General features: G+C 40.4%; 2 protein-coding genes across 12 annotated transcripts; one reads left to right on the plus strand and one right to left on the minus strand.

Moving 5' to 3' along the window:
- Window positions 1–16,773: 16,773 nt before the first annotated feature.
- On the minus strand, window positions 16,774–18,833 carry LOC116485166 (oxysterol-binding protein-related protein 9-like). Its single transcript, XM_032753747.2, is given in 3 exon segments — window positions 16,774–17,793; window positions 17,796–17,976; window positions 17,978–18,833. Coding segments are annotated over 3 exon segments (2,010 nt in total). The 5' UTR covers window positions 18,794–18,833; the 3' UTR covers window positions 16,774–16,780.
- Window positions 18,834–122,568: 103,735 nt separating this feature from the next.
- TRIM9 (tripartite motif containing 9) lies at window positions 122,569–237,905 on the plus strand. Of its 11 annotated transcripts, none has more exons than XM_032134865.2 (13): window positions 122,571–123,559; window positions 187,834–187,929; window positions 190,260–190,382; window positions 203,056–203,166; window positions 204,319–204,472; window positions 212,721–212,878; window positions 215,420–215,558; window positions 227,477–227,665; window positions 230,226–230,267; window positions 230,682–230,705; window positions 231,544–231,847; window positions 234,104–234,266; window positions 236,312–237,905. In XM_032134865.2, exons 1-13 carry the CDS (start codon window positions 122,738–122,740, stop codon window positions 236,372–236,374), a joined length of 2,388 nt encoding a protein of 795 aa, XP_031990756.1. In that variant the 5' UTR covers window positions 122,571–122,737; the 3' UTR covers window positions 236,375–237,905. The 11 variants fall into 11 exon arrangements, with proteins under 11 accessions (XP_058285771.1, XP_031990756.1, XP_031990757.1 ...); XM_032134866.2 differs by having other exon boundaries at window positions 231,544–231,793; XM_058429783.1 differs by having other exon boundaries at window positions 212,733–212,878.
- Window positions 237,906–257,796: the final 19,891 nt, after the last annotated feature.

The raw sequence follows: 257,796 nt of genomic DNA on the forward strand, positions 1-257,796 counted from the left end.
GTCCTTTATAGACTCTAAAATTTAAAGAGAATTATCCATTGGATTTTTATGCATATGACTTTTGCCACAATCCTCATTGACCTTCCTAGTGCTCTTTGTGATCAAGAGTTCAGGAATCTATAACCAGCTCTTTTATTTATGCTACTGGTACTAACTTATCTAAATATGAAATCTTGTACCATCAGATAATTGTAGATAAAGAAATGAAATTCAGAGATAAATGTTTTCTTTTAATGATCTGGTCCCTTAAAATAAAAAAAAAATAAACATTTTATCTCAAGATTTTGCTGCCCAAATCATCTTAAATAGGTTATGGATTGGCATTAATCCATCCTCTGGGACAACTGGGTTGCTTTTTAGGTTAAAGGTGGTTCAGCACCTGGCTCATGAGTGGCCCTCTGCAGCAGTAAGTTAATTGTCTATGCAGCCCCTGGTATTGTCCCAGCTGCAAAGCAGATGGTGCAGTGAGCAGAGGGCAGCTGTATTGGTCCTGCCCCCTGGTTTCATTGCTTACAGGCCACAAATCTCTCTGTCTCCTTCCTTCCCTTTCTCTCCTTGCACGTATATTTACTTCCATTTATTTGCTACTGTGGGCTCAAAAATATTCCTTTTCATCCCTGCCTTCCCAACCACCAACAGAAACCTGAAATATAAATTCTGTTCTTGTGTAATATAAGATAATAGAATTATTTCCACACATAGTTGAAAAAAAAAGCTCTTTGAGTTTAAGGAAAAGGGCTGGGCTAGGAGTCTCCTGAAGAACAGGTGTTGTAGTATGTTTGAATCCTGGGCCATCTGCTAGGTTGTGAGAACCTGCTGGGTACAGCTGGCTGCCTGACACATCAGGGTGTCACTGATTAATACATTACATGAAATGTATTAACACCATAGTTATAGGAAATAGTGCCCCAGTATGATGTGTAGCTGAAATTTTAAAGGTAGATCTGTAACCTGTTACACTTTTTGTGAAACGTAAAGTGTGTCAAAATGAGACTTAGAGTGTGTCATATTTGGGAGCTTATGCTTTCCATTCACTTAGACAACCTGTTATTTCTCTTTTATGCTCTGAAGATCCAATGATACTAATCTTTCAAAATGTCAGATTTCCTCTCCATGAAATATAATGCAAACAAATAATATTCTACTCAAAAGCACATCTCCCTAAGATCAGACTATCTCTTTAGTAAAAGATTTTTCCATTCTAACCTGAAAATTTTTATAGTATTACCAGCATTAAATTCCATTTCGTGAAGGTAGTATATATCCAAAATGCATTACTTTGTCTTGACTTCCTTTGAATATGTTACTGTCTTCTGGAAGTTCTTGTTCATATTTTTGAGGGCAGTAGGTGTAGACAGCCATTATCTACTTTTTTGAACTATGTTTTGTGTTATCTGAGTGATCTGTCTACTAGTCTTACATCTTTCAGACAAGCTCCAAATTAATAGTAGTGCTCCCCATCTTAAAATACAGCTGACAGAAACTGAAGGAAACACTTTACAAGTACCAAAGGGAAATGTTGTATGTGGATTATAAGTTTCCTTCCCAGAGGGAACATATTATCTAGACACTGGAAGTCGGCTGGGAAATATAAACTGAGCAGCAGATACAAGCGGATCTATAATAAATTGATAGCTCTTGGTAATCTTCAGTGAAACTAGAAATCTCTTCTCCATGAAGGAAGTCTTATATGAAAACAGTGTATCATCTTCTGTGTTTTCCTTTGTCAGACTTTTCCAATTCTCATAGGAATTAAACAGATGAATTGCAATAACGTGCTAATAGTCCTAGAGACTAGACTCATTATTGATAACATTGTTGATTTGTGAACATTTATTGCAACTTCCGTCTCAAAACTCAAGTCATAGTCTGGGGCTTTCCTCTCAAAAAAGGGCACAAGAGCTGGAATCAGACCCTTGGTGGTTCTGGCAAGTTGGGAAGGATATTTTATTAATCTCTTCAAATGCTTCCTGGCTCTAGTTTGGTCAGTCTGAACGTTAAGACAGAATCAGTCCAGACCTTCAGGCAGCAGCAGTTGGGATAGAAGAAGAGGAGGGAAAGGAGAAGAAGGGAGGGAGCAGCCACATTCCGCGGGAAGAGCCCTTCCCAGAACCAGAGGGAAGGGGAGTTCTTACAGACGTGCCCCAGGGGAGGCCTCATCTACAAAAAGCCTACATGAGGGATGTTGGCACATTAGTGACTCTCCAGGTAAATAGAACCCCAACCCCTAAGCTAAACACCTGTTCCTCTTCATGAAATGCCACAATCTGTCAGCAAATAAGTTGGGCTTCCTCTTGAGCAATAGCCTATGACGATAATCAACATTCAAGATAATTATCATTCATAAGAAGTAAAATAACGTTTTAAGGATTTGTTACTCACTCCTTTGTTAAGGCACATGATTCAACAGAAATTCTGGTTCCTCCTGATGAAACGCAGGGATTATTAAAATTAGATAAACTAAAAATAGTTCTTAAAAAAAACTGAAGATGTTGCATACATGTTACCAAAAAGAACAGAAATCTGAGTTGTGTTCAGAGGAGGTATCTTTTACAAAAGCAGGGAGAGATGTAAAAATAGAAATTTGAGCAGTGGCTCACAGACAATTTTATATCATTTGGATTTGAGAAGAAATTGTGCCATCATATCTATCCATAAAAAAGAACATATCCTCCCTGAATGGGAGAATGGGCAAAAGTGATTTATGAGGTACTTTTGAAGAAAACATGCCTTCTGGGAAACAAATGAGAGATAATCAATGGAACAGCTCTAAACAGTGAATATTAAAATTCAGGAAAGAAAATCTGGACCAATATAAATTGAAACGTGAGTGTGAGATGAATAGGTGAGGAAACTTAGGGTCGATACTTATATCAGGCTCTTTGTACTCAAATGACCATAACCAAGTAAGTTGTGGCTTTTTTATTTTTCCAACGTAGATAAATTATAGCTGTCCCTGACTTGAATTTGAAGCAATTTTGTCTTTGTATGTGTTCAGTGTATTTAACAACAAACAATAAAAATCTCAAAGAAAAAAATTATCCACCAAAAGGAGGTCTCTTAGCCACCTAGAACCTTCAAGTTTAGAAAAATTGAGGCATCTGAACTTTCAAGTTTAGAAAAATTGAGGCATGTGAATTCATCTTTAAGTACATGGTAGTTTTAATTACTCCAGAAGATGGGTTTTAGGAGTAAGGAGGTGCTATATACTAGTGGTAACTTCTGAGCTATCACAAGAGATGGGTGTATCTAATATTGCATCAGATATTGAACATAGGAAATGCTGAGCCCATCACCATTTTTATGAGTAGGGCTATGAAATAACAAGAAAAATATATATTTGGTCACTACCCCCAGTTCCTGGCACAGAGCTCCTAAAGCCTTGTAATTTCCTGAGCAATAGTGGTGCTAGGTACATCTTTTACTCAAATATTTGGTCTTTGTCCCTGGTTCCTGACACAGAGCTCCTAATCCCTTGGAATTTCCTGGGTGATAAGGGTGTCTTTTGTTCTAAGGAAGTGACTTTTTATGGTCTCCTGGATGGGGGCCGTCCACCAGAGAAACCAAGCCTGATTAGAAGCTTGGAACTTTCTGTCCCCCTTCCCATCCTTCAGAGAGGGAAGAGGGCTGGAGACTGAGTGAATCGATCATGCCTATGTGATGAAGCCTTCATAAAAATCCCTAAATTACAGAGATCAGAGAGCTTCCTGGTTGCTGAAAAGGTGGAGGTGCCTAGAGGATGGCACATCCAAAGCGAGCATGAAAACTCCATGCCTTTTCCTTCATACCTTGCCTTATGCATCTCTTTCATCTGGCTGTTCATTTGTACCCTTTGTAATGTCCTTGATAATAAGCCAGTAAATGTAAGTAAACCATTTCCCTGAGTTCTGTGAGCTGCTCTAGCAAATTCATTGAACCCAAGAAGCAGGCCATGGGAACCCTAATTAGAGCCAGCTAGTCAGAAGTTTCAGGGACCCAGACTTAGGATTGTCATCTGAAGAGGGGACAGTCCTGTGGGACTGAGCCCTTAACCTGAGGGATCTGACTGTAACTCCAGGTAGCTAGTGTCAGAATGAATTGTACACCTAGGTGGTGTCCACTGGACAATTTCTTGGTAAGAGGGGAAAAAGCCACACAACTGGTTTTAGAAGTGAAGTATTGAGAGCATGTTGTGTGGTGAGTATGAGAGCAGGAAAAACAGTTGGCTTTTTTTTTTTCTGTCTAAAACAAGGCCCCTGGTGGCATATTTCCTGGGTAGAGTGGAGATGCAAGCCTTTGTCACTTCCCCCTCACCTCCTCTTGCCACAGCCTTCTTGCCTGCCACAGCTAGCCGCCCATGTGGTCTCTGGCACAGCATATGTTCACATGATATTAAAAGCAGTCGAGAGTAATGAGGAATTAGTTCTGGTGGGGGATGGAACCGGTCTGCTCTTCACCACAAGATCTGCCCCTACTCCTGACCTGCCTGTGGCGTGGCTCCTTCCAGACCAGAGCAGCAGGTGGGCTCTGGCCTCCCTGCCCTCTGATGTGCATTCTGGTTGCTGGAACATATTTATTCGAGGCAGAGGGGCACACTGTTCCTACCATGGCTTTAGAAGGTCATGTTTCCCCCCATTTTTACAAGAGAGGGCTGCTGAGTCAAGCACTATTGAAACCGAAGAACGCGCACAGCTAACAGCTGACCACCAGTATGCTTACTATCCCTCAGAGTCCAGAATTTCTGATTTTTTAAAAAAGTACACTCTATTCAAAGTGATTTAGCCAAGAAAAATGAGTATTTCTTTCTCGATATGGAAAAAGAGTTTTAGACTTCAAATGTGATAAATGCGTGGACTGGCTCAATCATTAATTTTTCTTAAATGACAAAGGAAATTTATACAGATTAAACTTTAATTTTCCATTGGCATGTCTTTCTGTTTGAGATTTTTATAAAGAAATGAGATTTCTTTTTCTATTTTATATTTATAAAACATAAAATTTTAGATTTTTAATATTAAAGCTTTCCAAAATTTCCTAATACAAATGGTTCCATTGTAATATGCAATAGTTTCTTCCCCATTCTGCCCTCTGCCTCACAAGGCCTGTGGGGATCTACCAGCCATTTGAAATTTAGCTTTGAAAAGCCTTTTGAGCTCTCCCACCCTTCATTGCACCAGGGATAATTAATATATGAGTTGGTAAGTTCTACGTTCACCCACTTGCTGTTTTTATTTGGTCTTTCTTCTGATATAGTATGGTATTTATTGTTAAGGGTAATATTCCCTCTGGAAATAATAAATAAACAGCCAGAAATTATTAGCCACAGGGGTAATTGGATTACAAATAGGAAGCCTTGGAGATCTAAAACCTGCCACAGGGAACAAACTCCCAGGAGACTCCTCCGTCTGCTTTATTTCCTTCTGTTTCCCCTGTAGATTGTGCTTTGCTTCAGTCAGGAGAGTCCTGCATTGCCTCCTGTGGTATATGGAGGGGTAAGAAAAGTCCAGGCTAATCTCGAGGAGAAGGACAAGATGGCTGACTAGATGCAGCCAGTAAACCCCTCTTCCATCCACAGAAAACAAAATGTTGAATAAACCATCATATTTTGAACAGATCTTTTGAGAGAAAACACTGAAGATTCATAGAGCGGCAATGCAGACACCAAGGTTGAAGAATAGGGAAGCTGAGAAGCCTACACGGAATAGCCAAATGCCAGGACTGGCTCCCAGAACTGAACGGGTCCTAAGGAAGGGGTTAGCGAAGGACCTCTGGGGCACCACACTCCCACTATGGAACTCTGGGATTTTAGCTCCAAGAGATCCCATGAACCCCACAGACATTTGAATTGGCAAGGGGACTGCCTGGAGAGTAGGCAGAGGCAGAGCTCCAACACGCACAACATGCAACATGAAACCAACAAAGGTTTCAAATACGGGGTAGCTGTAGCAAAACAGCCACAGGCACCCATCCCCCAGGGCTCTCCATCTTTCTCTGAGAGGCTCTAGCCCCTGCTAACTGCTGGGCTGGGAGAGAGGAGGATTGCCTTTCGCGTGGGACCAAGGCATATCTGATCTGCCTGCCCCCTTGTCTGCTGGCCGCCCCCCTGTAAGCAGGCACACAAAGCACAGCCCCTAGTGCTCTGCCTGAGTGTTTTGCCAGTGGCCTGGGAGTATTTTGGCACCCCCAGCACAACTGATGCTCGACCTCAAGGGGCCAGAAGACAAAGCTATGGGCCTGGTCCCAACCCTGCAGGGTTTAGCACATGCCCAGGGGTATCAAGCTGACATCTGTGGTCTGAGTTCAAGTGGGGGAGGAGCCCCCACTCTCAGAATACTGAGAAGAGTGAGGCACAGGTTCATGAGCCAGCATGGGAGCTAGGCATCTTTCCCTTTGCAAGACCAGTCTGGGAGGGTTGTAGCCTGTTGACCAGCTACAGCTTCTGCCCAAGGGAGCCCCACAGTCTACCACAGAAGTCTCGGGGTTTGCAAATCTAGCTGAGTGGGCTTGCTCCTGAGGCAGACACTGGAGGGAGATCTGCTCAAGGCAGTGTGAACTGGGAGGGCCCCACAGCTGTTGCTGGGCAAAAAACCCCTGAGCCGTGGGCACCACACTAGCTACACACCCAGCACCACCACCCTGCCCAGAGATCTGCCACCCTTGACCCACTGCATCACCAGACCACCCACAGACATACCCCACAACCTGCTATGACTCTGCCAGGCACAGAGGAACAGCAGGTCCCCAGGGAGTTGCAGGCTTTCTGGTGACCTAACCTTTGGCTGAGGCCACCCCCAAGGGAGGGGGAAGTGTAGCCTGCCACAGCCTCCTTTGGGGCTATGGAAATGTGGGTGCAGCACCAGTGATTGGAAGGTACTTGCCCAAGGCCCTGAAAGGGACTTGGTGAGGAGGTTATCTCTTGTCACCTCCTGTTGTCTCCCTCTCCCCAGAGCACTGCTGTGAAGGCACTGAAATATAAAAGAAACTCATGGTTGAGTAAAAACCACCTGTCTGCCAGCATGCCCTCCTAAGTGCCATCTCTAGGTTCACAGCCTGAATTACACCACCAAAGAAAAATTTCTTCAGCACACATCTGCAAAACCCAGTGTAGGAAACTAGCCACAACTGAGGAATACATACAGAGCTTCGGCCCTTTGAAATCCCCTAGAACTGAAGCCAATTGACTATACATAGTACACGCCACAGTCAAACCCTCAAGGAAAGAAAAGAATATAACACAAAAAGCCCCATCCAAATGACAGCAACTTCAAAAAGATAAAGAAACATCAACCCTCAGATGAGAGGGAATCAGTGCAAGAACTACAGCAGTTAAAAAATTCAGAGTGTTTCCTTACCTCCAAAGGATTGTATTAGCTTCCCAGCAATGGATCCTAACCCAGTTGAAATTTCTGAGTGACAAACAGAATTCAGAAGCTAGGTGGCAAGGAAGCTCAATGAGATTCAAGAGAAAGCTGAAACTCAATCCAAGGAAGCCAGTAAACCTATCCAAGAGTGGAAAGAACCAAACTGAGAAAGAACCAAACTGAACTTCTGCAATTGAAAAATTCACTATAGGAATTTCAAAATACAATTGGAAGCCTTAACAACCGACTAGACCAAGCTGAGGAAAGAATTTCAGAGCTCAAAGGTTGGTCCTTTGAATCAACCCAGTCAGACAAAAATAAAGAAAAAATAACTTTAAAAATTGAACAAAACCTCTGAGAAATATGGGATTATGTAAAGAGACTAAACCTACAATTTATTGGCATTCCTGAGGAGAGAGAGTAAGCAATGTGGAAAACGTATTTGAGGGTATATTCCATGAAGATTCCCCCAATCTCACTAGAGATCAACATGCATATTCAATAAATTGTGAGACCCCTGCAAGATACTATCCAAAATGACTGTCCCCAAGACATATAGTCATCAGATATTCCGAGGTCAAAGCAAAAGAAAAAAATCTTAAAGGCAGACAGAGAAAAGGGTTAGATCACTTACAAAGGGAACCCCAGGGAACAGGGGACTTCCCCAGTCTCACTAGTGATCAACATGCAAATTCAATAAATTCAGAGAACCCCTGCAAGATACTATCCAAGATGACTATCCCCAAGACACATAGTTATCAGATGTTCCAAGGTCAAAGCAAAAGAAAAAAATCTTAAAGGCAGACAGAGAAAAGGGTTAGATCACTTACAAAGGGAATGCAGGGAACAGGGGACTTCTCAACAGAAACCTTACAAGCCAGAAGAGATGGGGAGCCTATTTTCAACACCCTTAGAGAAAAGCAATTACAACCAAGAATTTCATACCACACCAAACTAAGCTTAATAAGTGAAAGAGAAAATCTTTTCCGTACAAGCACATACAAAGGGAGTTCATTACCATAAGTCCAATCTTACAGGATATCCTTAAGGGAGTTCTAAACATAGAAATGGAAGAATGATGCCTGCTACCACAAAAGCACACTTAAGTACATAGTCCAAAGGCCCTATAAAGCAGCTACACAATCGAGACTATAAAGTAACGAGCTAAAAATGTCATGACAGGAGCAAAATCTCACATGTCAACATTAAACTTGAAAGTAAATGATCTAAATGCTCCACTTAAAAGGCACAGAGTTACAAGTTGGATTAAAAAAATGGCTGCTGTCTTTAAGAGACCCATCTCACATGTAATGACACCCATAGGTTCAAAGTAAAGAATGGAGAAAGATCTATTGTACAAATGAAATTCAGAGAAGAGCAGGAGGTACTATTCTTATATCAGATAAAACAGACTTTAAACCAACAACAGTAAAAAAGGACAAAGAAGGACATTACATAATGATAAAGGATTCAATCCAATAAGAAGACTTAACTATTCTGAATGTATTTGCAGCCAACATTGGAGCACCCAGATTCTTAAATCAAGTACTCCTAGACCTATGAAAAGACTTAGCCACATAAAAATAGTGGGGGACTTCGACACTCCACTGACAGCATTAGACAGGTCAAGGCAGAAAACTAACAAGGAAATTCTGGATTTGGCACTTAACCAATTGGACCAAATAGATATCTACAGAATACTCCACCCAACAACCACAGAATATACATTCTTCTCATTGGCATATGGAACATACTCTAGATCAACCACATGCTCAGCTGTAAAGCAAGTCTCGATAAATTCAAAAACATCAAAATCACACCAAACATACTGTCAGACCACAGTGGAATAAAAATAGAAATCAATACCAGGAAGATCTCTCAAAATCACAATTACACAGAAATTAAACAACTTGCTCCTGAGTAACTTTTGGGTACACAATGAAATTAAAGCAGAAATCAAAAAATTCTTTGAAATGAGTAAAAACAGAGACACAGCCCAGTGCGGTAGCTCATGCCTGTAATTCCAGCACTTTGGGAGGCCAAGGTAGGCAGATCACTTGAGGTCAGGAGTTCAAGAGCAGTCTGGCCAACATGGTGAAGCCCTGTCTCTACTAATAACAGAAAAATTGGCTGAGCGTGATGGTGCACACCTGTAGTCCCAGCCACTTGGGAGTCTAAGGCAGGAGAATCGCTTGAACCCGGGAGGCAAAGGTTGCAGTGAGCTGAGATCGTGCTGTTGCATTCCAGCCTTGGTGACAGAGTGAAACTCTGTCGCAAAAAAAAGAAAAAAGAAAAAAACAGAGACACAACATACCAAAAGCTCTGGGATGTAGCAAAGCAGTGTTACGAGGAAAGTTTATAGTGCTAAACACCCACATCAAGAAGTTAGAAAGATCTCAAACTGAACATTTATACACTGTTAGCAGGAAGGTAAATTAGTTAATACCCTGTGGAAAGCAGTTTGGAGATTTCTCAAATAACTTAGAACTACCATTCAACCCCAGCAATCTTATTACTGGATATATATCCAAAAGAAAATAGATTGTTCTACCAAAAGGACACATTTACCTGTATATTCATCGCAGCACTATTCACAGTAGTAAAGCATGGAACCAACCAACCTAGGTACTCATGAATGGTAGATTGGATACAGAAAAAATGTGGTGTATATATGAAATACTACACAGCCATAAAAAATAATGAAATCAATGTCCTTTGCAGCAACATGGGTGCAGCTGGAGGCCATTATCCTAAGTTAACTAACACAGGAACAGAAAACCAAATACCAAATGTTCTCACTTATAAGTGGGAGCTAAACATTGGGTACTCATGGATATAAAGATAGGAGCAGTAGACATTGGGGACTACTAGAGTGGAGAGGGAGGGTGGCAAGGGTGGAAAACCACCTATTGGGTACTGTGCTCACTACCTGGGAAATGGGTTCAATTGTACCCCAAATCTCAGCATCACACAATATACCCTTGTAACGAACCTGTACATGCACTCCCTAAATCTAAAAAGTTGAGAAAAGAAAATAAAAATCCAGCAAGTTTCAAGTTCAATCAGAAAACTACCAAGTAGTCGTGGTTGTGAGTCTCATACATTGTCCAATTTTACCAAAATAATTATTGAAAGAACCTATACGCTATAAAGCTATTAGAAAGAGGTGCTAAATGATTACAGGAAAAATTCAAATAAGACATATAAAGAATTTCAAAAAGGCAAGACTGATTACTTAGTGGAACTTGATGTTGAACAAGGTCCTGAGATAGATATTTAATATTAGGGCTTTTTGTACATTTATTAAACATATGATAGTATATTTGTTGGTTGGTAGTAGCCATTTGACTACAGGCAGAACTCCAGATTGGATGATGGGTTATTGGATCAAGAATGTTTCCTATAGAGCCTGTGGTAATCTAAGAAATATCTCTGATCTGTCTTTTAAAAAAACAGTAAAAGAAAAAAACAGTAAAACATGCTTGTGTTTTTCAAGAAACATTGTAAGAATAAAGCATTTGGACACTGATATATCTACATGTTTTAGCTTCATTGACTGCTGGAATGAGTTGAACAATGGATGTTTTTTAGACTGTTTTTCAAACATAATAGATTCAAAAAGAAAAAAATAACCTTTTCCCCCCATAGGCAAGAATATCTTGCATTCTTCTGACTTAAATTTATTCCAGTCTGTTTTCTGTTCATTTACTCTATTCATTTGCCAAAAGATTATTTCCTATTATGCCATAAAGTATGAAGTGAATGGATGAATAATGAAGATAACTAATAATTATACTCTGTAATATCTATAGTAGAATTTTTTAAGTCACAGATTTAAAATCCCCTGTGAGATAAATATTCCTTCTTTCTACTCTGTGTTCTAACATAGAAAAAGCTAAGATTGTGAAGCTAAATTGCTACCTGAATCATGACTGGTGGCATTTTGAAAAGGAAATGCCAAACTACTTTAAGAAGATTTCAAATGACAGAAGAACCGAGGGGGGAGTCTTTACTAAAATTGGAGTAAAAAGAAATTCTTGTCACTAAGAGATTGACGTTTTCGTTCTTCCCCTAATTATTTCAGTCAGAAATGTCTTCCATTATATACTGCCTTAGTCAGCCCAGCTATCACTGCTCTGGGATCGAACAGTGAATCCCTCCTACTCTTTTTTGCACACAGTCATCCATATATTATTAATTATATTCACATCATCCTTCCCATTGCCTGTATTCTGCCCTATGAAAGAATTCAAGGTGAGCACTGTTCGCATTTCAGTCTGTTACCTTCAGGAAAGGAAATTCACAGCATTATCTCCTCAATATTAACGAGCTTTATACTAGGAGAACCATAGTAAGTTTGTCCCAGGATAGAATCAGATGTTTAAAGTTGTCCTAATGTAATAGCGCTATGTTCTAATATTCAGCTTTGGTGACATCTAGTCCATTCTTTTCCCAAGCCTAGCCATTTGGTATGTTTTCAGATTCATAGATTCATGAGAAGTTGCAATCTTGTTTAATCAAAATACTCCAGAGTGTATCAACAGGACACTTATAAACTAATATTTCTCAAAATACTCATGGTGAAGGGCAGTCTCTTAAAATTTTCTGTCACAGCCCAGTAGATTTTATAAAATACAGTGGAAATGAATTATTAGAAGGTGATACTGGATATCAGGAAAATAAAATTGCTATGAAAAATGTCTAAGAGGTTACTCTAGATTTCTGTACTTACCTTGTCACAGACCAGTTCCAGTCCATAGACCCTGCCTTGCATAGCAATGTTCTAAAACATCCTTTTTACTTTTCTCCAGTCTTTTGTCAGGTGAGAAAATCATTATTGTATTATACCAAGAGCAAAGAGCAGGGAGCGGTCTCTATGGGCAGAGGCAATAAGAAGTTATATTGTCTGTAGAGAATTTTAAAACAATCATGTAATTGACTAAAAATCAGTCTACTTTTTATCAGCGTTCTCCAGCAATTCCTAACAATGTCAATGATAAAATGCTTCTCCTCTCAAAGATCTTCTGCACATAGAGCCTACTGTTTGCACTTTAATCAATTGTGTTGCTGTACCCCATATAGTCTAGTTTCTTCACTCTCTCTCTCTCTCTCTTTTTTTTTTTTTTAGAGACGAAGTTTCCCTCTTGTTACCCAGGCTGGAGTGCAATGGCGTGATCTCAGCTCACCGCAACCTCTGCCTCCCAGGTTCAAACGATTCTCCTGCCTCAGCCTCCTGAGTAGCTGGGATTTTAGTAGAGACAGGGATTCTCCATATTGGTCAGGCTGGTCTCAAACTCCCGACCTCAGGTGATCCACCCACCTCAGCCTCCCAAAGTGCTGAGATTACAGGCATGAGCCACCGTGCCCAGCCTTCTTCACACTCTCTTTTATCAAATAGGATATACTACTGTATTAAGAGTTTGACCAATTCAGAAAATAATGGAAGACTTTTTCTTGCCTGTTCAGACATTATATTTCTTCAGAGTACTTCTGCTTTTAACAATAGTGCCGTCATTGCTAATTAATGTTTGGTTTATGAAATCAACTGAGGCTGGATCTTTTTTCTCCATGTTCAGTCTTAATTAGTACCTCGGTATCATAAATTTCTATTTGGAGAAATTTTTTTATTTCCCCTAAATGTACTATAGGATTTTCATCTCTTCTGAAATCTACCCATTGTTGAATTAGTCTTCCAGTTGGTCTAAGTAAACTTGAAAATTGTTTTTTGCCTCCCAGAGATGGCAATGGCATAGCCTTAGACTAGATCCTGTAAGAGGGTTTGGGGCATGTGTGTTATTAGTGAATATTCTTCAGGAAAAAAACTTGTAAGGGATGAGAGAGGCAGAATAGGGAAGGGGAAGGAACTGAGCATGGTTATGGTCTCTAGTAAAGTCTAGCATTGGCCTGATCCACTGGAGTGTGTGTGTGTGTGTGTGTGTGTGTGTGTGTGTGTTGGAAGGGATGCTCTAGGGCATAAATCACAGTGCAGAGCTGTCCTTCCTGTGACAGACCGTCATTGTCCACCCTTGGGAGGGGAGCATAAAACCTCCCAAACATCCTAGGCCTGGGACTTGGAGGTGGAAGATGCAAGTGGTGCTTGCAGAGACACTATAGGTAGGAAAGGCAAACCCATACCTGCATTATGCATCAATCCTGATCAGGATGAATCATTGACTGTTTTCGAGTTGGAGGTGTCTAATGGAATCACCTTGCTAGGTGACCTTGTGCATAGGTCCGGTATAGGTCATCTGGGTGGAACACCAGCAGCATCTACAACAGTCTGTACTGTGCAGTGTGCAGATCCACTGGCTTTTCACATTTAACCCACTCCATCTAGATACAGCTTCTCCAGGATTCTAGTTAGTCACAATATCTGGGGAAACTTCCAAGAGGAAGGTCAGGGGAAGAAAGTAGATTTCTGCTGTGGCAATTTGTCCCAAGCTATAATCAATACTCATTATCACCATCCTTCACAACCTTTTCTAGATTCCCCTCATCCTTGGCTAGTACTTCTTCTAGTCTAGTTGGCTTGTTAGCGGGGAGGGGGGTGACCCTGATCCACATCACTGAGGTGCTGGGCCCCAGCTTACTGTGCCTTATCAGTATATGGTTGCACTTGCCCATTTGCAGTTGAAACTGGGCATAGGAGAACCAGGGGATGCCTCACTAGATTACCTGAGCACCAAGTATATTCCTTGCACTCCCATTTTGCGTCAGGCTTACCTCCCCATAATAACCAGAGTGAACTACATCTGGCAGCATGGGCACTCCTTTGTGTACCTGCTAGTCTACTGGCACATGGAGCCTTAAATAACTAGGTGGCAGCCACAGCAATAAGTGTAGTGGGTATCTTGATGTACCCCTGTTGGAAATGTTCTCTTGATGAAGACCAGGACTTCTTGACCCAAAAGCTGGGAGAATAGGAAGCACAAAGTCCCCAAGTAGATCATTGGTAATGATGGAGAGAAGTGCTACTCCTATTTATACCCCTTGGTCCCTCAGCCCAGGTAGTCTACTTGCTTGGGACACAGTACCTTAAACTGGCTATTGAAGCTGTCTACACATCCTGAAGGATAGTACCCCTCTCACAAGTTTTCTACCTACTACCTGGCACGTGAGCTGTACCTTTAAGTGTCCTTTCCAGAGCTCTATCAAGCTGGCATCTTCTGTATGATGAGGAATGCAGTAGGACCAGTGGATCTCATGTTCAGGCGCCCTTTACCACACCTTCCTTTGGGGTGGGGGAAGCGGGGAGGGAAAGCATTAGGAGATATACCTAATGTAAATGACAAGTTAATGGGTGCAGCACACCAACATGGCACATGTATACATATGTAACAAACCTGCACGTTGTGCACACGTACCCTAGAACTTAAAGTATAATTTTAAAAAAAGGAAAAAAAAGGTTTTGCATATTCCAAGGTGGTGTTTTTTAGATCCTATGTCAAGATATCAGACAATTGGTGAGTTTTCAGTTAGTGGTGCTTGCAGAAACACTGCAGGTAGGAAAAGCAAACCCATACCTGCATTATGCATCAATCCTGATCAGGATGAGTCATTGACTTTTTTCGAGTAGGAGGTGTCTGATGGAATCACCTTGCTATCAGGTGCTTGGTGCGTCTCCTCAAGGGATAGTACCATGTCAGGGGATTAGTTTTTATTTCTCTGCTGGAAGGTCAGACATTCAGTGACAGGAAAGGCTTTATCTACTACTGGGCCTAGATGTAGTATCCATCTCAGCTTATGACTACCCTGTTCTTGAGCAAGTTGGGTAAGTACTGGGGTGGCTGGTGACAGAAGCTGGCTGATATCTACTGGCCAAGTCATCCTGTCCATGTGGTTATTAATGCTTCTTCTACAGTGGGTGCTGTCTGGTGGACAAAGATCTCACACTTCATTCCCACTCTAATAGATCCATTCACATACCTCCTTCCCAGAACATTTTTGTTCCCATGCCCTCTCAATGGCCCGAACTAGGGTATATATATGTTCTCATTTTCACGTATATTTCTATATTCATCTATATTTATTGAAATTCATGAGTTCACATCAATATCTTTGATCCCAGTCCGACACCATGAGCACCACTGTGCTCATTCAAGTTTTTTCCCTTTTCATATTTATATCTCCCATCTCCAACAGTGAGAAACCTGTCTCCCTGTCTCCCATTATCCTTTTTTTTTTTTTTTTTTTGATAAGGTCTCTCTTTGTCCCCCAGGCTGGAGTGCAGTGGCACAGTCTCGGCTCACTGCAGCCTCCGCCTCCTGAGTTCAAGCGATTCTCCTGCCTCAGCCTCCCGAGTAGCTGGGATTACAGGTGTGCACCACCACACCCGGTGAATTTTTGTATTTTTAGTAGGGACAGGATTTCACTGTGTTGGCGAGGCTGGTCTCAGACTCCTGACCTCAAGTGATCTGCTTGCCTCAGCCTCCCCAAGTGCTGGGATTACAGGTGTGAGCCACCGCACCTAGCCCCATTCTCCTTAATGCATTTATTTACTTGATCAGTTTCCCTGTATGTAGCATTTCACATTGCTGCTATTGTCCCCTATCTTTTGTGGATATCCACCTGACTCCACTTGGGCTATAATATCCCACCCCAGTTCTTCTTTCCAAATGGATGCTCTCCTCATGCTGCTAAGGTTCTGATACCTTATGCCAGGTCTGCTCTCCTGCATGGATGTCTTCCTCACTCTATTCACATTTTGGCACCACTCAGAGGGAAGTAGGGGCCTCACACAGTCCCTGAACCTAAGCCACATGGTCCATGCCATCTTTACTACAGCTCAACAGGGGGACATTGTCACAGGTAATGAGATTGTATTACCTTGTTTTCCATTTGTTATTTTTTTTCCAGGATTAGATACAATTTAATAATGGTTCAATTCCAGAATAAAAGTTATTGTAGGTAAGACCATGAAATTTCCTTACACTTGATTTTAAATACATTGCGCTAATTTTCTAAAACTCAGAGGAACCCATATTTACAGTAGGCAGAATATTTATGAAAAAATCTGGCATCAGGTATATTTATATATATGTATGTGTATGTGTATATGTGTGTGTGTGTGTATATGTATCCCGAGATTATATGAACTAAGAAACAGGTTGTATATCTTAACAGCAGTACTAGAGTACAGAGTTTCAGACTTGGATTTATAAATGCTTTCAACGTATGGTGTTTGGAAAAGAAGAAGACGTCATCTGGTTTTCAAAACCTGAAGTTTTTCTCGGGACTGAAGTCAAAATCATAACCACCACAGAGGGAAAAGGGAAGCTTTTCCCCTTAATTGTTCATCTGCATCAGAAACTCCAGTGTCCCTGAGATAGGAACCACTGTAATTAGAAGGGAATGAACAGGTTTCTCCCAAAGGAAGATTGTTTGTTGCTGAATTATGCCTGCTGCCCTGATCATTAGGTATAAACTTTGCATCTTCCAACCTAATGCTTGGCAGCACCAAGACGTTTCAGTAATGGTTCATCATAAACCCAGCATTCTCCATCTTCATGAAATAACCTTCTCTCCCACTGAATTTCCTTCTCCTTCCTTTCTCGGGCTTCTGCTCTTTGTCTTTCTTCAAGCCTGTGCTTTGCTTCAGCTGCTGCATCAATGTCTCTGATTTTTAAGTTGAAAGTGATATCCTTCCAAAGGCTGCGGGATTCGTACTCATTCTGATCTTCCAACTTCTTCACTTTCTCCTTGCTTATAGGCAACTTCTTGGTATCTACAAAGACTGTATTTTCCCCTGTTGCATATTTTGCATACATCACACCATTCCATTCCCCTTCAATTGAGCAAAAAGACTTCTTATCATTTGGAGAAAAAACCTCAGCAGTAATTCTGTGCTTCTTGCCCCCATAGAAAGGTTTAGTGTGGAAGATGATATTTGCACTATAGCCTGTTTTGGAACAATTAATATTGCATTCTCCTCCTAATTCCACCCAGGGCACTGTGAGGATAGACCTTCCATAGCCATTGGGGAATGTGAGAATGTAATGTTCATCATAGTCCAGACATGAGACACAGCCCTGCCCTATGTTGTGCACCCCAATTGACATCCCAAGGAATTTTGATTTGGTCCAGATATGAGCATTGAATTGTATCTTCTTGTTAAAACACTCATCATAAAAGGCTGAAATGGGTGGATGATGGGAAACCTGCTTAGCCACGAATGTTACACTGTTTTTGGAAACCCAGGGAACTGGTCCTTCTGAAACTAGTTCTGTGTTCTCTTCAGTATCATTTGGTAACGTCCAATGACACTGAAAAATCTTTCCCAAAATGGGATTGTATGGCTTTTTGGCAACTGATCCTTTCCTTCCCGCATGAAAGGCTGAGAGGTACCATTTCACAACCTGAACCATTCGATCCTTGGGATCCTTCTGGTCACTAATGCTCACAAACAGGTCCGGATGTGCAAAAAAGTCTGCGTACATTTCTAAAAGAGATCTTTCAAGATAAACGTTGGAAGAACTACCTTAGTAAGATCCATTCCAAGTCTAACCTGTGACAAGAGATGCATGGTAACGCTCTTGTGCTCCTCCACAGACCCTGCCTCCACATCATCATCTCTGTCATCATGTGAATCGAGAAGGTCAGCATCACTTGTTTCATTGGACATGGAAGAATTAAGTGATATCTGTGATATCTGGGCATTTCAGACTATTTACCAAGCTGCTGTGTGTCAGGACCGAGGCAGATCCAGAAGGATCTATTAAGCGCTTTGGGGATGAGCCACTTTGATGGAATTCATCAGCATCATAAAATTCTTCTTCACTGCTGGAGTAAGAGAACTCTGGGACTGTATTTGGAGACAAGTTCACATGGCTTGGAGAAGTGAGACTACTACTTGGTGGTGAATGGCCACTGCCCGTACTATTTGGTGTAGGAGTCTGATGATGTCCCAAGGTAGCCAACACAGGTCCAACTGGTAGGGAAGATGGACGCTGCTCTGACTTACGCAACTGAACAGGTTCTGGAGGTAACACAGTCTGGGAAGGCATTGTGCTGATCACAGGTTCCAAAGGACTAGGTTGATATATTGCATCTACAGGATTAATAGTACTGTTGGCAATCTGCAGCAACACAATGCAGTGTTTAATTGATTCTACCATGCTATTTGTTGTCTCTTTGAGAGTTTCAATTTTCTTTCTCTGTTCATCTTCTTTGCAGTTTTGAAGCTTGTCATCAAAAAGCTTTAATTGTTCAATCAAGATTTGTAGGTAAGCATCAGCTTCTGTAAGTTTCTTATCAAAATCTTGGACACTAGGAACAAATGCTGAATCCAAACCTCTGAGTCTAACACATCCTCTGTGAGAGCCTCTCATTATTTTGTCCTTGGACGTGTAGTAGGAGAGCAGTCCTGCATTGTAGTCCAGCACGAACCAACGGTACTGCCAGCCTTTCATCACGTTAGTCCATTTGCTCAGTGGCCCTTCTGTGATGGATGCCATCTTGAGAGCTGCCAATGACCTCCATTTGTTATTTCTTTTTTTTCTTTCATGTATAGCTCTCTCTAGAATTATCCACGACAGGGACAGGCCAAGAGGAAAGAATGATTGGGAGGGCAGAATTTGAGAATTACCACACTATTAATTATTATGTCCCTAATATTAAGCCCAAGTGATAAAGATGTAATGAAAAATAAAGAAACACAGAACTGTCATTGTTGTGTGCCAGTATATGAGACATATTAAATTCTCATTATAACAAACACCACACAGAACTCCTTGAGTACATATCAAAATATTCAGCTTAATAAATCACATACAAGTTAATCACAAGGGCTGTATATGATGGATGAAAACTGCCTTTAGTAGTAGTTTTTAATTTCTATTCTATAACTTACTATGATAATAATTGCACTCTTCACTTTATTAAGTAATTTTTTAGTATAAATATGTCCCATGTAATATCTGGGATATAGTTTTGGTAAAAAAAATTTGTTGCTTATCTGAAATTACAATTTAGTAGGGTATCCTGTATTTTTATCTGCTAAATATGGCAACCATAGGTAAGAAGAGAAGCCAAAAAAAATCATCCGCTTATTTTTCTAAAGCCATGGAACAATCCCAACCACTTTACCCAGAAAAGAGAATGTAACCCAGATAGAAACAACTGGTACTGAGCTGAGGGTTCTTCCTAATTTTATGAGGACCAAAATTAACTGATAAGAGATGAGAGAAACAGATTAGGGAAGTGTCTCAACCCTAGGAGAAAAAAGAGGGAGAGAAAGAGGGAGAAACCAAGAAGACAGAAGAGAAGAAAATACAAGGAAGAGAAAAGAGAGCAAGAAAGGGAGAAGGCAGAGGAAGAGAGAAAGAAGCCAAGAGTAGAAGGAAGATACAGCCACATAGGAGAGGACACAGCCATTTTCACCAGCTCAGCAGGAGCAGAATGGAGCCAAAGCCCATCAGAAGGAAACCATGTGGCCATGCCAGCTCCAGCTCCAAAGCAAAAATATCTTCAATCTCAAGAACCATGATCAGATGCTTATCAGAAGAAGACTCTAGTAAACTTAACATCCTGTCTTCAAAGAAAGAGCATTGGATAATCATTTATATCTGCGTTTCATATTCAAGCCATAGGCCCAGAGTGATTTTTTTTGTTAAGGAAAAAAGCTTCTGCAGTATCCCCTGTATTTATCTTCTCTGAAATAAGCTTCTGTAGATACGTAACAAACATCTTTTCTTATTCATGGCTTTAGGAAACTATTGCAATAAAATGTACCAGAGTAGAGTAATAACACCCCAAAAAAGGAAATCAGAGATTTTGATACCACATTATCACAAATATATACTAGAACTTAATTTTCCTACATAGCAGAAGCATTAGACATCTCATTTATGTTATAATAGTAACAATAAATAAGCATGTAACTCCAGCTAGGGAGTTCAAGCAAATGAGGAAACTGAAGACAATCACAGAAACTTTAGAAAACATCTGATCCAAATAGTTCTCTTAGCAGATAAAGAGACTAACTACTAGGTCAGATCTTATGTAGGTCAAGTGTTAGGAGGCTTGAGTCAGTTAGGAAACCATGGTTGCAGACCCTCACCGTTTACTCTAGCGTGATTTCCAACCAGCAGCATCTTCTTTTTTCCGAGGACAAGAACTCTTGCTGCTGGAACCCACTTTGTGAAGTCAGCAGGCCTGCTCCCCCAGGAGCAGCCCTCAAGTCCTCCCTCACTCTTTAGCTGGGACAACTCTGAGGAGTGGGATCTATGCTGGCTCCCAAAGGTCCTCCAGTGGCAGTGGGATTGAGCTCAGCCTCCCACATCGATAGCTGGTGTGGTAACACACCCTGTATTGGCTACCTAACTCTTCTTGGTCTCATTTCCTCACTCTCTTTTATCAGTGCTCCTTTCACCTCCCAAATAAACTACCTGCACTTGAATAGCCTGCCACTGGGGAACCCAAACGAACTCAGTCAGATTTCTAGAAGTTTGCTGTATCTACAAAGTTCTGACTAATGTAGTATATTATTAGAATGCAGTTTGTTAATAAATCTCATTTTGTTATACTTTTGTAATATTGTGCATTATAACAATTTCACTTTTTTTTCCAATGAGCTTTTATAGATAGTACCTTAACTCAGGATTCTTTCATTCATATATATATGTGTGTGTGTGTGTGTGTGTGTGTGTGTGTGTGTGTGTGTGTGTATATATATATATATATTTTTTTTTTTTTCCCTGAGACAGTCTCACTCTGTTGCCCAGGCTGGAATGCAGTGGTACATGATCTCGGCTCACGGCAGCCTCTACCTCCCGGGTTCCAGTGATTCTCCTGCCTCAGCCTCCTGAGTAGCTGGGATTACAGGCACCCACCACCAGGGCTGGCTAACTTTTGTATTAGTAGTAGAGACAGGGTTTCACTGTGTTGGCCAGACTGGTCTCAAACTCCTGACCTCAAGTGATCCGCCCACCTCGGCCTCCCGAAGTGCTGGGATTACAGGCATGAGCCACCACGTCTGGCCCATTTATATATTTTTTAGATGAATTTGTGCATTAGTAAAATATCAACTGATAAGAAAAGTGAAACTTTACTATTAGTAGATAGCTATCACTAGGCCCTTAAGGAAAAACAAGAAGAAAAACAAAACTACTTTTGAAAAAAAAAAAAAGTGAGGCAAGGCAGACATGGAAGAGCCTAAAGTCCATTTAAGGACTCTGGCATAATTGAAGTTGCTAATTACTTCTTATAGCAGCTAAATGGGCTAGGTTACCTTTGCCTGTGTCCTACTAAATCACTGCATAAAAACTGCTCTAGAATTGGAAAGTTCTGAGGGTTGTTTGAACTCTAAAAATTTCTTAGTAGCTACAGTATTCAGGCACTCCACTTCTTGGTCAAGAGGAGGGGATTTAGAAATGTTAGGAGGAAAAAGACACTTTATTCAAGCCCCTATGGGGTAGATGATTAATATATTTTTGGCTGCCTTACACCTTGGAATGCCCTTCCTATGTGAAGAATTACCTATTTTGTGAGTCCTGGCCTTCCCATGACAGAAGCCAGGACTCTTTCCCACCTCCTATGCAACCAGGCACCAGCAAGTGACTGAGGTCCCCCCAATCAAGCACACTTATGCAACATCTCATTGCACAACCTGGTGACCCACGTAAGTTGGTGCTACATAGATACCCCAAGTTTATTTGCTATTTATACATAGATATTGTTTTATGCAAGTTTCACAATTATATAAGAATAATGAGGCCCTAACCAATCTTATCCCTGAGAACTTACATTTATTCAGCCTCCTTGAAGGTCAAGAGGTATCCTTTCCTTCCCAGGCTTCCTTTGTCATCTTACCGACACTGAGGTGAACTATCAGCGGAATAGGGGGGTGCGTGGTGGTGGTATTGTCTATCTAGAGTTGGGGATTAGGGAGGGAGGCGACCATGAGAAAAGGGGTCTGAGTCTCACTGAAAGACTATCTATGAGGTCCATCTGGGCAGGAAGGAATGAGGGCAAAAGAACTAAAGGGCTTTATGTCCTCCAGGGATATAAAGAACAGGTGAGGGGCACTGAAGACTGGGAAGGATAGAGGGGTGGGAGGTGGTAGTCACAGCAGGGAATTCCGGACTTAACACAAGTCTGTCTCAACCCTTTCCTTGATGGTATGTATATATCTATTTTTTTTCTTTCATTTTAATTGTTAATGAGATCTAGGTATCACTTCCTTGGGGGAAGTAAGTTCTTTCATGTTAGCAGCCCATATCACTTCACTATATTCTGCTTACAAAGGGGTTTATTCATTTAATGGTTTATTTGCTCAGATTGACTCTTAATACCTGTACAGGTAGTTTTTCCAGGCTTGCTTGCATATGGCTCTGAGGTAACATTTGATTGACAGCTCTGCTGTACAACCAATAGTGGGAGACCTGTAGGATTACAAGGGAAGGGAAGAAGAGAACTAGGGTTTATTGAGCACCCACTATACATTTGACATTTTGAGCATATAACTTTCTTTACTTCTAATAACTCATGAGAGTTTATTATACCAGTTTTTAGAAATGAGAAATCTGAAGTTCAAAGAGATTATATAACTTATCCAAGATCAGTGATTTAGCAAGTCTACGCCCTTGCCACTCTACTTGGTGGACACACCCATGAGGATGCTGCCATTCAGACTGAATTGAACTTCCTCTATAAAATTCCAGGGATGTCAAAGGTAACCTCATGTAACCAGATCAAATAAAATAATGTATGCATTTACTACAGTGCCTGGCACATAGTAGCTGTTGAATCACACACATGACCCTGCTTGGGAAACACGTAAGAATTTTCTCTGTGTAACCATGAAAAGATAAAGCTTTAATGGTGTTTGCTTTTGCACTGAAGCCGAAGATCTATGAAACTGACTTGTCTGCTTGATCAGGCTCCCCAAACTGTGAGTGGATACCCTAGGCCCATTGCTCCATTTTGGTATCAAGTAAAGAATTATCATATTAAGTAAAAAAAAAAATAAAAAATAAATGACATCTACCTGGAAGAAGTATAAATTAAAAAAACAGGCCAGGTGTGGTGGCTCATGCCTGTAATCTCAGCACTTTGGGAGGCTGAGGCAGGCAGATCACCTTAGGTCAGGAGTTCGAGACCAGCCTGGCCAACATGGTGAAACCCCGTCTCTACTAAAAATACAAAATTTAGCCGGGCATGGTGGCCCATGCCGGTAATCCCAGCTACTTGGGAGGCTGAGGCAGGAGAATTGCTGGAACCTGGGAGGCAGAGGCTGCGGTGAGCAGAGATCACTGCATTCCAGCCAAATAATATAACAATTGACTTTTCTTTGTTGCCCCAGAAGGTAAACAAGGGCAAATAAGTGGAAGTTACAGAAAGGCAGACTCCAACAATATTTAGAGAGATATTCTAGTTGTCACATGTTCCCAAAAAAAGTGAAGGTCACTGAACATGTCTAGGCTGATCAGGGAGCCATCTGGCCAAAGTGGAATGTGACAGGATCCTGTGCTGGGCTGAATATTGGACTACAATAATCTGATCTAGTGTCCTTGCCAAATTTCTGTGGCTTTTTTGTAGGCTGGGGAGAACAGTTCTATTTACTTCCTGGGTAATTTCAGGACATCTCAACCTTGGAATTTGTATGAATTTTGCTTGATGGAAGATGGTTTTCCTCTTTAAAAGCCACTTTTCCCACTTGTCTTTCCCTGCACCTTTGAGGGAGGAACCGTGTTGAGCATCTGCTCCCAGATTTATGTCCTGTCCTCCAGCTATGAAGAACACCCCCGTTCCTGTGGGGGTGGGAGGCTTGGCTCTCCTTTTAGAAATTCCCTTCTGTGCTGCGCTAATCACACCCTCAGTACATTTCACATCTTATTTTTAGGAACAAAGTATAAAGAATCCCAGCACCAACAGCAGTTTCTGTGGCAACCTGCATCGCCCCCCTTGCTTGTCCAGCTGTGCAGAATTAAATTCTAAAAGAGGCCATTTTACATCATGTAAAGGAGATCCACAGTGAAGGTTCTCTTTAAATGAAGGTGTTCTTCTAAGTTAAGAGGGAACTAGATGGGAATTAGGTTGGTGGGTGGGTGGTTGAATAAAAGAAATGGAACCTTTACTTAGAACTCAAACTCTTATAAAATCCCAGGTGTGCACAGGCATGCCCTAGTTGCCCTGATTTTTTTCCACAGGACATCATTTCAGAAACAAAAATAGCATTTAGACCAATGAAAACTAGGTTTGAATATTTATATCAGAAGAGTTTGTTGATAAGTTCCCTCTCAACCCCTTCCTTCATGGGGTCTTCCTGCATAACCTTCTAGGCTAGACCATATTACAAATTGACATGCTTCTCACCTTCTTTTTAATAGCTCTTTCAAGCTACTATGCCATCTACCAGGAGGAGCTCACCAAATTCCCTCTCCCTAGCACAGCCAACACAGGGATTGTCTTCCTGGGCCAGGCCTAAAGGTGGGCCTATAAAAGCAACTCTGTAAGAGTGTGATTTGGTGGACACCAACAGACTATGAAAATCATCTCCCCAAGGCCTTTTCATGTCTCAGTTATCATTGTAACCACTGCTTTGGGATAATGTCATTTGCTTCCATATGATTCTAGAAAATTGTGAATATGCTTCTGCAAGGAGTAATATTTTAGAATCAAATCTACATTTATTTTTGTTTGCTTCTAAGAAAACATGAGGTAGCCCATATTTTAAAAGATCTTTACCCTTAGACCATTAGTATAGACACCACAGAAAGAGTTAAATATGCCCTAAACCCAGACTAATATTATTACTATGCTTAAACATTAATTGAGCTCTAAGTTTCATGAAGCTGGCCAAATAAAATTATTATTAGAATTTATTATACAATTATCACCTATTAAAAGAAAACACATCAGTTTGTCTATACCTACTATACCTACTTGGTAATTTTGCCTAAGGCCAGTCCTAGGAAAGAGAGATTTTTCCAGTACTAAATTCAAAAGAGATTATTATATGTAGGTAACAAAAGAATACACTTTTGTTCAACAGTCAGGAAAAGATGAAAATTATTCTTCACATGGCCAGTTATTATATTAACTTTTGAGAAACCTGAAGTTATAACCTCAAAATAACACACAGTGAAGCCACCAGTGTAATTCATTAAAACATTTAATAGTCAAAATACATTAACTCAATCTACTTAAGCAGATTAGCTCCAGGAATGTTTTGGAGGAAAAAAGGCTCTAAGGGAATGTGACATAAAAAGCTAGATTTTGACAGTAACAAGTGGCAATGATTGTCAACCTATGAGGTCTGTATTACAGATTCATTAGAGAAACAGAGCCAATAGGATACACGCACACATGGATGGATAGGTAGGTAGGTAGGTAGATAGATAGATAGATAGATAGATAGATAGATAGATAGATAGATAATTTATTATGGGAATTGACTTACATGATTATTGAGGCCAAGATGTGTCACATGATCTGTCTGCAAGCTAGAGAAGTAGGAATCTGGTGATGTAATTCAGTCCAAGTCTAAGCCCTAAGAACCTGGGCTGGGATTGGGGTGTGGGGTGCTAATGTAAGTCCTGGAGTCTGAAAACCCTAGAACCTCTAACATCTGTGGGTAGGAGAAGATGGATGTCTCAGCTCAAGAAGAGAGAAGTAATTTACCCTTCATCTGCTTTTTTGTTCTCTTTGGGCCCTTGGTAGATTGGATGACGCCCACTCACATTGGTGAGGGCATTTTCTTTACTCAGTCTACTGGTTCAAATGCTAATCTTTTCCAAAAACACCCTCACAGGCACACCAAGAAATAATTCTACCAGCTATTTGGACATCCCTTAGCCCAGTCAAGCTGATACATACACTAACCATCACAGCAGTGGTCCCCAACCTTTTTGGCACCAGGGACCAGTTTCATGGAAGATAATTTATCCACAGACTGTGGGGAGGGAGATGGTTTCAAGATGATTCAAGTACATTACATTTATTGTGCACTTTATTTCTATTATTATTACATTGTAATATATAATGACATAATTATACAACTCACCATAATGTAGAATCAGTTGGAGCCCTGAGCTTGTTTTCTTGCAACTAGATGGTCTTATCTGGGGGTTATGAGAGACAGTGATAGATCATCAGGCATTGGATTCTCATAAGGAGCGTGCAACCTAGATCCCTCACATGTGCAGTTCACAATAGGCTTTGCACTCCTATGAGAATCTAATGCCACTGCTGATGTGACAGGAGGCGGAGCTCAGGCAGTAATGTGAGTGATGGGGAGAGGTTGTAAATACAAATAAAGCCTTGCTTGCTTGCCCACCACTTGCCTCCTACTGTGTGGCCCAGTTCCTAAAAGGCCATGGACCAATACCAGTCCATGGCCCAGGGGTTGGGGACCCCTGCATTATAGGATCATAAAATATGGTGGGAGTGAGGCTGAGAATTGAGCATGAGGAACTGATTTTTTTAAAGAAGAGAGAAGGGTAACTACAGAAACAGTAGAAGGACGCCTGAAAATAGGAAGTGAGAGGTGTCAAAGACAAACTATACCTACTTGGTAATTTTGCCTAAGGCCAGTCCTAGAACATGCAACTCTTTGATGACCAGATTTGGCAGTTACCAGCAAAGGGACAACCACAACTCCAGTGACTTTCATATGGTTCTATTATGCATGAAACACATTTGTGGTGGTAAAATGTCTCTGAAAGTGGTAAATGAAAACTGTGGTCTCAAAATTGCCTCTCTAGGACAAGAAAATTTGTCCCCAAACTTCTAACCATTCTTTCTTTCATTGGAAGTTTAAAAATAGAGTGTTTTTGTTTTGGTTTGGTTTCAGAAAGCCATTAGAAGTCCAGAAACAAATATGTGAAAACTGAGTTCAAGTCACTTCCATACTGCAATGTTGCAATTTTTCATTAGTGTATTACTCAGGCAGTATGTGTTGGGTTGCAGAAAATATTAGACCTGTTTCAAAAAACCAGCACAAATTAAACACTAATTTTAAGGGACACACCAAAAAAATGAGTTTTTAAAAAACTCAGCCTAAATTTTCTCTTTACCCCTAAATTTTGGTAATACTCAGATATCAGCAAAATGGATTTAGCCGATATCAGCAAAAAACCTTAGTGTGGTTTGGCTGTATGTCCCCACCCAAATCTCATCTTGAATTATAATCCCCACATGTTGAGGAAGATACCTGGTGGGAGGCGATTGCATCATGGGGCCGATTTCCCCCATGCTGTTCTTGTGATAGTGAGTGAGTTCTCAAGAGATCTGGTGGTTTAAAAGTGTTTGGCAGTTCCCCTCCTTGCTCTTTCTCTCCTGCCACCATGCACCTTGCTTCCCCTTTACCTTCTGCCATGATTATAAGTTTCTTGAGACCTCTCCAGTCATGCAGAACTGTGAGTCAATTAAACCTCCCTTCTTTATAAATTGCCCAGTCTCAGGTAGTTCTTTTTAGCAATGTGGGAACAAACTAATACAGACGTTTATTTTCTGTTGTTTTGCTTTCAAAGGCAGTTGATTTTAGGACCAGAAATGAACTCATAGTCTCTAGGGTCCACTCCAATATAAGTATTGTAATAACTGTAGAACCAAATTTGATGACCAATAGTTGGCATACCATTTTGCATAGTATTTGTCTATATTAGTGCATTAGGGGAAAGTGGTAAGGGGAGAAAGGAGGGTAGTTTATCCTTGAATTTTTTCCTCTTTATTAGATGTAAATTCATCAAAAGGCAGAGGATACATTACTATCCATCCTGGAATCCAGAGTACCTAAAACAATACCTTACATACAGGTGACAGGAAATATTTACTTAATGAACTGTTAATAAGACCAGTTACTCGAAGTATAGCCTATAACATCCCAGAAAAAAAAAAAATCTGGCTCTGGATCAACCCTGGTTCTAGATTTAAAGAGTGTTAATTGGTTGGGCAAGATGGCTCTCATCTGTAATCCCAGAGCTTTAGGAGGCCAAAGTGGGAGAACCACTTGAGGTCAGGAGTTTGAGATCAGCCTAGGCAACATAGTGAGACCCTGTCTCTACAAAAAATTATTTAAAAATTAGCCAGGTGTGGTGCATGTATCTATACTTTTAGTTACTTGGGAGGCTGAGATGGGAGGATCACTTGAGCCTAGGAGTTTGAGGTTATAATGAGCTATGATTGCACCACAGAGTGAGACCCTGCCTCTAAAAAAATTTTTTTAATAATAATAATTTTTAAAGAGTGGTACTCTGTTCACAATTTTGGAAGTGAAAAGAAATATTTCTAATTCCATGGGGATATGAGAAGAGAGTCAATGTATCATTTCTGCATCTTCATCCCCCTCATTGTGCCTGCCCAGCACTTGCTCAGCTCATGTCAGCCTTCTCTTAGTAGGCTCTGTAGATAATTAAAGAATTTGTGTAGTCTTGTGGAAAAGTAGTTGAGGCTGAGGTGCATGACATCATAACAGGTGCTGGCAATGAGAGACAGTCCACCAAATACCGCAGAAAGAGGGTATGACCAAGACTGGAGTGAATAATAAAAATATAGTAGGCTCCCTTGGGCTGCACACAAACAGAATACACCCAGAGAAGCCCAAAGACTAAAGATCTCTTCACTGTTTCTGTCCTTGGGTAACCCTAAAGGATGAGTGTGTCTCCTTTACCCACAACTGGAATCATAGGCCCTTCTCTGTATTTCTCCAGTAGTAAGACTTTCATAAGATACTTGGGCATACAGTTAATTTTTGTTTAACAAATGTAAGAGTACCGTAGACACCATATACTAATTAGGTGATTTCCAAGCACTTCATCTCATTCAATTGAACTTGGCCTGTGTTCTTTGGTAGATGATATAGTTTGAATATATGTCCCCACCAAATCTCATGTTGAATTGCAATCCCCAGTGTTGGTAGCAGGGCCTGGTGGGAGGTGTTTGGGTCTTAAGGGTGGATTCTTTACAGCTTAGTGCTGTCCTTACGATAGTGAGTGTGTTCTCGTGAGATCCTGTCGTTTAAAGGTGTGTGGCACCTCCCCGCAACTCTCTGTCTTGCTCCCCTTCTCGCCATGTGAGACACTGGGTCCTGCTTTGCTTTCCACCATGATTGAAAGCTTCCTGAGGCCTCACTAGAAGCCCAGCAGATGCCTGTGCCATGCTTCCTGTACAGCCTGCAGAACTGTGAGCCAACTAAGCCTCTTTTCTTTATGAATTAGCCAAAGAAACTTCTTTTCTTTATAAATTATCCTGTCTCAGGTATTTCTTTCTTTATTTTTTATTTTTTTCAAGAGGCAGAGTCTCACTATTTTGCCCAGGCTCGTCTTGAACTTCTGGGCATGGGTCAGCACACCAGGCAAGGTATTTCTTTATAGCAACACAAAACAGCCCAAGAACACCAGAACAACACAAGAACAGTAGAATTGGATTATTCATTCATTCATTAATTCAGTTAGTTGGTTAGTTAGTAGAGATACGGTCTCAGTATGTTTCCTAGGATGGTCTTGAATTCCTGGGCTCAAGCAACCCCCCTGCCTCAGTCTCCCAAAGCATTGGGATTACAGGCGTGAGCCAGGACATCCAGCCAGAATTGACTTTTATGTCACTCTTGCCTCTCCTTTAGCCACCCTTCCCTAAGAATACTTCACCAAGAGTCCCTAGGATCATTCAAGGAGCAAGTCTGGCTTTTCTCAGTCTCTCGTTTTTTGGCAGAAATGATTACTGATTCTTTTTGTCAGCTTACTAACAGTTACCTAGAATTTTGCACACAGAATTTCTTGAAAGTAAAGTTCCTCCTTTTCTAGGGAAATTCTACTCACACCAAATCCCTTCTGTTGTTGCCCCTCCAAAGTTCTTATTCTTTATCTAAACATGACAAATTTCCTAACAATTCCAGGCTTGCCTCATTGTCTTACCTGAATAATGCTAACATATTGATGGGGGAATTTAGTCCACTCACATTTATTTCAATTACTGATATATTTAGTCATATTCCTGACTTTTTATTTTAAATTCCGCGGTGGCTCAAGCCTGTAATCCCAGCACTTTGGGGGGCCGAGGTGGGCGGATCACGAGGTCAGGAGATTGAGACCATCCTGGCTAACATGGTGAAACCCCATCTCTACTAAAAATACAAAAAATTAGCCGGGCGTATTGGCGGGTACCTGTAGTCCCAGCCACTCGGGAGGCTGAGCCAGGAGAATGGCGTGAAGCTTTCAGTGAGCCGAGATCGCGCCACTGTACTCCAGCCTGGGGGACAGAGCAAGACTCCATCTCAAAAAAAATAAAATAAAATAAAATTCCCCCCATTTTTTATTATTTCCTATTTGCTGTTGTTTCTCTCTCTTTTCTTTTACTGGATGAACCATTTTTTCTTTTTCTTTCTCTCTATAGCAGCGATGTCTTTTCTATTGTGGGCCAGATAATAAAGATTTTAGGCTTTGTGGGTCATACAGTCACTGTCATACACCTCAACTCTGATATTATAGTGGGAAAACAGCCAATACATAAGTGAATGAACATAGCTGTGCTTCAGTAAAACTTTGCTTACAAAAGCAAGCATTGGCGAGATTTGACCTATGGCTATAATCTACCAACCATTGCTATACAGGACTAGAAGACTTACATCCTTCATTTTTAACAAACATATCTTGTATTTATTAGAATATGCATTCGACTTCAATAACAGATAATCTAATACTATGACTTTACAAAAATAGGTTTTTTAAATTGTGTGTGAGTGGTCAGGGTTGCTATGGCAGCACAATGGTCCTGGAACCCAGGATCCTTTCTTCCTGGTCCTGGTCACTAAGGTACTGCCTTCACCTGTATCTACATCTTCAGTCAGTGAAAAGGAGGAAGGGGAAATGGAGAGCATGCCCCTTCTCTTTAGAGGCACACCCTGGAAGATGCACACATCATTTCTGTATCCATCCCTACAGGTAGAAGTTAGTCATAGGCCACACTTGGCTTAGAAGGGATCCTGGAATATATAGACAAATTTGAAGGCCGTGTACCCAGTTACAAATCATATGACTATAGAATGGGGAGGATAGATAGTTGTGGGTATCTAGCGGTCTCTGCTACAACTAAAACTTTGATTTTCTGATTTTCTGTAAGAATTAATCAGAATCTATGACCTCTCATCCAAACAAAACTGTTTTGTTTTGTTTATATTAACACATTTAAAATCTAGTTCCATTTGTACTGCTTTTATCTCTCCATCACACCCCTTATTTCAGAGATGTGACTGCCTTATTGATGGCCATTTTCTAAGGTCTGACCTCCCAGCTTTCAGATTAGTAATCCTGCCTTTTTCCCTCCTTTTTTATGGAGAAAGAAAAAACAGAATATTAGAGAGTCTTAACGTTTTTGTTTTGAAAGAATTGGGTTTAAATTATGGTGGTTTACATAGAGTTTTGTGTTTAGTGGTGTACAACATGAAATGAAATGTTTGCTAATGTGATGTGACACTAAATGAAGGACCAGCCCTCCACAGACAACATGCATCAGTGAATTAATTCCCTGCAGTGGTAACTGTTCTCAGAACCTCAGTCATCATTCCCCTTTATGAATAATTTTCCATTCGTACGTAAGGGTGCCTGACAGTTTGTTTACATGCATATTGGGAATAAATGCCAAAATTATTTGGCTTGGCATCAAAAACTGCCTCTATTTTTATTGTCTGCAGTGCTCTGATTCAGTGCATTTTAGTAAGTTTTTAAACAATACATGAATTTGAGTCAGAGGAACTAGAGGAAAGGCTGGGATGACACACACTTATTATAGGATATAAAGGGATGAGACATCATCTATTGTTTGCCATGCCAACAACTCTTAAATTAGTGCCCTTTCTCCTACAGCACTGAATTGCTCTCATTACAACTGGGCACAAGCAACTTGGCATAATTTGACGTGTTCCTTTAAGAGGTTTTAAGTTTGAAGTCATGCTTGAGTTATTCTCTAAGTTTTGTCTCACCCAGATTTTATCAGCTTTCATTAGGATCTGAGTTTTTGGAAAGCTTCTTCTCTACATGGCCATTAGATGTTTGTAGTTGGTTGTATGGGAATATATCTTGACCTAGGCAAAGGCGAACAAAAAATGCAATGTTGTTTCTGTAGAGGCTGGAATAATCTCCTTTACTGCATGCTTGTCCTCCTGCTCTCCGGCGTACAATATTGAACCAAAAATGAACTTTTTAAAATCTCTATTTTTCATTATTAAATTAAACTAAAATTTTACAGCATTGGAGTATATTAAAATTTTTTTCTTAAGTGAAGAAGTAATTTGAACTCTCTCATTTAAGTCTTATTTAGTATCCCCTGTGTCAGTGGAAAACCAGTATAATTTAAGTTGCCTGCAGCTTCTTCCTGTTGTTAGTGGTAGAGTTTGCAGTGCAAGTTACTGAAACTGAAAAACTACCACCCTGGGGTTCATCACCTATTTCTGTGTGCTAAAGTGGAAACTAGAATCCATTCTGTAGGCAAGTCCTTGTTAGGTTTTACATTGAAGATAAATGGAAAGCAAATGACCCCACATTAATTTTGGGAAAGCCCTGAACCACCGAAATAATACAAATATAGATGATTCAGACCAAGATGTTTTCATTCAGTTTAGTAATAGGAATTTGCTATGTTTTTAGCAAGACTTTGTCCTTGAAGAAGTGTCTTTTCTCCAAATATATATGTGGACTAAATTGAATATTGACCCAAAGGGGTAATTATTTAAGACTGAATAACTCAGACTTTGTTTAACATGTTGCCCATTTCTTATCATGATTGCCTTGCAGTAGAGGGAATGAGGCATCAAACCACACTGAATTTTCCCCCTGTCAGTCATGTTTGGGTGGAAAAAAGGTGGACTCTGTACCGAAAGAAGGAGAATTCTTTCTCTCTCTGAATGGCTGAGAGGGATGGAGAACTAGACTCTTGGGAGAAAGAGCATGGGATATCCTATTGGTGGGACATTAAACAGGTATCTGTATATGATAACCTATAGGGAAACTGTGGAGGAGTGTGGTCCATTTGCCCTATTTAACGTTTTTATCTCAGAATTTCCCAAACTTATTCAAATGAGGAACCCCTTCATTGTGTGACACATGTTAATATGCCACAGAATACCCTTCTGAAGAATACACCATGGGGAGTGATGTCAGCCAGACCTCCTCCTAGCATGCATCAGAGTCACCTGGGTGGATTGTTAAAACTCACATTGCTGGCCTCATCCCCAGAGTGCCACTTTCAGTAGGTCTGAGGTGGGCTTGTGGATTTGCATTTCCAACACGTTCCTGGGAGCATGCTGCTGCTGCTAGGTCCAGGAATCACACTTGACTTGAGAATGAATCACAGACTGAAATAGTCTGGTTCCTCATTTGTCTTTCTAGAGTAACACAAATCAAATCAAGAAGTAGTCGTGAGCTTATACCGCGAGCAGAGCATACAGGGTCTGTTCTGTCCCAGAAACACAAAGCTATCCTAATAAAGTGGATCCCAGAGGCAAAATTTAAAAATATAGTCACCCCTCAGAGCAAGATAATTTAAAAAAATAAATAAGAATATATGATATTATCCAGGCTCCCTGGTTGTTTTGACCACTTAATAATTCAAGAATGTTTTTGTTTCTAGTGTAAAATAATTGGGAGAAGATGGGGTTTTACTCATTAATATTAGCTCTAGTGAATTTTCTGAAGTCTTGCAACCTGAAGAGCCTTTTACGCATGTTGGGTTATGTTATCCCAGTAGTTCAACATCTAGTCAATTAAATCTGAAAAAACCTAGTTAGTCATTAAATGATTTGGCATGTATAATAATAAACAACTGGTTTTGTTGATTGCTTTGACTGAATTGATTAAATTCCTCAGAGAAATAGTAGAAACACTTCAGTTTGTATGGCAGCTTTACATTTTTTGCTTTCCAGTAATTATAGTTTCTGTTGAGCCAATATTTTCAAAGGAAGTATTGTGAAATGTCCTGAATTGATATCCCTCATTTACAATATATTATTATCTTCATTACATTTACCTGAAATAGGGTATTAGCAAAAACAAAAGTACGTTAGAGTAGATGAGTTACCTGTCCCCAGCCAAAGTTCATCTAGAGAGATTAAATATGCACACAATAACTATTTCTGTATCTGTGAGGTGATTTTAAAGTGAGATATATTATCAGCTCACAAATTCAAATATGCTTCATTCCAAGTTATTCTAGGCATTGCCTCTTGGCACTGCAGCATATGGCAATGAACTTGAAGAAAATGTCAAGGTCACTCATTCTGTGTTTCAAAGGCTTATGGAAGTACCCATCTATCTGTCTTCTTGTAATGTGCATCTTATGACTATGATAACCTTGAACTTGTGCCACTCATATATCCTAATGTAATGGACATAATTTATTGTGGCCCTACTGAATGACCTTCTGAATGCACCACCATCATTTGTACCAAGGGGACAATTCCCATGGCTGCCTTGAGCCAGTGACTGACCACAATGGAGACACACACACAATTCCATTCCTGTGAGACACAGTGTTCTTGATATGGTTTGAATGTGCTGTCCCCTCCAAAATTAATGTTGAAACCTAATCACCAAGATGATAGTATTGGAAGATGGGACCTCTGACGATTAGATCATGAGGGACTCTTCCCTTGTGATTGGATTAGGGCCATATAAAAAGGGCTTGTGAAGTGGGTTTGCTCCCTTTTGCTCTTCTGCCATGTGAGGACATAGCAAGAAGGTCCTTACCAGAGATCAGAGGCTGGTGCCTTAATCTTGGTCTTCCCATCTTCCAGAACCATGAGGAAATAAATTTCCTTTTTTTTATAAATTACCCAATCTCAGATGTTCTGTTATAGCAGCACAAATGGACTATGTCTGTCTTTCAGTGGGTACTTTGGTTTAAGAACTGCCCAATGGCCTTTCTGCCACAGGGGTCAGACTTTTATTTCTGTCTGAAGGCACTTTCTGCCCACTCCTGCTCTCTCCATTTATTGTCTGCCTGCATTACCTCAATAAATATCTTTCACATCTAATCTTGACACCTGCATCTCAAAAGATTCAAACTAACACAATGACCGTGATTTTTATAGCAGCACAAGAAACAAAATTAAAATGACCTTTAGTTTATAAATAAATTTTAAGTAACAGGAAAATAATGCTGGTCATAAAGTAAAGAAAAAAAGAAAAAAGGAAAATTTGAAAGTTTAATAGCTTTCTTGTCAGAGACACAAATTAAATACAGTTGATGTTTTCTGATGTTATATCATTTGTACTTGACATGTCAAAAATCCAAGGTAGCACATTGCTATCATTGAGTCTGGCTTGTCCTGATAATGCATCTCCCCCTATTCAAAGATTGATAGAGAGTCATTGAAAACTGTCTTTCACGTAAAAATTTATAGCATTTGATTACTCTTACTAGTATATTTTAGGTTATCTTACTTGCTTCTTTTTCCTGTAGGAAAATCATTATGGTAACTGTGTGAATGTTATTTTAAAAATAAAAATCACCACCAAGTTTCAGCACTCAAAGATACATAATTATCACAGTTACCATTTCAGTAAGCATACTGAAAACAGTATGCTTCTGTCTGTTTTCTCCTATGTGTATATATATATTTACACAGTTAAGGTAATATGACATATACAAATTTGGTATTCTGCTTTCCCTATGGCATTAAGATTTTTTAGTAGAGCACTTTATATGATTGCACACTATTCTATTGTATAATTATCCCATTATTTACTTAACTATTACTTTATTGTCTACATTTAGATCATTTCTAGCTATTGTAGACAGCCCATAATGAATATATATATATACATATATATTATATATATATATATATATATTTTTTTTTAGATAGAGTCTTGCTCTGTCACCCAGGCTGGAGTACAATGGCGCAATCTCGGCTCACTGCAACCTCTGACTCCTGGGTTCAAGAAATCCTGCTGGCTCAGCCTGTCGAGTAGCTGGGGTTACAGTTGTGCACCATCAAGCCTGGCTGATATTTTGTATTTTTAGTACCGACAGGGTTTCATCATGTTGGCCAGGCTGGTCTCAAACTCCTGACCTCAAGTAATCTGCCCACCTTGGCCTCCCAAAATGCTGGGATTACAGGCGTGAGCCACCTTGCCTGGCCTGAATATTCCTATATATAAAACTTTACTCTTCATTTTATAACTTTTTCCTTTATATAGGTCCTTAGATTAGAAGTGCTTCCTGGCTTCCTGATAAGTCTGCAGTTTGAAAAGAATCAACAGGCTCACTCCCCACATCCACATAGCATGTTGTTAGAAAGACACAGACTTAGGAGTCAGAAGACTCACTATTCCACTAACTACCTGTGTGCATTAAGCAAGCCTCTTTATGACAGTGTCCACAAGTGCACAATCAGAGGGCTGAATCAGATAATCCCTATCATCCTGTCCATGTTTAATATTCTTGGATTTGCATAGCAGACCTATCTCCTACCCAGTGCCATCATTTTTATAGACCCTTAGGGCTATATAGACATAAGGAATACCACTGGTAATGGATCTAGGATATTACTATGCTTTATGCCCCAAAGAACACTCAACATTATATTGGAATGTGGTTGGTTCTGTGACTCTGCACCTCATATAACTTATTGTCTGTGTGTTTTTAAATTACTGTTGGCTCCTAAGTGCTGTGAAGTATAGCACTTATATTATAGCCGTGTGAACCTGCTCACTGAGCCTTCTAATATTAACTCAAAGCAAAATGACTGTGTTCTCTGCATGTACATCTGGCTCAATCGTCGTAAAACGACTCTATTAAGTGTTTCTCCATGCATGTCCTTGTGCCAGGAATTGAATTACAAAGCCATTATTTTTTGATGTCAAGGAATTTCCAACTGAAGAGCCACATGCTTTGTGGAGAGGTGTAAAGGACAAAGAGGGATCTGAGGAATTCTGAATTTAAAGAGGCTGGAGTTGGTGCAATATCATGCTCCTCAGAGAGAAGACCTATGAAGAAAATGGGATTTGGAAGCTTTTCAAATGAAGTAGCAAGGCTTAGAGTCTACCAGAGAAAGAACATTTCAAGATCTGGGACCTAAATATATGAAAATTTCTCCCTGATAAAAGGGGGAAAAAGAACCAGCTAATGTTTCACAGAATGAAAATAGTGCTACAGAATAAGCATGACAATAACTTAGGAAAGGTGGGTCTTATCAAAGGACAGTACAAACATTTAATGGGAGTTAGTGTGGAGAATTAAGGCTAAGCACTTAGATGTGCTAAGATGCTTACATGAGAAAATGCAATTACTGCCAGTTGCACTAGATCTCTAATTAGGTCCCCCTTATTGCTTTTAATAACAGTCACTCCTTATGAAATACTGTAGTTCTGGCTATTTGCTCACACATATTGTAAGCTGTACCTGGCTTTGCCATCAAGTACTCCATCAGAACTTTGGGGAAATATGGGGAAAATTCAGCCTCTCCTCTAAATGGATTTGAAGTACAGGGAGTGGGTTGTAGAGTTTTGAAAATGTTGATATTAATCAGTTAATGCTTGGCTAGAATATGTTTTCTGAATGAACATATCTTTATAGACTAATGGGTATTCAGCATACCATGCTATCCAGACATGAATTTTAGTAACTTGAAATTCTAGTTCAGAAGAGCCTTAGTTTGGGCTCTCCTGAGAGCAAAACCTAGACAAGGACTGAGGTAAGGTAGTTAAATTGGGAGGAGATCCCAGGGAACAGGAGTGAGGTCACTAAGAGTGTGAGACAGAACAGGAGAAAGGCCAGTGTAGGGTGACTTGTTACTGCTGTGGACATCAGGGACTCAGTCCCACCACAGACCCTTAAAAGAACTGTGGAGAATGTGCCTCAGAATGTTCCACTGAAGAACAGAGAAATTGGGGAGATTATTAGCTAACTTGTTACTCATTCATTGAAGAGTGAAGTTAGCCCCTGTATCAATCAGGGTTCTCCAGAGAAACAGAACCAACAGAGGGGGAAAAATTACATGTGTGTGTATCTGTGTGTGTTTATGTGTTGTTTGTGTGTGTTGTGTGTGTTCTTAGTTCATTTGTATTGCCATAAAGGAATATCTGAGGCTGGGTAATTTATAAGAAAAGAGTTTTATTTGGCTCATGGTTCTGCATGCTGTAGAACTAGCATGCCACTGACATCTGCTTCTGGGGAGAGACTCAGGAAGCTTCCAGTCATGGTGGGAAGTAAAGAGGTAGAAAGTGTGTCACATGGTGAGAAAGGGAGCAAGAGAAGGAAGGAGATGCCAGGCTCTTTAACAATCAGTTCTCTTGGGAACTAATAGAGGGAGAACTCATTCATTACCATGAGGACAGCAGCAAGCTATTTATGAGGGATCCGCCCTCATGACCCAAATACTTCACACCAGGTTCTACCTCCAACATTAGGGATCTTTTTTTTTTCCGAGATGGAGTCTCACTCTGTCGCCCAGGCTGGAGTGCAGTGGCTCAATCTCTGCTCACTGCAAGCTCCGCCTGCTGGGTTCACACCATTGGTCTCGATCTCCTGACCTCGTGATCCGCCCACCTCGGCCTCCCAAAGTGCTGGGATTACAGGCGTGAGCCACCATGCCTGGCCAGGGATCAAATTTTAACATGATTTAAAGGGGACAAATATTCAAATAATATATATATACACACACACACACACACACATATATAGTTTGTATATAAATATATATACACATATATATAGTTTGTATATAGTGTATATAAATATATATACACATATGTATAGTTTGTATATAAGTGTATATATGTATATACACACACACGCATTCTTTTAAAAGGAGGTTTATTATGGGAATTGGCTCACACAATTATAGAGGCTGAGAAGTCCCATGATCTGCGGTCTGTAAGCTAGAGAACCAAGAAAGCTGATAGCATAATGTAATTGAAGCCTGAAGGCTTGAGAACCAGGCACTCCAATGTCCAAGGACAGGAGAAGATGCCTCAACTCAAGGAGAAACAGGGAGAATTCAACCTTCCTCTGTCTTTTTCTTCTATCTGGGCTCTCAGTGGGTTTGATGATGCCCACCTACATTGGTGGGTGTGGATCTTTTTACTCAGTCTACTGGTTCAAATGCTCTATTTTTTCTGGAAATACCCTCCCAGACACACCTAGAAATAATGTTTATCCAGCTATCTGGGCATCCCTTAGACCAGTCAAATTGAGACATAATATTAACCATCACAGTCCCCTGAGACATTAAGCTCCCCATGCTTCTAGATTTCATCTATGCAGGATGAGCAGATTTTGTCCTAAGGCAAAAATACTGAGTCCGTGCTGGAATCAGATGGGCTAAAGGGGCATGGTCCTTAAGCCTACAGGAGACAGCCACCATTGACTACTCAGTGATGTCAATGCCTCCCTCACTGGGGCATTCTTTGTGGTCTTAGTAAAAGGACTGTCTTCTGGACCTTCCTGGGGATCATAGGTATTTGTTAAGTTCTCTGATATCATGTAATAAACCAATTCTGATGTGCCCTTTTACTCTTTTCTCCATGCTTTGTCTCCTTTACTGTAAATTTTCATTTCCAAGCACCAAAGAACCTGGCCAGCAACCTATTAAATGTTCTTGCCAGGGAGTTAAATCCTGAGTCATGGGAGGGTGCTCCCAGGTCAATAAATGCCCCTCTATACAACTTTACATTCCACCTTACTCTGTCCAACACTGTCAAGATCCAGTCCCACATATGTTCTCAGGTTCCTGCCAGTACATATTGGTAAGATCCTGCAGTTCTTTCAGAAGAAAACTGGCTGCTCCTGCAGCAGGGACTGCTTGGGCTGTGCTGAGGGGATTCTAATTGTTAATCCAGTGGTAATGATAAAAGGTGGGGGTCGATCTGGAAAAGGACAAGCATCATCTTACATCTCAGGTCTTCGCGTCATCTATTGGCAAAGAGGGCTACTCTTCTTTCGCAAGGTAGACGAGTTTGCTTCTCCCAACTCGGGAGAACATAGGGCTTGTGGTACTGTGTATGGGAGGCTCTTTGTAGAGAAATAAAGCATTTGCAGCATCAAACAGCTGTGAATCTAGGGTCTTTTTCACAATAAAGAAGGCCTCATTCTCTTGCCCCCAGCAAACCTCAGGTGGTAGCAGCAGAAAGTTGTCAAAGAAAAGCAGCAACAGCACCTTTCCAACGGAGCTATCTAATTAGGACTCAATCTAGAATGTTTGCTCTATGTGGAACTTGAAAAGAAATAGCTTCTAGCTGAGTTCAACTATGTGTTAGGATAGGATAAGTACTAGGATAGGCCAATATGGATATGATGAATGAATGAACAGGGAGCCACAGGCACTCATCAAAAAAGAATCCAGAAACATATTTGTACACCCATATTCATAGCAGCAGCATTATTCACAGCAGGCAAGAGGTAGAAATAACACAAATATTCATTGATGGATGAATGGATAAACAAAATATGATGTATACATATAATGGAATATTATTCAGCCTTAAAAAGGAAGGAAATGATCCAGTAATCCCAATTCTGAGTATATATCCCAAAGAATTGAAAGCAGGTGCTTGAAGAGATATTTGTACAACCATGTTCATAGCAGCACTATTCACAGTAGTCAAGAATTAGAAGCAACCTAAATGTCTATCAACAGATGAATGGATAAACAAAATGTGGTATGTATATACAATGGAATATTATTCAGCTTTCAAAAGAAAGGACATCTTGTCACATGCTATGACATAGATTAAACTTGCTAAATGAAATACATTAGTCACAAATGACGAAGACTGTACGATTCCACTTATAGCAAGTATCTAAAGTAGTCAAATTCATAAGAACAGAAAGTAGAATGGTGGTTATTGGGCTGGACAAAGAAGGAAAATAAGAGTTGTTTAGTAGATATAGAGTTTAAGTTTTGCTAAATGGAAAGCTTCTAGATATCTGTTTCCCAACAATGTAAGTACACTTAACACTACTGAAATGTACATCCCAAAAATGGTAACGATGGTAAAATTTATGTTGTTTTTTACCACAATAAAAAGAAATTCTGATACATGCCACCACATGTATGACCTTAACGACATGCTAAGTGAAAAAAGCCAGTCATAAAAAGACAAATACTTTATGATTCCTCTTATATGAGTTATCTAGAGTAGTCAATTCACAGAGATAGAAAGGAGAATGATGGTTGCAGGGGGCTAGAGGGAGGTGGGACTCAGGAGTTACTGTTTAATGGGTACAGAGTTTTAGTTGTGGAAGGTGAAAAAGTTCTGGAGATATATGGTGGCGATAGTTGCACAACAGTGTAAATGTACTTAATGCCACTGAGCCGTATCTTTTTAAATGGTTAAAATGGAAAATTTTATGTGACATATATTTTACCATAATAATAAAAACCCAGAGATAAGACAAGCATTTTCTTTTGGACAGAAAAATATCCCACTCACAAATCAGAACCCCTTCTTTCAGTCATTCATGGCATAAAACAAGATGGATTTCCCCCAAGTTTATATTCTGAAGCACCCCAGAGCAGGCTTCTTCTCTAATGAGTCTTTTCTCCTTGAAGAAGATTAAAAAAAAAAAAAGACAGGAGTATAAGTTAGATTTTCATGCCATTGCATCTTTTCAAACTCTGCCTGCTCTATGTTTGGTATCATTTACTGAATGCCTCTAGTGAACGGGGTGATCTATAAACCTCACAATCACTCCTATCGTATGTCTTTTTTTTTAACCAATTAATAAACTGAGACTCAGAGAAGTTTTATCATTTCCTATGTCCTTAAAGTTACTAATAAGATAGAAGCAGCACTTGGACCAAGCTGTGCCTGATTTGAGAATCACTATACCACCCTCTCTTTTATTAGATAACCACTTGCAATGCTCTTTGCTGGCCAGACTTCCACCAAGAAGGGACATGGTTCAGGCACATGCAAGTTTAGTTCATTTCAACAAAAGTGACAGGATGCTGGTCACTGTCCTGGAAACTGGAATGTGGTGTGTGACCTTACAGTACATATTTCCATAGATTTTATAAAATGCCCTTCTGATTGTGACGAGGAACCTAAGTACACAAAATATTTCTTTTTCTTTAAAGGAGCCAGCTTGAAGGTGCTGCCACTTTGAGTAATATAATAAATTTTAAAATCTGTGATACCCACAGTAATACTCAGAGAGATAGAAAAAGGGAAAAGAGGAAAAGGTCTTCTTTACATAGAAATGAAAGCTATTAAGATAGAAGAAATGATTTAATTAGAAAATCATTTTACAACATTTATAGAATAATCGATTTAGGTAAGGATTAGAAAAAGATACTAAACCCATTGGGTGAAAGTTTGAAAAATAAGGTAGTTACATTATCTGAAATTATCATCACATAGATTCTTTTTTAATTAAAAAAGAAAAAGAGGTTTACAATAACTATATCAGGCAGACACACCTTAATCAAGGGATCAAACTGTTTCTCACTAATAAAAGAACAAATTGATATTCTCTGCCTTCTCCTTATATACTACAAGAGGGAAATACACAATATCACCTAGGTAGTATTCTTGTCAAAATGTTTAATTTTAATGTAATCATAAGGGCCAATCTAGAATTGTGGCACATTCTGAAAGACAACAGCTCATGCTCCTCAAAATGTGTCAGAGAAGATAAAAGGTGTGTGGTAGGGAGGGGTGGATACTATTCTAAATTAAAGAGAAATAAAAGGGTGTAACAATCAAATGTAATGCATAAGCCTGGATTTAATCTTGGATTTAAAAAATACATGTAAAGGCCATTTTGGGGATAATGAAGATGTAAATATTGATCTTTAAATATAGATGGTTATATTATCAGATGATGTTAAATTTCTTATAAATGATAAGGCTGAAATTTCAGTAAGAACATCATTTGGGATGAAGTGTCATGATGTTTGCAAGTTATTTTTCAAACGATTTAGAAATATATATTTTTACATATTGTATATAACATATAGAGATTATATTCATAGATAAATATAAATAAATGCATAGAGACAGAGAGACAAGTAGAGACAGAGAAGGCCTAGAGACAATGACCAACCTAGAAGGAAGGGCATCCCTAGTACCCAAATTGTGGTCTTAAAATACTATTTCTCACTAAAGGAAACCAGAGCTTCTAGAAGACATGGCAGATTCCAGGTCTGAGGCCGAAAGTGATAAAATGAGCCTGAAATATATTATGTACCAAGTACCAAAGAAGTTATCAAAGACTACTAGGGTCACATTAAAAAGGCTCAGGAGCCAACTTATGCTCTTGTTGGCCAAAGATGGACCTTGTTGGCCAAAGATGGATCTTGTTGACCAAAGATGGAGCTCAATGGTAATAGTAATTTTAGTAGTAATTTTGATGGATAGTAGCTAATCAAATATGTTTAAATCTATGGGCTCATATGATATACCTACAAAAGAACTGATTACCTTCAGAATGTTACAGTGTACCAATTCATTGATTCCTTCAGGAAATACCAGAGGACAGAGGGACAGAATTGCATCCTGAGTTGTGCAATCAGCAAAATCCAGACTGTGAGAAACTCTATAGGTCCAAGAACCCAGATAAAATATGAGGAAAAGGGCCAGGTGTGGTGGCTCACGCCTGTAATCCCAGCACTTTGGGAGGCCGAGGTGGGTGGATCACAAGGTCAGGAGTTCAAGACCAGCCTGGCCAAGAGTTCACCCCATCTCTACTAAAAATAAAAAAATTAGCCAGGTGTGTAATCCCAGCTACTCAGGAGGCTGAGGCAGAGAATTGCTTGAACCCAGGAGGTGGAGGTTGCAGTGAGCCGAGATCGCACCACTGCACTCCAGCCTGTGCGACAGAGCGAGACTCCGTCTCAAAAAAAAAAAATACATCTATATATATGTATGAGGAAAAGAAGTGGATGATCAGATTAAAACTTAAAATACATCTTTTTTCTTAAATGAGCAAGACTAAAACCATAATATTCTGGGATGCACAATTGGATGATAAAAGTATTTTTAAAGCAGGAATTACTATAAAGGTCATTGGAGAAAGAAAGTAAAAATCATCATTGGGATAGGTGCACATGAGAAGGGCTTCTGAAGGAAAAGCAATGTTTTGTTTTTTGATATGGGTGGTCATTATAAAGGTATTCGCCTTTATAAAAATTCATTATCATACATTTGTTTAAGTAAACTGAAACTTCAGGGCCAGGTGCCAGATATAATATCCCTGAATACCAAATATCTCAGTGCCTCTTTAAGATCAGACTGGCAAAATAAAACATGCTCTGATTTCTCTTCAGAGAGCTGGCTTCTCTTTGGAGCCATGAAGCACAGGCTACGTTGGCTGCAGTGAGAGTGCCATCCAGACCTGATGCCCCAATAGGTGCACTTTAAAGGACAGAACCTTCCATTCCATTATGCAGAGTTTAAAGTCCAGACCGTAAAATTTGTCTCTAAAATGCCCCCTTCACTTATTCAACAGCTGCTTAATCTCAAGTTAGTACCCAAAGTAAAACATAATGTTATGGGGGTTTTTCAAGGCTTCACTGCCTCAATTTCATGCCGGCATCAGCACCATATGCCTACTGGTGTGGCACATTGAGAAGAAAATGTTTCTATGACCATGCTGCTGATTTTAAAAATAACATATCTAATGAACCAGCTGTGATTAGACAAAAAAAGCATTAAGAATCATTTCTGCAGTTTATTTCATCCTAAACAGTTCTCAAACATTATTTTTTTCAAAACTGTAATACAGATATCATACAGATGGCCCATTTAATAGGTTCTATTTTAAACAGGCCAACTGGGAGATTATTGTTTTTATCAAAATGTAGGAAAAATAGTTTATTCCAGGTCAAAGGGGCAGAACTGAAAATAAATTATGATTTTGACAAAAAGGCTTACATTTTACCAGGCAATATTGTCAGTTCATGGAGGTACAGTGATTTGTCCCCCGGAACTTAAAAGCAAGAGAAATGAGAGTTAAACCATGAAATCAATGGATAACAATCAGAGCTGAGAATGCAAATCTATTTAGAGAAAGAACAGCTGTTGGGTCAGCAAGATGGACAATACAATAATAAATATAATACCTAAAGAATGTGTTCATCCAAAGTATGTGAGGATGTGTGTGAGGGAGCAAAGTTGGTCCATCATAAAAACATAGAAACATAGGAAAATGAGTGTCACTAAGGAAGTGTTGGCTGTGTGCATTTAAACATTGTTTAGGGGACAAGGAGCTTTAAAGGCTGCTCACAGTATTATAGCAAGACCTTTTTTTTTCTTTTTTATCCTGTGAGCCATAGGCATCAAGCTATTGGAAACTCAAGGCAAAAGTTACAAACTGGAGCACTGTACACCTAACCTAGTTCACAGATGGATTTGTCTGACTCCTGTAGGTTTTCTTTTAATAATAAATTAACTGGTGTTAGCTAAGAAGACTGGCAAAGAAGTCAAAGGAAATAGCATTTATTTGGGAAACAAAGCATTGTACACTGAATCAGGGCAGCCCTGAACAATGTCTCATAAAGCAAGAACAGGAGAGGTATTTAAACAGGCGATTTTCACTAAAAGTTGTTTTCAGAGGCACAGAAATACTAAATCCCAAATCTGTTTTGATTGGTTAGCCAGTGTACTCCCAGCTGAGAGATGTTGAAGGCCAGTGTTAATCTGAGTCTATTGGAACATCTTGTGGTTTGACCTTTAGCAAGTATGAGTGCAATCCTCTCACAATCTGCCAACTGCACTTTAGAAAGCCTTAGCCTTAGTTACTTCATTTTCTTTCACATTTCCTCCTTTTAATCAAGTATTTCTACAGAAAGCATTGCAGATCAGTTGGCAAGTTTAATTTTGTTCTTTGTCATTGGGATAACCTGTCCCAGGAATCATGTCTCACCCTGGGAGAGATTCACATTCTAAGGGAGTGTAAGGCTACAATGAGCCACATCTGAGTAACAAGGAGATTTTGAGAGAGCTCTCAAGACTTCTTAGGTCCCCCCAAAAAGCTGTCAGGTTGGCTGTCTTTTCTGAATTATAGGCTTAATTGATCATGTTGAGCTTCTAAACAACTATTACTTTGTTTAAACTTTTATTTCTAAGTAAACCTGGGTAAGAAGTAACATAAGTAACTTAAATATTACAATAGCAACAATAACCACAATAATGAGTAACAAAAGTTGAAGACTGAAATTTATCCACTTTTAACTTTAGAAGGTAGTCAACTGAAGAGATAAAAAAGCCACACACTTTAATGGTGGGTATTCTAGCTAATTAATTAACATGTGCACAAAACTTTCCAATTTGGTTTCTACTTTGTTAGAAGTATTTATCCAGGTGTAACAGAAGATATTGGCTACAATCTAAACACCTCCTTGCTCAGCCAAGATATAATTCAGTGTAACTCTGTTGTGCAAGGGATTAAAAGGCAAAAACCAAGAGTATAGAGACAGCAACAAATAAGAGGCCAAATATTTCAGGGAGCTTAATAATACAGAGGTCTGGTCCAGGTGTCTTGGGTAAGCAGTCAACTTCAGCTGTCATCTGCTTCACTTTGGGTCAGTTTTAGCTTCAAATCTCCGATTGTTTCTGAATTCCAGCAGGGGTAGCAGCTTTCTTTAAATGAGGAACATGAATCTAAGAGTCAATGCCTTTCAGTTTGACAGTGCAGGAATTGGTAAGGAGTACCTGATATGGCCCTTCCCATCATGGTTGAAGGAAATTATTTTATAAATATCTCTTTTAATAGACAAATCACCAGGCTGAAGGGTATGATGTCTGGTGCCTTTGTCTCCTGGGAGTTTACTATGGAAATGTCGTTCTACCAATATTACCAATTAAGGCTTATGTCTATAGCCTTAATTATTCCCTTACAACATTGGAGAATGCCTCATTTAATCAACTTAACATTGAAAGCAGAGTGGGCTAAATGCATCAGCCATGCCATCATAATTTTAAAAGGTGACAACTTTCCAAAAGGTGCAGACCTTAGATTTAATAGGACCAGAGGAAGTACCACTGGCCAAGACAACCTCAGTGCTTCCACAAATTTTACCAGCTGAGGTTTGATAATGCTATTTGTTCCTTCAACCAATCCTGAAGATTGGAACTGGTAGGTACAATGAAAGTGTTGTAATATGGACCAGAGTTCACAGATTTGTTTTGTGACATGGCTGGTGAAGTAAGCTCCTCAGTCACTGTGTAACTCTGAAGGTATGCCCTATGGAGGAATAATCTTTTCTAATAGTCTTGAAATGGCTGAGGCAGTGGTGCATTGGCAAGGGAATGCTTCTACCCAGTAGGAAGACATACAAATCATAACAAAAACACATTGGCCGGCCGGACGCGGTGGCTCACGCCTGTAATTCCAGCACTTTGGGAGGCCAAGACAGGTGGATCACGAGGTCAGGAGATCGAGACCATCCTGGCTAACACTGTGAAACCCTGTCTCTACTAAAAATACAAAAAATTAGCTGGGCGTGGTGGCAGGCACCTGTAGTCCCAGCTACTTGGGAGGCTGAGGCAGGAGAATGGTGTGAACCTGGGAGGCAGAGCTTGCAGTGAGCGAAGATTGCGCCACTGCACTCCAGCCTGGGCAAGAGAGTAAGACTCTGTCTCCAAAAAAAAAAAAAATCAAAGAAAACAAACATATTGGCTGGGCATGGTGGCTCACACCTGTAATCCCAGCACTTTGGGCAAGGTGGGTGGATCATGAGGTCAGGAGATTGAGACCATCCTGGCTAACATGGTGAAACCCCGTCTGTACAAAAAAATACAAAAAATTAGCTGGGCGTGGTGGCGGATGCCTGTAGTCCCAGCTACTTGGGAGGCTGAGGCAGGAGAATGGCATGAACCTGGGAGGCAGAGCTTGCAGTGAGCCCAGATCGTGCCACTGCACTCCAGCCTGGGCGACACAGCAAGACTGTTCTAAAAAAAAAAAAAACCTATTTAGAATCTTCAGAGAGAGGTGGCTGGATGCAGTCTATTTGCTAAACCTCAAAGGGTCCATTAGGCATGCCAAAATGACCTGGAACTGTCTGACTTGTCTTTCCATGGTTGAATTTTGGACAAACAATACAAGACAGTTGTGCCCTTTTGGCTGTCATTGTAATATTTCCCCACCAATACTGTGTTAGAAAACTTACAAGTTTATCAGTTGCCCAATGAATCATCTAATGTATCATTTTGAGTGGGGATTTTTTTTTCATTGATTCTGGTAATACCACTTTATTATTGAGACCATACCACATAAATTTTATGCTGGGCAAAAATTGCAACCATTACGAGTTCAATAAAATTTTTCATTTTAGCTTTATCAGAATCCAATTTTGAGTGCCCAGAAATTTTGATGATGGCCAAGGAAGAGGGAAGTTGAATTGAATCTAATAAATTATTGATAAAAATTTCATTTAAAATTTTGTTTCCTTTGGAGATTAAAAATGCTGTTTCCAAAGCATGCTAAAATCATGAACAACCACAAAGGCATAATGGCTATCAGAGTAAATATCTGCAGTTTTATCTTTCACCAGAATACAAGCCCTGGTTAAGGCATAAAGTTTTGCTTGCTGGGCCAAACTAGTCATTTGCAGTGGGACTGCTTCAACTACTTCAGTATAAGGTGATAGTAGCATATTCAGCGAGGTATTTTTCTTCATTGTCTGTCATAAATGATCTATCTTAAACCATGAAAGTTTTGCATTTGGTATAAGGGCTTCTTGTAAATCAACTCTAGGTTTTAGTAGTTGGTCAGTTAGATTTAGATAGTCATGTGGTGTCTTATCATCAGGTAGGGGAAGGAAGGTTGCTGGATTAATATTATTGCGTGACACAGAATAATACAAAGAGAAATCCAGAGCAAGATCTCATAAGTAGTGAGTCTGCTTGCAGAAAGATGTTAAGTATGATGAGAGTTGAGTAATGCTTCTACATCATGAGGAACATAGATAGTAAGAAGAGAGCCCATGACTAGCTCTTCCATAGATTTAGTTAAAACCATGATGGCTTAGATAGCTCTCATGCAGGGAGGAAGCCCCTTATCTATTAAAAGTAACTGCTGGTTCTAATAGCCAGCGGGTCTGTATTGATCTCCATGTTTCTGGGTAAGAACGTCCAACTCATTTCCTTGTCTTAGTGAAAGTTGTCAAAATCAAAATAGAGTCACTTGTATTAAAACTCTGAAAAATGGGCCGGGCGCGGTGGCTCACGCTTGTAATCCCAGCACTTTGCGAGGCCGAGGCGGGCGGATCACGAGGTCAGGAGATCGAGACCACCGTGAAACCCTGTCTCTACCAAAAACACAAAAAATTAGCCGGGCGTGGTGGCGGGCGCCTGTAGTCCCAGCTACTAGGAGAGGCTGAGGCAGGAGAATGGTGTGAACCCGGGAGGCGGAGCTTGCAGTCAGCCGAGATTGAGCCACTGCACTCCAGCCTGGGTGACAGAGCGAGACTCCGTCCCAAAAAAAAAAAAAAACTCTGAAAAATGAAGCTGGGGAAGGCCATGAAAGGAAAGTACTCATGCACTAATGCTTCATAACAAGAACTGTCACAAAAGACTGCAAAATCTACAACATTACACAAAGGTTATTGCAAGCTTACACACAAAAATACTTCTGCAAGCACATCTGCCCAGCAACTGCCTGTCCACCTTTGGAAGATGCCACCCTTGCTATTGATCCTTATAGCCAAGGATTCTTGTTTCAAAACAATTTATGTAATTCTTCTCATTTTGCGTTTAAAAAGTCCCCTCACCCCCACCTCCTTAAATATGTACATAGTTTACTATGCATACATAATCTCATTGCAATGCCCATTCTCAAATAAGTATAATTTTCTTCTAAAGAGCCTCTCTCTGTTATTTCGGTTGACATCATTTAGTGTTCAGAAGCGGGGCCAAGGTAAGCTCACTTTGTACAAATCAGTGGCCCCTGTAATCCAGTGCACTGCTTACTGAGCCCTCTGCATTCTCTGCTTCCATGAAGTTGCCTTTTCTGCCCCTGTGAATCTTCTCTCAGATTCTCAGACTCCTTCTTTTTGGTGAGTTCTTTTGACTTTATTCAGGACCTGATTTGGTTTTAAGGTTGCCTTCTTAAATAAAGGACCATGCCTTCCTCTTGGCACTGTAAAGGTTTTTTCTGAAAGCCCTTTCTTGTCACTTGTAGAGACAAGTGCCCTTCTGGTTTCTGCAGAATTTACATTCCATCTGTGAGGCATGTCTTTCTGGCAAATTCATTTTTGATTCTTTCTGTGCATGTAGTTTAATATTGTGTTTGGTCTATATGTCTGGATTAAAGTTTTTGTGAGCAGTCTTATTTTTGTTTCATTTTTGTTTGGTTACTTGCATCTGTAAATGATTTGCTCTTTTACTATGTTTTCCCTTGCTTGTTTCTGACAGATGTCTGCTGAAAGAGGGTAGGGGAAAAGCATTCTAAATGATGGGCACATGATGGCTGGCTAAAAGCCACTAGGATGGTTTTCACCATCTAAGACACTGGTCCAAACTTTTGACATTCTCTGATAGGATTTATAGGATTTTCATTGTTCTTAAGAGATTAATAAGAAATGGAATGGGATTTTCAAACATTAAGGCATGCCAAGCTTTCTGGGACACCTCATGACTTTTCTTCAGGCAAATTTTTAAATCAGTGGCCATTATGGAGATCATTTGAACTCCCCAAGCCTGTTTTTCTTAGAATTGGATTAGAAACTTTAATTTTAGAGCTAACGTGTAGAGCTTAGTTCTCTATTTTTTTTTTCTACCGACTTTGAATCTGATGATTTTTCTGCTAGTATCAAGATATGCTATGGCATTCCAGGCAAGATAGAAAAATAAAATCTTAAAGGATTTTCAAATTAATGGCTTTATAATTTACAGAAACTCCCTGGTAACCAACATCCTAGAAACCTGAGTCATTCTTTTGGAAATGACTAACAGTTGGTTAGGGTGATAGAACAGCTAATTGAAGGATTGGTAATGTAAAAGAAAATAACTTGATAAATGTTTATAAAAGTTAGGCTGTGAGAACAACACATCAAAATCTTGTGCTTAGAGCAATAATATCTTTGTCCAGCATAAAAACTACCTTGCCTGTCATGCAGAAGCCAGAAAAAGCCAAAAAGAAAAACTGCAAATAGCTTTCTAAAATGCTTCCACGCCTTCATTGACTAATCAAGCAAACCAACTCAGCAAACAAAATATAAATTCATAACTAAAATTCAAGACTACTTGGGGCTTTTGTTTTCTTTTATACAGTTCAGCCAGAGCTAGACAAAATGTAAACATTTGAAAATTTAACCCTTAATCTCATTTAAAACTAAAGGGGAGTGGGGAGGGTAAAATATATATATATTTTTAATCAAACTACTTTATCCAACATTTTAGTCCACAGCCTTCATAATATTACCTATCAGAGCAAGTAAAGTTTAGCCATGTAAAGGGATCCCATTTTGTCAAAAACACAAGTTGCATCCAACTCTCCTTTTATACTAATGAATTTATATTACCATGTTGTACTGTATCATGACTAAAATTCTAAAAGGAAAACTATATAATCTTTGTGTGTACATGTGTTTAGCTGTGTTTACTTACACATATGTATATGTATTATGTTGTATGACGTGTCTATATGGTAGAATCTGGTATAGTCAGCCAGAAATCCCTTTACAGAATTCTATTCAGATTGGCTTAAATAAGTGAGTCCTCATATAAATTGCTAAAATATATTATAATTAACCCAAATGCATTTTAATTCATGTGACTTATGTAAATCTTTGATAAATAATCAGGTTTTAAATGTGTTGATAAAATAAAAATAGAAATGTCTTCAGAATTGTCAGCATACATTTTCACCTAGGTTTACTGGTAAGATCATATTTGTCTCTGCTGGATGTTTTAAGGTCTTAAAACTATAAACCCAACCTAAAAACAGAATGACCTTTGTGTGAGTCTTTGATAAGACTAATTTAATATTGTTGGTATAATGAACACAGCTGTATTTTCTGAGTTATCAGCAAGATACCTATATATTTAATTTTAAGGTTCTTACTTAGGTGATTCACCTAACAGTTACATGCTGTAAAAATGGTTAACTAGGAAATAACTTCAAATCATGACTAGCTTTATCTAATAGCTCAATTTTCATAATCTAGGTATAATTATTAAAAATGAATAAATTAGATAACTGTACATGGGATAAATGTTTATAAATAAACTTTTCACATAATTTGAAATCCTAAAATTATGTGAGATTAAATTAAGTAATATATCATTAAATGTATGGATCATTAAATGTATGGATAACTTTCAAATAAGATAAAATACTGAAACAAATTGCTGGACATAAATGTAAGTTCGTTCTTGGCCTCTTGAATTTCATAGAGAAACTAAATGTATTTTGGCCTATTAATACACATCAAAATTATGTGAAACATGTTTCTAAAAATTATTAAATGGTTCTTATCTATAAATTACTGATATGTAATAGACAGTTCAGAACTGCTTACTTCCTAAGTTTTTGCTAGAAATTAAGGTAACTAAGAATTAAAAGTTCTAATTAGTGTATATAATTCTGTGTACAAAATATGTTCCCAAAATAAGATATGTTTTTGGTAAGAAAAATTGTAAGAAAGGCATAAAAGGGCCAGGCGCGGTGGCTCATGCTTGTAATCCCAGCACTTTGGGAGACCGAGGCGGGCGGATCGCGAGGTCAGGAGATCGAGACCACGGTGAAACCCCGTCTCTACTAAAAATACAAAAAAAATTAGCCGGGCGTGGTGGCGGGCGCCTGTAGTCCCAGCTACTCGGAGAGGCTGAGGCAGGAGAATGGTGTCAACCCGGGAGGCGGAGCTTGCAGTGAGCCGAGATTGCGCCACTGCACTCCAGCCTGGGTGACAGAGCGAGACTCCGTCTCAAAAAAAAAAAAAAAAAAAGAAAGGCATAAAAATGTGTTCTGTATTGAGAAGTATAATGTTCTCTAAATTCAGACATTATTTAAGGTTGTTTCAAAAAAGTAAATTTAGAAAGTATCTTAGTATCATTTTCTATTGCTTATAACAGAATACTTGAAACTGGGTAATTAATAAAGAAAATAAGTTTACTCCCAAGAAGCCCAAAGTCAAGGAGTCACATCTGGTCAGTATCTTCTTGCTGGTAGGGACCCTCTGGAAAGTCCCAAAGCAGTGCCAGATAGCACATGGTGAGGGGGCTAAGCATGCTCAGTTCTCTCTTATAAAGCCACTAGTCCACTCCCATGATTAACCCGTGAATCCATGAATGGATGAAGAGCCCTCATGACTCAATCACCTCTCAAAGGCCCCACCTCTCAATAGTAACACATAGGGGATTAAGTTTTAACATGAGTTTTGGAGGGCACAAACATTCAAACTACAGCAGGAAGAAAGAGAGAAGCAAGTTAGAAAGGAATCAGTAAGTAGGAAGGAGCATTGCAAAGAAAGTTATTAAGTATGCACATGTATTTTTGATGAGGAAGGTTAAAAAGAAAATAGTTTTCAAAATGATGAGGAAAAGGAAAGTAATTTTTTTCTCCTAAAGTAAGATGACTGATTATTTAAGAAAAAGGAAGTAGGCAGGGCACGGTGGCTCACGCCTGTAATCCCAGCACTTTGGGAGGCCAAGACGGGTGGATCATGAGGTCAGGAGATCAAGACCATCCTGGCTAACATGGTGAAACCCCGTCTCTACTAAAAATACAAAAAATTAGCCGGGCATGGTGGTGGGCACCTATAGTCCCAGCTATTGGAGAGGCTGAGGCAGGAGAATCGTGTGAACCCAGGAGGTGGAGCTTGCAGTGAGCCGAGATTGCCCCACAGCACTCCAGCCTAGGAGACAGCGAGACTCTGTCTCATTTAAAAGAAAAAAAGAAAGAGGAAGTATAGGACAAGGCAGAAGGCCTAAGTAGGTTGTGGAAGGTCTGAGTAAGCCATGAAAGGCTTGTGAAGCATGAATTTGTGAAAGAAGTTTTGTGCATGATCAAGTTAGCTATAATTAGAAGGGAATTATTTATATCTTTCTAAAGATTGATCTTTGAGGCTGGGTGGAGATTACACACCTGTAATCCTAGCACTCTGGAAGCCTGAGGTAGGAGAATCACTTGAGCCCAGGAGTTCAAGACCAACCTGTACAAGATTGTTTGACCCCATCTTTACAAAAACATTAAAAAATTAGCTCAGTGTGGTGTTATATGCCTGTAGTCCCAGATATTTGGGAGGCTGAGGTGAAAGGATCACTTTCGCCTCAGGCCTGAGAGGTGGAGGTTGCAGTGAGTCAAGATAATGCCACTGTACTCCAGCCTAGGCAACAGAGCGAGAACTTATCTCAAAAAAAAAAAAAAAAAAGATTGAGCTTTGATATTAAAAATATACTGATATAAAACTAAAATGTGGTTCTCCATGTTACAAGAAGGTTTCCTTGAAGAATTGATCTGTTCTTGGTAAAATTTGCAAGAGGTTTTGATTTAATTCTGAAATCTGTTTCTTTACATTTTCAATCATCTGAACTGAGATTTACAATTTAGAGCAATGTTTTCCTCCAGTATAACTTGATTGTATACTCTTGGCTTTTCCTGATGTGTCCAAATTGTTCCATGTAACCAGGAAATTTCCCACGCTCTTACTAAAAGCCATGTGTTTTCCTGCTCAGGGTACTAGTTTTCTTGTTTACATTCCTCTATAATATGGGGTACACTCATAGCCTTGAGCACATATTCTTCCTGTGTTTGATTAAATTCAAGTACTTTCTCATCAGGTTCAACCTCCAGATTAGCTAAATGGGCTTTCCATTAGGAAAAACCATCACATTGCAGGGGGCTTTCTTTACCTTTTTGGTAACTGGTCTAAGAAACAAAAATTTTACGTTTTATCAAGATAATTTCCTGTGTTTCATGTTGTCTTTATTAGTTTTGTGATTACTTAGGAAAACTGAGTTTTGAAAGGGTTAAGGGGCTTTGTTTTGTTTTGTTTTTACATCTATGTAACTTTCTGTATTACTTTTGAAGTCTTTGATTACCACTCTGGTCAAATAAGCGACTATTATTTCACAGTGACCTGTGTTCCTATTTTGATCAAGTGTTTTGAATCTTTTGATATCCTTGCTAGGCTTCCCAAGGATCAAGTTCTAAGTTAAGTCTTTTTCGACTTTGAACTAACTTTGGGATGTTCCAGAGGCCCCAGAACTTCTTAAAGGCTCATAAAAGTGAGATATTGGGCCGGGCACAGTGGCTCACGCAGGCTTGTAATCCCAGCACTTTGGGAGGCCAAAGCAGACAGATCACTTGAGGCCAGGAGTTCGAGACCAGCCTGGCCAACATGGTGAAACCCTGTCTGTACTGAAAATACAAAAATTAGCCGAGCTTGGTGACTTATGCCAGTAATCCCAGCTAGTTGGGAGGCTGAGGCAGAACCCAGGAGGCAGAGGTTGCCGTGAGCCAACATCGCACCACTGCTCTCTAGCCTGGGTGACAGAGCAAGATTGTGTCAAAAAAAAAAAGAGATATTGTACTAAATAAGGCTTATTTGGGATGTTGAATTATATTGAAAGCCTTGTCAAATGATCAGTGATGCTAGATCTTTGTTCAGTTACATTTATAGGTATATTATTTCAAAAATTATATAGATTCATAGAAATCTAATGGTATCAGTCATAATTTCAGTTGTTATGTTAAAATGTTGTATACCACAGAAATAACCAAATTTCCATATCAATTGCTGATTATAATACACTTTTATCAAATTTTTAACCATGGCTATTCTAAGTCTCTGTCCTTGACAGTATCGATTCTTCTCTAAAAGCACTTTCAATCGGATTCACGGAAAAGGCTCTAACAAGTATTCTTAAATATAGGTTTCCAGTAACTTTAAGATCAGTGGACTAAAACAAATTTCCAGAACTCTGATGAAGAAACTGATGAATTTATAAAGCTGCTAATCAGGATCAAGCAAAACAAAAATTACATGAGATTGAATAACTGATAAACATAATGTTTTATGACTTTTATTTGAGACATTGTTGTTCTTTACTAAGTGTTTTTCAGGCTTAAGAAAACTTTTTATGTTAAACTATCTACAGTTTATAGTAATTTGGTAAAGTATACTCATATGAACAAAAGTGTAAGCATTTACTTCTTCTCCTACTTGATCCCTCCAAAGTCTGGATACTATTCATGAGTATTCTTATTTTTATGGTAACACAACTGTCTGTGTAATTTCAACAAAAGTCTCCCCCCTACCATTGGAAACATTGCTTATCTTACCCAGGTTTTTACTGGAATGTCATACTTGAGAATGTACATAGGATGCCTGGCTTCAAGGGTTCTCAGCCTTACGGTGAGTGAGTAAAAATGGTCACTTTCTGACAGGCTCAGGAACCTCAAGACAGTAGGTAAAATATGAAGTCTGCTTTGGTTTGTCTTGTTAGCCTTTAGACGTTTTTAAATCTAAAATTCTTATGTAATGAATTGCTAGTCCTGCTGCACTTGTGAAATAATCAGACCAAAATTGGTGAGACTAAACTTATTTTACAAACAAATTTTCCTCACTCTATTATCTCCGGTAGAAATCAAAAAGACTGTGGAGAGAAAAGTTCTATGTTTCCCCAAAAAGCTACAATATACCCATTATTAAATTGTAGCCCTCTGTATTGCTTTTTTCATTATCTACCTGTAGGTTAGACTGGATCCTGAATTCTTCTATGTTCCTCCAATCCAACTTTCTTCCATAATATCACTAACAATGGAAATGTCCTCTCTTCCTGGAGTCCTATAGGCTGAGACTAGATAATTTTTAAGAAACAAATCTCATCTGATACATGGGCCACATAGAAGGTTCAAACTACCCAATGCCATTAACTAGGGACCCAATGCCATAACCAGAGACATGCAAACCAGAACAAGAAGTTGATGGCTTTCTGCCATAACAGCTTTTCCTAAGACATTGGAACAAGACACCATATTATAATGAGACTCTTTCCCCTTTTAATGGTAAAAGGTAGGACTTTTTCCACTTGGCAGGAAAACAGTGTAATTGAAATTTCTCACTCAGTAGCTTCTACTGGACATTTGACAGACCTTGACCTAAGAGATCCTTTAGTCCACCTAGTGGGTAACTTTGGCAATATCCCTAATATGACTGTTGCTCACTCTGTGCTTTAATTCAACCCAGTCATGGGATACTGGATGATAAAATTGTTCTATATTATCTGTTTGTTAAATAAGAAAATGTCTATGATACTGCTAATATTACATGCTGTACCTGGATAAATTCCTCTGGAGAAGTTGTGACCCACATATGCAAAATAAGAAAACAGGTCATATAATTACAACAGGTCTCACCTAGTTACCCACGGTTATTTGATTTATTCATCCAATTACCTTTAAACCAAGGTTCGTGGCTAAAAACCACTATGCAAACTGAGATTTTCATATTATTAGTAATTTTACATTATGTTTTCTTTTTTAAGAAAATCTGTTTGTGTTAAGTCCATTTGCATTGCTATAAAGGAATACCAGAGGCTGAGTAATTTATGAAGAAAAGAGATTTAATTGGCTCAGTTCTACAGGCTGTGCAAGCATGGCTTCAGCATCTGCTTCTGGTGAGGGCCTCATGAAGTTTACAATCATGGCAGAAAGTGAAGGGGAGCCAGCATGTCACATGCTGAGAGAGGGAACAAGAGAGTGAGGAGGAGGTTCCAGGCTCTTTTAAACAACCAGAAATCATGTGAACTCACAGAGTAAGACTCAGTACTCTGAGGATGGCACCAAGCTGTCCATGAGGGATCCACCCCCACGTTTCAAATACCTGCCATCATACTCCACCTCCAACATTAGGGATTACATTTCAACAGGAGATTTGGAGGGGACAAAATATCCAAACCATAACACTGTTACTTGTTAAATTCCTGCAGAAGTACAGCTCCTAACAGAATAATGTTGGACCAGCAATTTGAGATGATAGCCAGTGCCTACAGAAGAGACAAAATTGAGCTTAACAATGGACTCTAGGTAGAATGAGCCTGAAAGCCACTCCCTGCAAACCTACCTTGTTGCTCAAATGTGGCTAAAAGGATTTTGATATTGACTCCATGTTACCAGTCACTCCCTCTGATGTAGGTCCAGACCAACAAACTGAGACTGATGTATTCCAGCACCAAAGGATAATGGAAATCTAACTACAGAATGATTCATCAGTGATGCTTTTGGGAAAAGATCTCGATCTAAAGGGGAAATGTAAAATGTAAAACCACAATCAAAATAGAGTAACTTGTGTTAAAACTCTGACAAATGAAGTCAGGGAAGGCCATGAAGAGCTCACATGCATGAATGCTTGATAACAAGAACTATCATAAAAGACTCTACAAAAACTACAACCTTGTTTTCTTCCCTCCAAATCTCATCTCATTGTGTGTGCAATTTCACACACAGAAAATTACTTCTGCGAGGATATCTACTCAGCAACTGCTTGTCCAGCCTTGGACTAATGCCACTCTGGTTACTGATCCTTGTAGCCAAGGACTGTTGTTTCAAAACGATTTTTATAACTCTACTCATTTTGCCTTTAAAAACTTCTCCTTGCCCCAGGGTATAGTTTACTATAGCTTGTATTTTCGTTGCAATGACCATTCTCAAATAAATATCATTTTCTCTTAAAGAGTCTCTGTCTGTTATTTAGGTTGACATCTTTCATGCACAAAAAGACAGAATAAGAGCTGGTAATTGAGGTGCCCTAGGCAGGAGAACTTAGGAGTTCTTTTAATTGATAGAATGCTATACAACATTCTCTTCACAGTCTGAGAGATCTAGTTTGTCAAATTTTAAATGGGCATATAAGGGCTGACCTATCAAGGAAAAATTAAGCATCTAGTTTCAACAGTACCTGCTAGGCCCCAAAACTCTTGTAAATTGTATATTAGTCTGAGGTTGAGGAAAGTTTAAAATACCCTTTAGTCTGTCGGGGTCTAAGAGAAATTCTTGATATCCAAGAGAATGTCTTTGATCTTAAAAATCCTAAATATTTAACATGAGCCTGGAATCTGTTCTGTAGAAACTTTATGGTCTTTGTCTGCTAGAAGGTTAAGGAATGAACACTATCATGTTCATAAGCCTCCTTAGAAGGGAAACAACATCATCAACATACTGCAAGAGAGTCAAACTTGAGGGAAAGACATGTCTGTTAAATCTGCCATCAGTCTCTGTGAAAAAAAAAAAGAGAGGCTTTCAGTATATTCTTAGGGCATTATTTTCCGGGTATGTTGTTGTTCTTCACACATGAAGGCGAATAAAAGGAAGGGTTTGGGTCATAATCCCAAAAGACAATCCCAAATGTCATAATCCAGAATGTTGAAATATTGAAAGATCAAAATCCCAAAAATATAATTATGGAAGAAATAAATTTAAAAATTTTTTAAAATACATTTACGTACTTTTTTTTTTTATACTTTAGGTTTTAGGGTACATGTGCACAATGTGCAGGTTTGTTACATATGTATCCATGTGCCATGTTGGTTGGCTGCACCCATTAACTCATCATTTAGCATTAGGTATATCTCCTAATGCTGTCCCTCCCCCCTCCCCCCACCCCACAACAGTCCCCAGAGTGTGATGTTCCCCTTCCTGTGTCCATGAGTTCTCATTGTTCAATTCCCACCTATGAGTGAGAACATGCGGTGTTTGGTTTTTTGTCCTTGCGATAGTTTACTGAGAATGATGTTTTCCAGCTTCATCCATGTCCCTACAAAGGACATGAACTCATCATTTTTTATGGCTGCATAGTATTCCATGGTGTATATGTGCCACCTTTTCTTAATCCAGTCTATCGTTGTTGGACATTTGGGTTGGTTCCAAGTCTTTCCTATTGTGAATAGTGCTGCAATAAACATACATGTGCATGTGTTTTTATAGCAGCATGATTTATAGTCCTTTGGGTATATACCCAGTAATGGGATGGCTGGGTCAAATGATATTTCTAGTTCTAGATCCCTGAGGAATCGCCACACTGACTTCCACAATGGTTGAACTAGTTTACAGTCCCACCAACAGTGTAAAAGTTTTCCTATTTCTCCACATCCTCTCCAGCACCTGTTGTTTCCTGATTTTTTAATGATGGCCATTCTAACTGGTGTGAGATGGTATCCCATTGTGGTTTTGATTTGCATTTCTCTGATGGCCAGTGATAATGAGCATTTTTTCATGTGGTTTTGGCTGCATAAATGTCTTCTTTTGAGAAGTGTCTGTTCATGTCCTTCACCCACTTTTTGATGGGGTTGTTTGTTTTTTTCTTGTAAATTTGTCTGAGTTCATTGTAGATTCTGGATATTAGCCCTTTGTCAGATGAGTAGGTTGCAAAATTTTTCTCCCATTCTGTAGGTTGCCTGTTCACTCTGATGGTAGTTTCTTTTGCTGTGCAGAAGTTCTTTAGTTTAATTAGATCCCATTTGTCAATTTTGGCTTTTGTTGCCATTGCTTTCGGTGTTCTAGACACGAAGTCCTTGCCCATGCCTATGTCCTGAATGGTATTGCCTAGGTTTTCTTCTAGGGTTTTTATGGTTTTAAGTCTAACATGTAAGTCTTTAATCCATCTTGAATTAATTTTTGTATAAGGTGTAAGGAAGGGATCCAGTTTCAGCTTTCTACATATGGCTAGCCAGTTTTCCCAGCACCATTTATTAAATAGGGAATCCTTTCCCCATTGCTTGTTTTTGTCAGGTTTGTCAAAGATCAGATAGTTGTAGATATGCGGCATTATTTCTAAGGGCTCCGTTTTGTTCCGTTGATCCATGTCTCTGTTGTGGCACCAGTACCATGCTGTTTTGGTTACTGTAGCCTTGTAGTATAGTTTGAAGTCAGATAGCGTGATGCCTCCAGCTTTGTTCTTTTGGCTTAGGATTGACTTGGTGATGTGGGCTCTTTTTTGGTTCCATATGAACTTTAAAGTAGTTTTTTCCAATTCTGTGAAGAAAGTCATTGGTAGCTTGATGAGGATGGCATTGAATCTATAAATTACCTTGGGCAGTATCGCCATTTTCATGATATTGATTCTTCCAACCCATGAGCATGGAATGTTCTTCCATTTGTTTGTATACTCTTTTATTTCATTGAGCAGTGGTTTGTAGTTCTCCTTGAAGAGGTCCTTCACATCCCTTGTAAGTTGGATTCCTAGGTATTTTATTCTCTTTGAAGCAATTGTGAATGGGAGTTCACTCATGATTTGGCTCTCTGTTTGTCTGTGATTGGTGTACAAGAATGCTTGTGATTTTTATATGTTGATTTTGTATCCTGAGACTTTCCTGAAGTTGCTAATCAGCTTAAGGAGATTTGGGGCTGCATTTCAACTTTGGTGAATCTGACAATTATGTGTCTTGGAGTTGCTCTTCTCGAGGAGTATCTTTGTGGTATTCTCTGTATTTCCTGAATCTGAATGTTGGCCTGCCTTGCTAGATTGGGGAAGTTCTCCTGGATAATATCTTGCAGAGTGTTTTCCAAATTGGTTCCATTCTCCCCATCATTTTCAGGTCCACCAATCAGATGTAGGTTTGGTCTTTTCACATAGTCCCAAATTTCTTGGAGGCTTTGTTCGTTTCTTTTTATTCTTTTTTCTCTAAACTTCCCTTCTCGCTTCATTTCATTCATTTCATCTTCCATCACTGATACCCTTTCTTCCAGTTGATCGCATTGGCTACCGAGGCTTCTGCAATCTTCGCGTAGTTCTCAAAACTTGGCTTTCAGCTCCATCAGTTCCTTTAAGCCCTTCTCTTCATTGGTTATTCTAGTTATCCATTCGTCTAATTTTTTTTTCAAAGTTTTTAACTCCTTTGCTATTGTTTTGAATTTCCTCCCGTAGCTCGGAGTAGTTTGATCATCTGAAGCCTTCTTCTCTCAACTCATCAAAGTCATTCTCCATCCAGCTTTGTTCCGTTGCTGGTGAGGAACTGCGTTCCTTTGGAGAAGGAGAGGTGCTCTGCTTTTTAGAGTTTCCAGTTTTTCTGCTCTGTTTTTTCCCCATCTTTGTGTTTTTATCTACTTTTGGTCTTTGATGATGGTGACGTACAGATGGGTTTTTGGTGTGGATGTCCTTTCTGTTTGTTAGTTTTCCTTCTACCAGACAGGACCTTCAGCTGCAGGTCTGTTGGAGTTTGCTAGAGGTCCACTCCAGACCCTGTTTGGCTGGGTATCAGCAGTGGTGGCTGCAGAACAGCAGATTTTCGTGAGACCACAAATTCAGCTGTCTGATAGTTCCTCTGGAAGTTTTGTCTCGGAGTACCTGGCCGAGTGAGGTGTCAGTCTGTCCCTTCTGGGGGGTGCCTCCCAGTTAGGCTGCTCGGGGGTCAGGGACCCACTTTAGGAGGCAGTCTGTCTGTTCTCAGATCTGCAGCTGCGTGCTGGGAGAACCACTACTCTCTTCAAAGCTGTCAGACAGGGACATTTAAGTCTGCAGAGGTTCCTGCTGACTTTTTGTTTGTCTGTGCCCTGCCCCCAGAGGTGGAGCCTACAGAGGCAGGCAGGCCTCCTTGAGTTGTGGTGGGCTCCACCCAGTTCGAGCTTGCTGGCTGCTTTGTTTACCTAAGCAAGCCTGGGCAATGGCGGGTGGCTCTCCCCCAGCCTCGCTGCCACCTTGCAGTTTGATCTCAGACTGCTGTGCTAGCAATCAGCGAGACTCCGTGGGCATAGGACCCTCCGAGCCAGGTGTGGGACACAATCTCCTGGTGTGCCGTTTTCCAAGCCCGTTGGAAAAGCACAGTATTAGGGTGGGACTGACCCGATTTTCCAGGTGCCGTCTGTTACCCCTTTCTTTGACTAGGAAAGGGAACTCCCTGACCCCTTGTGCTTCCAGAGTAAGGCAATGCCTCGCCCTGCTTCAGCTTGTGCACAGTGTGCTGCACCGACTGTCCTGCACCCACTATTTGGCACTCCCTAGTGAGATGAACCCGGTACCTCAAACGGAAATGCAGAAATCACCCATCTTCTGTGTCGCTCATGCTGGGAGCTGTAGACCAGAGCTTTTCCTTTTCGGCCATCTTGGCTCCACCCTATGTACTTTTTAAACTAGATTTTTTTTTTAATTTTCTTTTCTTTTCTTTTATTATTTTTTTTTTTTGAGATGGAGTCTCACTCTGTTGCCCAGGCTGGAGTACAGTGGTGTGTTCTCATGCAAGCTCCGCCTCCCGGGTTCATGCCATTCTCCTGCCTCAGCCTCCTGAGTAGCTGGGACTACAGGCACCTGCCACCACACCCAGCTAATTTTTAGTATTTTTAGTACAAACAGGGTTTCACCGTGTTAGCCAGGATGGTCTCCATCTCCTGACCTCGTGATTCACCTGCCTCAGCCTCCCAAAGTGCTGGGATTACAGGCGTGAGCCACCATGCCTGGCCTTAATTTTCTATTTTTGTGGGTAAATAGTAGGTGTATATATTTATGGGGTACATGAGATGTTTTGATACAAGCATGCAATGTGAAATAAGCACATCATGGAGAATGGGGCATCCAAAAGGGGGTTTATTTGAGAAACATAAAAACATGGCAGAACACTTCATAGGCTAGTTCACACAATAAAATGGCAATCATATAATAATATACTTATTTTCCAAGCATGAACAGGTACACTAACAACAATTGCATGGGTATAATAGTTACGAGCACATGAACCATATTCATTGAAAAATAGATCAAAAGGCAAAATGTATAAATGCATATCACTATGGTTGGTAACTGTGTGCACTCAATTTTATAACTGTAGTCATCTGAAATACTGTGATGAAACAATCTAAGCTTTTTGATGAGATCAATCAGAAACTAAGATTGTTGTCCAGAGAGTCAAGATCAAGAAATTTAACCTTTCACAAATGCAAGTGTACCAAAAGGATATCTCTTCATTTATTGAGGAAGTTTCAACATTTCTGTATACATGCACAACATTGTGATAATGCACGTTTATGGAGTCAAATTTGCAAAAATTGAATAAAACAAATTAGAATGCTCTAAAAGTCTTTATACCATGTATATTTCCAGTATTAAAAATGATGTGAAGATGAAATATATAGCATAACAAATTGGCACTATATGAGAAGGGTCAGAAGTTGCACATGTTTGAATAATTTGACAGGGGAAATTTCTTATAATTTTCCCTGTGTTTGTATGTCTTCTATGATCTTCAAAACACTTGCTGCACTTGTATTTGGAGACTGGTTGTACAAATTTGAAAGTCTGGTTATTGCATGGCTATTACAACTAAATGACTTTCTGATTTTGCAGCACCAATAATAATTAGCTTTTAAACTTTATCTTTCACCATGAAGTAGACCCATACGCTAAACTTATCATAGCTTTTTGGCAAGGGAACAATTTCACAGATTTCTTGCATACACAGTAAGAAGGAATGATATTTGTTTCCCCAACATCAAATTTGTATTAATCAGTGTTCTTCAGAAAGAGAGAACCAATAGGATATGTATATATAGACATATGAGAGGAGATTTATTAGGAGAATTGGCTCATGCAATTATGGTAGCTGAAAAGTCCCACAACAGACTATCTGAAAGCTGGAGACCCTGGAATGCCATTAGTGTGGCTCAGTCCAAGTCCAAAGGCCTCAGAACTAGGGAAGCTGATGGTATAACTCAGTCCAAGGCCAAAAGCCTCAAGACCTAAGGGGCTACTGGTGTAAATCCTAGAACCTGGAATTCTGATGTGCAAGGCAGCAGAAAAAAAGGCTGTCCTAGCTTTCAGAGAGAGAGAGAGAGAGAGAGACCAATTCGCCTTCTGTATTTGTTCTCACTGAGCCCCCAGTCAATTGGATGGTGCCCATCAACACTGGAGACAGATTTTCCCCACCTAGTCCACTCACACTCAAACACTCATCTCTGCTGGAAATACCCTCACAGACACATCCAAAATAATGCTTTACTAGGTTTCTAGGTATTCATTAATCCAGTCAAGTTGACACTTAAAATTAAGTCCACAAGTCTACCCCTTGTCAGCTTGGCACCCATATGTATCTCCTTAAACCATACCTAATTTCCAAATAAAGACAATAACAAGGTAATAGTTTCACCTAATGTGACACAATTAACATAATGTGTACAACCAGAAAAGGACTAATATCTTCCCAGAATTTGGCTTTCAAGATTTCAACATTCAGGATTTTAATCTTCTTGGCAGGATCTTATACATTCAGGATTTTAAACTTTAGGGATTTTGATCTTTCAGAATGTCAACATTCAGGCTATGGCATTTGAGATTGTGTCTTTCAGAATTATGATCAGCACACACAAGAATGCTAAAGGAAAAAAAGCACTACAAAGATCTATCACTGTGAAAAAACTAACCATCTGTGGGGATGAAAGTCCAGCCAGGAGGGTATGCAGGTTTGGAACAATATGGTGTCAAGGAATGACATTGTTATTAATGGCTCTTAGGTTTTGTACAAATCTTCATCCTCATCTATGAGGTTTCTTTACAGGAAGGATAGAACTATTACAGGACTAGTACAAGGCATTATAAGATTATTGGCTTTACTTTCTTTTATAATTGGTTTAATTCTTGCAAGAGCTTCAAGGCCTAGAGAGTATTATCTGATTAGTTGGGGGGTTCTTTGGGTCCATTTGAATCTTTAATGGGGGAGCCAAATGGATTCATCCAATGTTTGTTATTGATTTAGCCCAAAGTTCCTCAGGAAACTCTTTTGAAAAACTCAGCATCTTCATTATTTAAGTTAAGGGCAGAAATTCCCCATGATGTTGAAGAATTCTTACTGTTGTTAGTAAAAGCAGGGGTTAGGTCAGGCACAGTGGCTCATGCCTGTAATCCCATCATTTTGGGAAGCCAAGGCAGGAGGATCACTTGGGGCCAGGAGTTCAAGACCAGCCTGGGCAACATAGCAAGCCCCCATCTCTACAAAAATTTAAAAATTAGACAGGTGTAACAGTGCATGCCTCTTGACCCAGCTACTCAGGAGGCTGAGGTGGGAGGATTGCTTAAGCCCAGGAGTTTGAGGCTGCAGTGAGCAATGATCATGCCAATGCACTCCAGCCTGGACAACAGAGTGAGATGTTGTCTCTAAAAACATTAAATTAAATTAAATTAAATTAAATTAAATTAAATTAAATTAAATTAAATTAAATTAAATTAAATTAAATTAAATTAAATTAAATTAAATTAAATTAATTTAAATTAAATTAAATTAAATTAAATTAATAAATAAAGAGGGGGGTTGAGTGGATTTCAAAAATTATCTCCCCCTTTTCAGAAAAGAAAATGGCAGCATGAAACTTTCTAAGTCCCTTCCAAGTAAGTGAATTGTGGCTGAGGGAACTAGTGTAAAATAATGACTGTCCCAGAGAGGATCCAATTGAAAAAGCAAGGGTAAAGATTTGTAAAGTGTTAATGGTCATTAGAAACTCCCACCATTTGAATTTTTTCAGTACTCAGTACTCAAGGAAGGAGCTGCTTGAGGCTGGTGGGAGTAAGCACAGAGAAGGTTGCTCCAGTGTCAAAAAGGACGGTGGGAACCTCCTTTCCAATCATTAGGTAAGTTTCATCCAAATGATAAAGAGCAAGATCTGAAAGATCACCTTGTTTCCTGGGAGTACCCTCAGTCCTTAAGGGACATAGAGGCCAGCTTATTAAGGGTTTGTTCAACAGGTTTTAATTGTACATATTTTTTCCCAATGTCCAGGCTTTTTGTAACAGTGACAGACCCCTTTAAGGTTTGATTTTCTGGTGTTAGACTGCTATCTTTTATTATGAAGGTAGAAAGTTGCTAAAGCTGTAGCATCATTATCTTATTTGCCTCACATTATTGATCTTAGAAATTGTTTGGGATAATTGGTTGTCCAGGTTAACTAAATCAGAGGTGGGCATTGTTTCCAACTAAACCAACCCTGTTTAACTAGAATTGCAAGATCTTCATCTCAGCCATTTATGAACATAGAATTAAAAGCCAGTTTGGTAGATTCAGCATCCAAGGGGAGCATTCAGATTTTCTTGAAAACTATTTCAAGTCTATTGTAATAGTCATGTACTGCCTCACCTTCCTTTTGGGTGTAGGCCCGACTCGTGTTACAGTCTATTGGTTTAGGGAATACTTAAAACAATGGCTTGGTGTAAAGTTTTGATTCTTTCATGGGCTTTTTCCTTATCAGGAGGTATACTGCATTGGAGGTCTGTTAGAGGATTGTTCCAGCCTGCTTTTGCTATTCAATGTTGTGCCTGACTTTCTTCAACAAGCATATGTATTAATTGATAAAGGTCAGATAAACTAGGTTCATAAGTATGGATAACAATTTGAAATTCTTTAGCAGATTTATGAGGATCCTCAGAAGCCTTGGGAAACTCTTTAGCCATATCCCTAAGTTTGACTTTTGTCCAGGGTATACAAGAAGTATTTGTGAGTGCCTTCATTATGTGGATGGAGATTTAAATGATGAATTTGAACAGGTTTAACATAAACAAGGGAATCAAGAGAAGCTTCAGTGTCAAAAAATAGAAAGGAAGTTCAACAAGTCCAGTATATAGAGAAAGAAGTCAGGGAATGAGAGTTGAAGGAAGAAATCTGAGCCTCGAAGACATTTTCTTTCTTTTTAAATTTTATATTAGCCTCTGTGAGTTTAGAGACTGTGTTTTGGAGAGAGGCAATTTTTAGAGTTCTGAATGTGTTTGGACACCTCTAAATGTCAATTAAAATATGCACCCCATTCAGATTGTTTTGTTTTAGAACATTGGTCTTCTAATTTAGTTAGGAGATAATCTAGTTTTGATATATCAAAGGAATTGTACTTTGGCTGTTGTAATTTTAAAGCATCTTTTGTATAGAAGCTCCAGTATTCTAGATAAATGCAGGTGCAGGGCTCATAATTTTTTTTAACATAAAACCAGCAGGAGTTCCAGAAGGGGAACAATCATTACAAGGTTTAGAATTAAAGAATCCCATACTTATAACAATAATAATAATACTCACTAATAGGAAAACGTAAACATTGGCAAACTCTTGATAAACAAGGAAAACTCTTGATAAACAAGGAAAACTCTTGCACAGGCTAAAAGTCTTTGTGGGCACAGATGGAACAACCATTCTCAGATTCCCAAATAAAGACATTGACCAAAACCAAAGGGAAGGAGGCCAGAGCCTGAGAGGACTCATGAGCAAGGGGGCCTGTGATCCGAGGAAGCAGAGAGTACAAGTGGCTCTTTGTTGTGTGGACTTTACCGTACTTTAAAGAACACTGGTCCGTGGACCACTGGGTAAGATCACTTCAGGTCCCACTTCTGGCATTAGCTAAAAAAAAAAAAAAATTAAAAAAAAGATCAACATGAGGTCCAAATAAATAACATTTATTTGGGAAACCAAGAATTGCAATTCTGGTACACTGAATCAGGGCAGCCTCCAATAGTGTCCTGTAAGGCAAATGCAGGAGAGGTTTTCTATAGGGGATTTCCATGAAAAGTTGTTTCCACAGGCAATTCATTGGCTAGGCAGAAATCCTAAATTGCAAACCAGTTCTGATTGGTTAGTTAATGAAGGCACTCCCAACTGATGGATGTTGAAAGCCAGTGGATACTGATTTTGGTTGTTTATTTAAATCTACTAGAACATTTTGTGGTTTGACCTTTGTGAAAGGATTGCACAATCTGCCTCCACTTTGGAAAACCGTAGCCTTGGTTTTTTTATTTTCTTTCACACTGGACATTTTTTGTTTGTTTGTTTGTTTTTGAGACATTCTTGCTCTGTCACCCAGGCTGGAGTGCAGTGGCACAGTCTCAGCTCACTGCAGCCTCCGCCTCCCAGTTTCAAGCAATTCTCATGCCTCAGCCTCCCAATCCCATCCCTCAGCTGGGATTACAGGTGTGTGCCACCATGGCCAGCCAGCTAATTTTCCTTTTCTTTTTTTTTTTTTTGTATTTTTAGTAGAGACAGGGTTTCACCATGTTGGCCAGGCTGGTCTCCAACTCCTGACCTTAAGTGATCCGCCCGCCTTGGCCTCCCAAACTGCTGGGATTACAGGTGTGAGCCATGGTGCCCAGCCACACAGGAAATGTTTTTTAAATGAAAACGTTTTATGTCAGATTCCTCATTTATTACTTTACTTGAAAAAACTCTTATTCCCATGTAGCAACAATCAGAATTAATAAGAGTTGTCCTTTGCAAGCTGCTCTCTGCCTGTCCAAAGCCCTCAGAGGGTACCTTCACCCACTTATCCTACTTGTCTGACTCCTGGGAGCATCTATTGGCCTCCTCAGGCCTGATACCTTCAGCCACTCAGCTGCTCTCACTTCCCGTATCCTGAGTCCATGTTCATCATACAGCCTTCTAGGGCTGGCCTGACTTCTTTTCTTGGTCTTCTACAGCGAGAGAATGTGCTAGTCATGTTGATGTGAGGACTCTTGCCGATGTAACAGTTTTATGTGCCATGAAACTGTACAAACAAACTGGCAATTTGATTTTACTGATCAGTCTCTAGTAAGTCAGCCTTCAAGAGATGGATTCATTCTTGGTGTGTGCACAAAACCAAGCACTGGTCTTCAAGGCTGAGAGTCAAAACAGCAATGTAGTTGCTGCTAAATTCACAGTGATTGTCCTCCCTGGTAAAATGACTTGGGACTGAACTGCCAAATGTCACCATATGAAATCCTCTACAAACTGAACTTTTCTAAACTGTATTTCTGTATTCAGAAGGTATTTCATGCACTGATTTTGTTTTATAAATCACATTTGCTTTACAACATTATAGTTTTATATGTAGGGGTGTGTGTGTGTGTGTGTGTGTGTGTGTGTGTGTGTGTGTGTTTAAAAATCAGAAAATGAGAAATTAAGTTGGTAGAAGAGCATATAAAAATTTCAGGTCAAAAATAAAATTATTGGCCGGGCATGATGGCTCATGCCTATAATCCCAGCACTTTGGGAGGCCAAGGTGGGTGGATTGCCTGAGGTCAGGAGTTTGAGACTAGCCTGGCCAACATAGTGAAACCCTGTCTCTACTAAAAATACAAAAAGATTAGCTGGGCCTGGTGGTGTGCACCTGTAATCTCAGCTACTCAGGAGGCCAAGGCAGGAGAATCGCTTGAACCGGGGAGGTGGAGGTTACAGTGAGCCAAGATTGCACCATTGCACTCCCCAGTCTGGGTGACAGAGCAAGACTCCATCTAAAAAAAAATTAAAATAAAATAAAATAAAATAATCTTTGTCTTTGTAGTCTCCCCTTCCTGCAGAGGGCTGGTATATGTTTTTGGTTGCTTAATTCTTTCTGTTGGTATAACATTTCATGGCTCTTCATAAATTGTAAAAAAAAAAAATTGCCTTTTCTAATTATCTGATTCTTATCTTCTCCATTTTATTAATGTCATTGCCTCTGCACTCACCCACTAGCCTCCTTTATTTTATAATTTAGCAAATGTCCACCTACATATTGCACCTTAATTGTGTCATCTGCCAAAAAGCAAGTTGATTGGGAAAGAAAATCTTAAAAACACTTCCTACACATTCACACATTGCAGAGGCCTTACATCACAGGCATTTGGGAGTCCCAGTGTGTCTGGAAGAACTTTAGGACAATTCATGCAGAAGACAACTTAGGAAAAGATGAACGCTGAAAGATTCTCTTTAGCACAAGTATTGCAGTGCTGACTCATGTAACAGCTCAGAAATGTTTAAGATCTTCCAACTCTTGCCCCACTGCAGCCATAAACATAAATATCTCATTCATTCATTCATTCATTCATTCAAAAATTGGTTATCAAGCATCTACTACAGACATGTGGCAAAAGATACACCTAAAGCCATTGGAAAGCAAAGTTTTCCTAAACTCAGAGTCAATGATGACGATGATGATGATGATGATGATGATGATGATGATGATGATGATGATAGTAAACAAAGACATTTTTTGTTTTTGCAATGACATAAGTGATCTCTGCTGTTTTGTTTCTTGTGTTCCAGAATAGAACCGTTTGGCAGCTTACAAGAATTTCCAGAAACTACCAGGTAGATCTATACTTATGATTTGTGTTTTTCTTCTATAAAGAAGTATCTTTGGATGTCAAATTAAAGATTGCTACAGAATGCAGGCTGAAAGCTGACAGCTAATTAGAGAATATTTCTGAATACTGCTTCCAATTAATTTTAAAAACACATCAGAATGTCAGAAATTTATTTTCTAACCCTGTCTTCCCTATATCATTCCTATGTCAGCATCACTTATGGTTAAAACATCTTAAAATGAAAAGTAAATGTGAATTATATTGATAAATAACAAATTAATAGATCTCCAAAGTGTGTCTTTTAAATCACATTTGTAATTGATTAATAAATCAGTCACAAATAAAAGGATCCTAATTTAGCAACTTCTGAGGCGTTTAATTTCTAAAAAAAATGGAATACTTCCTGCCGGGCGCAGTGGCTCACGCTTATAATCCCAGCACTTTGGGAGGCCGAGACAGGCGGATCACGAGGTCAGGAGATGGAGACCATGGTGAAACCCTGTCTCTACTAAAAATACAAAAAATTAGCCGGGAGCAGTGGCGGGCGCCTGCAGTCCCAGCTACTCGGAGAGGCTGAGGCAGGAGAATGGCGTGAACCTGGGAGGCGGAGCTTGCAGTGAGCCGAGATTGCGCCACTGCACTCCAGCCTGGGCAACAGAGCGAGACTCCGTCTCAAAAAAAAAAAAAAAAGGAATACTTCCAAGGCTGATATTTCAATAACTAAAATACAAAAGGCACATTTCATCTTCAACAACAGAAAGAAGTGTTTGGGTCAATTCTTCATCAAGGGTACAAACTTTAAGTTTATTTTTGTTCTTGCTTTCTGAGAATCAAAGAGAATAATAGAAGAATAGAAATAGAACCACATTTTTAAAGGACAAAAAATTGACGTTTTAATTATAGAATTGACAATCCAGCTCCAGTCACACGCACTCGCATTGGCATAGGAATGGGTTTTATCCCAAAAGAGTGATGTACTTTGTACTTTTAGTGAATAATTAGAATTCAGATTGAGATGAGACTATCATATATATATATATCATATACATATATATCATATACATATATATATACATATATATCATATACATATATATATATATGAATGATTTTTTTTTGAGGCAGGGTCTTTCACTCTGTCTCCCAGGCTGGAGTACAATGATGTGATCATAGCTCACTGCAGCCTTGAACTCCTGTACTCAAGCAGTCCTCCCACCTCAGCTGCCCAAGTAGCTGGGATTACAGGCACATGCCACCACACACTTGGCTAGAGATATAATTTTAAGTAAACATTAGTGTATGTAAGATCCACTCCCTTTTGTCCTAAAATAGATCAGCTCAACTAAAAACTTATTCCTTTTTCTGTAAACTCTGTCAGCAACAAGCTAAGGAATTTAGTAACCTGAACAGGTGTTCTGGAGGCCATGTGAGATATATTGTTAAAACTGCACGGAGTTACCATTAACTTTTAAATAATAAGAGACACTGCACTATTTTATAATAAAAAGTGACAAAACAATGACTGTGAGTTTCATATGAGAATCCCGTGATTAATTTTGAAACTGCCTTAGTAATCTACAGGTAGACTTAAAGATGTGAAACCAATGAGGACATTTGACAGGAGTGGACTTGATATGGTATTTTATTATAGAAGGGGAAAAAATCAAGCTGAATGCCAAGTATCATGGATTCTGTAAGGAACCACAGCATGACCTGCTGGAAGATAGCGTACATATTTACCCGCACTGCTCAAAGCCGCTACCAAGCTGCTCCAATTGTGAACAACAGAAGGCAGATGATACCCCACTGCCTGATATTTGCTTTGAAAGGCAAGGACTGCAATGAGTCCATCCCACTCCAGAACCACAGGCTTCAGAACTGGATACTTGGGATATATGTGACCTTAGCCAGTTTCCATAACCTGAGTCTTACCTATAACATTACTAAATTATTATCTGTCAAAATAGAATAAAAATTCTTATCCCACAACAACACAGGATTGTTGTAGGCACAAATGAGATCATATCCTTAGCAGTGTGCCTGGTAGATATTAAGTGCCCAATAAATGAGAGGAGTTAGAGTGACTCCCCTACCCTCCACTGCTGCTGGAAGCAAAGGAAAGAGCTGCCCCTTCTAGATGCTGCTTTGTCTTTGCCTCACAAATGTCAGCAAAGTAGAATTACAGAAGCTTCTTCTGGTTTCTTTCTAGAGGATGAAAGTTATACATTTAACGACATAATGTATGTGAGTCCCCCTTGTTGACATTGATGAGATGCCAAGAGAGGTTGTTTTCCTGAGCAGGACTGATGGAGGGGAATACGTGTATCCACTTCTGTGTGGGGGCCATCCAGTGTAATTTATAATACCACTATAAACCAAAGATAAATTTCCAACCCCCCCAACTTAACTGACTGTGAATGGACCCCTTCCTCTTGACCAAAGGGACCCAAGGAAACCTGAAAAACTAGTTTATGCCATAATGAGAAGGAAAGGGGGTCTCCTCCTTTTGGAATTCAGGCACAACTAACCAGCATTAACATTCAAAACATATCTTCAGACTGACAAAGCAGACTCTTTGTAGCAATAAGATACCAAGTTCCAATCTGCCTCTAGGAAATGAAAATATATTACCCCAAAATATGTTTCTTTGCATATTCTGAAATGGCCCTGTAAAGCCATCTTTTGTAGGGGAAAATTTGCATCTGTAAAGAATCTCTAATAACATAACTAGAGCTTTCCCCTTCTAGCCTCTCCCAGTCCTGAAGAGGTTAACTGAGAGTCTACCACCTTTTAAAAGTCTAAGTAGGGCACATTTGCCATCTGTTATTTTTAAGGGCAGCCACCTATGAGACTTCACCTACATAATAAAAACCTTGGTTTCCACAACCCCTTTTCTTAACCCAGACACTCCTTTCTATTGATTCCAGATCTTTAGATAATAACTTAACTGTTTCAAGCAATCGCCAATCAGAAAATCTTTGAATGCTCCCATGACCTGTAAGCACTACCTCCTGCACCTCCTCCCTTTGAGTTGTGCTGCCTTTCCAGACTGAACCAATATACACCTCACATGTGTTGTTTGATATCGTATGTCTCCCTAAAACATATAAAACCAAGCTGTAACCCAACCTCCTCTCAGGACCTCTTGAGACTGTGCCTCAGGCCATGTCACTCATATTTGGCTCAGAATAAATCTCTTTAAATATTTTACAGAGTTAGGCTTTTTTCATCAATACCACTGTGCCCATAGGAAACACAGGTGAAAACCATTTTCCTTATTATGAGTGGGGTTAAACTTTCCCCACCCCGGCCAGGTGCAGTGGCTCACACCTGTAATCCCAGCACTTTGGGAGGCCGAGGTGGGTGGATCACTTGAGGCCGGGAATTCGACACCAGCCTGGCCAACATGATGAAAGCCAGTCTCTACTAAACTACCAAAAATTAGCTGGGCATGGTGGCAAGCACCTGTAGTCCCAGCTACTCGGGCAGGCTGAGGCACGAGAATCGCTTGAACCTGGGAGGGGAAGGTTGCAGTGAGCCAAATGGCACCACTGCACCCCAGCCTGGGAGACAAAGTGAGACTCCCATCTCCAAAAAAAAAACACTTTCCCCACCCCATGAGACTTCATCTACATAATAAAATGACCCCACGGTCATTTCCCAACTGAAGTCATTGCTCGTATATTACCTCCTCAATGAGGCCTCATTTGACCGCCATCTTGAAAACAGCAACCAGTCTCCTCATCCTGATGGTTTCCTTACGTTTTCTGTTTGTTTCTTCCTGAGACCCGCTGATCTAATGGAAAATATTATTTTCAAATTTATTATATTTATTGTATATCATCTGTCTCTTCCAGCTAGAATGTAATCTTTTGGGGTCAGGGAGCTTTGTTTTGTGCCTGGAACAATTGGTAATTGGTTGAATGAACAAATACATAAATAGATTTATTCATATTTGTATATGCACAGAGAAACTCTGGAAACCTTGAGAAAATAATAACATTTGTTGATAGCGTAGGGAAAACTGGAGAGGTGGTCTGTGTGAATTGGAGACAAGAGTGGGAAGAAGATTTCAATTCTTAATTTTTGAACCATGTGAATGATTATATATATATCTCAGACATGACTGGTTCTGAAGTCACCAGCCATCCTTGACAGGCCTGATTTCTTTCTCTCCACTCTTTATAAAGAGACCTCTCTCCCTTCTCTTTTCCCTGCACCTCCTTAATTTCTCCGTCAAGCCTCAAAATAGCAAATGCTCTTCCTGCTACATATGCGCATGCATCTATACATATCTTTTCTGTGTCAATATATGTTTTAAGAAAAGTGTGAAATTAAACTTCAATTTCAAAACAGATATTCTACTCAAATACAGACTGTAATAAAAACATCTTTAATAAAGGCTTACTGAACAACAGCAACAACAAAAAGTTGAATTCAAAGAAGAAGGCCAACCAGGGAAAACCATGGTGACTTTAGAGGGTTTGATGAATTGGTAAATGATGGCAGCTTCTTTAAAGGGCATTACCTTCATTCCCAGGGACCACATGATGAAAGGTCCATTATGGATTAGGTGAAGTGACCTCTGGGCTGGGAACAGGGACTCTGGGAAGTCCTTGCTGAGCATTCGCTGAGGCCAGGATGTCTGTGCCTCTGGGCTCCCTCCTCTTCCATTCTGATCAAAGGACTCATTGGTGTTATGGCATTTGAGGCAAATGCCTCAGATTGGCTGAGAGAACACAAACAAGCAGATCTACAACGTGGTGCAAAGAAAACAGAAGGGGCACGTGCATTGAGATGTGTTAAATATTATGAATTCATTTACATAGTCACCAGAGGAAGAACGTGATCTAAAGTCAAGATGAAGCCAAGAGCCTTTCCTTCAAAGCTCTAGCATATTGGAATATAACTAAAATTTAAAAATATATATGCTTTATTCTTCCCTTCCAGCCTCTTTTTCTTCTCCCTCCCATGTTTTCCAGCCAGTTTTAGCCAAGTGAATTATTATTCTAGCCAAATTCCTCTAGGAAGGAAAGAATAAACTCAATTCATCTTCATTTCTCTCCTCTGACAAAATGGGTAAGACAGTGATGATATCAATCTTTTACTGGATTTTGCTCACAGGGATTTAATGAATATTTGTTAATATACTGTGATAAGCAATGCAAAAATATGAAGGCCAGCAGAGTGATAATGGCCATGAATTACAAATTCCTAAGCCTTTATTATGCAGAAAACTAATTTGTTCTTACTACGTTGAGATCTGACCAGCCACAGACCCAGTACCTTTTATGTAGTTCTATGAATTTTCATTATGTAAATAATTAAAATGTGAGGAAAAGAGTCATTTTAAATATAAGGATTTACTTCTAATTTCTCACAAAATTATCTCTGTTTATAAAGAAGAGCTAGTGAACAGTAGTTCTCCAGCATGGAAAATTGTCAGAATCCCATAACTCGATCTAAAAATGTCTTGTATTAAAACAAAGCCTAAAAACGTCCTTAAATAGATTTGTTAGCTTGTCTATTTAATCCACTAACCTAGACAATTAGGTTAATGCAACTGGAAATTGAAAGCAAAATTTTCTATATTGTTGCCTGATACTCTTCAGTGTTGGTGGTTGCTTCTATCCTGAAGCATTGTAAGACACCACTGCTTGAGAGCCTCCCTCTGAAAACAAGACTGTCACATAACACCAGAGCAGCAAGTAGTTGCACATCATTCAGTTCTTTGGTTTGCCCCCTACTTACTCACCACCATGACTGTAATTATTTTTCCACTGTAGGAGTCACACAATGGAAGAGGAACAGTTCCCGTCACATCTCCAGGTTACATAATCACCCAGCCCGAAGGGAACAACCCAGATCCTCTGAGCAGCACCCACAGAGAGAGGGTTCAGACCCAACATAGTAACTTTGCCCTAAGCAGCAAAAAGAGGATAGAATTCCCCTATGACACCCATAAACTGCAATGCAGTCTTTGTAGTTGCAACTGAGCTTTCCTAGAGTGCTCAACAGAAGTCACACCCCAGTGGTCAAGTGCTGAAGGAAGGACCAAGACAGCATCAAAGTCCTAGCAGTTGCCATGGCAACAGCAATAGGGCAATGAAAGGTTTCCAGAAGCAAGTCTGTCTCAAGAGTTTATAATGCAACCATATGCTGTCTCTGTCTAACACATGCCAAACGAAGACAGATTCAGTCTGTTTTCTGACTCCCTCCATCAGTTTGCATTAACTGGTGAAATTCTGGAGAGGCAAGTCAGATGAGGCAGTTCCCAGACCTGGGTCTTCAAGTTACTGTAACAAAGAAGGCTTAGGCCCTTTCTTTCTAGCTTGTGCAGGAAATGCAGGCATAAGCCATCACTGATGTATGTTTAGCTCAGTTGGCTAAAATTTCTGGTTGTACTGTAACCTTTACCAGCCTCTAAGTGCAAAGTGGCTGATCTAATCACAAAACAGATTCAATCATTATTGTACAACTTGGAAATACTAAGAGCTAATCCAGATGCCACAAGGGAATGTTCCTTCTTTGACTCTGAATTTGTTTTAGAAAAAGCAACAAGAGGACATTTCTTTTTCTCTTGATTCCTGTGATGGTGTATTTTATGTGTCAATTTGAGCAGGCCACAGGTTACCCAGATTAGACATTGTTTCTGGATGTGTGGCAAAGGTGTTTCTGGCTGAAGTTAGCATTTGAATTGAGTCTATTGTTGGACTCAGCAGAGTAGTTTGCCTTCCTTAATGTGAGTGGGCATCACCCAATCCATTGAGGGCCTGAATAGAACAAAAGGTGGAAGGAGGGAGAATTCACCCTTTTATTCCTACCTCACTGCTTGAGCTGGTAAATCTAACCTCTTCTGCCCTAGGATTGCTCCCATGGTCAGCTCCCCAGTTCTCAGGCATTTGGACTCAGGCTGAATTACATCACTGGCTTTATTCAGTCTCCAGCTGGCAGATGGCAGATCATGGGATTTAACCTCCATAATCACAAGTGCCACTTCCTCCAATAAATGTCCGGTGTGTGTGTGTGTGTGTGTGAGAGTGTGTGTGTGTGTGTGTGTGTGTGTGTATCTCCTATTCTCCTGTTCGAGGTTCATCCTTGTTGTAGTATGTGTTAGAATCTTAGACCTTTCTAAAGCTGAATAATATTCTATTATATGGATATACCACATTTTGTTTATTCATTCTTCTGTTGATGGACATTTGAATTGTTTCCATCTTTTGGTGAATGTGAATAATGCTGCTGTGAACATTGGTGTACAAGTATCCGTTTGAGCACCTGCTTTCAATTCTATTGTGTATATATCCAGGAATAGAATTATTGGGTCATGTGGTAATTCTATTTAACTTTTTGAGGAGCCATCAAACTTTCCTCCACCGTGGCTGCACGATATTTTACATTCCTGCCAAGTCCTCCAGCACTCCCTCTTTTAAAACTTATTTCTTCTTAAAAAAAAAAAAAGGGATGCATATGCAGAACATGCAGGTTTACATAGGTATACATGTGCCATGGTGTTTTGCTGCACCTATTGACCCATCCTCTATGTTCACTCCCCTTAACCCCCACCCCCCAACAGGCCCTGGTGTGTGTTGTTCCCTGTGTCCATATGTTCTCAATGTTCAACTCCCACTTATGAGTGAGAACATGTGATGTTTGGTTTTCTGTTCCTGCATTAGTTTGCTGCTGCTGATGGCTTCCAGCTTCATCCATGTCCCTGCAAAGGACATGATCTCATTCCTTTTCGTGGCTGCATAGTATTCCATGGTGTATATGTACCACATTTTCTCTATCCAGTCTATCATTGATGGGCATTTGGGTTGATTCCATGTCTTTGCTATTGTAAATAGTGCTGCAATAAACATACACGTGCATGCATTTTTATAGTAGAATGATTTATCATCTTTTGGGTATATATCCAGTAATGGCATTGCTGGGTCAAACGGTATTTCTGGTTCTAGATCCTTGAGGAATCACCATACTGTCTTCCACAGTGGTTGAACTAATTTACATTCCCACCAACAGTGTAAAAGCATTCTTATTTCTCCACAGCCTCGCCAGCATCTATTGTTTCCTGACTTTTTAATAATTGCCATTCTGACTGGCATGAAATGGTATCTCATTGTGGTTTTGATTTGCATTTCTCTGATGATCAGTGATGTTGAGTTTTTTTTTCCCATATGTTTGTTGGCTGCATAAATGTCTTCTTTTGAGAAGTGTCTTGATATCTTTTGCCCACTTTTTGATGGGGTTGTTTTTTTCTTGTAAATATGTTTAAGTTCCTTGTAGATTCTGGATATTAGCCCTTTGCCAGATGGAACAAATTGCAAAAATTTTCTCTCATTCTGTAGGTTGCCTGTTCACTCTGATGACAGTTTCTTTTGCTGTGGAGAAGCTCTTTAGTTTAATTACATCCCAGTTGTCAATTTTGGCCTTTGTTGCAATTGCTTTTGGTGTTTTTGTCATGAAGTCGTTGCCCATGCCTATGTCCTGAATGGTATTGCCTAGGTGTTCTTCTAGGGTCCTTATGGTTTTTGGATTTACATTTAAGTCTTTAATCCATCTTGAGTTAATTTTTGTATAACGTGTAAGGAAGGGGTCAGTTTCAGTTTTCTGCATATGGCTAGCCAGTTTTTCCAGCACTATTTACTGAATAGGAGATCCTTTCCCCATTCCTTGTTTTCATCACGTTTGTCAAAGATCAGATGATTGCAGATGTGTGGTGTTATTTCTGAGGTCTCTGTTCTGCTCCATTGGTCTACATGTCTGTTTTGGTACCAGTACCATGCTGTTTTGGTTACTGTAGCCTTGTAGTATGGTTTGAAGTCAGGTAGTGTGATGCTTCCAGCTTTGTTCTTTTGGCTTAGTATTGTCTTGGATATATGGGGTCTTCTTTGATTCCATATGAAATTTAAAATTGTTTTTTCTAATTCTGTGAAGAATGTCAGTGGTAGTTTGATGGCAGTAGCATTGAATATATAAATTACTTTGGGCAGTATGGCCGTTTTCACAATGTTGATTTTTCCTATCCATGAGGATGGAATATTTTTCCATTTGTTTGTGCCCGCTCTTATTTCCTTGAGCAGTGGTTTGTAGTTCTCCTTGAAGAAGTCCTTCACATCTTTTGTTAACTGTATTCCTAGGTATTTTATTCTCTTTGTAGCAATTGTGAATGGGACTTCATTAATGATTTGGCTCTGTGCTTGTCGATTGTTGGTGTAAAGGAATGCTTGTGATTTTTGCACATTGACTTTGTATCCTGAGACTTTTGAAGTTGCTTATCAGTTAAAGAAGTTTTGGGGCTGAGATGATGGGGTTTTCTAAATATAAAATCGTGTCGTCTGCAAACAGAGACAATTTGATTTCCTCTCTTCCTATTTGAATATGCTTTATTTCTTTCTCTTGCCTGATTTCCTGGCCAGAAATTCTAATACTATGTCGAATAGGAGTGGTGAGAGGAGAGCATCCTTCTCTTGTACCGGTTTTCAAAGGGAATGCTTCCAGCTTTTCCCCATTCAATATGAGAGTGGCTATGGGTTTGTCATAAATAGCTCTTATTATTTTGAGATATGTTCCATCAATACCTAGTTTACTGAGAGTTTTTAACATGAAGTGATGTTGAATTTTATCAAAGGCCTTTTCTGTATCTATTAGATAATCATATGGTTTTGTCTTTGCTTCCGTTTATGTGATGGATTACATTTATTGATTTGCATATGTTGAACCAGCCTTGCATCCCAAGGATGAAGCCAACTAGATCATGGTGGATAAGTTTTTTGATGTGCTACTGGATTTGGTTTGCCAGTATTTTATTGAGAATTTTTGCATCTATGTTCATCAGGGATATTGGCCTGAAGTTTTCTTTTTTGTGTGTGTCTCTTCCTGGTTTTGGTATCAGGATGATGCTGGTTTCATAAAATGAGTTAGAGAGGAGTCCCTCCTTTTTAATTGTTTGGAATAGTTTCAGAAGGAATGGTACCAGCTCCTCTTTGTATTTCTGGTAGAATTCAGCTGTGAATCCATCTGGTCCTGGGCTGTTTGTTTGTTTGTTTGTTTGTTTGTTTGTTTTGGTTGGTAGGCTATTAATTGCTGCCTCAAATTCAGAGCTTGTTATTGGTCTATTCAGGGATTCAACTTCTTCTTGATTTAGTCTTGGTAGGGTATATGCATCCAGGAATTTATCCATTTCTTCTAGATTTTCTAGTTTATTTGCATAGAGATGTTTATAGTATTCTCTGATGGTAGTTTGTATTTCTGTGGAGTCAGTGGTGATATCCTCTTTATCATCTTTTATTGTGTCTATTTGATTCTTCTCTCTCTTCTTCTTTATTAGTTTAGCTAGCAGTCTATCTGTTTTGTTAATTTTTTTAAAAAACCTGCTCCTGGATTCATATAATTTTTGGAGGGTTTTTCATGTCTCTCTCTCATTCAATTCTTCTCTGATCTTAGTTATTTCTTGTCTTCTGCTAGCTTTTGGATTAGTTTGCTCTTGCCTCTCTAGCTCTTTTAATTATGATGTTAAAGTGTCAATGTGAGATCTTTCTAGCTTTCCGAGGTAGGCATTTAGTGCTATAAATTTTCCTCTTAACACTGCTTTAGCTGTGTCTCAGGGATTCTGCTGTGTTGTCTCTTTGTTCTCATTGGTTTCAAAGAACTTCTTGATTTCTGCCTTAATTTCATTATTTGCACAGGAGTCATTCAGGAGGAGGTCATTCAATTTCCATGAAATTGTGTGCTTTTGAGTGAGTTTCTTAATCTTGAGTTCAAATTTGATTGCATTGTAGTCTGAGACACTGTTATGATTTCAGTTATTTTCCATTTATTGAGGAGTATTTTACTTCCAGTTGTATGGTCAATTTTAGAATAAGTGCCATGAGCACTGAGAAGAATGTATATTCTGTTGATTTGGGGTAGAGAGTTCTGTAGACGTCTACCAGGTACACTTCATCCAGAGCTGAGTTCAAATCCTGAATATCCTTGTTAATTTTCTGTCTCGTTGATCTGTCTAATACTGATTGGGGTGTTAAAGTCTCCCACCATCATTGTGTGGGAGTCTGTCTCTTTGTAGGTCTCTAAGAACTTGTTTTATTGGGTGCCCCTGTATTGGGTGCATATATATTTATAATAGTTAGCTCTTCTTGAATTGTTCCTTTTACCATTATGTAATGCCCTTCTTTATCCTTTTTGATCTTTTTTGGTTTAAAGTCTGTTTTGTCAGAGCCTAAGATTGCAAACCCCGCTTTTTTTTTTTTTTTGAGATGGAGTCTTGCTCTATCACCCAGGCTGGAGTGCAGTGGCACGAACTTAGCTCACTGCAACCTCTGCCTCCCGGTTCAAGAGATTCTCCTGCCTTGGCTTCCCTAGTAGCTGGGATTACAGGCGCCCACCACCATGCCCAGATAATTTTTGTATTTTTAGTAGAGACAGGGTTTCACATATTGGCCAGCCTGGTCACGAGCCAAACTCCTGACCTCTGGTGATCTGCCCCCCTCAGACTCCCAAGGTGCTGGGATTACAGGTGTGAGCCACCATGCCTGGCCACCGCTGCTTTTTTTTTTTGCTTTCCATTTGCTTGGTAAATTTTCCTCCACCCTTTTGGAGCCTGTGTGTGTCTTTGCAAATAAGTTGGGTCTCCTGAATATAGCACATCGATGGGTCTTGACTCCTTATCCAGTTTGCCAGTCTGTGTCTTGTAATTGGGGCATTTAGTCCATTTACATTTGAGGTTAGTATTGTTATGTGTGAATTTGATCCTGTCATCATGATGCCATTTGGTTATTTTGCACACTAGTTGATGGAGTTTCTTCATAGTGTCATAGGTCTTTATATTTTGTTGTGTTTTTGCAGTGGCTAGTACCAGTTTTTCCTTTCCATATTTAGTGCTTCTTTCGGGAGCTCTTGCAGGGCAGGCCTGGTGGTAATGAAATCCCTCAGCATTTGCTTGTCTGTAAATGATTTTATTTCTCCTTTGCTTATGAAGCTTAGTTTGTCTGGATATGAAATTCTGGGTTGAAAATTATTTTAAGGGCCGGGCGCGGTGGCTCACGCTTGTAATCCCAGCACTTTGGGAGGCCGAGGCGGGTGGATCACGAGGTCAGGAGATCGAGACCACGGTGAAACCCCGTCTCTACTAAAAATGCAAAAAAAATTAGCCAGGCGTGGTGGCGGGCACCTGTAGTCCCAGCTACTAGGAGAGGCTGAGGCAGGAGAATGGCGTGAACCCGGGAGGCGGAGCTTGCAGTGAGCCGAGATTGCGCCACTGCACTCCAGCCTGGGCGACAGAGCGAGACTCCGTCTCAAAAAAAAAAAAAAAAAAGAAAAAAAAAGAAAAAAAGAAAATTATTTTAAGAATCTTGAATATTGGCCCACACTCTCTTCTGGCTTACAGAGTTTTTGCTGAGAGGTCTACTGTTAGTCTGATGGGCTTCCCTTTCTAGGTGACCTGGTCTTTCTCTCTGGCTGCCCTTAACATTTTTTCCTTCATTTCAACCTTGGAGAATCTGATAATTATGTGTCTTGGGGTTGATCTTCTCATGGATTATCTTAATGGTGTTCTCTGTATTTCCTGAATTTGCATGTTGGCCTGTCTTGCTAGGTTGGAGAAGTTCTCCTGGATAATATCCTGAAGTGTGTTTTCCAGCTTGTTTCCATTCTCCCCATCTCCTTTGGTACTCCAGTCAATCATAGGTTTGGTCTTTTTATGAAGTCCCATATTTCTTAAAGGCTTTGCTCATTCCTTTTCATTCTTTCTTCTCTATTCTTGTCTGCATGTCTTATTTCAGTAAGGTGGTCTTAAAACTCTGATATCCTTTCTTCTACTTGGTCAATTCAGCTGTTGATGCTTGTGTATGCTTCACGATGTTCTTGTGCTATGTTTTTCAGCTCCACTGGGTCATTTATGTTCCTCTCTAAACTCGTTATTCTAGTTAGCAATTCCTCTAACCTTTTATCAAGGTTCTTAGCTTCTTTGCATTGGGTTAGAACATGCTTCTTTAGCTCATTGTAGTTTTTTACTATTCATCTTCTGAAGCTTTCTTCTGTCAATTCGTCCATCTGATCCTCCGTCCAGTTCTGTGCCCTTAATGGAGAGACATTGCGATCATTTGGAGGAGAAGAGACACTCTGGCCTTTTGGGTTTTTAGCATTTTTTTTGTTGATTATTTCTCATCTTTGTGAGTTTGTCTAGTTTCAGTCTTTGAGGCTGCTGACCCTTGGATGGGGTTTTTGTGGGGGTCTTTTTGTTGTTTTTGTTGTTGTTGATGATGCTATTGTTGTTGCTTTCTGCTTGTATTTCTTTCAATAGTCCTGTCCCTCTTCTGTAGGGCTGCTGCTGTGTGCTAGGAGTTCACTTCAAGCCCTATTAATCTGATTTGCTCTGTGCCTGGAGATGTCATTCAAGGAGGCTGGAGAGCAGCAAACATGGGTACCTGATCCTTCTTCTGGGACCTCTGACCTTGAAGGACACCAACCTGATACCACTAGGATTGCTCCTGTATATGGTGTCTGACAACCCATGTTGGAGGGTCTCACCCAGTTGGGTGGCATGGGGAGCAGGACTCATTTAACAAAGCACTTTGTCCCTTGGTGGAGAGGGTATGTTTTGCTGGAGGGAAACCCATTTATCTGGGCTACCCAGATTCCTCAGAACTACCAGGGGGAAGGCTAAGTCTGCTGGTCTGCAGAGACTGTGGCCACCCTTCCCCCTACAGACTCAGGCCCAGGGAGATCTGAATTCTGTCCCTGAGCCTCTGGCTGGAGTTATTGGAGATCCTACAGGGAAGCCCCACCAACTAAGGAAGAGGCTTGTAGTAGAGACAGGGTTTCACCATGTTGACCAGGCTGGTGTGATACTCCTAACCTCAAGTGCTCTGCCCGCCTTGGACTCCGAAAGTGCTGGATTGCAGGCATAAGCCACCACTCGCGGCCCAAGTTCCCCCTTTTAATGCCTTTGAGAAGGTATAACCTGTGTCACTTTCTCAGATTTCAAGGTCCAGGGGTAGATTGCCAATAAACCCAATTCTGGGAGTCAGTGTCAGTACACTTCCCTGATATCACCCTGAAATCCTGATAAGTTAAAGTCAATAAACATTAGTTGAGCACCTGGTATGAGTCAGGCAACATGCCAGGCATTAGAGATACAAAGAGCTCATAGGCTGGTGAGGTGGACAGACATTTAAATGCAAAAATATAGTATAATGAATCCAATAGTAGAAGGATGTGCAAAGCAATAAAAGGGCAGGGAAAGCTTTGCAAGAGGAATGGATTGAGGTGGGTTTTGAATGATGAACAGGAGTTTGCCAGGTGGGAATAAGGAAAATAGCACAAGAAGGGAAAAGTAAGTGCAAAGCACATCCAGGGGAACATCGCACTCTCAGGGAACTGAGCATGGTTCATTGTGGCCATAGCTTACTGCCTGGTTTCTGGCCTATTGGCACCCCCTCAGAAACTCTGTGGAGAGGGCAGGAAGACATGCATGTGTGTAAGCATGTGTTCATCTATGCACTTGAATCTGAGGGTAGGAAGTGATGGCATTTCACAAGGCAGTGTCTGGAATCTTGTGAATTATGGTCAAATGCAGGAGCCTAGTGATGCTGTGTTAGGAAGGGGATTGCAGGGTGACACCTGACTCCTTGAGGCATTGAGATGATTGTTAATAAAAAAAATTATAAGACACCTGGGGGTAGAAAATATGTCCCATTTAGGACTTTAAAAAAATCAACTTTTGATTGATCCAATTTCAGCAATATGGCAGACTGAGAAACATGAAAACCCTCCAACTGCAATGCTTAGAAAGGATTTATAGTTTCTTTTGCTGTGCAGAAGCTCTTTAGTTTAATTAGATCCCATTTGTCAATTTTGGCTTTTGTTGCCATTGCTTTTGGTGTTTTAGACATGAAGTCCTTGCCTATGCCTATGTCCTGAATGGTATTGCCTAGGTTTTCTTGTAGGATTTTAATGGTTTTAGGTCTAACATTTAAGTCTTTAATCCATCTTGAATTAATTTTTGTATAAGGTGTAAGGAAGGGATCCAGTTTCAGCTTTCTACATATGGCTAGCCAGTTTTCCCAGCACCATTTATTAAATAGGGAATCCTTTCCCCATTGCTTGTTTTTGTCAGGTTTGTCAAAGATCAGATAGTTGTAGATATGCGGCATTATTTCTAAGGGCTCTGTTCTGTTCTGTTGATCTATGTCTCTGTTGTGGTACCAGTACCATGCTGTTTTGGTTACTGTAGCCTTGTAGTATAGTTTGAAGTCAGATAGCGTGATGCCTCCAGCTTTGTTCTTTTGGCTTAGGATTGACTTGGTGATGCGGGCTCTTTTTTGGTTCCATATGAACTTTAAAGTAGTTTTTTCCAATTCTGTGAAGAAAGTCATTGGTAGCTTGATGGGGATGGCATTGAGTCTATAAATTACCTTGGGCAGTATGGCCATTTTCACGATATTGATTCTTCCTATCCATGAGCATGGAATGTTCTTCCATTTGTTTGTATCCTCTTTTATTTCATTGAGCAGTGGTTTGTAGTTCTCCTTGAAGAGGTCCTTCACGTCCCTTGTAAGTTGGATTCCTAGGTATTTTATTCTCTTTGAAGCAATTGTGAATGGGAGTTCACTCACGATTTGGCTCTCTGTTTGTCTGTGATTGGTGTTCAAGAATGCTTGTGATTTTTGTACATTGATTTTGTATCCTGAGACTTTTCTGAAGTTGCTAATCAGCTTAAGGAGATTTGGGGCTGAGACGATGGGTTTTTCTAGATATACAATCATGTCATCTGCAAACAGGGACAATTTGACTTCCTCTTTTCCTAATTGAATACCCTTTATTTCCTTCTCCTGCCTGATTGCCCTGGCCAGAACTTCCAGCACTATGTTGAATAGGAGTGGTGAGAGAGCAAAAGAAACTACCATCAGAGTGAACAGGCAACCTACAGAATGGGAGAAAATTTTTGCAACCTACTCATCTGACAAAGGGCTAATATCCAGAATCTACAATGAACTCCAACAAATTTACAAGAAAAAAACAAACAACCCCATCAAAAAGTGGGCGAAGGACATGAACAGACACTTCTCAAAAGAAGACATTTATGCAGCCAAAAAACACATGAAAAAATGCTCATCATCACTGGCCATCAGAGAAATGCAAATCAAAACCACAATGAGATACCATCTCACACCAGTTAGAATGGCCATCATTAAAAAGTCAGGAAACAACAGGTGCTGAAGAGGATGTGGAGAAATAGGAACACTTTTACACTGTTGGTGGTACTGTAAACTAGTTCAACCATTGTGGAAGTCAGTGCGGCGATTCCTCAGGGATCTAGAACTAGAAATACCATTTGACCCAGCCATCCCATTACTGGGTATATACCCAAAGGACTATAAATCATGCTGCTATAAAGACACATGCACACGTATGTTTGTTGCAGCACTATTCACAATAGCAAAGACTTGGAACCAACCCAAATGTCCAACAACGATAGACTGAATTAAGAAAATGTGGCACATATACACCATGGAATACTATGCAGCCATAAAAAATGATGAGTTCATGTCCTTTGTAGGGACATGGATGAAACTGGAAAACATCATTCTCAGTAAACTATCGCAAGGACAAAAAACCAAACACCGCATGTTCTCACTCATAGGTGGGAATTGAACAATGAGAACTCATGGACACAGGAAGGGGAACATCACACTCCGGGGACTGTTGTGGGTTGGGGGGAGGGGGGAGAGACAGCATTAGGAGATACACCTAATGCTAAATGACGAGTTAATGGGTGCAGCAAACCAACACGGCACATGGATACATATGTAACAAACCTGCACATTGTGCCCATGTACCCTAAAACCTAAAGTATAATAATAAAAAAAAAAAAGAGTAGTTTTCAGAATAACGATTCCCAAAGCCAGTCTATGGAAAAAAGCAACATTCCCAAGTAACTTTTTATGATATTTAGGATACCAACGAATGGTTTGTGAGTATGGCCTGTTTATTTTTAACAAAGCAACAAAAAATGCCTGAATCTGCATCATTTATTTGCTACGATAAATAGTCCACCTTAGCACTGAACACCATCAGTTGAACAAGAAACTAGAATCCTCTGGAGCAAGTTGACTGAAGCTCAAATTGCTTTCTTTAGGTCTGACCTGGTTCTACTAGGGTCATTACCAGTATTCAAAACATGCACTCACTTCCTCTGGCAATTATACTGCATATCAAAGGAGCTTCCTCTAAGAAGTTGAAAAATTCTATTCGTTTCACTTGCCCAAGGCCATATATGGAATTTTTTCTTATTTGGCAATGTTTCCCACCAAAATTGAAAAAGGCTATAATGACAGCCAAAAATCATGTCTCTTAATGGCAGAATGTCACTATTAAATATATATATATTTTTGCCTTCCTAGTCTCCTCTGTCTCAATTTTTTTAATAGGTTTTTTTTTAAACTTGTCTGGGGAGGACATGGCAAGACTGTTGTTTCTTTTATAATAAAACTGCATTTATGTTGTGGTTCTTCAAGTTGCTGAGAAACTGCTCCTTCTATATCTGCTAAAGAGAGGTACAACTTAAAGAAAGGAAAATATAGACTAATTTAGTACTAACCGTGAACCAAGTGCTTTATGTATGTTAGCTGACTACTCTGTAATTGAGGTATTATCATTCCTGTTTTATAGTCAAGAAAATCAAGGGGCTTTGAGAGAAAGAGAGAGAGTTTTGTGTGTGTGTGTGTTTTTTAAAGAGAAAGGGTCTCATTATGTTGTCCAGGCTGGCCTGAACTCCTGGGCTCAAGCCATCCTCTTGCCTTGGCTTCCCAAAGTGCTGGGATTAAAGGCGTGAGCTACCAGGCTTGCCCTCTCTTAAAGATAGTAAATTACTTGCCCAAGGCCATGTATGGAATCAGAATTTGACGCCACATGGAATCTGACTTCAAAGCCAGTGATCTGTTCACTTCTTCTTTCTCAGTTGGATTTTAATGAAACCTACTGGAATGACACTTATAAATTCACCAAGATTCAACTAATTTAATTTCCGGAGCTAGGATTATTTCCTCATCCTTTTAATTTAATCTACAACTTTCTTATGTTTCACTCTTTTTAGTTGTCAAAAATGTAAGTAATACAATTAAAATACAGTCCCCTGTGGCAAAAACCAAAGTTCCCTTGACTCACAGGCAAGAAAGACAAACTCTTTGCGCATACTCAGAGGAAGCATCATGCTTTAAATTCCTGGCTGTCTCATCAAGTAAGCCTATGTTCAAATCCTCCAAGGGCTTGTTTGAGGACTAAACAAGGTCACGTATGTAGTAAGCACCTAATTAACAAACTCTAAATGGTAACTTAATTTAATGAATGTTTCCAGAGTGGCAAACAAAGCTGACCCATTCCTGCCCCCATTAGAGATGCTGGTTCATAGAAGGGGAGAAAGGGAATAAAAAGTGAAGGGGAGGGGAAGAGGGAAAAGGGGAAGGTTCTCAGGGCCATGGAGCAAAACGTAGCTGAGAGCACACAGAGACTAAACCTTCCGCTTTACAAAGTCAAGGGCTGTGGCTTTGCATTATATCCAAGGCTTGTAAAGCTTTCTTCTCCTGTTAGAGAACCTTCCAATTCCCACTTGAGAGGGAAACAATCAAGCTTGACAGATAACAAGCGGTTCTGTGATGACAACAATGCTCAGACATCAAGCCTGTTGACAGAACAAGTTGACAAGTTCAGATCCTCTATGCAGGATTGCAAATTCTCAAATGCGTTTTGCCGCCTTCGAGTGTAGACAGATGTATTTGGAAAAAATGATTTTATTGCAAATTGGATTTCTCATGTGTTGCCGAGCACCCCCTGCAGTTTTGACAGGTGCAAGAGAGGCGGTGGAGGTAGGTTTTCAAATCTAGCCATGATGCCTCCCCAAACTGTGTGAGGGCGATGATCAGCAGGGTGTGCCGATTCAATTCCCATTGGCATTTGTTCCATCAGGATATAAGTGACGAGCTCTGCCTGGAAGAAGCCTTTCTAAACACACACCACCTGCGTCTTTGATCCTTGATGGTAAAGTTCTTTAGGGAGCTTAATGTGAGCAAGCACTGTTCTAAGTGCTCTATGTGTAGTAAAGCACTGTATCTTTACATAGCCCGTGAGGTAGCCACTGTATCATCCCCATTTCCCAAATGAGGAAACAGAGACACAGAGTCGTTAAGGAACTTGCCCATGGTCATGCTTGCAAGTGGTTGAGCCACGTTTTTAACCTAAGCAGAGAGTGCTAGGGTCCACATGACATGCAGGGTCTTGTATGGACAGCAGAGATGCTGGAATCCAGTCTTGGCTCTGCCACTTCCTCATAACAAGGGCTGCATTCACTGAGTGGATGCTGTGGTCCCAGCTCTGTGCTAGGCATCTTTAATAGACTTCTCATTCAATACAACAGTGGAGAAAGTGAATACCATTATTATCCTTTAAAATGGGGAAACTGAGCCTGAGGGTAAAAAACTTACCCAAGTTTGTAAAACTAATTCAGTCTGTCTGACCCCAGAGCTCTTGCTCTTAACTACTACAGTGCCTGCTCTTGGCCTTTACTAGTTGTTTTGTGTATTTTACCTCTCTAAGCTTCAGTTTCTTCATCTGGGAAATGGGGATAATATCAATAACTATCTCAAAAGACCATTGTGCAAGTGAGACAAAGAAAGGCATATGAAGATGATCTATGATGCTCTGTGCAAATCTTAGTTACTTATTATTTTTTCTGAATTGCTCTAGCTTTGTTCCTTAGCTCTTTCAAATATCTATCCCCAGCGAAATACAAGTTTCTCAAGGGTAGAAACAATGATTTATCTGCTTTTTATTTACCTTTCATAGAATTTGGCACTTTTTGGGTGTGCTTGATAAATGTTTATTAAATAAGTATAGATATGTGAGACAGCAATGCTAGAGGTTTTGTCTCAGGAGGAAGCTTTGTTGGGCCACTTTGCAAAGGTTAATTCGGGCTTTTAGCTAATAGTTGTCCTATTTATACTGTAATAACCATGAAATGTATACACATTATTTTCATTTAAAATATTACATAAACTAATGAAAATCAATCTCAAATCAATGTCAGAAAAAACTCCAAGAAAAAAAAAAGTGTCATGGCACGATACCCCTTATTCTGAGGTGTCCTCCTCACAACACCTGTCCCAAAGGATCTTGTGATTAGAACAAGTAGAGTCCACTCTGCGGGAAATATATGATGATTGTATCAAAACTCATGAAAATGATTTTACTTTTTCTTGAGTTTTCTAACCTATTCCTAGTGTTCAAAGATAAACTCTCTAGATTGTGTTAATGAAAGGATTCTCCCTAATACTAGTTTGTTTGATGTGTGACTATTATGTATATTATCAACAGATATTCTCTACAAGACATGCTGTAAGTTCATATTCTTCCCTAAGCAAATTAATTCTTCAAAATGCTGAAGGTTTGGGCATGTGTGTAGCTCCTCACTGACTTATTGACATAAACATTTAGAGGGCGGAGAGAGAAAAGAAAAACAGAAGGAAGGTCACTTTATTCTATTTTCCCCACCAAGTAGTTTGTGCAGGGGCACTGAAATTCGACAATCACTGAAACATGGCCGTGCTTTTTAGTCTTCAAATAACAGTGAGAGAATGGCCAATAACTGAGCCTTTTCCTGCAAACATGACAAGGTCCTAATGTGTCAGGGTCTTTGCATTTGCTCCTCCTTCTCTCTGTCCCATATTTTCCCCACACTGCCGCCTTCTCACCTTTCAGATCCCTTTCTCAGAGAGCTCTTCATCCCTGGCTAAAGTAGTTCTTCTCACATGGCCCCATCCAGTAACCCTCTTTGAGCAACTCTGCAACATTTATCTAGGCCTGAAGTGATCTCATTTGTTTATGTGTTTATTGTCTGCCTTTTTCAACTTGAGCATAAGCTCCTTAAGAACAGGGAACCCTATTGTGCTCGCTGCATTCCAGATGCTCGGCACAGTGTAGATGCTCAGTAAGTATCTGTGGACTCAATTATGAGAAGACAAGCCTGCCAGCTCCAAGTTAGGAAGGCTGTATTGAGGGTACATCTAAGGAAGTTCCCCTTCTGGGTCCTTGGTGATGCCCTGCAGTCTCACAGTGATACCAGCACTGTAGCCTTGCCTGCAGCAGCCTCAGCTCAAATCCTAATTCACATATTCAGTGCATTTTTCCAAGAATCTATATGATGACTGCCCTGCTCTGAAGCTTACTAGACAGATAACCTTGAGCTGCTTATTTAAACCCACTGTGCCCAAGTTTGTTTATCCTTGCAATAGAGATATATAACACTTATCCTGGAGAGTTGTGAACATTCACTGAAATAATGCAGGTACCAGGCTTGGCCCAGTGCCTGGCACAGGGTAAGCTCACTATAAATTGCAGCTTTGAATTTATTACTGATGAAAGATCATTTATATTTGTGCCACTAGTCCCTCTCCCATGGTAGACCTCACTAATTGATTATGGCATTTTTTTCTTTAAAAAAAAAAATGGCCTCACAAACTTCTCGACACCGCCCTTACCTAGACAGTCACTACCCATCAATCATTTGGAGTTGGTGTGCAAACTGAAACGTACTAGCCCTTCCTGACTCAGAAGGCACTTAACAGGCTGTCAAACAGGATTATTCACATTGAGCTGAGTGTCCAAAAGTAAACTGGTAGTTAATTTTGCCTCTAGACAAGTGGCAAATTCAGCAGTATGCCCCATGGACAAACTCACTGGCATAGGAAGAGAAAAAGTAATGGGAGAGTCTGGCTCTTGATAGATGAGGGTAGAAGGAAGGCCCTGCTTTCGTCATTAGCTTTGGCTCCCAAAAGGTTATAGAAATAACACTTGGAGGGCAGGATGTGAGCAGTGCTCTGGTTTACTTTCTGATATACTCCTTTAGATGAAATAGCTATGATGGAAATTGGGAGTTCACGAGGAAAAACCATCCCTGATGTTGATTGGCTTCCTGTGAATTCTTATTAAACATTCCAGATACCCACTAATGATTTCTGGATTCCAATCTATATTAACAGGTCTATAATTTTTAATAATATTTTTAAATGATAGAGAATCTAGCAGATTATTACTTTCTTTTTTTTTTTTTTGGTCCTATTTCAGAAGTTACAATGGGATTTGTTCAGGACCTTTTCCAAGAGATGAGGAACCTGCCAGCTTGGTTGGAGAGCAATGATGCTTTCAGAACAAAAATGAGAAGAAGCTAGAAAGATTAAATATAGAAACAAAATTAGAAAATGATGCTGTGTTTAATTTAATTGCAGAAGTTTGGTCCTAGCCAAAACAGCAAATTAGGAGATGCTGTCCTTCTAGTTTCTGTCCTTGTTCCCACTTTTGGTGGCTTTTCTTCATTCCCTAAAGGACCCAGAGCCCCCAAGTTTCTCCATAAGTTTCACCATCCAAATCTTCCTGCAGGAAATTAGTTGGGGAAAAACTAATTTATACCAGAATGGAAATGTCTAGCTGACTTGATATTTCCTCTTAATGGTAATACACAGACTTCATGGTTTAAGGACTTTTATGGGTTGAACTGTGTTCCCCCCAAATTCATATGTTGAAGCCCTAACCTTCTGTACTGCAGAATGTGACTGTATTTGGGAATAAAGTCTTTAAAGAGATAATTAAGTTTAAATGAATTCATTAGGGTGGGCCCTGATCCAAAATGAGTGGTGTCATCATAAGAAGAGTAGATCAGGACATACACAGGCACAGAAGAAAGCTCATGTGAAGACACAGGGAGAAGATGGCCATGTACAAGCCAAGGAGAGAGGCCTCAGAAAAAAACCCACCCTGCCGATACTTTGATCTTGAACTTCTAGTCTCTAGGACTGCAAGGAAATAAGTTTCTGTTGTTCAAGAACCCAGTTTTCGGTACTTTGTTATGGCAGCCTTAGCCAACTAAAACAAGTCGTTAAACTTAGCATTAGAATCCCAACTCTTCCATTTAGTGACTGTGAGATCTCAGGCAGTTAACTATCTGAACTTCAGTTTCCTGAACAATAAACGGAAACAATAATGTCTACCTCATGAGGAGGCTGTGAGGATTAAATGAGGCAATGCACGTTATTGGTTAGCACAGCGCCTGCATTGTACCTGGCACTTAGCTCTTCATAAAGTACCATCATTACTACTGCTATTACTATTATGTTAGCATTTTAACTGGATACAAGTGGATGAAATCAGTACTTCTGTACCGTCACTTATCTTCACACGGTAGAAACTAAAAGATATTTATTAACAAATTACTGTTATGAACAAATTCGCTGATGGCTTTTTACTCCTAAGGGGCCCTTAGTTCCTATACAGGTGCTATTAAAAGCTACAGATATGGCCTTGGTATCCAGAATGTAGACAAGAAAGAATACTGAAAGAATAGAAGCGAAGCCCATCATACAATAAAAGAGGCAGAGAATAGTCTAATCTGTGAGAAAATGCCTGCACCAACAAAAGAATTTTAAACTTATCGAGCTATGAATGATTATAATTTAAAAATAGCTTATTAAACCATTCACACTAATAAGGAAGTAGTTTGTTTCTAATTAATTTTCTAGGAAAGGCTGTTAAACATAGGTTCTCAGGTAAATGTCTTTTTTTTTTTTTTTTTTGAGACGGAGTCTCACTCTGTCGCCCAGGCTGGAGTGCAGTGGCGCAATCTCGGCTCACTGCAAGCTCCGCCTCCCGGGTTCACGCCATTCTCCTGCCTCAGCCTCTCCGAGTAGCTGGGACTACAGGCGCCCGCCACCACGCCCGGCTAATTTTTTGCATTTTTAGTAGAGACGGGGTTTCACCGTGGTCTCGATCTCCTGACCTCGTGATCCGCCCGCCTCGGCCTCCCAAAGTGCTGGGATTACAAGCGTGAGCCACCGCGCCCGGCCGGTAAATGTCTTAACTTGGAGAAAAGGTGTCTAATAATTATGGCTTCAGGTCAGCTACATTAAATTTCAAATAAACACTTTGAATTTGATATTTAAATTACTTTTACTAATAAATCATTTCTCTAGCAATGAAAACTTTCAATTTGGGAAGGGAATACATCACTAAAACTTACACTATTTCTCCTATCCCACTGTTTGACAAAAATATTATGAAGTGGATTACTCAAAGCTAATAACCCAGTAGGTATTATACACAGTCATTATAAATATATTATAAATATGTCATGTTCCCTTTTTTCACACCCCGCCCCCGGCCCCTCCCCAGGAAGCAGGAACAGAACAGCTTTGGCCTCTGGGCTCTGGAATTTTAGAAGTGAGTACATTAACATCCACTGCATGTTTTAAGATTTTTCTCATGGTTTTATCAACAAATGGACATAAAGCTGAGGTTGAACCAGCCAGGCACACAACATAAAAATATAAAACTGGAGACAGCTTTCCTTCTGAGTCACATCGCTGATGTGCACAGACAGCCTATACCTGGCCATTCCTTCCCAGCGGCAATGAGCTGTCCCTTCTTTGTCTCTCCCAACTCTGGCAAGCGATGTCTCCATTCATTAATCTTGAGTCCAGTCCATAATGTTACCCATTCTGTAGCTGTACATTCTATTCTGCACATGTTGTCCCTCTTGCCAGGCCCTTACCTCCACTCTCTAGTACTCAGAGCCCACCATGCCTCCTCTTCTCAAGATCTCCTCCTTGCCTATATCCTTTGTAATACAGCTGCTAGCATGGTGCCACAGATCAAAGAATCTTGAGCAAAGAGGCTTAGAGGAGGGGAAAACTGGCTCCTATTCTCCTATCAGGCCTCTAGGAGTTTCTAGAGCATAGCTATTAAGAGTATATCATTAGGCCTAGCACGGTGGCTCATTCCTCTAATCCCAGCACTTTGGGAGGCTGAGGCAGGAGGATTGCTTGATTCTAGGAGTTAAAGACCAGCCTGGGCAACATAGCTAGACCCCATCTTTACAAAAATTAGTAAAATTAGTGGGTCTGGTGGCACGTGCCTATAGTCATGCTGCATACCAGCCTGGGCTACAGAGCAAGACCATCTCTCTTAAAAAAAAGTTATCATTAGCCTGATAATTCAACATCTCCCCAAATCTAGAATCGACCCAATGATGAATTTAATGAATATGCATTAAAATCTTTGGAGATGTAGTCTAACAAAAAAAAATTAGACAAAGGTTTGATTTTTCTAGACTTATTTTGTAATTAATGACCTCTTCAAAAAGAACATAAGATAATTGCCTTTGAAGAGAAATTCTCTGTAGTAAATGGTTATTTACATGAGACTTGCAGAAAACCACTTCTCAACATCTGCATCCAAACAGGAATGACCACCGTGACATGTTCCCTTAGCTTCCACTGGACATCATCCCATCGTCCAGCAGGAGAGAGTAAAGGCTGATGTGTAGTTTTTACAAATGATATAACTAAATCTTAGTTGAATATATATTTTTGCTGACGAAATCTCTGAACCCAGCAAAGATGTCAGTATTTGTTTTCCGATTTTCATAACTAATGACAAATCAATTAGTTCATTCAGCTGAGCCTCTTGACATTTACATCTCATGGTAAATCATGGGAGTGGAAGACAGGACCACACTTGGTTACTTTGTATTACATCCTTCAATCTCCAAGAAGCTTTCCTGACTGTTAAGATGACCTCACTCACTAGGCTCCTTAGCTAATCACAGGTAAACTTGGTTTGCAAGTGTACACCCATAGTCTTTGATGCAGTGATTCCCAGCATCACTGAGATGAGTATACTGTCTCTCCTTTCATCACATGTAATTTTTCAGTCAATTTTATCAACAAATCAGTGTTTTTCTTTTTAAAATTATTTTAATCTGTACTGATAAAAGAAGACAAAAGCTGATAATGTTTTAATCCTCCCAGTTTTTTTTCTAGTGGTTCACATAAGAATTTGGATTAATACTACTGGCTTGCTAGCTTCCATGAATGTTCTGTGATGTCACTTGCAGAACCAGATAAAATCTTCATATGCTCTCACGAACAGATCTATACATGGTATATGCAAAAGAACATACTAGACCATATATTTATGATTAGCTTAATCACAGAATTCCCCAAGAATAGTAAATAAAAGAATAAAAGCAGAGATTAAAAATGAAATTAAAAGCAGCAAATAGAAAAAGCAGCATTGTTCCTTATAAGCATTTAGTAGATACTTATTAACCGACTAAGAGACAAAGAAGATTCCAAAATGTAACTCAGGTCTACACTGTCAGCGGCCACAGTCACTGACAAATCGCAGATACTCATAATGTGAGGCGTCATCAGTCCCTGCAGCAGGTGATGGGGAAACTTGCATGGGGGTAAGTGTCATTTAAAAGGGAAAGGATTTTGTCCTTAGCAGTGGTGATATCAATAAATCAGCTTTCTTTTGTTTAGTGAAAAATCACCTGACTAAAGAAATTCTCACCTATTGTTTGGTGGAAAACTGTACCTGTTCATTGTTAACTACAATGCACAAATTTCCAGTTGAGATGGTCAGTGTTCTGTTCCATAATGTATTGGGTCTTTGTCCTTATAAGTAGAAGAAAATTTTAAACAAAGTTTAGCCCCAGTCTGTACTGTCTTTGAAAAATATTGTAAAACTGAATAAGCCAGACTTTAGGAAATGTACTATCAACTATCTGGACTGTCCAAAATCTCTGACTGATGTGGACTCACTCCTAAAAGGAGTGGATATTTCCCGTCAATCTCTGGGGAGAAGAAAGGACACACTCCTACCAATCATCTCTGAATGGGAATGGAGGTGGGTCTTGCAATGAGGCAGGACTTTTCTCTTTCTCTATGGTCAGAGGTTATACTGGCTATCTAAGATATGACAGTGGTTGGCGATTTTATTTATTTATTTATTTATTTATTTATTCAAAGAGGAAATGCTTTTATTGGTCATTGCCAATTTTGTTTTCGTTTTTGTTTTTTAATTTTACTTTAAGTTCCGGGATACATGTGCAGAATGTGCAGGTTTCTTACATAGGTATATGTGTGCCATGGTGTTCTGCACCTATCAACCCATCACCTAGATTTTAAGCCCCACATGCGTTAGGTATTTTTCCTAATGCTCTCCCTCTCCTTGCCCCCCATCCCCTGACAAGACTCGGTGTGTGATGTTCCCCTCCCTGTGTCCATGTGTTCTCATTGTTCAACTCCCACTTATGAGTGAGAACATGCAGTGTTTGGTTTTCTGTTCCTGTGTTAGTTTGCTGAGAATAATGGCTTCCAGATTCATCCATGTCCCTGCAAAAGACATGACCTCATTCTTTTTTGTGGCTGCATAGTATTCCATGGTGTATATGTGCCACACTTTCTTTAGCCAGTCTGTCATTCATGGGCATTTGGGTTGGTTCCAAGTCTTTGTCATTGTAAATAGTGCTGCAGTAAACATAAAACATACGTGTGCATGTGTCTTTATTGTAGAATGATCTATAATCTTTTGGGTATATAACCAGTAATGGGATTGCTGGGTCAAATGGTATTTCTGGTGGAGATTTTTTTTTTTTTTTAGTTTGAGCCAACCTCTACCACTTAGAGGCCTATTTAGTTATGAGCCTAAGAGTAACCACTTTGCATATCATAGCTAAGCTAGTCTCAAAAGCCAAGTGACCGGCATGAGGCAGTGCACTATCTTCTTTGTCATTTGCAAATCCTATTCTGAATCTAAAAACAGAATGAAATTTCTGAAATGAAATAAGAAATGAAATTTCTTATTCACCTTTGTATCCCTAGCATCTAGCATAGTTCTTGGCACACATTTTGTTGGATTGAATTTTTTTAATATTCAGGGTGTCACGCTATCACTTAGGCTGGCATGTAGTGGCATGATCATAGCTTACTGCAACCTCAAACTCTTGGGCTCAAGCGATTGTCCAGTCTCAGCCTTCTAAGTAGGTGGGATTACAGGTGTATGCCACCATGCCCAGCTAATTTTTCTTTTCTTTTCTTTTCTTTTCTTTTTTTTTTTTTTAGAGAAAACCTCTCACTGTGTTGCCCATGCTGGTCTCAAATTCCTGGCCTCAAGTGATCCTCCCTTCTCAGCCTCTCAAAGCACTGGGATTATAGACATGAGCAACCATTCTGGCCTGGATTGAATTTTTATAAAATTCTATGGAATTATCAGTATAGGAAATTTACCTGTATTGAATAAAGAAAGCTAGCCTTTGTGTGACTTAGATTTCCAACTTGAGCTATATCTATGGACAAGGTCTTGTTCAACTATTCTGTTTTCACTTTGTAAACTGAATTTGTTGGTCAAGTCATTGAAAACAGGTGAACCCATTAGTGTTCCCAGATAAACACCAAGGAGCACATCACTGCATCATCCCACCCTTCATTCCATGCCCTGTCTCCATTTCACACAGGGCAGGCTTCAGCTGAGCTAGCAAAAAGCATCAAAGCTGGCCGGGCGCGGTGGCTCATGCCTGTAATCCCAGCACTTTGGGAGGCCAAGTCAGGCAGATCATGAGGTCAGGAGTTTGAGACCAGCCTGACCAACATGGTGAAACCCCGTCTCTACTAAAAATACAAAAATTAGCCAGGCATGGTGGTGCAAGCCTGTAATCCCAGCTGCTTGGGAGGCTGAGGCAGGAGAATCGCTTGATATCAGGAGGCAGAGGTTGCAGTAAGCCGAGATCACACCACTGCACTCCAGCCTGGGTGACAGAGCAAGACTCTGTCTCAAAAAAAAAAAAAAAAAAAAAAGCGTCAAAGCCAATACTGGTTTGTTTTCCCAAGCCATGTTGTAAAAACATCATGTTCTTAGCTCTAGAGATACTAAATCAGATACTGAATGTTATGGTTTGGATATTTGTCTCCTCCAAATCTCATGTTGAAATGTGATCCCCAATGCTGGAGGTGGAGCCTGGCGGGAGGTATTTTGGTCATGGGAATGGATTCCTCACAAATGGCTTAGTGCCCTCCCCACGGTAATGAGTTCTCACTCTATTAGCTCATGTGAGAGCTGGTTGTTAAAGGAGCCTGGCTCCTCCTCCCCTGTCTCTTGCTCCTCCTCATGCCTCTCTTGCTCTCACTGTCACCATGTGATGTGTCTGCTTCCCCTTTGCCTTCTGCCATGACTGGAAGCTTCCTGAGGCCCTCACCAGGAGCAGATGCTGGTGCCACACTTCCTGTACACCCTGCAGAAGAATAAGCCAAAGTAAACCTCTTTTCTTTATAAATAACCCAGTCTCCGATATTCCTTTATAGCAATGCAAACAGACTAACACAATAGTCATAAAAACAAAAAAGGAATTAATTGTTGAAATATATAGTTAAGTGTAATCTTTATCTGAGGATGGAAAGAAAGTCATGTCTTTAGAAACTTGGTATGTGAAATGAAATGTGTTGAATGCTTTCCCCAGTAATTTTCTTGTTTAATTCCTCAATACGAATCTTTGAATTGGGGATATTTCCCATCTTATTAATAATAAAATGAGGGTTCATAAAGCACCATTAATTCACTCAACAAATATTTATGAAGTACTTGTTAAGTTCCTGGCACTGTTCTAGTTACTGGGAATATAGCAGCAAATGAAACAAAATCCTCATGAAATTTATACCTATGTTCATATGGCTAGTTAGTGGATTTACATCCAGATCTACCAGATATCAGTATTCATGCTTTTTTCACTACACGTGGCAACTGGAATGGAGGATCTCAAAGAAGACTGCAATATTTGAGTAACCTGAATAGATGCTATCTAGCCCCGCCTCAGCTGCCCTCTTCACCAAAAGAGAATAGTATCAAAAAAGTGAAAATACTTTAGTTCTTGATTCTAAATTGTCTTTTTAAACAATGAATGTATATTGTTTTAGTCATTAAAAAGCATACTGTTAAAGATCATTTTTTCCTGTTTATTTTTGTTGTTGTTTTTGTGTTTTTTTGTTTTGTTTTGTTTTTGTATTTTTGTGGTTGGTTTGTGTTTGAGACAGGATCTTGCTCTGTCACCCAGGCTGGAGTGCAGTGGTGGATCACAGTTCACTGTAGCCCCAACCTCCTGAGCTCAGGTGATCCTCTTGCCTCAGCCTCCCAAGTAGCTAGGACCACAAGCATGTGCCACCTATACTTAGACAATTTTATTATTATAGACAAATTTATTCTTTATAGAGATGGAGTCTCCCTATGTTTTCCAGGCTGATCTTGAACTCCTGGCCTCAGGTGATCCTCCTGCCTTGGCCTCCCAAAGTGCTGAAAGTACAGGTGTGAGCCACTGCATCCAGCCCCTTTTCCCTCTTTAGATCCTGGAGAATATCAGATTTTCACTAGTTAGCAAGGAGTTACTCTAAGTCTGTCAGAGGATGCTAAAACTCACGGACATGTTTCTGCCCTGAAGTCCAGCTGCTTCTACCATCCCTATGATCTCATGCCATATATGACCAAAATAATAACTCAGGGCTGATGCCCCTTTACTACATTACATGGTCAAAAGCCCCAAGCTGTAGTTTCTCTGCTTACTGCATGCCCTACTAATCATTTTTCCCTTCCTCAGCTCCTTCTTTTGAATCCTACCCATGAAGACTTCCAAACCTCCTCCACATGTGCTGCTTTCCCTCTTCTGACCCCCACCACACTCTGGACCCCCTTCCTGGCACTCGTGGTCTTATACTCTGATCATAAATGGCTTGTCTTATACTCTGTAATAAAGCAATTCTGACAGGGCAGGGATGGCTTCATTATATATCTCATAATTAAAAAGTGAGCAATAAGTATTTTTAAATTGAATTGTGTTATTTTAAAAAATTGAGGCCATAATTATCTTTACTTGGGTGTTTTGAACTGCTCTTTTAGAGAACCAGCTATTTTCAAAACCACAAAGAAACTTGCATAAAAGCCCCAAGTTGCGGTTAATTTGAATCTGTAAGAATATAAAAGAAGATGTTAGTTTGACCCATAAGTATTTATTACCTATACTGTGCAAGGAGTTATTCAAGGAGAATTGAGGGTCACAGTGAAGAACCAAATGTACAGCCAAATTTGTGAGGTGGTATAAAATAATTCAGCAGTGAATTAATTAAGAGGTGATTGTCAGCAACTCGAAGAGATTTAAATTGTGGATTTGAGGCAAGAAAATGATCATTCTCATTCAGGTTCTCATCAGAAGTAAAATTAGAAAGTTAGTAAAATTTAAAAAACTAGGAGTTCCAAAACCAGCAATGAAATGAAACTATCCAAAACTCTACATAAAGGCATTCTAGTATAATGTTAATTAGTGGCATCATGGAAGAGAAATATGGAACAGTAAATATTAGCCATCTCATAAAATTTGGCATTTCATTTTACTGTATAACTACCCTATAAATATTGCTGAAGCTGAGAAAATGTTACATAGTAGAATGCCACTTCTAAAAAATATGACAACAAAAATTATCTTACAAATTTGATTTGCCTACTCCACTGTCGTCTGCATGAACCTGAACACACTATGTAACTTGTCAGAGCCTCCATTTCTTTAATGTCACTTACTGCCAAGATAGTGAGGACCAAATGAGATCCAATACGTAAGTGTTAGTGAAAAATTAGGTACCATACCAAAAGTATTTTAATTTTTTTATCTGCTTGCATTATCAAGCTAATATTTTATTACATTAAACTTGGGTTTTATTTTTAACCATAAATAGATATTCACTGCTTGACAAATTGAATACAAATTTATAGCAAAGAACAGAAAGTAATAATAAAACGGCTAGTAATACTATAGCCATATTTTAGCAATTTTCCTCTCCTGAATGAGCTTGAACTCTATTTTATCCTATTTAGATGTCACTTAAGCAAGTAAATCTGACTATTTATCTGTGCAAGAATGTACCCAAGATGTTTCAAGCACTAAGTGGACCCCAGAGCCCATCCGCATTCTCATCAGGCTGGAGGAAAAATAATCTGAACATTTTTTCCGTGGAGACTACAGAGCAGATTCTCTTTCTCCTCTTCCTTCTCCTCCTCCTTCTCCTCTTCCTCTTCCTCCTTATTTTCAGAAATACAATGTGCGTACTAAAGTCAGAGATTGACAAAGCTTCAAGGGACCTGAGGAACCATCTAGATACTCTTAAGACTTGGAAACTTTAGACCCAAAAGCTACAGGACTCACACAAAATTATACAGCTCATATGATTATGAGAAATCTAGTTGTAGAAGCACAATCGGTACTTTCCCTGTTTAAGGAACGGTCAAGTTGAAAGAATCAGTCCATTCAAGATCTTTAGGCTCATGCCTGTAATCCTAGCATTTTGGGAGGCCAAGGCAAGAAGATGACTTGAGCCTAGGAGTTTGAGACCAGCCTGGGCAACATGAGGATACCTTGTCTCTACAAAAAATACAAAGAATTAGCTAGGCCTGGTGTCAAATGCCTGTAGTCTTAGCTATGTGGGAGGCTGAGGTGGGATCCCTTGAGCCTAGGAGGTTGAGGCTGCAGTGAGCCGGCATTGTGCCACTGCACTCCAGCCTGGGTGACAGAGCAAGACCTCCAGCTCAAAAATAAATAAATAAATAAATAAATAAATAAATAAATAAATAAATAAATCTTAATATTCAAGTCCGAGATATTTATAAATTCTCTTACCTTATTCTTTCTCTCATTAACTTTTTTTTACCATTAAAAAATAATAATTTTAGGCCAGGCACAGTGGCTCATGTCTGTAATCCCAGCACTTTGGGAGGCCGAGGTGGGCGGATCACGAGTTCAGGAGATTGAGACCATCCTGGCTAACATGGTGAAACCTTGTCTCTACTAAAAATACAAAAAATGAGCCAGGCGTGGTGGCGGGCGCCTGTAGTCCCACCTACTCGGGAGGCTGAGGCACGAGAATAGCCTGAACCTGGGAGGCAGAGGTTGCAGTAAGCCGAGATCATGCCACTGCACTCCAGCCTGGCGACAGAGTGAGACTCCGTTTAAAAAAAAAAAAAAAAAAATTTAGTCTTGCTTTTCTGCTAGCTCAGTGTAGTGGAAAGAGAACCGGACTACATGTCAAAAGTCCTGGCTTGGACCTGGCTCTGCTTATTACTATGTAACCTTAGAGAAGTCATGAGAGTTTTGCACCTGTAAAACTAAGATGCCTGCATTGATTACCTCCCACACTGTAACAGGTTAGATAATGAATACGAATATTTTCTATATATTTTAGAGTCCTGAATGAACACAGGCACTCTTGTTATATATCCTGTGATGTCCAGAAATGTTTTTAAAGTTTAAAATGGAAAATTATATTATACATGCTAGAAATACAATAAACTGAATTCTATTTAAAAATGGAAGGGTGGGCCGGGTGCGGTGGCTCACGCCTATGATCCCAACACTTTGGGAGGCCGAGGCAGGCAGATCACAAGGTCAGGTGTTCGAGACCAGCCTGGCCAATATGGTGAAACCCCCGTCTCTACTAAAAATACAAAAATTAGCCAGGCGTGGTGGCGGGCGCCTGTAGTCCCAGCTACGGGAGGCTGAGGCAGGAGAATAGCTTGAATCTGGGAGGCGGAGCTTGCAGTGAACCCAGATCGCACCACTGCACTCCGGCCTGGGTGACAGAGCGAGACTCTGTCTCGGGAAAAAAAAAAAAAGAAGAAGAAGAAGAAGGGTGATATCAGCCAGATGGTGGAATAGGAGGCTCCAGTTGTAACTCCCTTGTTAAGAGACTTAACAAGAATTCACAGTCCAAAATCTCTTTATAGGAACTCCAGGAACTGGTTAAGAAGTCAGAGTACCCCAGGTGAGCACAAAGCTGAGAACAGCTGCATTGAAATGAAGGTAAGCCATTGCCTTCTACCTTCAATTACCCCTTACCCAATTTGACATAGCCCAGCACAGTTGGGAGAAAGTGTCCAATTTGTGGTTTCTCCTCAGGAGAGAAAGAGAAGATGGGAGTGGAACATGCATACAATGTTCCAGCTTTTCAGAAGTTGGTCAAGGGACTGGTTTCTTTCTTGCCTAACTTAGTCCTGATGAAACCTGCATACTCTGGATACCTAGAAGCTCAGAGAATAAAATAGAACTCAGAGAATAAAAGTGGCTTCCTTTGCTGCAGCATGAGAGAATCTGCAGCACCACAGTCAGAAGCCAGCACAGCTCAGTGCTATCAGGAGATGATACTCAGTTCTTGGCTTGAAAGAGAAGGGCGCAATGTGCTTCTAATTTTCCAGCTTGCAGAGGATGTGGGGGCTGCCTAAGGGACTGGTTTCTGTCTCACCTGGCTCAGAGTGATGAAAGAAATAGCATACTTTGGATGCCTGGGAGCTACAGAGTGCAAAGGAGAGCTTAGCAACTTGTTGCAGCACCAATAACCTTCAGTACAACAGACAGGCACCAAAGATAAGAAGAGACTACAAGCTCCTGAAAAAGAAATTCACAAACCTCTCTAACTGGGAAATTACATGCACAAGGCTAGAGAAGACACATCTCCAGAAAAAGATTGAGAGGCCCTCAGAATTCTGATCCAGGCTGATTGGTGATGATCTCCCCTTCTCTTGAAGCTACTCAACAAAGGTAAAGAGAAGTAGCTGGTTTTTTAAATTCCCAAGTCTCAAGAATAAGAAAAAAAAAATCACAAGCAGCCAGGCATAGTGGCTCACGCCTGTAATCCCAGCACTTTGGGAGGCTGAGGTGGGCAGAGCACTTGAGGTCAGAAGTTTGAGACCAGCCTGGCCCATATGATGAAACCCTATCTCTACTAAAAATACAAAAATTAGCCAAGTGTGGTGGCAGGTGCCTTTAATCCCAGCTACTCAGGAGGCTGAGGCAGGAGAATTGTTTGAACCTGGGAGGTGGAGGGTGCAGTGAGCCGAGATCATGCCACAGCACTCCAGCCTGGGTGATAGAGCAAGACTCTGTCTCAAAAAAAAAGAAAAAGAAAAAAAAAAAAACACAAGCATATGAAGAAACAGGGAAACATGGCCCAAATAAAGGAACTAAATTAATGTCCAGAAACTGACCATAGGGAAGTAGAGATCTATAAATTATGTGACAAAGAATTCAAAATAGCCATATTAAATAAGATCAGTGAGCTTAAACAGAACACAGACAATTGAATGAAATCAGGTAAACAATGTATGAACAAAATGAAAATATCAACAAAGAGGTATAAACTTTCAGAGAGAGAAAGAGAGAGAGAATGAATGAAACTGAAATTTTGGAGCAGAAGAGTATAATAACTAAGTTGAAAAACATCACTACACCAGTCTAACGGCAGGCTTGTTCAAGCAGAAGAAATTATCAGTGTAAAGGCAGGTTATTTGAAATTACTGAATTAAAAGAGTAAAAAAAAAAAAGAATATAAGATGTTTTATGTAAGCCTATAGTAACCACAAAGAAAATACATACAGAAGATACGCAAAAGAAAAAGAAATTAAAATACATCACTACAAAACAATCAATGAAACAAAAAAGAAAACAGCAAGAAAGGAAAAGGAGAAAATAATTACAACTCAGAAAAGTATTAACAAAATGGCAATAGTATGTTCTCTCCTATCAATAATTACTTGAAATGTAAATGTATTAAACTTCTCAATCAAAAGACATAGAGTGGCTAAATGAATATAAATCAAGACTCAACTATACGTTGCCTACACGAGACCCATTTTAGACTTAAGGACACACATAGGCTAATAGTGAATGGAAGGAAAAATATATTCAATGAAAGTCATAAACCAAAAAAAGCAGGCTGGCTATCCTTATATGACACAAAATAGACTTTAAGTCAAAAACTCACAATATACAAAGAAACATTTATTCACAATATTTATTCACAAACTCGCAATAAACAAAAATATTTTTGTAAGGATAAAAAGGTCAGTTCTCACAGCATTAGAGCACCAAAATACACAATGCAAACACTGGGAGTTCTAAAGGGACAAATAGCAATACAATAGTAGTAGGGGACTTCAATAACTCCACTATCAATGACGAATAGAACACTAGAAAGAATATCAGTTAGAAAATAGTGGATTTAACATTATAGACCAAATAGACCTAATGGATATACAGAACTACGCACACAACAGCAGCAGCATACTCATTCTTTTTAAGCACATACAGAACATTTCCCAGGAGAAATCATGTGTTAAATCACAAAAGAAATCTTAAATTTTGGAAGATTGAAATCATACCAAGTATGTTTTCCAACTACCGTATCTAGTTTCATCAAACTAGAAATAATAGCAAAAGGAAAACTGAAAGTTTCATGAATAGCTTGAAATTAAACAACATACTCCTGAACAACAAATGAGTCAAAGAACAAATCACAAAGAAAATTAGAATATAATTTTAGACAAATGAAACTAAAAATACAACATGCCAAAACTTACTGGATGCAACAAAGCTGTACTAAGAGGAAAATTAGTAGCAGAAAAATCCTACATTAAAAAAGAAAAATGATCTCAAATCAAAAGCCTAACATTACACCTCAAAGAACTAGAAAAAGAAGAGCAAACTAAACCCAAAGTTAGCAGAGGGAAAGAAATAATAAATATTAGAACATATATAGGCAATATAGATAACAGAAAAAACAATACAAAAATCAATAAAACTAAGAGTTGGATTTTTGAAACAAGATTTACAATATTGACAAGACCTTAGCTAGACAAACTTTATATGCATTAATCCCAGCTTTTCCTAACAAATCTAAGAAAATGAAACCATATGTTTATCCTCATCTTATAAAAGGATAAATTGAGGCCTAGGGAAGCAAGGCAAGTTAGCCAGGGCCTCATACAACTCATAAAAGGAAAAACTAAGGCCGGGCGCGATGGCTCACACCTGTAATCCCAGCACTTTGGGAGGCTGAGGTGGGTGGATCACCTGAGGTCAGGAGTTCTAGACCAGCCTGCCCAACACGGCAAAACCCCGTCTCAAGCATGGTGATGGGTGCCTGTAATCCCAACTACTCAGGAGGCTGAGGCAGGAGAATGGCTTGAACCCAGGAGGTGGAGGTTGCAGTGAGCCAAGATCGTGCCACTGCATTCCAGCTTAGGCAACAAGAGCAAAACTCTGTCTCAAAAAAAAAAAAAAAAAAAAAAGGAAAGCTAAGACTGCAACCCAGGTTTGTCTGACCGTAAACCCTGTCCTCTGAATCACTGTATTATCTTCTACTGCAAGTAGATCTGTAACCAAAATGTCATGTAGTTGTAATAATATAGTATGTATAGTATGTAGCCTTTTTAGACTGGCTATGTTTGCTTAACAATATGTATTTAAGGTTCTTTCATATCTTCTTGTGGCTTGATAGTTCGTTTTTTTTAATCAGTAAATAGTATTTATTGTATGAATGCACCACAATATGTTTATCCATTTACCTAATGAACAATAGCTAGGTTTGGAAATTTTAATAAAGTTGCTATAAACATTTATGCTGTGGTCTAAATGTTTATCTCCCCCCTCCATTCATATGTTGAAACCCTAACCTCCAAGGTGATGGTATTAGGAGGTGAAGCGTTTGGGAGATGAGTAGATCATGAAGAAGGAGCCCTCATGAATGGGATTAGTGCCCTTATAAAAGAAACCCCAGAGCCGGGCACGGTGGCTCATGCCTGTAATCCCAGCACTTTGGGAGGCCGAGGTGGGTAGATCACCAGGTCAGGAGTTCAAGACCAGACTGGCCAACATAGTGAAATCCCGTCTCTACTAAAAATACAAAAATTAGCCAGGCATGGTGGTACATGCCTGTAGTCCCAGCTACTCAGGAGGCTGAGGCAGGAAAATCGCTTGAACCTGGGAGGCGGAGGTTGTGGTGAGCCAGGATTGCGCCACTGCACTCCAGCCTGGGCAACAGAGCGAGACTCTGTCTCAAAAAAAAAAAAAAAAAGAGACCCCAGAGACCTTATTTACCCCTTCTACCATGTGAGAACACAGCTAGAACATGTTGTGAGCCAGAAAGCAGACTCTCACCAGTCACCAAATCTGCTGGCACCCTGATCTTGGACTTTGACTTCAAGAACTGTGAGAAATGAATTTTTCTTGTTTATAAGCTACCCAGTTTATGATATTTGATTACAGCAGCCCAAAATAGACAAGAACAATTTATGTGCAGCTTTTTGTGTGGATATAAGTTTTCAACTCATTTGAGTAAATATCGAGGAGCATAATTGCTAGACCAGCAATTGGAGTTGTCAATGTTTGGGATTTTAACCATTCTAATAGGTGTGTAGTGGTACCTCACTGTTGTTTTAATTTGCAATTTCTTAATGACATATATTGCTAAGCATATGAAAATATATTATTTATTTTTGGTGGTATTTCCATTAAGATCTTTTGCCCATTTTTAATTTTTTTCTAATTTTTTAGTTTTAAGAGTCCCTTCTGTATTTTTGGATGTAAGATCTTTATTGGATATGAGTTTTACCAATATTTCCTCCCAGTCTGTGGTTTGTCTTTTCATTCTCATAACAGTGTCTTTCAAAGAGCAAAAATTTTTAATTTTAATAAAGTCCAGCTTATCAATTTTTTTCCATGGGTCATGCTTTTGGTGTTATATGTAAAAACTCACCACCAAAGCTAAGGTCACCAAGATTTTCTCCTACATTTTCCTCTAGAAATTTTAGAGTTCTGCATTTTATACTTAGATCTATGATCCATTTTGAGTTAACTCATGTGAAAGGTGTAAAGTCTGTCTGTATTCATTATTTTGCATCGAATATCTAGCTGTTCCATCATAAATTACTGAAAAGACTGTCCTTTCTTCATTGAACTGACTTCGCTCCTTTGTAAAAAAAAAATCTGTTGATTCTATTTGTGTGGGTCTATTTTTAGACCCTCTATTCTTTTCCATTGATTGACTTGTCTATTCATTGCCAATACTACATGGTCTTGATTACTGTAGCTTGGTAGCAGGTCTTGAAGTCGGTAGTGTCAGTTCTCTAACTTTGTTCTTCTTCAGCATTTTGTTGACTATTCTGTGTTGACTTTCCATATAAACCTTAGAATCCATTTGTTGATATCCACAAAATGACTTCTGAGATTTTGGTCGTGATTGCATTGAATCTATAGATCAAGCTGGAAAGAACAAATATCTTAATGATACTGAGTCATCCTATCCATGAACATGGAACATTTATCCATTTACTTCAATATTTTTGACTACTTTCATCAAAGGTTTTTGGTTTTCCTCATATAGATCTTATGTATATTTTGTTAGATTTATACATACTTCTCCTCCTCCTCCTTCCTCTTCTTCCTTTTTCTTTTCTTTTTTTTTTTTTTTTTTTAAGACAGGGTTTCACTGTCACCCAGGCTGGAATGCAGTGGTGCAATCTCAGCTCACTGCAACCTCTGCCTCCTGGGCTCAAGCCAACCTCCCACCTTTGCCTCTCGTGTAGCTGGGACTACACACCACCACATGTAGCTAACTTTTTGTATTTTTGTAGAGACAGGGTTTCGCCATGTTGCCCAGGCTAGTCTTGAAGTCCTGGACTCAAGTGATCTGCCCACTTCAGCCTCCCAAAGTGCTGGGACTATAGGTGTGTACTACCTTGCCTGGCCGCCACCACCTCCTCCTCCTTCTGTTCCTTCTCCTTCTTTTCTTTTCTTTCTCCTTCCTTCCTTGCTCTTTTTCTTTTTTTCCTCCTCCTTTTCCCTCTCCTTCTCCTTCTTCCTTCTTTCTTCTTCTTCCTTCTTTCTTCTTCTTCCTTCTCCTTGTTTTCTTTTTCCTCTTTTTTTGCTGCTAATGTAAATGGTGGTGTGTTTTTTATTTCAACCTCCAATTGTTCAGTTGTTTATTGCCAGTGTATGGGAAAGCAATTGACTTTTGTATATTAACCTTGTACCCTGCAATGTTACCGTAATCAACTACTCATTCCAAGAGTTTGTTATTGATGATAACTAAATTTTTATAGACCAACCATAAATGTATGAATTATATATTAATTTGTGTCTTCAATCATGCCAAGGGTAAAGCCTGACTAATGGACTCTGATAGGCACAATCCTTGACTCCATGCTATAAAGATCTCTAAAGCACAGATCCCTGAGGCCAAGACAGATGTAAACAAAATTAGTCAAAAGAAGCACAGGAATGTATATATCAGAGTGAGTAGAATGAAGAGTACCAAATTACAAATGACCGTTTAGGCTTCTATCAGATCAAAAGAAAATGGAAGAAATTGGCACTCTGAAAAATATAATCAAAGCATAGTGGTGGTATCATCATAAAAGCAAAATAAGTAATACAAAAGGCAGACTGGACAGAACATCACTAAAAATAGATGAAGAAATGACAACTCCATGGGATGAAGCTTCTCTTCATGGCCTATTTATGCACACAGTCAATGGTTTATTGGTTTGGATTTCTCCAAGAAGTATACCCTGAGTCATGAATTAAAGTGTAAACATTTCATCTGAGGATAATCCTAAATAAGACCATTAAGGAAGCGAAATAAGAAAAACTGAGAAGGTGGCTAATAAAGAGTGAGTTTTCAAGCCACTGTGGGCAACTAGTGACACTTGGGGCAAGCCACTTTGAGTTCATGGCAGACATGAGTTCATTGTTCTGGAAGACAATGTGGAACATATCTCAAAAATATCTCACTCAAGAGACAAAAAACCTAGGTATTTATCCACCCAAACCATCACCTATCCAGTATAATTGATTTGTGATATAGTTTGGATGTTGTCCTCTCTAAATCTCATGTTGAATTGTAATCCCCAGTGTTGGAGGTGGGGCCTGGTGGGAGGTGACTGGGACATGGGAGCAGCTTTCTCATGAATGGCTTAGCACCATCTTCTTGGTGATAAGTGAGTTAACGTGAGATCTGGTTGTTTAAAAGTGTATGGCACCTTCCCCTTCCCTCTCTCTTACTCCAGCTCTGGCCACATGATGTGCCTGCTCCATTTCACCTTCTACCATGAGTGAAAGCTCCCTGATGCCTCCTTGGAAGCTGAGCAGATGTTGACATTATGCTTATAGAGCCTGCAAAACCATAAGCCAATTAAACCCCTTCTCTTTATAAATTACCTAGTCTCAGATATTTCTTTATAGCAGTATAAGAATGGCCTAATACAGTTGGGCTACTTCCAACAGGATTAACTCTCTGGATCTTCTGACTTGACCAGTGTGTGGGCTGAGCTTGCTCTCTTACTTAGGAAAATCCCTCCAAGACTCATAGGATTTTGCACTAAGTGGCCTTCAGTGTGAAGAAGTACATGCTAAGAAAATCTGGACAAGGCACCAATAGCATCTGGTACAATGGAGATCTGAATATGTTAAGTGGTTAAAATATGACTAGCTAAGTAATTTGATTTTGATGTTTCGATTGCAAGGAAAAAAGGCAAACTTAAGCTAACCAAGAAACGTAAGGTTATTGTAAAGATACCAATAGATTCATGGGCACACAAGTACAGAAACCAAGGTAATGCCAGGCCTAATGGGAAATGAAACTAATAAACCATTAAGAAGCAATGTAGCTACCGTGTCTTCTACAAGGGACACACTCATGACTTGTCTCTGCCTATTTCTTCCCTTCATCTCTGTTGATGAAAAGAGTCAAACTCTGTAAAATATTTGAAGGGATTTATTCTGAGCCAAATATGAGTGACCGTGGCCCGTGACACAGCTCTCAGGACGTCCTGAGAACATGTGCCCAAGGTGGTCAGGGCACAGCTTGGTTTTATACATTTTAGGAAGGCATGAGACATCAATCAAATACATTGGTCTGATTCAGAAAGGTGGGACAACTCAAAGTGGGGGGCTTCCAGGCTATAAGTAAATTTAAACATTTTCTGGTTGACAATTGGTTGAGTTTATCTGAAGACCTGGGATCAATAGAAAGGAAATATTCCATATTTCCATAAAGGATTGTGGAGACCAAGTTTTATTGTGCAGAGGAAGCTCTCAGATAGCAGACTTCAGAGACAGCAGGTTGTAAAATGTTTCTTATCAGACTTAAAAGGGTGTCTGGCTCTTAGTTGATTATCTCCTGGATCTGGAAAGGAAGGAAGGAAAACAAAGGGGAAAGAGGATTCTCTATAGAATGTGGATTTTTCCCACAAAGAGACTTTGCAGGGCAATTTCATGGTATGGCAAGGAAGTATAGTTTGGGGTAAAACATTTTTATTTTCTTCCTTGTTATGCCAAAGTCAGATTGGAAAGTAAGTCATGATATACAGGGTTAAATAAAACTCATCTGATGAGAATTTATGGTTTGTAGGGCATGATTCCCCAGACTCCTTAGATAGGAATTTGGGCAAGATAAAAAAAATCAGCGCCTAGTCCTCATCTCTTTACTGCTGTGTTAGTCAGGTTAGGCTACGCTATGTTACACTAATACTGATCCCTCATACCTTCACAACCAAAGTTAATTTCTCCTCTGTTGTTCTCCAGGCAGTGACTCAATGATTCTGATAACTTTCCATGTGGAGATTCAGCTGTCCAAGCAGCTTTGATCTTGTGGTGACACAAAATCTCAGTACATTCTCCATAACATTGTGCAGGAACTATTTTCTGATTTGGTTTAAAAGTAACACTTATCATTTCAGCACACATTTCTTTGGCCAGAACTAGTCACAAGGTCTTACCTAATAACAAAGAGTATGGATGTATAGTCTCCCATATGTCCAGGAAGGAAAAGACACCGAGATACTGCTAAGCACTACTAATTCTACCACACCTTGAAACATTAGCTTCAATATAACCACATTGGCTAATTTGGCTTCCGGTACCTCATTACCTTTTTGCCTAGCCCTCCAACTAACATACTCAGTCTTTCAATTTCCCAATTTCAAAATCCTAAGAGTAGAATTCCTATACTCAGTGTCTTCTAGCATTACCCAAAGCAGTAACCATTAAATTTAAAAGAAATTGTGGTGTGAATAACTTCTGACTTAATACAGAAGAGCCTGGGGAAACATTTACTAACCACCTAGAGAAAAGAGATTTTACCAAAAAATGTATTTTTCTGGCAAACTATCTTCATCTTAAAGGCAGAGAAAAATATTTAAAAACTTACAGAACGTAGAGAAACTCACCAGGAAGACAGATCCAGAGAACAATATAGGGAACAATGGCATTGAGACTGTATTGGGAGGCTTAAGACGAAAGTAGCTATGATTTCTAAGAAGGACAGAGCAAATGATATGAATCAGATTAACACTGTAATAGCATACATAAAGTAGAATTCCAAAATAAAAGATTAGAAACATAAGAGGGGTTTCAGAATTCCATTGTGTAACCATGAAGATTAGATAGAAGAATGGGGATCCCAAAGTAGAAGTGCTCACAGTCCTTCAGAAATTAATTCAAAAATCTATTAAAAATTATGTATTAGATGTTTTTCAACTTATAACATATTTATCACATATACTTGTTATAAAAAGCAAAATAACCCAGTCCAATGATGTAGAAAGCCAATCATCTCCCTTTATACTGCGTCCCCAACCCCAACTCCATAGCAGTGCTAACAACATAGTATTGTGCACCGTCTTTCTCCTTGTTCATACGTGTAAATTCAAGTGAATGTATTTGTATCTAGGGGTGGATGGGTTGGTTGGTGGCTTCTTAACAAAAGAGAATCATAATACACACATTAGCCTGCAACTTGGTCTTTTTCATTGGATAGGATATTAGAATAACCACATATATCAGTATCTATAAATCTAGGTATTTTTCTTTTAAAATAGACGTGTGTGTGTGTGTGTGTGTGTGTGTGTGTGTGTGTGTGTGAGAGAGAGAGAGAGAGAGAAAGAGAGGGGGACATACAGTCACTCACAAACTTAGTTTACATAAGTAAAATATCCCATATGCTGGGGAAGTAAAATTGGTACCTTTTTAACGGCTTATACTCCACCCCCTCCATCTCCACCTATAATTCACCCCGATTTTTCCAGGTAACCATGGTTTACAACCTGGTGAGCATGCTTTAGTAAGTTTCCACATCTTCATATAATCATATGTAAACATATGTACATAGAGGTGTTTTAAGGAGGGGCACTGTCAGCCTGACAAAAGTGAAATTATCTTATATACCCTCCTATGTATCTTAGTTTTCCCAATAACAATATTTGATGGAAATCCCTCTAAATCAAATGCTAATGAATTCACTATTTTTAATGGATTTATCATAGTCCATGGCATGGATGCAATATAATCTATTCAACGATGACACGATCACTGGAAGTTGATTTATTTTTCTAGTTTGGGGACAATATAAACATCTTTCTACAAGTATTCTTACATATTGAGTTTTATATAATGTAGTTTTCTAGCAATGGGATTGGTGAGTTGAAAAGTGGGTATATTTCTTACTTTAATGCTGTTTCCATACAGCTTATTTAGAATCTTTTTTTTTTTTTTTTTTTTTGAGACGGAGTCTCGCTCTGTCGCCCAGGCTGGAGTGCAGTGGCGCAATCTCGGCTCACTGCAAGCTCCGCCTCTTGGGTTCACGCCATTCTCCTGCCTCAGCCTCTACATACAATTAATTGATTATAGATGTGTGAGTCTATCTCTGGATTCTATTCTTTTTCATTGATCTATATGTCAATCCTTAAGTCACTAACACAATACCTTAATTACTACAGCTTCATAATAAGTTTTAAAATCAGTTAGTATGACTCTTTCAAGTATTATCTTTTTTTCAAAACAGTTTTAGCTGTTCTAGCTTCTTTGCATATTCATGTACATTTTAGAATCAATTTATCAATTTCCACCAAAAAACAAACCTTCTGAAATTTTTACTGGGAGCATATTGAATCTATATAGATCAATTTGGAGGAAATTACCATTTTAGCCATATTCAGTCTAAGTATATATTTCAATTTAGTGAATATAGCATATTTTTCTGCTTATTGAAGGAGAGGTGGGGGGCCTGTGTGGGTGAGAGGCAAGGAGGAGGGCTGACCCCCCTGTCTCCATCCCATATGAAGAGGAAGGCGTGAGCTGCAGCCCCTCTCACATTCCACTTTCACTTCCATCTGTTTTGCTTCCAATATGGAGCTGCCTTGGACTGGCAGGTGGCCCCTGACCATCCTTGAGGCCCAACCTGTCAGGAGTGGGGAGGGCAGCTTGTTTGCTACAGCTGTCTCCGGGGCACATGTGGGACTCCCCAGTCTAGGAATGCTTCATGCCCCTACCTCAGGGTCCCCTTGGGAGAAGATTCACACTGCTGGGATGGGGACCCCACAGGGGCCCGGATGTATATCTTTCCATTTTTTGAATATAGTATATCTTTTCACTTATTGAGGTCATCTTTAATTTATCTCTGGAATGCTTTATAGTTTTCAGTGCCTCGATCTTGCACATATTTTGTGGAGTTAATTTTCTTAATGTAAATGGTACAGTTTCAATATCAACTGCTCATTGTGCATGGTTAGTACACAGAGATACAGTTGATTTTTGTACATTCAGTGAGTTCTCTTCATTCTGGCTGAAGGGAATATGAATGATTCCTGGTTCTGTGTGTGCTCTTAGAATTGTTTGTATTACAATTCCAATAAATGCTCTTTCTTCAGAAGTTGTTACTGTCCAATCTGGTGGAGGTTCACCCTATAAATGCACATATTGTGTTTAGTCAAAAGTCCAAGCAAATCCCCACACAGATACCTGAAACTCTGTTTTTCTCTTCACTCTCTGCAAATTCTAGCTCTCTTGGCCTTCCCAAAATTATCTGTCTCTTCAACTAGGGGAGACTGGTGAGCTTCGTTTGGGTTCCTCTTCTGTGTTCCAAAGCCTGGAAATTGTCATCTGGTAGAAATCCTGGCTGAAGGTAGGGCTCATCTCTTTGTTGGCTTCTCCCAGGAATTAAAGTCCTACACTTCCTGCCAGTGTCTGACAATGGTTGTTTCTTATAGTTATTCCTGCTTTTTAGTCACTGATGGAAGGAAGATTACTCCCATGTGGCCAAAAGAGGGAATTCTTCCCCTTTAATTTGTCATGTAATAAATTCTGTTGATAGTTTTCCTGATACTCAACTATATTTACAGTCCTAGGAAAAACCCTACTTGGTCATAGTTTGTTAATCTTGTTATGCAAATCTGAAATCTATTTGCTGACATCCTATTTAGCACTTTTACATCTAACACTTGGTTTTTGGGCCATAGTTTTTAATTTATTGTGTTCTCTATTAACTATATAATCATGTTTTGTTATTAAAGTTATGATGGCTTCATAAAGTAGACTGGGAAATAGCCCATATTTTTCTTCAGTTTTGATTATTTCAATATCATTAAAGTTGCTCGTTTTAAAAAGTTTAACTAGAACTCAACAGTGCAACCATCCTCTGCTTATTAATGATAAATCTGAAATTATCTTTCAAATCCCTTTTATAAAGGTTGGTCTACTCAATCTTTCTACTTTGAGGGATTAATTCAATTAATATATATTTTGGCAGAAAGTATCCCTTTCCTTTAGGTTTTAAAAATTGTCGTCGTAGGGTTTCACAGAAAACTTTCCCAATGTGTGTTAATTTGCAAATTCTATTTTACTTTCCACTGAATAAATAGTTATATTCCTTTCCCAGGCCTAATAATACATGTAATATTTTAATATCATGTGAGAAAAAAGGACACCAAGTAATCCCTCCAAGAGAAACATTTTATTTCCCACCTTTCCTTTCTCATTTCTTTCTCCCCAGTATCAGGTCCTTAGGATGCTTTCAGGTCCCCACTTGCTCCTAACCCATTCTGGGGACTCTGTTAAGATTTATTTGTTATTTAAAAGTCTTCTTAAGTATTTTTCTCAGATGGAATGTATGAGTGCTCTATTCTTTAAATTCTTGCAAATATTCTTCTTTGACCAGACAAGTAAATGATCTTTTGGCAGGCTATAAAATATTTAAGCTGTGCTATGGTTTGACTGTGTCCCCCAAAGTTCATGTGTTAGAAACTCGATCCCCAATGAGAAGGTGTCAGGAATTGGGACCTTTAAGAAGTATTTAGATCACAGGGGCACCACCCTCATGGATGGATTAATGCCATTACCATGGGAATAGGTTTCTTATCGCGGGAGTGGGTTTCTTATAAAAGGACAAGTTCAGCCCCCTCTTGCCCTCTATCTTGCCCTCTCTCTGCCCTTCCACCATGGGATGATGCAACAAGAAGGCCCTCACCAGATGCCAGAGTCTTGATCTGGGCCTTCCCAGCCTCCAGAACCATGAGCCAATATATTTCTGTTTCTTATAAATTATCCAGTCTGTGGTATTCTGTTATAGCAGCAAAAATGGACTATGACAGGGTGACTTCTTTCACTTCTAGTAGGCTGTAGAATTTGTTTCACATTATTTTCACCTGTAAGGTTGTAGAAAGAAGTCCAGTGCCAATCTGATTCTCTTTCTTTACAATTAAGTTGTTCTTTCTGTCTGGGAGCTTGTAAAATGATCTTTTTTGTTTTCTTCTGAGTTAAGAATTGTGTCTGTATATAACTAGGTCTTTTTTCATTAATATCATCTATAATTCTAAAATCCTTTCAATCTGTAATTTTATATATTTTTTTGGTTCAGAGAAATGTTTTCCAACTATGGTTTTTCCTCCACCTGTGTTATTTCCTCATTCTGAGATTCCTGTTATTCACAAGTTGGGTCTTCTGGATTTATCCTCCAGCTCTCTTACCTCCATATAGGATTCATTAAATCTTCATTTTCTCCAATTCTCCAGTCTACCCTTCCCAAAGCATCAGTAATATATTACTTACAATAAGAAATACTACAGAATTTGAATATGGCCATCTTCCAGTAGTACTAAATGGGAAAAAGCTCATAATTCACTATAATAATCAAATAATTAAAATTACCAAAGAATATCAACAATAAATATGTTATTTAAGAATAGTACAAAATTATAAGTATAAAATTGAATATTAGTGGACTAAATGGGGTAAATTATTCCATAAAAGAAGTTTCTTCAGAATTTCTATTGAGAATAGAAACATCACATTTATCACTTTTCAAGTGATGGCCTTTTACAAACCACATGCAGCAAGACCCTTATTCAAATACCTTAATAAAATATTTTTATATACATGTCAGATAATCTTAAAATGTTAGCGCCTAAGATCAGCTCCTTTCACTGATTTCCCCACACACACACACAACTAAGGATAGACTGCTCTAGGAGAGAATGTGGAAAGAAAAACCTTTCTTCTCTGTGTTCATTCTTTAGACTCACAGAGACTGTTTTGTTAATAATCAAGCATTGTAGTCAAAAGCAAATGGGAAAGCAACTCAATTTTTCATTGAAAAACATTTATCTTTCTTTAAAAATGCAAAAGCTGTTATTGCATTTTAAATGTAATTGCTCTCATTGCTAAAGAACATAATTTGTGTGAATAGTAAGTTTCAGAGGATAATTAGGCACTTTACACAAAAGAGAACATCTGCAGTCATCCAGGAATGATGAAATTACAGGGCTATCAATCCTTGTGCTTCAGGGCATGGACTCATCACCAGCTGGAAGACAGAAGATATTCCCTCAATAGTATAATATTTCTATAATATTATCAATTACATTTCAATTTTTATTCCCTTTTAAACATAAGTCATTCAGGGGTTATAAAGCACATTATGGCCAAACAGTGCAACATGAGGGGAAAATCTTCAAAGGCCTTCAAAAATATTTTAAAGAAATGAATTCAAGAAAAATAGTAAACTTTTGGCTGCGCGCGGTGGCTCACACGTGTAATCCCAGCACTTCGGGAGACTGAGGCAGGTGGATCACTTGAGGTCAGGAGTTTGAGACCAGTCTGGCCAAAATAGTGAAACCCTGTCTCTACTAAAAAAATGTAAAAATTAGCCAGGCATGGTGGTGCACACCTATAGTCCCAGCTACTCAGGAGGCTGAGGCACGAGAAACGCTTAAACCTGGGAGGTGGAGGTTGCAGTGGGCCGAGATTGTGCCACTGCACTCCAGCCTGGGGAACACAGCAAGACTCCAGTCTCAAAAAAAAAAAGGAAAAAATACAAGTAAACTTTCAGGGAAGGTGAGCAGAATATCATAGAAGTTAACAAAGAACATTCGGGGTACTTACCACATTCAGAGCTTGAAGAGAGTAGAACTCAGCACTTGCTGAATGAATGAATGAATGAATGAACAAACTTATATGTGCCTGGGTTCCAATCCGAGCCTCACCATATTTGACCTTGAGTACTTAAGTGTCTTTGCTTATCCTCAGTTTATTTATCTGTAAAATGGGAATATTTGTGCCTACATCTTCTTGTAATTATAGGGATTTAACCAAGTAATGTATACAAATAAATAAATCTCCTGTTTGGAACAGGGTGAACTCTCAACAAATGAGTCATTTTAAGAGCTCTCCTAGGATTGACTGATTTAGCTAATTCCTAAACAAACAGATCTAACAATGAAATCATCTCAAGTGACTTCATAATAGACCAAATCTTTCTATATTGACTATATTATAAATCTGTGTTGTTCTTTTTGCGAACTCAACACTGTATTACACCATGAGACATCCTCTAAGATTCTTTACTTTGAACTAAGCATAAACTTTCTGCTAATAAGATCTCTTAGATGATATACTATCATAAGCAGAGTTCAAATTCATACAAAGTGTAACAGCTGCTCACCTTGCTGGTCCAAGATATTGTGACTTGTGTCAAATGCATACAAAAGCCATAAAAGGACACTCCTTTCTAATATTTGCTCAATAATTAACTTTCATTACAATTCAATTAATACTATATTAAATATAATTATAAGTAATTTCTCTTGGGACCTATAAATTAAGTGTATCCTGCAAGTGCAGCTAATGTCCCAACCATACCTGAAGAAATTTTATCTATGTCTGTAAACAGAGTGCATATACGTTTGGATGCTCTGGTCTCAACTAGTTGAAAGCCAGCTTAAAAATAAATCACGTCACATTTATGATTAACATGTCTTTAAATAACAATGGGGACTTTATTCCCCCACACAGTGATCAACTACTGTTCTCATTGCAACTAAAGATGTTGAAAAGATAACCTAGTTTATTGGACAATTTCTACAAGGGCAGTGTTATAAAATGTCCATTTTTTTCTGGACAATAAAGTACTTTTAAATCACCAACATAGCTGCATATAATCAAGTTATCTCCTGTCTGGAAGGTGGAAAATTGGAACATTTCTAGAACTTGCAAAAAGTTTTTGTCCTTTACTTCATGAATCATTCAGCAAAAGCCAGCTATGTACTATTTCAAATGTTACTACCTCAGAATGTCACTTGACTCAAAGATTTTCCTTTCCTTTTCTTCCTCCCTCCCTTTCTTCCCTTCCTTCCGCCTTTCCGTTTTCCCCCCTCTTCCTTCCTCCCTCTCTCCCTCTTTCCTTTCTTCCCTCCCTCCCTACCTCCTTTTACAGGGACTAACACTAGAACCACCACCTCACCATGCCCCTCGTTGGAGGAAACAGAAAGGCACACCATGCTGTAAGCTATGGCAGATGCCCAGGGCACGTGGGGTTGAATAATGCTGTTTGGAGTCAAACATTGAGACTCCGCAGTCACACAGTGGTTCATTTACAGAGCTTTACTAAACTACGGGCACTCAAAAATAGACAAACTATTCTTGCCTCAACCGAACCAAAGGCCCTGCAGGCCTCGAGAAAGCTCAGCCAGGTGCTTTGGAAGGTCGGGAGGAGGAAGAAGGATCCGTGGAAGGAAGCACGTTCACACCACGGCACTGAGACCTCTGGGTCGAGCTATAATTTAAAGCATGAAACGATTAGTCATAGATTCTGACTAATGCTGACCATTTCCATCGGTTACCCAGTTGAATCTCATGGCGACACTAGGAAATCGACTTTATACATGCTCTTTAGGAAACGAAGGACGCAGGATGAAAGAAGCCAAGAGTGTGGCCAGGCTTGCGCCAGCGCCGTCAGACTCCCGGGATGGGGGAGCTCCAGGGCCCGGCGTCACCGGATTCACGGAGAAAGAGAAAAGCCCCACTGCCGTGCAGAAGCCTAGGCCCGGGTGAGGCGCCTGCGAAGGCTGCCAGCAGCGGAAGAGAAGGGGCGTCCTCCGTGCTGCGCAGCACTCGCCCGCAGTAGGTGGGCGCGGAGCTCAGAGCTGGGAGCCAAACGCAAACGCTGGCGAGAAGCCCCAGCCCCCTCCGCCAGCCCACTCGCTGCGGGGAGGGGTTTCTCACGCCCCCAGCTCCTGGGAGACTGCACCGGAGGTCGGAAGGAAGCGGGGCGAGGATGAGTCATCCCACCTAATTCCTCCTTCCCGGTCCCCTAGCCTCCGCACGCCGGCCCCCTCCAGAGATCATGCAGCCGCGAGCGAAGTCTCCCCTATCCTCAGACGCTACCGAACCCCCTGTGGCCTGCGGAGACGAGGAGACGGATAGGTCTGGTGGCCAATGAGAGCTTCGATCTCTTGCCCCCCGCCCAATGGGCCGCTGCTCATGGGCCGGGGCGGGACTAGGAGGGCAGAAGGGGGCGGTCCGGGCTGGCGCGCGGCGCGGCGGCTACGCGGCTGCGGCTCACAGAGCTAGCGCCTCTCCGGGTGTCCGCGCCAGTACTGCGCGGGAAGGCACCACCACCACAGCCGCCGCCGTTGGCCAGGGTGCTGGGCAAGACGGGCCCGTCGGCCACCTCGCCAGCTCAGGCACCCGCTGCAGCCGTCGCTGCCTCCTCCCAGACCGGTCCCCATGGAGGAGATGGAAGAGGAGTTGAAATGCCCCGTGTGCGGCTCCTTCTATCGGGAGCCCATCATCCTGCCCTGCTCTCACAATTTGTGTCAGGCGTGCGCCCGCAACATCCTGGTGCAGACCCCAGAGTCTGAGTCCCCCCAGAGCCGTCGGGCCTCGGGCTCCGGGGTCTCCGACTATGACTATCTGGACCTGGACAAGATGAGCCTCTACAGCGAGGCGGACAGCGGCTATGGCTCCTACGGGGGATTCGCCAGCGCCCCCACTACCCCGTGCCAGAAGTCCCCCAACGGCGTCCGCGTGTTTCCCCCGGCTATGCCGCCACCGGCCACCCACCTGTCACCGGCCCTGGCCCCGGTGCCCCGCAACTCCTGTATCACCTGCCCCCAGTGTCACCGCAGCCTCATCCTGGATGACCGGGGGCTCCGCGGCTTCCCCAAGAATCGCGTACTGGAAGGGGTAATTGACCGCTACCAGCAGAGCAAAGCCGCGGCCCTCAAGTGCCAGCTCTGCGAGAAGGCGCCCAAGGAAGCCACCGTCATGTGCGAACAGTGCGATGTCTTCTACTGCGATCCGTGCCGCCTGCGCTGCCACCCGCCCCGGGGGCCCCTAGCCAAGCACCGCCTGGTGCCCCCGGCCCAGGGTCGTGTGAGCCGGAGGCTGAGCCCACGCAAGGTCTCCACCTGCACAGACCACGAGCTGGAGAACCACAGCATGTACTGCGTGCAATGCAAGATGCCCGTGTGCTACCAGTGCTTGGAGGAGGGCAAACACTCCAGCCACGAAGTCAAGGCTCTGGGGGCCATGTGGAAACTACATAAGGTGAGTCCTAAGAAAACCCACTCCTAACTCTCTGCGTCTCCGATCATCCAGTTTTGCAGCAGACGGTCCCCGTCTCTCGCGCACAGCGCATCCCAGTGGGGGCGCAATGCAGGTGCCTTCGATGTTTACCTCCCCGGTCTGGTGCATTGCAGGAGGCATGGGGGAATCTTAACCGGCGCACGGGGTAGTTGAATGCCCCCACAGAGTTGTTGCGGGGATGCCTTAGAGCGGGTCTCTCGAGGCGCGCTGCCTGCGAGCGGGACTCAGGGCGCCGCCTCTCCGCGGCGGGTCTGCAGCCCGTGGCCGCGGCCAGTGTGGGGGAAAGCACTGCGTAGCTGGGTAGAGCCGCGCCAGTGCCCAGGGCCGCTAGGCACGCTCGAGGCAGGGCGGGCTGCGAACCCCCGGGGAGGGACTGGGATGGGGGCGGTGGGGTCGCGCGTACGGCAGGAGTCTGTCACCGCTGGATAGGCGGACCTGGTGAGGCACGGCGGAGGGTCGGGGAGACGCCGCGGGCGGAATACTGATGAGCCCGGCTCTGGGCCAGACCTGGCTCTAGAGCTGGAGAGAACTCGGGGTCCTGGTGCCACGTGCTCAAAAGACAGAGCGGAGAGGGCAGCCAGCGGTCGCCATGGCAACGCGACGTGCAGGCTTGGGCCCGAACCCTTCCGGAGTTGGGACCTGAGACTAGAGTGTCAGGACCGGAGTTTGCGCGGTCGCGGCCTGGAAGCCAGACAGGTGCATCTCCTACGGAAACCTTCTTCTCCCAACTATACACACACCCGCTTCTCCAGAATTCAAGCCCTTTCCTCTTTCAGTAGTAATATGTGCAAACTTTGGGACACCTGTTACCAGATTTATCTTTCCAGTCTCTTTTGATGATATTTCCATCATGGCTAGACACGAAGAGGCTTTAGCAACATGTTATGTCGTGCCACTTCTCAGCTCAAAACCTTCCAATTTTTCCCACGCTTCTCAGCCTGTCCTACATGACCCCTTCCATTCTGGCCCCCTCGACCTCATTGCCTCCCACTTACTCCCTCTGCTCCAGCCACACTGCCTCTTGCTGTTCCTCAAGGGATGCCAGGCACCTCCCCACCCCAGGGCCTTTGCATTTGGTGTTCATTCAGCCTGAAGCTCTCTTCCCCAGTTACCTGAGATCCGAACGGGTCCCTTACCTGCATCCTTCAGCTGTTTGCTCAGGTATCATCTTTGCAGCGCCACCCACCCAGACACCCTCTAGTTCCCTCTCAGCTTTATTTTCCTCAGTAGTATTTATCCCTGTGTGGCATGCTATATATTTTAATTATGTTATTTTTTGTATTTATCTATTGCTCCCTGTACACACACAGACATAAACGAAATAAGCCTCATGAGGAAGAAGATCCTTATAATATGCCCACACTGCTTAGAAGGAAGGGAACAACTCTTGAAGAGATGTGCATGAATTTGCTTTTCATGTTTTAAATGATCCATTTAGTTGGGGCTGTGGAGTGCAGGGCAGGGATTCAGGATGATTGGAAGGAGCTTTTCTTTACATCACTGCGTTGCATACCCAAGGACGAGATAGAGCAGTGAAGATGGTGTCCAGGCCTCAGCCGTGGCCTCGCTCAGCGTCTCCCAGAATTCCTTGGAGACTAGAAAGGGTAGCTTTTGCAAGTGGCCAACCGTGGAGTTAAGGCTGGAACATCGATATTTTGTTTACAGCAAGAAAAAAATGTCATTAATTTTCAACAATCAGTGAAAGATTTCTCAACTCCTTAGCCCAGTTGAATGTGATCCACGTTTACAGTCATTCTATTCTCACATATAACCTGTTAAAGCATATTAGTACTGATGGAGATTTCATTTAGCAAAAATTGAAGCCTAACTGGGCACACACCACTGTTTTCAGGACAGTTGAATTTAAATTTTTGAAAATGACATTTAATTTTGAAAGTTTTCAAAACTTGAGTTCACAGCTAGTTTTTTATTCATATTTTGATTTCACTTTTAAACTGCTAATTATAGTCCATGTTGAATTGCCCTACAAAGTATCCTTGGAGCTAAAAAATTAATCACTCTGTCAGGAAAAAGAATTTAGAGCCACAAGCTAATTAGGATGGGTAAACCACAACATTATTTTTTTTTATGACGAGCCTATCCTTGATATATTAAGACCAAAAGAAACCTTTAAATCTCTGTCAAGCCCCTTGTCAATTTGAAATGTTAAATCATTTGTTTTATTGTCAATAGAAATTATGAGTAGACAGACACTGGTGCTGCCTGGGTTGAAATTTAGATATCTACCTGCCAAAAAATAATGTTAAAACCCTTGAAACATGACATAAGTAGGCTAGAAGACCATTTATTCTCTGATCTTTTGCACATTTTTTCCAAAACAGTAAGTACACATAATTTTTTTTCAGTCAATATGAGGATTACTAAACTGCCAAGAAAAAAATAAGACAGAAGGATGACAGATTTTAATATTCACTTGTCATCTGTTAGATGAACAACAAACATTACTCCCCCACCTTATTTACTTAATAAGGAAGTTAATGTGTTAGCAGCCAGTTTTCTCATATAGTTTATGTTTTAGTTAATGGTACTTCTATCTCCACAAAAGCTCATGGGCCAGAATTTCTATGCCCTGCAAAAATAGGACAGCAAAGAATTATACTAACTAGGTCTCCAAAATTGGGCAGTTAGTTATCAACACAGGTTATTACTAGACCTGAAAAGTTTTCATTCATATTCTATCATATTAGTCATTTCTACTGATAAAGCAAGTCCTGTAGATAAGTATTTCCCACAGGCATAAATCATCATCTTACACACTCAAGGTATAACAAAATGGCTGAAGTTTATTTTTAAAGTGGTATTAAAAACATCTGGTTGAAATTCACTAGTTTTCAACTGGCCAGATTAAAATGTTTTTCAGATATTTTTGGCCTTCAAAACTCCATGAAAAATAATAACACATGAATAAGAATAATAATACTGGTCTTATAAGTTAAATATTTAAGCAGTTTTTATTTAGTACCAGTACTTACTATATTCTGTTATTCAACTTAACTTGTTAAAAGAATTATAATACCAAAAAAGTGATTTTGTAGATAATTTAAAATGGGCAATAGAAACCACTGCTATTACTTTGTGATTTTAAGTGGTTCACATTCCTAAATCCTGATATTATCCTTGAATTCCTAGTGTTTCAATAATCACTGAATCAGGGCTGGGCGCAGTGGATTACGCCTGTAATCCCAGCACTTTGGGAGGCTGAGGCAGACAGATCTCTTGAGGCCAGGAGTTTAAGACCAGCCTGACCAGCATGTTGAGACTCCATTTCTACTGAAAATACAAAAATTAGCTTGGCGTGGTGGCACATGCCTGTAGTCCCAGCTACTTGAGTGGCTGAGGCAGGAGAATCGCTTGAACCTGGGAGGCAGAGATTGCAGTGAGCTGAGATCTCACCACTGCACTGTAGCCTGGCTGACAGAGCGAGACTGTCTCAAAATAAAAAAAAAGAAGTCACTGAATCAGTAATATATTTATAACAATTATTTTGTGTTCATGTTACTGAGCAAAGATTTTCTTTTCCTTTCTATTCTAAGCACTATTCATTCTTAATCTTGTCTCAAATGTTATTTTTCTCTTACCTTTGTTTTTATAAATGAAAATTTGCAATTTAAACAATATTTTTAAATAAACTGTCAGTTAATATGCCTTCAATTCTAAAATATCTGGAAAAAAATATCTACTTAGCTTTATGGTGGCATCTCATTAAATATTTATGTAGCAAAATGTGTTATATAATGCCACTGAAATGATATTCAGTTAACTATATGTCAGCAGTAAACACAATATAGTCTATATATTCCTGTGGTAAATGTAACAGACAGCATATGTTCGTGTTTTTACATTTCTTTTGATTTACTTCTAGTACAATTAGAACATTCTGTGTGCCATGTAAACATTTTTACAGATATTAAGGAAAATGTTACAGAGAAGACAGTTATTCCTCTTTGTACCCAGGCATAATGGAAAGAACTAGATAACAGGAGATCCAGGTTATAGAACCGATGCTGCCACTTACTTGCAGGAAACTTTTTGCAAGTATCATCACCTGTCTGTACTTCCCACCTACAAAGATGTAAAGGAGTTAAAACTACATTTGTGAAAGGATTTTGATAAGGTAACCTACATGTTTATAATTTACTAATTTCAGTTCAACACAACCATAAACTATTCATGTAAAACAGAAGTCAGTGTCTCACCAGTCAACAATTACTGCGTAAAAATCTCATCCCCCAACTTGGGGTACTTTTCTGGATCCTTTTCAGAGCATAGGGTACAGTCCAAAGCTGCTCTGAAAGGTGGCCTAAAAGAGTGAGCCTCTTCCTCATGGGTCCAGAGAGAATATTCAGTTGAATTAAGCTCAAGAAATAAGAATACTACACAAAGATTTATATATTAAACAAAAGTATTCTGTTTTTCTGTAAGAAAGCTAAAATAGCTGATAAGGCTCAGTTTTTTTCAGATTCTCCAATAAAGATATTGTTACCAGTTTAGAGTAGCAGAAATTGTTTCTCCTGTATATGCCATGAAAAGATGCTATTAATTGGAGTTTCAGGTCAAATCACAGTTTGCATAAAGTAAGAGACAATTATCACAGCCATCTGTTCTTGTGTAATGAGAATAATGTACAGGGAACATTTGTCCTTACCATCAGTGTAATAAATTGCACTTTCCTCACCTAAACAAGTTAATGGACTTTTCAAAGTGTATATACGCATACAACTTAACTTTGGCATACAGAAGGATAGAAGAACCTATTACAAGATAAATGTTTAAGAACCAAACAGTTATAAATAAATATCATTTGTTTATCAGTTTTATCAGGGATTATTCATTGAAAGGATCAGAAACCCACTTAGGTGATCTCAGAGGATTTCATGGAAAGTGAAATAAAATCAACTCACAAGAAGAATGGAACAATAAAGCTAGAAACTAAGTTCACTCTATGTATCAGTCAGGTTAGACTATGCTCCAGAATAAATCTTCGAATCTCAGTGAATTATAACAGCATCTCATTTCTTACTTATTCATGTCAGTGTCCACTGAGAGTCTTTTTTTTTTTTTTTTTTTTGCTTTAGCTTGTTTGTGTTGGTTTCCTGCCACTTGCAACCAAGAAGACCTGACTTATAAAAGCATATGAATTAACACATGTAAATACTTTATTTGAAGATTCTACTTTTTATTCATCCTAGATATTGTCTTTAGAATATTATGCTTAGAAGGCTGCATTCTGATGCCATAAATACAAATAGAGGGGCAGATTTTGACTCAATGAAGCAGAAATCATATCATATTCAATGCTATCTACCCATTCACCACTGGGTAGCTTTTATTAGCCTTTTGGTTGTTTTCTTCAGCAATTTTTATTGTGAGGTTGTTCACAAAGAGGCCGAAGAGAATTTTTTTTTTTTAACCAACTCGAAATTACTCCATGTATGTAGTGATGACACTTTTAAGAACATTAGGCCAGACAGGGAGGTTCTGAAATCAAACTTCTGCCAATAATTGATTTGTTTGTTTTCAAAGGCAAGAAAACCTCTGAAGATATATATGAGCACTCCACAATTCTTTTTGTTTTATCTATACTCTAGGTCAGCATTTCTCAAACTCTGCTTTCACAAATTTTCCATAGTTAAATAAGTTTGAGACTCTCCATTCTGAACAGACTGCGGGTAGTTCACATTGTATATTGTATCAATACGCCTATATATACACATCCTGCAGCAAACAAAGCCGCTTGATTCAATGTAGCATTTTCCAAATTTATCCAACTTTGGAAACTCTGTTAGAGTGCCACACAAGTTTGGAGAACACTAGTTCAGGCAGTTATTAGTGAATAAGTTAGTAAGTAATTGTTATTCATTTCTTGTCTATGTAGATTAGAATACCTAAAACTATGTCTGCAGCAAACCTATCCTTAAATCTTAAATCTTGCATTAATTCTTAAAGCAAATGTTAAAAGTTAAATTTATTTTATTTTTTAAACATTAAAAGTCAAAGAGGTAAAAATAATTAACATAAGTTTTGTAGTATTTATATGTATGGACTGGAATACATGTTGTCCCCCTTTCTATTGTAAATAACTCAAAAAATGATTTTAGGCATAAGGAATATTAATGTAATATAATGTAAAAAACCACTTCATTCTACTTTAGACTACTTTTAGGTTTTGTATACATGATACCAAATGACTGGTCTAATTGAGTTCTTCATTAATCTGTGGTAGAGAAAAATAGATTGTTTTAAAGATACTTTTGATAAGCAGAAAAAGACAATCTTAAAAGCTTAAAACTTTAATATTGCTCTGGGGACAACATAGCATAACAACTTATGAAGGTAAATGCTTGTTTAATACATTCCAGGTTTTGCTAATATTTTTATACTGACATTTGGGATCAATTTTTAACCTTAGAACAAGAGTTATCTATAAAATGGCCACCACAGTGTACCTACACTATCAGAGACCATCTAGGCTTTGTTAAGCAGCATATCTAATTCAGCCCAAAGGACATCTCAAAGCCAAAATCCTTCCCCTGGGGTGTTCTCACAACCCTAAACTGGGCCCCTATCCTAAACTGAGACCTACCTCCAAGTGAGATTACCCGAGAAAACCTAAGCAAAATATATTTAACAGCAGGTTTTCTTTTTTCTAACTGCATCTGTGTCAGGGAAATCATCATGACATCATTTCACTTTTGTTTGGCCCTGGTTTTGCCTTCTTTTTAAACTATCCAGGCCTAAAGTGCAGCATGTTGGCCATGGGTCTAGTCACAATCCCATCTGCCTGCTTAGCTATCTTCTCCTTGACACCCTCTGACCTTCTCCATAGAGCCCCTCCCTTCCTGTCCACTAGGCTTGCCCTCAAACCTTCAGATCACCAGACCAACTAACCTGGCCACACCCAGTTGAGATGAGTCAGCCTCCACAGCTGTGGACCAGACCAGCCTGCCAACCGGGAACCTGATGCTGCTACCCCACCTACCAGAATTACACCTGCACCAGCAGTGCCTGCCACCTCCCCCCACCCCAGCTGTGTTTAATTGCAGACACTTTTTTATTAAATAACTGTAGAGAGGGAGTTTTCTTCATTTTGACTGATTCATTTTAAGCTGAAAAAGCAAGAAAACTTTTTTTGAGTGTCTAGTCATGAATAAATAAACATCATTTACTTTTCCCCCCTCCTCAACACGCCTGTCTCAAGAAACTCATCCACTCTGTGGTTTCAATTCCTGCTTGTATCTGATTGTCTGAAACAGATCTGGTCATCTCAATCCCCTTCCTCTTCACAGTTTGGTCCCAGACTCTCTTCCCAGCCCTGTCACCTGTTCACCTCACCCTCCTCCATAGCGTCCATATCTGTGTTCCAACCCTCAGCATCCTCTCACTGTATTATAACTGCTTCTGTGATAAATCTTCCACTTAACCCTAATAACTCAATGCCATAGACTGTTTCTTATCTATCTTCTTTTACTCTGTTTCTGTACTTAGTAGAAGTTAGATAAAGGCTGGTTCAATGAAGAAAATAATCAGTAGAGGAAGACTAATAACTAGCAATATAACCCGGTATTTTAAATTTCTCAAATTAGCCTGACAGTAATCATTAAATTTGAAAGCCTGTATTTTATACTTTTTGCTAAAATGTACTGGGCACTTACTACATGCAGGCACTGCTCTAAGATTTTTACAGCATTTTCTCATTTAATCTTCATAATCCACACATCTTCCTGTGAGAAAACTGGGACACAGGAAGATTATGAAGTCACACCCGTTGTAATTGGGAGGGTCAGAGTTTGAATCCTGGCTGTCTGACCCTACAGCTCACATGTTTAACTGCTGTTCTGTTCTACTTTGTGATAAGCCCAGCAAGTATACCTCTAAAGCACAGTTTTATGAACTTACAAACTTCAATGACATAACAAATAGCTGGACTCCTTTAGTTCTCGTGTATGTAAGTTACTGAGAAATTGTGTCATTTTTCTCCTAAGATTCCTTGTGACAAAATAAATTTAGAAAAGAAATTATGGTGCAGGAGGAAAGAGGTGACAAGTATGTTGAATATTCCACAGACCAGATCATCGGAGGTACAGGCCCAATTACCTTGTAGGGAGTTCATCCTGCCTCTCTGTCAGAACTAAGTAACAAATAGGCAGTAAGATTCTACCAGCTCAACCATGGAGCATTGTCTCTCTTCTAACAAAATAGTGCATCTCAAAATTTACAGACATAAAAACCATAAACTAATAAGTAGATTTTAATAATTACAGACAAAAACTAGAAGCTAATAAGTAGATTTTAAAAATAAAAATCCATAGGCATTTTAAGTAGCTTTATTTCTGCAGATCTAAACATTTATAAGTCCATTTTTGAAAACACAAAATATGTTTAAATCTGTAAGCAAGTATCTGTTTATTTTCAGTTTTTCTTGTACCTTTTGCCTATGTGGTTAAAAGAAAATATGCATATTCCAGTTCAGAATAGAAAGCTGATCCACCTTTCACCATATAAAAAGGAATATGTGAACCAAGGAGGGTATCGTTTAAGAATGGATTTAAACACTGCCAAATAAAACTGTTTTTCATAAGCCTTGCACAGAAGCAGAACTGCGTGTTTTATACTAACAGTTCCGATCAAAGAAGAAACTGTTCCTTTTAAAGAGATGGCTTTGGAAATAGAATGCTAAACATTGTTCTTTGGTGCGGGAATAGCCACCTTCTGTCAGGAGTACACGTAAATGGTTAATTCTCATCCACTGCTGATTTATTCATGTGACACTGACTTTCTAGCCAAGTAGCATCAGTTCAGCTTTATTGAGGTTTTTGCTCATCTCCTCTTACTCTTACTTTGCTTGCAGCCTGCACGTTAAGAAGTAACTGTGTGGCACCAAATATTCATCACTCACTCCCATGCTCCAGGAGAGCCTGAGAGAATAACACTGTTCTGGCCTGCACTGTCTATCAGTCTAAGGCATTATTAGTCTCTGAACAAAGCAGGTTGCAGAGAGGGGTAAATGGCAATATGGGGAATTAAACACTTTCTGTCTAGAGCAGGTCTTTATAACAGGCTTTGTGATTTTGTAGAGGGCAAAATCTTGGATGGTCAAATATACACAGGCTCAACTGTAAGCCCAGCTCATCCAAAGCCAAATGACTCTATGACATAATCTACCTCTTTTGATTGTCTGTACTTTAGTTTCTTTCATCAGTGCAAAAATCAACAGCTGATTTTACTACAGATATGTATTGTCCATTACCTAGCACTGCTGATATTTGTGCAATCATGAAGTGCATCAATTCATAAAACTAATAAAATGGTGTCACTTATGCTGTCCCATTATCTTGGAATAATGTTATCCCAAGAGCATTAGTCACATAAAATCAAATGTAAAACTGGACATTCATCCAATCTAGTAAGTCTAACATGGCACAGATAAATCTATGGTGCTTTTAACAGTTATTATTGATTTTATTGACCATCAGTCATCTAGCCAAGACTTAGCAAGGAAATATGATAAACAGCTTTCGGCACATAATCAATGCAGTATGAAGCTGAATGATGTTTACACACTACCTTGTGTCATCTGGCTACCTTCTGCCATTATGGAAGTGAATCTATCATTGATGGAACTAAAACATTATTCAGTATTAAATAGAATTTTCTCCGCTTTTTACTGTAAGGATCAAGAAATATGAAATGTAGAAACTTGTGTGAACACTGAATTTCCAAGCTGGCCTCACCAAGCTCGATAAACAAGGGTTCAAAAATGGCATATTTACACCTGAACTAGGACATGGATTTCTGGTTGCTCCGGTCACTAAATATAAAAAAAAAAGTGTGGAAAAGTTTGAATTGATAGTAAGCTCTTGTTATTTAGGTATAAAGATTCTTACTAAAACTGTTGGTATTAATTGTCAAATCAGTACATAAATATTTCTCATATATTTTTAAATACTATCAAGCTATAAAGAAAATGAATGCTTCTAGTATTTAGAATATCCTCAATTCTTGTTTAGTTGCCATTCATTATTTGATGTGACATTAACACAACATTTTGAGATTGCTATTATTATTTTCAAGCAGTTGAGTGATGACCTAGAATCATATAGCTTGACAAAGGCAGGGCTTGAACCTTGTTTAACTCTCAAGTCCATTGTACCACACTAAATACTATTTTGGTTAAAATGTATTTCAAAATGTCAGAAGTTCACATTTTTTGTTATTGAGGTCATAGCCATTAATCAAACATTTTGCATTGAACCCTAAAACTCGCTGGCGTCTCCACTTGGATATGTATCTCAAGTCCCTCACATTCAGGATGCCCAGATCTGAATTCATCATCTCTCTCCATTTTGTAACTCCAAGATTTCCTTCTCTTACTTTTGGAATAGGAATCAATGAATGCAAGCATCTTAATTCCACAGACGTGTGAAGAATGTTGCTGCAAAGTATTTTAAAACTACGGATCTCTGCTGCGCGTGGTACCTCATACCTGTAATCGCAGTGCTTTTGGAGGCCGAGGCGGAAGGAGTTTGAAATCAGCCTGGGCAACATACTGAGACCTGGTCTCTAAAAAAAATTTTTTTTTAATTAGCTGGGCATGGTGGCACATTTCTGTAGTCCAAGCTACTGAGGATCCTCCTGAGGCAGGAGGATCACTTGAGCCCAGGAGTTCGAGATTACAGTGAGCCATGATTACACCAATGCACTGCAGCCTGGGTGACAAAGTGAGACCCTGTCTCTAAATTAATTAATTAATTAATTAATTTAAAAAACTAAGGATTTCAAATAAACTACTTAAACCCCACACATGTTTCAAAATGTAGGTATTAGAAAACTAGACAAAGATTCACTTCATGAAGAAAAGTATCGAGTTCTAGTCTATGAAAGGAAGCAAGATGTAGGAATCTGTTATATTCCAAGTACACAGTGGTCTAGGCACTGATCTAACTAATTTCTATGTGTTAACTGAGGGAATTCCCACAACTCCATGAGGCAAAAACCATTACTATTCTCATTTTACAGATGAGGAAACTGAGACTAAGAAACCAAGAAACCCAAAGTCACTGTTCACAAGTGCCAAGACCAAGCTTTCCCCTTAAAGAGCCAGACTCCATATTCTGTGCCTTACCACTATACCCACCATCACTGCACAGAAGAGATCCTACATGTAGCTTTGGACACACTCCACCTAACAAAGTTGAGGTGGCTTGCTCTTATATGGGGACAGCAAGTCACTTTTTCTTTTTTGAGATGTAACTCACCTACCATAAAATTTACCTTTTTAAAGTGTGTAATTCAATAGTTTTAATTAGATTCATTCACAGATTTGTGCAACCAGCACAGAATCTAATTCCAGAATATTTTTATCATCCCAAAAAGAAACCTCAACTATTAAGCCACAACTCAACCCCCACAACTCCTGGCAACCACTAATGTACTTTCTGACTCTGTGGATTTGTGTAATCAGGATATTTCATATAAATGGAATCATAAAATATGTGGCCTTTTGCATCTGTCTTCTTTTACTTCGCGTAATGTTTTTAAAGTTCATCCACCTTGTAGCATGCCTCAGTACATCATTCTTTTTGATGACTAATTATCCTGTAATAATATCCTATTGTATTGGATATAGCACATTTTGTTTATCCATTTGTCAGTTGATGGACATTTGGGTTACTTCCACTTTTTGGCTATTACTAATAATGCTGCTATGAACATTCATGTACAGGTTTTTATGTGGACATGTTTTCAATTACCTTGAGTATCGTGATATAGTAAAAAATATATTTGGTCTTTGTCCATGGTTCCTGGCTCAGAGCTCCTAAAACCCTTGGGATTTCCTGAGTTAGAAGTGTCTTTTGACCAGAGGTGACTCAGGGTGGGCCCCCAGGTCGCTTCAGGGTGGGGGCTGGTCACCGGGAAGTCCAAATGTGAACTCTTGCATTTCTCTAATGACTAGTGATGTTGAGAATCTTTTGGTCACTGGAAAGACCAAATGTGAGCTCTAGGGGTGGGGACTTTCAGCGCCACCCACTGACCTCTGACCTCCAGGGCAGGGAGGGTGGCTGGCGATTGAGTTCTATAAAAACTCTTAAACAACAAGATTTGGAAAGTTTCCAGGTTAGAGAACACGTGGAGGTGCTAGGAGAGTGGCACACAGAGAGGGTGTGGAAGCGCCACCCTCCCCCCAGTACCTTACTCTATGCGTCTCTGCCATTTGGCTGTTCCTGATTGTATCCTTTATAATAAACCAGTAAATATAAGTAAAGTGTTCTCCTGAGTTCTGTGAGTCATTCTAGTGAATTATCAAACCTGAGAAGGGGATGATCCAAGGTTGCAATCAAGTCAGAAAGAAGTTCAGGTAGGCAACTGGAATCTGAAGTGAGGGCAATCCTGTGGGACTGATCCTTTAAAGCTGTGGAGTCTAACTCTGGTAGTTTGTGTCAGAATAGGATTGAATTGCAGGACGCCTACTGGTGTCAGTAAATTGGAGTCACTGAAGTACATACCTAGGAGTGGAATTGTTGAGTCATATGCTAACTCCATGTTTAAAATTTCAAGGAACTGCCCAGCTGTTTTCCAAAGAAGCTATACCATCTTACATTCCCACCAGCAGTGTATGAGTGTTCCAATTTCTCCACATCCCCACTAACACTTGTAATTGTCTGTCCTTTTTATTATAGTCTTTCTAGTGGATGTGGGGTGAAGTCTTGTAGTTTTGATTTGCATTTCCCTAATGACTAGTGATGTTGAGAATCTTTTCATGTGCTTATTGGCTATTTTATGTCTTTTTTAATACAAATGTCTATTTAAAATCTTTGCTCTCATTTAATTGGGTTGTCTGTCTTTTATTATTGAGTTATAAGAGTTCTTTATGCTGGATACTTATTCACTTTTAAAAATGGAAGAGACATAGGTGTGAGCCTCTCAATTCTCAGACACTCACAGGAGGAAAAAAGCAGACACAGACCTGCGTGGGAGGAAATCTTATCAAGACTGGCCTATCACGACCTACTGCAAATTCTTTGCGTCATATCTCAAAATAAGCCAATTCTGAGACAGAACTTGGATAAAGTCCATCTAGATTGGCTTTGACAAACAGGAAACATGGAAAAGTCCAAAAGCAGGAGGAGGAAATCATGTCTTTATCAGGGTCCCTGGATACAGCAGCTGTTCCTCCTCCTCTTTACCCAACTTCCACTTCTCCTCACTCTGGAAATGGAGTCTACCTCAGTATAATATCATAAGGTTCTTGCCATCTATGGCTCCTAAGGGTTACCGTGGCAGTATTCAAAAAAGTCACTTCCGGGTGTCAAAAAGGTGGCCACCTACTACAGTTGAGAGTTATAAATGGATAGAATTGGGACACTGGATCTTGAAGATCATTTGCTCAACCCTCTTCAAAGTTAGAAAAATCCCAGAACATTAAATCACCCAAGTGACACAGTACATATTGCCAAGACCCCTTTTTTTATTATTTACATTAAGAATTCTGAACCTCCAAAGACTGATTTTTTAGTTGTTTCTCCGTGTGTGTGTGTGTGTGTGTGTTCAATAAAGCTCAATTGAAACACCTGTTCTCCCTTTTGGGGACTCTTCCACGCCCTCAGACACCCAAAATCACATTTTTTTCTATATTCCACATTACAACTATCAAAGTTTACATTAACGTTGTTTTCTCTCTTTAAGGGAAGTTATGTATGTCTATACTATTACATGAATGTTCCCTTGTTATAAGTAATATATTCTTTTTTTTTTTAACATTGGCTTTCAATAGACATTACCTTTGCCCCAAAGATCAATCTATTGGTAGGAGTTTCCACATGTGTCTAGAAAAGAAAAAAAAATTGTTGATGTTTAGTTTTGCTATGCCTCTCACACAGAAAACACATAGCAGTATGACTGTCCCCTTGGATTGGCTGTCTGGTTGGCTCCTACCTAGCAAAAAGCACAAAAGAAATTTCTGGGATGAGGCAAAATGCTCCTCTCCCCATTCATTTGCACTACTTGCTAGCTTTTTTGGCATCTTACCACTAGCACTCTCTTCTCCTTCCTTCTCCCTCTGTAGTCTCCTGTGTATCTTCTAGTTTCTGCCTTCGAGTCTGCAAGCACGGCTTTGGTTCCAAGGTATGTGCCTTCCCTCCGGGTCATCTCTATGGCTTGTTCTGACCATTGTGTACAGTCTTTCCATCTAGCTCTAGGTCGTTGACCACAAACTGAGGAAGTCTCTCTACCTAGCCCACCTGGTGTGTGTACCCTTTACCTTCAGCCTTGAAGGGCTGACTTGCCCAGCCCTGGCATCATTCCCAGTGAAGATCCCAGTGCTGACAGTTCCTTGAATTATACTTCATGTGTAGCAGCTTTAGGGCTGGCACTGATCCTAACAATAGATTATTGTAATGCACTTGTCCAATAACCTGTAATGTTAAAATAAGATTACAACATACACATCTGGGCTATATAAAAAATGCACTCACATAATTCTTTTCTTTTGAAGCATGCCATAAAATGATTAAACTATATGTAAACACAGAATCCATTGACATTAGCCACCATGGAAATGAAATAGGACAGATACTTAGTAGAACCTGGAAGTTCTACTTACACTGAGGGCAGGAAGTAAAGAATAATTTATAAATTCCATCTGTAAAACAGGGAAGGAGTGAATCAGTAGGTCAGAGTTTATTATTCAATTTGGAGGCTAGCCAAAAATTGGCCAATTATTCTCTTCTGAGTGGAGCCAAATAGTTCAATTATTATTATAGTTTCACTCTCTAAAGTCCTCTATTCTCTTTTATGAGAACAAAGTCATCAATTTTCCATTCACATTATTTAATTTGCATATTATGAAGGCTTTTGGATTAGTGTCTATTATTAAGTTTTCTGAAACTATATGTACAAAAGATTATTGTGAAAGCGCCATCAAAAATTAAACAAGAGCATTTGATTTTGTTTTACTTTAAAATAAATGGTATTGTGCATATTTGAGGTTTACAACATGAATGTTATGGGATACAAATAGAAAAATGATTACTGTAGTAAAGCAGACTAACATATCTATCATCTCAGTTACTTTTTTGTGTGTGACAAGAGCAGCTAAAATCTACTTATTTAACAAAAATCCCTAATACAATACAATATTATTAACTATAGTCCTCATGTTATACATTCGATCTCCAGGCCTGTTTATCCTACATATCTCCTCCTCTGAATTATTGGACCTACATCTCCCTCATTTTCTCCCCACTGTGGTAACCATTATTTTATTCTCTATCTCTGTATATCAGGCATTTTTAGATTCCACGTAATACTTTAAAATATCCTACAATATCATTGTATGTTGTACAGTAAATATCATACAATATTTTTCTTTCTGTGTCTGGCTTACTTCACGTAGCATAATTTCCTCATTTACTTAGCATAACCCACGTTGTGGCAAGTGGCAGGATCTTCTTTCTTAAGGCTGAATGACATTCCATTGTGTATATATGTATTTATATATGTATATATACCATATTTTCTTTATCTATTTGTCTGTTGGTGTACACTTAGGTTATTTCCATATCTTGGCTATTGTGAATCCAAGAGTGTTTTTAGAGAAATTATTTAACTTGTATATCTGAAAAGGTTACTATAAAATTTGTATAAATATTGGATTTGAAAACTAATTTCATTTAGTATTTGTTCATATCTCATAATTTTCTTTAGGTATTAAATCATATTTATCAGTGCCACAATATACCCACTACATTTCTTCCTGTTCTACTGTTCTTTTATCTTCCCAACCATGTTAAAGAATTTAGATCTGTGTTTGGAGCTCCATACTCACTGTAACTACCTCAAGGCCTGATATAGGCTGACTGAGGCCCTTGCTGTTGTTGATTCAAGTTCAGCATACTGGTGATGAGACCACTGGCTCATCTGATAAGACTATTGATAAGACCATGAGCTGTTCAGCAGGCACAGAGCTTCAGGTTTACTTGGTTGCTCAGTTGGGACGTTCACACAGTGAACGAGATTTCTAGTTTGATGGCATAACCAAAACACTTTTATATGCCCAGAAAGAAGAATGGATAATCGTTACACAGATAATGGTGTGTGGCTATTGTAATTCCATGATGCCTCTGAGAAAAACTGGTTTTTATAATATATTGAAACCAAGGTATGGAGCAGAAGTTGCTGGAACAAGACTTGCTATATGAACTATGCTATGAGATGTGATTTCATATCAGTGTCTTTTCCACCAGGAATGTTGATTTAACAGGAAGATTCATTAGAATTGGTTTAGGACAGCCAGGAGTGGTGTCTCATGCCTGTAATCCCAGCACTTTGGGAGGCTGAGGCAGGCAGATCACCTGAGGACAGGAGTTCGAGACAAGCCTGGTCAACATGGCAAAACCCCGTCTCTACTAAATATACAAAAATTAACCAGGCATGGTGGTGTGTGCCTGTAGTCCCAGCTACTCGGAGAGTCTGAGGCAGGAGAATTGCTTGAACCCAGGAGGCAGAGGTTGCAGTGAGCTGAGATTGTGCCACTGTACTCCAGCCTGGGCAACAGAGCAAGACACTGTCTCAAAAAAAAAAAAAAAAAAAAAAGAATTGGAGGTGAGACTGAGGGCCAGGACTTAAGTTTGACAGCTCGTGGTTGCCTTACCTCAAACCTTAAAACACCCTATCTTGGCCACCGTGTCACCTATACTGTGTCACCTATGGAAAACATGAGGCTGCATCCTCCCAGCTCCTAAAAGCGGTTGAATATGTATGCCATTACATTGTAGACAAATCAGTGCTTGTTGGCTGACTGCAAAGGATGACAAGCATTTTGACACTGTACATAAGTTAGAGAACCCAAGATGCACGGCAGAAATTCAAGTTAATGGACAATAAAATAGGAGAAACAGGAAATATTCTATTCTTATAAATATTCTTAACCAGTCTCTGTTAAGCCCTTTTATAGCAAGTGCTAAAATGAGAGTTGGAGCCAGAGGACTAGATGCGTCTGAAGAGGCCTTCTCCTAATAAAACCATAGTGGGGACTTCCCAAATGGCATTGGGCAGTATAGGGTCAGGAAAACTAGAATCTGTTCCAGGGTCTACTTCTATTCAGGCAACACAATTGAGGGGTTAGGAATAAGGACCTGTATTTCGTAGGGGGAAGGACGGTGGTAGGCTGTGAACTTGGGTTAGTTATTTGACTTCTCTGTGCGTTAGTTTTCTCATCTGGAAAATGGAGATAATCAGACCATCCACCAAGGATTGTTGCGAAGATGAAAGGAATGATAGACACAAAGCCCTTAAAACAGAGCCTGGCCAGAATAACCTCCTAATTAATGTGAGTTTTTGGCACATGTTAAATGGTGCTAGTAATTTCTGACTAGATCCAGGGTGGTGATGAGGACTGGATGACAGAATGAATGTATGAGAAAGCCTTTTGTAATAAACCCAGGTTTTTAGTATGATTGTGTATCTATACAGATAGAGGGGTACCTAAAGCATGGAAAGAACGGCTGAAATGCTTACGGCTGCTTCCCCTCACATGTGGGTCCCTCACCTGGGAACGAGGGAAAGTCAAGCAACCAAAGACACAGTGCCTTTCACAGAGCAGGAATGGAGGAATGGAGGAAAGGAGGTCTGGGGGACAAAATCTCTAGCAAGGGGTTGACAGTCCCTTAGAGTCACCCCTCAACTTGAGGACCTATTATTCTTTGGAAAAGGGGGACCAGTACATTCTGAGAAAGAACCCAGGCTTTGGAGCCTGAAAATCTCAACTTCTTCCTCTTGAGTGTATCTTTGGTAAGTTATTTATCCCATCTGTACCTCGGTTTCCTCATCTGTGAAACAGGCAACACACCACCTCCTATAGTTATAGAGCAGGATCAATGAGATTGTCTTTGAAAAGTTGCCCAGCATTCGCAGGTATTTCATAACAATATCTTTTATCATTGAAAGGTCATTTAGCCATTTGTATTGGTGCTCCAGTACTCTTGTAGGTATTGGGAATACAGCAGTGAAAAAAAAATTAAAATAATAAATAAAAGTGTATTTAATGAAACATTTGTTGAATTCCTGTGTAATCACCTTTTAGATTGTATGTTCTCTGGCAAGAGAGCCCACACCGATTTTTTTGCATTCAGTGGGTTTTACACCAAACAAAGGCAGAAGTTGGGTTAGTCAGAAGGTGGCCAAAAGCAATGAGAAATTCAGATCTATCAGACCCACTCCCCGCCTTGGGAAGTTTTAAGAGGTAGAGCAGCTCAGGCATCCCCGCTGCCACTTTTAATTCCATTTTATTTCAAGGCCTTCAGACTCTCACTCACCTCAGGGAGTCTGTAAAGAATTCAGCCCATAACTTCAAGGAGAGCAGGAAAAATGGGGATAAAACGGTGGACAAGCAACAAGCTGCACAGGAGTGCTTCTGAAATGCAGCCCTCAGTGGGTATGAATTCCCGAAAACTTTGTATAAACTAGATTGGATTGTAAATGTCCTAGAGATATTTTTAATAAAGAAAAATCATTGGTATATAATTTTTAAATATAAATACATGTGGCAAATCCACATTACCTAGATTCCAGTACACCAACAAGTTACTAACAGGCTTTAAAACGTTTTTTTAAAGAAAAAAACAATAAACAAGAAAAAGAATTACATGAAATAATTGTGAAGTACGTCCCAATTTCAGAACATTAACGTGGAGTAGGAGTGGGAGTGGGGCTCCATCAGGGAACCTAGAATAGCAGTGGCCAAATAGGGTAGACAAACTTGGAGATGCAGTTTGAGGCCCCTGTTTGGATCCTGTGCCTACCTCCTTGGGCGACCCACTTAACTCCTCTGCACCTCCAGCTTCTTGTGTATAAAATAAGAATACAGGATTACATATGAGAGCTAAGGTCCCAGTTAGCGGCAAATTTAATTGGGATCTAGACTTACTGATGTTTCTCTGACTCAGTTCCTGACAAGAGTCTCTTTGGATAAAAATGTCCGCTGCCTGTTGCTTCTGCCTTTGTGAAGAGACACTTTAAATTCCCTCCTCTTTCAAGCTTCTCAGTTGGGGCTTCAACATTGTGAGATCAAAAGGAGATGAACCATGTAGCTGCAGCATCTTTCATTCCCCTCATTTTACCTGGGCCTTGGAAGTGCCCTGGGGGCTCCACAGCCCTGTTGGCCCCTTGTAAGAGAGAGGCAGAAAAGCACAGGGCGGAATGACAGCTAAGTGGAGAGAGGAGAACACACACTGACCAGCTTTGAGCTCTGCCTCCCCATCCTGGGCAGAACAGCCCACTGGTGGGTCTGTAATCACCCTGGTCTATAGGCCACACTCATTGTCATTTCGTTGCTAGGAAAGAAAAGGGCAGGGTGGGGTGGAAGGGTCAAAGAGTAATTAAAAGGCCATTTTGGACTATTTACTTCCTAAAATGAGAAGTAAGATTTGATTGAGAGAGATGAAAGGTGAAAACAAAAGGGGCGAATATGGGTAAATATGCTTGTGCCTTCTCATTCCGCAAGAGAGGGATTTTGAGGACTGAGTTGGGATGTAAGCCTGGCCTGGACTTTCTTATCTCAGGGCAAGAGCCAGTTTGGTGCTAAACTTCTTGGGGGAAGACAGTATTATTCATTTTAGATGCCAAATTCTTCAATTTCAAGTGATTGTTAGATTTTTACATACTTTTATTTTCATTGTTGTTATTATTTGAATTTGAATTTTTTTCCATTACTTTTTTTTTATAGAGATGGAGTCTTGCTATGTTGCCCAGGCTGGTCTTGAACTCCTGGGCTCAAGTGAACCTCCTGCCTCAGCCTCCTAAAGTGCTGGGATTGCAGACGTGAGCCACCGCACCCGCCTATTAGAGTTTTAAATGCAGATGTTTGGTTTCATTGTTATGATCATTACTATTATTCAGTGATTGTTTTGTTTTTATCTCTGTTGCTATTCAGTGGTGTGCTGGCAAACACGGAAAGCTCTGACATGTAGCATTTTCCATGGCTGCCTTCAGACTACCTACCTGAGGTTGCTGACCTTGACTTTTGGAAGTCAGTGCAAGCCAGCCCCAGCATACCACTGCTTGTTGTCAGTTCTTTGCCTTTATATCCTATGGGAGGAACTGCCAAATTGCAAGTTTTCTAAAATTATTTCGAAGATGATGTAAGCCTGCAGCTGTAAAAAACGACAACAAAAAAGATATGTTACAGAAATTTTTAGTGAAGAAATCGTGAATGTACATTTCAATGAACTTCCACAAACTGATCACACCTGTGTAATTAGCAATAAATCAGAAAAACAGAATATCAGAATATCATCAGCCTTCAGAAGCCCCCTGCATGCTCCCTTCCAGTCCAGAGCACCCACACCACACCCCTGCCAAGGATAACATTCTAGCAGCATGGTAACTTTGCGTGTGTTTCTATTTCATATAAATGTCATCATACAGTATGCACTCTTATGCATGGCTTCTCTTGCTCGAAGATATGTTTTTTGGATCCACTCATATTGTTGCATATAGCTTTAGATCACTCTGACTGTTGTATAGTATTCCATTTTTAGGAATGTTTCACAATTTATCCATTCTGTCATTGGTGAGCCTCTTGATAGTTTCCAGATTTGAGCTACTAAGAGTAGGGCAGCTATAAACATTACAGCACCTGTCTTTTGTTGCATAAATGTAAGCATTTCTGTTGGTTGTATCCCTAGGAGGGCAATCACTGGGTGCTCGGGTACACAAACACTCTGTTAGTATATCCTGCAAAAGTTACCCGATGATGGTGGTGCCATGGTACATCTCTCCCAGTAGTACTCCTCATTCTCACCAGCACTTGCTATTATTTGTCTTTTCATTTTAGCTATCCTGGTGGGTGTACAGTGGTATCACAGTATTGTGATAACTAATGATATTAAGCATGTGTTTATATTTTCTGGTCATTTGAATATCATCTTTGGTGTGGTGTCTGCTAAGTCATTTACCCACTTTTCCATTGAGTTGCCTGCCCTTTTAAACTCACTGTCTTTTAAATTTCTTCTTTATCCACAAAAAAAAAAAAAAAAAAAACCCCTTAATTCTGAAATAAGCTGCCTTTTCCTTGTGGTTTTGTCTTGAGAGCCAGAGGTACTAATCAGAAACAGTTTATCACTTCTGCTTTCTCTTGTAATTTTTTTCTCAGTGCAAATCATCTCTTATACCATACATTGCTCTCTATCAAATCATTATCAGATGTTGTGCATATTTCAGAGCTTCACTTAGAAATATTATAAAGCAATTTAGGGAGAGAGGTTCTTAAGTGCAAACAGTACGAATGCAAATAGATTTTCAAAAGAGAACAATTCTTTCTTAAATGAAAGTAAGAGCTATTCAAATAGTCTCTAAGTAAAAAAAAAGTAACAAATTGAAACTCAATAACCTCAAGAAGGTAATTGTGATTTCATATTAAACATGAATTTTAGAAAGTTTCCAGGAGTGATTATTCTTTTTCCTTTCCATTTTCTCAATAGAAAAACCTTGTTTTTTATTGGTAACTCTCTTTTTAAAAACCTTATCCACTAAAATTGAATTCCTCCTATGTATTGTGTAAGCTGTCTCATTTAAAAAATTCATATTTAGATACCTGGATGCAGTCTGTTAATCCATAACTGATTCTATGCAGGAAAGTAGACTACTTTAAAGGATAGTTCACATTTCAGAGGTTTAGGAACTCTCGTTGGATGGCTGGATTCTCACAGAAGCGTAATTGCTTTCCCTTCCTTCAGTGTTTTTTTAAATGTAATAAAATAATAAGATAAAGTATTAAGACTACTATTTCAGGAGAGAGAGTTAAGTTTCCCTATGAAAAAAAAAGAAATAAATTTCCTGGAATGTTCCAGAAAGAACTGAAGCTATTCCTGGAACCTCCTGAAGGCTCTGGTAGATTTCCCTGAAGCCCAGGTGGCCCAGTCCTGCCACGTGTGCCTTTTCGCTGCACACAGCATGGGCAGCCCAGAGAACACTGGGAAGGAAGGAAAGTTTCCCTTCCCTGCCTTCTACTTCCCTTGTGCTGCCCCTTCATGCTGCTCCCTCACACTGCTGAGTCCGGGATTGGCAAATGTATAGCACCTCACCACCCCTCTCTTCTGGGCCCATGGCAGACAGCACTGTCAATCATGGCACTTTTCCCACTGACTCCAGGTGTGACCCAAATACAGCTCAGAATTCTTTTTCAAAAATTATTCATTTATTTATTTTTTTGAGACAGGGCTCGCTCTGTCACCTGGGCTGGAGTGCAGTAGTGTGACTGCAGCTCACTGCAGCCTTGACCTCCCGCTCTCAAGCAATCCTCTCACCTCAGCTCCTGAGTAGCTGGGACTACAGGCAAACACCACCACGCCTGGTTAAAATTTTTTTTATTTTTAGTAGAGACAAAGTCTCGCCGTGTTGCCCAGGCTGGCCCTGAACTCCTCAGCTCAAGTGATCCTACCACCTTCACCTCCCAAAGTGGTGGGATTATAGGCATAAACCACTGTACCCAGCTGCAACTCAGAATTTTTATCACAGCACACTGAGCAACTGGTACCCAGGTATCAGAGTTGGCATTTCAAATGAAGTCGATTTGTCTCCACTTTCTTTTCTTTTCTTTTGTCTTTTCTTTTTTTGTTTTTTTATTTTAGACGGAGTTTCACTCTTGTTTCCCAGGCTGGAATGCAATGGCGTGGTCTCGGCTCACTGCAACCTCCGCCTCCTGGGTTCAAGCAATTCTCCTGCCTCAGCCTCCGGAGTAGCTAGGATTACAGGCATGTGCCACCATGCCTGGCTAATTTTGTATTTTTAGTAGAGATAGGGTTTTGCCATGTTGTCCAGGCTGGTTTTGAACTCCTGACCTCAGGTGATCTGCCCACCCTGGCCTCTCAAAGTGCTAGGATTACAGACGTGAGCCACTGTGCCTGGCCACCTCCACTTTCTTAGGTGACAGGATTCTTATTTTGTCTTCCCCATCAGTCCACCAAAACCCCAAAATGTAAATGTATTCCTTTTTCCAGGATCATTTACATTATTTTATATGGTAGTCCCTGGTCTCTGAATCTCTGACTCATCATTTTCTATTCTGGTTCTGGATGCTTCCCATCTCCACCAAAAAAAGAAAGAAAAGAAAGAAAGAGAGAGAGAGAGAAAAGGAAGGAAGGAAGGAGAGAGAGAGAGAGAGAGAGAGAAAGAAAAAAGAGAGAAAGAAAGAGAGAAAGAAAGAGAGAAAGAAAGAGAAAGAAAGAAAGAAAGAAAGAAAGAAAGAAAGAAAGAAAGAAAGAAAGAAAGAAAGAAAAAGAAAGAAAGAAAGAAAACGTCTAGGAATGTGAGTCAAATACCTACAGGGGCCAGATGATACAAGCAAGGTGTGCATATTTGGTCTGCAGGAATAACAGGAATAGTTTTTACCTTCAGAAACAAATACACTGTGCCATTTTTCTAATAAAATGTGGCCTTCAGTCTGTCTTTGGTTTATCCACTTCTGTAAAAGACATGCAGTCAATCCCTGTTATTCCCAGTACAGGTTGAGTATTCTTAATCCAAAATACTGCAAAATCTGGAACTTTTTGAGCACCAGTATGACACTCAGAGATAATGCTCATTGAAGCATTTCAGAGTTCAGATTTTCAGATTAGAGATGCTGAACCAGTATAATGCAAATATTCCAAAATCCAAAAAAAAAAAAAAAAAAAGAAATCTGAAACACTTCCAGTCAGTCCCAAGCATTTTAGATAGTGAATACTCAACCTGTAGTTATGTTCTATTAAGTCACCAAGAACACTGAATTAATGAATACTGAATATTGCTCCTAGGGGAAATAGAGGGTTAGGTTCCTGTGAGCCTCTGGTCACAAAATTTTTGTCAACCAATCAATGCATAAACTTGTTTTATGTGTGTTTCTGTTTAAAGATACCTTATTTAATATATATTGTTCATTCATTACCATTGAACTCACAGCCATCGCACTATAACTCATGCTTGAACAACGCTTATCTAATGCATGTAGTTTCTCCACAAGCATTGCAGCCTTCTTGCACTTAGGAATGCTAGACAGCATTTAAGGATTGTGTTTGGGACCATTTAAACAGCAAATGCACCACCAAAAAGCACCAAAATGAAAAACATGACACTGAATATACCATGAAAAGTACACTTGTTTATTGAATTAGAGCTGAAACAAGGAGCATCACCCTGATCAACTTCAGCTATGAAGTTACACATTGGACAACTCATTTTTTTGCCATTCTGTGAATGACCATGAAAGTGCAGTCAGTATTGATTTGGAAATTACAAGTAAATTTTAGCAAGTTTGCAAATTTGCAAATACAGAATACACAAATAATAGAGATTGACTGTATCTTTCCACCTTGAGAAAGATAAGAACAAAGATAAATGGCAGCTCTCAGTAATTGCTGAGCAGCTCTCATAAATTGCTGCTCTCAGTAATTGGGCAGCAAATGGCGTAGACTGGCAAACCAAGGAATACGGGGTCAGTTATATAGTCCAGTGTAGGCTTGGTGCAATATGGGCACAGGGTTGGCAGATCTTCCAAGAGAAACCTGACATTTGGATCATTCTGATGTGACCTCTCCTGATTTTAAGTGTTGCTTTAAATTAAAAACACCAACAATGCCATGAAACAAATCAAATACATGCCTTCACTATGCCTGGCTTCTCCTGAGGGCCTTGGGTTTGCAGTTTCTCAGTGCAGCCTAGAGCAGGGTTTCTCAATCTCAGCACTGTTGACATTTGGGGATGGGCAATTCTTTGTTCTAGGGAGCCGCCCTATGCATTGTAGGATGTTGAACTGTATCCCTGGCCTCTAGATGCCTGTGTATCCATCCCTCCATCACACCACTCACCTCTGAGTTGTGACAACCAAAAATGCCTGTAGACATTGCCAATGTCTTCTAGGAGGAAAATCACCTCCAGATGAGAACCAGTGGTCTAGATTAACACAGATGAACCACTTAAGGGCACCTTATGACTCATCTTTCTCTGTTCCTGACACTGCTGGAGACTGCTGCATGGGCTCTGGAAATGGAATCAATCTGAGAAAGGAAAATATCCATGCACTTGGAAGAAGGCCCAACTCTCTCAGACCGATTCCATTTCTAGAGTCCATCAGTTCTCACATTCAATTCTTCTTTTATTCTTATTAAAATCCTTACCGTAGTCCCCTATGTCCTCTCACCTACACTATTGAAATAATCTCCTAATTGGCACCCCACACTCATCTCCCTCTTCTATATTCTATCAGACCAATCACTGCCAAATGATATTTCAAGACACTTTTTAAAAATCATGTTGTCAACCTCATACCATCCCAACCCTCTTTCAAAAACGTTAATTAATGCTTCACTTAACAAATCATTGCTAAGGATCCAACAGTTTATTCAGGAGCTTATCAGAAGAGACATCATGGCAGTAGAACAAACAGGTGCTCTAGAGTGCCGGGTGCCTGGTTTAAACCTTGGTTCTGCAACATGGGCTGGCCTCATCACATCTCGTCTTCTAATTCTACCCAACTTTCCATCCTTATTCTTCTCATCTCATAACCCACCCATAGTGGCAAAACAGTGTCTGGCCAAGAGCTTAGGCTCCAAGGTATGCACACTGGTGTTAAAATTCCTAAGGATTTCCTTAACCTTTCTGAGCCCCATTTTTGTCATCTGTAAAACGGGGATAAAAATAACATCTACAAGGTTGTGGTGAGAATTAACTGATGTTTTCCACATAAAGTACTTGACACATTGCAGGCACACAGGCAGCTCTTAATAAATGTCATGTAATATTTATTCTTATTGTATCTTCCCCTTGTGAGATCTTACAGATCTTGTAATCTGTGCTGCCTACTTGACACTTCACGTATATTGATTTGGGTTTGTTTTTTGTTTTTGTTTTTGGTGCACACCAAATAGATATACTATTTCTTTTTCTGCTTTGAGTGTGAGCTTACTGGGGGCCAGACACAGGTGTTTACTCCTTTTTCATCCCCATGGTCCTGGCATGGTGCTAAGAAGATACTTGGCAATTAGTAAATACTAGTTCAGTGGTTCTCAAGATGTGGTCTGCAGACCATCACCTGGGAACTTGTTAAAAATACAAAGTCTTAGGAGCCACTCCAGACCTATGAATCAGAAATTCTGGGTTTGGGGTCCAGCAATCTGTGTTTTAATAAGCTCTCTAGGTGATTTTGATGCACATTAAAGTTAGAAAACTTTAATTCATGTATTCAGCAAGTGTCAATTGAATGCCTGCTATGTGTCAGTAATTTTTAGGAATTTGACATACAACAATACATAAGACTTTCTCTGCTGTCTTGGGGCTTAATTCTGTTGGAAGAAATAGACATAACACAAAATAAAATAAACATTTTCAGGTAAGGGCTGGTGCTGTGAGGAAAAGTAAATGGTAGAATGTAATGGAGAGTGTTTGGAAGGAGGTGGTAAGGAGGTTGCTTTGTCTAAGGTGGTCAGGGGAAGCCTCTCTGAGAAGAAACACTGAACTGAAACCTAAATGTGATGAGAAGGGGCCGCCCTCTGTGAAGATCTGCAGGAAGGGCCAGCCGAACAGATGAAATAGCACATGCCAAGATCCTTAGGCAGGAATGAAAGGGACAGAAAGAAGCCCAGTGGGCTACAGCAAAGTGGGAGGTAGGAGACATGGTAAGAGATAAGGTCAGAGAGATAGATGGGGGTCTAATTACATACATCCTGGCAAAGGGTTTGAATGTTATTTTAGTTGTAGTAGGAGGCCATGGGAGTGTCTTAGGCAGGAGAATGATGTAATCTGATTTGCATTTTTAAAAGAGTACTCTGGCTGTCAGGGCAAGAACAGACTGTAGAAGTTAGTAGGCTGTTGCAGTGGTCCAGGAGAGAGGTGATGGTGGCTAGGACTAAGATTTTAGAAGTGGAGATGGTAAGAAACTCTTATATTTGGAAGATACTTACAGTACAAAAGAGAGAAATCAAGGATGACTACTAGGAGGGGGCCTCAGAAACAGGCTAAATAATGGCACTATGTGTTAAGATGAAGAATACTGGGGAGGGAACTGGTTTAATATGTTGAGGGAGGAAATATTAATAGTTCTTTTTTGTCTAAGTTAAATTTGAAGTGCTCATAGACATACAGGTGAAGATGGAGAGTACAAAATCTAATGCCCTGGTCTACAGCTCAAGGAAGAAGTCAGATGTGGGTGATAAATTTGGAAGTCATCAGTCCTGTTAAATTAAACTAAATTTGGCCTGAGGACGCCTCCATACATGAGTCCTTATGTAAGAACTGCAGCCTAATTTAGTATGTAAACTAACTGAAAGCCTAATTTAAGAGTATACTTTTGTAATAAATAGCTAAGTCTCAGCCAATCACAACAGCAGAGCTTCAGTCAATCGCAGGCGGCCACCTGTTCAAACTGTGTTCAAATAAGGCAAACACCGGGCTGCAACCAGTGGAGCTATCTCTATACCTCACTTCCGTTTTCTGCACCTCATTTCCATTTTCTGTCCATAAATGCTGTCTGACCACGCAGCAGACTGGAGTGCTTTGAACGTGCTCTGATTTGGAGAGCATTCAATTCCAGAATCGTGACTAAAAGCCAGTTAAGATCTTTAAACTAGATTTGTAATTTTGTCTTTTAACAGTTCATATACATGATTCGAAGCCATGGGATAAGAGCATGTTGGAAAGAGTATAGAGGTTGAGCCAAGTGAGGAACCAGTAAAGACACTAAGAAGCGACAGCCAGTGACACAAGATGGAAAATCAGGAATGTGGTGTTCCAGAACCTAGTGAAGGAGTTTGAAGAAGAGCAGAATGTTCTCTGTGTCAAGGACTGCTGGGAAGTTGTATGAGACAAAGACAAAGTACTGACCTTTGGGTTTGCGAAGATGGAGATGAATGAGAACTTTTCCAAGAGTGGTTCAGTGAAGCAACGGGGATGAAAAGTCTGACGGGAATTGGTTGAAGAGAGAATGAGAGATGAAACACAGAGACTGAGTTTTGTCAGGACTTTAAAGGTGTTTTGCCATCAAGAACAGAGAAATGGGGCAGTAACTGGAGGAGATATGGTGAAAAGGAAAATTGTCTCCCACCCCCTCCCCTCCCCTCCCTCCCTCCCTCCCTCCCTCCCTCCTTCCTTCCTTCTTCCTTCCTTCCTTCCTTCCTTCCTTCCTTCCTTCCTTCCTTCCTTCCTTCCTTCTAAAAGAGATGCTCAGGCCTGCTTGCGCACCAATGAAAATAATCAGTAAGTGATAAAGAAGTTGATGGCACAGGCCCTGTATTTGATGCTGGGGCTAACGGCTCAGAAAAATCAGGAAAGATTCAAAATTCTTTACCCTTCACTTTAACAAACTCTTTGGATCATTTCAGTTGTGTAAACTCACTTATAAATGTCAAAGCGCCCCCTTCAAGTGGGCCTTATGTTTTACTCTGAAAGGCATAGCAGCTTAAAGGAGCCAAGCTAATGTGAAATGATTGCTATTTAATCAAACTGTTTTCCCTTCCAGAACAATGTAGCAGCCACTTATTTGAATGTTGTCTTAAAATCTCATGCTCATGAAGTGAATCCCAACTCCAGGTCTCTACAGCCGCTTTGGTGTTAAAACCTTCATCAGCTTAAATTTAACCTTCATCTCAACCCAGCAGTTAGACTGTCTACACTTGTCAAAGGAGGGCAAAAATGTGTGTCCTTACTTCTTCCACTTAGCTCAGGATTTGTCTTTTTTTTTCCTTGTCCCTTTTCAGAAATGAACCTTGACTTTGTGTTCCATGTAGCTAGATTTTGGCTGGAAGATGACACATTGTGACTGCCCCATACATTGCACTTCCTGGACTCTTAAGCATCCGTTATCCATCAAGGAGGGTTTTCTGGACTATTGGTTTTACCAAAGCCTTCTCTCTAAAGAGCAACTGAAATTACCAAGCAGCCAGTAAAATATACTCAACACCAGTTTTTCCACCTTTGTTGACATTCAACGGTTTCAAAGTTGACTTCTTAAATAGGCTGATTTCATTTTCCTGGAACATTTCACACATGTTGAAGCAATATGCACGTGCCCACATGTACATATACACACAGGGATTCATATATGTAATCCCTGAATTTATGGATCCTACTGTAACACAAAGCTGTGAGGAAACTAGCCCACAAAACTTTGAGCTATTTTTTTACATTGTTAATATTATTGAGAAGAATTTCTTAACTTCTTGATTCCCTAGGTTTTGAAGGACTGTAAAGCCAGCTGGCTGGATCATAAAGCCTGCTGCAGTGGCCCAAAGTGAGGGGCCAATCAGAGTTCACCAGTAAAATCATCTGTGCCTTAAGCTTTATTTATGAGAAGCCTTTTTATAATGACTTCAATATTTTAATAGATATGGGATATTCAGAAGTTATATTGCTTCTTGTCTCCATTTGGTTCATTATATTGCAAGAATTTGGCCTTTCTAAAATCTAGGCTGTTGTTGATTTCATTGTAATAAAGCTATTAATAATATTATTATCCTTTTAATATTTATAGGATTTTTGTGTGTGTGATATCCTCTCTTCCATTCTTGTTGTCAGTAGTTTGCATATTTTCTTTCTGTTTCTTGATTAGTATTTTTCAGAAAACCAACCACCAACTTTGAAATATTTCTGTTGTTCTCAATTTCATTGATTTCTAGTCTTTATTATATCCTTTCCTTTTTCTTCTCTTTACTTTTAACTTTTGATTCTTTATATTTAAAATACACTTTTTATAGATAATTATAGTTGAGACTTATTTATTCCGTCTGCTAGTCTTTACCTTTTAATTGGAGTAGTTAGACTTTTGAATTTAATATAATTATTGCTAAGGTTGGATTTAAGTCTACCATTTTTCTATTTATTCCACCTGCTTATTGCTTGTTTGTAATTTTTACTATTTAATTATAATTTATTGAGTATTTAGTTATAATTTTTATTTATTACAGTATTTTATATATTACAGTATTTATTCTAGCTACCCTAGAGATTATATGTTCTTAATTGAGCATAGTCAATATACACAGTTTATGTTCTTAATTGATCACAGTCTGCCTACAGCTAACATTCACATCAAATATCAGAACCTTGCAACCATTCAGTTATTTCTCCCACCTTTAATTTTGTGCTGTTATCGTATATATTAAATCTTCATATGTTGTAAGTTCCATAATATAGTGCTATAATTTTTGCCTTGGAGAACTGATTTCCCAGGACCATTGTGGAGGTGGGCAAAGCAGGGAAGCTCGTGCTGATATTGGGGTTGGTCGTAGGCCTGGCAGACTTAGCTCTTCCTTTACAGGCCTGTTCTCTAATTTGCCCTAAAGAACTTAGAGAAACTGTGTAGTCAGCCCAAGATTCCGCAACCCTTCTTTCCTTCTATAGTCCCTGAAGAAAAATGCAAAACATTACATGAGAATTCTTGCTTGTATGTGGAGAGCTAAGAATATAACTCATTAAGTTTAAGAATCAGCAATATTCTTCTTATTCTTCCAAAAGCTTGTAACAAATCCCATCCATAATCTTCAGAGCATTTGTCATTTTGAATTAGTGTGATAGAGAGAGTCACACCATATGCAGCTGAATTGAAGGGGCTTAAACGTAATAGAAATTTATTTCTTTCATGTAAAAGACAGCTGAGTATATCTGTTCTGTTGAAGCAATCCTTGGAGATCTAGGCAGCTGTGGTCTTGGGGCTATCCTCTGGCCCAGGGTGGCTCACCAGCGCACCACCCCAGTGGCCTTCTCACTACCACAGTGGGAACAGATGACGGGAGGGTGTGGCCTGGAGGATGCGTGTACCACTCTCCACTCCACATCTCAATGGCCAGAAGTCAGTTTCAGGGCCACACCCAGCTGAAGAGGAGCTAAGAAATGCAGTCTTTATTCTGGGTGAAGACAATTCACAAGTACCTGAATCAATAACCTAGCTAATACTACTAGATCTCATTTAGGCTTCCCAACCAAGAATGTCGTTAGAGTAGGCAAGGCAGAAATACCTCTTTCCATTTTGTAGATGTGAGCCTCACATCACCTGAGTAACTAGCTCAAGGATGTTTGGATAATAAGGGGTCATGTCTGGAATGAACCTAGGTTTTGGCTCTGAGTTCCATGATTGTGCCGTCCTGTAATGCAGGGACACTCTCAGGACTACTCTGGGAGACTGACTAGTGCTGGCTTAGGCTGCTAGATTACCATGGGACTTTAATTTTTCATTTGTTTTTCAGTCTCTTTACTGATAGGCTGTCAGTTGTTGCTCTTACTATAATCTGTTTATAGAAGCATTACTTTCAATCAGTTGAAGACTTAGAAGCTAAATAATCAGGTTTGTTAGAATTTAATTTACAATCAGAGTAAACTGGCTTGGAATAAGAGCCCAAAAGTCTATCCTTTCAATAAATTGTCTTTAACTGATCTTTAGTGGATAAACTTGTGTACAGACTTGGCTCTGTAGACATCTTTTCCATTTCCCTCCTGTTTCTTATATGAATGTTTTCATCTCAAAAATCAAAACATAGGGATTTTATAAGCTTGACCTACTTTTCTAGTCAATAGGCTACATTACTAGAGAAAGATGAATACATTCCGATTAAAAGGCCATGATTTTGATTTTTACCACAAAAATAGAGAAGAAAATAAAACATGATTTTCATGGCTTCTGAAATTTATAATGTGCAGTAATATTTTTGCCTATGTATTTCATATTTTGGGTGGACCATGAATAGTTGGCAAGCAGATTTTAAAGATTAAAAATTTTTAGAAAATTGCTGAATGACAAAAAATTGTTTTCAATTTAGTATCATTTATTTTAGCAGATATAATATACTATAAAAGATAGGAAACTCAGGTTTTAATAATACTAATTATGGTGACTTCCAGAAAACAAATCCTTTTATATACAAGAGGACATAATATTACTTCCATTATAACCTTCTTGAAGAAAATTAAGGAAATATCTGTAAATTACTTTGGTAATTTGGTAATTTGGATTATTTTAGAAGACAAAAGCAGCATTTTAATTCTGTAAAAAGCAGCACTCATAATAATCAGGCTAATCGCAGTAATAGAACAATTCATTAGCTCAGTCATTTGCTTCAATAGCCATTCAAATAATCTGCTTCTCATTGAAATAGTGAGCAGCAATGTCTACCAAAGAATTGTGGGGTTTTAGGGTGATGAAAATAAGAATTGGAGAGCTGAGAGCACAGCATCTGTGGCCATGCAGATATAATATGTCTGAGGCCGTGTGCTGGCTACCCAAATGAATGCTTCAAAAAGAAGGCTCCAGTATGATTTTGTTAATGAATAGGAGATGGGTTCATTTATTCATTCTTTTTTCTGATGGGCAGAAGCTAAACCAAATCAGATGAATATTAACAGGTACAAGATATTGCCTGAAATCTCTATTTTGCCTTAATAAATATCTGCCTCATGATTCCAGAAGCTGGAAACGGTGACCTTTGATTTGAGGGAAGATAAGGGAGAGGTTCCAGCAAATTGTATTTGTGTGACAAGACAGCAATGATAGAGGAAACAAAGATATAAGAAGAAAAACTGTTAGACAGAAAAATCAAGATCTTGGGCCAGTTGCAATTATGATCCTGGAACTGTGAAAGTGGGAGTAAGGATAATGGCCTAAGAATAGCAAAAGAATAGTTTTCTTAGATGATTTGCTGAGCTGTTGATGCAAACCACCTGCCTGGGTCATTCATTTTGTATTCAGAGTTGGGTGCCCTCTGATGGATAGCTCATGGTGCACATGTGAAGTGACATTTCCAAACTGCCTGGAAAATGTTGGACTTATTTGTTGAATGTCAGGTTTTATATTTGAGATTATGAGCTCTGGGATCTAGAGTATATCTTATCTGCCACTGGGGATTATTTCATGATGAATTTGCTTATTTTGTTTTGTTTTTAGAAATTCACCTTTGTATTTAGTAGTTTAGCTGCAAACCATATGTTTGTATAGACTTACTTTCTAGTGGGTTGGACCCACAGTTAACACAATGAATTTATTTTTTTAATTTGAAAAACAAATAAATACCAATTAATATTTTTCATTCTCTTGCAGGATAAAGAATTGCTGATTATAGACTAATTTCTGGTCTAGTTACAGAGGCTTTAAAAGTTTTAGAATATTCGAATTTCTTATTATTCTAATTTCTTATCAAAGATTATTAATCCATATGCGTAATTTTTGTACCATTGTAGAGGTTTGCTTTTATACATCTGTAATAAATAGAAGTGAACTAAACATCAGAGACATGGGTGGAGTATTGAGTAGTGAGGTTAGTTTTTGGACATACTTATCTGAATTTATACATTCCAGTGAAGGTTGTCTTCTGTGGCACAGGATTGCATTATTACACTTTTCAAGATTGTCTAAAACATTTATATGAATAATAGCTTAATAAAGCTCATGAATTTATATATCTAGTAAAACATAAATATTGTAACTTCAAATTTGTGCAAGTTATATTGTATTCATGGGTTCTAAAAGGTACATTGTATTACTTTCCTTATCCCTGTCATAACAAATCACAGAAACTTAGTAGCTTGAACAAACACAAATTTATCCTGTTTTACAATTCTGTAGGCTAGAAGTCTGACATGGGTCTTGCTGGGCTAAAATCGAGGTGTCAGTAGAGCTGAATTCTCTAGGAGACAATCCATTTTCCTGCCTTTTCCACCTTCTAGAAGGCACCCACATTCCTTGGCTCATAGCCTCTTCCTCCATCCTCAAAGCCAGCAAACTTGTTTCTCTCTAACCATTCATCCACAGTCGCATCTCCTCCTGACTCTCTTCTGCCTCCCTCTACCACTTTTAAGAGACTTGTGATTACATTTTGATAGTCTGCCTGTTTACTGGTTAGCAACCTTAATTCCACTTGCAACCTTAATTCTCTTTTGCCATGTGACCTATTTATGGATTCCAGGGATTAGAATGTGGACATGATGTTTGGGGTGCCATTATTCTACCTACCACACACATTTTATAATCTTTGCAATCAATGTGGAATACAAGGATGTATCTTGTAATCAACGTGATAAGAAAACATTTTTTCATACTTCAATTGGCCATGCTTTTATTTCTTATTGGAATATAAAATAATGGTGTGTCTTACAGTTGATGGCTTTTAGATTTAATGAAATAACAATATCATAACTTCAAAGTAATAAACCAAATGAATACAAAAATGAGTATAAGGGCCGGGCGCGGTGGCTCACACCTGTAATCCCAGCACTTTGGGAGGCCAAAGCTGACGGATCACGAGGTCAAGATCAAGACCATCCTGGCCAACATGGTGAAACCTGTCTCTAAAAATGCAAAAATTAGCTGGGCGTGCTGGCACGCCCCTGTAGTCCCAGCTACTCGGGCGGCTGAGGCAGGAGAATCACTTGAACCTGGGAGGCGGAGGTTGCAGTGAGCCAAGATAGTGCCATTGCACTCCAGCCTGGGCGACAGAAAGACTCCGTCTCAAAAAGAGAGGCCAGGCACAGTGGCTCACGCCTGTAATCGCAGCACTTTGGGAGGCCAAAGCAGGTGAATCACGAGGTCAAGACCCGTCTCTACTAAAAATACAAAAATTAGCGGGGCGTAGTGGCACGCGCCTGTAGTCCCAGCTACTCGGGCGGCTGAGGCAGGAGAATAGCTTGAACCCGGGAGGCAGAGCTTGCAGTGAGTCGCACCACTGCACTCCAACTTGGCAAAACGCCTTCTAAAAAAAGGAGAAAGAATATTGGCTGGCCGCAATGGCTCATGCCTGCAATCTCAGCACTTTGGCAGGCTGAGGCAGGCGGATTGCTTGAGCTCAGGAGTTCAAGACTAGCCTAGGCAACATAATGACACCCCATCTCTAACAAAAAAAAATACAAAAAATAGCTGGGCATGGTGGCGCACGCCTGTAGTCTCAGCTACTTGGGAGGCTGAAGTGGGAGTATGGCTTGAGCCCAAGAGACAGAGATTGCAGTGAGCCAAGATGGAGCCACTGTACTCCAGCCTGGACAACAACAACAACAAAAAAAAATGAGTATAAATAGGAGTCAATTATTTCTCCTCTGTATAAGTCAAATCATGCTCTCAAATGATGTCAATGGCTGGTCATGGTGCTATACACCTATAGTCCGAGCTACTGGGGAGACTGAGGTGGGAGGATTGTTTGAGCCCAGGAGCACCAGGCCAGCCTGGTGAGATCTTGTCTCTAAAATTTTTTTTAAACTTTTCAATGATGTCAAAATGATTTCTAAAGAAAGATTAATTCTGTGATAGCCTCTGGACTTCAGTTACCAAGTTTTAAGATAATCAATTTTAAAAGTTAATGTTGGCCACTCATCTGTCTTTAGAGATGATAGCTGATTAAACTGATAACACGCTTTATTAGTGATTTTAAGACAGCAAAACCATTGTAGATTCACTCTTACCCATAATATATTTCTTTTCATTTGATAGTCAATTAGTCTTTACTTTTGGGCAATAATTTGTAATTCTTACCATCCATAAGAATACCTATTCTGATCAGTTTTATAGTTGAGCTTGTGTGTCTGAGACATTCTCAGAGTGTGAACTACAAACTGATACAAACCGAGTATTGAATGAACTTTTCTGCATTTTGAGTTGAAGCATCTCCTGTCATGAGTGTGCACTGATTCATCTTAGGACTCTTAAGGTTTGATAAATACTGTGAGAGGACCTAAAATAAAACTCATTTTATGATCATTAAGCATTTCATAAATATGAAATAAAAGTGCTCTGTGTAAGACATTTTTTAAGATTCTTTTTGAGTTTTTCTTTTGTTTTTACTCCACAGATAGTAAAATGACAAGTTTTCTTTTTCTTTTCTTTTCTTTTTTTTTGAGACAGGGTCTCTCTCTGTCGCCCAGGCTGGAATGCAGTGGTGCAATCTCGGCTCACTGTAACCTCCACCTCCTGGGCTCAAATGATCTTCCCACCTCAGCCTCTGTAGTAGCTGGGACTACAGGTGCCCACCACCACACCTGGCTGTTTTCTTTGTACGTTTTTGTAGAGATAGGCTTTCACCATGTTGCCCAGGCTAGTCTCAGACTCCTGAGCTCAAATGATCTGCCCACCGGAGCCTCCCAAAATGTTGGGATTACAGGTATAAGCCACCGTGCTTGGCCTAATGGCAAATTTTCTCCCATCAGCGCCAGCAATGAGGTTTGGGGCTTGTATAGTGCTCCAGTAAAGTGAGGAGACCTACTGAACTCTAACTCTCAACAACTAGTGATTTATGGGCAATGACGTCTGTGTCTGGAGTCAAAAAGAGGGGGCTAACAAGGAATCTGTGTAAGTAAGGAGGTCTGCATCCATAGTGCCAGCAGCTAAACTGAATGTTATAGAATCTTGGCCACCTCTGCCTGCATCAGAATTCCTACTTTAAATCAGAGGCTCATATCACTGAAAAGATGAAATGTCAGACAGACTGTCCTGCTTCAGGCAATCAGGATCACTGTCTCCTTCCCACTTAACATCAAATCCATAGGGATTAAACATAAATTAAATGATGCTAATAGCAACAATAGCCAAAAATAAATAACTCCAAGGGCTGGGGTTGTTGATAATGGAATTCAGTAGCTGGATCATTGTGCCTGTTATATAAAAGACCCTAAATCTGTATGGTTCGACTATTCCTTTCTTTTCTTTTCTCTCTTCTCTTCTCTTCTCTTCTCTTCTCTTCTCTTCTTTCTCTTCTCTTCTCTTCACCTCCCCTCCCCTCCCCTCCCCTCTCCTCCTCTCTCCTCCCTTCCCCTCCTCTCCTCTCCCTTTCCTTTCCTTTCCCTTCTCTTTTCTCTTCTTTTCTTTTTGAGACAGGGTCTCTGTTGCCTAGGCTGGAGTGCCGTGGCATGAACTTGGCTCACTGCAACCTGCATCTCCTGGGTTCAAGCAATTCTCTCGCCTCAGCCTTCTTAGTAGCTGGGATCACAGGCACATGCCACCATGCCCGGCTTATTTTTGTATTTTTAGTAGAGATGGGGTTTCACTATGTTGGCCAGGCTGGCCTTGAACTCCTTACCTCAAGTGATCTGCCCACCTCAGCCTCCCAAAGTGTTGGGATTACAGGCGTGAGCCACTGTGCCCGGACCGTTCCATCTTTTTCTTTGGATATCCCATGGTATAGCTCACAATCGATCTCAGTTTAGGGTGATTTATTAATAGCTAATTGCGTTATACTCCTCTGCTAATTACACCCACAATAGCAAGTTATATAAATGCATCTCTTCCTGGGTTCTTTCTGTAAAAATCTCCCACCCTTAACATGTAGCAAAGGCCTACCCGGTAAGACTGCCTGCCCTCACCCAACCTGGCCCAAATTCCTCTTCAACTCTTTCTCCACAGTGCCAGTTTTGGCTAAGAGGATCACAGGTCCTCTGAGGGTCCTTGGGCAGGCCAAAGAGAGAGAGAATGAAGAATAACTGCTCCTGCTTCTTTGTCTCATCTCTTCCTTCCTTGCTCTCTTTTCAATCTGTGTCTTTTGAGCTCTCTTTCTCTCCCCCCTTCACTGTTCCCTTCCTTTCTTGCAAAGACAAAAGATATATGAAATTTTCAGGAACAACGACGGTTTCCTATAGTTATCTGGGTATGATAATATTTTTTTGTAACTGGTGAACCAGAACATATGAATTCCTTACTAAATCTCTCCAATGACTTTTCATCATGCTTAGAGTTAAATCTAAGATCCTTACCTTGAACTACAAAGCCTTCCTGAAATCTAGACTCAGACACTGAATAACTAAAAACAACTCATTATCTCTCACAGTTTCTGTGCTCAGGAATCAGCAGCAGCTTCGCTTGGCTTGGTGGTTCTGTTGGAGTCTCCCGAGATGTTGCGTTCAGATATCAGTTGCTACTATAGTTATCTGAAGGCTTCAGTAAGGGTTGTAGAATCCCTTTCTAAGGTGGCTCACTCACGTGGCTGGCAAGGCCGTTGGTGCTGGCTGAGATCCAATGGGGAGCATCCAAGGGGAAAAAATGGAAGGGAGAAAAGGAGAGGGAAAGGAAGAGGGGTGGAGAGGGGGATGGAGGGAAAAACAGAGAGAGTGAGGGAGAAGCCAGCCAGAAGCTGTATTCTTGTTATGACCTGGCTTCAGAAGGCACATAGGATCATATCTGTCATATTCTTTTGGTTGGGACAGTCACAGGCCCCTGCCCAGTTTCAAGGAGGGGGAACATAGACCCTCTGCTGTTGGAGGGTCACATTGTTAAAGACATTGTATTAGTCTATTCTCATGCTGCTGATAAAGACATACACAAGACTGGGTAATTTATAAAGACAAAGGGGTTTAATGGACCACATTTCCACGTAGCTGGGGAGGCCTCACAATCATGGCGGAAGGCGAAAGGCGTGTCTTACATGGTGGCAGGAAAAGAGAGAATGAGAACCAAGTGAAAGGGGTTTCCTCTTGTAAAACCATCAGATCTCGTGAGACTTATTCACTACCAAGAGAACAGTATGGGGAAAACTGCACCATGATTCGATTATCTCCCACCAGGTCCCTCCCACAATACATGGGAGTTGTGGGAGCTACAATCCAAGATTAAATTTGGGTGGGGACACAGCCAAACCATACCAGGCACATTTCAAAAGGGATAAATACATAGGCATGGTCATCTTTGGAAAATACAGTCTTTTGTAAGAAGGGTGTCCTATGGCCATATGGCCATTTAATACTCTTTGTATGTAATTAGTAAATCAGATCAATATCAATCCCCCACTAAAAACTGTCTCATGGCTCTGCATCATTTACTTCCAAAATTTCTTGCCTACAAATTCCTATGCGATTTAGCTTGTCACTCTGAACTCCTTTCTTTCCACTCTTAATGCACCCAACTCCTCCAGCCACACATTTTTGTCACCTTTTACACATACCAGAGCCATTTCCTCTGCCCAGATTATTATAAATAATTTATATATATATATATATATTTTTTTTTTGAGACAGAGTCTCACTCTGTCACCCAGGCTGGAGTGCAGTGGTGCAATCTCGACTCACTGCAACCTCTGCTTCCTGGGTTAAAGCAATTCTCTGCCTCAACCTCCCGAGTAGCTGGGATTACAGGCACCCACCACCACACCTGACTAATTTTTGTAGTTTTAGTAGAGACGGAGTTTCACCATTTTGGCCTGGCTGGTCTTGAACTCCTGACCTCATGATCCACCCCTCTCGGCCTCCCAAAGTGCTGGGATTACAGGCATGAGCCACCGTACCTGGCCTATATTATATATTATTACACTTACACGTACACTATATTTGTTGAATGAAGGAATGAACAAACAAATGGATGGTAACTCTTACTGAAGGTCATTCCCAAGTTGTGCTGAGCAATTGTGGCAGCCTTGTAATAGATGTGCCTGAAAGGATTAGGTAGGGTAAGACTCCACTGCACGCACAGCCCCTAACTGCTAAGAAGCATTCACAGTACGGCAAGTCACAGTGAGACCTGGTATAATCTTTTCAATCTGTAAAACAAAATAAGACCAGCCTGGTCAACTTGGCAAAACCCCGTCTCTACTAAAAATACAAAAAAATATTAGCTGGCTGTGGTGGCACATGCCTGTAGTCCCAGCGACAGGAGGCTGAGGCAGGAAAATCACTTAAACCTGGGAGACAGAGGCTGCAGTGAGCTGGGACTGCACTTCTGCACTCCAGCCTGGGTGACCAAGCAAGACTCCATCTGAAAAAGAACAAGAAAAGCCCATAATGGTGCTTACACTAAACTATGTTCATGTAAATGATAAGGCCAAGATGGGATGTTTTCTTTTCTTTTTTTTTTTTTTTTTGAGACAGAGTCCCATGCTGTCGCCCAGGCTGGAGTGCAGTGGCGCGATCTCAGCTCACTGCAAGCACCGCCTCCCAGGTTCACGCCATTCTCCTGCCTCAGCCTCCCGAGTAGCTGGGACTACAGACACCCACCACCACGGCCGGCTAATTTTTTGTATTTTTAGTGGAGACGGGGTTTCACCGTGTTAGCCAGGATGGTCTCGATCTCCTGACCTCGTGATCCACCTGCCTCGGGCTCCCAAAGTGCTGGGATTACCGGCGTGAGCCACCGCTCCCGGCCCCCGAGATGGGATGTTTTGTTAAACCACCTCACCCAAAGTAGAACCAAGTGCTTCCTTTCGTTGATTACACAGCACCCTAGACACTCACCTATGAAAGCACAGTAACACTTTTATTTGTTTATGTGCCTGTCCTCTCTTCTGGATCCCCAGCTTCTTGAGGGCAGAGTCTGGGTCGTATTGGCCTTTATGTCCCTAGTAGTTAACCAATGACTTTCACTAGGACACACTCAGGATTTGATGGATGGACAGGCAGACAAATACATGAACTTTCTTAACTGTGCTCCATCAAGAAGAAAGCATAAAGAAACACTTACTCAGCATCCTGATACCATGCTCACTGTCTTTTCCTAGACCGTCGCAATGAATGTGGCTCCTATCCACAGGGTCTGTAAGCTGAGAACTGTCAGGACTGGTCTCAGGAACAGAGCTGCATGGTATCAGCACAGCCTCTAAAGCCTATACAGATGGACATTCACAAGGCAGAGATTGCCCGTGCACTGAGTTTTCCCAAAGCTTTTAGGGAACTGTTTAACCCTGAAAACCTCTGCACTTTCAGATAGTGGGGGGTTTAACTTTGTGTAGCTGTATATTCATTGTTCTAACATTGAGAACAGTCTTGTGTGAGAAATGGCACCTTGGAGCAAGCTATTAATTAGAGGCAAAAACATTATTTATAGGTACCTAAATGAGGGCATTTGCTATGCACTTAATGGATTTGGTAAGGGGATTTTTTTTTTTTTTTGAGACAGGGTCTCACAGTGTCACCCAGGCTGGAGTGCAGTGGCGCGGTTTTGGCTCACTGCTAAGGAGATTTCTAAAAAGATAAACTATATGAGGATATATATACTAAAAATGGATTGTTCTTTTAATGTGAATGAAGTATAAATTTGTGTTAAAAAGCTGTGTGTTCCCTTAACTGAAAGCTTTGTTCTTGTTTTCTAAGATGCATTGCCCATAGCATTGGGTTGGCACCCCTTCATTGGCCATTTTTTTTTTAACTACAGATTGTTATATGCGTTTCTTTCTGTACTAGACCATACCTCCCTTGAGTATGTTCCCTTATCCTACTTATGTTTGTACTGCAGAGTCTGGATCACTGCCTTGCAAGTGTTAGGTGCATCATGAACATTTATATCAGAGGTAAGTCAAATAACTTGCTGCAGAGTGTCCTCTCTTAGTTTCTAACTTTATAATACCTCTGGGAACAAATCAATCTTATGGTGTCCTCATTGCACCGAATGATTTTCTAAGCTCTGTGTTCATTCCTCAAAAGTCACCTATAGGTCAAAACACCTGTCCTTGTCCTCAAGGAGCTCCGGTGGGAAACAGCCATGGTGGAATGAATGCTGTGGCCCAGGTAGATGAAGATACTGTCAGAGTGATGACTGACTGTCTTACCCAGGGCGGGGCAAGTCAAGGACAGTTTCAGAGGAGGTAATGCTTGAGCTAGGGCTTGAAAGATATTGGAGTTGCTGGGAAGACAGGGAAAGGGAATTCTAGGAAAAAATGGACTGAATGTGAAAAGACCCAGAGACTTAAAGCCACATAGGACCTTCAGGGTAAACACAAGTGTCAATCCCAGCCCAAGCAGAGGCAGATACCGTCACAGGGCTTGAGAAACAACACACTATGCAGATAAATAACACTCCCCGTATCCCCGTCCCCATCCTCAAAGGTGACTCTATCCTGAGTTTATATTTATCACTCCTGTGCGTTTCTTTACAGTCTTACTCTACATACATGTTTCCATATTCTAGTATCACCTGGTTCAAACTTTATAATGTTCATATAATAAGAGCCAACGGTTTTCCTGGCATTTAAGATGTGCCAAGCACTGTTGAAAACATTGTACATATATTGAGCCAGTTAATCCTCACAACTCCGTGATGTGGATCCTGTTGTTATTCCATTTTACTAAGAAGGAAACGAAGGTATAGAGTTTTTAATTTGCCCAAGGTTTTACGGGTAATACATGGGAAAGCCAGAATTTAGTTTCAGGAGTCTGGTTCCAAAGTCTGCATTCTTTATCCTTGGCTTTTAAAGTCATTTTATTAATGAAATTCACCTTATTTTTCTCTGAGAATGAAATTTTTATTTTTTATTTTTTATTTTTTTTGAGACGGAGTCTTGCTGTTGCCCAGGCTGGAGTGCAGTGTCGCAATCTCGGCTCACTGCAAGCTCTACCTCCCGGGTTCACGCCATTCTCCTGCCTCAGCCTCTCCGAGTAGCTGGGACTACAGGCGCCCGCCACCACGCCCGGCTAATTTTTTTGTATTTTTAGTAGAGACAGGGTTTCACCGTGGTCTCGATCTCCTGACCTCGTGATCCGCCTGCCTTGGCCTCCCAAAGTGCTGGGATTACAAGCGTGAGCCACCGCGCCTGGCTCAAAATTTTTAAAATTCTCTGTTACAGAAGACCAAGAATATTTTCCAGGCTTTTCACATTTGAAGTGGTGTTTCTTTCTTTTTGAATTCAGATGAGTGTCGATTCATATGCCATTGTAAGAATTAATGTACAGAAATCCCTTTGACACTTTTCCCAGTTTCTCCCAGTGGTAGCGTTTTGCAAAACCATAGTACAGTATAACAATATTGCTGGATACTGACAGTGATAAAGTACACTGATTTTATTCCCATTTCCCAATTTTCCTTGTACCCATTTGCATGTGTGTGTTGAGAGAGAGTTCAGAACGATTCTATCACCTGTGTAAGTTTGTGTATCCACCACACAGTCAAGATAATAACTAGGTCCAGCCCCACAACTATCCCTTGCATTGCCCTATTGTAACCACACCTACTTCTCTCTAGCCCGCCCAACCTGGTTCAGCCCCCGCCCCATCACCCCTGTCCCCATCCCTAATCCCTGGCTACTACTAAACTGTCCTCCATTTCTAAAATGTGGTCGTTCCAAAGCCTGCATTTTTACTTCTCTATCATATTGCAATTTGCTTTTTTTTCCAATGAACATTATATTTTGAAGTATTATACATTATGTCAATGTGTGTTACACTGGTTCATTTGTTGTAACTGCTGTTTGGGTATTCTCCAATGTATTATCTTTTTTTTTTTTTCTGTTGATGGAATTGAAGTTGATTCCAGGATTTTCTTCATCATTACAAAAAATCCATGAACATGCCTCCTTGTGCATACTGTTGCTTCTTTGCACTTGAATTGGGGTCTGCCTTTGATGACCAAAGAAAGGTGAATGAAAAAAATTATTTATTATAAGTAATGGATCTATTTGTTATAATCAAGCTCATAGAAGAATCTGATCGGGGCCATTGAATTTCCTTTTTCTGACAAACGTCCAGATTACTAGATCTGCCCTTTCACTTTTAATGAAGGTATTAAAGATAAAGCAAACAATGCCACAATAATGACAATAACCTCACATTTACTCTTTACCAATGTGGATTTATGCTACATTGTTCCTTGAATCATAGGACATCCAGTTGGAAGGGACCTTCCAGGTAAACCACACCAGCGAGGTCTTAAATGCCCTCTACAATACTCGAAATGAAACTTGACATCCTGTCCCTAACCTCCAGGGTCAAGTGACGAAGCCCCTCTTCAGGCAGCCCATCCTGGTAGCTCTAAAAGGTGAAAGTTCTATTTTACATCAAAATGAAATCTGTCTTGTCATAAGAAAGATTGTTTTATGTGTCTGAGTGTCACCCTCACAGGGACACACAAGATAAATTTTGTGTTCTTCAAATATTTAGAGATGACTCTGATATCTCGCTCTGTCCCATATATCTCAGTTCCTCTCAGAGGAGGATCTCCAGGACCAGACATGATGCTCACAGGGGAAGGAGTCTCTGATTTCTCATTACAGATGCCAGCTCATCAGCTGAGCTGCTGGTGGCTTGCAGGCTGAAGCAAGCCCACAAATGAGTCTTGAACAACTCCCAACAATGTCAGACTATGCAGTATTTAATATTTTTTCCATATTTTCACATGACAATCAACAGAAGTTGAGAACCAACTGCCCTCTTAGACAAATAAATTATCCAGTTCAACACCATCCTCACCAACCCTAAGGTATACTACGGCTATAATATTAGGCGAATGTTAGGATAGCCTGGATTGTTCTTTCTTAAAAGAAAAAAACAAAACAAAAATGACTGCTGACAGAAACTCTCACTTAGTGGAGATGATAGGGAGTGGTGGGAGTGGCAGTTATTTATCTAGCCCATCTCACTCATTTTTTTACTGGCCTCTTGTACAAGTTAGATTAGGGTTAGCCATATAACAAAACAAGGTTGTCTTAAAATCAGGATTTATTCTTCACTCACATAATATAAATACAAAGAAAGGCAATCAGCATACAGTGGCTGCACTGTCATCCGGGGCTTAGATTACTTCTTCCTGGTCCACCATCCTTGGCCTGAAGTTTCCACTTTCTAAGTTGCCTCATGGTTCAAAATGGCTGCTTGAGTTCCAGTCGTTAAGGCTGTGACTCAGAGAGCAGAAAGAATAAAATGGGGGAAAGGGCAAAATGGCACCAACACCACCCATCTGAGTCAGTTCCCTTTAAAAGACTTTCTCAGAAACCCCTCTCAGAAACATCAGCCACATCTCAGTGGCTAATCCTAGCTGCAGAGGAGGTTCAGAAATTATTTTTAGCCAGGTACATTGCTGCCTGGAATAATATAGGGATGGGTTAGGATGGAAGAAGAGGAGGCTTTCTTCCTGGATATTTAGAAGGCAGTTGGTAGCCCCTGGAACAATTTGGATTGTTGAGCCTTCCAAAGGATATCTCCTTCATCAGTGCAACCTAACTTTTTTCTGCATCCATATCACTCTGTGGACCCCTGTTGAATCTGCTGTCTGAAATCACTAAATCTTCTTACATGTTTCTGTAAAATCACATGTTGCAATCTAGTACTTGTGCAAATTTTTAAAATTTTTAAAAATTAAAAACAAATTAAAAATTGTTTAAAAATTTAATTTCATCAAGGACAGAACATGTAACCTGATTCAATTTAGACCATTGCTCCAGTCTATCAGAGTCTCTTTGGATCCTAAATATGTCATTTAACTTAAATATATGCATTGATTCAGTAAGAATCAATATGACCAGATTTAATATAATAATAATTTAAATGTATGCACATGTATTTGGCCTCTTGAGCTTTAAGCTTTCTATACTGCATTAAAATAAAAATATTAAACAAAACAGGACCACTGCCCTATGCCTTCGGAAAGGAAAGTCTGGAAAATTCCTACGTTGACATATACCTCGGCTACCACCTCTTCTCAGTTTCATTCTGCTGCTAGAGAACTAAAAAGTATTCATATAATTAGTGAGCTGCACAGTTCTGTCAACTCTGTGCATATCCCATAGAAAGGGATAAAAGTTCTCTAGGTCATGAATCCTAATATTTGGTTTCCTGTCCAAATTTCATATAAACTTCTGCAACATCACTCTCCCCTAGTCCCTCAGAGTTGGTCCTAGATGAGGACACACTAATTAGCTTTCTGGGCCACAGATAGGCTGTAGATAGAACTGCTTAAGTGTGTTTATGGGGCCAACAGGCATTTCAGCACTACCCCAGCTGGCCTAATATTTGATTCCAACTTGTTCTCTATTCTCTATGTATCTCTTGACCTTTCTCTTCCCTTCATTGTTCCCACTATTCCCTGCCGACCCCCTTTGGAAACTCCTTCCTCCAGCTGCATGTCTCAGCTGCCCTCTGCTCACAAGGCCGTAGAGTCTATACACCCTGAGCTTGCTTTCCTTCCCCATTTTTCCTTCTTCCTCTCTTCTTTTTATACGTAACTCCAGTTAATTAGCCATTAGCATATCTGAGTTCTGTCATTCAAAATATATAATAGAAATGAGCAAAAGGTGATATTCTAAGTACAGGACATTTGGGAAGACAATTGTCACAAAACTGAAGCACTCCAGTACAACATTCTCAGAAATTCAGAGGAAGAAACACTATAAGCTATATCACGTATATGTTTTAGGACCTCTTATAAGCAAGTTATGCTATTCACATTATTAACCACCAGCTTTGATAACATTTTATGCCAGGAATAGATGTATAGAGACATGTATGTGTATGTATATATTTACATACCTACATTCCTAGAACAGAGTAGAACAAAGGTTAAAGGAGGCAGGGGTGGTTGTGTTTACCCAGAGAAGGTTGAGAATGGATCTGGAATAAGAGGAACTGCCAGGAGGCAGGTCTGTACCAGAGTAGGTTAGTCTTGGGGTCCTGGCAAAGCTCATGAAGAAGGGACACCAGTTCCTCCACCCCTACCTGCAAATAGGACTAAGCCTCCAGTGACCTTAGAGGGATGCTCTTCCCTCAAGGAAGAAGATGTTCAATGTAAGGAATGGGAAAAGAGAGACTTCATCCTGAAAAGATAATATCAGGTTTACCTTTGTAACCATCAGGGTAAAATTAATGTCATTTTAAGGTCCCCTTTCCTGACCAAAACTCTTCCCACTCTTCTCAACATTAATGAAAATTACTTATTTAACTACAGACAAAGTATTTCACTTTGCAACTAGAAATAGAAGATTTAAAAGGGAAATCTTTGGTTTAGCTAAAATTTTAATGTGAGTGAATTTCACTGGAAGGAGAATGGGGTATTTGGCCAATAATTCTTAAGTGACAGGTTTCAGATCCTTCCTAAGCTTTGAGAGGAGGAAGGAAGAGGATACTGGCACCAGAGGATAGGCTGAGGGGACAAGGGAAGCGCACAAAACGGAGATGCAGGCTTTACCAGATTTGGCCATAACTATCTTCTGCTGGGTAGGGACAATGACAGGCTGGTCTTGAGGGATTTCTGTCACATACTTGCAACGACTTTGAAAAACCAGCTCACTTAGCATAATGCATCATCATGCTGGAGTGAGGGAGTTGATTTAGCTATCGAGTTGGCATTTTGCAGAGGGCCTGTATCATGGTCTTGAATATTCACATCCTTATTCAAAACTGTGCGCTCATCCCCCTCTCAGACCTGTGCTGAGGATGCCACCTCACTCCGACAGAGCTTCCTGCTCCAGCGGTGAGACACATTGTTCAGAAGAAAACCCTGGCTTAATGGATTCGGCAATACAAGGAATTCAGTTTATTAATTTTATACCACTAGATTGCTGGCAATTTTTTCTTACAAATAGGCATTATTCTTTATATAAATATTATTGGGAAAACATGTTTATTAAACATTATTTGAAACAACATCATATTAGGCTTTAAAATTTTTTAAAACAAAATGGTTCTATGTATTTTTAAGCAATAAAATAAGACAGATGACTCAGAAGAAGAAATAATAGCAAAGAGAAAACAGTGTTATTGTACAATAGCAGCACCTAATCTTAACAGAGAAATAGATAATGAGAAATTAAATTCGTACCATACTGGCTGCCTTAAGAACTGCTCTGGGAATCTCATCTTGTCAAGGAACTAATGTTGCTGGAAATCAGGCAAAAGGCAGTTGGAGGTTAATCCTTGTCATTTGCTATGCGATGCTTTAAAACCTATTCCCTACACCTGAGATTGAAACATCATTGACATTCATAAGAGGACCAGGCTGTGGGCTCACACTTGGGCGAGGAGCAGAGTGGGCTGCAGCTCAAAGCAGGCATTTCTCTGCACTTTGTTCTGGGTGTGTGATGTTAGCGGCAGCTTCAGCAATCACCTTGTGTAACCCGCCCTTGCATGTGCAAGCTTATCACAGCCTTTTCTTTGGAAATGATTGCACAGTTATTTTGTCGTTTACAAAATCAACTAATTCCCATGGTGAGATTTATTTTCATGGGAGTCAAATCTTAGATTCTAACTAGCAGAGAGAAAACTGTTGTCATGGAAACCATTCCTATTTTCCCTAGGCTGGAGCTGCAATTCACTGCGTGGAAATGGATTGACAACGATGCTGAGGGAAAGGGTGAAAAGAAATCAGACGTGGCTTAAATTCATTTTTCTGAATAATATTGACAGTCGTTACTAATTTTGTTGTGGAAGGAAATTGACCTATAAATACTGAATCCTAATAAGCCTTTCAACACTAGGTATGAAAAAACCTAAATCTATTATAGAAGCTATTTGAGATCTCTCAGAGAGTTTCTCTTTTGCCAGTGAAAATGATCAGATATTAGAATAAGACTATTTTATTTTCAGAATAATTGAAGCAGTGGTAGTAAGCAGAAGAGTTAAGGGTCATTTAAATTCAGGCTTGTAAATGTAATGTTAGTACTAACAGAGAAGGAATCTGTGGTTCATCATTAATATGAAAGGTTCACACGCTTCTCAAACTCATAATCAAAGTAAAGAAACTGCACACATCTACGCACAAGTTCTTAAAAACTTATGGCATCGTGAGTTGACTAGAAATGGGAGATGTGTTACTACAAGCCTTATGGCATTTGAACCTTTTTAAAAAGCAGGACACTTCTCAGAGTGAGTGAAAGTATGAGCAGAGGGTATATGTTGTCCAATCCCTCAATCCGGGGCTCCAATCACTCCAGCTCCTGCTCCTTCTGAGGAATTGCCGCTTCTCAAGGTAGGCATAAATAAAATTATGTCATTGTGGGAGGGCACAAAGACCAGAGTAGGCAGTTACCATGGGACTAGATGTCAGGTGCTCCTGGGTACAGGCAACAGAAGAAAAGGTGACAACATAACCAGAGGAGAAGGGCATGAGAGATGGTAGAGTCTTCAGCAAAAGCAGTAACAGCCTCTGAGTGAGGGGCCCCACTATCAAATATTAAAGAAAATTCAGTCAACTATTTCTATTGGTCAATTATAAGTGGCTTGAGGATTTTGTGGATATCTATTTAAATTCAGAGGTCCAACTGAAAATATAAGACCATCCGAGGAAATATTTACTTTTTCTTGCACAGTTGAGGTCTTAATAAAGAGACTTTATCCTCATATACTTTATCCTGTTATATATTTAAAAGTTTGGCCGGGCGCAGTGGCTCACGCCTGTAATCCCAGCACTTTGGGAGGCTGAGGCGGGCGGATCACAAGGTCAGGAGATCGAGGCCATCCTGACTAACATGTTGAAACCCCGTGTTTACTGAAAATACTCTAAACCAAAATTTAGAGTCTCTACTGAAAATACAAAAAAAATTAGCCGGGCATGGTGGTGGGCACCTGTAGTCCCAGCTACTCTGGATACTGAGGCAGGAGAATGGTGTGAACCTGGGAGGCAGAGCTTGCAGTGAGCCAAGATCGTGCCACTGCACTCCAGCCTGGGCGACAGAGAGACTCCGTCTCAAAAAAAAAAAAAGTTTATTTAAAAATATAATTTATAATAAAATACACAAATCTGAGGTTTAAAGTTACATAAACTTAACAAAAATTATTCATGTAACCACCACTCAGATCAAGAGATAGGCCATTCCATACCTCAGAGAATCCCCTCATGACACTTGCCAGTCAACCTGCTGCCTCCTTCCATCGCCATCAAACTGTTCTTGAACTTCATTTAAATACAGCATGTACTATTTGGCTGTGTGGCTTCTTTTGCTCAACATAGTGTTTTTAAAAGCATACACATTTTGCATGTATCATTAGCTTCCACTTTTTTGTTGCTCAGCAGTATTGAATCGCATGAATACACACGGTTTATTTATGCATGTTACTGTTGGTAGACATCTGAGCTGTTTCCAGCTTGGAGCTATTATAAATAAAACTATGATGAACATCGTATGCAAGTCTTTTGTGGACATATGCTATCATATAGAGTTGGGAGATGTTTAACTGTATTAGGAAGAGCCAGTTTTCCCAATTGGTTTTACCATTTTAACTCTCTCATTAGCAACATGTGAGGCTCTAGATGTTCCATGTCCTCACCAGCCCTCCAAATTGTCAGTCCACTAGTGGGTAGTGGTCTCTCACTTGTGTCCCCTTTGTTTTTAAAGAAGCTGTGCCAATCTTTGCATCGGTGTTGTAAAGGCCTGGTAAGGCCTTCTAAATTCAGATCTCGTGATTAACATTTCCCAGTCATTTCTAATGACCCCATGCCTTTGAGAAAACTATAGCTTTTTCTAATATAAGGTAAAAGTTTAAATAAGCTGATATTTCAGGGGAAGACATCAGCTGATGATCAGAACAGTTAAGTTGGAATGGACCACTTTAGTATCTAAAACATACATCACTGTAGGCTTCTGAACTGAACAATGGCCACTTACTCTGAAGAAACCTAAAATCTCCTGCCTGTCCCTACTTTTAAGATGTTATTGAAACTTAGTAGTTGATTCCAGACTGATGGAGAAGCTTCACTCTTGGTGATTGGTAGGAGGGTCTGTTGAACCAGCTCAGTCTCACAGAATTCCTAGTTCATCAGGTGGTCAGATGCTTTACATACTTCACATGTGGATGAAAAGAGCCGAATACCCCTTTCTTGTTCCTTAATTCAACCTTGAAGTGTGTTCACATCGTTGCAGTGGGTCAGATTCTTTTTGTTCTCTGTGGTCATTTTGCCTTTCCTCTAAGGCTTTCCTCTCTCCAACTCAAAAGGAGACCAGGAGATGCATATTCTGAACAGGTTTACAAAATATCAGGTGAAGCAGTCCGACCACCGCCAAAGGTGGTAAACATCCAGCTCTTAACCGACTGCCTTCTCAGGTGTGTTAGGTTTCTATTGCTGCCATGAAACAGTACCAAAAACTTAGCAACTTAAAACAACATAGATTTTTTACCTTACACTCCTGTAGGTCAGAAGTCCAACAAATAGGGCTGAGTTCCTTTCCGGATGCTCTAAAGGAGAATCCTTTTCCTTCCTCCATTTTCAAAACCAGCAATGTGGCTTCTCTCTGATCCTACTTCTGTCATCACATCTCCCTTGGACCACAGTCAGGAAAGTTCCTCTGCTTTTAAGGACTCATGTCATTAAATTGGGCCCACCTGGATAATCCAGGATAATCTCTCCATCTCAAGGTCTATAACTTTAATCACATCTGCAAAATCACCAGTTCTGGGGATTCGGGCATGGACATTTTAGAGGACCATTATTTTGCCTACGGCATCAAGAAGCAGAATTCACATGCAGGAGACTGAACCCAGTCACCCTGATTCCATTGGCTGAGCCTGACTCTCAGTGATGCTGCTGAGCCACAGGTCCTCCCTTGAAGTGAACATGTACTAATGCTGCTTAATGGTGTACGTGTAACAAGTACGGCTTTTACCCTCCCGAGGCATCCTGCAGGCTAAGGAATAGATGGTAACGCCGCTGGTTGTATTTATCTTCCAGTAAAGTTTAAAGGCAACTTGTGACTTTAATCTTAGATACAGGAGTTGCTTTCATGTTCTTGAAAAAAAATTTTTTTAAAGAGCCAAAGAGACTCTGTGTCTTTATTCCAGTATTAAGTTATAAATTTCATTATTAATTAATAATTTCCAAATGAAATGTGTAACTTAATACTGGAATAAAGACACCCTGAAATTACTGGACGTTCAGAACTTAACAACAGCCCACCAGAGCCATCCTGGATGTATGCACTTAAATGCAGAAAAAGCCCCCTCTTTCTGTTCTGATCTGATCACCATTGTGAGTTAGCTTTTAAAGTCTATGATGGCCGGGCGCGGTGGCTCACGCTTGTAATCCCAGCACTTCAGGAGGCCGAGGCGGGCGGATCACGAGGTCAGGAGATCGAGACCACAGTGAAACCCCATCTCTACTAAAAATACAAAAAAAAATTAGCCAGGCGTGGTGGCGGGCGCCTGTAGTCCCAGCTACTCGGAGAGGCTGAGGCAGGAGAATGGCGTGAACCCGGGAGGCGGAGCTTGCAGTGAGCTGAGATTGCGCCACTGCACTCCAGCCTGGGCGACAGAGCGAGACTCCGTCTCAAAATAAATAAATAAATAAATAAATAAATAAATAAATAAATAAATAAAATAAAGTGTATGAGAGGCTGGGAGGTTTTTTGTTTTTGTTTTTGTTTTTATCAGCGGTCTAGGTCATGCATGCAGGATAAGCAAAAGGGAAATAATTTTTCCTGTTTTTCCAAGTTCTATCTAAGAATAGTATTCCTAGTGGGAACCATGTTACCCTTGGGTTTCCTAGCTAACCTACACAATCATATTAAAAAGCAATACTTTTGTATAAAGTGGCTCTCTGTATTAGTATCTAGATAATTTATAAATTGAATTTCCTATTTGATCTCAGAGTTATTTAGAATGGTGCTTCTTAATTTCCAAGAGATAGTAACTAGTAAGTAAAGCATTTTGAGGAACGTAGTGAGGTGATGGGGAATTACAGTTATTTAATTTTGACTTAATCATGGACAAATCTTGGTTTACATGCGATGAAAGATAGTAAGGTAACAGTTTGCAAAATGGAGAAGCATAGCAAAATATCCACATTAACTGACAATTTGGAATTAAGCTATTAAAGGAAATATAAATCTATAAAAGGTAAAAAGAAAAAATGGTTTATTACAACTAGGAATATACACAATGTAGATGGAATAAAGCCAACTATGTCAGTTAACACAATAAATGTAGATAGCCCAAATTTCCCTGTGATAAGGGGAAAAACTGTCAGATTAAGTTAAAAACAAATCTAATTTTAAGATAAATGATGGGCAATTATACCAGAGAGTGAGAGAGAGGATATACAGTCAGCCCTCTGTGTGCATGGGTTCCACATAAATAGATTCAACCAACACTGGATCGAAAATACTTGAGAAAAAAATAATTGAGCCTCTACTGATCACGTCAAGACTTTTTTCCTTGTCATTATTCCATAAATAGTATAGTATAACAATTATTTACATAGTACTTACATTGTATTAGGGATTATAAGTAATCTAGAGATGATTTAGGGGTGTCCAAGGGAGGGAATACTGGCATGGGTTCTTAGTTTCTGTTTCTGGTTGGGCCAGTAAAGCCCCTTTCCCCATTCCCCTTTTCCACTTATCACTAGAGACAGAAACTGAAATCCATTGCTTCAAGCTGCTAAAAGCCTAAAACAAAATAAAACCAACAATAACAAAATAAGGCGGGTCAGACAAGCTTGAAGTATATACAGTGGTGTGCTGACAAACCGGCTCTCAAAAAAAAACAAAAACAAATTCTTATTTGTAGTGTTTGCCAATTTCTATGGTGTAAATACATAGTTGATATTATGCTACCAACGTGACATTGCTAACATGGAAGAGATGTTGGCGCTTTTGTGCTGTGGGCTGACTCATGAACATGGCAGGTTTTCACTGCAATGAGATGTAAGAGCCACTTTTTGCCTCAGGGCATGGCAAAAAGAAACTGTTGCCTCACACAATATTCATGGTTTCTTGGGGGAAAATTGATTTGCCAAGTCTCTGTGGCTTTTATCTAGAGTGCTGGAGGCAACAGAATTCTTGCAAGCAATTGTGATCGAAGGCATGAAGCTTTAATACAATGGCAAAGATACAGGCTGTGAAGTCACTACCACTCTGCGCAAGGCTCTGTCAGAGAGCATGCTTTTCTGTGGGTATTCTAAACCATTATATGTGCATTGTTAGGCAGTTACCAAGTATTTACAACTGAGGATCAAAAATATGCCTTCCTTGGGCTAAGCCTTTGTGTAAATATTGGATTTTACATTCCAGAGATGGACTACAGAATAGATCTCCTTTTTGCACATGCTACCCTCTCTTTTCGAAGAGCCCTAACCAGCAGTCCATGAGTCCTTTTTCCAGAGAGCTGTTTTCTCTACACATCTCTCTGGCTGCCTTCACGTCCACACTGGACCACCATGTTCTTCCGGGTGGTATAGCGTTGTCCTTCGTCTAAAACTACCAGGGAACAGTTTTAAGATAAGCAAAACGGTTTTGAGATCCAATTATTTTCAGTTCTTTAGATAGAAAATTTCAGTTCTACAAATAGTGTTTTTTCACTAAATAATTTAAAACATGCTATTAGAAATGTATGTATTAAAGTGAAAAATCAGATAAATATTTTTCATATAAAAATGTGAACCTGGGAGGCGGAGCTTGCAGTTAGCCGAGATTGCATGCCACTGCACTCCAGCCTGGGTGACAGAGCGAGACTCCATCTCAAAAAAAAAAAAAAATGATTTGACTGCACTCTTTCAGAGACTCAAATATTAGTGCTAAGAAAGGATAGACTTCTTATTCACCCCTCAAGTTTCCACTTAGATCTATACAGTCAATAAGGCTTTTTTATTTAAGAAATGACTTTTTATTCTTTATTTCAAAAGCAGAACATTCTCATTTCAGAAAAATCAAAATCAGAAGAACTTTAAAAAGAAGAAAAAAAGCCCTCAATTTCACCAGAGATACACTACGAATAGCCTTAATAATTAATTCTTAATATGTATCCTTTGAAACATCTTACACATTTATATGGAGATAATGCATGTCTCTATATAACATATGTCAACAAAATTTGAGTCATTTCATATATCTATTGCTATCTTGAAATCTGTTCTTTTCACTTAACGTGTTATAAATATTTTCCCATATGACTAAATACATTACTACCCCCTTTCAATAACTACATAATACTCAGATAACACTTACTATGTGCCAGGGTGGCCTGCCAGGCTTTATACATATACAACCCAGCAAGATGGGTACTATTATTATTCAAAATTTTTATAGGTGATAAAAAAGGACAAGGAAAGTTAAGGAAAGGAAAGTTAAGTGGTCCAAAGTCACAAATCTGTTAAGAAACACAGCAGAGATTCAGACCTAGGTAGTTTGGGGCCAGAATCCATGCTATTAACTGCTAAACTGTAGTGTAAGTCACTGTATAGGTCTCTATGATTTATTTAATTAATCTCCTATTTTAGCATAGTTTGTTTCCATCTTGTTGCAAAGAGCTAGAGTGAAATTCACGTAGCAAAGATTTGAACACATTCTTGATTATTCTTGTTTCCCGAGGTGAAACTGCGTTAAATTTTCAAATTTAGAGGATTTAAAAAACCATACTCCCAAAATGCCCCTCTGAGTGGTCAATCCAATGCACACTCCTGCTGAAGGTGATGAGAGTACTTCTTTCTTGTATGTCACTCTAAATATTTTCATTTGTATTTTGTTTTTGTAATCTGATAAGCAAAGAATGGAATATCCTTTTTAAAAATTTTAGAGATTTTTAAAAATCTCATTTTAAAAAATCTTAAAATTATCAGTATGTGGAGGAGAAGGGACCCTTTTTCAAAAAATTCTTACTGCTCTTTTCCTAGTTAAGGCCTAAATTCTCATTGGGTTTGTTTGTGAAGCACTTAGAAGTGGTCCTAGCACATAGAGTGCTATCTAAGTGTGTGTTAAACAAATGTAGTTTTTTTCTCACTGTTGATGACTGTTTGTAATCAAGGTGGGCTTTACCACCAAGAAAGCCTTAGAAGCCAAAAACTGGAAAACAATTCGGAAAATTCAGGTGGCCTCTTGAAGAGGAAGTGAAAAGTCATGGATTACCAGTTTGAAAAGTCATGGATTACCAGTTTGAAAACTCATGGATTACCAGTTTTAATAGATTATGGTCAGAGCATCTAGTTCACAGAATCTCTATTCTTCAGCATTTATACTTATTTTGTGGACAGATACATGTATGTGATAGCCTTTGGTAAACATTCAGTGGGTATATTCTCTTCTATATATAATATAAACAGAATATGCATAATATAAACCTTTGGAATACATTCATATAAATACAACTGAACTTGTTAATTGGATCATTCAGATAACCTGTATTCTTGCTTATTATTTATCTGCTCAATCTATAATATTCTAAAATAGATGATTTCTACAAATAAAAATTTGTTTTGGCTTTTGTTTTTTGAGAGCTGGTTTATCAGCACACCACTGATTCTTGTGACGAAAAGGAAGAGCAAAAGAGCTAGCAGAAAATCACAGTGCCTCTTTAGGCTAAAAATCAAGCCATATGACCAAGGATGACAAGGGGATAGGGACACATGCTCCATCTGCAGGAGGACTGCAAGTCATGTGACAAAATGGGGCCAGAGAAAATTGTTCTGAACAGTACTACAATCTACCCCACTGTTTGAATAATTGTAATTGACCAAACCCTAAGTCAAGACCTGGTATAACAAAAGTGTTTTAGTGATTTATGTATGTATATTTTAACCTTATTCTTACTATAAAAACATCACTGGGCCAGGCACAGTGGCTCACGCCTGTAATCCCAGCACTTTGGGAGGCTGAGGCAGGTGGATCATAAGGTCAGGAGTTCAAGATCATCCTGACCAATATGGTGAAACCCCGTCTCTACTAAAAATACAAAAATTAGCCGAGTGTGGTGGCACATGCCTGTAGTCCCAGCTACTCAGGAGGCTGAGGCAGGAGAATTGCTTGAACCTGGGAGGTGGAGGTTGCAGTGAGCTGAGATCGTACCACTGCACTCCAGCCTGGGCGACAGAGCGAGACTCCGTCTCAAAATAAATAAATAAATAAATAAATAAAACATTAGTTGAGTATCTCTTATCCAAAAATTATTCGGACCAGTGTGTTTCAGATTTTGAGTTTTGCAGATTCTGGTATATTTACAATATACTTACCAGTGGAGGATCACTAATCCAAAAATCTGAAATCTGAAGTGCTCCAAAATTCAAAGCTTTTTGAGTGCTGACAAGACGTTCAAAGGAAATGTTCATTGAAATGTTTCAGATTTTAGATTTTCAGAACAGGGATATTCAACCTGTACTACTTATTGAATTTTAACAATATGCTAGGCATTGTATAGAACTTTATATACATGATTTCATGTAGTCCTCATTGTAGTCCTGTGATGTAGGTTCTGTTATTATCCGCATGTTGCAGATGAGGAAACTGAAGCTTAGTATTTTAGACTGGGTTCCCTGGACACCAACTCTGAGAGACAGTTAGTTGTTGTGTGCTCTTGGTAGATCCACCTGGAAGTGAGGAAGCCAGGATTGAACTGAGGCTGAAGCTAACCTGCAGTGGCCTCAACCAATCCTACTAGAAGTTCTAGATCTGGGATGGTTCTTCAGGGTTGTCCCAAAATTGAAGCAAGGGGGCCCCAGCCATTCACTTGCCATGGGACATCCCCAGAAGGGGACATAGCTTTCAGTAAGGCAGTTAGTTCCCTGTGGCCAAGAGCAATTCCCACTGTAGTCTATCAACAGCTGATATTCCCTGCAGCTGGGAGAAGGATGCATAGTCTTTGAGAGAATATTCTGGGTAGAGCACCACAGTATTCACTACAGTTAGGTAATAGGTCCATGATCACACAACTAGTGAAATGCCACCATTCAAACTCAAGTCCGTCTGACTTTGAAGTCTATCCTGTTAACTCCAATGCCATTTTGGTCCCCATTGCTCTGTCTGGCTCAGTTGCTACTATCTGATGGAATAATGGCATGTCTGATACATTTTTTTATGGTTCAAAGAATGAAACAGCATGTTTAGACTTAAATTTTTATTAAAAAGGAGGTAAATGTCACTATGCATTAGCTTTTGGTGTGAATATTTGTGTGCTTGGGCATGCAAGTCTAACAACAAAGAATGGGAAAGGGGATTCTATGTAACAGCTCGTTGGAATAAAAGCACAGAGTCCTCCTCCTTTCTGCCCTCCACACAACTCATAAAGTCAGGTTCACAATAAAAATTGTAAGATTTGTTTAGTATATGAGAGATGTGCTGGCTTAGGTGGAGGAATTTGCATCCTTAGTGATGTGCTCCCTCACTTCAAGGTAACTTTTGCCTGCAGAAGGGTCAGCTCATTGCCCAGAGATTGCCCTGCTCTCCCTGGGTCAGAGGCAGGGCTAGCAACTGTCACTAACTAGCTGGACACTAGTTAAAGTGGTAAGGACAGATTTTAATGCATAAAAAGGACAGATTTTAATCAGTATACTATTGCAGCAGGGAAAAGAGTACATCATGAACTGAACTCAACTTCGATTTTTACAGAGGTGACTGGGCATTTTACAAGGGGAATGAGGGAATAGGAAAGGGGTTGAGCAGGGGCTCACAGTCACAGAAGTGAAAAAATTCCAAAAATCAGGAAGGAGAAAATTGGTCTGTATGAAATCCATCTGGGTTTGCTAACTTGTGCTTATTGAACTTAGACCACTACCCTCTCACAGAGACTGGCAGATAAAGTCCCTTTCTTCAGGTGTTCAATGGAACAACACCAAATTCTTTTGGCAGCCTCGAATTTTCTCAGACAGGTACTTTAAGGGAGGCTGGGGTCATCTTAGGAATTCAGCCTTGAGCTGTTAGAAACTGTGTTAGTGTTTCTTCAAGTCTTTATAGGCCAAGGTTGAGGCCTGGGTAAGAAGAGGGCTCAAAGGACCCTGGCTATAACTGGGTCAAGGATAGAATCTTTCTTTCTTTCTTTCTTTCTTTCTTTCTTTCTTTCTTTCTTTCTTTCTTTCTTTCTTTCTTTCCTTCCTTCCTTCCTTCCTTCCTTCCTTCCTTCCTTCCTTCTTTCTTTCTTCCTTTCTTTCTTTTTTCTTTCTTTTTCTTTTTTTTTTTTGAAAGAGTTTCATTCTTATTGCCCAGGCTGGAGTGCAATGGTGCAAACTCAGCTCACTGCAACCTTCACCTCTCAGGTTCAAGTGATTTTCATGCCTAAACCTACTGAGTAGCTGGAATTACAGGCACCCGCCACCACACCTAGCTAATTTTTTGTATTTTTAGTAAAGACAAGGTTTCACCATGTTGACCAGGCTGATCTTGAACTCCTGGCCTCAAGTGATCTGCCCGCCTTGGCCTCCCAAAGTGCTGGGATTACAAACATCAGCCACCATGCCTGGCCTTGAATCTTTCTTACAACCAATTAACAATAAGCAGCAGTTTAATGGAGCAAATCCCTATCCATAAGATTCCTCTGATACCAGCCTTGCCCAAAGCCAAGAGCCTCCCCCAAAGCCAAGAGCCTCCCCTTACTCCACAGATGACATATCTCACATACAATCACATACATACACATACACATTCTTACATACTTATACACTCTTAAACTCACATTCTTACCCGCATACACATAGACTTTCACACACTCACATGCATATGCACACTCATACACATGCACACCATATGCACACACACCCTTTGTCCCTATACTGTGTGCTTCCATTCCCAGGCCCAGCTACTCTTTTGCAAATCATAGCCTGTTCACTGCGCCAGCTCTTTGCTGGGCTTAGAGATAAGTTGGCATCTCCAGACCAGCTGGTCTTGGAGGATTCCTGTCCATCTGACTATAGTGAACTGGGGTTGGGGTATATCCAGGATCTTCTAGCACCAGAGAAACCGGAGAAGGGATCAGCAGGAGGAATAGAAATGTTTCCTAGAAGGGGAATCAGGACCCTTGGACAGCTCAGCTTGATAGTTCCCCAAGTACCAGTCACTCTGTGAGGTCTCCATCCTTTACTTAATTCCCACTTCACCCAATCTCTGCCCAAGATCTTAGGCCAGTAGTTGACAAAGTTGTCAGTGGACCTGAATCCAAAGCTTCTTCCCTCCTCCATGAGACTCCTCTCTTAGGGGACTTTTTCAAATTCACCAGAAAACTTCATACAGGAAAAAAGTTGAATGTTTCATAGGTTAACTAGTCATGCTGTAATTTACATACTATCTGGCTGCTAAGCATAATCAGACTGCCTCATAATCAATCATAGTCATCCACTCACCTTCTCTGGTTGTACATGCTCTCACCGTGAATTAAACAATTAAACAATTGTTTTGGCGTGTGAGGGTGAGAGAATTCTCTTTTTTTGGGAGGCTGGAGCAAAGAGCATGAGTTTGCCATCAGATGAGGGTTTGTGTTCCAGCTGTTCCATATGTGAGTGGTGAAACCTTCACTCAGGGGTATCCTCTCGGCACCTCTGCAAAATGTCAGGGAGGTGATTGGGATTGCATTGAAAGCACCCATCAGAGTTCCTGGCTCATAAGAAATGACCAATGTATTACAATTATTAGAATTTCTTGCTTATACTTTTTAATTGTACTATGTCAGTAATGTACTGAGTAACCGGCAATGAGTAATTGCTGAGCAATGTGACTCAGAGATCAATATTTCATTAGAAAAACTGTTATTCTCCTTGGCAGCCTTCCCTCAAAGTCCCATTGCATCAGTGATCACTTTTTTCCTGAGTGTTGTGTTTACCTTTGTACCTGGGAAGGAGCAGGAGTGGGCTTTGGCTCCTGGGCCTGGTGGTGTTTCAGTGCCTGAATGGCATGCACTGTGATACAGCACCAGAAGGTGCCCCAAGCCCAGGGAGGCAGCTGGGTCGTTTTCTGAGCCATCAAGCTGCCAGTGCTTGTTTGCCGCCTCATCTGTTTTGTACCAACTCTTCGATTGACCCTTTCGACCTATCCTGTGCCTGTAACTTCAGATCCCAGACAGCCAGAAAGCTTCTTTTCACTTGTCCCAGTTTATCTCTATCCAATATTTGTGGTGAATTGAGAGGAAAAGGCCACATGAAGAATGTTTACAGTGGAAAATGGAAAGAAGACACTGTCTTCTGCCTGGGCACACTCAGCAGCTTGGGCAAGTGTGACACTGGGCGGGATGGGTTGAATTGCATTACCCATTTGCTGAGTGTGAGAAGTAGGTCCTGAAACGTCCTCCACAGTCACTCCCAGGGAAAGTGCCTGATCTCTCCCTCCTGGGGAGGCAAGGGGAGCCAGGGTCAGAGTGGAAGCTGAGAGCAAAAAGCCACGCAAGGAGGGAAGGAGGAGGCAGAGTTCTTTGTTTCTCTCCTTCAGGCTTGAACAACTTGTCATCTTTCTGGGAGACCTCGGTGATTCTCAGCACGCTCCCAGCCGAGAACAACTTGACTGGAGATCAGGGCTTCAGCTGCATCATTTTTCTCCTCTCATTCACCTTCAGATCGTGACACCTTTTCAGTAACCTAGAAAACAAATATCCAAGAAATCTGAATGTCACTGCTTAGGCATTATAAACAGCTTTAGAACGTACCTTTCTCCCTTAAATGACTGCTTGTACTGCCAAAGATGCCGTGATGAAAACACATACTACATATTTGCATCTTCATTGTTCTGGTCATAAATTTCCAGCACTGCTCTGTGGTCCTGAATACAGAACATCTTTGTTAGCACAGAGTAGGAATTTAAATGCATCTGGGAAACAAAATCAGTCAATAATAATGTTCTTCTACATCAGATGGAGCTTATAAATGTGATCAAAATACCATCCTGTAAAAACAGTGTGCATATAAATCCTTACACTAAGAGCACTTTCTAGTGATAGTTTTCCAGGATTTTTCATTGTCTCCTCAATTTCTACAAGTGGACAAAGCTTAAGAGAATGATTTCTAGATCTTTATCTTACAATGCAATTGTTTATCAAATACCAGAACAATCATCAGCCGGCTAGGAGGCATTCTTGGGACGGACCATAAACACAAAGAGGAAATTGGAAATAAATTGATTTTTGCAGTTCACTTATTGCTTTGTCATATAAAATCCTGGGAATAGATGGGGCCAGAACTCTTTTTCTACTACTAGGAATGATTGTATTTCTAAGTATACAGCAGCAACTGGTCAAAAAATCTTTATGGGTATCAAGTCTGTCTTATACAGATACAATTAATTGCAAGGTTGGAATACAAGACACCAGGCAGCTTCACTTCTGTGTAACCAAATCAATTTTGCTTCTGTACTAAAACATCTAAGTGTGGTGCCTCAACATAGGTTATGATAAAAAGAAGAAGAAAACTATGGTAGTCCAGCAAACTTTTACTCATTCAGGAAAAAAAAAAAGATATGAGTTCTAAGGTAACAATGAAAAAAAATTTCTTCTTTAAAATATGTCTCTCATATTATTGCCTGCTCTTCCAAATGAGACCGTTTTTCCCTCCTTTATCCCTTGGGCTCCTGGAAATATTAATAGTTGTTGAGGAGAAACTTTTACTCCAAATAATGTTGTAGCTGAGACCCAATCATAAAGAATTTTGCAACTGTAGGCTCACCTTGAGCTTTATCTTACTCAGTTGTGTTGGTCTTGCCTCTTGGAGCCTGAACACATAGAGCAAAGTACAGGTGATCAAAAATGTTCTCCAACAGACCCTGTTCCAGGAATCTGTCCTGCAAATCCCTCCAGTCAGCAGGTGTTTGTGTGAGCAAGAATGAAGAAAACAAATAAGAGTTAACAGCTGGTTGGGCACGGTGGCTCACACCTGTAATCCCAGCACTTTGGGAGGTCGAGGTGGGCAGATCACCTGAGGTCAGGAGTTCGAGACCAGCCTGGCCAACATGGAGGAACCCCATCTCTACTAAAAATACAAAAGTTTGCTTGGTGTGGTGGTGCACGGCTATAATCCCAGCTATTCAGGAGGCTGAGGCAGGAGAATCGCTTGAACCTGGGAGGCAGAGATTGCAGTGAGCCAAGATCACACCATTGCACTTCAGCCTGGGTGAGAGAGTGAGACTCTGTCTCAAAAAAAAAAAAAAAGTTAACAGCCAGCATTTATTAAGCACGCATCATGCACTGTGCACCAGTAGGGTAGTAGGGTTCTGGGCTTTAGATATAGTATCTTATGCAATGCCCACAAAACCCAAGAATAGTATTCGTCCTCTGATTTTTTGGATGAGGTAAAACTATGTATAAAGGGTTGAACAGCCAGTAACTGGCGGCATTTCTGAATTCAGAATTGTTCCCTCAACTAGCAGGAGCTTTCACATTGATTACTGCATTCAACCCTCACAATAACCCAACTACAAAGTATTACTATTCTTCCCACCTTTTCCATTGCAGTAATTCAGACAAAGGTAACTTTCTCAAGGTCACACTTATAGGGGATAGAGCGAGAATCTGCACCCTTTCAAAGCCTATATTCTTTCTACCATCCCACATTGCCTCAACCAAGCATTTGGTGTGCATATTTTTAGAGAGTCGGTGTCCAACTTTGTATTTAAAAGACAAATATAAGAGAAAAGCATTCACAGCACCAAGAGATATAATTTTAAGGTTCTGTCCTTTTACAGAAAGAAAAGGGTAGATGAATCATTGTGTTGGCAAGGAGAATAGGCTTTAGTTTGCAAAGAAGACAGTGCAGGAAAGGGAGTCTGTCTCTGTACCTGAGGTACGGAAGGGTATACCCAGACTGCTAGGAGGGGAAGGAATTTGTATCAAGTACAGTGATACTTGATATAAATTCCTGCTGGCAATAGAAAACTCCAGAACAGTGACTTAAATAGGAGTTAATTTTTATCGCATAACAAGAAAGCTAGCGGTGAAGGTCTCAGGTGTTGGCTCAGCTGCTCAAAGATGCCGTCAGAACCTGGCTCCTTCCCCTCCCATCCCTCCGCCCATACCCTATTGGCCTTCTCCTCATGTGAGCCAGAAGACATCACATCCATCCTAAAGTCAGGAACCACAGGGGAGAGGCTGCATCAATCACAGTGGTTCCGTATCAGCAGAAAAGCAAAAGCTTTCTCAGACCCCTCCAGTCCCCAGCAGACTTCCACTTAGGTCTCGTCCATCAGGATTGTGTACCATGGCCTCCCCAGTGGACGAAGAGGCTGGAAAAGTGAGTACCTACCTGGACACTTTGCCAACTCAGCAGAACTGCCTCCTCATATGGATGGGGTGGTGTGGGAAGAAAGAAAGAGAGTAAGCCTTGGTGTCGGAGGCTAGTGTGGAGAGGACACAAATGTGCTAGGGCAGCAGGGGTGTACTTGGGAGAAGGAAGAGGACACGGATGAGGCAGGAGTGGAATGTCATCCTGCCCTTTGAATTTGTGATTATATTTAAGTGGCCCCAGAGGATCACACCAGTACCTACCCCTTCCTTCATCCTGTTCTTGACTCTCTTTATTCTTTCTGCCCTAATCCCAGACCAATAGCCCTTTATGCTAAGTAATGTTGGTAAGAATTAGATCATCTGACTCACTATTTTCTTTTGCTTTTTTAGTCCTTAGCAAATAATATGTATTCAATAAATGATTGTTTAATCAATGAAGGAGGAGATGAAGAAATTCTAGGTTGATATCGGCTGGTGAGGGCCTTTGACTGCTGTGGCCAGAAGTGTTCACTGCTTCCAAGGAGAAACTACTCAGGAGCACAGGGAGTTTCGACACCAGAATCTACCTGTACAAATGCCAGCAAAAAGGTCCAACCTGAGACAAGAGGAATCTGAGGAGGTTGATGACTCCAGTTTTGAGTCTCGCTGAAAACACCTGTGTGGCCTTGTTGGTGTGTCCTGTGATTACAGCTCCATGGCTTCCTTCTTTGTCTTTGCAGAGCCAGCTCTCCCAGGCGCTGAACGGACTGTCAGACAGGGCCAAAGAAGCCAAGGAGTTTCTGGTACAGCTCCGCAACATGGTCCAGCAGATCCAGGTATGGGTGTTACCTGGGACACAAGGAAACCTACAGGTTAATATGTAACTGTGTGGAGGGAGAGTTTCCTTCTCCTCTTTTATTTTTGTGTGCTGTGGGAAAATTCCTATTTTGTTGTTGTTGTTGTTGTTCTTTACATGCAAGCACACATAGAGATCAACTTCAAACATACCCCTTCTTAAGGTAGTTACTTTTTGCCAACAAGCCGGAAACACAGCCTGATTTTCCAACTGGTTCCTGTCTTCCACACTGAGGTCCTAATTCTCTACTACTGAATATTCAGAAAGAGGCCTATTTCTTTGTAAATTCGGGGTCCTTATTGCTGAGTTCGTAAAACCCTGTAGGTTTCCAAAACACCTTGTAGTAATTGTATCATTTAAAGGTAACAGATCACAGTTTTCTCTTCTTTTCTTCCTTCATTTCCTTCCTGCCTTCCTTTTTTTTCTTTTTCATTCCTCCCTTGTTCCTTCTTCCTCTTTTTTCTTCCTCCCTTTCTGCCTTTCTTTCTTCCTTTCTTCCTCCCTGACCCACAATAATACTTCTCCTCTGCTTAGACATTTAAATATTTTTCAACCATGATCCCCTGGCAACTATAATTTCAGATTACTTTATCTAGACACAATGACCAGTGATTCAACCAGCATTTAAGAGCTCACAAATTCTCCACTATATATATCTATAGCTGAAGGAGAAAACCCATAAACTGTATAAGACACTAAAATAATGACCCTCTGTACTGTTTAGCATTCTTATGTTTTGAGGTTTGCCTCACAGAAATAACTTTAGTTCTGGCCTCCAGTAAATTGACTAAGTTCATATTTAACCATGTCAAGGCAGAAATGGATTTTTAAATGTAAGCCACCCTTTCAAAGAATTACACAACGATTTCTTTGCCTTTTTTTTTGGCACACATGCCCATGTTAAACTTTTGATTCCCTAACAGCCTAGCAGTTTTGTATACTTCCTTCTGTTTTCCAAAGCAATAGAGTTTATCAATCAGTTCTTTCTTTACTCCGCTAGCATAAAATGTGCAGCCCCAGGCTGGCCTCTGCCCGGGCCTCTTCATCACAGCAGAGCTTTCTTTCTGCTCTAAATCAGTGACAGAGCTTACAAGGAGAAGGTTTCCCCTCACCCCACCCTCCAATATTACCCTGCATGTGGCATAGAGAGCTCTTAAATGATGTTTTCCAAGGGCCTTCTCTGAGAGTTCAAAAGCAATTGCTGTGAAAGCCAAAATTTAGCATTGCTCAAACAATTACGAACGCATTCCTTATACGAAGACCTTGCATTTGAAAACAATTACTAAGTGCCTACCAGTTGATTATTATATAAAGAGACACAGTTCTTTATGACTTTGGTAACAAATTAAAATTTGTGCCTTAAATAAATTAAAATTGTGCCTTTCTTGCCAGCCCCAAAAGTTTACAGTTTACTCAACTGGGTGGTGTTTTTAAAGTACTACTAATGTATATGTGAGTATTTAGCTTTCCTTTACTGTAAATTACTTTTTTTCAGATTATGAGTTAAGAATCAAAATTGCATATATTACTCATTGAAAGGCTTATCTTTAATAACTGCGTATAACTCATTGAAAGAATTGCTTAAAATAAATCTCTATGGCATGTACAGATTTAAATCAAATAAAAACGTCGTATCCAGCATTTAATTTAAACATCATAGGGAAGCTACAATTCATTTAGTATGAAGTTGCCTTTCCCCTGCAAGGTGTTGGGTCATATCTGATTTTTATGGCAGGGTGATCCCTGTTACACACATTGATTGTTTTTATCTGCCTACTATTTGCTTTCCTTAATGAAAGGGGCAAGTACTTTTACTTACTATTTTCGTATCTTATAAACTTCTGTTCTCATTGGATTATTGTTAATATTGAAGACCAGTGCCATCCTTTTTCTTCTTTATTCCTTTGAATTTAATGATTTCTCCTGCCTCAGCAATGCCCCACTCCCTCCTCATTGCCTTTTTGAATGCCAGCTTCCACCATACATAGCTGGACATATGTGGCCCTCAAAAACATTCATACACAACTCTATGAACTAAAGCTTTGTTTTACTTAATAGAATTCAAATTGTGGAGATGATTTCCTTTTGATAAATTTAAGTGATACATATTTATCCTTTTTAATCCAAATTTAAAGCAAAACGTAACCACTGTAGAATAAAGTTTATCCAGTTATTTTTAAAAAATTACCAAATGTGCATTGTGGACAGAGTTCCTTTTCATTCCCTTCAGCAGGATGGGGGAGCTCTGTTTTCTCTAGCAGCCTGGGGCACCCAGCACCTTGCAGTTGAGAAATGTGCTCTATTACACAGGAGAACAGTGTGGAGTTTGAAGCCTGTCTGGTGGCCCAATGTGATGCCCTTATCGATGCCCTCAACAGAAGAAAAGCCCAGCTGCTGGCCCGCGTCAACAAGGAGCATGAGCACAAGCTGAAGGTGAGTGCTGCATCATGGGAAGAGCAGAAAGCCAACAAGCTGGGCTCCCAAGGGGCATGATGGACAGGCTGGGAGAATTCCTTCCCATGGACAGGAGGAGAGGATGCCCACAGCCTTGGGTAGCCAGTGGTCTGGCCAGAAAGGAGCAGACACATCCCTTCATTCACTGCCTACTCCTTCATTTACCCAAATAATGTTTGTTGAGTGACTTTTCTCAGCCAGGAATTGCTATGGACACAGGAATAATAAATAAATCAAAATTCTTGCCTTCATGGGACTTATATTCTATCAAGAGGGATAAATAGTAAGCAAGATAATTGTCTTCCTCTATTTTATGTTGATATAACAGAATCCCACAGACTGGGTGATTATAAAAAGTAGAATTATATTTAGCTCATGGTTCTGAAGGCTGGGAAGTCCAAAAGCGTGGGGTTGGTTCCTGGTGAGGGCATTCATGTTGCATCATCCCATGGCAGAAGGCAGAAGGACAGGCGAGCATGGGAAACGAGAGGATAAGGGCCAAACTTCAACCTTTTATTGGGAGCCCACTCCCATGATAATTAACCCACTCCCAAGATAATAGCATTCATCCATTCATGAAGGCAGGGGCCTCATGTCCTAATCACTCCTTAAAGGCTCCACCTCTTAATACTTTTATAATGGCAATTAAATTTCAACATGGGTTTTGGAAGAGATATTCAAACCATAGCAATAAGTAAGTAAAATATGGAGTATATTAGTAAAAAGTGCTAAGAAAAATTCTAAAAGTAGGAAAAGAGGATGGTGAGTACTGGGGATGGGGGTGGAAATTTTGGATAGGGTGGCTATACAGAGGCAAAAATGTGTTTTTGAATTGAGAAATAGAATCTGTACTTTCTAGAAAATGAACATGATTTGTCTTAACTTCTCAAGTGAACTTTACAGTTGGAAGCTGTACAGAATTTTGTCATGACATGGTGGAATCAATTGGCTATTAGAATGGGACCCTATTGGCAGGACTGGTCCTCCAGGAGACATCTGATATTCCATCTATCACCCCATTGGTGCAGGGCAACAAGATGTGAGAGGAAGGATGAATGGATGGGAAGAGCAAACCAGAAGGGGTCCAGCAGTAGACAATCAGCTAAGGCCCACACATGTGGCCAGCAGACTTCAGAGTGGCTACTGGTGGGTGGTGGGTATGTGGTGTGCAGTGTTGGTATGGCATTAGGATGCAGGGAGAAATGAGGTCTGATCTTACGCTCATAGTGCTGGGCAGGGGAGCAGGAGGAGGGAGGGACATGAAGGTGGCTCAGAAGGAGTCCTGCCCTTACGGAGTTTACAGTTCAATGGAAGAGATAAGCTATACCCACAGCTGACTCCAACACAGGTACAGAGTGGGCTTCCAGGAGAGAGGTGCCCAGTGTCATAGAAGTTGTGACAGGGCAAAATTACTTGCAGCTAAAATGGTCACAGAGTGCCTCAAGAGCTGGCACCTGAGCAGTCCAAATTGTAGGAAGTGTGTGTTAATGACCACTTACATTCCTACCTGCAGGAATCGGCAAAGCTGTCAGGGAAGAAGTGGGTGATTAGCACATGTGCACTGTGGTCTTGTTCCATCTGGTTAGGCTTGAGGACCAATGGATGTTTTCTGTATCCAGCACCTGCCCTAACATTGCTAAAAAACTGTCACTATAGCCCTTCAATTTGAGCACCCTTCAGAAACCCAAAACTTTTATTGTTATAGCAGTCCTCAAAATAACATTCAAATCACATAGAACTGTATAAAATAAAACCACAAATGTCTTTGGGAAATGAAACTGAACAGTTTTCCCCACTAAATAGTGGACCAACTATTTAAGTACCTAGCCATAACATTTTAACTTTCTTCTTAATGGAAATATCTTTTTTGAAACATTGCAAACACTTCCTGGCACTTTTTAACAGAATATGGTGAACAGTTTGCGACAGTCACATGGTGGTGGTAGGGCAACTCCAGCCTTTCTATATGGGAGAGACATAAAGGCAGCAATCTGGAGGGGAGGGAAAATTTTTTGATGATTGAGAATGCATGATTTATCCCTATCAAAGAATGGCAGAAGGCATGAGAAGCCCCGTTGCCCTCCTGCTTAGTGCTGCCTCTGCAGAACAGGACTGTGAAAATCAGTTAAGGACTGTGCTGTGGCTGCAGATGTCATTGCCCAGGAATGGCTTTCACGCATCGCTGGGATGCCACATCGCGTGACTATGTCCTCTTCCCTCCTCTGATGGTCCATCTGTACTGCCTAGGCTGCCCCAGCAGGGCATGCGGATGCATTTGGGGGCTGCTGAGCAGAGGCAGCTGCCTGCCCTCATTCCACCCTGCCCAGGCTGGAGTTTCCTGCCCAGACCTCAAAGGACTGCAGAAACCAGAGACAGGTGGTTGGCTGTCCCCCACAGCAGCAAAGCTGTTCTGTCTTCTGTCTCGAGTGATTTGTTTCTCTGCTGTTTTCAGCTGATTATATCTGTCATTGCTTCCAAAAACAGCCACCAGTGCCATTCACACTGTCATGAGCACTGATACAGGCCTCCACGGCTCGCTCGCTCTCCTTCTCTCCCCCTGCCTTTTCCGTTTCTTGTCACTCTTGTTGCTACTCAGATTTGTGAGAAAAGACTGGCCTTTTATAGACATCACTTGCCAAGCACAGTACTTCTTTCTTTCTTTGTTGGCTAACCCATCGCTCACTGTCCTGCAGGGGTAATCTTATGTTCTTCCGCTTCCCTTTGGCTGAGTTCTCTGAGGGCCCGCTTTTTGCTGACAAAGAGAGGAGTTGTGTGTGTATTTTTCGGGCAACTCTCTCTCCTTGACCAATCCAAAAAACTAAGGATGCTGGAAAGTGAGTGTGCACTTACACAGTCTTTATAATCTACTCATGTCCCTCTCTGAAAGCACTGATTGCTTGAACAGATTTAACAGTTCTGGTTCTGAGGCAAGATGGAACTGAGTGGTAAAGAGCCCAGGTTCTGTGTCACAGGGGCTGGGGTGAGAGGACACACTTTCTCACTTACTAGGTTTCTCATCTTGAGCAAGTCTGTGGCTCAAAAGTTTATTTCATCTGCGTGTAAAATAAGGCTAGCAGTGGTACCTCATAGGGCATTGCAAAGCACTTAGCACAATCTTTAATGTATATTAACTGTTATGGTTGTGATTGAGAGAATGACTGGAAATATGGTTTCATTCAACACCCTGAAGGAGAGTTTCCAGGGGCTTGTTTTCTATGATACCATAATTCATAGCCTAGAATTAGCTCATACACTGGTGTTATTATCCATGAACCTGGGAGATTCTTTAGTGGCATGAATTCATAATTGATCATTGTATAAAATAGTTCACAAAGTTTAGTGAGCTAAAAAAAAGCAAAAAAGCTTTTGAGACATATGCAGATGTGGACATGTTTGAGGAAAACTGTTTGAAATGTAAATTATAGTTAATACTACTCTGTGGTTTGATAAAACGCTGGGAGCCAAATATCTATTTTCAGAACATGGTGAACTAATGCGAATGTCAGAAAGCCACTGAGGGAAGAAGTGTTTTTGAGCTTCCAAGAAAAATATTACTAACTCATACTTGGAACTACTTGGGCAGTATTCCAACAGTCAGCAGAGCACACTGGACCTCCAGGTTTCTTGTCTTGGTCTGTCCGTCGTGTTAGCATCCTTCCCAGGTCTGCTTTAGCTGAAGAAAGCCTTGCATTTCCTATCTGTGCTCCTCACAGGGAATTTATGATGACATTTAAACTAAATTGTGCCATTAATGAGATCTATGCTTTCTTCAGAAACTTTACATATGCCACTTTCTCTTGATAAGCCCAAAGACATACCTGAAAATTATTTTTGTTTATGTAACATTCACAATTTGACATAACCCTGAAATTGTCTTAAATGTGTTCTCTCTAATATTTTAGAATGAATTCTCACATTGAATAGTAAGAGGAGATATGTATTTTCTTGATTACCTTTGAACTCTAAGATAATCTGAAAGAAAAAATGTTATAGTTATTCCAAATGATTCTGGGGAAAAATTCTAGTTTTCAGTTTCCATGTGTGGTTGGTAAATTTAACATACCAACAAAATTACTCAGCAAGGATGCTGAGGACTGATGATAAAGCTTACCATGTTATGCAGTCTTCATATTAATATTTGCTGAGGGCCTCCGTGTGCCAATTCTAGTTATCTGTAGAATGCTTGATTTTGAGGCCTAATGTAACCTTTGAGTTTTGTTAGAATAATTATCATTATTTTCACCATTATCTTTGTTATTATTTACTGTGTATTGCCTGTTATGATCCCATTATGTTTGCCAAAAATTAATTATATCTCATATTAAGAACACAAATTTACATTGCAGATATTATTGGCATATGAACTGCTTACTGTAGCTATTTTGCCATCGTTCTATGATGGGCAAATAATCCTTTGATTCAGATGAGAGAGAGGAAAGAAAGAAAGAAAGGGGGGAAGGAGGAAGGAAAGAAAGAAGGAAGGAAAGAGGGAAAGAAAAGAAGGAGGGGAGGAAGGAAGGAAGGAAGGAAGGAAGGAAGGAAGGAAGGAAGGAAGGAAGGAAGGAAGGCAGGCAGGCAGGCAATCGCAGCTCACAAAAAAATTAAAAATAATTAGATACTATTTGGCTACGTCATTACTAGAAAGAAAAACCAAGTAATTCAAGCCAAGAACCACCTCAATCCCTGTAAAACTAATGACAAAGAACTCCATTATTCCATTACAATGAAGACATTTGGAAAAATTAGGCACACTGGAACAACTTGAAGCCTTCAACTGCCCTCAGCAGAAGTCTGTAGAAGCCAATTCTAACTATTTAACCACAATTATGATTGATTACAAGCCCATCATGAATGATGAATTCCTTTCAGAGTTTCATTTGGCATATTTTGCAGTCTTCTGCTTCCCACCACATAGGAGCAAAAATCACAAGAGAGACTGTACGGGACAGAGTGCCCAGGCTACCCATGGAATCACGAGGAAGCCCCAAACACAGCTGGAGTTCCTCTAGGTTAGAAGTCACACCTCTGAACAGCCCCCGACTCACTTTGGCAATGCCAATCAAAGTCAGTCTCAGAGCTTCCTTAGTACTCTTTGCTTCAACCCAGATATGGGTGACACCTCTTACCTCCAGAAGGCACCTAACTCATACTTTGAGGAGATGGAGTAATCCACTATACCTTGCTACACTTCACATGCTACAAAACATCATACTGCTTCACTCTTATTGCAACCCACCTTCAGTGGTAAATGTTCTCCTGTGTGGTTGGGACTGCCCAGTATGCTTCTGTCTCCCAATGTCTTGAATTTCTTCTTTCATTAACTTCTCTGTACGAGGATACAGTATTCTATACATTAAGAGCATGCTTTGCATATTCCACTCCATGTTTATTGGTAAGGCATTGGTGATATTCACACTTCTAGAATAGAAATTTCACAGCTTTACTGTTAAAAATCTCAAGACTTCCTAAAAACAGGTGTGTGTTTTATTTAAAGGCCTAAATGATCCTTTTCTTGATTAAAAACTCAAAGCCTCAGACTTGCCTTTGAAATGATTAGTTGCCAGTGTGGGTAAATTAATAACATTAGTACAGAAGGTGGTATCAAGAGAACGGGGAAAATATTTGCCTTAAACTATGAGGGACAGTGGTGGCATGTGAGAAATTTAAAATACTCTTTCTTAAGTTAAATGCTATAAATTTTAGTGAATGTGACAAAGATATGGTAGATAATGTTCTACTCTTCGAAAAAAACAGGAGAATTCTTTATTTTACCAGAAAGGTCTAACAGCCAAAGCACTTCACCTTTAACTCACACAGTTAATTCAAAGCATCAGTTGGTCATCATGCTTTAGGACACGACGGGACACATAGAAACTCCCTCCTGATCAAAAGGACCCATGGAGAACAAACACTTCAAGCTTGCATCTTAAAAGTACAGTCAGTCCTCCATATCTGTGGGTTTTACATCCGTGAATTCAACCAACAATGGATTGAAAATATTTGAAAACAAAAGTCTCTCCTGAACATGTACAGACTTTTTTCTTATTATTCCTTAAACCACTGGTCCCCAACCTCTTCAGCACCAGGGACCAGTTTCATGGAAGACAGTTGTCTTCCATGGAGTACAATTGTCTCCTCAGTATCTGTGGGGGATTGATTCCACGATTGCCTGCAGATACCAAAATCCACAGATGCTCAAATCCCTGATATAAAATGGCATAATATCATTAATGTTATTATGTTGTTAGTAATAATTAATATGTTATTAGTAATAATATAATTAATATGTTAAAAACAATGTTATTGTGTTATTAATAATATGATGTTATTATTAATATTATTATTAGAGAGCTGCAGGGGGGTGTGGGGGTGGGGGGAATGGTTCTGGGATGAAACTGTTCCATCTCAGATCATCAGGCATTAGATTCTCATAAGGAGCAAGCAACCTAGATCCCTTGCATGTGCAGTTCACAATAGGGTTCCTGCTCTTATAAGAATCTAATGCCACTGCTGATCTGAAAGGAGGTGGCCCGCCGCTCACCTCCTGCTGTGCGGCCCAGTTCTTAACAGGCCACAGACCAGTGCCAGTCCACGGCCCAGGGGTTGAGGACCCTTGCCCTAAACAATACAATATAATACCTATTTACATTGTATTAGGTATTACAAATAATGTAGAGATGATTTAAAGTATGTAAGAGGATGTGCATAGGTAATATGCCAATACCATGCCATTTTATATCAGGGACTTGAGCATCTGTAGATTTTGGCATCCTCAGGGAATCGTGGAATCAATCCCCCACAGATACTGAGGAGACAACTGTACCAGACCTTAAACAAAAAGGATTAAAGGATTACCTTACGCTTAGGGGAAATTGTTTTAAACTATAATGGGAAGGCATAGCTTATATTTAAGAAAGAACTTTTTGAAATAGTAGAGAAAGAATGTTAATGTTTACTTAGGCTGCAGTTCATTAGTGATATCCCATCAAAACCTATGATGAGAGTACTATAGGAAAAAGCATTGGCCAGGTGTGGTGGCTCACGCCTGTATTCCCAACGCTTTGGGGGGCCACGGCAGGAGGATCACTTGACACCAAGAGCAGCCTGGATGACATGGCAAAACCCCATCTCTACCAAAAATATACACATTAGCCAGGTGGGGTGGCATGTGCCTGTAGTCCCAGCTACTAGGGAGGCTGAGGTGGGAGGATCACTTGAGCCCAGGAGGTTGAGGCTGTGGTAAACTGTGAGTGTGCCACTGCACTCCAGCCTGGGTGACAGAGGGAGACCCTATCTCAAAAAAAAAAAAACAGAAAAGAAAAGAAAGAAAAAAGCATTTATTTAAAAAGGATAAATAAAGAAAAATTTTAAAAGAACCACATGTAAAATGGAGAGGTAAATGGAGGTGGGGGAAGGTGTCAAGGTCATGGTTGGGTTAAGAATGAAATTCCCCTTAATTAACCTCAGGTCTTGCTTCTGGTTGTGTCACATGAACTGCCTGGAGGAAGGAGATTGGTCTGTTAGTGATGGGAATGTAATTGTGGACAGGCAGGACAAAATTTTACCTGTGTATTGTGTACTCTCTCCTGGGCTGCTCTGTGCTACTGACAATGTCTGAGAATTCAAAGGGACACAACAGTCCTTCAGACTCTCCTTTAACAAATAGATATCAGTGTCATATCCTGACCCAAGAAATGACCTTCATAAATTTGCCACTTAACAAAATAAAACTGTTCAAATGATCAATAGACACTTGCCATCCAGAACAGATGGTGGCTCCGCTGATAAAATTTTAAAAGTCTTCTCTGAAACTGTGGACTACAGATTAATTCACTGTCCTGTGGGAGCTGGTTTAGGCTTTAGTGCAGATGAAAGCAGGAAGACTGTTCTCCTAGGCCCTATTTGTGTCATTCCTGCAACTTGCTCTGTCCCTGAGAAAAGGACCTCTTGAATCCAGCCCGCTGCACACATGATGCCAAGGGGTTCTCTGGCACGTCAGAGCCAAAGCACAGAAATGTGTCATTCAAAGACAACAGTAAGGTGGCCTGGCTTCCAGGAATCATTTTCTATGAAAAACTCAATGTAGAAATAAATGATCACAAAATATGGTATGAGTAACGCAGGTTGAAGAAGGTAGCAAGTAAGAGAGTTGATAAAGACAACTAGAGAGAAAGTATTTATACTCTTGAAAGATCTGATTTAAGATAATCTGTCTGATTTCTATAATGTGGGAAATCTTGTTAAACTAATTCAGAAACTCTAAGTTAATTACAGGGCACCCAAAATGCTTCTTTAGGAACCCCATAGTTTAATTTTTAGCAGTGATTTTATCACAGGCTTTTGTGATCATTGTGAATGGTTGATTAAAATGTAAAAAGGTGGACCAAAATCAACTGTAGCAAGAGTGAGGGGTTGAGAGCCAGGAACTCAAGAATATTGAGTCCTTCCAAGGAGCTTGAGTCATAGAATGCAGGAGCCAATGGCAAACCCCTGCTGAAACTCACCGGCTCTTTGGCAATGCAACAATTAAGCTTCTTAAGAGTCAGCAGAGAGCCCCAGCACTCAGATAGCTCCTTCAGCACCCAATAAACCATGCTCGATAAGGAAATTCATAGAAGCAAACGTGGAATTTTATGAGGACTGAGTAATGTATTTATTTCAGTACATGAATGCATCATTGAACTGAATCCTCTGGAAAGGAAACACAACAATTCAGTCTATTTTATCTCAAAAGCAGACTGACTCTGGGTTATAGTGCTCAGATTCGATCTGTCCTTGTTAGACTTCCAGGGCAATAGTCAAGAGCAGATGTCATTTGGATAATGAAATGATGATTTGAATGAATGAAATAATGAAATGAATGAAATGAAATGATGACTGTGCTACCTAGCAGCACCAATACACTGGCTACCAAAATATAAAAATGTCATCCTGGAAACAAGTTAGTTCAGCCTCATACAGCAGAGGGGAATAGCATATTAGCTGTAGGTCACCTCTCTTTAATTTTTAAGTGTTTTACTTGTGGGGTTTTCCTCCCCAAGAAATGGAAGCCTAACCTTCCTGTTATTTTCTGAATAAAAAATAAAAGAATTTGTATTCATTGAGCCCAGACCAACATATGATGGTGGTGATTGTCAGGCATACTGGATGTCAGAAGAAAATTAATGAACCAGTGAATTTTAAATTTGATCCCCCCAAAACTCACAAAAATAATCTTTCCATCAAAGTTGGTTCCTTTCACCAGTGACAATAAAGAGATTTTAAATCCTACATTTTAGTTTCCTTTTTAATTATTATTAAAAGTTAAAAAGCAATAACAAATCATCTATCAGAAAATTGGGCGATGTAAATAAACAATCTTGAAAAAGAAGGACAAATTTGAAGTTCTTACATTTCCTAACTTCAAAACTTATTATAAAGCTACAATAATCAAAATAGTGGATACTGGCATAAAGACAGATATATAGACCACTGTAATAGAATAGAATCCAGAAATAAACTCTTACATACTCGCTCAAATGATTTTTCACAAGTTGCCAAGACTATCCAATGGGAAAAAGCCAGGGTTTTTGATAAGTGGTGTGGGGAAAATTGGATATCCACATGCAAAAAAAAAAAAATGAAGTTAGACACTTACCTAACTCCATATCCAAAAATGACCTCATAATAGATCAAAGAACTAAATACAAAACCTAAAACTATAAACTCCTGGGAGAAAACACAGGGGGAAACCTTTGGGACACTGGAATTGGCAATGATTTCTCAGACATGACACCAAAAGCAAAGAAAACAAAAGAAAATATAGATAAGTTGGAGATATTTATGTCTCAAAGGACACAAGGAGTGAAAAGGCAACCCACGCAACAATATGAAATATTTGAAAATCATATATCTGATAAGAGATTGATATCCAGAATATATAAAGAACTCCTACAACTCAACAACAACAACACCCAATTTTAAAAATGGGCAAAGACCTGATTAGCAGCGAGGCTACACAAATGGCCAATAAACATGAAAAGATGCTCAGCATCACCAGTCATTAGGGAAATGCAAATCAAAACCACAATGAGATACCAGTTGTTTTTTTTTTTTTTTTTTTTTTTGAGACGGAGTCTCGCTTTGTCGCCCAGGCTGGAGTGCAGTGGCGCGATCTCAGCTCACTGCAAGCTCCGCCTCCCAGGTTCACGCCATTCTCCTGCCTCAGCCTCCTGAGTAGCTGGGACTACAGGCGCCCGCTACTACACCCGGCTAATTTTTTGTAATTTTTAGTAGAGACCGGGTTTCACTGTGTTAGCCAGGATGGTCTTGATCTCCTGACCTCGTGATCTGCCCGCCTCGGCCTCCCAGAGTGCTGGGATTACAGGCGTGAACCACAGCGCCCGGCCGAGATACCACTTTATACATTTACGTTGGCTATATTTTTAAAAATCAGAAAACAGTAAGTGTGGATGAGGATGTGGAAAAATTGGAACCCTTGTGCATTGCTGTGGGAACGTAAAATGGTACAGCTGCTGTGGAAAACAGTATGGTGATTCCTCAAAAAATTAAGCATAGCATTACCACATGATCCAGCAACTCCACCTCTAAGTATAATACCCCAAAGAAGTGAAAGCAGAGACTTACAAAGATATTTGTACACTCGTGTTTATAATCGCTTTATTTACAGTAGCCAAAAGTATTCATCAATGGGTGAATGGATAAACAAAATGTGGTATACATACATCGGAGTATTATTTGCTCTTAAGATGAAAATTTTGACACATGCTACAACATGGTTGAATCTCAAAGACATTATGCTAAGTGAAATAAGCCAGTCACAAAAGGACAAATATTATATGATTGCACTTATGTAAGAGGTTCTTAGCATAGTGAAATTCATAGAGAAAGGAAGTAGAATGGTGGCTGCCAGGGGCTGGGAGGAAGGGGAAATGGGGATGTTGTTTAATGGGTTTAAAGTTTCAATTTGGGAAGATGAAAAAGTTCTGGAGCTGGATGGTGGTGATAGTTGCACAACAGTGTGAAAGTACTTAATGCTACGGAATTACAACTTGAAAATGGTTACAGTGAAAAATGTCATGCTGTGTATATTTTGCCACAATAAAACATTAGGAACAAAAAAAATCAGAAATAATGAATGAATGAGTTGTCAAAATATTAGATAGAAATTAAATGCTCAATAATAAGAGAACAGAAATGATTAAGCAAATTAAGATTACCCACTCAATGGGATATTTTTGTAACCCTTGATGGTGGCAACATGAAAAATGCCTGTGATACAGTATTAAGTTGGAGGAAAGGGAAGGTAAAATTGTCAGATACAATGACTGCAATGATAAATAAGCCTGGTTCCAGAGGAAAACTAAAAAGAAATGTCAAAGTACTTTAAAAATTTACATTAGAATGATAAGAGTATTTGCTTTTTCTCATCGATTTCCTGTTTGTTTTGGAAAGTGGATGAAATAATATTTAATGGAAAATAAATTTATAGCCAAAAATGAAAAGAAGGAACAAGGAATATTTTAAAATAATTATTATTAGATTCTCTTCCATAAAATCTAAAATACTAGATTTTTTTAGGCTTTTGCAAAGTAGTATAAATATTGAGGATGTGAGTAGTTATGGTTCCTGGAAAATCCTTCTTCAATTTTACGCTTCAAAAACCATTCAAAGATAGGTGCAGTGTAGTCCCAGCTACTTGGAGACTGAGGTAGGAGGATTGCTTGAGCCCAGGAATTCAAGACCAGCTTGGGCAACATGGGAGGACCCCATCTTTGGAAATAAAAAAATATATAGGCATTCAAGATTTGGGTTACTGAGCAGAGAACACATATGACAAATGCCTCTGAAGAAAAAACTTTTCAAGGAATGTCATGCATTCATCACCGAGCACAGACAGCTTCTTAGAAGCAGAAACTGCTTGCTCAGAGAGATGCCTATTTAGGTTAAAGCAGACTCACAGCTTGGCAAATGAGCAGCCTTTACAACGGCCCTCCAAATGAGGCAGTAGTTTCAGTGGGTTATTCTTAAAAGTTAATTCTGCATCCGTCTTCTTTCTTCAGCTTGTCGTTAGCTCATTACGTCTCCCAAGCTCCACCTTGGCCCTCCAGGTCCCCCATCATCCACGCAAGGAAAAAGATGCAGAACAATTGACCGTGGGGCTGTGCAGAGGGGCAGGAAGGGAAAGGAACTGGGTTCAGATGGTGATGTCTGCTCTTTAAAAGTAAAGTAGAGGGCACTGAAGGTGGACAGTGTCACCAAGCACAGCTGCAGCCACATCTTGGGGAGCTATACCTCCTCCACAGACCCCCAGCAAACATCGCTCTGCAGAGTCAGCTTCACAGAAAAGTGCAGGGCAAGGGGACCTTTGGAAGGTGCTCATTGATGCACCAAGGCCATCAGATCTAGGGTTCCAAAATCCACCTGCCTTCCCTTCTGATGGGTCCTGTTACCAATTTCCTTTGATAATCTTATCCCATCTGTCTTCCAGAGCCCTTATCCCCAGCAGACACTGCCAGAAAATACTCTCATAAATTTAGTTCCACTCCAGGATGGAATGGATTCTGGTTTGAAGAAGCTTTCCAATGGTCCAGTTTGCTTCTCTTCTACCCTCTGCCATCTTGGACCGCTCTGTTGTATTTTTTAATCCTAGGTGGTTCGAGATCAGATCTCTCACTGCACAGTGAAATTGCGCCAGACCACAGGTCTCATGGAGTACTGCTTGGAGGTGATTAAGGAAAATGATCCTAGTGGCTTTTTGCAGGTAAGAGTTAACTAGTTTCTGCGTCAGATTCTAAATGTCCCATAGGACATAGTCTAGGATGCTTAAGTAAGACTTCCAACAGCCCTGGGTGGGCCTGGGTCCCTCAACAACAGAACCTGCCTCACACTGCAGTGTACATGGAAGTAAGTGCCGGCTAAATAAACTCCACTGACTTCCCGGAAGTCTCTGCCACCATGTACTACAAGTCTGAGAGGTGCATGGGCTTTTTTCTTTTTCTTTTTTTTTTTTTTTTTTGCTTCTTTTTCTTCTTGTGTTTAATCATGAAAACATAATTCTCTGCAAGTTCTTTCAAAGTGGAGTTATTGCCGTGCCCAAGAATTTGGTCCTTATTCATTAATATCTCTTGGACAGTTTTGTCAGATGTCTAAGTGTCTAAGTTTGTTAAGATGTCTACCTTCTTGACACCTTCTACTGGCCAGAAAGTCAGTGATTTCTCAAACGCAGAGATTTCTCATTCTTCAGTGTTAATTGTTTTAGTGAGATGCTATGGTATAAGCTGGATTTTACTTAAGCTTTGATCCCGATGATAAGGAACCTTTTGTTAAGGAACATGTAGATCTCTTGCAAGTCACACTCTACTAAACTGGCCAAGAGTGACAGAAAGAGATTGAATATAAGAAATGAAAGAGCTTTCTACCAAAGAATACAGTGATAATCACATGAAGTTGATGTGCTTAAACTGTGAGAAATTCCATGTTCACCCTCACTAAACTATTTTATGAAACTCATTTCCAAGTCTTGATAGGATACCCACACTTTAAATTAGAAGGGTTGAGCTATTGATTCTAATAGAAATTAACTAGTTTCCAACATATCATCCTTTAAAGTTGTTGGCATTCAGTAAATCTGTCATAAATAGCATGATCATATATTCAGATTTGTCTAATAAATCAGTTAACACCTGCTAATTATTTATAGTGCCCCCCGACTCACAAAAGTGTTCAGATTTGCTTAATAAATTATGAGTCACCCTAGTCATAATGGGGTGTTCCTCACCAACAGCACTGAGGCAGTCAGGGTATGAGTCCTCAAGGCAGTTTGGGAGTAATGCTCCTGGAGAGCCAAGGGGCAGTGTTGTGTTTCAAGTGTGGTGGTGTTTTTCTTAGGCTGTGGTCTTCTTTATCTGATTAGATTTCTGACGCCCTCATAAGGAGAGTGCACCTGACTGAGGATCAGTGGGGTAAAGGCACACTCACTCCAAGGATGACCACAGACTTTGACTTGAGTCTGGACAACAGCCCTCTGCTGCAATCCATCCACCAGCTTGACTTCGTGCAAGTGAAAGGTACGTCCTTGCATCCCCCAAGTTAGAGAGCAACATCCTGAGTGGATGCTGGTGCTTGAAGCAGGATCAGTACCCCTTTGGCTAATGTTACAAGAATCTGGAGTGGCTCCTAACTTATGTAATGAAAATGTATCCTTATAAATGTGTGACCTACCTTTCAGCAAGCTGGATAAATTCAGGTCAACTCAATGCTTGCCTTTTTGAGAGTCTTAGAGATTTCAAGTGCTCAGCACCGGAGAACAGCTGATAGGAAAAGCGGAAAGCAGAGAGAGAAAGAGATCATCACAATACATAAATAAAATCTTGGTACAGAAAGGAATCCAGAAATATTGATATAAATCAGGGGAGTCCAGAATTGAAATGACTGCTTCCACATGGATAGAGATAATAAGCAAATGGTTGAGCATGGATCAGTGGGAATTTGAGAGGATCACAGTTGGCCTGCCAATACTGGCAGAAAAATGCAAGCCTGGAAGGAAAATGGGAATTTGATATAAACTTTAAAATTTGATTATGTGATTAAGGGATATGGCAAGGTCTCTTTGAGATTTTGGGTGGGGGCTGAAAATATTTTAAGGAAAACAACTCTTTCAAAGAAAAATAACAACTCAAGCCAACCATGCAACAACATTTTTATGGCAGTGTAATACCCATTTGAAAAATATTTCTTTTTAACTGTTTGTTTTGAAATACACAAGAAGTTACAAAAATAGTAAGAAGTTTTGTTCATCCTCTACCCAGCTTCCCTTGATGGTTACATCTTGTAGCTATAATATAATAGCAAAACCAGGAAGTTGACACTTAACCGTGTGTGTGTATAGTTCTATGCCACCTTATCCTATGTACAGATTCCTATAATCACCACTGCATTGGGATACAGAACGAAGATCTCCCTCCTGCCACCCCTTTAAAGTCATAGCCCTCCCCTCCACCAACTCTAATCTCTGGAAACCCCTAATCTTTTCTCCATCTCTATGGTTTTGTCATTTGCTGATTTTTTAAATTGAAATTGATTTGGTCTTTGCAACTCCTGATTTAAGCATCCATATAGTAAATGACTCTTAGCATTCAGTGCTTTAAAAGGTTTGTTTCTTAAGAAAAATCTACCTGCATCCTTTTATCAAAGAGAGATTATATAAGCCAGTAAGTTGTAGGGCTGTCTACTTAGGGTCCACATGATGCAGTTAAATGCGTTCCTGTACTTGGTACGTGTATGTCTCTCAGCCTTTTAATGGATTTTTGCTCTCTTTTATTTTCAACTTTCTCCTTTTTTTTTTTTGGTTTAATATGTGTTGCTTTGGGAAGATGCCTTCATAAATTTTTGAAGTAGTGTATAGATTGGAAATAAGTATACTTTGTTACAGTAAGAAAAATGTTTAGCATTTATTGAGTGCTAACCAAACCAGACATTCTCCGAAGTGTTTTACGTATAACTCATTTTATTCTTGTAACCCTAGTAGACAATTGAAGAAACTGGGGCACAGGAAGACTGGGTTACTTGCCTGAGCTCACACAGCTAGTGAGTGGCAAGGCCAGGATTCAAAGTCACAGAGCATGGCTAGAGAACCAACTCCTACAACTTCTAGTTTGTGCTGTAAAGTTGGTGCCACACTGAGCCACTTCTTCAAGGAATAAGTGAATTCATCTCTTAATATTAACAAATCTACATTTTTGTTGCAGAAATTCTTTCTTGCTGTTTAAAAAAATATTTTTAATACCGATGTGGTAGCCTGTAAAATAAACCCATGCTTAATAAAATATAGAGCCCCAGATATATCCCCCTGGATCAGCCTCTCTCTGTTCCCAATTCTTTCAATGAGATAAAAATCACTGAAGGGTATGTCACAAGTAGCTTAAAGGAAAAAATATGTCACAAAAGAGCAATAGAAAGGCTTTTGGTGAAAGAGGAAAAAATGAGCTAACCCAATTAGCCTCGGTGAGGGGGCAGGAGGAGGAGGCAGTTAGAGGGTAAAATCCTCAGGGTTTTGAAATGCTTTAATCATCTGTCAAAATCCTCTCCTCCCCCATTCATTGCCCTCCTGAGTCATGTCCATCTGCCCACGGTGGAGTCCAGGCCAGTTGGCAGGATGGTAAAGATTGAGCTGGAGTGAACAGGCCCTTCAGTGGGTATGGGAACTGCGAGTTCATGCTCTCTGCATCACAGACCACATTTCTAAAGCACTGTCACTTGGCCACTTAGGACTGCACACAAAAGTATGAGGGACAAGGCTGTTTGTCCAGTCTGTTCAAGTCTGCACACACAGCAGAGAATACCAAGTATTCTCAGGGCCAAAACGCAGAACCCTCTCCTAGCACAAATCCATCTGAAACCACACAAAAACCAGAACAATGATTCATGAAGTTAACCTAACAGGCCATTTGGTATAATACTGGGTTATAGTCTTCCATTTTCATTTTCTTTTTTAACACTTTGTCTAATTTAATTTACTTCTGATTATTATCACTCTGCCTGGTTAATTTATATGCTTTGCTTTGTGCTCATTGAGTTTAATTAATTCAGTGAGAACCTAGCCTTCTTTAGAATCTGAATAATTTTCATCTGTCAGATGCTTGCGGTGGAAAGAAAAAGCCAAAGGTCATGACACAATAGAACTTGATTGGCTGGAGTTCAGACTTCTATTGGCCGCTGTAATATCTGTTAATATATACACAACTCTTCCTGTTGTGGTGTTAATCTTTTCAATTTTTAAAGATATTCTTAGTTTAATAAACTGCACTTTCACAACTTGTCAGTAAAAAATATGTCAAGAAACTGCACCTCAAAGAAAGAAGTAGCATTTGGAGTGGTGTTAAAGTAATCCATCCATTGTGAAACTAACAATACATGTAGTTCAATATGTATTTTCTAATTGTGCTAAGTTGATTACAGGAGGAAGTTAAAATATTTTCAAATTTACTTAAAGTGTGCATTTAAAGTACTGACTCAAAATCATAACTAAAATATCTGTTTACTTCTTGACTCAGAATTTTATCAAACATCTCTGGTTTCAAAAGCTCATCATAGATGCCATTGTTGTTGCCGTTTTTGTTGTTGTTGATAACAAAGAAAGTAGGTTTGCAGTTGGCTTTTACATATTTACACTCAGACCAGCTGCTATTCAGCAAGAATGCACTATCTAAAGTTTTACTCTCTTATTAGCTAAGGATTTAACTGGCCCATTCTGATTCCACACCACCCTCAAGCAATGGAGATCAATTTGGAGAAGGCTGGTACCTTTTTTCAAATATCCCTAAATTGTAATGGCACATTTTCTGGTTGTATTTTGATTAGAAAATCATCTTACCCTCTTTCCAGAATACTGGAAGTGGCGTTTGATCTTTCAGACTTTTCTTTTATAGAAAACAACATATTAAGCTTTGTCTTCTATTTTTATTAGAGAGTAATTAAAAAATGTTTTCCACTTAATTCTAAGATTCTATAATCAGCTCTTTTCCAGGTCATAGGAAGGAAATTTTAAGTCTTTTCCTAGTCAGCCAAGGGCTTTACTGTTTGGTTGAGAATAGATTTCAGATACCTACTTCCTCCCCCAATAAATATTAACCCAGAATTGTCTAGGTACACAAAGAATCCCAAGATTCATGAGTCATGGTACTGAAACGAAATGCCAGTTTGTTCATTCTGAACTAGGACGAAGCAATGACCTAACAGTTCACCAAGCCTTTTTAGCACGTAGACCATTAGCTCTTAATCCCTTTAAGTGCCTCTACTCACCTAAGAGTGTATTTATTTTTATTGACTCAAGTTGCATATAAGAGCCCTGAGTATGCACCAAGGTCATGGGCAAGGACAGTGTGATCTGAATAAAGTCTATAAATCATAGGGGGAAAGCTGCCAGAGGGTTAGCGGGGATGGAATGAGCACACACACTTGCATGTAATCTGTTCATGCTGATAGCCTGAAATGCATGGACTCAAAACATGCATTCAGGGTCATCTTTAACAGTGTCCTGGTAATAGCTTTCCAGAAACAGCCTGTAGTTCTGCTAAAGTCTAAACTTTCCTCAGATGCCATTTGTATTGTTCAGCCACCATAAAGGGGAATGACAGTCTACAAATGAGCCTTCAGAGAAGATAACGCAGTAAAATTGCATTCCCAGCCACCATAGTTGTGAAGGTAGAATCTTTATTTGGAGAATCTTTATTGTTCACATTATAGGAAACAGAAAGAAACTTGGGGAATTAGACGTGGAGACTTTCCTCCAGTACACTATTTCTAAACACCGGACTGGAGAGGGGCAGTATGATGCAGTGCTAAGCACACAGCCTCTGGAACCAGGCTGCTTGGCTTCAGATGCCAGTCCTGCCACTTACTAGCTGTAAAACCTTACTGTGTTTCCATTTCCTCAGCTGCACAATAAAGATAACAGCAATACCTTCTTTGTAGGATTGTTGTGAAAATTAAATGAGTGAATACCTGTAAACCTCTCACCACACTGTCTGGCATTCAGTAAAGTGCTTGAAAGCATCTCTTATGATTAGTGTTCCCTGTTGAGGTTGGGAGCCCAGCTTCTCTTCCCACTTGTCCCTGCCACACTCTTGTGTACTTTCACAGAGGAATTCTGGATGGTTGTGAGTGTTCACAATCTGAAAGATTAGTGAAAAAAAAATTAAACAAATAAAATGTGAGATAGAATTTGAAATAGAGTGGCCTTAAAAAGGGAAGACATTTGAAAACATTGGTATAAGAAGCTGCTACTGGAAAATTTAATTTTGAACCACAGCTCCACCAGACCTCTTCAAGGAAGTCAGTGAGAATAGCTGCCCCCTTGTATTTTAAGAGAAGAATTTTTAGCCTAAAGCTTGATTTTACAGGCTAAAAGAAGGATAAATGCTAGAACCCTGATCAAGTCAGGGGAAATTCATTCTTAAGGAAAAAACAAAAGCTGCCCCAGAATGATCATGAAAGTGTAAAAATCAAGATAGCTATGACAGCCCCAATAACAGGAGTTTCAGTAAAATACAATACTCTTCCTTAGATTTCAGTCCAGAAACTGTAATGCTATCCTTTTCCAAACCATAAAAGATAGATTAATTGGAAAGTACTTTGGATTTCTAGTAGACCGTTTATTTTGTGCCTAATGAAGTTAAATAGGATAACATAACACCCACTATAAAATATATTTTTCTAGAATGTCAGCCTGAGTCTCTGCTAATGAGGCTGTAATTTTGGCACATTTACCTTTTATATACAACATCACTGGGGGTAAATAAGGAAAAGGGAAAACTAATTCTCAGCACATGGAGGAATAGATTTAGACAGATGCAGATATCTCTGGGTTAGTTCTTTTTCTTTTCCTCTCCACTCCCTTTGACTTTTTGTCCATTTGCTAATTTGTCTAAATCTGGGACAATATCAAAATCTGAAGATTATTGAGAGTCTAGCCTTTTTTTTATCCTTTTGGTCTTTTAAACTGTATCCACCAAGGACTTATAAATTAAGTTCTGATGTTTTAATTACACATGACATCATGTATTTCAGTTACTCTTTTAATTATACCTATGTCTACACAGGTACATTTGAGTTTCTTATCAGAGACATTGTAAGCATTTGCATGATTTAAGTTGAAACCATCTGTGATCTTATTCTTTAATTTTTGTAATTGATGAAATGTAGACTTGCCTGAAACATGAACAAAGGAAGAAAGAAAGACTAATATGGAGCTAATGAAATAAGAGCATAAGGAATTGTCTCATGGTGAGCGCTAACTAATAAGGACAGTTAAGAATAAATACCCCCCGGGGGGAATCATTCATGTCTCTACAAGCCCTTTGAAGAATGGTTTCCCTAAACCTATTATATTTATCTTCCATGGTAAATATGTTGAAAATGTATTTTAATAAAGAAAACATATTTAAAATAAAAAGGAAAGTCCCTAGTAGTTAAAATGACCTAAAGTTAATCCTGCAATTACAACTCCTGGGTGATGCCTATTTATGTTTAGATACTCTCATTAGAAGGCATTATGTCTTCTGTGTCCTTCTATTTCCAACCAGTCCTGTAGTTTATTTAGTGAGCAAGACAATGAATTTATTTCCTTTCCTCCAAATCCAGATTTCTGGGGCTTCTGAGCCTGCAGTAGCTGTAGCTCTTTGATAAGATTTCATCCAAACGTTGTGCCGTTGAAGTTTAAAACATGATTTCTTCTCCTAAACCAATTGCCTGCAGTTTTAACAGGCACTAATTTTGATTTAGCTATGTTTGATTTAGTAGCTCAGACATGGTTTTATTGTAATGTCTCACAGTCTTTTCTTAAGTATAAGATAATTGACCGGATTCACCTTCTCATTTCTTACACTACGGTCACTGCTTTTGTTTTCTAGGTTATCTACCATAGAACCTGTTTTCTAAACTGCTGTAAAATTAAACACCGTTTTGGTTGAGATGACTGACAAGGCATAGACTTAATTCAGTGCACAAGACACAGAGTCCAATTTTGGTACAGCATACCAGGTGTTCCATGACGAACATTTGTTCATCTAAATGTCCCTGGATATGGTCCAAGCTGTTCTCTCCTGTTATTAAAGTGCTAAAGTAATAATAGTAATAAATCAATGCTTTGGTGCTGAAAAAAATTTTTTAAGCAGCTGTCAAAAACTTGGTTCCCGGCCGGGCACGATGGCTCACACTTGTAATCCCAGCACTTTGGGAGGCCGAGGCAGGTGGATCACGAGGTCAGGAGATCGAGACCATCTTGGCTAACATGGTAAAACCCCGTCTCTACTAAAAATACCAAAAAGAAAAAAAAAACAAACATTAGCCAGGCGTGGTGGCGGGCGCCTGTAGTCCCAGCTACTCAGGAGGCTGAGGCAGGAGAATGGCAGGAACCCGGGAGGTGGAGCTTGCAGTGAGCCTAAATCACGCCACTGCACTCCAGCCTGGGCGACAGAGCGAGACTCTGTCTCAAAAAAAAAGAAACACACACACACATACACACACACACACACACACACACACACACAACCATGGTTCCCAACTACATATATTAAGTTTATATGTGAAGAACTGGGATTATTCAGTAACTAATATTTCTTTGTGTTGTTTGTTTGTTTGTTTGTTTTGAGACAGAGTCTCGCTCTGTCGCCCAGGCTGGAGTGCAGTGGCGCAATCTCGGCTCACTGCAAGCTCCACCTCCCGGGTTCACGCCATTCTCCTGCCTCAGCCTCTCCGAGTAGCTGGAACTACAGGCGCCCGCCACCACGCCCGGCTAATTTTTTTTGTATTTTTAGTAGAGACGGGGTTTCACCGTGGTCTCGATCTCCTGACCTCGTGATCCGCCTGCCTCGGCCTCCCAAAGTGCTGGGATTACAAGCGTGAGCCACTGCGCCCGGCCAGTAACTAATATTTCTATGTGTGCCTGAAGGCTCAACTAATTTGCAGTTTAAGTGCTAGAAAAGAGTCACAGTATAAAATGTGGAGGGTGGTGTTATGACTCGTAACAGCATGACAGACTCTCATGCAGCTGCAAAGACATCTTGAGCCTCCTTGTCATGCTCCAGGCCCCTAGTCCACGTACCAGGCTCACAGTGGGTGTTCTATACCTGAAAATGAGTAGACTTGACCTAGTGCTGTTTTCGAGGTGTAGCTACCTTGAGAGAATGACGTCAGGTTCCTCGGAAGTTTTGAAACGGAGAGATCACTGTGATCTCACTTGGATCCAAATTTTCAAAAATCCACTGTTGTAGCTACTTATGTGCACAAGACCTGGAGTAGAATCACTGGTTTTAAAAAAATGATGGAATATTGGAAATGTAGTGGTTTCAGAGCTATTTCTCAGAATAGGCAGTCTCTGGTTTATTAACTTAGGTTTAAATCTCAGAATAAGTTTTATGATAAAATTATTAGCACAGCTTCAGGCATATTATGAGTTAAATAGGCTTTAGTGGGTTGGACTGGAAACCCAGCCTCCATGTAAAACATTTCCTTTAGGGATAATGTCTTCAATGCTCAAGGGGATGAGAACAGAGCAGTTCTGTGCATCTGCCTGTCTCCCCTCCAACAGCCACAATGAAGGTGGGGAGGGCCACTGTGCGCTTAGAAAATGGCCTCACAGCAAATCAGGAGCCAGTCTGACTCCTGGGGACTCTGTGAAGGATCCTATTCAGTTCCCTTGTGCACCCCATTCTGCCTACTTCTAACTACGTGTTTATCAGGGGGATGCTTGTCATTCTAAGATACTAGAATATCTGCAGCTTAACAGAAGCCAGAGTTACACTAATTTCTGTTTAGCTTCCTCCCCAGTCCCAGCAACCCCTATACTACAGCTGGAGGAATGTTGTACCCACAACAACAGCGCTACGTTGTCCTGGAAACAGCCACCTCTGTCCACGGTGCCCGCCGATGGATACATTCTGGAGCTGGATGATGGCAACGGTGGTCAGTTCCGGGTCAGTAGAGAGCCCACTACGTACTTGTTAACCCAAAGCAGTGACTCTGTCAGAGGACCTGCCAGGGAGTCTCAGGGCTGGCTTCCCCATCTCTCCCAGGGACAGGCCATCCTGGCAGGGCCTGCCTGCCCTTCACCTGAAGCCTGCTTTCTCCCTCTACCATGAGGGTGGGTGGAGCAGTCTCTGAAACTGCCCTACCCTTCTTAAGAGACAGGACATGCAGTACTGGAGTCAGACTGCCTGCATTCATGTTGGTCTCCTCCACCCTAGCTATGTGGACAATGCCTAATTATCACCCCTTTGAGTCTTCAGGTCCTCATTTATTAATGAGAGGGATGGTAACAATAGCGTGAATCTCATGCCTTGTTGCGAAGAGTCCATTAGACAATTCATACAAAATTCTTAGCATGCTGCCTAGAACATGGCAAGCGTTCATTATTAGCTATTATTATTACCATCATTGCTTATTGCTAATAATATAATTAACCGTTGTCCAAGATTTATTTCTGCAATCCACAGCTTCTGATGTCTTTGATTGGCATTCCTCTTAATTGACATGATCTCCTGTTATAGCTTCCCTATTCTAAGCAGCCTTTCTAGCAAAGGTTTCCCCAGTTCTATAGTTTTGTTCTGGGCCTTTCACCAGATAGAACTGGTACCAGAAGATTGCTACCTTCCCAAGGCAAGGGAGCCCTATCCCCATTGAGAAGGTCATGCTGCCCTCTGAAGGCAGGACAGAATGGCCTCCTGGTAAGACACGGCTGTGGTACCACCAGGTTGATGATTCATGTGCCACCACCTGCCGGCATGTGTCTGCTTCTCTCTCATACAGAGCTTCATTCTCATCCATTCTCTTCCTGCCACCCTGCTTTCCATCCTCTCCACCCTAGTCTTGCCTGGAAGTTCTGATGCTTAGAGCTTCCTAAGGGAGCAGCCCTTCTGGGGACTGAGGCCAGTTCCTGCACTGATGAAGAGGAGACCCCTGTCTAAAAAAACCTCAGGCCCGTGAGGATGAGGCTTTCTTCTGGTCACCAATAGCCAAACCTGAGCCACTAGCTTTCAAGAGCAAAGCCTCTCAAGGCCCCCTTTTCCTGAATGTGTTTTTGATCCCCCACTAGGTTTAAGTACTTGAGAGCAGGGGCCGTGTCTTCTACAATTCTCCTCAAGGACAAAGGTTCTCTCTTTTGATAGAGAAGCCTTATTTACATATATGTTGATTTATTGGCATGATAAAATCTAATTTCTTTCTTTCCAAGATAAGGGCCTCAGGTTCCATTTCACGTCTTTTGCAGTGTGTGTGAGAGTGTGTGTGTGTGTGTGTGTGTGTGAGAGTGTGTGTGTGTGTGTGTGTGTGTGGTGTGTGTGTGTAAAATCCTATTTGTCAGTTTCTCATTCTTGACTTTGCCTTTTCAGTTCCTGCGTCATTTTCAGGGCCTTTCTTTTCCCCTTTATTATCTTTTTTTTTCTCCTGGGAATGTAACTCTCCTGGTTTTCCCAATTCTTTAAATAAATTATTTCTCTTATTTTGTCTTGACTTTTTCCTCTACTCAAAAGTGCGGTCCTCCCCCAGCAGCATTGGTTTCACCTGGGAACTCGTTAAAAATGCAAAATCGAGACCCCACCCCAGACACCTACTGGATCAGCAACTGCATTTTTACAAGATCCTCAGGTGATTCATATGCACGTAAAGTTTGAGAAGCACTGAATGAGAGGACATAATATTCCAATTTTTGTTATTCCAGCAGGAGTAATGAATTGATGGGTGATCCGAGACCCCGGTTTTCTTAGTATCCTACCAGAGAGTTGTCATTTTAAGGCTGTGCTTTGAATGCAAATTATTTTTATTCATTACATCAGCATAATTTTGCAATGTGTACAGCTGAAGAGGGAGGCAAATGCCTAACCTATGCTAAAGATGCATTATGCTGGGATTTATTTTAAGCCTTTGAAATGTCATTCTTCCTCCTTTCCCTGTTTCCTCCCCCTTCCCTCTGTACTGTGATGAAAACCTATCCCCCGTGCCTTGGAGTCTAATCTTTGTGACAGTTCTGAAGTTATCAGCGGAATTCTAAACATAGGATAGAGACCACCTTCCTGTTTTCATGGTTTCAAACATGTTTTTCACAAACCATACTGATGTATAAGGAGCTCAGTAGGGGCTATATACTGTACCAATGCCAAGTTAATAAGTGTAATCTGAACTATAAGCACTCAGTTTTATTTTTTTTAAGCCCTAGCTGCTAATAACTACCATTCATTAGGCTGCCTGGCCCATGCTAAATACAAGGCATGATGTTAATCTGCATATACAACATTAAGTAATCCTCCCACCAACCTCATAAGGTGGATATTATTATCCCATTTTACAGATTAGGAAACTGAGGCTAAAAAGGTAAATTAAATGGCCCAATATCTCGCAGGATTCAAATCCATATTAGAATGACACCAGGGTTCTTGCTCCTAACCACTGAGCAACACTGCCTCCCTCGCCCCTCAAAAGGGTTCAGGCTAAGTGCTGTCCTGTTCTTTGCTGACTCTCAGGAGGTGTATGTGGGGAAGGAGACAATGTGCACTGTGGATGGTCTTCATTTCAACAGCACCTACAACGCTCGGGTCAAGGCCTTCAACAAAACAGGAGTCAGCCCGTACAGCAAGACCCTGGTCCTCCAAACGTCTGAGGGTAAGGCCCTTCAGCAGTATCCCTCAGAGCGAGAACTGCGTGGCATCTAAAGTGGCTGACAAGCCCGGAGGTAACCCCACCACTGCCCACATTCCTGAAGTGTTTCCATGACTTGCTCTGCATTCTGCACAGAGCCGCTGTTCCTCTCCTGCCTTTAGAGAGCCTATGGTATGTGGATGTGATCAAACCAAAGATTCCACATCGGCAGTTCAAATGGCTTGGGCCGGCGGCTTCCTTTGATAACAATCTAAATAAGCTGCAGTTGAAGAAGCTGAAAAATGAAGGCCTGAATGTGCCCCTGGTGTGTAAGACAAATGTATCTAGGATCTAGAGCAGGCTCCCATTCTCCACTGATACACATCACGTGCCAGTTTTGCTCAGATGATTCCAAATTACTCTGTAGTACTTGCTTGTTCTGAGGGTGGGACCTAGGTTCTTTCCAGTTGTGGATTTGTATGACTGAATGTGTTTCAAATGGGTGGTGGGGTGCTAGAGCTGTTCAGAGAGGGCCTGTTGGCTGCTCCTGGCTTACCCACTTGGACCGCCTCCGTTTCCTACCCAAAGTGGAGGCCGTCAGCACCAGGATTGAGACTTCCTGTGGGCACCAAACAGGAAGAGACCAGCAACTTCTCATTACCCGCCATTTTCATCTTTGCCAGTCCCTTCAGTCTTGGCTAGGCTACCTAGAGCCACCATACAAGGTTCATCTCTAGAGAATTTTTGCTTCTTAGCTCTACTTTAAACATTTTGGTCATCAAAGACAAGTAATGTGTCTCAGATGAGAGGCTTGAATTTGATAGCCAGATATAACCTCTGAGGCTTTTAACATTTTCATTTTAAGAGTAAGCAAGACACATGAAATTAAACCTACAAGGAGGTATTTGTGGCTGGTGCCAAAGCATTCTGACACTTTGGGGTGTCATTTTAATCAAAGAAATCACACCCCACCTCACCGGGATTCTTCATAACTTCCCTCTGCAGAACTAATTATGTTGATTTTGTTCAAGTTCAAGATGTTAGCTAAAAGAACTATAGTGGTGTTTTTTCCCCACTTCCCACAAACCTCAACATGTGCCAATCACCCTAAAATGCTTCACATGGTTAAAAACAAGCACAATTTTGAATCCCACAGCAAGGATGAAAGGCCCCTAGCCGTGAAAACAGTGCTTTGGGGAGCAGTTGTCAGTCTGAGCGATGCTATTCCAAGAGAAGGATATGCTAAGGGAAAATGCCCACATGACCTGTTCCCATTTGGAGTACAGTGATGTAATAGCTACAGCTTCCCCCAGAATTATCACTTTAGCAACTTCTCTCTGGGATGACCTATCAGTTTGAGAGCAGTTGCCTCTTTTCTCAAAATACCATACTAACTGCTAAAGCCCTCCAAGAGTCTTTCCTAGATGCAATGCAGAAGGCCCTTGCTGGTGATGGCCTCATTTCCCATGTGTGTACAAGGTGGTTTGATTGAAGAGTGAAGTGCATGCCTGCAGAGCAGAGAGAAATTTGTAGCAATGTTGCTAATATGTGTTATCAGATCTGCGGGAAAACTATTTCTATTCATAATACATCATGGGAATCATACTATTCTGCTAAAAATCAGTTATTAGCATAACAGCCTGAGCACTTATGTCTCTCGTTTCATCCTGCAGGAGGATGTAGCGCCTCAGTTTATTTTAATGTTCATAAGATTATGGTGTCTAATAAATTACAGGATTGGAACTGCGATCCTTGGTACCACAGTCACAGAACTGGGGGTCATTTTCTAGATGAAACAAACGGAACAAGTTCTCTTCCAACAAAGAAACTGTACTGTAGAAATTAATTTCCTCCATGAATTTTATATATTGTGTACAAATATAAGGTATGTATCTGAATACAAAGAAAAGCCTATCATCATATAGATATCAGTATTCTCTGTTACTGCACAGAAGTAATTTTCTCATGATGAAATAAAGTTCACACACATACTTTCTCCATAACTTTGGTTTGTTCTATTTGTTTCTCCCACATTCTAATACATTCAGTGAGACAAGATTTAGAAAGCAAGAGAAAATATAGTGAATAGCTTATTTTAAAAAAAAGATATGATGGATCTGTAACAATAGACAAAGCCTATAGGATTAAATAATTATCTCTTTTTTGTTTGTTTTTTAGAAATCAGTGAGAAAAATGCTATTAACAGAGTTTTGGTACATTCACTGCACTTATGCTTTATTAATCTTATTTCCTACAGTTTCCAGAAAGGTTTGCTTCAGAGATTTTTTTTTCTTTGCTGGTATTGGGGGTGGTGGGGTGGTGCGTTCTGGCTTTCTAGTGTAACAAAATCTTTCACCTTCTTCTTAGCAAGAGTTAATCCCTTTTCAAACTTCAAAACAAAAATTCTGTGTCACAGAAAGGTAAAATTTCATATGCGGTAACAAGTCTAACTTGTAATCACATGCATTTAGTCTGAGGTTTAAATTGCTCATCATTTGTACTCTGTACTCTGTGAGGTTTCACAAAACCTTCTGCTGATCTAAAGGTAACATTATGCAGGGGAGATCAAATGTCTACATTACTATACATTCTGATTGGTTTTTTTCTTCAAAAGCAAATTTATCTATTTATTGGGCAGTGCTTGATAAGTGACCACTGTGTGCTAGGCTGTGGGTGTAGAGTGTTGAACAGATGTTATCCCTACTGTCCTGGAGTTTACAAGCTAGAAAAAGAGACAAGCCTTAGAGAAATAAACATATAAATAGTTCCATTCTTACACACCGTGGTAAACACTGAAAAAAAGGGAAAAGGGATTAGCAGGAAGATAAAATTTTTATAGGAGAATTAGGAAAACAATGAAAATTAATTAAATTCAATGGAAATTATAAAGAACGTGCTATTAAGAGAAAAGGAAAGGAGTCAAGTGCCGTAGCTGATGCCTGTAATCCCCGATACTTGGGAGGTTGAGACGGGAGGATCCTGTGATCCCAGGAGTTTGAATCCTGCCTGGGCAACATAGTGAGACCCCATCTTAAAAAAAAAGAGAGAGAGAGAGAGAAAGAAAGGAGAATGCATTATTATATGAGTTCAGATGTGGTTAGTTCTCTGAAAGCAAAGTTCCTGGAGATGTATCAAAGACACCCATGGAAAAAATGCCAGTTGCACATCTAAACCAAATTACACTGACTTCAGATGAAATATAACTGTAAGCAATTAAGAATTTTAATCAAAATTTAAAATAAGGCCCCCAAGCCCCAAAACTTGGCCATGTATATCTTTAAATTAATTCATCTAATAGCCAACATGGCTGTGCCACAGTCTTTGAAACCATCTGCAAAAGAGTATCTGTTGAAAACATTACACAACAAGGCCATCTTAATACACAGAGTTCTAAGGTTTATGCTATGTGTGAGACAAGCTGTACTCCTGTTTTAAAAAATCATACAGGGTTGAGAACAGGATAGGACATTTTCTGTTTATTTTTCTCTAGTTTCCCTCTTCCTAAGTAGATTCTGCCTACAAAGTCTATTTAGGTAGGGGCTAGACATCTGACTTTGTAGGACGAAGTCTATCTATTTAGTCTATTTAGATAGACTTTGTGGCTACAAAGCCAGACATGTAGCATCTTCCAATCTCTTTCTGACCTTTCTGCCTTCCTTTTTTTGAGACAAGGTCACACTCTGTCACCCAGGCTGCAGTGCAGTGGCACAATCATAGCTCACTGCAGCCTCCTACACCTGGGCTCAAGGAATCCTCCCACCTCAGCCTCCTGAGTAGTTAGGACTACAGGCATGTGCCACCATGTCTGGCTAATTTTTTAATTTTTTTGTAGAGATGTGGTCTTGCTGTGTTGCCCAGGTTTGTCTCAAACTCCTGGCCTCAAGTGATCCTCCTCCCTTGGCCTCCCAAAATACTGGGATGACAGGCATGAGCCACCATGTAGCCCCTACCTGCCTTTGATAAGGACCCTTGTGATAACCTTGAGCCCACCTGGATAATCCAGTATAATCCTCCCATCTCAAGATCCTTAATGTAATCACCTCTGCAGTGTCCCTTTTGCCATGGATAATAACGTATTCACAGGTTCTGGGGATTCGGATGTGGACATTTTTAGATGGCCCATTATTCTTAGTACTATACTTTATGAGGAAGGTATTATTATTGTCATCTTTCTCTACTTGTGGGAAACTGAGCTGCTGAGAGGTTAAGTATAATAATATGTCAGATCCAGGATTTTAAGCCGCCAGTGCTCAGCACAGTCCGCTGTGGTGCTAACATTAGAAAAGTGCTATTTGCCCTCAGCCAAATGGAAAGAAAGAGAGGGAAAACTATCCAAAGTCTGTCTGCAAGGTGACTGAAAACACCTTGTCAAAATGAAGCAGCGCCGTGTAGCTGCCTCATGTGCTCATCCAGAAATCCCAGCCAGAAGGCTTTACTACTTGCAGTCATGTTGGTCAGATCTCCTGAGGTCAGGAGTTCAAGACCAGCCTGACCAACATGGAGAAACCTCGTCTCTGCTAAAAATACAAAATTAGCTGGGTGTGGTGGCAGGCACCTGTAATCCCAGCTACTTGGGAGGCTGAGGCAGAAGAATCACTTGAACCTGGGAGGCAGAGGTTGCGGTGAGCTGAGATCGCACCATTCCACTCCAGCCTGGGCAACAAAAGTGGAACTCCATCTCAAAAAAAAAAAAAAAGAGTTTTGTTGAAAAGAGTAGCATTCCAGCTTTAAGAAGATGTGGGAGTGGCCGTCATTTCCAGCATAATATGCAAACTCTTTATCAGGTCGTGTGCTCATTTTCATGTCTTTGCAGAAATTTCCTCCAGCTCCCTCCCATCCCAAGTGAGCAGGTCACCTACAGAGGCCCTTCCCCCACTGCTACCAGTGGATACTCTTGGCTGGCAGTGACAAGATTTGCCCAGGAAGGAAAAGGAATATCAGAGCTACATCTCTGAGGCCTTTGAAAGTTACTACCGAATGAGATCTGGCACTCAGAGTCCTGCTTGGGTTGACATCACAGAGCCATTTATTCACAGAAGCTTTCCAGCCCTCCCTGTCCTAACTGGAAGGGAAAGTGGGGAGAAGGTAGTCAGTGATAATTAGAGAAAAGAGGGCTGGCTCTCAAGCCATCTACCCAGCATTTTTCAGGATTGTTTTATCTAATGACAAATAGGTTGGGATTCTTGAAACTACATCTTAAAAATTGCTTTCTAAAAAGTGGGCCTAGACAATGTTACTCATAAAGATTAAAATGTCTTTCTCCCCGATTAGATTCTCAGCATCACACTGCCCCTTTCATTGTGGTGGCTCCTTCTTCTGTGCGTCGAAGGAAACCACCCAGAAAAGATTTAATGGTGCAGACAAAATATGCACTTATGCTTCCATTTGTCTGAATGCAAATTGGCCTCAGATGCATCTGTCCAGAATCTTTTTGCAATTACTTATTTATTTATTCATTCATTCATTCATTTGTCTTTCCAGAGACAGAGTCTCACTCTGTCACCTAGCTGGAGTGCAATAGCACGACCGTAGCTTACTGTAAACTTGACCTCCTGGGCTCAAGTGATCCTCCTGCCTCAGCCTCCCGAGTAACTGGCTCTATAGGCACGCCACCACAGCTGGCTTTTTTTTTTTTTCTGTAGACACGGAGTCTCACTATGTTGCCCAGCCTGGTCTCAAACTCCTGGCCTCAAGCGATCCTCATGCCTTGGCCTCCCAAAGTGCTGAGATTACAGGCATGAGCCACCGTGCCCAGCTCCTTTGTTCATATTTAATAGTGATTTTGGTCCAGCATAAGTACTGCACCCTGATGTGCTGAGACCTCCAGATATGCTGTAACCTTGTGAGGAACAAAGAACCTGTCAGAAGAACAACTACAGGGAACACCTCAGCCCATCTAATCCCTCTAGCCAAAATTCCAAGGAGGACAGTGATGTGTGTGCCTTTCCAATCCCTAACCACTACATAAACTAAACACTCTATTTAGAGAAGAAAAGATTTATCCTTAACACAGTTGAGATTTATTAGGTGCTCTCCACAAACCTTGGTCCCCACTGAGACCACTGGAACGTGCCCTGGGGCCAGTGGTGTAAACTTTACCTTTTGTATATTTCTAGGTTACAAAGGAGCAGCAATAGTCTTATCACCCCAAAATTTTATCCACCAGGAATTAATCCTACCTGAGTCTCTATTGTATCCCTCCACAGCTGTGGTGTAACTTGGATATGTCCCTTAGCCTCTCTGGACTTCAGTTTTCTCATCTCTAAAACCATGGACTTAGAGCTGAGGACCTCTGAGTCTCTACAATTAGCACCTTTGTGGCTTCTCTCTCTAAAACTACTGTTGAAACTTGTTTCAGAAAATGCTATGAAGCAGCATTAGATACCTCCTGCCTCCTCCAAGTGTCATAATGAGTCTTAAATTTATGCCTATGATACTGAAAATTCAACACTAATAGAAAATGATTGATAAAGGATCATATAAGGAAATGTCTACTGAAAGGTCTACTGAAAGATGGTTTTTCTGTCTCTGCTTTTCCTGACCCAGAGCATCTGGGCCTGTCCAAAAATAGTTAGAAGAATATGCATTTCCAGGACAAAGTTCTCAAGGTAGGTAATCATACCTGACCATATTTGGGTAAATTTTACAAAATCCAAGGTGAGAGGCGTAATGATAGGTTTCAGAGCCCAGAAAAGAGAGATACTTTGTTCTTTTAAATTTTGACACATGCATGATATCCCAGGGAATTTCTTGCATTTTTCCATAGGACTGAGATTCAGAACCCTATTTTTGGTTCTGGGAAGTGTGCTTTGCAAATGATACTCTGGAAAGCAGTTTAGTCCTTTGGAATCCTCTGTATCTAATTGAAATACAAGAATTTTCAGTTCTTCTGATGATAGTTCCTTATAAATAATGCCATGGTATTCTAAATTGGAGTGGAGAACTTGGTGATGAAGTATGAAGCTGTCCTTGGGGTGGCAAAGGCTGTTTCATTCTTCTAAAAGAAGGTTTTCAAAACAGATTTGTTTCTCACTTCTCAATTGCAATTAATGCCACACTTAAGAAAGCTTAAAATACCACCTTTTATTATAAATTATGTACCAGTTGGACATAATTGTGACTTTGGCTGCTTATAAGACCATTTATGAAAACAGCCTCATTCTTCATTCATTTCTTTGTGTCTTTTAAAATCTTCCCAACGAAAGCAAATTATTTTATAGCTGGTTTATAATTGAGTTGAAACTCATCTTTAACACTGTACAATTCTTAGTGACATGTCTTGCCTTACCGTGCTCCAAAATACAACCATCTTATTGGACCTGGGCTCAAGGGCTGCTTAAGTTATGAAGTTGTTCACTGCCAGACAGGAGGACAACCCAGACTTCTACCAGGGCACAAAGGATGCTGGATTAGTATACACTAACATAAGCAACCACAATCTGTTTGCTTTTCCTCTTTAGATTCCAAAAATAACACCCCAAAGGCTACCTTTTCACATATTCTACAACATCTGCAAAAATCTTTAGTACTTTGTCCTTGGAGTCAGTCAAGAAATTCCACCCCCAGAAGTGTAAAAACCAATCAATAATATATGACACTGATTTTCTCTAAATTATTATTTTTCTTATGGTTGAGTCTCCTGCCAACTTTATGTTTCCCAACTGCTCAATTCTACTGCAATGTCTGACACATGACAGGTGTTCAATAGCGTTGGCTAATGAACAAATAAAAGAAATATACGGGCTGGGTGCCATGGCTCACGCCTGTAATCTCAACACTGGGGAGGCTGAGGTGGGAGGACTGCTTGAGGCCAGTGGTTTGAGACCAGCCTGGGCCACATAAAAAGACCTTGTCTCTACAAAAAAAAAAAAATTAAAATTGGCCAGGTGCAGTGGTATGCACTTGTAGTTCCAGCTACTCAGGAGGCTGAGGGAGGAGGATCCCGTGAGCCTAGGAGTTCAAGGCTGCAGTGAGCTATGATCAACACCACTACACTCTAGCCTGGGTGACCAAGTGAGACCCTGTCTCTAAAAAAGAAATAAAGAAACAAAAGAAACATATGGTGGCCAAACAGGAGTACATCACCTAGATATTCTCAGTCAATAATACAAGTGGTTCCCAGCCAATCTTTGCTTTGTTGATTCTTGATTGCTTTTTTTAAGCAGAGGTCTCTGCCCTTATCTAGACCCTAACTCCAGACTCCAGCCAATACTAACGAGGAAGAGAAAGAAGTCCAGGAAAGAGCAAGAGGAAAATGATGGTCATTGACAGAGTTGATGGAAAGCATATCTTGATACATATTCATTACGAACACAGCCCCATCCTAGAGTTATAGTTATGCCTAGAGTCACCACATTTGGCCACTGACATACTGTTTTCCATTGCTCTTTCCTGCTAAACTGCTTTCACTCAGCAAAGCTCTGCAACCACACGGGATCCCTGCAAGTGATGAAATATGATGTGATGTTAAAAGTCTCTTCAGGAGCTCCTCATTTTTCTCCAGTGATCTATAAAGTTAAAAATTAATAATAATTATTATCCTGCATATTAGCTGTGACCTGAAACATAGCTTTGTATCATGTATTGTGAAAAAAAAAATGACAACCTCATTCCCCTTTGTCTTTAATAATAGAATATGAACGGCTGAGAAGCCTTCTCCATATTGTGATAGTTGTATTTTGAAGGGGAGGTGAGGAAGTAGTGTGTGCATTCTTCCTGCATCCCATGGGCATAACGCAGAATACACACTTAAGTAGGTGTGTGCACATTCAATATGAGTTAAGTGTGATTCAGCTAAACCAGGGAGTGGCAATACTGTTCTCAATGTTGTCATATTGTCTTTGATTCATGCGTTTGAACATGTCCAGAGGGCATGACCAGGAGAGTAAAGGATTTGGAATCCATACATAGTAAAATGGTTGGACGTTGACTCTATTTAGCCCAGAAAAGGGAAGATTTAAAGAGGATTGGTGACTGGCCTCAAATACTTGAAGAACTAGTGATCTGTTCCATGTGGCCCCAGATAGTAACGCTACAATTGGAGAGTGGAGCTCCCAAAGAGGTATGTCTAGACCAATACAAGCAATAACTGCCAACTAGAGGGAGCTGGCTGGAAGCAATGAGTTCCTCTTCCCAGGGGACTTCAAGGGGAAGCTTGATGGCAGCTCCTCTGATGATATTAAGTTTCTTCCCTCTAAGACTCCTGAAATCTAAGGTAATGTGAAGTGGTATAGATGACTTATAGGCAGCTGACCCAGCATGTGCACTGCACGCCCATGGGGAAGGGTATGAAGGGAGAATTGCTTGTTTAGTTAAGCTGGGATCAGTTGGAAAGTGTTTCTCTCCTGTAATTCATTTGAAAAGTTCTCATTGCAAGGTAGCATTTTTTTGTTGTTGTTAACAGCTACTTAGAGAAAATACGGTAAAAGCCCAGCTGGTAGGTAATGGGAGGTCATAGATGGGGAAAAAACTCAAAAACAAAAATGAAGTGGTTGTACAGTATGGATGTTAAATAAACTTGCCTGATGAGAGAGCATAGTTCAAGAGTGAAAGGAGTCAAGGAAACTTGGGTCATCAGTAAACAGTGGATCCACATGGAAGGATAGGAAGAGCCATAACCATCTTAGTGCCAAGTTACTAATCCCGTGAATAACCGTAGCTACCCTCAGTCCCCACGCTATAAAGGGGTGCCATCACCTACTCTAAGTTCTTCTTGGTGCTGAGAATAGAAAAGGTGAGTACAATTTATGATGGGATTGGATACACTCCCCAAGGTCTGTGTTCAGTAAACATCTCTTCACTGGTTTTCAGATAACTGCTTGGGAATTCAATGCACTCTGAAATTCATATTATTTTATATGTCCTTTCCATTAAATTTTAAAGCAACAAATATTTTCAATATAATGAATTGACTGTCACACCTAGTGAAAAATACATTTCCAAGCAAATTCTTGTTAATAAAAAAATCTTTTAGCCCGGGTGTGGTAGCTCACGCCTGTAATCTCAGCACTTTGGGAGGCTGGGGCAGGCAGATCGCTTTGAGCTCGGGAGTTCAAGACCAGCCTGGACAACATGGCAAAACCCCATTTCTACAAAAAATAGAAAAATTAGCTGGGTGTGATGGCTCACGCCTATAGTCCCTGCTACTCTGGAGGCTGAGGTTGAAGAATCACTTGATCCAGGAAGTAAAGGTTGCAGTGAGCTGAGATCGTGGCATTGCATTCTGGCCTGGGCAACAGAGTGAGACCCTGTCTCAAAAAATAATAAATAATAATAAATAAATAAATAAAATATTTTATTGATATAAATATAGTTGTAAATGCCTTCGCTCCTAAAAGAAACCCATGCCAGTTTGTGGTGCTTGGGTGTTGTATTTTGAATTTTTCTATTACACTCAAAGGCTAATTTCTCCTTAAGATGATTATAACAAATAATTTTTGATTTATCATATCTGAAGAAAGAAATGATAATACGTGATATGAAGTCATTCAAACCATATGAAGTTTAGGTAGAAGAAAAATGTATTCTTAGTGGGAACACGAAGTCTTAACTCCATAAATAGCAATTCTTTTTCTCTGAGATCTGGTTTATACTTCCATTTTTTAAAAGTCATCCCCCCGCAGATAAGTCTAAAGCCTGAAAAGCTAACTTTAATATTGTAGGTTCAGAGGTTGACTCTTGGAGGTATTAAATTAAAACTTGCCAATGCCCTTGTTCTGAGCTCTTCACATAGGATCATATTCTGCACACACACACGCTCCAGTTATTTTTGCTTCAACATGCGAGTAGCATTTTGATAGAAGTGTATGTCCAGCAAAGAATTGCTGCTAACTGATTCAAACCAGAAAAAAAATTCACGGAAATACCCTCTGGTCACAGAAACAAAATTATTATTTCAATGAGAAGAAAGTTCCTTTGTGATTTTGGACATGGAATGTTACCTTCCTACCATCTGTATTTCCTAAATTATTGCTATTAGACTGAATGTTAAGAAGGCTTCAATTGGTGAAAGATCCACCTCTGACTAGACCACACCATGCATAGAACCAGCTATTGTTTGACAAAATAGAAAGGAGCAATTTTAGTAATTCAGAGAAATCAACTCATGCCCTTCTAAAACCAGGTCAAATAATTGTTAAGTCTTTAGTCTGATATAATAATTATCTTCAGGCCAAACCTGACTATCTGAACAGAAACAGACATTTTGCCACCAATGCACCTCACCACTGCCTACAGTCCGTTTATCATTAGAGAAACAAAGATGGTCAAGTGACATCCCTAGAGTCTGATCATAATTCAGAAACAAAGGTAAGGCTCCTTCCCTGCTTACTCGTCCAGCCCTGTCTTCCTTAGACCACCCCACGTTTCCTCTCCTATTCAAAGATAGAGTCTGGAGTGTGCTAGTATAAAAAATCAGCTCATCCATCTAATAGAAAAATATACATTAGGAGAGAAATGGGAAAATATGGAATAGGAAAGAGTTTGTAAAAAATCACCATGTCTTAAATACAAACCCTTTAAGAGGCCATTGTTGAATAGGTAGTAACCCCCAGGACAACTGAAGGGGGTAAAATAATATCCTCTTGGTCATCAATAGGTAAAATTTGCCTTTACATTTTGTACATTCAATTCTAAAAATATTTTATTTAATTAAAAGGAAACCTTCCAAAATAGGAAACCTTCCAATTTTCTACCACTAAAAATCGGGAAAGTGACAACAATTGCCTTTGATGTTCGAGGTGTCCTCTGGTCTTGGGTCCTGATCTGCCGAAAATTCCTTCCCTTCCCCCAGGCACATTGGTTTTGTAAATGCCTGAGTGCGGCACCCTGTGGGAAAGATGAGGCTTTGTATGAATGCATTGTTAAGGCAGGTCTTGGGGAACCCTGCGCGGGGACATAATAGCAGACTTCTGATCTCTAGTTTGCATTGATCTTACATTTAGACACAGATTCAGAAGAACAGACCCTCCCTTTTCCAGTGCCTTCGGAAAGATTGCCGCTCCGTAGAATGAGTCCTTTCTCCTCCACCCTTAATCTACAACCCAGCTTCCCCGGGAGATCCTACTTTGATTTCCGATCCTCACCCCACCAGCTGAGCTTGCATTCCTCTTTACAGTCTCTCAATGCACCGGGTGAGCTGAGCTCCTCAGACCTTTCCCCTTGATCTCTGTGCCTTGAAGGCATCTCTGAAACGCGTGTCTTGTTCTTGCTATTCATGTGCGTGGTGAGGGGGATGAGCTAGTCTCTGTCTGTGGCCTGCTTTCCGTATGAGGAGCATCGGGATGGTGGAACTTTGTGGCGTTCTTGTTTGTGTGGTGGAAGGAGCAACCATGGAGCTGTGGTCTATGTATTACGGCATCAGAAAGCGATGAGTGAAGTTATTCTTTTTGCACAAGCTGGTACCACCATGGATAACCTGCTTTGTCATCACATGCAGTGGCATAGCACGGCACAGGCGCTGGCTGAGTGGAGGCCATGGCAGTAATGTGGAGGTTTGCAGCCCTTCTGTATCCAGGAAACCAGCAGTGTCTGGGAGACTGGATCAGTGCATCCAGCCTGGAGTGGTCTGATTAAACATAGACTCAAGAGATCTTTATTGACAAAGTACAATAAAAGTAAAAACACACCAGCAGCAGAAAGCATCCTATAAAGCAGGCAATCCAGAGAGCAGAAAGTGAAAGCATTTTCTGCAAAAGCCTGTGCCCACTGCTAGGACAGTGGGGCTCATGGCTGAGTGTTTTCCTAGCAACAGGGCGGGATCACTGGTAGCTGAATTAGAAACCCTTAATTCCTAAAGCCTAATGACCAAAGATCTGAGTAATCAAAAAGTCTGGCCTCCTCGAAGTTTCCCACAGCCAAGCTGGTTGTGACAGAGCCTAACGCTGATTTCAGCAAAGCTAGACTTGTGTTCCTTTGTAGCGAACACTGCCTAGCAAATAGAATGTTAAAATATCTAAGATGCAGACCTATTTGATCTCTTCAGGACTATATTGTAATCATGGATACACATGATGCACATTTCACATTTCCAAAGGTTTCTTTTAGTTTTTATTTTATTCTTTTTGCTCATCCCACATTCTGGAATGAAGAAGGCCACAGCATGACAGTGCAAAAAGGATGCAGGGACTTCAAGCTCTCTTTAGAATGACATTTTTCTTTGTGCTTTTATGTTTCTTACTGTTTTTCTGTGCACTATGGCTTCCCAACATGCTTTGTTATGAAACTCTTCCCTTGTGTCTAATGTACTGAAATATTGTTACAGTCTTTGTAATGTACATTGTCTCAAGAATAAAATGAAATGTGAGTTTTGGGATATTTGATGGGTGTATTTAAGAACATTATTCTAGTTGTATTGTTGAATCTTAAAATGTATGATAATGTATTTAAAGTAGTGCAAAAAGATTTCAGAATATTTGTTTTGAAAAAGAGTTGCACAAGGCATGATTCATTTAAAAGTTTTTAAAGCCCTATTCAGATTCTACAAACTTATTTCCAAAGCTGAATATGAGAGTCGGTTTTAAAACTCCAGCTGTTCCATACTCACTATGCTCTAACACATGAATAGGAATTGAAGTGATAATTGATAGAAACGAAACATAAAAATCAGCCATGAGATGGGAGGAAATGATTCTTTTGCATGTGAATTCATCCCGGAGAAAAGCAAACTAACCAAAAGTAAGATCATAATTTTTATATTTTGTTTTTAACTCAGCCATTAGTCCTTTTTTATAGTAAGTTGCTTTTTTAATTCTTGTAAAATTCTTTTAAGTCAGCACATTATCCTGCAAATGTTTTAGGAATTAGCATATAAAGGCCTTACTAAATAGAAAAGAAAATTAAATGATCCTTTCTTTATCCCCCAGTGTTCATCAAAACCACATTTTCTAGATCAGTCCTCGACACCACTGGAAATTGTAGGTCACACCCCTTTGAACAATTTAAGACTAGGCAGTCTTCCTCCACACAATGTAATTTCTCATGGGGTACAGGTATCCAAAGCCTAGGGAAGGGAGATGGTTGAAAAAGTTCCACAGGGGATTCCAATATATCTCTGAGACCACACCCACTCCTACCATCCCTCCTCCCCTCCCTCAGGTGAGAAGGATCTTGTCTCCTAAGGAGAGGAGGCAGTATTAACACATTCGTCGTGTCATTATTAATAATTATTAATAAGACGTATGTATTAACAAATGGATTATATTACACATTTAGTTATATTTAATTTGGGCTCAAGTCACAATGAAGACCTTTTGGCATAACCAGAGTTAGAAGTGCATAGAATAGTGAGAGCAGAGTTTTATCAAAATCCAGTGATTTCTCCGTTTCAATTAAGTACATTTTCCCCATTTTTAAAACAGCTAGCCTTCTTACTGTGGAAACTTTAGAGGAAAGGATTGAACTTGGAAGATGAAAAATTCAGCTACAGAGTTTAGGATCAATTGGAGGAGGATTTATTAAATGGTAAAAAGATGTGCTTTTCATTTTGAAAGAGCAGAGAGGCAGTTTTTTACCCAACAAAGTAAATAATATAAAAAGGGCTTTGTTTTTTCATGGATCAGGCCTCTGGTATCTGTATTCAACTGGTGCTTTTTAAGTGTATACAAGTAATTTTTATTAACCAATAATTTATCAATATTACTTTTATCAAGTAATATTTGTTTCATAGCGTTGATGTGTAGTATCTCTTTATAGGATGCAATTTTGAGACACAATCTGCACCTTACTCTCAATTAGGCAAGTATACCTATTGTAATTATCTTTTACTTACGTGATTGGTGTGCTCAATTTCTTTCACAAAATAAATGGTGGCAACTTGTCTTATGTCAATAAAATTGTCTAATTGTCATTCTAACCCTATTATAGCAGTTTCTCAAACTCTTAAAAAATGGAAAAGATGTCTGTAGTGTTTAATGTTATGCCTCAAAGCTTACTTTTCCCCCAGTTTTCTTATACATCAGTACAAAGCATTCTTTATGAGCACTAAATATGGGTAAAGGTACAAGTCAGAGAGCACCTGTTTAGTATATGTGGCGTTTTAGATTGAGTCCTTTTGGGGTACTAGTCTATCAAGAGAGACACGTTTTCTTATCCATGTCAATTTTGCTTCCTATCTCTCTCCCCTATGCCTTTCACTTGGAATGACAACAGTTGACATTAAAAAGCTGTTGGCAGGTATGGAATAACCTTATTCTGTTACCAAATAGCAAAGACCAAAGTGCATGTGAGGTGTCTCACAGGTTCAATAAATCAGCAATTACATCTCTCGAGTGTGATATTTATAGGTGGCATTTAGAACTTGAGGCGTAACAATGTGTACAAAGACATCATTCTATCTGCACCTAATGTCGGAAATTCCTACTGCTCCAGCAAAATTTCTGACGTGTTAGTTTCAGGAGTAGCACGCAAACTGTGTTTTTTAAGTTATGCGGACAGCAACCTGTCCTACATGCAAGTCACAATCACTCATGTAAATTAGTTTATGTTGCTTATAGCTTCGCAGCTTGTGAGCTTTCACTAGAGCCAAGGAAAACTTCAAAGAGACTAGATGTTAGCACTTCTGCCGAAGGGATATTTCCTGATTTCACTCCATGTGTTTTATCCCTCCTCCATCTAGGACTCTAGCTCCTAGCCTCCCCGCCTCAGGGGTTACACAGGCATCTTAGCGCATCCCCTCTCCCTTTATGTCTCTGGTGCACTGTTCTGCCAGTCACCAGGTGAAGGGACTTGCACCTTCCAAAATCGATGCCACTTCACTCCCGGATCACCTGGTTGGGAGTGCAGTCTGAGCCAGGTAACCCCTGCTGAATCGGTTGTGTGTCCTCCGTCTGCTTCTGGTGCAGAGAGTACCAACTCCCAGGACGTGCCCCTGTCTGCCCTGGCCCTGGACGCCTCCTTCCTGCATGGCAGCATGAAAACGCTACACAACGCTCCTCACCTGCCCAGGAGTATGTTATGGTGCTGAGCTTGTTGGGTCTGTCTTAATAACCTGATTCCCTTCTGTTGTTCCCAGTGGCCTGGTTTGCTTTCGACCCTGGCTCGGCGCACTCCGACATCATCCTCTCCAATGACAACCTGACAGTGACCTGCAGTAGCTATGATGACCGGGTGGTGCTAGGGAAGACTGGCTTCTCCAAGGGTGTCCACTACTGGGAGCTCACGGTAGATCGCTATGACAACCACCCTGATCCTGCCTTTGGCGTGGCTCGCATGGACGTGATGAAGGATGTGATGTTAGGAAAAGACGACAAAGCTTGGGCAATGTATGTGGACAATAACCGGAGCTGGTTCATGCACAACAACTCGCACACCAACAGGTACCCTGCAGCCCCCAAACCAAGCCTTCTTCACGTTGGCTTCTGATCAGGAGTGAGAGCCCCAGTTCAAAAACCTATTACATAGACCATATTCAGGAAATCAAGCAGGTGGTCTACATTAAGTAGCACAGGCAATCTATGAGCCTCAGCTGAGTCAGTGCTGGTGGTTTACTTTCTATATAATGATAGAGACTTGAGTACTTTCCTACTCCCTTCATTGCTGTATTTCACCCATGCCTGGAAACTAAGAATCCCAATGGATATCCATTATAAGAAAATCCAGGATGCTGAAACGCCCAGACCTACAACTTATCAGAAAAGCACTTTTGGACAAATTACTTCATTTTTTGAACCTCAGTTTCCAAATCCACCAAATTAGCATAATAACATTTTTCCTTGTGGGAATCTTCTGAAGGTTAAATGAAATCTGTGAAAATGCCTTACATTGGAAGCACCTGAAAATAGTAGCCATTGTTCTTATGACGATTCATTAACCTAAAGCTTATGGATGCCAATTTGAATGGCTTTTTACTGAAAGAGAACTCTCTTATTACTCTATTAATTCAGAGCAGCCAGTTTGCTAAGGAAAGGAAATACAGTAATCCCCTTGAGGTTTTCTTCTACCACCAAAATATGGATCATTATAATTGAACACATACTATAATGGATTTCCTTTCTCATTTGATTGTGTTCCTCAAATGTATTTTTCACAAATTTCCTAGGCAGAGAAATTTCTACTGTGGACTCTGGTCCACCTTATGCTCCAAGATTTCCCCAGGATACATTCTCATTAGTGTCTCTGAAAAAACAAAACAAAACAAAAAAAACAGTAGTGTTCAACCAGATCAAAAGGAAAGCAAGTCAGACATTGGTAGGATAATTGGACTCCACTGTTTTATCTTTTTCTGTATGCTCATCACTGACCCTTCTCCAGCCTGTAGACTCCTAAAGCCCCTTTTCCCTTGGATATAGCTTCTATAGCATTCAAGTTTGTATTATTCGCTGTCACTTGAAGTGAACACACACACCATTTCACCATGAAAGCAAATCCTACTGGATATAGATAAGTGGTTATCTTCAGTGATTGGCATTTTGGGGAACTCTCTGTCAATAGATTCTCAGTGCTATCACCCAAATGCCACACTTACTTTTTCCCTTTTAGCATCTTTATTTTGAAGGAAGGAGTGAATAATGACATAACCATCACACTATGCAGAGGAAAACATTCTTAATGCTGAACACATCTGCTTGCATGCAACCTGCATGTCACTTGTGCTTTCATTGTTAAACCTGTGAAGTAACAAGAGGCAATTTGTAAACCTGTCTTTTAATGACTATGTACAATCTGTATCCTGCATGCAAGAGGAAATGAATGACACAAAGTTCTGTGCTCTGCTGAGATGAGGATGAAGTTCAATATTGCTAGATCTCAAAAAAACGGGAAAGACAAATCTGATCATCAATGTTTAATGGCATTTTGTGAAACCATCATTTGAAGCATAAGACACAATTCTTTGTAAAATGGCATTTGTATGCAGGTTTCTTAAAATCACTACATCTCAGAGTATAATTATTTCACCGTACAGAGAAGAAGCCTCTTCTTCAGTGCTGTCATTTCACAAACAGCCTCTAAGTTCTTAATTCAAATGCAACAAGCCAAAAAATTACTATCCTTCTGGAATGAGTTTTACTGTCTAATGGATAACATAAGGCCCCAAATCCAATTTCTCATGCATGTGGTTTAGGTGCAACCAAAGTGCTTCTTTATTTTGACTTTCAAATTAAGTCACTTTGTATTTAATGATATTTAATTCACACCATTTATACAAAGTGTGCAATATTCCTGGAGTCAGAGCTCTGATAGCTCAAAGGCGACTTTTCCTAGTCTTTAATGTTTGGTTTTCTACTGCTGTGACTCAGTGGTAGAGACCCTAATGAATGAGTTCACTCTCAGCAACAGCAGAGCAACTCACAAGGGCAGATATCTCCCCCTAGGAAGTGAAAATTGATGGTGGCGGGGAGGGAGCAAAAAATCATACTCTTTTTATGTATAAAGCACACATACACACACAGTACCTACAGGTATACAGTATATCTGCAGTATTAAAATTTATGTGCAAGGGATGATTAGGGAAAAAGTTTTGGGGTAGTGATGATTATAAACAGTTTGCAAGACACTGGTTTCACCACACAAAAGGAGGGAGCTTCTAGAGTGACCACAAGGAAGTGAACCCCAATTTTTTTCTTTTCCTACAGAACTGAGGGAGGGATCACAAAAGGGGCCACAATTGGGGTCCTCCTCGACTTAAATAGAAAAAACTTGACATTTTTTATCAACGATGAACAACAAGGTCCCATAGCATTTGATAACGTGGAGGGCCTGTTCTTCCCTGCGGTCAGCCTGAACAGGAACGTGCAGGTAAGTACCCCACCCCTGAGGTTAAACAGCTGTTGCTGGCTGCCGGTTCAAAGGCTGCCCAGGGCCGTTGAATCCAACCGGAGAGAGGGAAGCTGACAGCATAAGGCCCAGACCAAGATATGAAGGAGACGAGGAGAGAAAGGGATCAGTGCTGACAACTTCTATTATTCCACACCAAGCATAAGCACCTGCTTTATACTTGGACACCGACTAGTTAATAGCGCATAGGAAACTAGAATTCTCTTCATGGTTGGCTAGTGATCATCTCTGTAGCTCTAGTTTCACCTCTAAATAGAAATGAAAGCCAACTGGCATGAAAACAAATGCAATGACTTAACAAAGCTCAGGAGTGCCTGAGAAGAGGTGAGGGTGTAAGACTGAAGCATTAGTATCGGTATCAGAAAATCTGAGCATCTTCTCTGCATTCTTGTTTGGCTGTTAGGTCCTAAGGGGCAGAAAACATAGTCCCTACCTACAACTTTGTTAATTATTATTTATTGTAGAATAAAACAACAGCTTCTCATTTATCCATTCAGCAAATATCTACAGAATGCCTTTAATGTGCCAGGCACAGTTATAAGTGTTTGGGATACATCAGTGAAAAAAAAAAAAAAAAAATAAAAAGCTTGCCTTCATAGAACTTACATCTTAGTGATAGGAGACAGACAATAAATAGTAAACATAATTACAATGTTAATCAGATGGTGTGTCAGAAGGGTGTTTAGTGCAGTGGAGAAAAGACCAAGGACCCATGAGTGCTGGGGTTGGGAAGGGCAGCCGCAGTCTTAAATAGGATGGTCAGCGTAGGTGGGGCTTTTTGCAGTTACCGGTAAGCTGAGCCTTAAAGGAGTGAGGGAGCGAGTTGCGTGGAGCCTTCCAGACGAGGGAACAGCCTGTGCACAGTTTCTAAGGCATGAGGGGCCTTGCATGGGCAAGGAATGGTGGAGAGACTCTTGGGCTGGGGCCTGGAAGGGGGACCAGAGCCATGCATGGGGGAAGAGCTGTGCCCTGCCAGCCGCTGTCAGGACTCAGGGTTTCACTTCCCTCCTGAGCTGCGCATCTCATTAACAACTATGAGCCTCATTCCACAAATGGCTGTCTTAAGATAGGGCTTGAGAATTACAACACTACAGATGACTTTTGCCCTATCCAGAACCAGCCTTGGAAACTATTTATCAAAATTCATTGTTGTGTTTCAGTATGTGCAGTAACATTGATTGCAAACTAGCAGCCCCTGCCCTTCTCTCTTCCTGCAAGGAGATGGAGTTTTTTAGAAGGCTGGAATCTAATCTTTCACAGTTCAGCCTCTACACTTTAAGAAAGAAAAACATAAATTACCCTAGAAGCGAGTCTCAGAAAAACCCCATTCAAGGTTTTTCACATTAGCCATTTCCCTTTCAAAGAATATTATACTAGATGCTCTTCAGGGGTTTTCAGGACCTTCTGATTATCTATTGATAAAGACTCTTGTGCTGGAGAAGACAGGGACACGAACTGCATGAAATGGTTCTAGTTTTATCCATAGTTATCCATTGAGGTTTGGGGATACACGGAAATTGGTGAAATAGTATAATGCTATGTTTTTTCACAACTGGCAATCATCTATGCAACCCCAGAAAGAAATGTTCGCCCTAATTGCAATAACTAGCAGACAAGTAATAAGGGAAGGGCTGTCTCTGCGAATCTGTCCTCTATCCATGGATTTGGCAGTGGTCACTGTGGTGTGGCCAGCAGGCTCCTCTATCTGAAAACCAAGTCCTGTGTCTTCAGTTGTAAGGAACACAATCTCCCCCAAATCCTTTAAAAGAGGCAGGTGACTAAGAACCATATAATCAAATGTCACCAGGATTTGAGAGCCCGCCATGGTGAGCAGCCTCTTACCATCGGCAGGATTCTTCTTGAATTCCGTTTAATGCCTGCTAGCCTAGATGTTTAAAGAGAAGGAAACAGAACACTTTTTGAGTTAGGGACACACCCACGGTACACTGTGTAAAGGGACAGGGGGATGCACGATGCCTCTCAGGACTCACAGTCTCATTCCCCAGGTCACGCTGCACACCGGGCTCCCAGTCCCCGACTTCTACTCCAGCAGAGCATCAATAGCCTAAGGATGTGCCGTGGAGGTGCCAGCTGCCTGTTCTTACCTCCGCCTGCGAGAGCCACAGCAAGGAGCTCAGCCAGCCGTGGTGGGGTGCAGAGTTGGCAGGAGTGGGAGAAGGAGGAGAGAAAAGCTGGTCCTCTGCAGTCTTCACACCCACAGCTCTGCCCTTTTCCCTTTCAACCTCTCCTCTGCTGTCATGCCTGCTTCCGCTTCCATGTCCCACAACTCTAACCAACAAAGGACCTAGACAGCCCACCATGTCACTTGGTTTCCACTCCCAGATTTTGCTTTTATTTAACTTAATTTTTTATGTAGGTGAGTTATATTTTCTTTCTTTTCTGATCAGGTTATTGGTGACTTACTGGACTGGCACTGCCAGGAGAAAATTCTCCTGCTAACTTTTTTTCTTAAGCTTTCTGTCAAACAATGAGGTTATAGGGGGAGGTAGGGAAGAATGAGCTGAATTTGTAGCATACAGCTTACCTCCTAGAATGTTCTTGCCCTCTTACCTCTCCTGTAGCGTTAGCTCTGCAGAGCTAAGCTTTGGGAGAGTGAATCTATCACTGAGAAGTTTTACTACTCATTGAAGCACAAAAATATCCGCTACACAGGTTCCCATCAGGGTAGGATTGTTAGGATGGCCCTATAATTAGGATAGGCCAGAACCCTGGCCACTGTATAAAACTGGAAAGTCTCTAAAACACAGGCAAACCAGGGGACTTAATGATTTGGTTCATTTATTTAATAAAAGCTTTTAATTGAGAACCTACTATTGACCAGGCACTGTTCAAGACACTAGAACATTATGTTCTAGATACTGTGGGGACACAGTGGTGAACAGACAGGCATCGTCTCTGCCCTTCGGAGCTTATATTCCAGTAGGAGAAAAAGCAAAAATAAAATAATTATAAGTTGTCATATGTACTAGAAAGGAAATGGGCAAGGGTCAAAGAGACTCATGGGCAAGATCTTTCAGGCTTCCTAGAATGATGCTAAAAATCTACACATTCTGGCCATAGCACCAGAAATGTACCAACTCAATGCCTTTTCAGCTGTGCTATTTAATTATGGTAGCTGCTGCCACTCATCACAGAGCCCTTCTTGGTAGAAATGATGTCAGCATTCTTATTTGCTGATGCTGCTATGATACCACGCCTTAAAAATTGACAGTTGAAGAAAAAAGAGTGACCAGAGGGCAAAGGACCCATTCTCAGTAATGGGAGATCTTGAGTTGCAGTCCACAGCATTCACATTCTCAGGATAAACATGCTTGTCTCCATATAGACTATCTGTGCCTGTTATGAATGAAAAATCCATCCACTCTGCTGCCATTCACAGCCTAATTTTCTGGAGTAGTCCAAACAAGTTTGGAAAAACATGGGATTGTATGTCATTACTATGACTGATAGCAGAATAATAATGCATCTTACTTCTATATAGACATAGACTTACATAGGTTACCCTTGAAATTCGTTAGTTTGTTATGAAGTTTTAGGAAAAGTAGGACCCGGAAAGAACTTCTAATTAGTTGTCTAAATATTTTCAGTGAGCCAAGAAATTCACCATGAAAAAACAAGAATAACGAATAGAAGGGAAGAGACAGGATGGGAAAGCTAACAAATTAAAGTGTAGGCAAAAAGGAATATGTGTAAATAGCTAATTATTTACTTTTGTGCTTACTTTATTTAGATTATTTCTATCAGTTACAATCTTTTTCTAGTTAAGTGTACCTAATTTATGGAATGGGTGCTATCCCGTTTATGTGTGTCTTGGTTTTTCTTGGCTACAGAAAAACTGTTGCAGGGCAACACTAGTTTGATATTTGATTTACTCTCCAATGAGACTCGATGGCTGGGCCGTGGTAGACTCATAGTTCCTCTTGTTCTTTATTAAATTCATCCTGCTAATTAGATTTCTAGTGACTTGTAACATGTAATTTACACTGAATTGCAATTACAGATGCATATAACTACTATACTAGAAAAAAAATTGTCATTTCTGGTGTGCCAATAAATGATTTTTATGAGAGAACAAAATGTCTCTAGAATTTCTTAGTTTTTATCTATTGGGGATGACAGTTCACCTTTGTCAGAGCGATGTTTCTTCAGCAAGGTCTCATTGGAAAGGCCCCCAGAGCTCTGGAGAGCATGCGTTCTTTCCCCTGTTTCCTTGGGCATGTGGCACTGCCTTTTGGTTTTACTCATATGAAATTTAACCTGATGTGAAATGTCCAGTGGAGATGTTTGGGGTCTGCCTCCAAGCATTGGGGATTTACTTATGGTTTTTTGTTTTGTTTTGTTTTGTTTTGTTTTAGACAGAATCTCACTCTGTCACCAGGCTGGAGTGCAGTGGTGCAATCTTGGCCCACTGCAATCTCCACTCCTGGGTTCGAGCAATTCTCCTGCCTCAGCCTCCCGAGTAGCTAGGACTACAGGTGCACACCACCACGCCCAGCTAATTTTTTTGTATTTTTAGTAGAGACAGGGTTTCACCATGTTGGCCAGGATGGTCTTGATCTCTTGACCTTGTGATCCACCCGTCTCAGCCTCCCAAAGTGCTGGGATTACAGGTGTGAGCCACTGTGCCTGGCCTACTTTATTTTTAAAAAGCCACAAATTTGGCTTGCAATTTTATAGTACTGCAAAACAGAGTGTCACTGACTTTTTCAAACCTAGCTCCTTTAACATTTCTTTGAATGGCGAAACGATACCATTGTTTTTAAACAATTACAACATTATTCATCTACCTAACGTTGTTAGCCACTAAAAAGAATGCCTTGTTTCTTGATTAAAGGAAAAACATTACCTACAAATATATGGTCTGAGTTATAACCTCACAGAGTGGAATAGTACACAGTTGGTAGCTGCTGCTGCTCTCTGTTGATTCCAGTTTCTGCACATTCCTCTTTCTGTCACGGGATCCTTGGGGTGTCACTTCACCAGCCAAAAGCCTCTGTGGCTGGCAGTGCCTTCTGCCTGAGTACTGCCCGCACCTGCTGGGCTCATTCTGCCCACTCGGCCTGGCAGGCTGTGCTCGGCTCACACTACCAGCCTGGATCCCACACCTGCTAAGAGTGAGTCAGGCACAGAGTGGCAAGGGGTGTGTGGGCAAGTGAGCTCTGGGTCTGGCCACTGCACACAGCCAGGCAGGCCGGCTGCTGCAGCAGGGCAGGCAGCTCCAGGCACCAGCACAGGTGTTGGCTCTGTAAGAGGCTATGGCTGGGCCAGATGTACTGCACACAGCTTCCACTACAGGAACATGCATCTGGCTGAAGGGTATGTGGTGGCACCCGGAAGCTTGGAGACACCAGGAACCACAGAGCCCCAAAGAGGGTGTCACAGCCCTGGCTCCAGGAGCCCCAGGTATGGGCTCCCAGAAGGGCCACAGCTCTTCTCTCCTTCTCATCACCCGCAACATGGCGAGCTGAGGGTGGTGGCTGAGGGTTTCAGCCATGTTTGTGTTACAGCTCTTTCAGACCCACCATTCAGCAGGTCCCAAGTTCTTGTCCTGTATCCAGGAAGAATGAGGTATGTGGACAACTGGAGGGTAAGCAAGGCAGAAAGGAGCTTCATTGAGTGACAGAACAGCTCTCAAGAGACCTGAAGTGGGTAGCTCCCTCCACAGACAGGTCACCTTGATGTCTGTGCAGACCCCAGCAGAGAGGAGACCCAGAGTGGGTAACTCCTTTCTGCAGCTGGTAGTGTCGACGTCTGGCCGAGCCCAGGGTTTTTATGGGCTCAGAAGGAAGGAAGCGTGTACAGAATGACCCATAGGCAGACATGGATGGGCCTGGAAACAGCATCATCAGTTCTCACTCTGGGCCACGGACTCACCCCAGAGCTGGCAGCCTGGCCCCCAAGCTTCAGGCCATCCCTGGCTTGAAGGTAGGGGTTTCACCGGGGACCTGCCCTTTTCTGTCCAGGAGCATGACTTCCTCCTGCCGCCATCAACATGCCTTCCACAATACCCAGGATGTTCAGGCTGAGGGGTTCCTGCAGGCCTGCACTGGGCTGTCTTCGGCTCCACCTCGGCCTCCCTCCCATGCTCATCAGCACCCAAAGTTCAGAGGGGGCTGAGGCAGCAGAAGGCTAGTGTGACAGTGCTGTCCCAAGCACACGCACACCTGGGGGGTTTCCGACAGCACCCAGGCTTGACCACAACTTTGCTCCACCCCAGAGTGGGCACCAGGAGCAGGGAGAGGCCAGGGTGCAGGAGCAGGTACTTCTGAGCCTGTGGGGGGAGGGGAGTTTCCCAGGCCCCCAAGAGCACAGGGATGCCCAGGTCCAGAGTTATGGCTGGGCTGCTGCAGCTGCACCTGGGAGCATGGGGCTTTCGCCCTGCCGACTCAGTAGGGAGCAGGGCTCTCGTCTGTTCCCAGCCCCTAGTGGCCCCAGACTCACCTTGCCCCCTGCAGCCAGAGTCTTTGCAGCAGTGGCTCCAGATGGGCCGCTGGTGCCATCATTTCCACTACCGTGATACTTTTTTCTTCTTCCTCTGTTGGTCTCATCTCTCTTCTGGTTTTCTGCTCTTCTGTTTACTACCAAATGGAACACATTACTTATGTGTTACTCTTCTTGTGGTACTAAAGTTAATGGAACTTCTGATTCCCCGTATTTCCTTATAGGAGTGATTAAATGATTTGCAAGAAATCATTTTATTTTCTAGAAATGAGGTCCCTTTATTCTACTGTGGGCATTAATCTTTTGCCTATCTATTCAACTCACTGAGAAGAAAGGAGGCCTTGCTATTGAATCCAGATTTCTGATTATGAATCAAGGGAACTATAATAAACAAATTCTCTGGTCACACTACCTTATGATTTATATGAACACTCTAAAGACACCTGTATGTATTTCTCAAAATATGTGCTAGCCGTTTCCACTAAGGCTGATGTTTAGGGAAGCGTGGATCTAACCTAATACATCACATACAACTGAGGCTACCTAAATGTTGTGTTTATCTGAAGAACCAACTTTTTGGATAAACACAAAATTTGGAGTACTGAATATGAGATGAGTGAACAACAAAAGCACCTAAATAGATGTACAGAAACCTCAGTCTGGGCCTTTCAGTTTGTTACTTCTTCACCCTACCATGGCTGTGCTAAGAAAAACTACAGAAATAGATGTGTGGGCCACTGGGAAAAAAGAAAAAGGATCAACGTTTTATCAAATTTCCAGTACAGAATTAGACAGTGGTGGTGGTTGCATAATCTTGTGAATATACTAAAAACCACTGAAATATATACTTTAAGAAGGTGAATTACATGGCATGTAAATTGTATCTTAATACAAAAAAAATTCCATGACAACACTCAAGGATCACTCAGCAGGAAGCAAAGTGCATGGACAGTGCAGGAGCGCTGTCTCAGGCCCCATCAGGCAGGATGCCACCCTTTGCCAGGGCTGTGCTGTAATGCAGTCACTGTGGGGCCATGTTGGACTGGACCCTGAGTCTCATGAGTTCTCTCCTTCCAGCCTCCCTCAAATTACCCATAATAGTCTGCTCCTATTTCCCCAAACCTGTCCAGATGTAATAAGCTTCTCAATTTTCTAAAGCTCCTCTCCAACTTATATCTTATATTCTAAACCCTCCTGTATTATCCTTGTTCATACATCACAGCCATCTGTTTTCTTTCCTAATTAAATGGACCCATCTTTATCTTATCTAAACCCACTTCTAGTACCAAAGATTTATTGACTTTATTTATTTATTGTTAGGTTGCCATTTAACAAACAATTTTTAAGGAAAGATGGAGGTATTAAATATGAACTACTCTACACTCTGTTTCTGAACTGTGTTTTCAACCTAGTAGTTTAGTTAGTTTATAATGAGCAAATCACCTGCAGTAAATGAGGATCCTAATTGTTCCTGCTGTAATGCTCATTTTCATATGTGATCTCAATGTATTTTCCTAATTGCCTGGTGGGCACCGTTTCTGTCAGATGTGAAGAAATAAGTCTGCAGGCTTATTGGTTGGGCAGGCTTGCAATGATGACTAGATGAAGGTTAATTGTAGCTTCTCAAGAGGTTGATTTTATCATTGGCATTTTGGCAGAAATAACAGGCTTTGCAGAATATGCAAACTTTATCTAGGTGTAGTGTTGTACTAAGACCTGATATACCAGCAGAAAACCACAAATTTCTTTATAGGAAAGAAATCACTCAGTCTTTAAAATTTCTGAGGTCCAGCCAAACCTCCATGCCACTATCAAATTCCACATCTTCAAGATTTCAAGTCAGACCAAGAATTAACACATATGCTGAGGCTAAGCTACCTATCATCCTAGCTAAGGGGACACTTTGCTTTGATATTAAGAGAATCTGAGCACCTGCTCTCCTTGCCTTAGGGATAGGGAAAGAGAGAATCCCAAGGAATCAGATGAAACACTGAGTCTATTTTTTTTTTTTTTTTTTGAGACACAGTTTCGCTCTTGTTGCCCAGGCTGGAGTGCAATGGCACGATCTCGGTTCACCGCAACCTCTGCCTCCCAGGTTCAAGCGATTCTCCTGCCTCAGCCTCCCGAGTAGCTGGGACCACAGGCTTGTGCCACCAAGCCCAGCTAATTTTGTATTTTTAGTAGAGACGGGTTTTCTCCATGTTGGTCAGGCTGATCTCAAACTCCAAGGGGAGTTGGGATGTGAAATCAGGGCCCAAAAGAGTACAGGACACAAGGGTGCACCCAGTGACCAGGAGATTCACACCCATCACACACCATGCTTTTTGTTTTGTTTTGTTTCCCTTTTTTCCTTTTTTTTTTCTTTTAGGCATCAAGCTTCATTTCTAAGCTCTTGCCAGGTGTCTGGCAGTAACCAAAGGAAGCTTTATAATAACTAGGGTACACTCTTAGTAAACAATGTCAAAGACACTGTAAAAGGAGAGCAACTAAGGATCATCAGTTGTCCCACAAAATTGATCTGACCCAATATGATATTTTTCATGGTCTGAATCCTTCTAGGGCTAGATTAATAATAGCAATTACAATTTCCTTATTTCTCAGATGCAAGAGCTGTGTTTTGTGTTTTTCTTTTGAGAGACAGGGTCTTGCATTGTCACTCAGGCTGGCGCACAGTGGCATGATGATAGTTCACTGCAGCTTCAAACTTCTGGGCTCCAGGGATCCTCCTGACTCAGCCTCTTGAGTAGCTGGGACTACAGGCACATACCACCACTACTGGCTAATTTTAAAATTTTTTGTAGGGATGGAATCTTGCTATGTTGCCCAGTCTGGTCTTGAACTCCTGGTCTCAAGGGATCTTCCTGCCTCAGGCTTCCAAAATGCTGGGATTAAAGGCGTGAACCACCAGACCCAGCTGGTTTTTTTGTTTTGTTTTTTACACCTTAACATCTCTCAAATCAAGACACATCTTACAACACATGTCAAAAGAAACTCTTCAGCCATTGATAGAGTGGTGGTTCTCAGCCTCCACTGCACACTGAAATCATCTGGGGAACTTTAAGAATACTGATGCTGCCGGGCGCGGTGGCTCATACCTGTAATCCCAGCACTTTGGGAGGCCGAGGAGGGCGGATCACGAGGTCAGGAGATCGAGACCATCCTGGCTAAAATGGTGAAACCCCATCTCTCCGGCATATGGTGGGCCCATCCCACTATCAGGAGGCTGGGAGAAGGCTGAACCGGAGGCGAATTTTGCTGGAAAAAAAAAAAAAAAGAAAGAAAGAATACTGACGCCAGGTTACTAATTTAGTGGGTCTAAGATGCAGCCTGAGAATCTGGAATTTGTAAGGTGATTCTAATGTGTGTCTAGGGCCGACAGCCCAGAGGTAAGGAATGAGTGGGTAGTGTATACTCAGCAAAGTTTTTATTGCCTACACATTTGGAAAAACAATAAGATGGGGGGCATCATCTTATAACCAACAAAGCGAATCCCCCAAAACATGAAGTCTTTCTATGTTCAGTGTCATGAAGCCAATACACAAAACTAAAATTGTCTAGTAGAGCAGGCTTTATTCGATGGCCATGGAATTAAGAAGTGGAAGCATGGCTCACAAATCAACTTGTTGACCAGTGAGGGGTGAGGGGTGAAAATAAAGAGTTTCTCTAACAAAGGGGATGGATATTAAAAATAAAGAGGGGCCAGGCACGGTGGCTCACACCTGTAATCCCAGCACTTTGGGAGGCCGAGGCGGATGGATCACAAGGTCAGGAGTTCAAGACCAGCCTGGCCAATATGGTGAAACCCCGCCTCTACTAGAAAACACAAAAATTAGCTGGGCGTGGTGGCATGCACCTGTAATCCCAGCTACTCAGGAGGCTGGGGTAGAAGAATCACTTGAACCCAGGAGGCAGAGGTTGCAGTGAGCCGAGATGGCGCCATTGCACTCCAGCCTGGGCGACAGAGCGAGACTCTGTCTCAAAAAAAAAAAAAAAAGAAAAAGAAAAAGAAAAATGAAAAGAGGAAGATTCAGGTCTTTTCTGGAAATGGTCAGTGAACTTCTCAGAACTGGAGCAATGCCTTCCTTCTTTTTTGTCCTTTTATAGCTTCTTCTGGTCATTGTCCTAGCAATTGTCCACTGTTATGGCGATGGTCAGAGTGTCATTTAGCATGGAAATGAGACTATAATGACGCCCAAGTTCTTTCTGAAGTCATTTGTCAGCTATTTTGGTTCTAGCCAGTCTCAACTGTTCCAGTAACAAAGGGAACTTTTTTTGCAGGCATCCTGTTTCTTAAAGCAGTGTTAGGGCAGAGCTGAAATTCAGCTGTGTCACAGAGGCATTACACCAGCTAACAATTTCATCATTCTGTTACTTCTGTTATTTCCTTTGATAGCTGATAAACTTAAATTCACATCTTAATTATCACTTAAAAGGTCTTTTAAAAGATTCCATTATAATGCAGTATAGAAATGAAAAAAAATATTGTGCATGCATAAAATTAATAATCATTCATTGGATAATATACAATTGAAATAGTCATACACTGGATAATATAATTAATAAAATTGTCAAGATGCTGAGAACAAATCACAAATTTTTGAAATCTAGGAAAAGTTTTTGGGACCAACTGATATGTGAAGAGCTATCATTCAGATGTCTAAATCTGTCAAAAGCTTCCAGCTACTTCCCAGAAGCTCTTTATTTCCTATTATTTATAATTCAGTTAACAGTAGCAATACAAACAAAATAGCCAAAAGAGAAATGCAAAAAAAAGAAGAAAGAAAGAAAGAAAGAAAGAAAGAAAGAAAGAAAGAAAGAAAGAAGGAAAGAAAGAAAGAAACACACACGTAATCCCACTGCATTCTTTAAATTATTCTGCAGCCTCTCAAATATGCTAGCAAGGTCCAGATCTCGTGCAAGGGTAATCATTACATTACATATAACTGCCAGTGGCCCCGCTTGATAGAGAGGCATTTGGGGCCCCAATTGTGTTTGTTAGTCTGAAGAGCAAAGTAGCATGTATTTTGGCAGACAATGCATGCTATTGTAAGTAGAGTTTTTCAAAATGGCATATATTAAATGTTGAACTTGGCTTAGGCTTTCTCCAAAACAGCTCCTTTTTTTTTTTTGAGACGGAGTTTTGCTCTTATTGCCCAGGCTGAAGTGCAGTGGTGCGATCTTGGCTCACTGCAACCTCCACCTCCCAGGTTCAATCAATTATCCTGCCTCAGCCTCCTGAGTAGCTGGGACTACAGGTGCGTGCCACCATGCCAGGCTAATTTTTGTATTTTTAGTAGAGACAGGGTTTCACCATGTTGGCCAGGCTGGTCTTGAACTCTTGACCTCAGGTGATCCACCCGCCTTGGTCTCCAAAAGTGCTGGGATTACAGGCATGAGCCACCGTGCCCGGCCAAAAGAGCTACTAATAAGCCAGTAGTGCATCGTACAATCTCTAACTAGAACTTCTTACAATTGAGAAATCCAATCACGCATCATAGCCGCAGGTTCCACATGGGTGCATTGAAACAACCTTGGGTTGAAAATACTGGGAAGGAAATAAAAAAACAAGAAAAATAATACAAATAAAAGCAATGCAGCATAACAACTATTTACAAAGCATTTACATTGCATTAGGTATTATAAGTAATCTAGAGATTTAAAGTATATAGGAGAAATGCTACACCATTTTATATCAGCGACTTAACTATCTGTGAATTTTGGTATCCCAGAGGTGTCCTGAAACCAAGCCTTCACGGATACGGAGAGATGACCATGCTCTAAGAATATAAGTTGCCAAATATTGAATCTTATTGTTTTCCAGGCAATGTACCAAGGGCTTTTAGTGAATCATCTTACTTACTCTTCATCTTACTTATGCATTTTTATTATTACCATTTTAGAAATGAAGAAACTGAAGCACAAGAGGTTAAGCAACTTGCCCAAAGTCACACAGTATACAAGTATGACAGCCAGGGTTTGAACCCAAATAGTCTGACTCCAGGACACAGGCTCTTAACCTGTAGGTTATATGACATATGATTGCTACACATAGGATGTACCACAGACAACACACTCATTCATTCAATTAATATTTAATGAGCACCTATTAAGTGATAAATACTGTTGTAACAATGCTATTACCAGGAATACCAGTGAATAAAATAGACAAGGTCCCTACATTCTTAGAGCTGATATTCTAATAGGGAAATAATAAGTAAACAAAGATCAAAATCATTTTAAGTAGTAATAAATACAACACAGGAAATCCAACAGGCTATGAGATAGAGAGATATAGAAAAGTCAGCAATTACCTCTCTGAAGGGGTGATGTTTGGGTTGAAGAAGCCAGGACCAAGGGCAGGGGTAAAGGCCTTGAGGCGGAAACAAGCCCAGTAAGTCAAAGAGTTAGTGAGGGTGAAGTGCAGTGAGAGGAAGGAGGGTGGAGAGCCCAGCCTGCTGAGGTTATATGCAAATGCTACACCATTTTACATCAGGGACTTGAGTATCTGTGAATTTCAGTATCTCAAGGAGGTCCTGGAACCAGTGCCCCCACAGACACTGAGGGACAACTGCAGGGAGGCCCTGCCAGGCAGGTGTGCCAGGTAGGAATCTTAGGCTACAAAAACACCCAACCTGACTGTGGCTGACCTAAAGGCATAGAAGGAATATATGAGAAAGACATGGGGCAGCTTAGAAAGATGGGAACCAGGGCAGCTCTGGGGATCAAGGTAGCAGGAACTGATGAATATCGGTCTTATCAGAGACTGCCAAGGGGGCGCAAAAGCTCCAGTTCGTCCTCATTTTATTGTCTCACTGCTCAAGATTTAATTCCAGAAAGATGGTGTCTGATTTTGCTTGGGTCCTGGGTCTGCCTCTTAGCTGACGGAGGGCAGGACATCACCGCTTAGAATTCCAGCCACTGAATCCAATTTGAGTGCTATTTCTAGAAAAGTAGGGATGGATGCTTGGCAGCAAAATGAGCAAGGTCCCCTGCACCATGATGAAGTATTTGGGCTTATTCCAAGAGTAGCGGGAAGCCACTGGTAGGTTTTAAGCAAAGTAAAGTGACAGGTTATATCTACGTAATGTTTTAAATGAATGAATGCTGTTTAGTCTGGGCCTTTAATTTCTGGGATTTTTTTTTTTTTTTTAACAAAAGTAAATGTTTTGGAAATGGCAGAAAGCTGGGAGACATTTACAATCGTAGCAGAGAATAAACAGTGAGAGGGGAGGTTCTCTTCTATATTGACTTTATGTCTCAGAATGTCAAATGCTCAAAACTCATCTAGCTCAAAAAACAACATAGCCTTCCACAGCTCAGTAGAAACTGGGACCACAGCCAATTTTACTTGACACGTCTTTCCCAAGAAATGAACACAAGAAATTGCTGCCTCTAAGCTACGAGAAACTGAGCTGGGAATTTTTTTCTGACATAAAGATCCACACAACTGGTTTCAAAATTTTTTTAATTCTTTGAATCTTATTCACCTGAAAATCTGTCTCGTGGACTCTGGGGTCACAAAAACCCAGTTCTCAGCCCAGGTCAATCACTTACTAGATGTGAGCTTAGACAAGGTAATTAACCTTAAACAATAGTTTTAGCTTATCATAAATTGGAGATAATAATATCTATATCCTAAGGTGGTTGTGAGGATTGTTAGAAAATATGCTGTGTCTAGTGCAGGTGGAGCTCACAGAGATTCCTCTTGTTTAAGCTGTTAAATTTATCCTTGCAATGGAGAACGGTCAGTACATAATTAAACATACATTGCTATTACGTTCACAGTGAGGATGTGGAGGGGTAAAATGATTTACAATGGGTTTTGATTTTGAGTAACTTAAAAAGATTTATAGTCCTTGAATACAGTTCCCACTAATACTTCTTAGGGCAGGTATTAACTGCTACTGTTACTGAAGTGCTCAGTGTGTCAGGCACTATTTGAAGCATTTCATATTTATTAACTCATTTAATTTATACAACAATGTCATGTCGTTGGATTACCATTATCCCCCATTATAAAAATTAGGAAACTTTAGCAAATAAAGTCTCTGTATTTGCCCAAGGCCACACAGCTGGTAACTGACAGAGCTGGAATTTAAACACTTACATGTCAGTTCTAGGGCCTTCACTCCATTTATTTATTTAGTTATGTATTTATTTATTTGAGACAGAGCCTTACTCCGTCACCCAGGCTGGAGTGCAGTGGCGTGATCTCAGCTCACTGCAACCTCCACCTCCCAGGCTCAAGCAGTTCTCCTGCCTCAGCCTACCAAGTAGCTGGGACCACAGACACTTGCCACCATGCCCGACTAATTTTTGTATTTTTAGTAGAGACGGGGTTTCGCCATGCTGGCCAGGCTGGTCTCAAACTCCTGACCTCAGGTGATCTGCCCACCTCAGCCTCCCAAAGTGCTGGGATTATGGGAGTGAGCCACTGTGCCCAGCCCTGGGGCCTTCGATCTTAACCATACTTTCCACATAGCAGAGAAGCACGAATCCACACATTGCCCAGCGAGCTGCTCAACTCCCTTCCGTCCTCATATGCAAAGTTGTTCCACTTGGGATTTGGAGTCACAAATTAAAATTCCAGTTTTATGTGTATTTTGTGGATCCTCAAACATAGATTTGAATGATTTTCAAGTTTTAAATTTTGTTTAGCAGTACTTTATGTGAATATGCGTTACCTGGAGGCAGAGACCATGTCTTCTGCAATATGACTCCATGCACGTATTGTTCCTTGTAAGCTGTTCCATGTGCACGTGAACAAACCAACCACAACTGCCCATGCACACACCTCTAATACTTAATACTGAGCAAGGCTTCTCAGCTCCATCTGCTCACTGCACTGGCATGTATGGCTTAAAGAAGATGTTATCAACTGGGATCAGAGAGTGGCTTTGGAGGAGAGGGAAATCAGTCTTTCTACCCCATTCTCTGGAATAGATTGAAATGGTTTATGTCCAGGACCTGGAGAAATTTTGATAGAGAACTGGTCTCCCCGCAAGCTGGCCCTGGCCCTCCCAGAGGATCACCAAGATGGTATAAAAGAGACTATTCTCGGTAGGGTCTTAGTCCCCACCAAGTGTCCTGGAGGACAGTGAACAAGGCCAACCTCACGCAAAGCTCCCAAGTAAGCCAGGTGTCTCCCTGGCACCCCCTCACTTTACTTTCTGTGCCAAACAATTCTCACCAGGAATACAGTATCCGAAGTGTGGAAAGCTTCCGATACTACAGCTTACCCCACGCCTCCAGAGCCATCCTCTGCTCAATCTCTTTTCTGTTTCCTCAATTAAATCTCCCAGTCTTCAATGTTCAGGTCATTGCTGATCAAGGTAATAATCTCTAATACAATTTCTTACAACTTCCCACTAAGAAACCCATAAGGGCTTCTTAAAATTTAGAAGTTTCAATAGCATTAGAAATCCTGTCAACCATTTGACAGTGCATATATGAAAGGGTCATAAAGGCAAAGTGGACCCCAAATGCCAAAGGAGCCAAGACACCAAACAAAGAGGCAGACAAATTCAGTCTGTTGATAAAAAGTGATTTATTGGGGGCTGGGTATGGTGGCTCACGCCTGTGATCCCAGCACTTTGGGAGGCTGAGGTGGGCAGATCACTTGAGGTCAGGAGTTTGAGACCAGCCTGGCCAACATGGGGAAACCCCGTCTCTATAAAGATAAAAAAATTAGCCGGGCATGATGGCACGTGCCTGTAGTCCCAGCTGCTCAGAAGCTTGAAGCAGGAGAATTACTTGAACCTAGGAGGCAGAGGTGGCAGTGAGCTGAGATCACACCATAGCTCTCCAGCCTGGATGATGAAGTGAGACTCTGTCTCAAAAAATAAAAATAAAATAAATTGATTTATTGGGGGGAACTTACAAACAGAAGCTTGGTCTTAGGCAGCTGGCTACAAGACAGGTAAATCTCTGCACTGCGATTGCCCAGACCCAGGATGTGTATCTTGAGGAAAAAGTATCTGTACTCTGGAAGGAATATGTAGGTGGCTATAAGCATCACAGCCTATGATTTCTGCAACGTTATCAAGGGTTGTTTTGAGGGAAACTTATAATGAATAAGTGTTCCTACATAAACAGTAATACATCACCTAGACATTTTGGAGGCATTCCCAGACTTGGGGTTAGTCGGCAGATTAGCATTTAAAATAAAGACACTTACGTCCCTACTAGTGCCTAAAAAGCATTTAGATCAATGACAGCATAAAGGAGGCTGGACTGCGAAACACAACTGTGTGCAAAGGGAATTTGTTGAAATAAACAGGCTGTACCCTCTGGGACAGAGAAGCATGGTCACCTGGGAAGGAGAGAAAAGGGAGCTTGGGTCACTCCAGTATCAGCAGCCAGCTCAGAAATGTAGACCTGCACAGAATAATACCCTGGCAGCTATGAGAATATCTGCTGCAGCCAAGAGGGCACCCCGCCTTCTCTTTTCATATCCAGTGAAGACCGTCCCTCTCCATGACACCAGGACTGGAGGCAGTGGATACACCGTGCTGCGGAGGTGATGCTGCATCTGAGGGCTGAAATACAAGATCTTCAAAGGCCAGCCATGCTCAGGGCATTTTGCTCACATTCTTGAGGACAAAAATTATGCTTCTCTGTGTAGCAGAACAAAAGAGGGGAGTTGAGAGTGAGATGGCTAGAAGGATGGGAATTTTTAAGTTCCAGCCATTGCTGCATTGAGGACACTAGAAGGGTGTTTTCAGAAAAAAACTGCTTATTTTCTTCTCCCTGCCTGCTTTTGTTGTTAAAACGCTTTCATGGGACCTCTGATTATGCAAAAGGAAAACCCCAGCCCAGCCCAGCAGAGATGACTGAGATAATGTGGAACTAAATTGTTCTGTGCAGTAATTCATCTTTGTGCAGATAGCATCTGGGAATGGGGGCTGGTTGTTTTCTTTTTTCTTTTCTTTTTTTTTTTTTTGAGACAGAGTCTCGCTCTGTCGCCCAGGCTGGAGTGCAGTGGCGCGATCTCGGCTCATTGCAACCTCCGCCTCCTGGGTTCAACTGATTCTGCTACCTCAATCTCCTGAGCAACTGGGATTATAGGCGCCCGCCACCACACCCAGCTAATTTTTTTGTATTTTTAGTAGAGACGGGGTTTCACCATGTTGGCCAGGCTGGTCTTGAACTCCTGGGCTCAAGCGAGCCACTCACCTCTGCCTCCCAAAGTGCTGGAATTATAGGCATCAGCCACTGCACCTGGCCTGGTTGGTTTCATTTTAAGGGACTCCTTTTTGCTCCTGGCAAGCTCAGAGATTGCAGTTGGAGTTCTCAAGACAAAAGGACATAGTAAAAGCCATTTTGCTCCAAAACAATGGTCACCAGAAACATGGAAGCAGAATAAGACCCAAGGAAAGAAACAGCCAGTAACGAATTCCCTTGGACAGTGTTTGTCTAATGGACTTTGGGTGCAATGATGTCTGATATCCAATTTTAAGGCATGTCCTGCTCTGTGAGATTATTCTCTTCCATTACCTCCCTCCCTGCCAAGTTTTTGAAAAGGCTTCCTTAACTTACATAGACCAATGTCAGTCTTTTTAAATTTTATTTATTTATTTTTAGACGGAATTTTGCTCTGTCACCCAGGCTGGAGTACAGTGGCACAATCTCGGCTCACCTGCAACCTCTGCCTCCGGGGTTCAATCGATTCTTCTGCCTCAGCCTCCTGAGTAGTTGGAACTACAGGTGTGCACCACCACACCTGGCAAATTTTTGTATTTTTAGTAGAGACAGGGTTTCCCCATGTTGGCCAGGCTGGTCTCGAACTCCTGACCTCATGATCTGCCAGCCCTGGCCTCCCAAAGTGCTGGGATTACAGGCATGAGCCACTGCGCCCAGCCTAAACCAGTGTCAGTCTTAAGTGAAAAGTGCTTGTATGATTGAGACTAAGTGATTTGGGGATTGGAGAGTAAGCCAATATGGGCAGAGTTGATTGTGAATAAACCAACGCCCAAACAACACACTTTCTCTAATATTTCTTCTACTCAAAGAGTTAAACACCCAACTTTATCCTAAGGGCCTTTGTGAAAGTAGAGGTAATGACTCATCTGGTAACTTAATTTCCTAGTGGGTCATCATTTCAAGGGCCCCCAAGACCACCCTCATGTTTAGTGATTTGCTAGAAGGATTCAAAGGACTCAGAAGTAAATGTATTCACAGTTACAGTTTCTTGCAGTGAGAGGACACAAAACAAAACCAGCAAAAGCAAAATCAGATACAAAGCAAAATCAGCACATGGGGCAAAGCCCAAAGGAAACCAGACATAAGCTTCCAGGGTCCTCCCAGTAAAATGGCACAGGATGCACTTAACTCCTCCAGCAACAACATGTGGCAACATATGCAAAGTGCTCTCTACTAGAGAAGCTCATAAGATTCAGAGCCTACGGTTTTTACTGGGGACTGGTCATAGAAACCCTCTGCCTAGCACATACAAAATTTCAGACTTCCAGCAGGACAATGGTATTCAGCATAAACCATATTGTTTGTACAAACAGTCTAGGCACAGTAAACCATCCTTCTCAATTACGGAATGGTAGGAAGACTCCTGAAAGCCAAGTTCCCGGATGCTGGCCATGGGTCAACCCTGCAAGTAGGCCTTTCTGAGGTCTGCTGTCTCGGGGCTGCTGTGTTAGATCTTTTTCATTACAGTCACCCAGAGATCCCCTCTGCAGCTTCTCCATCACCACCACTGACCTTAGAGTTGTTCTGGATTCTGTTGTATAAGTTATGGTCTTGGAGACCCTATAAAGGGTTGCAGGATTTCTGGTTCTGTTCAGTTTTGCCATCTACACACAAGAAGTTCTCAGAAACATATATGTTGAACAAATGAGCTATGTTTAAAAAAGGGGGTACTCTAAAAACTGAAAAAAAAAATACTCCAAAATATTAAGAAAGGATGATGTTATTACGTATAATTTTTATTTCTATTTGTATGTTTTCCAAATTTTCTAGAATAAACACATTCTATTTTTATTATTAGAAAATAAATAAAACGGGGTGGAGCCAAGATGGCCGAATAGGAACAGCTCCGGTCTCCAGCTCCCAGCCCCAGCGACACAGAAGACCGGTGATTTCGGCATTTCTGCTTGAGGTACCGGTTTCATCTCACTAGGGAGTGCCTAACAGTGGGTGCAGGACAGTCGGTGAAGCGCACTGTGCGCGAGCCGAAGCAGGGCGAGGCATTGCCTCACTCCGGAAGCGCAAGGGGTCAGGGAGTTCCCTTTCCTAGTCAAAGAAAGGAGAAACAGACGGCACCTGGAATATCGGGTCAGTTCCATCCTAATACTGCGCTTTTCCAACGGGCCTGGAAAACGGCACACTAGGAGATTGTGTCCCGCACCTGGCTCGGAGGGTCCTATGCCCACGGAGTCTCGCTGATTGCTAGCACAGCAGTCTGAGATCAAGCTGCAAGGCGGCAGCGAGGCTGGGGGAGGGGCACCCGCCATTGCCCAGGCTTGCTTAGGTAAACAAAGCAGCCAGGAAGCTCGAACTGGGTGGAGCCCACCACAGCTCAAGGAGGCCTGCCTGCCTCTGTAGGCTCCACCTCTGGGGGCAGGGCACAGACAAACAAAAACTCAGCAAGAACCTCCACAGACTTAAATGTCCCTGTCTGACTGACAGCTTTGAAGAGAGTAGTGGTTCTCCCAGCACGCAGCTGGAGATCTGAGAACGGACAGACTGCCTCCTAAAGTGGGTCTCTCATCCCTGAGCAGCCTAACTGGGAGGCACCCCCCCAGTAGGGACAGACTGATACCTCATTCAACCGGGTACTCCTCTGAGACAAAACTTTCAGAGGAACTATCAGACAGCTGAATTTGTGGTCTCACGAAAATCCGCTGTTCTGCAGCCACCGCTGCTGACACCTAGCCAAACAGGGTCTGGAGTGGACCTCTAGTAAACTCCAACAGACCTGCAGCTGAGGGTCCTGTCTGGTAGAAGGAAAACTAACAAACAGAAAGGACATCCACACCAAAAACCCATCTGTGCATCACCATCATCAAAGACAAAAAGTAGATAAAACCACAAAGATGGGGAAAAAACAGAGCAAAAAAACTGGAAACTCTAAAAAACAGAGCACCTGTCCTCCTCCAAAGGAACGCAGTTCCTCACCAGCAACGGAACAAAGCTGGATGGAGGATGACTTTGATGAGTTGAGAGAAGAAGTCTTCAGACGATCAAACTACTCTGAGCTACGAGAGGAAATTCAAAACAATAGCAAAGAAGTTAAAAACTTTGAAAAAAAATTAGAAGAATGGATAACTAGAATAACCAATGGAGAGAAGGGCTTAAAGGAGCTGATGGAGCTGAAAGCCAAGTTTCGAGAACTACGCGAAGATTGCAGAAGCCTCAGTAGCAGATGCGATCAACTGGAAGAAAGGGTATCACTGATGGAAGATGAAATGAATGAAATGAAGAGAGAAGGGAAGTTTAGAGAAAAAAGAATAAAAAGAAATGAACAAAGCCTCCAAGAAATTTGGGACTATGTGAAAAGACCAAACCTACGTCTGATTGGTGTACCTGAAAATGATGGGGAGAATGGAACCAAGTTGGAAAACACTCTGCAAAATATTATCCAGGAGAACTTCCCCAATCTAGCAAGGCAGGCCAGCATTCAGATTCAGGAAATACAGAGAACACCACAAAGATACTCCTCGAGAAGGGCAACTCCAAGACACATAATTGTCAGATTCACCAAAGTTGAAATGAAGGAAAAAATGTTAAGGGCAGCCAGAGAGAAAGGTCGGGTTACCCACAAAGGGAAGCCCATCAGACTAACAGCTGATCTCTCAGCAGAAACTCTACAAGCCAGAAGAGAGTGGGGGCCGATATTCAACATTCTTAAAGAAAAGGATTTTCAACCCAGAATTTCCTATCCCGCCAAACTAAGCTTCATAAGTGAAGGAGAAATAAAATACTTTACAGACAAGCAAACGCTGAGGGATTTTGTCACCACCAGGCCTGCCCTAAAAGAGCTCCTGAAGGAAGCACTAAACATGGAAAGGAACAACCCGTACCAGCCACTGCAAAAACATGCCAAATTGTAAAGACCATCAAGGCTAGGAAGAAACTATAGCAACTAACGAGCAAAATAACCAACTAACATCATAATGACAGGATCAGATCCACACATAACAATATTAACGTTAAATGTAAATGGGCTAAATGCTCCAATCAAAAGACACAGACTGGCAAACTGGATAAGGAGTCAGGACCCATCAGTGTGCTGTATTCAGGAAACCCATCTCACGTGCAGAGACACACATAGACTCAAAATAAAGGGATGGAGGAAGATCTATCAAGCAAATGGAAAACAAAAAAAGGCAGGGGTTGCAATCCTAGTCTCTGATAAAATAGACTTTAAACCAACAAAGATCAAAAGAGACAAAGAAGGCCATTACATAATGGTAAAGGGATCAGTTCAACAAGAAGAGCTAACTATCCTAAATATATATGCACCCAACACAGGAGCACCCAGATTCATAAAGCAAGTCCTCAGTGACCTACAAAGGGACTTAAACTCCCACACGATAATAATGGGAGATTTTAACACCCCACTGTCAGCATTAGACAGATCAACGAGACAGAAAATTAACAAGGATATCCAGGAATTGAACTCAGCTCTACATAAAGTGGACCTAATAGACATCTACAGAACTCTCCACCCCAAGTCAACAGAATATACATTTTTTTCAGCACCACACCACACCTATTCCAAAATTGACCACATAGTTGGAAGTAAAGCTCTCCTCAGCAAATGTAAAAGAACAGAAATTATAACAAACTGTCTCTCAGACCACAGTGCAATCAAACTAGAACTCAGGATTAAGAAACTCACTCAAAACCGCTCAACTACATGGAAACTGAACAACCTGCTCCTGAATGACTATTGGGTACATAAAGAAATGAAGGCAGAAATAAAGATGTTCTTTGAAACCAACGAGAACAAAGACACAACATACCAGAATCTCTGGGACACATTCAAAGCAGTGTGTAGAGGGAAATTTATAGCACTAAATGCCCACAAGAGAAAGCAGGAAAGATCCAAAATTGACACCCTAACATCACAATTAAAAGAACTAGAAAAGCAAGAGCAAACACATTCAAAAGCTAGCAGAAGGCTAGAAATAACTAAAATCAGAGCAGAACTGAAGGAAATAGAGACACAAAAAACCCTTCAAAAAATTAATGAATCCAGGAGCCGGTTTTTTGAAAAGATCAACAAGATTGATGGACCGCTAGCAAGACTAATAAAGAAGAAAAGAGAGAAGAATCAAATAGATGCAATAAAAAACGAAAAAGGGGATATCACCACCGATCCCACAGAAATACAATCTACCATCAGAGAATACTACAAACACCTCTATGCAAATAAACTAGAAAATCTAGAAGAAATGGATAAATTCCTCGACAAATACACCCTCCCAAGACTAAACCAGGAAGAAGTTGAATCTCTGAATAGACCAATAACAGCTTCTGAAATTGTGGCAATAATCAATAGCTTACCAACCAAAAAGAGTCCAGGTCCTGATGGATTCACAGCTGAATTCTACCAGAGGTACAAGGAGGAACTGGTACCATTCCTTCTGAAACTATTCCAATCGATAGAAAAAGAGGGAATCCTCCCTAACACATTTTATGAAGCCAGCATCGTCCTGATACCAAAGCCTGGCAGAGACATAACCAAAAAAGAGAATTTCAGACCAATATCCTTGATGAACATTGATGCAAAAATCCTCAATAAAATACTGGCAAACCGAATCCAGCAGCACATCAAAAAGCTTATCCACCATGATCAAGTGGGCTTCATCCCTGGGATGCAAGGCTGGTTCAACATACGCAAATCAATAAATGTAATCCAGCATATAAACAGAACCAAAGACAAAAACCACATGATTATCTCAATAGATGCAGAAAAGGCCTTTGACAAAATTCAACAACCCTTCATGCTAAAAACTCTCAATAAATTAGGTATTGATGGGACGTATCTCAAAATAATAAGAGCTATCTA

Source organism: Hylobates moloch, unplaced genomic scaffold (genome assembly GCF_009828535.3).
Source record: "Hylobates moloch isolate HMO894 unplaced genomic scaffold, HMol_V3 SCAFFOLD_16, whole genome shotgun sequence".
In the NCBI taxonomy this organism is placed as follows: Eukaryota; Metazoa; Chordata; class Mammalia; order Primates; family Hylobatidae; genus Hylobates; species Hylobates moloch.

What these genes read in the sequence shown, in the direction of transcription:
- TRIM9 (XM_032134864.2), top strand. Translation starts at nt 122,738, where the DNA reads ATGGAGGAGATGGAAGAGGAGTTGAAATGCCCCGTGTGCGGCTCCTTC. An exon ending in GGTCCTCCAAACGTCTGAGG is followed by an intron (nt 215,559 to 227,476) that starts GTAAGGCCCTTC and finishes TCTTACATTTAG; the next exon opens with ACACAGATTCAGAAGAACAG. An exon ending in CATTAAAAAGCTGTTGGCAG is followed by an intron (nt 230,706 to 231,543) that starts GTATGGAATAAC and finishes TGTTGTTCCCAG; the next exon opens with TGGCCTGGTTTGCTTTCGAC.